Source organism: Mesoplodon bidens, assembly GCF_964165515.1.
Source record: "Mesoplodon bidens genome assembly, chromosome: 1".
NCBI lineage: Eukaryota > Metazoa > Chordata > Mammalia > Artiodactyla > Ziphiidae > Mesoplodon > Mesoplodon bidens.
The window spans coordinates 54,646,360-54,919,232 of record NC_138176.1 but is presented as its reverse complement, the minus strand read 5'-3'; the positions used below and the strand labels follow the sequence as shown (position 1 = coordinate 54,919,232).

The 272,873-nt window shown below is 39.4% G+C and overlaps 3 protein-coding genes across 3 annotated transcripts; all 3 read left to right on the top strand.

Moving 5' to 3' along the window:
- Positions 1-80,604: 80,604 nt before the first annotated feature.
- On the top strand, positions 80,605-112,190 carry PI4K2B (phosphatidylinositol 4-kinase type 2 beta). Its single transcript, XM_081247913.1, has 10 exons — positions 80,605-81,053; positions 89,657-89,793; positions 91,343-91,543; positions 92,162-92,293; positions 94,138-94,291; positions 96,055-96,116; positions 98,401-98,500; positions 102,224-102,357; positions 102,942-103,001; positions 109,874-112,190. The coding sequence occupies exons 1-10, from the start codon at positions 80,741-80,743 to the stop codon at positions 110,045-110,047; spliced, it is 1,467 nt and encodes a 488-aa protein (XP_081104039.1). The 5' UTR covers positions 80,605-80,740; the 3' UTR covers positions 110,048-112,190.
- A 17,632-nt stretch (positions 112,191-129,822) lies between these two features.
- Positions 129,823-190,870, top strand: ZCCHC4 (zinc finger CCHC-type containing 4). The gene is given in 14 exon segments (XM_081218551.1): positions 129,823-129,956; positions 130,736-130,854; positions 131,817-131,899; positions 153,007-153,282; positions 153,808-153,888; positions 169,658-169,730; positions 174,375-174,525; positions 176,090-176,190; positions 183,640-183,761; positions 184,007-184,082; positions 185,533-185,584; positions 186,099-186,243; positions 190,172-190,269; positions 190,272-190,870. Coding segments are annotated over 14 exon segments (1,575 nt in total). The 5' UTR covers positions 129,823-129,829; the 3' UTR covers positions 190,343-190,870.
- An 8,506-nt stretch (positions 190,871-199,376) lies between these two features.
- ANAPC4 (anaphase promoting complex subunit 4) lies at positions 199,377-241,466 on the top strand. Its single transcript, XM_081253749.1, has 28 exons — positions 199,377-199,714; positions 202,700-202,805; positions 204,503-204,635; positions 206,170-206,244; positions 206,357-206,383; positions 206,476-206,520; positions 207,170-207,254; positions 207,891-207,995; positions 209,292-209,375; positions 210,491-210,577; positions 210,998-211,062; positions 211,826-211,868; positions 211,977-212,053; positions 213,524-213,624; positions 213,709-213,760; positions 220,101-220,156; positions 222,479-222,525; positions 230,830-230,886; positions 231,219-231,275; positions 233,350-233,443; positions 236,751-236,848; positions 237,417-237,478; positions 237,560-237,598; positions 237,695-237,796; positions 238,600-238,674; positions 239,622-239,795; positions 240,375-240,498; positions 241,131-241,466. Exons 1-28 carry the CDS (start codon positions 199,586-199,588, stop codon positions 241,356-241,358), a joined length of 2,427 nt encoding a protein of 808 aa, XP_081109875.1. The 5' UTR covers positions 199,377-199,585; the 3' UTR covers positions 241,359-241,466.
- Positions 241,467-272,873: the final 31,407 nt, after the last annotated feature.

The window sequence follows — 272,873 nt, the reverse complement described above, 5'->3', positions numbered from 1 at the left end:
AATACTGAATTAATGAATTAGTTTCACTATTCAACAACCCAGCACTAGGTGCCTGAGATACAGAAATGAAAAGGCAGATTCCCTGCCTTTGATTTACTCCTAATCTTCCCTTTAGGTGAGCCTACAGTAATCCTTGAAAGCACTCTTATCTAGTGGTATGCTAGGGCCCACTCGCACTGGTTCATACTTGCTTGCAAGAGCTGATTGTTAAAAAAATGTTCAGTAATTTTGTGGGCTGGTTTTAAATACAGCTTCTCTTAATTGTAATTTTACAATTAAGCCAACTGTATTAAAAGCAGAAGTAGTAAATACTCAAAGTCATCACTTCCTAATTATTTTACTACATTTTACTATTATCTCTGCTCTTGAGATTATTTACATCTGTTGTACCTGAATAGTGGAAATAAGATATATTGACATCCTACTGCCCATCTCTTTCCAACTCCCTTTTTTAGTGGCATCATGTTGGTAGCTTGAAACTGGCTGTGGTAGGAGTATTTACACCATGGAAATCAGCAAACTCTACAAATCCGGCTCTTACCTTCCCCCCATACACCACTCCCCTAGGACTCAGTTGTTTAACATGTACCAACTCACCACTATTCCTACTGCATGTTCCCAGGGCATCCTGCCATTTATCAGCCACAGTGCTTGTCAAATTCCATTTCAATTGTTAATGTTTTGTCTTCCTCAACTAGACTGTGAGCTCCTGGTTGACAAGGACTATATTTGACATCTGTGTTCAAAGCACAGCACAGAACACTATGTAATAGATGTTCAACAGCTTCTCCTTGCCAACAGCCTCCAATCACAGCGCACCTGAACCCTTCCTCTTTTTCACCATAAAGCTTTTCCACTCCTCTGCCTGCCTCTGAGTCTGCCAAATGCAAGTGGTAGTAACTAACTCTCTTGCACTACCAAGTTCTGAATAAATAGTCTCTGTTTGTTATTTAGATGGTCTTCATTACTTTCCACAGTTTTCCTGAAGACTCCACTGAGACACGGACTGCACTGTCCATCACTATGGACCCCAGGCTTCAGCCAGATGAGGTTCTCACAGAGACCGTAGTGCCTTACTCCTTGTTGCTGTCAAGTCTGTGCCAACACGGTAAGTCAGTGCCGAATCTGAGCTCCACTATATTTGTGTTGAGTTCCTCAGCTATTTATTTTAAGTTTGGTACCCAGGTTTTGTTATTGCTTCCGATTTTGTTTGACATCCTTGGTGGAATCAGACCATTCCTTTTCATGCTTTTTGGTTCTCTTTTGTACTTCTGTTTTGTATTGAGCTGTTTGAAAGTGTGGTCATAAGAAGAAGAATCATGGGGTAGAACACAGGCATAGGCCCTGTAAGCCTGTTGTTTGAGCCAGCCTCACAGATTGATGAGTTTGCTGTTCTTACCAGACCGGCATACATTTGGACAAACTTCGTTGCGAGTCACCAGTAAAACTGGATGAGGTTCTCCTTTCCTCTTGATTTTTTGTCCTGAGAGCTTGCCTTTGATCAAGAGGGAGTTCACTCTAATTTTCCACCTGCCAAGGGGCACAGATTGTTGGGTCTGTGTTCAGAGGGGTCTTGAAACATGAAGAGAACAAACATCACTTTTAACCAACCATTGTCAGCTCTCCTGAGGTCATCAAAGCTTAAAACCTCTCCTCCTCTGGGAAAAATGGCTGCTTCTTATGTGTATTTTTATTACAATCCTAATGCTGGTGCCTAGTTCTCTAAATGGCGTAACGTCAGCAGTGGGTATTTGGACCTTCAGTGGCCACTCTGGGGAACATTTGACTTGAATACATATTTTATTAGATAGGCACCTTAGAAAAGAAAGGGAATTAAGATTTCTCAGGCCCAATGGGCAGCTGTGTTTGATTAGTATGCAGAAGCCTCCAAAGGAAATTCTGGTTCGAAAAGTATTTCACTAAAAGATTCTGTAGCCAAAGCCAATGAGCAATTTAACAAACTTTTTTTTTAAAGATTTTATCTTTTTAAAAAATTTATTTATGTATGTATTTATTTTTGGCTGCGTTGGGTATTTGCTGCTGCGCGTGGGGTCTTTGTTGCTGCGCGTGGGCTTTCTCTAGTTGCAGTGAGCAGGGGCCACTCTTCGTTGCGGTGTTCAGGCTTCTCATTGCGGTGGCTTCTCTTGTTGCAGAGCATGGGCTCTAGGCGTACGGGCTTCAGTAGTTGTGGTACATGGGCTCAGTAGTTGTGGCTCGTGACCTCTAGTGTGCAGGCTCAGTAATTGTGGCGCACGGGCTTAGTTGCTCTGCGGCATGTGGGATCCTCCTGGACCAGGGCTCGAACCCGTGTCCCCTGCATTGGCAGGCGATTCCTAACCACTGTGCCACCAGGGAAGTCCCAATTTAACAAACTTAAGCAACAATAAACTAGACTCCTTTCCTAGTAAATCCTCCTCATCCTGTTGCCTCCCTACATCCAGATGTCCCTCTTCTTCCTTGTCCCTGTGATCTCATCAACTCTTCCCTTCTCTTCCTCTTGTCCACACGCCCTCCCTACTCCCAGAAACTCTCCTAAGGGTACAAAATGCCAGTTGCCTCTAAAGATCCATCCCTCCTATGAGCCAGATATATGGGCAACTGCATAATTTAAACTTTGGACCCAAGATGAATTAAGAGCTATAATTAAGCATCTCTGCTGCCATATAAGACCAGCAACTATTCATAGGAGAATTTTAAATTAGTTTGGGTGCATATGATTCAGGGTTACCTAACCTATATCAACTTGTACACATGTTGGTCAGAACCTCAGAACCTCAGCTAAATCTTGGATGGCAAAGCTGATTGGATTGACCCAGAAAGGCATCTACAGAATCTCTCTTTCTACAATAAACCTGTCGGAAAAAAAAGGATCTAAAAAATATATATATATTTGAAAAGCAGGACAAAGTCTCCTAAAAGTACTGTAGTATCCCTAAACATTTCCAATAAAAATTTGTTGGACCATAATTGAACCATACAAACAGAAAAATGATGAAAATATAGGAGATTTCCATGATTTTCTAGTAGAAAATACCTTCTGACAAAATTCAGGAGTTAATGAAGGTGCCAGTTGTAAAAGTAGTCCTTACATCTCAGTTTGTCAATGGGGTTAAACCTGAAACTAGAAGCCTAATTCAAAAGTAGAAATTAGAATGGGAAATATCTCCTTTGCCTGAACAAAAACACCTGTCAGAACATTTTGAGCAGCTTTAGATAAAAGTAAGACAGAATCCAAAATAAACTATAATCATGCAGCTTCAACAGCTAGGTGGCCCACTTCCCACACAACTATTTTTGACAAGGTAGATATTGTAAACAAAAAGGACACTGGAAAAAAAGCATGTCCCATCCTATAAAAGAAAAACCAAGATGAAGAAAATCCCTCAATTCTGATCAATGGGGGTGCTCTGAAAAAGGAAAACACTTTCAATATCCTGACTTACCCTTAAACACTCAAGTTGAATAAATATAGATGGTCAACCTCATCAATTCCTGGTAGATAGGGATGCTACTCTTACTACATTAAACACCATCTTTGCTCAACCTCTTCCTCAGAGTAACCATACACACAAGTGACAATTCTTTCAAATAACCCACAGATATTTCCTATCTCCCAGCCCTTAGCTGTAACGCTTTAGCCCTTGAATAAAAAACATTCCTTCCTGCTCTGTGATACCACCCTGCAAATTTAATAGGGAGAGACTTACTTTGCAAATGGAATTGTAATATTAAATACACAACAGAACGACTATTAAAGTTCCAGAGGACTCTTCTATTCATAATCAAGTTGTGTCTGTTCTGGATATACCTTTGCCTTCTCTATTATATTTGATGCATACCCCAGATAAAGGTCTTGACATCATACATGACATTCTATGACCTTAAAAGTCTCCTGACATAGAAAACTAATTAGAGCAGTAAATAGATCCTACCAAATATCCCCAATATCCCTTGAAGCCAGAAACAAATGAAGGTTTCGAAGCTGTAGTTGAATGCCTTATATCCAAAGGTCTTCTCATATCCTTCACTAGCCCTTGTAACACTCAGTAAAGAAACCAAATGGATAAGGATATCAATTTCTTCAAGACCTCAGGACAATCAACAAAACTTTTATCCCTCACTTCCCAGTGATACCTAACACAAATATTATCTTGGCATCAACTCTTCCTGAAGCTACTTGCTTTACTGTAGTGGACCTTTGCTTTGTCTTTTTTGATGTGCCTCTAGATCACGTCTAGGACAGTCAATACCTTTTAGCCATCACCTGAAGAAGATAACAGTATTCCTAGACAGTCATGCCCCAGAGGTTCACTGAAGCCCCCTCCTATTTTTCTCAGTTCCTCAACCAAGTCTTAACAGATCTAAATTTCCCATGTTATTAAGTTCTGATACAATATGTAGATGATGCCTTACTTTATTCAAAGATTAAGAAAACTTGAAAAAGGATTCCATTTACTTGCTCTCAGTCTTAGAAGAAAAGGGACAAAGTTTCAACAGATAAACTGCAGTTTTTACAAAGCACAGTCCATTAGTTAGGTCATGGGATATCTAAGGAGGGGAAAACGCTCTCTCTTGATAGACAAATGACTAGTCAAACTTACCTTAGACCTCTCACAAAATAACAGTATGACAGGATTTCTAGGTTTAACTGGATATTGCAGACAAATTTTTATAAGATTACAATGCCTCTTTATGAGTTGACTAAGTTCTCAGTAAGAGACCTTTTCTGGGAACCCAGATATGGAACAGGCCTTCTGTAATATGAAGAAAGTTCTTCAGTAGATTCATTCACGGGCATTCCTAACTACAAAATTCCCTTTTGTCTATATGTGCGTAAGTGATCTGGACAAGCCCTTGGGATTTTAATTCAACTTCATGGGAGCCATCAAAAACCTATTGCCAGACCCTTGACCTGGTTGCAAAGATTTATTCCCCATGTCTTATAGTAATAGCTGCTGCTAAAAATAAATAAATAAATAATTGTTGAGGTTTCTGCTGAGCTAGTTCTAGGCTCCTTGCTTGACGTCACGGTTCCTCATACAGGACAGACATTACTACTGGCTAAGAACATGCAACACTTTTCAGCCAGCTGATTAACCTCCTATGACGTTGTTACTCTTGTAGTCTCGCATTGCTAACTATTCACCACTCCAACACTGAATTTGCCACTTTGCCAGAGGAATGTGAACCTCATAATTGTCTTACCTTTGCTAGGGAATGTTGTGTACGCATTCAAATGTATTAGAGAATGCCACTGAGAACCACAAACTAATATTATTTGTTGATGGCTCATACCTCAAAACTGAAACTGGAGGTCATCAAGCAGGATATACTATCACTAATTTAAGCTCTCCTTTGGAATGCAGTCCTCTGCCCAAGGTAAAAATCAGCCCAGATGCCAGAACTTATTGCACTTAATAGAGCTAGTCAATTAACCAAAGACCAGAGAGTAAGCATGTATAGAAAGATAGAATGTATGCTTTTGGAATAGTACATGACTTTGAAAACAATACTGGAAATCTCATTTAAAAAATGGATGAGTTAGGAAACTTTAGGTGCATTCCTACATCTTAGAGAGGTGGCTGTTACGAAAATGGAGGCTCATGCAAAAAGGGATAATATGGTCAAGAAAATGCTCTAGCAGATCATTGTGCCAAATAAGCAGCCTTAACCAATGTTATGATCCTATCTAAACCTCAAAGCATCAATCTCTGGAGATATTCAAAGAGGCCATTATAAATATCAGTGTTTAACCCCTGATTTTGAAAGGTAAAAATGGAAAAACTCTGGTTGTACCTTTCACTCAGATAGTCTCTGGAACTCCCAAGATGGCTGCTTGGTGTCATCAGATGACTTCAAATGGAAATTAGCTAAATTTCTCCATGAAACTACTTATCGTGATAGAGACAGATCAGTTGCTGTCTTAGACCAGGACTGATCAGGAAACTCTAAAAGGCTAGCTGAGGTTATTTTCAGGTCATGTGTCACCAATCAACAACGTAATCCTGAAAAAAACCATAAAGGTGGGACGTAGCCTGGAACCAAAGCCTCAATAGCCTTTTGAACACCTTCAATTTATTGTTATGTCTATTTTAAAATATTTTTTAGTGATTGTATGTCTACTTTCAGGATGAGCTGCAGCATTTCCTTGCCAAAAAGCTATAGGCTTCACAGCTACTAAAAATCTGCTTGATTTTTATTTCTAACCTGGAGCATACCAATTTGTACATCAGGTGACCAAGCACACACTTTATGGTAATCATTATAAAAGAATTCTGTAATGCATTACCCCTTACTCAAAAACTACATTGTGCTTACCACCCACAATGTTCTGGAAATGTTGAAAGAACCGATAACATCCTTAAATTTAAATTAACAAAACTTTCAGAAATGTTTGCCATCACTTGGCCAAAGGTAATCCCACTCCCACTAGCCTTTATGGCCATATGGTCCATCCCCTTGGGGACACATCACATATCACATCAGTTATTCCCCTATGAATTGGCAACTGGAAGGCCCAAGCATTTAGGGATTTCACCTTTAATAATAGTCTCTATCCTGCTGCACACAGACATGAGAAAATACTGCAGGGACTCATGTACTATACCGCGTCCTATCACCAAGATCATTTTGCCATTATTCCCACAACATCTTCCTAAACAGCCTCTTTGTGATCTTCGGCCAGGAGATTTCAGCTATTGGAAGACATATAAGAGACAAACTGTTCTTGAACCTCATTGGTAAAGACCTTATCAGGAACTGCTAACAACAAGTACAACAGTGTTACTCCAGAGAGTCAATCATGGGATTCAAGTTTCACAACTAAAGAATCAATTCAGAATCCCATGCAATTAGAAGATTACTCCAATAAGGCAGCTCAAAGTGAAGATTCTCAGGGATCTTCTAGAAGAAGCCAATCTTTGGAAGTTGACAGCTGACTCAAGACCTTCAGAAAAAGCAGATAACCTCAAATAGTAGACAGCTTCCTCCCAAGATATTGAACCAAGATCCCTGCCCTATTCCTGTTTTGTTTTTGTTTTTGTTTTTTTCAGTATACGGGCCTCTCACTGTTGTGGCCTCTCCCGCTGCAGAGCACAGGCTCCGGACGCACAGGCTCTGCGGCCATGGCTCACGGGCCCAGCCGCTCCACGGCATGTGGGATCCTCCCGGACCGGGGCACGAACCCGTGTCCCCTGCATCGGCAGGCGGACTCCCAACCACTGCGCCACCAGGGAAGCCCCCTGTTTTGTTTTTTTATCTGCTTGCTTATTCTCTACCTGGGAGAATTACTGATTCATTGCTCAGGCAGGGTCCCCAGTGGTGAGAATCATACAAAGAGACAAGACTATAAGAAACTTGTTGCTAACTAAAGCAGAATTTTTCAATGATACCATTTCTGCTCTAGATGGAATACAAATTAGTTGCAATTCATTGGCATGAGTAGTAATGGACAAATGCATTTTTCTAGGTTTCTTATTGGCCAGTCATGGTGGCATCTGTGCCATCGCTAAAATTCTTGCTGTACTTAGATCAATAAAAAATCCAAGATAGAAAAGGCTATACATTGTTTTAAGGAAAAAGCTAATTAGCTGGCTTAAGTTGATACTCATGGCCTGTAAGATTTGCTGTCTTGGCCTGAGTTGGATCTATTGAGTTCCTGGTTCTAAAGCATCTTAAAAGAACTTTTACTTGTTTTTGTCATAATGGTCATGATGCTGGTCTTTGCATTCTATGTAGAGTCTTAAATTCTCCTGTACACTCACTCTTTCATCAGATTATTACCATAATAATAAAACAACAAAAAGTTTAAGAAGATCTCACAATAAAATTGACTATGAAGGCAACTGAATAATCCCTAGGAGGTGAAGATCTGGATCTCTAGCCTTCCCTACATTGGCCAACCTCTCTCAAGTGAGAAAATGACCCAAAAGGGCAGGGTCTGAGGAGCTGACTATACAAAGGAACACTAGCCAGACCATATATGATGATAGAACTTGTACCCAAAACCTTGCAGCAACCAGTGCAGGAAGGCAAACCACTGTCTGCAGCAATCATCCTAGAATAGTCAGGACTTGGTCAAGCACCAAAAGCATCCCTTTAATTTGCCTCCACTTCCAAAGCAGGACTGATTCGAAAAAGCTATTCTTCACACCAGTCACATAAGATACCTCATTTCTAGTTAACCCATCTCTAGCTTCCTCATGCCAACAGCCTACAATTGGAGCATACCTGACGCCTTCTCTTTTTTTCCATTATAAAGCTTTCCCACTGCCCTGCCTGCCTCAATTGCCATTGAGAAGGGCACTTCAGCTCCATGATATTTTTCTCCAAAACTAATAACCCCATTATAACCATGGGAAAATATCAGACAAACCCTAATTGAGGGACATTCTAGGAAATTACTGACCAGTACTCCTCGAAACTGTCCTAATCATGGAAAAAAATAAAATCTGAGAAATTATCATAGACCGAAGGAAACTAGGGAAGTCATGGTGACTGAATGCAGTGTGGTTTCCTGGATTGAATCCTGGAACAGAAAGAGGACATTGGTGAGAAAACCAGAAAAATCCAAATAACAGTCTGAAGTGTGGTCAACAGTATGTGTCAATATTGGTTTCTTTGTTTTGACAAATGTGTTATGGTAATATTAGACATTAATATTAGGAGAAGCTAGGTGAAGGATATATGGGAAACTTTATCCATCTCCGTACATCTAAAATTGTTCCAGAATTTAAAAATTTATTTTTTTTAAAAATGGACACATTTGCAGGCAAAAACAGAGAATTTTCAACAACAGAACACCACTCAAGGAAATGCTAAAGAGTGTCCTCAAGGCAAAAAGAAAAAGTTCCAGATGAGATAGCAAAGATGCAAGAAGGAATAAGGAACAACGAAAATATATGGATGTAAATATATGGGTGAATCTAGGCTAATATTGTCTACATAAAAAACTACAGTAATGTGTTGAGGGATTTAACTATATATAGAAATAAAGTACATGGTAGGCATTTAAGTAGGGAGGAGGTAAATAGAGTAAATACAGTTAAAGTGTTCTGAGGGTTTTGTAGTCACAGAGTGGCCCATGAACTTACTAGAAAGCAGAATCTTGGTCCTCTCCCCAGACTTACTAAATCATAATTTTCATTTTAACAAGCTCCCCTGTGATTCACATGCACATTAAAGTTTGGGAAATACTGTTCCAAAGGTGCTTGTATTGTCTCAAAAAGAGAGTAAAACTACCAATTGATATTACATTTTTGCAAATCTAGAGTTTATTTTATAATCTCTAGGGTAACCAATAAAGGAATAGTTTTAAAAAGTGTGTAATTTCCAATCTAACACGGGGGAAAAGTGGGATAACAAAAAATAATCAGTTCAAAATAAGGCAGAAAAGAGTGAAAAAGAAACAGAACAGGTAGGACACATAGAAACCATATTAAATATAAGTGAAGCAAATTATCAGACAATTTTTTTAAAACAATTATATACTTTGTACTGAGAACACATCTAAAACAAAAGACTATACAAAGATTGAAAATTGAAAGTAAAACAATGGGAAGAAATATGCAAATACTAAAAAAAAGAAAGATGACATAGATTTTTAATATTAGATGAAGTAGACTTTAAGGTAAATGGCATTACTAAACATAAAGAGGAATACTTCATAATGATAAAAGACTCAATTCACCAGGAAAATATAATAATTCTAAATTTGTATACACCAAATAATGTAATTTCAAAATACATAAGTCAAAACTGATAAAAGGAAAAACAGATAAATCTATAGTCATTTTGAGATATTACAGAACACCTTTTAGGAACTAATAGGTCAAATTAACACAAAAAATTAGTAAAGATTAAGAAACACTATGTTTAGTAAACTTGACCTAATGGACGTTCATAGAGCCCTGTACCCAACAACTGCAGAGCCACACATTCTTTTCAAGGTCACGTGGAACATTTACCAGAATTGACTATATCCTGGGTCATAAAACAAGTCACAACAGATTTCAAAGCAGTAAAATCCTGCAGAGTACCTCATCTGACACAATGCAACTAAGCTAAGAATCAATAACAAAAACAAGGTTATTTGGAAATTAAGCAATATTGTAAGTACTTCATACACCAAAGAAAATGTTATAATAGAAATTAGTATTTTGAACTGAACGATAACAAAAATACCACATATCAAGGCTTATGGGAAGAAGCTAAAACCATGCTTGGGAGAAACATATGACTCTAAAAGCAAAAGAGGGGACTTCCCTGGTGATCCAGTGGTTAAGACTCTGTGCTCCCAATGCAGGGGGCCCAGGTTTGATCCCTGGTCAAGGAACTAGATTCCTCATGTGGCAATGAAGATCCCACATGCCACACTAAAGATCCCGTGTGCCGCAACTAAGACCCGGCACAGCCAAAATAAATAATTTTTTTAAAAGCAAAAGGGAGGGGGCATGGCAGGAAAAAACATATAGTAGAAAGGAAGAAAAAAAAGCTAACTTTCTTAGCTTTTATCTCAAGAATTAGTAAAATGATAGAAAATAAACTTGAAGAAAATAGAAGGAAAGAAATAATAACGGTAAGACTGGAAATAAAGGAAATAGAAAACAAAGAGAGGATTAGCAAAAGCAATAGTGGTTTCTATGAAAAAACTAAGGATGAGGTGGGAAGCAGGGTCCAGGTCCAAAGACCAGGGAAACTACAAGAATTAAGTGTGAGGGGTAGCAGGGGAAGGTAGGTACACAGCAAGTGGCCAGGGAGGGAGAGAAGGAGCCAGACTTTCAACGGGGATTTTGAGGTGAAGTGCTGTACATTCTAGAGGAAACCCCCATCCTCCATCTCCCTATGAAACACTTAGTAAAATAGTCTTTTCTTGTTAATCCATTATGGGATTGGATCTATTTTGGGGATGTCTTGAAGCACTAAATCCTGCTCTTAGCATGGGTGAAGAGTGAAATAAAGGCAGTTCAAAAGCACCTGGTCCCTAGCTCTAATAAGAGCTAACACTGAGCCCATGTGCCAGGTGCTGCTCTGAGGACTTCACCTGCAGTAGCTCATCCAATCTTCCCAGTGACCCTATGAGGCAGGTATTATTATCCTCACCCTATTTTATAACTGAAAAAGCTAAGACTCAAAGAAGCCAGGTGAGTTTGCACCAATAGTCAAGGGAAATAGCCAGGATTCTGACCGTGCTGTCTGGCTCTGGAGACTGTGCTCTTAACCAATGCCCCCCCACCCCCATCCCCACCCAGTGTCAGAGCCAAGAGGCACTGCATGATCCATGCTTTAGATAGGTAAATATGCAGCCTCAAAGAACTATCCAATGGGATGTGGATGGAGTAACAAAAATATTGCCAGAAGGGGAGAGAGGACAGGTTGCCAAAAGCATATGATTAAATCTTAAAGCCATTAAACCTTATGGGCAGAAAAGACCCCACCATATTGGTATCAGGAGTCCTTGATGCTGAGCCCTGATAGCATCTGAAGACCCAGAAGGCACCATAGACCCTTCCACTCCACCACCACTCACAGTTCATCTATCAACAATCTTTTCATGCTTCACCCCAGCCCTTTCTCTCCATCTTCCCTCTGCCACCTATGCCAGGCATCTCATTAACCTTAGACAACTGCAAATACAATCCAGACTCCTTACCTTGACCTGTAAGGCCCCACAAAGTCTAGTCCCCACTAACATCAAGTGATATTTTTCCGCTCTAGCCTGTGGGCTCCCACCCCACTGACCTCCTTGCAGACCCTGGAACACACCAAATTTTTCCTTTACAACCTCAGGACCTACCCACATGCTGTGCCTGCTGCCTTAAATGGTCTTCCCCTCCTCCATTTGTATGGCTAGCTCCTACTTTTCCTTCAGTGTAAATGTCACCTCTTCTGAGAAACCTTCCCGGATCACCATATCTAAGTAAGAACCTAGTTTGAAGTAAATTGTCTATATATTCACTTAAAATTCTTTAATGAGTTGATTGCTTGGGTAATGTCTGGAATGGAAGCTCCTGGAAGACAGGAACCATGACTATCTATTCACCTACTCTTCCAGCACTTAGCATGGTGTCTGACACATAGTAAGCATTCACAAACATTTTTGAATGAATAAATGATAAAAATGGGTCCCAAAGATTGCTTATCATTTGGTGGTTGCTGAATGAACCCAGATATGAAGAGAGGAGAGAGAGCAGGGACCAGAGATGAGCAGGTGACACCTCGTGTGATGAGGGTATTTCAAATTAAGGAAATACTTTCCAAAGGCAAATGCAAATAGGCAAATAATGACCACATCACTTTGTCATTCCACTCACATGTGTTCTAAAGATGTTTAGGTTGGGGGAGATGACAAGTCTCACGAAGCATGGCAGGATATGGCTGTTGTCAACCTCATTAATGAGACCTCTTAAGCAATTTGAAGCAAAATAACTTCCACACCAATGTCAAGCTTCAAAGAGCAGTTGGAAGGAGGAAGTGAGGGAGTAGTAGAATCAGTAACTAGGTTGCTCAGAAAAGTCTCCTGTGATTAGAAAAAGAAAAAAATGTCGTAATTACATTTTGCTAAGACTCAGAATTCAGAGATCCTGGTCTCACCTTCATCTCTATTTCAGATGGAGAAAGATGAAATAAAAGTAGATGTGGATGTAGCAGAAGGTAATTGAAGACCTTCTCTGGGATGAGTAAAGCAATTCTCTCTCCAGAGGGAGGAGGGATGGGTAGAGAAAGCTTCTTCCAAGCAATAAAACTGGGAGATGATTACAGTTCCTGCAAAAGCAGGAGCCAAGAGGAAAGCTGTGGGAGACTTGTCAGGAGTCTGTGAACTGGCCCAGAGCCTAGGGCTCGCTGACACTTGAAAGAGAGTAATGAGAGTTTCAGAGGCCCTTGACTTAAAGTGATGGCGGTTGGGGGAACAGTGATAAAGGGAAGTGAGTGGCTGGTGGTCAAGTAACGGCGAGGAAGTGGCCTCTGGAATCAGGCAGATGGAGTTCAGAGCCTGGTTCCTCCTTTTCCTCCAGCATAAATTTGGGCAAATTACCCAATCTCTCTAGACCCCAGCTCCCTCCTCTGTGAAAGGAATCTAATAATAGTGAGGGGAAGGCAATGACAGATGTAAAGGCCTCAGCCCAGCGCTGGCACCAAGGGAGCACTCAGCAAATGGGAGACCCTGATCTCTGCTGTTGCAGCTAGTAGTGGCCATGGTAGTGAGTCAGTCACTTGACCCTGGGTGTGGAGAGTGTGGACTGGCTCGTACAGCTTCTTTCTCATGGGCCTTACCGGAAGCTGGACAATTACGAAATACATTCTCCAGACTCCCAACTAGCACTCTAGAAACAAACTAAGTTTAGCCAATTAGCTGTCCTTGTGTGAGACTTAGAAGATGGAGGGCATTTCCTGCTTCTTTTGACTGTTTCTTGTCACTGGCAAGCAAGGCAGTAGACACATGAAATTTCTGGCCTTTCAGAATCCATTCTTTAGTCTCCTGGGTATCCAGAGGCAGTGTGACCTTGATACTAGGAACACAGTCTCAGCTCTGGGTTCTTGACATCAGTAGCCATAGCAATGGCCCCAGAGGTGGTATCTTCCTTGGCAGGTCAGTTCTGCAGTATTCTGGAACGCATTTCTAGAGGCCCAGTCTAGGGCCTACACCCCTAGAACTCCCGGTGATTTTGTAAACACCTTATTCTCTATATTAAGTCCCTTAACAGTTAAAATATCTAGAGGCATGTCTGCTTCCTGCACTCAATCCTGACTAGTACACTAGATGCTTGCATTTCTTTCTTTCAGAATCTCAATTGTTATCACATTTTTCATGAGTGAAAAAAAAATGTCTTTAAAGCATCATCCACTTTACCTGGTAATATTATTTTCCCTGAGTTATTCGCACCTACAGGAAGATTGACCAATTACCCCATCCCTATGTAACTAAGCCTGAGGCATTGTCATCCCCTGGTGACAGCTGCCCAGATTGCTACTGTGATGCTGGTGAGGGAATAATCAGAGTCAGAAAATCAGAGTAGAGCAGACTTCACATTCCCAAACCAAGAAAGGGGAGCCCAATCCATACTGATGTGCTCATGGAATATTGAAAATGGAGACGCTGACAGAGGAGAATTTCTCCAGTATTGCCCAAGAGAGATGGAGCACTGATGACTCAATATGAGTCTTTCCGTCAGCTTGACAGATTTAGCTTTTTCATTGACAATGACTCACCATCCCTCATTGGTGACTGTATTACTTAAAAATAGCCACTCCCTTTGCAATGGACTCAAATCATTTTCAGAAGAAGGCAGGAAATAAACACACTCTGCAACCCTTTCATCTTAACTAGGTTTCCCTATTGATAAAAGATCACGCTGCCCATCTGACGCCTGTGCTGGTGTGGTTGTAACTTCTTTATCACCCTCAACACTAATGAGTTAGCATTCTAGAGTTTTCTTCAGCTTTTTGTGAGTCTGTAATCATTTTATCAATGATTCAATTTTACAGAGCCTGAAAACTGTTCTACAGAGAAGTGAGAATAGTTTGTGAACCTATAGATCTGAGTCAAAATCTGAGCTCATCTCTATGAGAAGCGCATTAACCCTGAGACCTTCTTCTACCCCAAAGCCCAACTTGCATTCTCAAGTGGACAAACATACACTTTTTGTTCAATTCTTAATTATCTGCATGTGGCATATTCAACACCATTTATTTTCATTCCCTTAGGAGAATAATTGAAAAGGCCAGGCTCTTGAGTTCAAGAGATATGGGTTCAAATCCTGGTCTTTGGCTTCCTGGCTCTGTGATCTTGGACAAGTTACTTTACATCTCTGCGTTTCATTTTCCTAATTTGTAAAAGGAAGCAATAAGAATACCTACTTTTAATGCAGATGGCCAACAGGCACCTGAAAAGATGTTCAGCATCACTAATCATCAGGGAAATGCATATCAGAACCACCATGAGATATCACCTCACACCTATCAGAATGGCTATGGTCAAAAAGAACACAAATAACAAATGTTGGCAAGGATGTGGAGAAAAGGGAACCCTCTTACACTGTTGGTGGGAATGTAAATGGGTGCAGCCACTGTGGGAAAAAGTATGGAGGTTTCTCAAAAAAACTAAAAATAGAACTACCATATTACCCAGCAATTCCACTCCTGGATATATATCTGAAAAAAAACAAAAACACTAATTCGAAAAGATACATGCGCCCCAATGTACATAGCAGCATTATTTACAATTGCCAAGACATGGAAGCAACCTAAGTGTCCATCAACAGATGAATGGATAAGGAAAATGTGGTGTGTGTGTGTGTGTGTGTATATATGTATACACACACACACACACATACACACACACAATGGGATACTACTCAGCCATAAAAAAAGAATGAAATTTTGCCATTTGCAGCAACATGAATGGACTTGAAATTGAAATTATTTGCTGGATGTCACAGGAATGCAAAGATGAGCAAGCCACAATCAAAACCCTTTAGAAATATCTGATCTAGTAAGGGAGGATGCAACCTGCATATAGGTAACATAAGAGTCTGGATGAGATGTGCCATATAACTCAAGATCCCATCCAATTTAGACAACAAGCTTAAGTAGGACTTATCATTTGAAAGTGGAACAGGTCTCTGTCCAAAGATAGGTAGAAGGAGTGTTCCAGGAGGAGGGCAGTAAATGAGTAATAGTGCAGAGATAAAAATAAGCCTGATAGGCCTTTTGGTGGGTAAGGGTGTGGACCTTAAAGGCCAACTTGAACTTGAATAGTCAGTTTGCAAAAGCAGCCACAAATGCTTCCCCCTTCAGCATCCACAACTTAGGTAATTCTATCCCACACTGACACTGAACTTGATCATGCAGCTTGCTTTGACCAGTGGGATGGATGGTAGCAAATGTGATTCAGGTAAAGTCATGAAGAGAGCTTGCACATGTGGGCTGACCCATGCTGCACATGGAAACTTTCTGCTGCCACATGAACAAGCCTGCTTTAGTCATTTGGATGGTGATGAGAAACATGTGGTCCAGTTCTCTCCATTGCACAAGTCAACAGTCAGCACTGGTAGGGGAACAGCAACCTAGCTCCCTGCAGCTGGCCATAGATCCAAGAGTGAGCCCAGTCAACACCAGCAAGGGAATCACCCAGCTGGGCCCAAGCCAAAGAACTGTGAGCACAGTAATGGTTGTTGTTTTAAGCCACTGCATTTGGCGTGGTTTGTTAAACAGCAAAAGCCTGCTGATAATGGGAGCCATTCAAAGGTGGAGGCAGCTGAGCAAATATGACATGCTATCCAGATAGACATATAGTTAGGAAATTGTAGGCTCATTGTAAATATTAGATTAAGCAAAATAATTATTAATGTAAATTTGCTTCAAAATAAAGAAGTTGATGAGTGATTATCGAGTGTGGAAGATAGTAATTCATGATACTCCGCACTCTTGCTACTTAAGATGTTGTCTGTGGACCAGAGGCAGCAGCATTACCTGGAGCTTATTGGAAATACAGAATTTCCTGTGGAGCTAGGCTCCCCACCAAACCTGTTGAATCAGATATGAATTTCAACAACACCCCCAGGTGATTCTTTGTCACTATTAAAGTTTGAGAACCACTAGCCTATCCTAAATATGCAAACTGAATCCACATTGGGCACTCACCTAGTCTTTCCTATTCTGAAGGTATACTAAAGCATCTAAAGATATTTTTATTTCTTTAGATGCTTTAGTATACCTTCCTGGCTGCCTGCTTCCTACTGTAGCTTTAGTTAAAAACAAAACACACAGATACACACACACAAAACCCCACCTTTATCCTTTGAAGTTGTGTCATCAAAAAGCCATGTGTGTGGGGGCTTCCCTGGTGGCGCAGTGGCTGGGAGTCCGCCTGCCGATGTGGGGGATGTGGGTTCGTGCCCCGGTCTGGGAGGATCCCACATGCCACGGGGCGGCTGGGCCCGTGAGCCATGGCTGCTGAGCCTGTGCGTCCGGAGCCTGTGCTCCACAACGGGAGAGACCGCAGCAGTGAGAAGCCCGTGTACAGCATAAAGAAAAAAAAAAAAAAAAGAAAAAGCCGTGTGTGTGTGTGTGTGTGTGTGTGTGTGTGTGTTTTCTTGGGAACTTTGAGTAGGGCCCAACGAATAAAACTGCACTCCCTATCCAGGTTTTGAACCAATTAAGAAATAAGACAAAGGATGAGGCAGATAGGGACCAAATATCCTCTTTATCACTGATAAAGTCCAGGTTAGAGACACTGCCAAATGGGCTTCCCGTACAGCATCTAGAATTAACCAGACTTAACCATAATGCGCGCTGGCCCAGGGCAGGCTCCCCAAAGGGAAGGAAAGGAAGTCCTGGCTGAGGGAAGGGGGAGGAGTGAGTAAGGGGCTGGAGAGAGCCAGGAGAGTTAGCTCCACATAAAAGAAACACTGGGAATGGAGACAGGTATGTGTGTGGAGGTGGTGAGAGAGATGTGTTCTATAAAACGTGGTCATCATAAATGCCTAGAAGTTTCTTAAGAACTGAATTCTTTTTTTTTTTTTTTTGCGGTACACTGGCCTCTCACTGCTGTGGCCTCTCCCGTTGCAGAGCACAGGCTCTGGACGTACAGGCTCAGCGGCCATGGCTCACAGGCCCAGCCGCTCTGCGGCATGTAGGATCTTCCCGGACCAGGGCACGAACCCGTGTCCGCTGCATCGGCAGGCGGACTCTCAACCACTACGCCACCAGGGAAGCCCAAGAGCTGAATTCTTTAGAAATGATCTTTAATGATGATTGATTGATGGTGCCAAAACTGAGGCGAAAGAAAAGCAATGTAGATTTGGGGGGAACAGGACTTTATTTATGAAGATTGGTATTTGACCCAGGAGTGGAGAGAACCATCAATGACTTCTATGTTACCCCATGACCTTGAGTTGCCCTAAGACACTATTATTACTATTAATAATGATCATGATAACAATGGTTAAGCTTTTTGAGCTCTTACTGTGTGCCAAGTACTGGACTATAAGAACAATATTTTATTTAAGCCTCATAACAAGCCAGTGAGGTTGGTATTTTTATTACCAGTGTTCTCATTTTATGGATGAGGAAATCAATACTTAGAAAGGTTAGTAACTCACCCAAGGTCATACAACTAGTAAGTGGTAGAGTGAGGATTCAAACCCAGGTCACCAGTTTTATGGTCATCTAGATCTATTCTTTTCTTTTTATTATTAAAAAGAAATTAAATTTGTATTATTTCTATTCAAGTGTAATACATTTGTGGCATAGTCCCCCCAAATTAGAAAATACAGATTTTAAAAAAGAGAAGAAATTAAGAATCACCTATAATTTTCCAGAGAAGGATAACCACTATTAAAATTGTTGTATATACCCATCCTGTCTCTCTTCTGTGCACATATTTACTATTCTTGTTGATGTTTTACAAAAGAGGAAATATACTGTATAGGTTTCATTACCTGCTTTTCATACTTAACAATGCATTATAAACATTTTCCATGTAGCTCTAAGTCATGTTTTCTTCTACAATACTATTTTGAACATCGCATTTTATTCTGCTGTATGAATCCATCATAATGTATTACATTTAAGCAATCTCCTATTATACCTTATTTAGGTTGTTAAAATATTTTCACTGTTGTAAGCAACTCTGATGAACATTTTCGTGGCATCATCTTTGCATGCATACTTTTTTTAGTCACTAGTTTTGTTTATCCCAAAGCCATTTCTTCTCCCAGTTTTTCCTCCTAAGGAAACCTCCATTTTTAGAAGTTAGAAGAGAGATGTCCTTTGATCTAGACAACTTTCCTCAACCCCTGTTGCAGTTGAGTGTGGCCATGTGACTGAGTTCTTGCCAATGGGATGTAAGTGAAAGTGATCAGACTGTTGCCTAGTCAAATCTCGAAGAAGTAGCTGTGCTTCTCCCATTCTCTCTGTACCCATCCTCTAGAGAGGTGCAACGGCAACTATGCACAGCCCTAGAGAGTGGCTGTATTATTTAGGGCTCTCCAGAGAAACAGAACTAATAGGATATATAGAGAGAAAGAGATTTACTATCAGGAATTGGCTCACATGATTATGGGAGCTGAAAATCCTGAGATCTGCAGATGGCAAGCTGGAGATCCAGGGGAACCAGTAGTACAGTTCTAGTCCAAGTCCAAAGGCCTAAGAACCAGGAGAGCCAATGGTGTAAATTTCAGTCCACATCTGAGTCCAAAGACAGGAGAAAACTGATGTCCCAGCTCAAAGAGAGTCAGGCAGAGAGAAGGAATTCTTTCTTATTCAGCCTTTTATTTTGTTCAGTCCTTCAACAGATTGGATAAGGACTGACCACACTGGGGAGGGCAATCTGCTTTGCTCAGTCTCCTGATTCAAATATAATCTCATCCAGAAACACCCTCAGACACACCCAGATATAATGTTTAACCAAATCACTAGGCATCCCATGACCCAGTCCAGTTGACACATAAAATTAACCATCAAAGTGGCAAAGTCACAAGATGAAAAGAGTGTGGGTGACTTGATTGCCAATTGGAGGAGAAATACTTGCTATATAGAAGATCTTCCTTGAACTCTTCTTTGGATAAAAAATAAATTTTTATTATATTGGAGCCATGGTAGCTCCCTGTACTTTTTTTTTTCAGTTTCCTGCAAATCTATAATTATTTCAAAATCAAAAGTTTAAAAAACTTGGGCAGAAATGATGCCTATGGTTGTAGAAACAATATGGATGGAAAAGGAAGCTCTGAACTGGGGGGTGGGAGGTGAGGAGGTGGGGGAATGGCTGCTGCATCTGGGCCACTAGAGGAAGTGCAGTCTTCCCTGAGCAGGGCAGCGGGGAGGATACCTGTCTGGGAAGGAAGCCCAAGATATTGCATTTATTTTCATTTTCTTAACAAATACCTGAAAGAGTTCTTGCCTGTGTATCAGCCAAGCTGAGGGCTTTTTCTGTTCCCGTGAAAAGTTATAATTCTACTCTCACTGTTCAATCTCTTCTTCTTTCAAAGTATGTTAATGTTTTGGATTTGGTTTGTTTTTTATCTTTGTTCTAGATCTACCTAGCCATTTAGAAAGATATATACTTGATTGCAAGTGGGACATTTTTAAAATATAAGCCGTAAAATATTTAAGGGACAGGGAGTTTTCTGGGAAGCTTTGAATCATATGAACAGACCTACCTTTTGTGGAGATGTCCAGGTGTATTTCTGAGTACAGACTGTTGATGTCCCAGTGTGTAAAAGAATACATGAGGCTCAACCAAGACATAGTTGGTGACTGTAAAAGCCCTCAACTCAGAGGTGTTAACCATCAGTGCATAGGCATCACCAGAGGCATTTATTTGCTTAAAATGCAGTTTATCTGATTTCCCATTCCCAGAGTTTCTGAATCCTTCTGTCGAGGGATAAAGTCCAGGAATAGGCAATGTAACATGCACCCCAGGCAGTATGGCTGCTGCCTGTCTGAGGATCTCTCTTTGAAAAACACAGACTTAAAACCTCAACAAGGAGGAGGCTGGCCCACTAGCTTTTAAGTATTTTGCTGAGTTCCTGCTGAAATAGTGCAATTTGGCTGAACAGTGAGCTGTGGAAGAGATGAGTAGAGGCAATGCTTCAAAGACATGCTGTGCAAACTGAAAAGCAAGTTAAAGCACCATGACATTGCTTCCAATAGCCTGGGATTGACAGCAGCTGACAGTTGTGCTGCTACCAGTGTCACCTCTGAATACAAAGAACATTGGGTATTTTGACTTATTTCAGCAGGGATAAAATATTAGGGAGGAAAATATTCGCTTAACTAGTTTCCTCCTCTGAAGCGTCAGTGTAGAATAATAATGCCTTATATTCATGCATCAGCTTTCTAATCACCAACTTATTTGAAGCCATCGCAACATTCCAAGTTCTTTATAGCTTAGAAACATTTCCTTCTTGGGATGTTAGGAGGTGTCCAGTTGAAGTAAAAGTGAATACAAACAGAGGCAGAATGCTGGTTAGCAGATGCTTAAGACATCAAGGAAAATTCTTTCCCATGGGACACTGTGTTGCATTTGAATTTATAAAAATTATGAGACCTGTTTTTGCCAAACACTGTCTTGAACATTCACTGAAGCACACGCTTACACTCTTAGAGACTCTGAGGTCTGTCTGGTTCATTTTTAGAATTTGGGTTTGCAATATTATTGGCATCTCAAGGACCAAGACCATAGTTCATTGATTTTGTATATTCTGCATTTCGTACAGTATCCAATATACAAAAGATATCAGATAATGGTGAAAGAATGAAATATCTCTTTTAGAATGCACTAGCCAAGGGTACTTCCGAATAAAGCAGAAGAAGTGGAAGGAAGAGGTATCTCCTGGCCCCCTCCTTCCTTTTGCTTTGAAATTCACAGTACCTAACAATTTGTTCAGATCCAAAGAGTTAACCAAGCTAGATGAGATGGTGGTGGAACTTCGGTAAACCAGAGGGAGCAGTGGAGAGTAAGAACCAAGAAGTACCACCCCCACAAAAGCTGGAGATCTTCAACAAATAAGAGTAAGTTCCAAGGCAGGCTGCCCAAATAATAGTGTTTTAATAAATGAAGCAATAACTGAGTGAATCTCCACCTTTGCAAGTAAAGAAACTGAGGCTCAGAGAGGGAAAGGAACTTGCCCCAAAGGCACAGCCAATCAGTGGCAGATCTGCAATTTGAAGGTCTGCCTTTGCAGAAGCCCACACAGCTAACTGTTCACATCACCTCAGTCCCTCACTTCTGCTCTGAAGGGAGGACATGATTTTGTTTTATAACAATGGAGCGTAAATGATTTATTCATATTCTGGTGCTTGTTTACCAGATCATCTATACCTCCCATATGAGGCTTGTTTCCTCAAACACCCAAGTCATGACTTCAAGGACACACTGATTCCCTCAGAAATTATAGATTCAGCCTCTACATTCACAATGGCAGCTTCACTTTCAAAAACAAATCATCACTAACATATTTTACCTCACAGTAAACAGCTTCTAGAGAATACCCCCAGAGAGATGATATGACCAATGATAAAAACAAAAACCAAATGACTGGGTCTTATTGACCAAATTAAGCCACCTACCTAGTTTCATGAACTTTTTATTTTCTAGTTATACTGAAAAAGTATAACTAATGTAAAGGAGGAAAAAAATAACTTTTTCCTCTATCCTCTTAGGTTAAGTAGCTGGGGCCCTACAAATTAGACTGACAAAAGACAGATTAACAGGAGAAAAGGTTTATTATTACTTATGTATTTGGAGGCTTTCACAGAAAAGTGAAGACCCAAAGACAAGGATAGGCCTCAGATTTTATATATACCTTTTTAACAAAGAATGATAAATTGTGGAGACATGACAAGACAAAAGAAAAAGGAGTTTGGGCTAAGGGTGGTAAACTGTGGGAAAGTGACTAGGAAATGTATGGGGAAAAGTAATGAAAGATATGGTTTATTTCAGAAAGGTTGGTTTGCAGACCTATCCAGTGCTGACCTTCCATCTTCCTCATGACCATAAAATTCTCTTGAGAAAGGGGATTTATAGCAGACCTCACTTCTCAGAAGTGTCTGCTTTTATTCAGATAAGATAAGCTCTGAGAAGGCTTCTTTCTCCATCTGTTGATTCTCATTTGCCTCCAGCTCAAAATAATCCTTACGCCAAAATGGCATATATTGGGGTGGCATATTCTGATCTCCTTCGCTAACATTAACTGATGCCCCAGAGATGTAGTGAGGAATTGCTAGGAATTGTTTTGATAATCACCCTGACCTCCTTATCTCTGTAGTTCAGAAATAAGGTCTCAAAGTAAATAAACAGGCGTGTTTGCGTCTCAAAGAGGCATTCCCAAAGAGGAGAACACCTGAACTGTTGGGCAGGATAGACACCCAATCTTTCCACAGTTGCACCTCCAGAGATCCTGTTACTTATGTCCACCAATCTTAAAACTCAGTTTGGGTGAGATCATAAACGTTCTCCTTCCCTTACTAGATTCGAGCTGCTTTCTCCGATAAGAACTGCATGGGTAGAGTAGAACTTCATTTGCTATTCATTCTCCAAAGTTATGCTACCCTCTGTTGTGTAGATGATCAGGAACATCTAAGGTATTATAGATGAGTTCAGATTAAAATTACTCTCCAGCCCAGGGGTTGGCAAATTACAGCTTGTGGACCAAATCTGGTTCAGCAGTCTGTTTTTGTAAATAAAGCAGGGCAGCGGGGAGGATACCTGTCTGGGAAGGAAGCCCAAGATATTGCTCTTATTTTCATTTTCTTAACAAATACCTGAAAAAGTTCTTGCCTGTGTATCAGCCAAGCTGAGGGCTTTTTCTGTTCCCATGAAAAGTTATAATTCTACTCTCACTATTCAATCACTTCTTCTTTCAAAGTATGTTAATGTTTTGGATTTGGTTTGTTTTCTATCTTTGTTCTAGATCTACCTAGCATACGCCTCCAAAGCCTCCAAATAATGGGTTTGGGAACCCATTATTATTCTATTATTCTAGCCATGCCCATTATTTATATACTGTCTTATATGCTACAATGGTAGAGTTGAGTAACTCTGACCTGAGATGGTATAACCTGACAATCCTATGTGTTTTTGATTTGTAAGAGCTAGAGTTTTGGAGAGCAAAAACAGTTTTTAAGTCTCAAGAAGCTAAGAGTCTGGACAATTCAGAAAATAATTTATACATTAGAGCAAAAATGAGAAGGAATACATAAAGATGTAAGGTCAGTTTTTCAGTTGGAAAAGGGACAAAAGTAAAATTGGTGTATGGGACAAGGGAAAGAAAGCAAAGCAACTAGTATTTAGCTGCAGTTTCATCCTTGAAATGGATCTAGTACCCATTTCTGCCCTCAAGGCCAAGCCTCTGATGCTGACAGTTGTGGGGTAGTGATAGAAGCTACAGATAGGTTCATGTTAGTCTTCAAAATAGAAGGGTTCATACTTGATTTTCTCGTGGAGAAGCTCCTGGTATCTTCATGGCTTTGTAGTATTAAGTTCAAAATGAAAGCCAGGTGTATTTAGGCAAAAGGCCTAAGAAAAAACCCTAAATCTCCCACAGCACCAGAGAGCTATTACAGAGTATCTGAAAGTGTCCCATGCCCCTGAGAAAAGACTGGAATTGCTAAGAGCAGATGGTAGCCATGGAATGGCCTCATAGTCAAGATTAAGAGGATGTAGAGTAACCCACATAGATCTGGAAAAGCATGCAGGATGAAGACATTTCAGAAGCAGATGTAGGAACAAGTATACCAATGGCCAAAGACTACTAGGGATTTCACATTTCAGCAGAAGCCAGCATAGACATGGACCAGAAAGAAATGTTTCCCCCAACTCCTCAATGATATACAAGCACTAAGCTTAGATTACAAAGCCCAGCCTGGACAGAAGAGGCAACAGCTGAGCAATGTATTATCTTCTCTTCTCTCCCCAGTTTAAATCCTGAATTGATCAGGTTAGAAATCCTAATACACCTAAAGGAACTATAAAAAGAAGAACAAACAAAACCCAAAGTTAGTAGAAGGAAAGAAATTAATGAAGATCAGAGCAGAAATAAATAAAATAGAGATGTAAAAAAACAGTAGAAAAGATCGATGAAACTAAGAGCTAGTTCTTTGAAAAGATAAACAAATTTGATCATCCTTTAGCCAGACTCATCAAGAAAAAAGGAGAGAGGGCCCAAATAAATAAAAATCCTAAAGTGACTGGGTTTACTTAGAAGCAAAAGATTTAGTTTTCTGAGATTAGAAGACTCCAAGTTAATTTTAGTTCAATTATAGAAAAATAAAATTTCATTTTTGACACCTGAATTTATACTATGAAATATACACCTGCTATGCCACTTTTAGGTAATATACCCATACTATCAGATACTGACCTAAGTTAGGTACCTTATTTTTTATAAGATTTGAATGTGCCATGTAGAAGTAACAAGCAATTATGGGAGTTCCAAAATGGGAAAAACAACAAAGAAAGAACAGTAAAAGAAGTCATAAAAGAAAACTTCACTGAGTTAAAAGGACTTGAATTTTGGATTGAAAGGACCCACCAAGAAGAATCAAACAGACACACAAGCCTCTTAGATAGCCTCCTCCACCAAAGGACAGACAGCAGAAGCAAGAACTACAATCCTGCAGCCTGTGGAATGAAAACCACATTCACAGAAAGATAGACAAAATGAAAAGGCAGAGGACTATGTACCAGATGAAGGAACAAGATAAAACTCCAGAAAAACAATTAAATGAAGTGGAGATAGGCAACCTTCCAGAAAAAGAATTCAGAATATTGATAGTGAAGATGATCCAGGACCTTCTAAAAAGAATGGAGGCAAAGATCGAGAAGATGCAAGAAATGTTCAACAAAGACCTAGAATTAAAAAACAAACACCTAGAAGAATTAAAGAACAAACAAACAGAGATGAACAATACAATAACTGAAATGAAAAGTACACTAGAAGGAATCAATAGCAGAATAACTGAGGCAGAAGAATGGATAAGTGACTTGGAAGACAGAATGGTGGAATTCACTGCCACAGAAAAGAATAAAGAAAAAAGAATGAAAAGAAATGAAGACAGCCTAAGAGACCTCTGGGACAACATTGAACACACCAACATTCACATTATAGGGGTCCCAGAAGGAGAAGAGAGAGAGAAAGGACCCGAGAAAATATTTGAAGAGATTATAGTCGAAAATTTCCCTAACATGGGAAAAGAAATAGCCACCCAAGTCCAGGAAGCGCAGAGTCCCAGGCAGAATAAAACCAAGGAGAAACACGCCAAGACACATAGTAATCAAACTGACAAAACTTAAAGACAAAGAAAACTTATTAAAAGCAACAAGGAACAAATGACAAGTAACATACAAGGGAACTCCTATAAGGTTAACAGCTGATTTCTCAGCAGAAGCTCTACAAGCCAGAAGGGAGTGGCATGATATATTTCAAGTGATGAAAGGGAAGAATCTACAACCAAGATTACTCTAGCCGGCAAGGATCTCATTCAGATTTGAGGGAGAAATCAAAAGCTTTACAGAGAAGCAAAAGCTAAGAGAATTCAGCACCACCAAACCAGCTCTACAACAAATGCTAAAGGAACTTCTCTAAGTGGGAAACACAAGAAAAGGACCTAGGAAAACAAACCCAAAACAATTAAGAAAATGGTAATAGGAACATACATATTGATAATTACCTTAAATGTGAATGGATTAAATGTTCCAACCAAAAGACACAGGCTTGCTGAACAGATACAAAAAATAAGACTCATATATATGCTGTCTACAAGAGACCCACTTCAGACCTAGGGACACATACAGACTGAAAGTGAGGGGATGGAAAAAGATATTCCATGCAAATAGAAATCAGAAGAAAGCTGGAGTAGCAATACTCATATCAGATAAAATAGACTTTAAACTAAAAAATGTTACAAGAGATAAGGAAGGACACTACATAATGATCAAGGGATCAATCCAAGAAGAAGATATAACAATTATAAATATATATGCACCAACATAGGAGCACCTCAATATATAAGGCAACTGCTAACAGCTATAAAAGAGGAAATCGACAGTAACACAATAATAGTGGGGGACTTTAACACCTCACTTACACCAATGGACAGATCATCCAGACAGAAAATTAATAAAGAAACACAAGCTTTAAATGACACAATAGACCAGATAGATTTAACTGATATTTATAGGACATTCCATCTGGAAACAACAGATTATACTTTCTTCTCAAGTGCACATGGAACATTCTCCAGAATAGATCACATCTTGGGTCACAAATCAAGCCTCAGTAAATTTAAGAAAATTGAAATCATATCAAGCATCTTCTCTGGCCACAACACTATGAGATTAGAAATAAATTACAGGGGAAAAAAACGTAAAAAACACAAACACATGGAGGCTAAACAATACGGTACTAAATAACCAAGAGATCACTGAAGAAATCAAAGAGGAAATCAAAAATACCTAGAGACAGATGACAACGAAAACACGATGATCCAAAACCTATGGGATGCAGCAAAAGCAGTTCTAAGAGGGAAGTTTATAGCAATACAATCCTACCTCAAGAAACAAGAAAATCTCAAATAAACAATCTAACCTTACACCTAAAGAAACTAGGGAAAGAAGAACAAACAAAACCCAAAGTTAGTAGAAGGAAAGAAATCATAAAGATCAGACCAGAAATAAATGAAATAGAAACAAAGAAGACAATAGCAAAGATCCATAAAACTAAAAGCTGGAAAAAAAAAAAAAAGAAGAATCCGGCTTGATAAGTGAGAAAGAAGCACACACTTAGACATATTATATCCTGTTGAAGTATCTGAACTCTTCAGAGAAAGAAAATAACCTACAAACTTTCAGGCAGAAAGAACACATTATTCACAAAGAAAGAAATCAGGTTGGTGTTCATCTTTTCATCTGTAACATTGGTGACTAAAAGATGGTATTATAAAATTATAGAATGTTGTTATAACGGTATGGAACTCCAAGAATTCCATACTCAGAAATGATATCATTGATTAAAAAAAGGATAAAAGATGTGATCCAACATGAATAAAGTAAACCACCCATAAAATCAGCTGAGGAGGGGGCTGGCGGCAGGAAGAGAGCCTGAAGGGGTTAGTGCACCACGGCTAGCCGGGAGGGAGTCCGGGGAAAGGGTCTGGAGCTGCTGAAGAGGCAAGAGACTTTTTTCCCTTTTGTTTCCTGGTGCGCGAGGAGAGGGCATTAAGAGGGCTGCTTGGGGAAGCGCCGGAGACAGGCACGAGCCGCGGGTAAGGCACGGACCTCGGAGACGGGCGTGGGCCGCCGCCGCCGCCCGCCGCCACCCGCCGCCCGCCGCGGCCCGCCGCCGCCGCCGCTGCCGCCGCCGCCGCGGGGCCTGTGTGCGAGCGCGGGTCACTGTCCGCCCCGCCTTCCGGGGGGCCTGTGCACCCCGCCACTGCCGGGGTCCCCGAGACCCGGGGACGGCTTTCCCGGGAAAGCGCACGGAGCGCCACGGGCTGCTGCAACGTCACGCCGGCCTCTGCCGCCGCAGGCCCGCCCCACACTGCGCGCCCCTCCCTCCCCTCTGCCTGAGTGAGCCAGAGCCCCCGAATCAGCGGCTCCTTTAAACCCGTCCTGTCTGAGCGAAGAACGGACGCCCTCCGGCGACCTACGCGCAGAGGCGGGGCCAGGTCCAAGGCTGAGACCCGGGAGCTGTGAGAGCAGAGGCAGGGAAATCTCTCTGTGCAGCCTCGGAGGCAGCGGATTAAAGCTCCACGGTCCATTTGATGTGCCCTGCGTCTGTGGAGTGCATGAATGGACAGCGAATCATCCCAAATTGAGGAAGTGGACTTTGAGGACAAGATTTAAGACTTTCCCCCCTTTTCCTCTTTTTACAACGAATTATTCCAAATTAAGGAGGTGGACTTAGAGAGCAAGATTTCAGACTTCTCGCCCTTTTCCTCTTTTTACAACGAATTATCCCAAATTGAGGAGGTGGACTTGGAGAGCAAGATTTTTGATTTTTCCCCCTGCTCTCTTTTTGTGAATGTGTATGTGTAATCTTCTGTGTAAGATTCTCTCTGTATAGCTTTGCTTCCACCATATGTCCCAGGGTTCTATCGGTCCGGTTTTTTTTTTTTTTTTCAATAATTACTTTCTAATTTTAATAACGCTACTATATTTCATACTTTATTCTATTTTACTTTACCTGCTCTTTCTTTTTTTCCTACTCTCCCTTCCTCCCTCCCTCCCTCCGCTCCTCCTTTCCTTCTTTCTTTTTCTTTCCTCCCTCCCACCCTTCTTCTTTCCACTTTCTTTTTCTTTCCTTCCTCCCTCCCTCCTGTCTTTCTTCCTTTCCTTCCTCCCTCCATCCCTCCTTTCTTTCCTTCTTTCTTTCCATCCTTCCTCCCTCCCTCCCTCCTTTCTTTCTTCCTTCCTTCCTTCCTTCCTTTCTTCCCTTCTTCCTTTCTTTCCCTCTCTCTTTCTTTCTTCTACTAATTCTTTCTTTCTACTTTTTCTCCCTGTTATTCTGAGCCGGGTGGATGAAAGGCTCTTGGTGCTGCAGCCAGGAGCCAGTGCTGTGCCTCTGAAGTGGGAGAGCCAACTTCAGGACACGGGTCCACAAGAGACCTCCCAGCTCCACATAATATCAAGCAGCGAAAATCTCCCAGAGATCTCCATCCCAACACCAGCACCCAGCTTCAGTCAACGACCAGCAAGCTACAGTGCGGGTCACCCTATGCCAAGCAACTAGCAAGGCAGGAACACAACCCCACCCATTAGCAGAGAGGCTACCTAAAAACATAATAAGGCCATAGGCACCCCAAACACACCACCAGACGTGGACCTGTCCACCAGAAAGACAAGATCGAGCCTCAACCACCAGAGCACAGGAATTAGTCCCCCCCACCAGGAAGCCTACACAACCTACTGAAACAACCTTAGCCACTGGGGTCAGACACCAAAAACAACGGGAACTACGAATCTGCAGCCGGCAAAAAGGAGACCCCAAACACAGTAACATAAGCAAAATGAGAAGGCAGAAAAACACACAGCAGGTGAAGGAGCAAGATAAACACCTACCAGACCTAACAAATGAAGAGGTAACAGGCAGTCTACCTGAAAAAGAATTCAGAATAATGATAGTAAAGCTGATCCAAGATTCTATTTCCAAGATCCATAATCTTGGAAATAGAATAGACACCATGCAAGAAACAGTTAACAAGGACCTAGAAGAACTAAAGATGAATCAAGCATCGATTAAAAACACAATAAATGAAATGAAAAATACTCTAGATGGGATCAATAGCAGAATAGCTGAGGCAGAAGAACGGATAAGTGAGGTGGAAGATAAAATAGTGGAAATAACTGAGGCAGAGCAAAATAAAGAAAAAAGAATGAAAAGAACAGAGGACAGTCTCAGAGACCTCTGGGACAACATTAAACGCACCAACATTCGAATTATAGGGGTTCCAGAAGAAGAAGAGAAAAAGAAAGGGACTGAGAAAATATTTGAAGAGATTATAGTTGAAAACTTCCCTAATATGGGAAAGGAAATAGTTAATCAAGTCCAGGAGGCACAGAGAGTCCCATACAGAATAAATCCAAGGAGAAATACACCAAGACACATATTAATCAAACTGTCAAAAATTAAACACAAAGAAATCATATTAAAAGCAGCAAGGCAAAAACAACAAATAACACACAAGGGAATCCCCATCAGGTTAACAGCTGATCCCTCAGCAGAAACCCTACAAGCCAGAAGGGAGTGGCAGGACATAATTAAAGTGATGAAGGAGAGAAACCTGCAACCTAGATTACTCTACCCAGCAAGGATCTCATTCAGATTTGATGGAGAAATTAAAACCTTTACAGACAAGCAAAAGCTGAGAGAGTTCAGCACCACCAAACCAGCTTTACAACAAATGCTAAAGGAACTTCTCTAGGCAAGAAACACAACAGAAGGAATATACCTACAATAACGAACCCAAAGCAATTAAGGAAATGGGAATAGGAACATACATATCAATAATTACCTTAAATGTAAATGGACTAAATGCTCCCACCAAAAGACACAGAGTGGCTGAATGGATACAAAAACAAGACCCATATATATGCTGTCTACAAGAGACACACTTCAGACCTAGAGACACATACAGATTGAAAGTAAAGGGATGGAAAAAGATATTCCATGCAAATGGAAATCAAAAGAAAGCTGGAGTAGCAATTCTTATATCAGACAAAATAGACTTTAAAATAAAGACTATTAGAAGAGACAAGGAAGGACACTACATAACGATAAAGGGATCGATCCAAGAAGAAGATATAACAATTGTAAATATTTATGCACCCAACATAGGAGCACCTCAATACATAAGGCAAATACTAACAGCCATAAAAGGGGAAATCGACAGTAACACACTCATAGTAGGGGACTTTAACACCCCACTTTCACCAATGGACAGATCATCCAAAATGAAAATAAATAAGGAAACACAAGCTTTAAATGATACATTAAACGAGATGGACTTAGTTGATATTTATAGGACATTCCATCCAAAAACAACAGAATACACATTTTTCTCAAGTGCTCATGGAACATTCTCCAGGATAGATCATATCTTGGGTCACAAATCAAGCCTCGGTAATTTTAAGAAAATTGAAATTGTATCAAGTATCTTCTCCGACCACAATGCTATGAGACTAGACATCAATTACAGGAAAAGATGTGTAAAAAATACAAACACATGGAGGCTAAACAATACACTACTCAATAACGAAGTGATCACTGAAGAAATCAAAGAGGAAATTAAAAAATACCTAGAAACAAATGACAATGGAGACACGACGACCCAAAACCTATGGGACGCAGCAAAAGCAGTTCTAAGGGGGAAGTTTATAGCAATACAATCCCACCTTAAGAAACAGGAAGCATTTCGAGTAAACAACCTGACCCTGCACCTAAAGCAATTAGAGAAAGAAGAACAAAAATACCCCAAAGCTAGCAGAAGGAAAGAAATCATAAAGATCAGATCAGAAATAAATGAAAAAGAAATGAAGGAAACGATAGCAAAGATCAACCAAACTAAAAGCTGGTTCTTTGAGAAGATAAACAAAATTGACAAACCATTAGCCAGACTCATCAAGAAAAAAAGGGAGAAGACTCAAATCAATAGAATTAGAAATGAAAAAGGAGAAGTAACAACTGACACTGCAGAAATACAAAAGATTATGAGAGATTACTATAAGCAACTCTATTCCAATAAAATGGACAACCTGGAAGAAATGGACACATTCTTAGAAATGCACAACCTGCCAAGACTGACTCAGGAAGAAATAGAAAATATGAATAGACCAATCACAAGCACTGAAATTGAAACTGTGATTAAAAATCTTCCATCAAACAAAAGCCCAGGACCAGATGGCTTCACAGGTGAATTCTATCAAACATTTAGAGAAGAGCTAACACCTATCCTTCTCAAACTCTTCCAAAATATAGCAGAGGGAGGAACACTCCCAAACTCATTCTACGAGGCCGACATCACCTTGATACCAAAACCAGGCAAGGATGTCACAAAGAAAGAAAACTACAGGCCAATATCACTGATGAACATAGATGCAAAAATCCTCAACAAAATACTAGCAAACAGAATCCAAGAGCACATTAAAAGGATCATACACCATGATCAAGTGGGGTTTATCCCAGGAATGCAAGGATTCTTCAGTATACGCAAATCAATCAATGTAATACACCATATTAGCAAGTTGAAGGAGAAAAACCATATGATCATCTCAATAGATGCAGAGAAAGCTTTCGACAAAATTCAACACCCATTTATGATAAAAACCCTGCAGAAAGTAGGTATAGAGGGATCTTTCCTCAACATAATAAAGGCCATATATGACAAACCCACAGCCAACATTGTCCTCAATGGTGAAAAACTGAAACCATTTCCACTAAGATCAGGAACAAGACAAGGCTGCCCACTCTCACCACTCTTATTCAACATAGTTTTGGAAGTTTTAGCCACAGCAATCAGAGAAGAAAAGGAAATAAAAGGAATCCAAATTGGAAAAGAAGAAGTAAAGCTGTCACTGTTTGCAGATGACATGATACTATACATAGAGAATCCTAAAGATGCTACCGAAAAACTACTAGAGCTAATCAATGAATTTGGTAAAGTAGCAGGATATAAAATTAATGTACAGAAATCTCTGGCATTCCTGTACACTAATGATGAAAAATCTGAAAATGAAATCAAGAAAACACTCCCATTTACCATCGCAACAAAAAGAATAAAATATCTAGGAATAAACCTACCTAAGGAGACAAAAGACCTGTATGCAGAAAACTATAAGACACTGATGAAAGAAATTAAAGATGATACAAATAGATGGAGAGATATACCATGCTCCTGGATTGGAAGAATCAATATTGTGAAAATGACTCTACTACCCAAAGCAATCTACAGATTCAATGCAATCCCTATCAAACTACCAATGGCATTTTTCACAGGACTAGAACAAAAAATTTCAAAATTTGTTTGGAAAAACAAAAGGCCCCGAATAGCTAAAGCAATCTTGAGAATGAAAAACGGAGCTGGAGGAATCAGGCTCCCTGACTTCAGACTATACTACAAAGCTACAGTAATTAAGACAGTCTGGTACTGGCATAAAAGCAGAAAGATAGATCAGTGGATCAGGATAGAAAGCCCAGAGATAAACCCACGCACATATGGCCAACTTATCTTTGATAAAGGAGCCAGGAATGTACAGTGGAGAAAGGACAGCCTCTTCAATAAGTGGTGCTGGGAAAACTGGACAGGGACATGTAAAAGTTTGAGATTAGGTCATTCCCTAGCACCATACACAAAAATAAGCTCAAAATGGATTAAAGACTTAAATGTAAGGCCAGAAACTATCAAACTCTTAGAGGAAAACATAGGTAGAACACTCTATGACATAAATCACAGCAAGATCCTTTTGGACCCACCTCCTAGAGAAATGGAAATAAAAACAAAGATAAACAAATGGGACCTAATGAAACTTCAAAGCTTTTGCACAGCAAAGGAAACCATAAAGAAGACCAAAAGACAACCCTCAGAATGGGAGAAAATATTTGCAAATGAAGCAACTGACAAAGGATTAATCTCCAAAATTTATAAACAGCTCATGCAGCTCAATAGCAAAAAAACAAACAACCCAATCCAAAAATGGGCAGAAGACTTAAATAGGCATTTCTCCAAAGAAGATATACAGACTGCCAACAAACACATGAAAGAATGCTCAACATCATTAATCATTAGAGAAATGCAAATCAAAACTACTATGAGATATCATCTCACACCAGTCAGAATGGCCATCATCAAGAAATCTAGAAACAATAAATGCTGGAGAGGGTGTGGAGAAAAGGGAACACTCTTGCACTGCTGGTGGGAATGTGAATTGGTACAGCCACTATGGAGAACGGTATGGAGGTTCCTTAAAAAACTACAAATAGAACTACCATATGACCCAGCAATCCCACTACTGGGCATATACCCTGAGAAAACCATAATTCAAAAAGAGACATGTACCAAAATGTTCATTGCAGCTCTATTCACAATAGCCCGGAGCTGGAAACAACCTAAGTGTCCATCATCGGATGAATGGATAAAGAAGATGTGGCACATATATACAATGGAATATTACTCAGCCATAATAAGAAACGAAACTAAGCTATTTGTAATGAGGTGGATAGACCTAGAGTCTGTCATACAGAGTGAAGTTAGTCAGAAAGAGAAAGACAAATACCGTATGCTAACACATATATACGGAATTTAAAAAAAAAGGAATGTCATGAAGAACCTAGGGGTAGAACGGGAATAAAGACACAGACCTGCTTGAGAGTGGACTTGAGGATGTGGGGAGGGGGGAGGGTAAGCTGTGACAAAGCGAAGGAGAGGCATGGACATATATACACTACCAAACGTGGGGTAGATAGGTGGTGGGAAGCAGCCGCAGAGCGCGGGGAGATCAGCTCGGTGCTTTGTGACCGCCTGGAGGGGTGGGATGGGGAGGGTGGGAGGGAGGGAGATGCATGGGGGAAGGGATGTGGGAACAGATGTATATGTATGACTGATTCACTTTGTTATAAAGCAGAAACTAATTAAAAAAATAAATAAATAAACTTTAAAAAAAATGCCTTGAAATGCCAATACAAAGAAAAATGAGTCAGAACATGAAAAAATGTTTTAGACAAGTTGACGACATATATTCTTTGTTCGTTTCTCTTTTTGAGACAACTTCCATCTTATTCACACCCACATGTACAATACACTGAATAAAATACAACCCCATCACTCGATGGCGATAAAAAAAGGAAAGATAAGCCAGTTCCAGAAAATCTCTCTATTCCTAGTATCTTGTTGCATCTGGCAAAAAAGAGCATTTTGAAATATTCTCTAAAGTTTTGTATTTTATTTTATAATAATTTAGTTATTTATCTCAATGTAAATATTAAAAACGCATGAGAAATATGTTAAAAAAAAATCAGCTGAGGAAAGTACTCAAGGAAATACATTAAATGTAATAAGGATGATGTCAAAACAAATATCTTAAGAAAATATCAAGAATACAAGAAATAACAAGCATTGTACCTTATCTATAGTTAAAACTCTGATAAAGAGACAGAGAATTACAATCTAAGTGTTCCATAGGTTTGTTGAAACAGATGCGACATATTGCAGGGGAAAATTTATAATAGCCTGAAACTGAAATTCTAAACTCTCTCAGAAAAACCCAGCAGCTGAGGGTGAGGGAGCCTGAGGGGGAAGAGAGGGTTGTTGATTGATTGATTGATTGATTGATTGATTGATTTTTGGCTGCACCGGGTCTTTGCTGCTGAGCACAGACTTTCTCTAGTTGCGGCGAGCGGGGCCTACTTTTCATTGTGGCGCATGGGCTTCTCATTGCGGTGGCTTCTCTTGCTGTAGAGCACAGGCCCTAGGCATGCGGGCTTCAGTAGTTGTGGCACACGGGCTCAGTAGTTGTGGCTCGTGGGCTCTGGAGTGCAGGCTCAGTAGTTGTGGCACACGGGCTTAGTTGCTACGCAGCATGTGGAGTCTTCCCAGACCAGGGCTCGAACCTGTGTCCCCTGCCTTGGCAGGTGGATTCTTAACCACTGCATCACCAGGGCAGTCTGGAAAAAGAGGTTTAAAGAAGCTTTTTAAAAATTCTAGAAGCTTGTAGGAAGTGGGCAGGTAAAATAGCTTATTAGAGTGGCATAAACATTATTTAAATTTTCTGTGTTAATATAAAAATAAAGGTTGCTGGTTAAAGATGGAAAATGAAGCACATAATTTTACTCTGTTCTCTACCAAGTCCTCACTAAAAGCTACAATAAATGGCTTTTTAAAAAAATTGTAAACCCACGAGGACAAAGAGAATAAGACGAGAAGACTGAAACCTAATTTTGTGAGCTGAAATGTAGAAAGATGAGTGGTAGTTGATTGCGAGCCACTGCTATAAACTAATGGAATTGTAAGCATTTGAAGCGTACAGCAGTGAAATGACCCCCCCTTATATCTTTCATGTTTCCTAACAAAGACATTGTCACATAACAGCTTACTAATAATTTTTTTAATGAAAAATATAGTTAAAGAGGGAAAAGTAAATACTAGTGGAATTCAAAAGCCTAGAAGAACCTTCCAGAAAACCAGGGTCTGGAATGAGGAGGAAGTGCTGTGAAAGTAGAGAAACTTGACCAAGCCGGTAAAAGTAAAGAGAATAGAAGGAATGAGCAACTGAAATAATTAATAATTCTAAAATGGGGTGACAGGGTTGAAACCAAGTGAGATATCATAATGAAGAAAATGATGCAGGCCTGGCTTAAGACGGAGACACCAGTAGAACGCAACAGTCAAACACATCCTGTATGCCCTGTAGGGAATGGCAAGATTTCTTGGAAAACCCGTGAGTAACTGAAATTTCCTTTCCAATATACCTTCTAATCTTATGTTCATTGCTGATTTACAAAAATTGGTCATATAATTGATCAGAAAGACAACCTTAATAAACTCTTAAATATATTGTTTTTATAGATTAATTTCTCTAACTATAAGCTAATAAAATTATAAGTCAACAACAAAATTATGACTAAAAAAACCTTAAACAATTGGGGACTTTTAAACTCTTTTGAAAACAGAACAAAATTAAACACTTTGGTCAAAGAGAGAAATCAAAACTGAAAAATTACATGGAAATTAACAACAAGGAAAATATATCATATCCAAGCTTATAGGCATAGGTAGTGTTATACTCAAATGGAAATGTATAGCCTTAAAAGCTGTCATTATTTTAAAAATCTGAAAACAAATGAAATATGTGGTCAGTTTTAAGAAACTAGAACGAGAATAAAATAAAGAAAGTAGGAGAAGGTAATTAATAAGATAAAAGCTAAAATTAATAAAATAGAAAATAAAAGACAATAGAAAGTATTCTAAACTTATTTTTGAAAGAACATTAAATGTTAATAAATAAGTTAACTAAACAATTAATTATTAGCAAATCAAATCCAGTTGTATATTGAAAGGATTGTTATACCACTTCCATGTCAATTTTATTTCAGCATTGCTAGAATGGCTCAACATTATGAAATAATATATCAGTAAAATTTATTGCGTCAATTTAAAGAAGAAAACTATAACTATATCAATAAATGCCAGCAGAACTGACCACAGACACCAGACTGCATTCAGCACTCGTCTGGGTTTTTTTTGTTTGTTCGTTTATTTTTATATATTTTATTTTTGGCTGTGTTGGGTCTTCGTTTCTGTGTGAGGGCTTTCTCTAGTTGTGGCAAGCAGGGGCCACTCTTCATCGCGGTGCGCAGGCCTCTTCACTGTCGCGGCGGCCTCTCTTGTTGCGGAGCACGGGCTCCAGACGCGCAGGCTCAGTAGCTGTGGCGCACGGGCCTAGTTGCTCCGAGGCATGTGGGATCTTCCCAGACCAGGGCTCGAACCCATGTCCCCTGCATTAGCAGGCAGATTCTCAAGCACTGAGCCACCAGGGAAACCCACTCCTCTGGTTTTGAAGCTTATTCATCATACGTAATTCTGTTCTACAAGTGAGATGACAATTCTCCTAGTGACAATAAGAGCAGAATGCTTGTGACTGCAACCTCCCTCACTTTCCCTTTCCCACCAGGAATATTTCTTATGAAACAATAAGTGCATATCGTTTTAATTTAAACGCTATCTCCTCTAGTTCCTTCATCGTAAGTCATCTCAGACATGCAGTGAAGCATTCTCCTGCAAATACAAATCACCTTATGGGCCCTCTGACTTGTGCACAAGAGATTCTAGAAATCTATAAATGGGGAGAATGTGTATCGCAGTAAACGACACCACCATTCATCCACGTACTCAGGCCAAGAAACTAGTGAGCACCTTGACTCTCTTCACCCCTAGCCCCTCATTCGACACATCAGTGTCTTAGCTCCAGCTGCCATAGCAATATACCATAGAGTGGGTGGCTTAAACAGAAATTTATTTCTTGCAATCTGGAGCTGGAAATCCAAGATCAGGGTGCCAGCCTGGTTGGTTAGGGTGATAACCCTCTTCCTGGTTTGTGGAAGGCTCACTTCTTGCAGCTTCCTTACACGGTGGTGAGAGCAAGTTCCTCTTGTAAGGGTATCAATGCCATCATGGAGGCTGTACACCCATAACCTCATCTAATCTTAATTACTTCTCAAAGGCCCCAGCTCCTAATACCATCACACTGGGGGTGGGGGTGGACGTTAGGGCTTCAACATATGAACTTGGGGAGACATAAACGTTCAGTCCATAACAATCAGCAAGTCCTAAAGCTCTGCCTTCAAAATACATTCCCAGATCCAGCTACTTCTCACCACCCTCACACTGGTCCAAGTCACCATCAATGCTCTCCTAGATCACTGTAGTGCCTCTTCACTGGTCCCCTGCTTCCACTCTTTCCCCAACTGCAGTCAGAGTGATCTTTTTAAAACAAAAATCAGATTCTGTTGCTTTTCTGCTCAAACTCTTAAATGCTTCCCATTGCGCTCAGACACCTTTCTGGACCTCTGATCTCACCCCCTACCGCCTTGCTCACTCCACTCTGCCATCCTGGCCTTCCTGCTGTTTCTCAAAAACCCAATGCTCATTCCCACCTTGGGCCTTTACATTTCAGGTGACTCTGCTGGGAATGCTCTTCTCCCAAATCTTTGCACTGCTGACTTCCTTTGAGTCTCTGCTTTATGTCGCCACCTCAGAAAGGCCTTCCCTGAAGCATCCTATGGCAGCCCCTCCCACCCCCAAATTCTAAGCTTTCACCCTGCTTTGTTTCTCTTCAAGTGTATATCTCTGCCTAATATATTAAATTGTTGTTTGTTTTTGTCTGCCTCCCACTAGAAAGTTCTCCAGAATGTAGACACTTTTCTTATTCACTGCTCTATTCTTAATGTCTAGAAAGGACTTGGCTCATAATAGGTGCTCAATAAATAATTGTTGGATGAATAAGTGGAGATTTCTCCATTGTCATTTCCATAGATTGCCAATCCCTAGTTAGGTCTCCAATTCTGAGGCTTGAGTGGTATCTCAGGTTAGGTTCCCCAGGAAGCAGACTCTGAGATGGAGATGAGCATGCAGGTTGTTTATCAGCACCAGTGGGAGGAAGGGAAGAAAGCAGGACTGGGCAGTGGGAGAAGTCGAGCTGTGATGCAGTCTTAGTAGGAGCTTCAGCCAACCCTACAAGAAGTTCTGAAGACAGATGGACCCTTGGAAGCTTTCCCAAGGGGACAAGGCAGTCCTCTTAGCTGATACCATCTCAACAGCTGAGGATTTAGTCATCCACTTCTGAGTGGCACAGCAAAACATCTTCCACAGATGGGAGGACATGTGGTTTAATCATGGTAATGCCAAGGAAGTCTATGACTCTTTACCTAGAGACCTCATAATGTGGCATCTGATTCCCTGGCGATGTTACAGCCCTCCAGGGACTGGTTCATGGTCTGCCAAATCCAAAACCCTGATGATGTGAGCATATAGAAAACGGACCTGTCTCAGAGGTGCACTCACATTAACTCAGGTTCACAGATAGTAGTGCATACAACTGGATGACGATATATTTTATGACTGACATAAGTTCCACTAAAACTGCAGGTGTCAGCAAGACTTGTCCCTTCTTTCCAGAGCCACCTACATACAGCTTCCCAGGCTGCACAGTGCAGAACCCTAGGGGCTGCCATTCATGCGGACTGCAGTGAGACTGGTGCAACCTCCACTCCCACAGCTGTGCAGTGCACCAGCCCTGAATAACCAATAGGTTGGTTGTTAAACATGGAACCAGGTGAGGAGGGTCAGGTAGGGAGACTTTAGAAGTGGCCCTCCGATAACAAGGGAGGGAAGAATGCAGTGAGGAGACAGTCCTCCTCACTGCAAAGATAGTCTTGCCAGTAGAACCACAATATTACACGAAGTCTGTTGGCCAAGGTTCCATCCCAGGTGTAGCTTTTGAATGAGACCTCCCTTTAATCACGTTTATAACCAAGAGAAGAGGATGCACTCCACAGGTGAATTCATTGCCTCTCTGCATATAATCCAGTTTAAATAACTAAATACTGGCTAACTAAATAACTAAAATAAGCTAAAGCTTATTTTAGAATATTGTTCCAATAAGGTTTAAAAAATATTTTTGTATTTTTCAAAAGGCAACAACAAATAGGTCAATATATACTATATGCCTTATGGTCCTCGGTATGTAAAACTCTTCTGTGCTAATTTAGGTAATTAGGAGATACAAAAAGTTTGCATTTGGTTTATGAATGAAAACTCTAGTTGAGTAATCACACAGACCAGTTCAAGTCCCATCTCTGTCACTTAGCAGCTTTGTGATCTGGGGCAAGTTACTTGGTCCTCTAAGCCTCAGTTTCCTTATCTACAAAATTTCAATAATAACAATCAATAAGAATTAATTCAGAGTGTAGCTTTGAATATAAAATAAAATTACATGACACAATGCATATAGAACGACACAACATCTAGTACTTATGTTCAAAAATGTTAAATATTATTGAGTAGAATCAGGCACATTTTTTCTGTAAAGGGCCGGATAGTAAATACTTTTTGGCTTTGAGGGCCATTATGTCTCTGATCCAACTATTCAGCTCCATCAGTGTACTGCAAAAGTAGCCACAATAAATATAAATGAATGGGCATGGCTATGTTCCAATAAAATTTTGCCTACAAAAACAGGCAGTGGACTAGATTTGGCCTAAGACCATAGCTTGCCAACCCCTGGACTGGATAAACTGATTCATTTCATGGCACAATAGTAATGTCTATGCAATACTTTTTCTATCCCCTTTGTTGCAGACTCTTGAATTGATACTCAGTGATTCCAAGAGAATCTGCCTCTCCTTGCTTCTTCCTTAATGAACATGAAATACCATCAGCTCTAAGGGGAAAAAAAAAGACTTCTAACCCTACTCATTCAACTCAGGCCTTCAAAGCCCAAGAGAAAAATAAAGTTGCCGATTGTCCTTGCTGGGCTCAACATATCCAATGTATTTGAATGGCCATTTTACATTTTCAAAAGTGCTAACAGATACCACATAATTAAGTGTATTATCCGTGATATCACATGTTATTCTGCATTTTGGGTTGTTACCTCCGAGCTCTGCCAATTGTGGATCTTAGCAACCAGTGGGTGGTGGCATCTCCATTTAATATTAATACTCACCTAGTCGCAGCCCCTTACTTTAGGAAATAAGACTCCTCTCAGGCATTTCAAAATAGTTATTTGTAATTTGTAATTACAAAATAATCATTTAGCCTCTTAGAATTCCATCCAGATCGCATTTATAAATGTACTTCAATTAGTCTATTGTGGATTGAATTGTGCACCCCCCCCAAAAAACAAAGTTTTATCCACACCCTAATCTCTGCAACCTATGAATGTGACCTTGTTTGGAAAAAGAGTCTTTGCTGATGTAATTAAGTATCACAAGATGAGATCATCATGGATTATCTGGGGAATTACCTAAAACCATTGACAAGTATCCTTAGAAGAGACTGAAGAGGAGAAGACACAGGGAGAAGAGACGGCCATGTGAAGATGGAGGCCGAGATTAGAGTGATGCAGCCCTGTGCCAAGGAAAGCCTGGAGCCACCAGAAGATGGAAGAGGCAGGGAGAGATCCTCCCCTAGAGCCTTCAGAGGGAGCGCAGCTTGCCGACATGTTGCTTTTGGACTTCTGGCCTCCAGAATGGTGAGAGAATAAATTTCTGTTGTTTTAAGCCACCAAGTTAGTGGGGATTTGTTATGGTATCCCTAGGAAACTAACACACAGTCCAAAAAAATCAAATGGAGTCAAAAGCAAAGCAGATTGTTTAACAAAATCATGACATTTCAAACTCAGCTACTTAACTAAAATATTCAGCCTACTAAACTATAGATCTTCTATGCATATATCACTTTGAACATGGATGTTCTTATCATGTGTGAGATAGAATTATATTGGAAACCTGTATTTTGATTTCCCCAAGGAAAACAAACCTTGCCTCTTTTCTAAGATCATACCCCTCCCATACATCATTCAGGAACAATGAGGCATTCAATTGTCCACGACAACTTTTCCAAGTGCAATGTTAGAAACAAAGCAGGGACCACATAAAGGCACAATACAGCATCTCTGAATAAGCCATTCTTGTCTTATTTATTATCACCTCACATAGGACTCATTCAAATACATTCAGCAAGCACTTACTGTGTGCCTAGCAGATGCCGGACTTACTGCTAGGTGCTGAGCAATCAGAGATGAGTCAGATATAGTTCTTGTGGTTTAGTTGAGAAAATCAAAGTTGACTGAGACAGACAAATAAGGAGTCAGGTATGGTGTGTGTGACAAGTGAGAAAGCATAGTGGCGATGGGAGGCCAAATAGAGGTGCCCCTGACCCATGGGGACAGGAGGAGAAGGAGGAGATGGAAGCTGGGCTGAATTTTGAAAGCGTGGTTGACTGGATTCTGGGCTGGGACACATAGCATCAGGGAGCAGCGACTGAGAGCATGGAGGCCTGGGAAACTACCAGAGGGTCGGTAGATCTGGATTAGAGAATTATATTACAGAAAGGCTGAAGACGCAAACAGACCTGTGATGGTGAAGGGCCTTGGCAAGAGTTCAGATTTCATCCTTAAAAACATTAGAGTGGGCTTCCCTGGTGGCGCAGTGGTTGAGAGTCCGCCTGCTGATGCAGGGGACACGGATTCGTGCCCCGGTCCGGGAAGATCCCACATGCTGCGGAGCGGCTGGGCCTGTGAGCCATGGCCGCTGAGCCTGCACGTCCAGAGCCTGTGCTCCGCAACGGGAGAGGCCACAACAGTGAGAGGCCCACGTACCGCAAAAAAAAAAAAAATTAGAGTGCCATTAAAGCAGCAGTCCCCATCCTTTTTGGCACCAGGGACCGGTTTCATGGAAGACAGTTTTTCCACAGATTAGGGGTGGGGAGGATGGTTCAGGCAGTAATGCCGGCGATGGGGAGCGATGGGGAGTGGCAGAGGAAGCTTTGCTCGCCTGCCTGTCGCTCGCCTCCTGCTGTGCGGCTGGTTCCCAGCAGGCTGCGGACTGGTATCGGTCCACGGCCTGGGGGTTGGGGACACCTGCGTTAAAGAGTTTGGCATCAGTTACTGAATGATAGGATCAGATTGCTTTCTGGAAATGTTCACGTTCTGCCGTGAGGATGTTGGATCCGGATGGGGCAGGAGCGGTCAAGGAAACCATGTAGAGAGGCTGTTGCCGCTATCCATCCAGGCTTTCAGAAAACCTTGCAGTAGCAATAGGGGTGAAGAGGAGTGGAAGGTCTGGAGAGGGTATTAAAGGGCTAGTTTTTAGGGCTAGCTATAGGGTCGGGGTAGGGGGAAGGAAATGTAGTTTTTGAAAATTACTCTCTCTCTCAAGTTTTTGAACACCAGAAGGATTAAGCACTGTCTTTTTATTCATCTCTGTACCAGCCCGACCACCTGTACAAAATAAGTCTTCAATTTGTTAGTAGTTGAATCAAATTTCCCAGGTTTCTATTAGAAACTGAGGTTCCAGGTACTTTCCACAGTGCTCTCAGAATACCCTTCACTTTCAAGTATATAAAGCTATTATGAGAGATAATTTATGGCTCTCAGAAGGGCCTCCTGTTTTTGTTCATCTGCCCATTTAGCAGCCTCTTACTGGATTAATGGCCTGATGCATGAATCATGGCGACAACCCGCACAGAATTAAGCGCTAACAGGAGGTTCCAGGAGAGCCATCTCTGATGCCTCCTAGAGCCCCAAGCAAAGGCCAGCCGTGGTTGAAACCCCGATCCCACCCCACCCCCACCCCCAGGTCTCTCACTGGCATCTATAGCATACACAATTATACTCATTCTGTAGAAAGGCCCATGTTCATGTCTCCCTAGCTACAATCTCTAAAGAAATTCCTACAGCACTGCCTATGGAAGCCTTTTAAAATCATTTTATGAATAGCAGACTGGCTTCCTGAAGGCAGAGTGCCTCCAATGTGCTTCGACAGATAGGCTTTTACATCAAGAAGAGAAAGAAGCCAGAGAAAGTAAGACTGAAAAGCTACTCAGGAGTTGGCAGGGTAGCAACGGCATGGAGTCATTCAAGAGGGAGAGGTGACTTCGGGCTGGGTTGCAGGGATGACTTGAGCTGGGTCTCTAAAGACAGGATTTAGCCAAAGTTTTGGAGGGAGTGCTATTGACAGTTTGGGGCTGGATGACTCGTTCATGCTTCATGCATGGCATAATGCTTAGCATCCCTGACTCCTGCCCACTACGTACCAGGGATCCAAAATACTCCCCGACATATACTTTTCCAAATACCCCCTGGAGGGCTGAACTTTACTGGGTGCATGAACCACTGATGGATAGTGAAGGGGAATGTGAGAGGGTGATTCAAATGGAAGAGACCAAGGTGTGGAGAAGGACACATGAGACATTCTTAGACCACTGGTAGAGCATTGTGACTGTGGTGGAGGATTCGAGAGGAGAACAACTTTTAAAACAAGCTAAAAATGAGGTTTGTCATTAAATTCTATTCACAACATGTCCAAATGGCCCCCAAAGGCCATGTTAAACACTAATGTCGGATTCAGTTAAGAAGTCAAAGGCATGTAGTAGATGGAATATGAGCTTTGACTTCAGACCTAGTTTGAATCCCAGCCTCACCACTTACTAACTGTTTCCCTGGGCAAGTTACTCATGGTCTCTCGGCCTGCTTTAACAACTTCAAAATGAAGATCATACTTCCTCAAAGCATTGTTGGAATCTCATCGTGTTTGAGGAGGTCATTAAGAGGACATGACCCCAGTTGACCTTCAAGCTGGACCCAAGCAATCAGAGGCTCCTCACTCCCTGCTCCCCTGTCCTTGGAATGTACATTCTGCCCACTGTACCTGCACTAGGAGCCACTTAAAGGATACAGCTTTGACAGAGCTATGTATTATTGAGAACGTCTAGACAGTATACATGACTGAACCCCATTAAGGCTTCTACACAAACTCTTAAGATTCTGGTGGGTAGGTGGGGAGATCTATTCATGTTGCAGCCACCCAAGACAAACCTCGTATGTAAGGTCTCTTGCTTATTAAAACTGCCACCTACCAATCTGCAATGATCTGCCTCTTTCTTTGGTCTCTCTTTGTTCTCCACGTAAGGATACCAATTCTGAATTTTACCAGGGAACTCCCAAAGATGCAAACCAACACATCAATCTGACATTAAAAACATTTGAGGGCTTCCCTGGTGGCGCAGTGGTTGAGAATCTGCCTGCCAATGCAGGGAACACGGGTTCGAGCCCTGGTCTGGGAAGATCCCACATGCCATGGAGCAACTAGGCACGTGAGCCACAACTACTGAGCCTGCACATCTGGAGCCTGTGCTCCGCAACAAGAGAGGCCGCGATAGCGAGAGGCCCGCGCACCACGATGAAGAGTGGCCCTCACTCGCCACAACTAGAGAAAGCCCTCGCACAGAAACAAAGACCTAACACAGCCAAAAATAAATAAAGAAAGAAAGAAGCTTTCATTAAACAAACAAACAAACAAACAAACATTTGAGCCTTGAAATAACTACTTTGCAAATGAATATATGTTCTACCAGTGTATCTATTTTTTTTGTAAGTCCTCTAATAAATTTTGGTTGTATGTTGTTCACAGTTAGCTGGAAGTTTTTTCCTCTTTTTTGTTAAGCAAGGTAATATTTACACTAACTTCAAGTGTCCAATTTGGTGAACTTTTGTAATTTTGTACAATCATTGAACCACCACCACAATCAAGAAATAGAACGATTCTCTCACCCTAAAAAGTTTCCTCACCTCATACCCAGCATCTCCCTTCACCCTGGCTCAGGCAACCATTATATCATTATAGTTTAGCATATTATAGAATTTCATATAAATTGACTCATACAGTATGGAATCTTTGTGTTTGACTTCTTTCGTTTAGTGTAATATTTTTGAGATGTATCCATATTGTTGTCTATGTTAGTATTTCCTTCCTTTTTATTGCTGAGTAGTTTTCCATGGTATGGATACACCACACTTTGTTTATCCATTCAAAGGCGATGGACATTTGAGTTATTTTCAGTTTGGGGCTATTACAAATAATGCTGCTACAACCATTCATATACATGTTTTGTCTGGACATATATTTTCATTTCTCCTGGGTGAGTACCCAGAAGTAGAATTTCTGCTCGTATGGTATGGTAATGAATCTTTAACTTTTTAAGATAATGCCAGACTGTTTGCCAAAGTGAGTGTATTCCCACCAGCAATGTCTGAGAGTTCCAGGTGCACCAGAACCTTGCCAACACTTGGTAGCGTCAGTCTTTTTCACTTCCTCCATTCTAGTGTATAGTGGTATCTCACTGTGATTTTTAATTGATATTTCTCTGATGACCAATCAAGTTGGACACTTTTCATGTGCTTATGAAAATGTTTAATCAAAATAGCCATCAAATGAAATGCCAAAATGCAGTTATTGGAAGCAATAACTTCACAGGAGCTACTGAACAAATTAAACAATGAGCCCCTAAATGGTATACAATATTGATATTGAAATTCTGTAATTGCATTTTGGGATATCTCAACTTGCAGAATGAATCATTTGCTGAAGTACCTATTTTTAATTGGGTAAGTTTATGTTCTATACTGGAATGAAATGAAATTTAGGAGGCCTATAATTATGCAGAATCATAAGTAGAGACAACTTATTTGATGAGGTTTTTCTTATGAAATATTTGTTGAAGAAAGTCACTCTGAATGAAGGCAAAAAAAGTCAGCATCTGTGAAAATATTTGGGCTGAAATATTTACACATTTCAACATGCAAAAACTTAAAATTGTGAATATCCTTGTTTTAGTTTGCTAATGCTGCCATAATAAAATACCACAGACAGGGTGGCTTAACAGAAATTTATTTTCTCTCAGTTCTGGGAGCTGGAAGTCTAAGAGGAAGGTGTCGACAGGTTTATTTTCTTCTGAGGCTTCTCTCCTTGGCTTACAGATGGCTGACTTCTGGCTGTGTTCTCACGTCTTTTTGTGTGTGTGCTTGTACCTCCCTGGTGTCTTTCTGTGTCTAATTTCCTTTTCTTATAAGGACACCAATAAGATTGGATTAGGGGCCATTCTAATGACCTCAACTTAACTACTCTTTAAAGACCCTATGTCCAAATATAGTCTTGGGTATATTTGGTGCTAGGGGTCAAGGCTTCAACATAGGAATTTTAGGGGGATATAATTCAGCCCACCACACTCTTCCATTTAGCAGACCAGTTCTGACATCCCTTTTACTTCCACATAACCCAGGAAGAAACATGACCGCTGGCATCTAGTGAAGGGTATAAATGGGCCAGAGAGTAAACGCCCTCTGCCCTGCAATCTGCAGTCACCCTCGTGCTCTGTGCTTTCCACGTGTCAGCATGGACCTGCCAGGCTCCAAAGTCCACCTGTTTAGGCCAGTAATATCTACCTGACCATCTCACACTGGCACATTAAGAAAAAATAGTTCTGTTTCTTCTGTTTATAAAAGTAATATATGCTCATTGGGGAAAAAAAAAAAAGACCAAACACTGGTGAAGTATATAGAAGAAAATAAGATCACCTACAAAGATACACACCCAGAGATAGCCACTGTTAACTACATTTGTTGTATATCCATCAGAATGTTTTGTCTATGCAAGGACTTGTGTGCTTTTTAATATAAAAAGTAGAAGTCATAACATATATAATTTTTCAGCTTTGTTTTTCTACTTAATATATTCTGGACATATTTCCCTTTCTATAAATAGCTATCTTAAGACCTGTCAAAATTCAGCCTGGCCAGCTGTGCCGCCACCCAGGCCTAGGTTTTACTTAGACTCTTTGGAATGAGGTAGAAGTTTCAGGGCCAAGAGAGTCAAAGACCACTCAAGGTTAAGCAAAGTGCAGCCTTTAGTCCCATACTGTTCCAACCTTCTTCCTGAAGGTGGGATGCGCAGATTACCAAGTGATGCTGGGCCCAAGTCAGGAAGGCTCGGGGAGTGATTTGGGAGCTGATGACAAGCAGCCTCTGATGTCCTGCAGGCTTGAGGAGAACTGCCTTTCTAAGGTGGAAGCTGCCCTTACCTCTTTTATTAACCTTCCTCCAGGCTGAAATTGTGACCCTTAGCCACTCCCAATCACAATTCTATTCTCTCATTTGGGACACTGAGGGGCATCTTTCTTCCCCCAGTTCCCAAATAGACAACCTAGAAAGCAATTCAGCACAACCTCCAACAAACAGAAACTATGGAAAAGAAATTTACAAGTATCACACATTCTCCTCCTTTGCTTCAAATACACAGTCCATCTTCTGGGAATTGGGCCCAGAGGTGGATAAGAAATATAGATGTTTGTCCTAGTCTGTTCATTCAATCTCCAGAAGAAAGAAAAAAATTACAGTGTAAGAGAGTCATCAGCCCAGCCACATAATACCCTTTTAAACCAGTGCTAGGAATTCCACTGCCTAAAAGAAACCATATCAGAACTTATTTCCTATTGATAGATATCATAGGTTATTTCCAAACTTACTAAACAATACTTCAATGAACATCTTAGATATATATTTTGTACTCTTGCCTTAACATGTTTCCTTAGAATATATTCTGAGGGGTGGAATGTATGGGTTGAAGGAGATGTATTTTTCAAGTTGTGATAACTATTTCTAATTTGCTCTCGAGAAATGTTATTGCAGTTTATATCATTTCATTTACCTTGGTTATATACCTAGGAGTGAAATTGAGTCTCATTTTGTAAACCTATGTTTAACTTTTAGAGTAACTGTCAGATGGTTTTCCAGAGCAACTGCACATTTTTATATCCTATCAACAATGTATGCGGGTCCCAGTTTCACCATATCCTCATCAACACTTGTTATTATCTGTCTTTTACTATAGCTGTACTAGTAGGTGTGATGTGGTATCTCAGTGTGGTTTTGATATGCATTTCTTTGGTGACGAATGCTGTGAATATCTTCTCATATGTTTACTGGCCATTTGTCTATCTTCTTTTAAGAAATGTCTATTCAAATCCTGTGCCCATTTTTTAAATAGGTAAATTTTCCTTTTAATGTTGAGCTATAAATGTTCCTTACATATTCTGGATAGTACTAATTCCTTATCAGATAAATGAGTTGAAAAATTTTTCTCCCATTCTATGGGTTGTCTTTTCACTTTCTTAATAGCGTCCTTTGAAGCCCAAAAGTTGTAAATTTTGATGAAATCCAATTAATCTATTTTTTCACTGGTTGCTGAGCTTTAGGTTTCATGTAAGAAACCATTGCTTAATGCAAGGTCAAGAAGATTTACCCCTATGAGTCTTATAGTTTAAACTCTTACATTTAGGGCTTTGGTTCATTATTAGTTCTTTTTTGTATATGGTATGAGGCAGGGGTCCAACTTCATTCTTTTGCATGTGGATATCCAGTTGGCCCAGCACTATTAGAAAAGACTAATCTTGGGATTTCCCTGGCGGTCCAGTGGTTAGGACTCCACACTTTCACTGCAGGGGGCACAGGTTCGATCTCTGGTCGGGGAACTAAGCTCCCTCATGCTGGAAGGTGAGGCCAAAAAAAAAGAAAAAAAGAAGAATCTTTCCCCCACTGAATTGTTCTTGGCACCCTTGTCAAAAATTAATTGACCATAAATTGGTTTATTCTTAATTCTGTTCTATTGATCTGTATTCTATCCTTATGCCAGTACCACATAGTCTTGATTAAAATAGTTTTGTAATAATTTCTGAAATCAGAAAGGGTAAGTTCTCCAAATTAGTTGTTTTTTTTTTTTCATGAGTGTTTTGGATATTCTGGGTCCCTTGTATTTCCAAACATATTTTTCTAGTATTAATTCAAAACGTACTTTCTATGTTAAGGATAGTAACCCTTTATTTATTAAACATATTACTATTTTCCCTTGCAAATTGTTTATTTTTTCTATTTAGTAGTTTTAATGTTTAATTAGTTTATTAATCTATGACTCTTTCATTCACAGTTTGGGGATTTGGCTATAGCTAACTTTTTGGAACCTCAATCTTTATTCTGCCTAAACCTACGACAGTCATTTAATCCTCCCACCACTGATCACTATGAAACTCAGACTCTACTCTACCTGAGTCACAGTATTTGTTAGTCTCTTCTTATGTAAATTGCGTGAAAGATTGAAAATGGCCAAGAACTCTTTGACACTCCTCCCATCAAGCGATAGGGTTTGTGTCCCCTCCCCTTCAATTTAGGTGGGCTCTGTAACTGTTTTCATCAACAGAATATGGCAAAATCTCACTCTGTGCCTGGCTTAGGCATTAAGAGTCTGGAAGCATTCACCTCCTGTCCTTGGAACCTTCTCTGGGAGCCCTAAGCTGCCATGTAAGTCTGACTGCCCTGAGACCACCATGCTGGAGAAGCCCTGTGTGGGAGCATCCCACAGCCGAGGGTCCCAGCTAAGCCCAGCCTTTCAGTCATCCCTTCCAGGAAACTGTACAAGCTAGTGAAGCCTTTCAGAGCAGTTATCCACAAGCTAAACACCATCAAGTGACCCCAGTTGACACTCACGATGGAGAATTATCACCCAACTAAGCCTGCCTGAATTCATGACCCAAAAAATCACGAGATAGAATTAAATGGTTGTTATTTTAATTGTGGCAGTAATTTGTTACAAAGCTATAGATAACCAGAAATTAACCTGGGCTAATAGCCACCCATGTACTGGTAAGACAGGTGGAGTAAAAAGAAGCATATAATCCTTAAAAGAAAAAAAAAAAGTTTTCCTTTTAGAAAAGAGGAGAAAAAGTAATGGTTGAAAATCAAACGTAGAAACTTTTCAAGCTCTGTCCTCTTTGCAGATTCTGGATGAGAGATTAAGACTATATAGGAGGTGAGTGGTCTAAAAAGATGAGGCTTTGAGGAAGTCACATAAGGGTATGGCTTACTCCCTTATCGTGGTTGATCTCTCTGAATAGTCCTCCCCCTATATAGTCGAGCAAGAAGATTCTTCTTAGTTCCCACATTTCTATGATGGAAGAGATAATAGGAAGAATAGACCATGGCTAAATTCTAAAGTGCCCCTTGTGAGCTTTCAATGCAGAATCTATTTTAAAACTGCTCCAGCTGTTGGTGAGAATATGAAACGATGCAGCTGCTATGGAAAACAGTATCGTGGTTCCTCACAAAATTAAACATGGAATTACTATATGATCCAGCAATTCTACTCCTGGATACATACCCAAAAGAATCAAAAGCAGGGTCTTAAAGAGGTGTTCGTATACCCATGTTCATAGTGGTATTCTACACAATAGTCTAAAGGTGGAAGCAATCCAGGTGTCCATTGATAGATAAATGAATAAACAACATGTTAGGTGATTAGGTAGAAAATCCTTATGACACATGCTACAACATGGATGAGCCTTAGGACATTATGCTAAGTCACATTAAGCCAGTCACAAAAAAGACAAATACTATCTGATTCCACTTATATGAGGTATCTAGAGTAGTCAAATTCATAGAAACAGTAGAATGGTGGCTGAGAACCAGAGAAGCTCATTAGGAGACCACCTGAGGCCAGATTAAAGGAGTGCAGGCCCTGCACACACCCTGATCCTTATCAGCAACTCCACCCTTGAACGATTGCTATAAAACTCCTCACCAAATCCTCCCAGGTGGGGACACACAGTTTTCTAGGGCACAAGCTTGCTCTGTCCCCCTTTGCCTGGCAAAGCAGTAAAGCTATTCTTTTCTACTTCACCCAAAACTCTGCCTCTGAGATTCAATTTGGCACCAGTACACAGAGGCCAAACAGCCCCCAAGACTGTCCTCACTTCTGACATCAACTGCAAGTTCAGGGGTTCCCCAGACTACCCTCAGGTTCAATAATTCACCAAAGGACTCAGAACTCACTGAAAGCTATTGTGCTCAGAGTTAACTGTTTATTACAAGGAAAAGGTACAGATCAAACTCAGCTAAAGGAAGAGACACATAGGGCAGACTCTGGGAAGGTTCCAAACACAAAGCTATGCTGTCCTCAGGATGCATTCCTCTGCCGGCATCAGTATGTAACAATACACTGAATATTGCTGACCAAGGCAGCTCACCTGAGCTTCTGTGTCCAGACTTTTTATGGGGTTACAGAGGCATGATTGAGGGAATGGTTATCCACACGGTTGAACTCAGTCTCCTGAGTTGAGATAACACATGACTCAAAGACACCCCCCCCTGAACCCCATGGGTGGTCTTTCTGGTGTGGCTAGCCCCTACACTAAGCAAAGACACTCCTACCCGGTATGACATTGATTACCTCCTAGTAGCTGATGGCAAAGTCAGTTTTTTCTTTGGGCAAGGCCAAATTCCTTACTACATAGCATATGTCAAAACACACATTGGCTTTTAAAGCTTCTACTTGGAAGTAACACGTGGCATTTGCTCTCATATCTTTGGCTAAATCAAGTCCCAAGGCCAAGCTTGACTTCAAGGTGGGTGGTGAGGTACATTCTTCCCATAGCTGACTAGGTATAGGTGATGAGAAATCCTGTCTACCACGTGAGTGTTTTTAGGTGTATTAATTCAGTTAATTCTCTCGACAACCCCCATTACTACCTTCATTTTCCAGATAAAGAAACTGAGCCACAGAGAGGTTAAGTGACATACCCAAAGTGGCACAGGTAGTAAGGGAAGAGCTGGGATGCGAGGTTTCAAGCCCAGGAACTCTACCTCCATAACTCATGCTTTTTAAGACAACTAAAGGAGAAAAAATCCTATAGCTTCTTCAAGTTTCTTTTTTTCTACATTCAAATAATACTTGATGAATACTTCTGAAGTACTCCAGGCACTGGACTATGATGTGCTGGAAATTAATGGTGAATTAGACGTTAGGCACTTGCCCTAGTGAAGCTGAAGTTTTTCCTACTTTCTTCTTAGACAAAGGGATTTGTGGTGGAAAACAGGAGCTGGAATAACCAGGCCCCACTCCTCAAACACACAATCACCACTACTACAACTACATCACACTCATTCCCCCAAACTAAGATCAAATCTTACCCACCCACTTCTTGAGACTTTGGAGGAGCAAAGAAAGAGGTAAGGGCAAAATAAAAATGAAAATGGATGAAATGAAGTAAAAGCTATTAAAAACCCAACAGGATGACTCTTTGCCCTTCTCCTTACTTCAGTTTAGTTAACAACAGGTACAGCATAGGCACTGCCCAATTGATGGCAGTGATAAACTGTTGTCCCATCTGTAAGCATCAACCCTGTGCTTACCCCTCATCCTCCAGAGTGGACATTCTCTTGGAACTATTGAAGAAAGAATGTGTTTTTTTCTGTTGGGTTTTCTGAGAAGACAAAATGTTGGCAGCTATCTTGTCAGCACTAGAGATCAGCCTGTCTGAGAATGGAGCCACTATAGAGAAAAGCAGGCAAGACCCAAGACATGTGAATCAAGCCTTTGACAGCATTTGAGCTCCTGGATCCAGCCATGCCTGAGGTCAAATGGCCTAGACTTTTCAGTTATGTGAGCCAATTAATTCCCTCTTTATGGCAAAGAAGTTGAGTTTCTGCTATTGAAGTCAAAGAGTCTTAATACACCTATATATTTATCCTCTTTTTAAAGTTCCAATACCAAAGAAGCCATCATGTGCCCTTCACAGGAGGGGGAAAAGTTCATCTTTAAGAAATGAGAATAAACCTAAGGAAGGCTGGTGCGGAAAGCTTGGTCTGTCCGCACAAATGCCAAATTGAATCTTGGAGACAGAGTTTTAGGTGAAGTAGAAAAGAATAGCTTTATTGCTTTGCCAGGCAAAGGGGGACACAGCAGGCTCCTGCCCTCGAAAACTATGTGTCCCAATGCTTGAGGATTTGATGAAGAGTTTTATAGCAATAGTTCAAGGGTGGGATTACTGACAAGGTTAGGGTGTGTGCAAGGCCTGCACTCGCTTCATGTTGGCTTAATGTCATCTCAGGTGGTCGTCTCCTAATCTTGATCAGCTTCTCTGGTCTCTTTATCTTTTTTTTTTTAATTAATTAATTATTTATTTATTTTGGATGCTCCTGGTCTTAGTTGTGGCACGCGGGATCTTCATTACTGCATGCGAACTCCTAGTTGCAGCATTCATGTGGGATCTAGTTCCCCGCCCGGGGATCGAACCTGGGAGCTCTGCTGGGAGCTCTGCTGGGAGAGTCTTAGCCACTAGACTGCCAGGGAAATCCCTGGTCCCTTTAACCTCGCCTCAGGTGGGAGCTTGGCTGCTCCTCCCTTGATTAGCATCTGTTCGAATCTGCCCTTTGGAATTCAGGGAAGGTCATGAAGGCTGGAGTCTTGCTTACAAGAAACGGGGGGAAAAAAAGGCTTCTGTGCCCAGGAGCCTCACAGGGTCTTTCTTGGTTTCAAGTTAAATGAAGCTCATGGGGGATGATACCAATTTCCTAGGCACCAACTGCTGAGACTGTCCCCCTTCTACCAATACTTATAGCCCGCAATTTCTAGGAAAGCATGAATAGCAACAGAAGGAGGAATTGGCTACCAGGATGCATGGAGAGACACCAGCAAACTGCATATCGTATCTCCCTCCACTAAAAAGATTTAGCACTAGAAAGCTGCAGTGAAGTCTCATATCTCTAAAATTCATTGCAGCCATAAAAAGTACCACCATATTTTCACAAGCTATTAAAACAGCTAAAAATGAAGCCCATTTGGTAGCCAGTATCCTTCACATGATCATATTTTTTCATGTATGTGTGAAGCAACGAAATTTGGTTAACTGCAATACATCTCCTTGTAACTGATTCAGATTTCCACATTCTCTTTTTGTTTTGTTTTGTTTTTTTATGGTACGCGGGCCTCCCACTGTTGTGGCCCCTCCCGTTGCGGAGCACAGGCTCCGGACGCGCAGGCTCAGCGGCCATGGCTCACAGGCCCAGCCGCTCCGCGGCATGTGGGATCCTCCCAGACCGGGGCACGAACCCGTATCCCCTGCATCGGCAGGCGGACTCTCAACCACTGCACCACCAGGGAAGCCCCACATTCTCTTTTGCATCCTAAAATAATAAGCTACAATTTCTCTAGCCATATAATTTATAAATTACATAGACATATCACAACAGGAAAGACAGTTCTTTGTTTTTCCTCTTCACCTTTCTCAACTGGTTTTTCATTTTAACAATTCTTGATGAAATCTCCACAAACATTGAGTGGCATGGGCATAAGGATAGTATAAACGGAGGGCATTAACATTTATTCGGAACCTATTATGTGCCCATCTCATCATATTTTATTTCATTTAATACTAACCCTAACCTTTAAATCAGGTGTCATTGCCCCATTTTTCTGATGGGAAAGCCTCAAAGAGGGGAAGTCATTTACCCAAGTTTAAATAGCTGTAAAATATCTATGGCAGACACTGTTGATTTCTTGCGCATAACTATTTTCTTCCTCTTTGCTGGTTGAACATACTTCTCATTAAATAAGTTGAAAATGCTGAATACACTTTATCCCAGACTTCTTTGCTGCTAGGGCATGAGCTTTGATGCAACCTAGCCAATGGGGCCTGAGGGGAAGTCTGCTAGGGATTTTGGGGAAAGTTTTCTCCCTGATTAAAAAAATAAAATACACATGCACAAGAAGGACCCTCTTTCCCCCTACTTTTTGTTTTTGGATAAAGTCTTATAGTGATGTGATACCTGGAGCAGTCACAGCCTTCTTGAGACTATGAGGACACAAACCTGAAGATGAAGTTGAATACTCTAAAACACTCTAAAGATGGTTAAAAGGAAAAGTGGTCCTTAATGACATCTTTGAACTTCTCCTGTACCTCAAGACTTAGAACAGTGCCTGGTGCATATTAGGCACTTACCAAACATCTATTGAATGAATAAATGAATTATTTTAACTTTTCAAAATTTGTATTCATAAAAGATAAAAGAAATATCTACCAAAGCTTAATCTTCATCTACCTCTGACCCAGCAATTCCACTCCTGGATATATATATATATATATATATATATATATATGTGTTATGTGTCCACAATAGACATGTGAAACAGTGTTCATAGTAGCTCCAAACTGGAAGCAACTCAAATACAGACAAATAAATGTTGTAATATTCATGCTTTGGAATGCTATACAGCAACATAAAAGAGCAAACCATTAATACAATGGCGTGAATGAATCTCACGGACATACTATTGAGCAAAAGACAATATACACACAAGTACATACTGTTTGCTTGTATTAAATAAAGTTCAAGAACAGAAAAAACTAATCCATGGTGATAGAACTATCAGTGGTTACCTTTGGGAAGGGTGGATAGTTATTGAGGAGTACGGACATAAGAGAATCTCTTGAGGTGATGGAAATGTTCTACATCTTGATCTGAATTGTGGTTATATGGGTTTATACATATAAAAAATTAATCTGTACACTTAAAATGTGTATACCTTACTGGATATGTTATACCTCAATTTTTTTAAAGGGCAAAAGAAGTTTTTGTTTTTGTTTTTTTTTAAAAGGAGGTATAGGAAACATGTTTTACTCAGTCTTTATTTAGGGAAGGTATTAAGTGCCTTACAAAATAATCTTCATAATCACACTATCAAGTAGGCATTGCTATCTTGCAGATATGAGACTCAGAGAGATTAAGTTATTTTCCAAGGTCACACAGCTAATCAGTGTCAAAGCTGAGATTTGAATACAAATTTATCAGACTCCAAAGCCCATGATCCTTTCTCTGTGTTACTATAAAACAGGCAGCCACCTGCACAGCCTACTTACCAAGGTCATGGAAAGAATGATCACTGTGACCCAGGAATATTCTCCGGAGTGTGGATTTTTCTATAGAAATTGCCTAAGTAGAACAGAAAAGACTTTATGTACAAAGATAGTCATTGCATAATTTATAATAGTGAAAAACTGGAAACAACCTAATTATTCAACAGCATATAATTAAGCAAATTATAATGCATATATTCAATAAAATATTATGCAGCCATTAAAAATTATGCTCAAGAAAGCTTATGATATAATGTTCATTGTGGTAAACCAGAATAGAAATTGCATTTGCTTTAAGAATACAACCATGAAAAACAAAAAAATTTAAACAGACATGCCTATAGAGGAAGAAGCCTGAGAGTGTTTGCATGTAAAGAGCATTAACAATGTCTGTCTCTGAAGAATATGATTTGGCAAGGTGGTTGTAGGAGTTGGGGTGGGGGACGGTTAGGGAGAGGACAGGAACTTTCATTTTTTACTTTATAAACTCTGTTTTTGATTTTATTTTTTACAGTGAAGATGCATTTTATGACAATTTTAATTCATTAAAAACAACTGGAAGGAAATTTGTAAAATATTAACAATAGTTGTCTTTAGGTAATGGGGTTTGGGAGATTTTTTTAATGTTATCTTTCACCTTTCTAAACTTTTTAAAAATTCCTATGATGAGCATATGTTTCTTTATGCCTGAAAAAAAAAAAACTTATTTCAATGAGATGATGCATTTGAAAGCACTCTGTAATCTGTGAAGCAATTCAATTATAAAAGTGATTTCATTACTACTGTAAAACGTATTAAATGCTGGCAATGCCATTTGTAAAGTCAGAGGACAGATCCACTAGCCAACTACCCGAGCACTCAAGTTTTGCGCAGCTGCCGCCTTCCGGAAGGTGGGAGGGAGGCCGGGCAAACCACCACCGCCCACCCAGAACAATTATAATGCTTAAGAGTTGGGGCTTCCCTGTGGTGCAGTGGTTGAGAATCTGCCTGCTAATGCAGGGAACACGGGTTCGAGCCCTGGTCTGGGAAGATCCCACATGCCACGGAGCAACTAGGCCTGTGAGCCACAACTACTGAGCCTGCGCGTCTGGAGCCTGTGCTGCGCAACAAGAGAGGCCGCGATAGTGAGAGGCCCACGCACCGCGATGAAGAGTGGCCCCCCCTTGCCACAACTAGAGAAAGCCCTCACACAGAAACGAAGACCCAACACAACAAAAGTAAATAAATAAATTAATAAACTCCTACCCCCAACATCTTCTTTAAAAAAAAAAAAAAAAAAAAAAAGAGTTTATCTGGCAAAACCTCAGGTGTTAGATTAGAAGACCATTTCTTAGGGCTGTACTTCTCAGCCCAGGAGGCACATTAGAATGGCCTGAGAGACTTTTTTAGGGCCCCACCCCCAGAGCTAAGAAATCTATTGTTTAGGGTGAGGCCCGGGTGTGGGTATTTTTAATGTTTCCCAGTTAATGCTAATAAGCAGAACGGATAGTGATAGCTTCGGGAAATACTGTGGATAAGTTCTCCATGTTAAGTGCTGGGAAGAGTTCTAAAACCCCTGTGGGAACATTTAACTCTCTAACCAAAAAACTAGAAAAATATTGCTTTCTTCAAACCAACCTGAGGTTTTTGTCTTTGCTGTTTTTTTTAAAAGTAAGAATTTTAATTGCTACTTCTGTCTTTACAATTTACAAAGGTCATCATGGAGATAATCTTATTTGATAATCTCATTGAATTATGATAATGTATGTAAAGTGCTAATAGGTGTAACTGTCTAGACAATTCTGGGAGGTAAGTGAGGCAAAAACCATTATTTACATTTCGCCCAGGAGGGAATTGAGAGGAGAGAGTTCAGAAGTTTCCCAAGATCCAGCAGACTTGAACCCAAGTAACTTCCCCAACTACAACATGCTTGTTTCAAGAATTGGCTTGTATCTTTAAGTTGCCAATAACATTACACTAGAACAAGAGATTCAAAAAAAGGCTTGCCTTCCTCCTTTCCCACTGCATCCTCAGGACCTAGAGAGCAAAGTGAAAGTACAGTCGTCCCTTGGTATCCATGGGAGATTGGTTCCAGGACTCACACAGATACCAAAATCCAAGGATGCTCAAGTCCTTTCTATAAAGTGGTGCTGTATTTGCATTTAACCTAAGCACATCTGCCCGAATACTTTAAATCATTTCTAGATTACTTATAATACCTAATACAATGTTAGTGCTATGTAGATATTTGCCAGTGAGCAGCGAATTCAAGTGTTTGGGGGAACTTTCTGGATTTTTCCCCCAAATATTTTCACTCCACGGTTGGTTGAATCTGAGGATTCAGAGCCCACAGGTTTGAAGGTTTGCCTGTGTTATGTGAACATATTTTACATGAAACTGGGCCACCAATAGCACTGCTGAGAGCAGGGTCTGGACACATGAGTAAGTGTGTATTGAATGAAAAAATGAATGACTATATCCTATAAGATAACATTACCCCCATTTGTCTTAGTCCTTTCAGACTGCTATAACAAAATACCATAGACTGGGTGGCTTATAAACAACAAGCATTTATTTCTCACAGTTCTAGAGTCTGGGAAGTCTAAGATCAAGGCGCTGGTATATTCAGTGTCTGGTGAAGTCTCACTTCCTGGTTCGTAGATGGCGGTCTTCTTGATGTAACCTCACGTGGCAGACAAGATGAGGGGGGTCTCGGGTATCATTTATAAGGGCACTATTCCCATTTGTGAGGGCTGTACCCTCATGATCTAATCACCTCCCAAAGGCCCCACCTCCTAATACTGTCATATTGGTGGTTAAGATTTAACATATGTATTTGAGGGGAAGGCCACAAACATTCAGATATATAGACAGAACCATTTTACAGGGGAGGTATCTGAAACTCCAACAGGGAAGGTGAAACTCCAAGAGGGAAGTTGACACTCCCGAGGTAACAGAACTTATGCCAGACAGAACTGGAAAGAAAGAGAACTCAGGACAGCCAACTTTGTATTTTTACCCACCATACTAAACTACCAACTTTTGCTGTATTTAGAGACCAAGCCCCAAGGACAAGCCCTTAGAGATAATTTATGTGGCAACTCTTCTCTAGATATTATACAAAGATGCTATAATAGGAGGAACATTGAATAGGAGTTGGCAGCAGTGATTTGCTATTATAGTGTTTTATTGAAAACAATTCATTTTACTGAAGACTTACTTCCAGAATCCTTAGTCTGATTAATGACAACCTTCTGGAATGATTTTTTTTTAATAAAAAAGATTTTGCTTCCTTAAAAATTCACATAATATAGTATGTGACAGATCACCATAGTCATATATTTAGATCCACTATTACTAGACACAAATAAAAGAGACCTGGAGAGAAGACATCATACATGCTTTTAATCAGGAAAGAAAAAGACCTCTCTAATCAATGTCTTGCAAAATCATTAACCAAAGTCGTAAACTGAAGCTCAAATAATTGAAAAATGAAAATGATCCATCTACTCATGACAGGGAGATTGCAGTCTAATAAAAAAGTTGAATGCATATATGGATGAAAAGGATTGACACTGCCATTTGGTAACTGGCTAACAGTCATAAACAAATGGAAGAAATAACCAAGTTGAGAGCAGACGTCAGAATTTTCCCCATCATCTTTAAGAGGTCACAACACATTGATCTAGAATTTTGATGCTCAAATCATTAGTTATGTGGAATAGAACTGACAATGGTAAAAGGCATTACAATTCATCCATCCATCGTCATTCATCCATCCATCCTCTGTCTGTCCATTCATTCATCCAATCATCCATCCACTCATCTGTCCATCCACTAGGTTTAACAACATGAAATTGCCATTATTTGACCATTTTTGACTTACAAGAAATGAAACTTCATGTGGTTCAATATAAAATATTCAATTAATACTTATTGAACATACTGCCATGTTCAATGCACTATGCAAGGCTTGGGGAGTAAAGGCTGAAAAAGAAATACTCCCCATTTCTGAAAATCTCTACTGGGAGAAACATACACCAACTACTGTTTATAAGAGAGTTACAAAGCGCTATGGGTTTATATTGATTACTGTACATGCATAGAAAGAACATACAGCAAATTGTCAGTAGAGACGTGGTTGGTGGGAGTTTGTAAAATTCTTTTTCCTTTTGCTTATTTCTACTTTAAAACTTTTTATTCAATGAACATGCATTATTTTCATAATCAAAAGTTTTTTGAAAATGTACCATGAAGGCTGAAAAATTGATGGATATTAATAGATATGTATAAGATAAAGGATGTAAAACTTAAAATAGATGAAGCAACCTAGGTAAATAATAAGTGAGAAACTGAATATACAAAAAGACAATGGTCAGACCATATACAAAAATAGAGCTCTGACCCACAACCTGTAGCAACCAGCCTGGGAAACCAATCTATTATTTATAGTAACCAGACTGGAAAGCCAGTCTTCTATCTATAAGTCAGACTGCTATCTCTATCAACCAGCCCAGGAAGCTAAATAATAATCGCTGTAACAGTTGGCCCCAAATCAAGCCAGGACTTGATTAATAACTGAACTTTCCTAATGTTTGTCCCCACTTTGAACTTAGGACCAATCAGACACAGCCCAATATACACCCCTAACCAATCACATAGGATGCCCCACTTCTAGTTAGCCCACCTCCATGTTCTCCAAACTCTGGCCCAGTCAGGGCATACCCGAAGCCTTCGCTTTGTTTCACTCTAAAACTTTCCCACACCTCTGCCTGCCTTTCAGTCTCTGCCAAAAGTCAAGTAATGGTGGCTGACTCCCTTGCTATAGCAAACTCTAAACAAAGACAACTTGCCCATTCTCATTTGGTTGGTCTTCATTTATTTCCACAGAAGAGAAAGAGAAATGAACTCGGGAGTGAGCTTAGCACACAGAATGCAAATGACGAAGGCATATACATTTATGAGAAATGAACATTATAGCAACTGTCCATACCCCACTGATCACAGGGACTAGCTGGGTTCTGGTTAAGCTCCAGGAAGATGAAGTTGTTTTACTTCTTTGTATTTCCTTTTCCACACTCTCTTTCAGCATGCTTTACCCCCGACTCCTTAACCTGAAAAGGAGAATCTAGAGCTACCATATGCCTCTAATTTGGTTTGACCTTTGAAGGCTGGCTCTGAATCAGGAAGACCTTAGGAACCAGATTTTATCACTTAGAATATCAACTCCATGAGGGAAGGGAGCAAGCATGTCTGTTCAGCCCACCTCCATGTGCCCAGCTGAATGATTGAAATAAACATGTGGATGCATTCAGGGTATAAGCACTATGTGGTACATGCAGAAAGACAACTCAAATGAATAGCTTGTGTCAAAAACCTATTTTGCTTCCCTGAAGTTATTGAACCAAAGCACATTCAGAGAACACCTATGGTCCAACACACCAAATGTGGTCTAAATAGACTAGCCACACAGGAGCTGAAGATTGGGGTCATCACTGCATAGTGATTTGTCCTATGATGTTCAGTGCTTAGTTGGATACAGCTGCATTTCTAACTCTTTCTTTCGTGTTCACTGGATAGTAAACATGAATCACTATTAATAATAATTTTCCACCGCACGTCCAGAACAATCCATGCAGAGAAAATTGGAACTTCTTCTTTGCTGAGGTCCAGTCCCATCAATTTGGTGCTCATTTTATAGAAAGGCCATTGAGCAAAATTAATGTACCCAAACAAATAGAGTTTGTCCTTGTAACTGATTCCGAGTATGACAGGAAACAAAAGGGCTGCCTTAATGGCCTCCTCTGAGAAATTTATTTTCAGAACATTGAGTTATTTTCTTCTACTTGACCAGATTGGATTAAAATTTTTATTAAAAAAAAAGAAAAGAAAGGAAGAAAAATAAAACTTAGTTGTCTGTTTTCATAGAAATTACTTTGAGATCTAGCTTCTTTTAAATTCACTTGTTATTGTCCAAATCAAATAATGTTATAATCTTCGGGTTATTTTACTTCTTTCCATTTGACACTTTTTTCCCCATTTTCTTCACACTGCCCCCAGCATGTTTTACTCCCAGTCTCTTAACCTGAAAAAGAAAATCTAGAGCTACCATATGCCAGAAATGAGGGAGACTGAGCCTCTTTAAAATACTACTATACCTTGCCAGGAGATAACACTTTAGACTATTATCCAAAAACTCTGGCCATCCTTTTTCTGCAGTATTGGACAGATCAGTGAGGGTACCTGCCTCACTCCCAGTCCCTGGAGAAAAAAAAAAAAAGGCCTCCCCCACAGCCTCTGGAATGTTCTTTTCCATGTGATCTGCCTGTCTCCTGACCTCCTCCATCACAACCAGTTGGACCAGTTGGGAAGCTCTATCCAAACAGGAAGGGTAGGAAGAAAAGATCCCAACCAGAGTGCCTTGGTCAGAAATTAGATCTAGAAAGTATGAAGAGAGAATCAGCTGGGTTCAAGAAGAGATTCTGAAAACTTGCAAAGAGAAGGCATGAGTGAGCCCATGTTACTCACAAACAGCTGCCACAAGGTCAGGAAGGTGTGGACAGATGGGAAGTTGTTCGTGGGTAGTAGCAGGAGAAGAGCCAAAGAGATGGGGCAGAGCTGAATCAGCAGAATGGCAGGGAATTGGTGACTCCTTGCTGCTGAGGTGCAAGGAGAGAAGCTAGTTCCTTATCAGGTTTCCCTCCAGTTCAGCTGGACAGCAGCTTGTAAGCCCAAATAACATTTCGGATTATATTATAAGTATCATGGGAAGCCACGGAATATATAAGCAGAGGGGGAACACAATTGGAAATGCAAGTTAGGAACATCACTCTGGCTGCTCTACAGAAAAGAGATTTGGGTGGAATGCCTGGCTGATACCTTGGGTTGCTTGTCAAATACCTTTTCCTCCCTTACCTCTTGCAGACAGAATTAAAATTTGGTCTGGTGTACATCTATTCAGGGTGATTCAGGATAATGGGATCATATTCGCAACTCCAAGGGTAACTTCTGATTGGTTCAAGTCAATATGATGGTCCCATTCTCCTTGTCAGTGATTGGTTCCATAGTAGACATGTGAACCAGTTCTGACTAATGAGCTTTGAGGGGAGGCCTATCGTGGGAGACTTCTGGGAATGGCATCTTCATTTGTAGGAATGCACTAGGAGACAGTACCTTTCTGCTTCTGGATGTGGCTGTGTCTGGCTATGAAGCTGCTGACAACACCTGCAGTCATCATTCACCCATGAGAGTGGCAGCCTGAGAGTGAAGCCAACAAACTAAGCATGGATGAGCTAAAGGATGGAAAGAACCTGGTCTCTGGTGACAGTGATGAGGCCCTGAGTGAACCAGCTCCCAAACATGCCCTCTTCTTGGCCTTTCTCCTAAGTCAGATAATGAATTTCTTTTAAACCAACTTGAGTTGGGATTTCTGTTTTTGCTGCTTATGACTTCTTAACTATTTAGGGGGCTAGAGTACAAGTGAGAGTCCAATTAGGAGATTGTTGGAGTGGTCAAGACAGAGATGATGGTGAACAAGAATGGCAGTGGTGAAGAGAGAGAGAAGTTGATGATTCAAGAGATATTTCAGAAGTAGAATCAAGAGGGTGAGAGGTGGATGAATGGAAGGATGGTTAGACTAAATCATTAGGAAAGTTCCATGCCATATCCCATGTTGACAATGTCTGTCTTAGTCTATTTGGGATGCTATAACAGGAATACCATATGCTGGTGGCTTATAATCAATAGAAATTGATTGGAGGCTGGGAAGTCCAAGATTGTGGTGCCAGCAGATTTGGTGTCTGGTAAAAGCCTGCTTCCTGATTAATAGGTGCCCATCTTTTCACTGTGTCCTCACATGGTAGAAGAGGGCAAGAAAGCTCTCTAGCGTCTTTTTAAAGAGTATTAAATCCATTCATGAGGGTCCCACACCCACAACCTAATCACCTCCCAAAGGCCCCACTTCCAAACACCATCGTATTAGGGATTAGATTTTAAGATACGAATTTTGGGAGAAACACAATCTATGGCAATTACTTAATAGTTTAATATGCACTTTGAAAATTTCTCGTGGACCAGAAATGATTGCAGTTGTACTTCTGAGGTTCTTCTGCATCTCATTCATTGGGCAACAGTACCAGCTCTGTGATAGGTGTTAAAAATAGTATCAGCATATAAATTTGTTTGTTCATTTGTTTTTTAATCTGTGCCAGAGTCCAGAAGTATAATTCTGGGAGCAGAAACGACTTTGCAGCCACTCTCCAGTGTTTTCTCAGAACCAAGAGTGACAAATTCCAATTGCCAGAGCTTCCTTAAACAAATAAAGATTTCCTTTATTCTGAGGCCAGCTTGACGGGAAAGCCTAGCAGAGAAGCAGTCTCCAGAAGCGAGTGGCCAGAGGTCATTTTAGTGTAGCTGGGACGTCTTTGTGGGTGGCTTGGACAGTTCTGGATATGGTTACATGCATGTGCCTCCTGTCATCTGACTGCATCTGGATCCTTGCATGTGGGCCTGTCACACACCCAGTGAGGAAGGGACTGTGTGAGGAAGCTCAGAGCACATTCAAGACACCCCAAAGAGTTAATGGAACCACATTCAGCATATGGTGCTTCATAGGCAGATTTTCTGGCAGATTTCCATCAACAAAGAGCTTTCATTGTGAGGTTTAGAATCATGGTCTTTTCATCCATCAAAAAGCATTAAATCTGGTCATGTATAGGAAGAAATTTTCCTTATCTTTTTTTTGACTACTTCTTAGGTTTTCTCAGTGATTTCCTTTTTTTGATAGTCACAGATTCCAGGAAAGCTATGCTCATAGACACATTGAGGTTTTGGCTGGGGACCTTCCATCTAATAATGACAGACACAAGTTACTGCGATGGGGTTTTACAGTGAGTTGAATAGTGTCCCCTGTTTAAAAAAAAAAAGAAAATATCATGTCCATTCAAAACCTCAAAATGGGCTTCCCTGGTGGCGCAGTGGTTGAGAGTCCACCTGCCGATGCAGGGGACACGGGTTCATGCCCCGGTCCAGGAGGATCCCACATGCCGCGGAGCGGCTGGGCCCGTGAGCCATGGCCGCTGAGCCTGCGCGTCTGGAGCCTGTGCTCCGCAACGGGAGAGGCCACAACAGTGAGAGGCCCGCGTACCGCAAAAAAAACCCAAAAAAACAAAAACCTCAAAATGTGACTGTATTTGGAGATAGGGTCTTCGCAGATGTAATGAGTTAAGACGAGGTCATCCTAGATTAATGGAGGCCCTAAATCTAATGACTGGTGTCCTTATAAAAAGAGGAGAGGACAAGCAGAGATAAACAGAGAGGAGCAGGATATGTGATGTTGGAGCAGGGATTAGAATGATGTGTCCACAAGGCCAGGGATTTCTGGGAGGTACCAGAAGCTGGAAGAAACAAGGATGGATTTTCCCCAAGAGCCTTTGGAGGGAGCATGGCTCTGCTGACACCTTGATTTCAAACTTCTTGCATTCAGAACTGTGAGAGAATAAATTTCTGTTGTTTTCAGGCACCCAGTTTGTGACGGTTTGTTAGGGCAGTTCCAGGAAACTAATACAGGCTTCAAAGGCTGAGCCCCAGATCTCTTTGCAGGCCCACGCCTGCTGACCCCATTTCTTCCTCTCCACCAGGGGCTTAAGGATGACCTATTTTCCTTTTCTTTCAGCAACTGTCACCACCCGCTCGCCTCCCCTCACCCAAGCCCGGCAGCAGAGTGGTACCCAATTTTCCCAGGTCCTCCTTTTCCTGCTGACAAGCTCATAGTCCTCTCTTTGCTTTCATTACTTTTTTTTTTTCTAATTACTACAGACAGGCAATCACACAAGTAAGAATGTGGGGGAAATTGCAAGTTTTATAAAACTTGTTAAACCACTGCTTTTCTGGTCTATCTTGCTCCTGGATTTATCTAGCATCTGCAATTAAATTGGCACTTGGGTATTTTTCCTTTCTGTCTGTTAAAACAAAAAACAAACAAAAAATTGAATTGTATACTTCTCTACAGTTATAAAAATTTTTTAATATTTCCTAAAATTGATATAAACTACACAAATCGGAAGTACCAATGCATTTTCATCAAGTACCTATATTTTTAACCACCACCACAGCCTTGTATGCCATGAGCCCATCCCCATCTCCAGCCAGGATTTTGGAAAAGAAAATCTGGCAACTTTTTGCTTAACTCTCTGCTGAGATGGCTTCTGAGGAACTAGGCTTCTGTCCTTCATGTTCATTCTGGAGTGTGGGGCTGGCCAACACTTTCCCTCTTCTCTTGTTGAGATGTACCCTCTCCTTTGGGAGCTCTTCTCATTTGGCAGATGTGATCATCACTGAAGAGGTCGTCATGGCCCTTGACTGACATCTGGGAACTTCGGTTCCCACCATTCCTGATAAGAGTGGCTCACTATGACTAAAATGTTTGTGCAAACAATATGGTTTATGCTGAACACGTGCTTTGTTTCTAGGGATGTGGAATTTTGGTAAATGCTAGGCAGGGGGTGACTGCATGACTAGCCCCAATAAAAACCTCGGACACTGAGCCTCTAATGAGCTTCTCTGTTAGACATTTGACACGTGTTGTCCCAACTTGTAGTCTAGGGAGGTAAGAGTGTCATGTGGTGCCTCCAATGGGAGAGAGCTCTTGGAAGTAAGGGCCTGGTTTTTCCCAACTTCGTCTCAAGTGCTTTTTCCCTTTGCTGATTCTGCTTTGTATCCTTTTGCTATAATAAGTCATTGATGTAAATATGACTATATGCTGAGTCCTGTGAGTCCTCTTAGTGAATCATCAAACCTGGGGATGCTCTTGAGGACACCCCAACACAGGCTTTCTTTGTGATATTTGGGGAGCAAATATCAATACTATCAAAGAGAAGTGGAGGGTTGATGGCTTTCACTACAAAGTTTATTTATATAACTCCTTTAAATATAATTTTACTTATTCATTCATTTGTTCATGAATTTATATGCTTTGTCAAGCACATATTATGTTCTAGTCACTCTCCTAGGAACTGGAGGGAGTGAGAGAGAAGTACAGAGAGAACATCACATCCTTCCCTGCAAGGAGCTCACAGTTTCACAGCACCTTTGAATAGAGAAATAATTAAACTTCAGTGGGAGAGGTGCCACTGGAGGAAGTCAGAGCAAGGATTTGGGGAGAATACAGGACAGAGACATGGTGATCTCTGCCTAGGAAAGTGGGGACAGTGTTCCAAAGGAATTGGCATTAAACTGGGATTTAGAGGTCAGGTAGAGGTTGGCCAAGTGGAGAAGAGGGTAGGGATTTCCTGTCAGCAAGAATAAAGCCACAGAGGCATGAAATAACTGGTTCTAGGAATAGGGAGATGCTCAGGATGGCTGCAGCTGGGACGAGGTCAACCGTGGGGTTGATGTGAGCAGTTAGAGCCCAGTCTGGGAGGAATTACATGCAGTGATAATTTTTTCTTTTAATAAATTTATTTATTTATTTATTTTGGGCTACGTTGGGTCTTCGTTGCTGTGCACAGGCTTTTCTCTAGTTGCAGCAAGCGGGGGCTACTCTTCGTTGCAGTGTGCACGCGGGCTTCTCATTGCGGTGGCTTCTCTTGTTGCGGAGCGTGGGCTCTAGGTGCACAGGCTTCAGCAGTTGTGACACGCAGGCTCAGTAGTTGTGGCTCATGGGCTGAGTTGCTCTGTGGCATGTGGGATCTTCCCAGAGCAGGGCTTGAACCCGTGTCCCCTGCGTTGGCAGGTGGATTGTTAACCACTGCGCCACCAGGGAAGTCCCTGCAATGGTAAATTTTTAGGTTTGTTTTTGTTTTTGTTTTTTAGTGAGCAATGGGATAGCATTAGAAGTTAGTGACTGCCCATCAACAGATGAATGGATAAAGAAGATGTGGTATACATATACATATATATATATATATATATATATATATATATATACATCAATACAATGGAATATTACTCATCCATAAAAAAGAATGAAATAATGCCATTTGCAGCAACATGGTTGGACCTAGAATTTATCATCTTAAGTGAAGTAAGTCAGACAAAGACAAATATCACATGATATTACTTATATGTGGAATATAAAAAAATGATACAAATGAACTCATTTACAAAACAGAAATAGATTCACAGACATAAAAAACACACAAACTTATGGTTACCAAAGGGGGAAAGGAAGGGAGGGATAAATTAGTAGTTTGGAATTAACATATACACACTACTGTATATAAAATAGATAACCAACAGTACCTATTGTACAGCACAGGGCATTATATTCAGTACCTTGTAATAGCCTATAATGAAAGAGAATCTGAAAAAGAATATATAAATACATATATCTAACTGAATCACTTTGCTGTACACCTGAAATTAACACACTTTAAATGAACTATACGTCAATAAAAAAAAAACTATCTCCTAAAAAAAAAGAAGTTAGTGACAATGATCAGAACTGTGATTTAGAAAGAACCTTCCATTGGTTTCCTAAGTGAAGAGAGGCTGTATAATAGAATGGCTAAAAGGGTGGAGCCAGACCACTGGCGTTCCAACATTAACTCTGCCACTTATAGCTGGGTAATCTGGGACAAATCACTTCACCTGTATATACCTTAGTTTCCCCATGTGTAAGGAGGGGATAATAAGAACGCCTGCCACAGTGAGCTGTTGTGAGGGTATATAAGCTAATAAACTCAAAGCATGTGGAACAGCATCTGGTTCTCAATAAACTGTAGCTTTCATTATCACTGCATAAAAGCATCATTTGTTTCACAAGCACTTTATCTGCATGTAAGTTTTTGGGAACAGATTCTGCTTAAAGCAAGATCCAATATTAGTATAAGATAAATTTGGGAAATGACAGAAAACTGGGAATCAGGATTTTCTTTAATATATCTGTATTCAAATCACAACATATACATGTAAATATTGAAGTGGAGCAGAATACAAAGATTGGAGGGCTCTTCTGGAGGATCTTTGTGTTTCTTCAAGACAATAATAATTCCCCATGAAGTAAAAGTCCACCGCAGCTAGCTAAATAAAGCCAATATAGATTATCAACCAAGTGGCTATTATCAGATTTATAATATTATGGTATTTATAATATATTTATAATATATCAGAAAAGCTGGTGTTCTTTCTGTTTTCCATGGTTACACATGGCATATCAGTTGAATCATAACCTTAAAAATCAACCTCATCTAATTAAGACATTCACCTAAGTCAAGTAGTCTTTGTTTCTTTTTTCCCCCATTGCTATAAAAACCTTGTAATGCACTAAAATCATTTTAATGTAACTTTTTAGTAAAAAAAAAAAACACAAAAATTAAAACAGTGCCAAAAACAGAAGTAGAAGCTCCAGAATTTTCCTACAGAAGGGATTTAGAAGTAACCAGGTATTTGGAACATTCTTATCCCATAGCCTAATAGCTATCACTTTCACCCTCAATTCTGTCTTTGAGCGTTTGACTGTTGTATCAGTTTCTTGCCGTTGTTGGCATTCCTTGGATTCCATGGCTTGTGGCCACATCACTCCAATCTGTGCCTCATCTTCACATCTGCCTCTATGTGTGTCTTCTCCTCTTCTGTCTCAAACTTCCCTGTGCCTTTCTTTTATAAGGACACTTGTCATTGGATTTAGTGCCATCTGGGATGATATTATCCCCAAATCTTTAACTTAATTACATCTGCAAAACCTTTTTTTCCAAATAAGATAATATTCACAGGTTCCAGGGATTTGACAAGGACGTTATCTTTTGGGGGAAATCACCATTCAACCCACTACAACCACCTTGTATGAAAGAGCACCCACCCATTGTACTACCATCATTCTGTACTCCCCACCCTGCATTATTCTTTTTCATAACAGTTGTCATCATTTCACATTCTAATATTCTCTTGGCTACTTTTTATCGTTTCTCTCCCCCAGGAAAATGGAAGCCTCATGAGAGCAGAGGTGCGTTCACTTCTCTCTTCCCAGCACTACAATAGCACTTGGCACAATTTATTTGTTGAATGTATGGAGGAACTAGGAAACTTTCTTGAGTCCATGTTTCCTCAGTAAGGATCGTCTTCTACTTAGGGGTGAAAATAAAGATCATTTGGGGTACCTTGGAGGGACAAGGGTTGTTGACGGAGCCCAACCAGTACCACTAGCAAAAAGCAGCAGCTAGATTGCTGAAAAAAAATGATCAGAAATTTCAGGTGGGATTTTACTCCAGCCAAGTCTCTTCCCTGCCCCTGAATTCTCTTTCTTAACCCTTTTTCCTGATCTTGGCCCCTCTTATATGCTCTCATAGCAGCCTGTACTTCCTCCACATAGCTACAGCATACTGTATTGTAACTGCCCGTTTATTTGTTTATAATTTCCATCTCATCATACTCTCCCTTAAGGCAAAAGCCTTGAGGTATTTGCTGAGTTCTGTGAGTTGTTCTGACAAATTACAGAACCTGAGGAGGTCATGGGCCCCCCAAATTTATAGCCAGTTGGTCATAAAATGGGGTGTCCTGGGGACCCCTGAAGTGTAGCTGGCATCTGTAGTAAGGACAGTATCATGGAGAACTGACCCCTTAACTTGTGGGATCTGTGCTAACTCTGGGTGGTTAGTGGCAGAATTGAATTGTAGTATGCCAGGTGGTGCTGGAATGCCTATCCGGAATCTTTCAATGGCTCCTTGCTCCGGGGTGTTAAAAAACCTGAGGCTCACAACAAAGACTGGATTTGAAATACAGATGTTGATACAGCCTCCATTAACAAAAGCCCCAGCAAATAACAGCAGCGCTCTGTGTCTTTTCTTATTAAAGGAGCATTATTTTACAGGTGATGGTGACATTGGACATGGTGCATTTAGGCCTGTGTTAGGGTGTTCTAGGATGTAGTGTTAGGATGTAGAGTGATGTTGTAAGAGTGATGCCACGTTTCATTTAAAGATCTTCCATCTTCTAAACCCTGACTGTTACTGAAGAATGGACTCCTAAGGGAATATTCCATGGGAACAAAATTAAGAAATATCTGTGAGAAATACTGGAGGCAGCAGAGCCTTAGAATTCAAAACTGAGCTGACACAGGGATATATTTTACCATGTTTATGAAAATTGAAAAAAAGTCTGCTTTGGCTGATTGATTTGGTAATAAACATTGGCTTTACCGATCAACTTTTTTTTTTTTTTTTTTTTTTTTTGCGGTATGCGGGCCTCTCACTGTTGTGGCCTCTCCCGTCGCGGAGCACAGGCTCCGGATGCGCAGGCTCAGCGGCCATGGCTCACGGGCCCAGCCGCTCCGCGGCATATGGGATCCTCCCGGACCGGGGCACGAACCCGTATCCCCTGCATCGGCAGGCGGACTCTCAACCACTGCGCCACCAGGGAGGCCCCCGATCAACTTTTAAGTTAGATTTTTTACATACACTGAATGAGCCAAATCTGCAGTTCTAAAGTTTTGGCAAAAATATACTTAAAACTCATGATAAGATAAAAACATTTTAACAAATAATATTGTATTGCCAAAGGTCTATAGAAATGTTAATGTTCTTATTTTCTCAATTCTGAGTTAAAAAATAAAGTGCCTTGAAATGAAAGAGTTACAGTACAATTATTAATTACTGATAACTCTTTTAAAAGCCTTTTTGGTATACTTCCCAGAGACTGACAAAGTGAATAACTCAAACAAAGGAGGACCTAAATGAATTGCCTTATGATAGATCATAAAAAATAATTTTTGATGATAGAGTGCTATATGACTTTTAGCATTTGGAAGATCAAAGATCTGAGTGACATTGCTATTACAAAGTATTCACCATAAGCATCTATTTATTTGAACATATTTTCTCAGTGTTTATATCTATAAAAACTAAAACTACAAATAGAACTGATGATGAATCCTGTCTTATCTAGCAATAAGTAATATTCCTCTACTAACATGTGGACTATGGACAAAAAAATAGCACCATTCATCTCACTAAAAGATACATTTCCATAAGAATATGTTATAGGAGATTATATCAGACTAAGCCTTTTACAGATAAAAGTTATAAACTTTGGATAAAATATAAAAACAATTGTTTGAAGATGCTGGAAAGTAACCAAAAGCTAGCAGGCAGGATTTTAAGGGATGGCTACTCTTCAAAGAACTGAAATATAATGAGTGTGACTTATGCTCATACATGTTTTATCTGAGGGCACTACTCGGTCTGCACTGTGAAAAGCAGCAGGAACTCAGAAAGCCACAATCTTAATGGCTTAAGGAATTAGAGAATGGACCCTGGGGCTCCCAGAGCAGCTGGAAGTTGAGGATGAAACTCCTGAAAAGGAAGGAGTAATAGAGGGAGAGAGCTCCAAAATCTACACATACACTCTGCCCAAATCCTTGGTTGACTCCTGAACTCTGTGTGCATAGGATAAAAGTTAACTACCGAAAGTCCCCTACATACGAATCTTCAAGTTGCAGACTTTCAAAGATGTGACCGTGTATTCGTGTCCAATCATGTAAGTTAGTTCACGTGTCTGCTGTACATTGTCACGTGTGTGCATCCTCTACAAGTGGTTGTGCTTTTGTGTATTTTACTGTACAGTACTGTATAGAGTTCAGTAGTACAGTATCTTTATTTCAAGCCCAGGATGTCTGGAAGCAAGCGTAAAAGCAGTGGTGATGTAGCTGGTACTGCTAAGAAGTGCCAGGAATTGGAGGCCCAGAGAAAAGATGAAGAGAGACAAGAGGAAGAAGAAGTAACTGCAGAACCGAAGAGATTCACAATGCAGGACATGGCAAGGGGATTTTCCTGTGAGGAGGCACTGTTACTTTTGGAGGCACAGGACCTGATCATAGAACAGTACACGAAGGTTGCAGTAGCTGTTCAGAATGCAATCCAGTGTTATCGTGTCATCTACGATGAGAAAAAAATAGCTACCCAGACATCACTGGATCGTTTTTTCAAGAGGGTAGATAGAACTGAATCCAGCAAGGAGCCAGAACCTGTGCCGTCAACGTCAGGCATGAGTGAAATTGCAGCTTGCCCTCCGTCTCCTGTTGCTGACGATCCTTCAGCTCTACCATCTTCCACCTCCTCTCCCTCCTTCAGTCAGTAACTCTTCTTGCCTGTTCACTCGATGCCAGACCTGTATGCCAGCTGTTGTACTGTACTACTGTACTTTTCAAGGTACTGTACTGTAAGATTAAAAATGTTTTCTTTATTTTTTTGTTTGTTCTTCATGTATTATTTGTGTGAGAAGTATTATAAACCTATTACAGTACAGTACTATATAGCCGATTGTGTTCGTTGGGTACCTAGGCTAACTCCGTTGGACTTACAAACAAATTGGACTTACGAATGTGCTCTCAGAACAGAACTCATTCATATGTAGGGGACTTACTGTACCTGCAAGAATACATCAACATTTATCAGAGGAAGATAACAGAATCTAGAGGCTCTACAATGTATCACCTACAATATCCAGTACACAATAAAAAACTAACAAGAATATAAAGGAACAGGAAAGTTTTGGGGTTTTTTAACTTAATTTTTATTGGAGTATAGCTGCTTTACAATGTTGTGTTAGTTTCTGCTGTACAGTGAAGTGAATCAGCTATACACATACATATATCCCCTCAGTTTTGGATTTCCTTCCCATTTAGGTCACCACAGATCACTGAGTAGAGTTCCCTGTGCTATACAGTAGGTTCTCACTAGTTATCTCTCTTTTTTTTTTTTTTTTTTTTTTTTTTTTTTTGCACTACGCGGGCCTCTCACTGTTGTGGCCTCTCCCGTTGCAGAGCACAGGCTCCAGACGCGCAGGCTCAATGGCCATGGCTCACGGGGCCAGCCATTCCGCGCGGCATGTGGGACCCCCCCCCCCCGGACCGGGGCACAACCCGTGTCCCCTGCGTCGGCAGGCAGACTCTCAACCACAGCGCCACCAGGGAAGCCCTATTTTTAATTTTTTAAGGAACCTCCATACTGTTCTCCATAGTGATTGTATCAATTTACATTCCCACCAACAGTGCAAAAGGATTCCCTTTTCTCCACACCCTCTCCAGCATTTATTGTTTGCAGACTTTTTGATGATGGCCATTCTGACTGGTGTGAGGTGATACCTTATTGTAGTTTTGATTTGCATTTCTCTGATAATTAGTGATGCTGAGCATCTTTTCATGTGTTTGTTGGCCATCTGTATGTCTTCTTTGGAGAAATATCTATTTAGGTCTTCTGCCCATTTTTTGATTGGGTTGTTTGTTTTTTTGACATTGAGCTGCATAAGCTGTTTGTATACCTTGAAGATTAACCCCTTGTCAGTTGCTTCATTTGCAATGTTTTCTCCCATTCTGAGGGTTGTCTTTTGGTGTTGTTTATGGTTTCCTTTGCTGTGCAAAAGCTTTTAAGTTTAATTAGGTCCCATTTGTTTATTTTCATTACTCTAGGAGGTTGGTCAAAAAAGATCTTGCTGTGATTTATGTCAAAGAGTGTTCTGCCTATGTTTTCCTCTAAGAGTTTTATAGTGTCCAGCCTTACTTTAGGTTTTTAATCCATTTTGAGTTTATTTTTTTGTATGGTATTAGGGAGGTTCTAATTTCATTCTTTTACATGTAGCTGTCCAGTATTGAAGACAGTCTTTTCTTTTGTCTGTTCTTGTCTCCTTTGTCATGGATTAGGTGACCATAGGTACGTGGGTTTTTCTCTGGGCTTTCTATCCTGCTCCATTGTTCTATATTTCTATTTTTGTGCCAGTCCATACTGTCTTGATGATTGTTGCTTTGTAGTATAGTCTGAAGTCAGGGAGCCTGATTCCTCCAGCTCCAATTTTCTTTCTCAAGATTGCTTTGGCTATTTGTAGTCTTTTGTGTTTCCATACAAATTATATTCTAATTCTGTGAAAAATGCCATTGGTAATTTGATAGGGATTGTACTGGATCTGTAGATTGCTTTGGGTAGAATAGTCATTTTCACAATACTGATTCTTCCAATCCAAGAATATGGTATATCTTTCCATTTCCATTTGTGTCATCTTTGATTTCTTTCATCAGTATTTATAGTTTTCTGAGTACAGGCCTTTGGCATCCTTAGGTAGGTTTATTCCTAGGTAATTTATTTTTTTTGTTGCAATGCTAAGTGCGATTGTTTCCCTAATTTCTCTTTCTGATCTTTTGTTGCTAGTGTATAGGAATGCAAGAGATTTCTGTGCATTAATTCTGTATCCTGCAACTTTACCAAATTCATTGATTAGCTCTAGTAGTTTTCTCGTGGCCTCTTTAGTATTTTCTATGTATAGTATCATGTCACCTGCAAACAGTGACAGTTTTACTTCTTCTTTTCTGATTTGGATTTCAAAGAACAGGAAAGTTTGACTCATAGTTCAGAGAAAAGGTAGTCAGTAGAAACTGACTCCAAGATGACTCAGATGTAACAATTAGCAAAGACTGTTTTTTTAATTGAAGTACTGTTGATTTACAACGTTGTGTTATTCAGGTGTACAGTAAAGTGATATACATTCTTTTTCATATTCTTTTCCATTATAGATTATTATAAGATATTGAATATAACTCCCTGTGCTATACTGTAAGTCCTTGTTGTTTATCTATTTTATATATAGTAGTGTGTATATGTTAATCCCAAACTCCCAGTTTATCCCACCCCCTTTCCTTTCCTCTTTGGTAACCATAAGTTTGTTTTCTATTTCTGTGAGTCTATTTCTGTTTTGTAAATAAGTTCTTTGTATCATTTTTTTAAGATTCCACGTATAAGTGATATCATATTATATTTGTCTTTCTCTGACTTACTCCACTTAGGATGATAAATTCTAGGTCCATCCATGTTTCTGCAAATGGCATTATTTCATTCTTTTTTGTGGCTGAGTAATACTCCATTGTGTGTGTGTGTGTGTGTGTGTGTGTGTGTGTATATATATATATATATATATACACCACATCTTCTTTATTCATTCATCTGTTCATGGACATTTAGGTGGCTTCCATGTCTTGGCTATTGTAAATAGAGCTGCTATGAACATTGGGGTGCATGTATCTTTCCAATTATGGTTTTCTCTGGATATATGCTCAGGAGTTGGATCACTGAATCATATGGTAACTCTATTTTTACTTCTTTAAGAAACTTCCATACCATTCTCCATTGTGGCTGGAAAAGAGTTTTAAACAGTTATTATACATATATGCAAGGACATGAAAAAGTATATGGTCAAAATAATGAATTAACAGAAAAACTCAGCAGAGATATAGAAATTCTAAAAAGAGAGAGAGAGAGAGAGACAAATGGAAATTCTAGAACTGAAAAGTACAAAATTTGAAATAAAAATTTCACTGGGTAGTCCTAACAGCTATTTAGAAATGGCTGAAGGGTTGGTAAACTTAAAAACAGGTTAAAAGAAATTATCCAATCTGAAAAACAGAGATAAAAAAACTATTGAAAAAAATGGACAGAGCCCTACTAGCCTTCAAGACAATATTAAAGAGCCTAACATACATGTAATAGGAATCACAGAAAGAAAGGGAAGAGAGAATGGGGCAGAAAAAAATTTTTTTAAATAATGACAGATTTCCCCAAATTTGGTAGAATACATAACTTTAAAAATGAATAAACCCAGCAAAACCCAAGCAGGATATATGAAAAAAGAAATTCATACCACAAACATCATGGTCAAACTATTGAAAACCAGATAAAGAGAAAATCTTAAAGGCAGCTAGGGAAAAATGACATAGTAGAAATTGAGTGGGTGGGTAGAGGGACAGGATTCAGAAACAACGAAAGTTAGAGGACAATGGAATCATATTTTTAAGAGTTAAACTGGGAGCAGGGGTAGGGGGCAATGTCAATCCAGAATTCTATATGCAGAGAAAATATTCTTTGAAAATGATAGTGAAATAAAGATGACTTCAGAGAAACAAAAACTTAGAAGTTATGCATTACAAGAAATGCTTTTAAAAAATTATTCAGAGGGAAGGGAAGTGATATTAGATGAAAACTCAGATCTATGGGAAGAAATAAAGGGCACTGGAAATGGTAAATATGTAGGTAAATAGAAAAGAATATACATTTTAAATTTTTCTTTAAAAGACATAATTGTTTAAGGCAAAAATAGTTCACTGCATTTAAACATAGGTGGGCCTAATGTATATGAAAGCAATCATGTAAAGGATGGAGGATAAATAGAACTACACTTCTGCAAGTTTCTTACATTTTACATCAGTTACTACAATATGAGGTCTATGTGCATTGAGACACTTTAATGCATATGCTAGAGTAAGCACTAAAAATTAATGTAAAGAAGTTTAGTGGAAGGTCAATAAAGGAATGAAGATGAAATATAAACAAATATTGATTAACCCAAATGAAAGCAGAAAAGGAGAAACAAAAGAACAAAAAAGGGATGAAACAAATAGAATACAGATTGCAAATAATAATAGACTTAAAATCCAATGATATTAATCTTTTGTTAAATGTAAATAGACAAAAAAACTCCAATTAAAAGGCAGAAATTATCAGACTGGATTTTTTTTTTTAATCAAGAACCAACTATAGGACTTCCCTGGTGGCGCAGTGGTTAGGCCTCTGCCTGCCAATGCAGGGGACACAGGTTTGAGCCCTGGTCCGGGTAGATCCCACATGCTGCTGAGCACCTAAGCCCGTGTGCCACAACTACTGAGCCTGTGCTTTAGAGCCCACAAGCCACAACTACTGAGCCCACGTGCTGAGACTACTGAAGCCCACATGTCTAGAGCCCGTGCTCCAGGACAAAAGAAGCCACCACAATGAGAAGCCTGCACACCACAACAAAGAATAACCCCCGCTCGCCGCAACTAGAGAAAGCCTGCTCACAGCAAGGAAGACCCAACAGAACCAAAAAAAAAAGAACCAACTAGAAGCTATCTACAAGAGACACATATTTAATATAAAGATACAAATAGATTGAAAAGAAAAGGAAAAAGATTAACCAGGCAAACAGTAAACATAAGAAAGGTGGAGATGTTGTATTATTATCAGACAATATAAAATTCAAGCCAGGAGTACTAAGAGAGATAAGGAGGGGCAGTTCATGAAAGAAGGAAAGAGAAAGAAAGAAAGGAAGGAAGGGAGGGTTAAATCATCAGGAAGACTTGAAAGCCTAACAGAAGACATAAAAATCATATATATATATATATATATATATATATATATATATATATATATACACACCTAATAACACAACTTCAAAATGCATAAAGGCAAAACTCATCAAACTAAAAGAAGAAATAGACAAATCCACATTCACAGATTGTAATATTCTCCTTTTGATGAGTGATAGAACAACTAAATTTAAAAATCCATAAGGATATAGTTGAGCAGAATAACACTATCAATACCAAACTGAATTAATATTTATAGAAAAAAATTGACAGTTATATAACTACTCAACTGCAGAATACACATTCTTTTTTAAAGCACAAATGGGATGTTCACCAAGGTAGATAATATGGTGGGTTATGAAATGAGTCTCAATAAACTCCAAAAGGTTGAAATTTTAATGACTCTTCTCTGTCCACAACAGAATTAAATTAAAAATCAGTAATAATATCCAGGAATCATTTTGCAATATATACAAAATTGAATCATTATGTTGTATACCTGAAAGTACTATAATGTCATATGTCAACTATACTGTAATTAAAAAATAATATCTAGGGCTTCCCTGGTGGTGTAGTGATTAAGAATCCACCTCCCAGTGCAGGGGATACGGGTTCGAGCCCTGGTCCGGGAACATCCCACATGCTACGGAGCAACTAAGCCTGTGCGCCACAACTACTGAGCCCGCATGCCACAACTACTGAAGGCTGTGCACCTAAAGCCCGTGCTCCCCAACAGGACAAGCTACCACATTGAGAAGCCCATGCACTGTAACGAAGAGTAGCCCCTGCTCACTGCAACTAGAGAAAGCCCGTGCGCAGCAACGAAGACCCCTCACAGCCAAAAATAAATAAATTAAAAATAGTGTATATGTGTCAATTGCAATCTCCCTAAAATATATATCTATATAATAATTTTAAAATAGTATCTAGGAAAGCCCCTGAATATTTGGAAATTAAACAACACACTTCAAAAAAGTGAGTCAAAGAAGAAACAATAAGGGAAATTTAAAACTACTCTGTACTGAATGAAAATGAAAGCACAACATATCAAAACTTGTGAAATGCAGATAATGCAGTGCTTAGAGGGAAATGCATAGCTTTAAATGTTTATATGAAAAAAATAGAAAAGTCCAGAATCAGTAATGTAATCTTCTACTCTTATCAGCTAGAAGAAGAGGAAATCAAATCCCAGTTAAGTAGGAAGACGGAAATAATAAAGAACAAAAGTCAATAAACTAGAGAATAAATAATCAATGGAACCATAGATGGCTTTTTGAAAAAATTTAAAATTTTTATAAACTTCTGACCATATTAGTCAGGAGAAAAAAAAAAGAGGAAATACAAAATACCGAAATCAGGAATGTTTGAAAAAAATGACAAGGTCCTGGTTCTCGTGGATTTCTAGTGGGGGAAACGTGTTACATGGTCATACAAAGAAATATACAGGTATAGATTGTGGTAAACTCTATGAGAATTCTGCAGGGGAGGGAGAGGCCCATTGGGGTTGGAGAGGGGCACCTCTGCAGAGGTAAGTTAACTTCGACCCCTGCGCTCCACGAGGAGTAACGTCAGCCCCTCCCGGCGTCTTCCCGGCCCCTAGGAGGCAGGTGGCGGCCCCGCCCCGCGCGCCGCGCCCCCCCCATCTCAGCCGCCCCGGCCCTTCCGCGCAGGCGCGGGATGGACGTGAGGTGGGGCTAGGCCGGCGGCCGGGCGGGGCAACCGCCGGGCGGGCGGGGCGGGCGCCGAGCGGGACCGCACACTGGAGAGGTGCTTTCGGTCAGACCCACAGGCGCCGGTTCCCCGCGATGCCGAGGACAGATCCGGACGCCTCGCCTCTCTGAGTCGGTCTCAGCGCAGAAGGCACAGAGGGAGGCCATGGCGGAGGCCTCCGACCCCGGGCGGCAGGCGTCTGCGGGCGGCGGGAGCCTGGAGGAGGAGGACGAGGAGGACGAGGAGCGGGAGCCGCTGCTGCCGCGGATCGCCTGGGCCCAGCCGCAGAAGGGCGCTCCGGGGGGCGCCGTGAGGCTGGAGAAGGCTGTCGGGGAGGAGGGCGCGGCCTCCCCTAACCAGGCCAGTGACCGGGAACTGCTGCTCCTGCCCAGGGATACGTTTTTCTTCTCTTCCCTGAGTTTGGGGCGCCTGCGGAGCTCGCCCACCAACCTGGACCGGAACCGCCCCGTGGGTTCAGGTGCGATCCGGCTCTTCCCTTCCCCGGCGCCCTCCCAGTGCGCCTGTCGCCGCCGCCGCTCAGCCCCCCCATTCAAGCCCCTCCTTGGGTCCCTACCCCCGGCTTCTTTCGCTGTCTCCCGCTGGCCCTTGCCTAGTAGGAAAGGCTTTTCGCCGGGCATCAGGTCCGGCGCACAGGCCGAGGGGTCAGCCGCTGGTCACACCTTGGACACCTCGCCTTTCTCTCCTGCTCCCCCGTTTACTCGCACCTTTTCCAGGGGCTATAGGCTGCTTCACCTGAGGCCTGGGGTTGTCATTAAACACTGATCCTTGAGGCCTCCCCTAAGAGTGAGCCTAAACTTTTGGAATCAGACAGAAAAACTTAACACTGTAAAATGACGTTAAGTTGTTTGCTCAAGTTTGGACTTGAGTTTTGGGTTAAGAACCCTGAACTACCAGGAAAGTTGGTGAATTTTCAAGGTGGTTGACAGCCGAGAGATAGAGAGCAAGAATATCCGGTTGCCACTGGGACACGTTTCAAAAACTTTTTAAGTTAAATACTGTTACTGTAACATTAGCCAGAGGGCGCAGAAGCAGTTGAATTTCTGTACCTGCTCTCTCTCTCGCAAAGTTTCCTTTCTTGAGTCATTTCTATTTTTATACTTTAAAAAGAAAAAGAAAAAGAAAAAAATTTTTCACTATTAGGCAGACTGACAGCCTCAGGTGAAAGAGAGGATAATTGAAATGATGTTGAAAGGTATGCGACTGCAGGCATTGATATTTATTGATAAATCGAATTTTTTGCCATGATAAGGCTAATTTGATAGTAAAATAGAATAGGCTTGTAAGAGTCCTAGGTAGAGCTGAGGCAGGCTAGTTTGTAAAATGGCCATGATAACACCTACTTGCTGGTGGTAAGGATGGTTTAAATGACGAGATGTGTGCATTGTGCCTGGAGTTTCATTCCACATGTGAGCTTAAAGAAAAGGCACAGAAAATGTAGTTTTCATTAATGCTGCTTAAGTTTTTCTGGAGTGGTTAGATTTTACATGTCCTGCTATTAGTACACTAATGGGGCTTCTAACAATTTAAAGAATTCTGGATAGAGTAGGTTATTCTAGTTGTAGTTGAACTTATGGTCAAATATTCTAGAGTAAATAAATCAGAGCAGCCCAAGGGAAGCAGACTTTAATGAATAAAGCTTTAACAAACCTGTCTAATATACAGGTCGGCTAGCTACCATTATGTTAGCTTTTGGATGCATTGACAGTACAACATTTAACAGAACAAACAAATATGCATTTGCAATCAAGTCACAAATGGATCCACATTCACGCAGCTACATTGATAATATGGGTATATATTACCTAGAAACCGGTCTGTGAAGTAAATAAGATTTGTGCGGCTAACTTGCCTTTTTCTACCCAAAGTTACCTGTGTAGCTAGATTTTAAAAGAGCCTAAAACCTTGAAAATGCGTTGATTCTATGAAGGTGAGGTTTTGTAAACAAATGATATTAAGGCTAGAGAAAGTAAAAGTGGAGATAGAGTATAATATTTGAATACAAATGGATTATTAAAGAGAATTCCAACCTTTTGAATGGCAGTAACTTACTTATATCACAGTTTACAGTTTGCTAAGATCTTTTTTGTATATTTCATTAATTCTCACAATAGCACAGCAAGTTAGTTGTTATTTACCCCCATCCTGAGTGTGAAGACTGAAAATGAATGAAAACTGTAATAACTAGTAGTTGATAGAACTTCAGAGGTAAGCCAAAGTCAAGGTCCAGGAAGTGGAAAAGCCAGACTGAACCTAGTTTTTTCATGTCCTACAGTTTTTCCATTTTGCTGTAGATCCCCAAGTGTTATAAAATAATTGTTAACTTTTGTTTACTTATTATGGAGGTCTTATTTTTAATGGATTTAAAAACAATTTTGAACTGTAAAAACTATTTTTAAAATTTCAAACCATTCTCCTAGAAAGTTCATGATTAATTTAACTAGATGATTAAGTTTAGTTATTTTTTGAGTCCATTGACTTGCTTTGTCCTTTACCATCCAATTTCTATGAAGCCACTTCTCTAGTTCTAAGATATTCTTGCCTTTAGATTAATATTAACATCATTTATGATGCTTAACTATTTTATGTAACAGGAGCTTTATGTACTTTACCCAGTGGAAGAATGTCATATGTTTGTTATCTTTACTTGAACAAGACATGTGACAAAGTCTAGAACCAGCATAAACATAGTGTTGTTGGATCAATGTCAAAAGGATTAGTGGCATTCCTTGTTCCAGTTGTCATTTTAATCAGTGAGTTGAAGACTAGTAAAGATGATAATAGTTAATACCCACAAAACAGTTAGTATGTGCAGAGGGCATAGTTCTGTGTGCTTCACATATATTAATTTATAACGAACCCTATGATGTGAGCACTATTTTTTATTTATTTTCATTTTAAGGAAGCACAGAGGGGTGAAGTGAAGGTCCCAGTTAATATAAACCAGGGGCACTTATCAATTTTGTTGGAGAGGCTGGCAATTAGAGAATGGTGTTAGAATTCACAAAGAGCTTCCAAAGTAAAAGAAAGTGTGTATTTATAAGCCCTTTAATGATTCATGGTGGCTTATAAATGTACGAACAAAATAAAATCATTTAAAAGTAAGGAAGAAATATAAGAATGGGAAATAAGAGCAATGAAATAAGTAAGATGGGGGCCGGAATAAGAGTACACAAAATTAACATCACACACTCGATACAGGCAGCCCACAAATTTGTTATTTAAGATTACTGAGCAGCCAACTTGAGAGAAACACAATCACTCTGTCCATAAAGTTAAAACAGACTAGTTATTTGAACCAAAACAAAACTGGCAAAGGATAAACTGTCATGCATTCTCTTGGAGAAGAGATTATATGCTCAGTAATATCTTGGTAATAAAAGTGATGACTTTCATAGGAGTGTTTCTTACAACTTCCCTGAAGTTCATTTCAGTAGAAGTAATTCTAGTGGGTGGTGTTACCAGTATTGCTGGGTCTAGATTCAAGATGCTGATAGTCTGGCTTACTTTAGAGGAAGGTATTAGAAGAGTGGATATCCCATGGATCTTGACAATCCTCCAAAGCTGAACTTTTGAAAGGTAGTGAGCAGCAGTGTGTTGGAGATTATTCCTCAACCAATAATTAGAATACACTTATTCTTGTTTTCCATTTATTGCAGAGATCCATCATTCAGCAAATGTTTCAGTGTCTATGGGGTGCCAGTGGAAATTGAGGCCTTGGGGAAACAGTGGTGGCCAGATATCAAATGGATGTCCAGTCACAAGCCTTGTCCCCATGCAACCTTATAACCTAATGAAGGAAAGAGTCAGTTAAAACAAACAGTTCTAACAGAGGATATATGTGCTTGGATGGGGAAAGCCAAGGCTTCCATAGAGCCATACCCTGGATTTAGGGGCCAGGGAAGATTTAGCAGAGGAAGTAGCATCCAATTTGAGACTTGAGGATGAATAGCACTGGAACCCCTGAGAGTTCCAGTTTGGGTCAGATCACCAAACTTGTGAGCCAGCTACTTTTCTTTTTAGAAAATATTCTGGCCAATGGGTAAGATATATTCCCAACCCTTAGGTGAGGAAGAGTTCATTTTGATTTATTTATTTAAAATGAGAGCTTGATAAGTTACCATGCACACTTATATAAAACTAAATATAAGAGGTTATACAAGGGGTTCTCTTAATCCATTTTCAATTTCTGCTTATCAGAGGATCAGCTGTAACCCTTAAGTGTGGTTAAGGGTTTGTTAATAAATAATTCGCAAATTTATTGAGGGTTTACCATGTGCCAGGTACAGTTTTAAGCCCTTGGCATATATCACAGGACAAAACAAAGCTCTCTGCCCTCCTGGAACATAGATCATTTTGTTATAGCATTGCAAGGTGATCAGATGATGTCAAAGAACGGATAAGAATTAGTCATAGAAAGGAAACTTGGCATATACATCAGAACAGCATGGACAGAGGTTCAAAGGGTGGGCTGGATGCCTTGTGAAAAGTGTGGAGTTTGAATAGGACTGGAACTTGACTAGAAGGCCACTGCTTCTTGGAGGAGTGCCAAAGAGAGTATACAGAGATAGAACTCACATTCTCCTCAGAAAATTTGAATATTTTTTGATACAGGGACAAATAAAAATCTCATGGTTTATTTCTTAAAAGGGAGAAAGTAATTTTAACTGAACAAAATTTAAAGAAGATATAGCTAATTAAGCCCTCAGCTATTAAAAATCAAACCAAACAATGACAACAAACCTTCAAACCAAATCTCCATGGCACATTTATCTTGAAGTGGTGTAACTTTTAGGGTGTGTTCTCCAAGTTAAACTCATTGCTAAATACACATTTAGGTAAATAAAATGAAGAAAGTTGTAGAATGTAATTGTGAGTTTTGAATCAGAAAAATTACTAAAAAATAATTACTTTGATTTTTAGAATAGTTGATATATAATTTGGTTTTTTTTTTTTTTTTTTTCTGGCAGTAGTTAGGTAGGACCAGTTGTCTTTTAAGTGCCTTTCTGGATTGTGATGGTAAATCCAGACCATTTTCAAAGAATGCCAATTTTCATGTAGGGAGATAATCTCATTTATCCAAAAGAGTTGCTCATTAAAGGGACAAGTTAAAGAAAAAGAGATTGAGAACATCCAGGCTGATTTTTTAGGAATTGTTCTGCTCTGATTTTGGTTGAAGCTGAATTGTTAAGTATTCAGAGTATGATCCTGGGCTCCGTGAGAGTAACAAAGGCAGGTTCTATGATGAATTCATAAAGCCTAACCCATAAGGCAATTTGATAACATCTAATAGTAATGTCAGAGTCTGAACATAGTTTCCAAAAGAATTGCTCAAGTACAGGATGGGAGAGACCAAAAGGGGTCCAAGAGTTTAGCCATTTCAATATGAATTAGTATGACAGGACTCCTAAACAACGATTGTAATACTAGAGTGCTTCTTATTTTGGTATAGTATAGAGAGATATCTCTATTCTCTGTATTGGGTTGCTTGATTCTGGAGACCATATTTTAAAGTGGCACATTGAAAACTGAAGCATGAAACAGGAGGGCAACTCGGATGCTGAAAAGCCTGAAAATACTTCCATATGAAAGGAGGCAGAGAATAGAGGAGACTTAGGGGAGCATGAAATGACCTTCAGCTATTTGAAGGGCTATCCCTGGGAAGAGAGGAGTAAGTAGACTTTTGTTTTGCTCCAGATGGCAGGTCTAGGACATTGGGTGAAACTACAGAAACCTATTTCTGAAAAAGAAAGAAGTTTATATTTATTTTCAAACAAACACAAAAAGTATGGAAAAAGGAGTGATCCCTCTTTGAAAGTGTTTAAACATTGGTCCAGAGACCACCTGCTGGTGATGTATTATGGAAAGTACATCAGTACTGTGAGCAAAGTTGAAATAAATAGCTTTTCAAGTTCTTTCTTGTTAAGAGCCCTGATCTAGAAGAAATATCATTTGACTAATGATAATTATTATTGGCATATTCTGCCACACAAATGATACTTCATTTATTCATTTAAATGCTTATGAAGAACCCACTAAATGCCAATCCCTCTTCCAGGTGCTAGGGATGCACAGTGAACAAGAAAGACAAAGTTTCTCCCTTCAATCTTAAGAATTTTCATGGAATAGATCTGGAAATAGTATATCAATTGTATAGACATGACTAAAGTACTTGGATTATTTATTCTTTTAAGTAGGTTAAGTATGCCCAAGGGCCCTTTTTGTAGTATTTTTCTCAGCATAAACTTTTAAAAATTAGTAAATAATTGTTTTATTTATGTCTGAATTAAGGAAAATTTTAAATTAAGGAAAGTTTATAGTTTGAATTTTCATAAGATTGACGTGTAATAGCATTTAAATGCCTTTCAGAGTAAAATGTGAATAATTTTTGGCTTGTCTACCACTTTAAATGATTAATTACCACTTTAAATGATTAACTCTGCAAGTGTTTATTGAATGCCTTTTATGTTCCAGGAACTATAAAAGTTCTGGGTATGTAGCAGTGAGAGAATCCTTGTCTTCTTGAAGCTCACAAAATAAATAAGTTATATAATATGTTAGGTGATACGTGGTAACCAGAAAAATAAAGTGGAGGTTAGGGGAGATTGGGTAGGGTCTTGGGGGCCAATATAAGAACTTAGAGTTTTTCTTCGAGTGAGATGGAGAACCACTGGGCGGCCCTGTGAGTGAAAGTGCTTAGTCCTAACCACTGGACCACCAGGGAATTCCCTGACTTAGGTTTGAAAAGGATTACCATACCTTCACTGTTGAGTGTAGAGAGATCAGTTAGGAGACTCTTGTAACAATCTAGGCTAGAGTTGATAGTGACTTGAATCACATGGAAGGAATGGAGGTGGTAAGAGGTAGTTAGGTTCTGGATATTCATTTAAGGTAGAGCTACACAGCTTGCTGTTGGCTGTGGGGGGGGGGCGGTGAGGGTGTGAGATCATGGATGATTCCAAGGTTTTTTGCAAGAGCACCTAGAAGATTTGGAGTTGCCAGTAACTAACACAGGGAATACTGGGAGTGAAGCAGTTGAGAGGAAATGAAGAATTGAGTTTGAGGCAGTAAAGTTTGAACTGTCTACTAAATATCCAAATAGAGAAGCTGAGTATAATAGTCTGGGGTTCAGGGCAGAAGTCCAGGCTTGAGATATAAATCAGGGAGCCATCAGTGCTGATGAGGGAGAGAAGAGGGCCATGAACTGAACCTGGGCATTCCAAAGTTAAGCGGTCAGGGAGATGAAAATGAGCCCACAAAAGACTGAAAAAGAGGAGCTAATGAAATGGAAGGACAACTTGGAGAAGTAGCGTCTTGGAAGCCAAGTGAAGAAGGTGTTTTCAGGAGGAGGGAGTGACCGACAGGGTGAAACGATGGTGTTGGTCAAGGAAGATCAGTTCTGAAGTTGGATTTAGCAATGTGGATGTCACTATGGACCCTGACAAAAATTATATCAATGGAGTGGTCAGGTCAGAAGCGTGATTGAAAAGGGTTCAAAAGAGAGTGGGAGAAGAAAAATTGGAGATGGTAAATATAATTATAGAAGTCTTCTTCTATAAAAGGGAGCAAAGAAATGAGGGGGTGTCTAGGGGAACTTTGGGGGCTAAGAGAGATTTAAGATGAGAAAAATTACACCATGCTTTGTATGGTGGTGAAAATGATCCAATAGGGAGGGAAATATTGATACAGGAAAGAATTGCAGAAGAAATGTCCTGGAGTAGTCAGGAAGAGACAGGTCTAGGATACAAAGTGGAGGAGTTGATCTTAGAGCTTGGATCATCCATCTATAGTAATAGGCAGGAGGCAGAGGTTGTGGATGGATAGATATGGTGCTGAGGGCTGATGATAGTTTTTTCTGCTTGCTTCTCTTTTCTTCTTGAAATAGGAAGATCATCTGCTGAGAGGAAAGAGGTGTTGGGAATTTGAGGAGAAGGGAGGGTATGAGATAGTTGCCAGAAGAGTGGGAGAGTCTGTGTATTAGGGGAATCGTCCTAGTTTAGGCCGTTATAATGACATACCCTAGCTGGAGTGGCGTAAACAACAGACATTTATTTCTCACAGTTCTGGAGGCTGGGAAGTCCAAGATCAGGGTGCCAGCATGATCAGGTTCTTGCTAAGGGCTCTCTTCTTGGCTCACACATGGCAGCCTTCTCACTGTGTCCTCACATGGCCTGATCCCATCATGGGGTCCCCACCCTCATCTAAACCTAATTACCTACCAAAGACCCCACTCCCTGTATGATCACATTAGGGGTTAAGGCTTCGAGTGTTTTGAAGGACACAAGCATTGAGTCTTTAACAGGAATGTAGTATGCTCCCAGGGCAACATGAAGGGTCCACCTGAGGATTGTGGTGAAGAACTTAACGGGAAACACCAGGCATTGTGTTTATCTAGTCAAGTTCAGCTGTCTAGGCATAGGCATAGTCAGCAGACAGTTGGGTTTATCCAGGATTGGGATTTTTCCAGGTAACCATGATGAGGGGTGGGAGGAAGAGAGTGATTTTTTGATGATTAACCATAATTTATGCTGGCCAAGGAGGGAAGTAGGGACACAAAGTGGGTGAAGACCCTTGAACAGTATGTGGTAGATTGGTGCTTTGAACGTCCTAGTGGGATGGAAGAATTTTTGGACTCAAGGTACCAGAGGGAGTGAACTAGGAAAAATAGAAGATGCCTGAAGTGAAAAGTAGGGGGAGATTGCAGGTATTAGTGATGACAGATCTGAGGTATGACTGCAGTCGGAGGCTGAGGTGGGATGAAGAACAAAAACACTGGGAGGGAGGAGTTCAAGTTAACACAGGCATTAGTGTGATTATTTCAGTATAGGAGATCTTGTTTTTTACGTGTCATAGCTTGAAGTGGGGTTAGAGAAAAAAAAAAAAGCGTCAAACCAGCCCAAACAATACTTAATTACATTTTTCTGTACCTAAATGTTTTAGTGCTAATAATCTAATCCAGTAGTACAGGTCCATATTGTGAGCATTCTCAGAGCTGGTCTTTCTTCTTCTTAGCATTCTATTTAACATTGATTTTTCTTAATGCAATAATTGTTGGTTCTTCAGAGTTGAATACATTCTTGGATGATCCAGAATTTGCTGATGTTATATTGAAAGCAGAGCAAGCAATAGAATTTGGAGTTTATCCAGAAAGAATCTCTCAAGGTTCAAGTGGAAGTTACTTTGTGAAGGATCCTAAGAGGGTGAGAATTTCACAGACCTACTATACATAACAGACATTTTGGAAAACACTAATTTAAGTGTGAAGTCCTTGTGAGTTTCTGAAAATATTTTCCTAATAAATCTGATTATAACTTCTTTTCAGAAATAAAGGTCAGTTTACTATTAACTAAAGCACTCTACTACTTAAAAATTGAGCTATTCATTTTAAGCCATAGTTTCCTGTTTTATTATTTTAATATTTGGTTCCAAGTATTTATTGAATACTCACATTTAGCTGTAGATTTGTTGGGTTTATATTCACAAGTCCTTACCATACAGTAACCAAGCAGAGTTTTATTTTACCCTCAGAATATTTTTTCCAGCATTATACCAGAGAAGGAGCCTGGGCAGTCTGAAGTTTGAAGGTGTTGGAATGTGACAAAGTGAAATGAACCAAAGTATAATTCTAAGGCAGAAAAGAGAAGTTGATATGGGACTTTGTTCCACTTAGTCTAGAATTTTTCAAAAATCTGTATTATTTCTAAAAGCTTTCTGAATGATGCATAGCCAGCAGTTCTCTTTTTCAGGAGGAAAAAAGATTATAATTCCACTCAAATATTTTTTGCAAAGACTGAAGTTATATTTTAAAACATAGTCTTTTTTGAGATTTAAATATATATATGTAGGTAATGTCAATCTCTCTATCTTTATTCCAAGCTTGATTTCTTAATTTGTTCTTGTTGACTTTTTTATTAGTGACTCAGACTTTATTGCATTATAAAACAGTTATATACTTACAGTAAGATTTTTATTTCTTGTCTAAGGATAATTCAGCTTCTAAATTTAATATTAATGTATTTTATCAGACCAGTAATAACGATTATAGTCTTTTAGACATCCATGAGCAATTTTTTTTAAGGAGAGAATTTATTTAAAAATTGGTTCATAAAGAAATAACTGAAAAAAGATTTAGGGTAGGAGAATCTGGCAGCATAGATGTCACTATATCCTATCTTTCCTTTGTATCTTAGAGATGACTTTTTGTCATTGGATTTATTCATTTAACAGATGCTTGAATGTCTACTGTGTACCAGGTACACAGTACTTAGGATATAGCCCTAACAGAGAAAGTGCCTGCCCTTTTAGAATACACATCTACTGGGAAAGTAGACAATAAATAAACATAGAATTTGGGTATTTAATAGATATTGAATAATAACACTGTTTGACCTAGGTCAGTTTTCAAACATTTTAAAATCAGTGGAACTCCTTCTTAACTAGGAAGTCCAGTACATAAAATGGGTGAAATCAGTGGATGGGGTCTTAGAGCCCTGCCCTCCCCTCTTCTCTCACCTTCCCTAGAATTTCTCAGAGCACGGTTTGAAAACCATTAGCCCAAAGGATTATTGATTTTAGATTGTTGAATGAGAATGCGTATAAAACTGTTATTGGAATTAAACCTCTTAATAGTTAAGAGTGATGCCCAAATTTGTGGTGGGAAGAAATAGAAAATGATCAGAATGTGTTTTATGGATTATTATCTCTCTATATTAAAAGTCTAATAAAATTTCTACTTTTTTTCCCCTATAGAACATTATTGGTGTGTTTAAACCCAAATCGGAAGAGCCCTATGGTCACCTGAATCCAAAATGGACCAAATATGTTCATAAGGTCTGCTGCCCTTGCTGCTTTGGCAGAGGCTGCCTGCTTCCTAATCAGGGATACCTTTCCGAAGCTGGTGCCTCCCTTGTGGATGAAAAGCTTCATCTGGGCATTGTACCAAAAACAAGGGTAAAGCAGAAATTGTTTTTAATCATGTACTTCTAATTTACAGCCCACTTCTCTGTGAACACTTTAGTAATATTTGTAATGACAGAGCCTAAAGTTGAGCCCCTTTTTTTGTAATCCAGAGTCACAAATGACTAGTAAATTGATTCTAGTGTAGAGCCACAAAGTATCCAAGGGAATATCTCTTGCTCAGGTGAGCTGAGATGATGCTGATGAAAAGAGGAGAAAGAACTAGCATTTAGAAAGCAGAAAAAAATCTAGAAATTCTTTTGAAGGTAGAGATAACTAATATGCTCAGAAGACTGCTATCTTTTTCTTTCTGACCTTTATACATTTTTACTTGAAGTTCTACTGGAAATGTTCACTCCTAATTCTACATTTCAAGACTATTCTTTCTTCCACTGGCCAATTTTAGCTGCCTCTCTCAGAAAGAAATACATGTGTGCCATTTAACCAACTTTGCCAAATCCCTTAGCCTTTCTATTTTAGATTCTCAGGAGCATTTAGTATAGTGTTAAACTTTGCTAATTTACAGCATTAGAGTGAGTTCCATGGTGTATGTGAATAGAAATACTATAATGCAAATTCTAATAACCATTTTTCTAAACTGTACGTTTCTAGGTGGTTTGGCTTGTCAGTGAGACATTTAACTACAGTGCAATTGACCGTGCAAAATCTAGAGGCAAAAAGTATGCTTTAGAGAAAGTGCCAAAAGTAGGTAGAAAATTTCATCGGATAGGACTTCCTCCTAAGGTAAGTTACTGCGATGCGCTTTCTTTGGGGCGAAGTTCATCACATATTACCTGAGCTCTGTACGCTAGGCACTGTGCTGTGGACTGTGGATATATATTAGTAAAAACGGTTTTCTCATCTTCAAGAGCTTATAGTAACAAGCAGTCTCAACGCAATGTGATAAAGCTGTTGAGGATGGTTAAGTGCAGGGAGCTCAGAGAGGGTAGAGGAGGGATATTTAACCCACTTTGGAGGGCTAGGGAATTTCCAAGAGGAGGCTGCACCTAAGGCTTTATAAAGTAATGGCTGAAAGTGCAGGTGAGAATTAGACCTAGGTTTTATTCCAACCCTCTCCACCATCTATAGTAATAGGCAGGAGGCAGAGGTTGTGGATGGATAGATATAGCTCTGAGACCTTGGGCAGGTCCCTTACTCTCCAAGCCCCAGTTTCTGTAAAACGGGGATAATAAAAAACTACCTCTTAGGGTTGTGAGAATAAAGTGAAAAAATATATGTCAAGTACTTGGTACAGTACCTGGCACATAGTAAACGATAGTAGCCGAGTTTACTCACTACATACTAGATTTTTTTTTCTTATCAATTTTAAATAAACCTAAGGGATGATTAGCAACTAGCTAAGCAAGGGTAGGGAGGGCTAATGGGAAAAACATTCTAGAAAAAGCAGTAGGCTTTATTATTATTTTTTAAATTATATTTAACCTGCAATTTTGTTGTTTTGTTGTTGCTATGCATTTATCTATATAAAAGAATTTGAGTAGAAATGCATGGTTATCCTAACTTGTCTTTAATATTGTACTCCAAGTAAGCAGGAAGTTTTGAAAAAATTTACAAGGCCTGTTACTCCTTGCATATGCTGAAATAGGTGTGACTAAAGAAGGATATTATTTCCGTATTTATGACTACTAGGACTTCATTATGAGTGCTTTAGAGAAAACATTTAGGAAATCATTAAAATTTCATGCCAACAAGAACATAAAGTGTTAGGATAAGTGACAGATTTTTTTCTTTGGCTGCACCGCCCAGCATGTGGGATTTTAGTTCCTGGACCAGGGAGCCAACCTGGGCCCTCGGCAGTGAAAGCGTGGAGTCCTAAATAGGTTTTCTTTGTGGTGATTTGTAAATATTTATGAGGCCAGCTAGGTTACCCATTACCTATGTGTCCTGTGCTATTTAAATGTGTATTTCCGTCTTTAAAAAATTGTTTAATATTAACAAATAGTAATTTTAGCGATAGAAAACTTTATAAAATAGACATATCTTCAAGGAAAGGACTTTTTTAAAAAACCACTATAGAGGTTATGATTAATTGGTTACTTCTTTAAAATTTATGACAGGATCTTTAAGCTACATAGTCAAAGAATTCATTCTTTTATAAAAATAAAGTCATTTTCTGTATCTTATGTTGTAAAAAGAATCCTGAAGTATTTTTTCAGTAAGAAAAAGTTATACTATTATTAGATAAATAACCAGGATAGGTGTAAAATTTGGTCTTCAAAATTAACTTCATGTTAATGAGTATTTTTAGAAAACAGCATTCTTCTTGAGAATATCACCTTAAGGGCACATGTGTATTTTGTTTTTTAGTTATCCTAAAATAGCTGCTATGCTCCTTGAAAGTCTAGGATTGAGCATTTTTTATTTGCTATGTATTCTTTATGTGATTATTTTAAATTAGTGTATAAAAATAGTTTTCTTGATAAATGTGGCTTATCTAAATTAGTGTTAACTTCGATTTTTCTTATTGTGTTCATATAAAGTATTTTATGACAATACTGCTGAGAACTTTAAAAAGTAGTCTCTTTGTTCTTATATTTTCTTTTCTAACTATATTCTTAAAATTATAGATTGGTTCCTTTCAGTTATTTGTTGAAGGTTACAAGGAGGCTGAATATTGGCTTAGGAAATTTGAAGCTGAGCCTTTGCCTGAGAATATTAGAAAACAATTTCAGTCACAGTTTGAAAGATTAGTTATTTTGGATTACCTCATCAGAAATACAGGTACTGAAGTTCTCTCATTTGTTCACTCAAATCTTGTTAACTTTCAAATTGTATTCAACTCTTGTTTATCCAAATCAAAGATGTAAAATTTTGATGCAGTAGTCTTGAGGCCACTTTTTCTTTACGTTCCTTAGAAAACAGAGATGTAGTACCAACTCTCCCAGGCAGAATTAATCTCGTACTGGATATTCTGACTCAGAGCAGGCTCCTGCCCAGGTGATAGCGATCAGTTCCTATCCCTCGGGAGCAGGGAGTTTCTTGGCAACAGGACAAAGCCTTCTGGAAATTGGAAATGTTGTAACATCTTATGGAAAAACCCAAACAAACTTTTTGGCCAACATAATAGATAATCTGCGACAGTGGTTCCCAAATGAGGTTCCCTGGACTGTCAGGGTCAGTATTATGTGGGCATTTGTTACAAATGCATCTTCTGGGAGCCCAGCCCAGACCTGCTGAATGTGAGGCCAGCAGTTCGTGTTTTAATAAGTCCTCCAGGTAATTCTCATGCACCCTGAAGCTTGAGAACCACTGGTTCTAAATCTTTGCTCATTTATATTAGTTTCTGGAAAAGCATTATGTACCTTTTTAGATTTACCTTTATTAAATCATATGGTCTTAAGTTAATGTTAAAATTAGTGTAGAGTCCAATGGAATATTACTCAGCCATGAAAAAGAATGAGATATTGCCATTTGCAGCAGTATGGATGGACCCAGAGAATATTATACTTAGTGAAGTAAATCATAGAGAGAAAGACAAAAATAATATGATATCACTTATATGTGGAATCCAAAAAAATAATACAAATGAAGCTACATACGAAACAGAAACAGACTCACAGACATAGAAAACAAACTTATGGTTACCCAAGGGGAGAGGGAAGGAAGGAGGGATAAATTAGGAGTATGGGATTAACAGGTACAAACTACTACACATAAAACAGATAAGCAACAAGGATTTACTGTATAGCATAGGGAATTATATTCAATATCTTGTAATAACCTATAATGGACAATAATCTGAAAAAATATGTATATATAACTGAATCACTGCTGTACACCTCAATCTAACACAATATTGCAAATCGACTATAGTTCAATTTTTTTAAAAATTAGTGTAGAGGGCCTCCCTGGTGGCGCAGTGGTTGAGAGTCCGCCTACCGATGCAGGGGATACGGGTTCGTGCCCCGGTCTGGGAGGATCCCATATGCCGCGGAGCGGCTGGGCCCGTGAGCCATGGCCGCTGGGCCTGCGCATCCGGAGCCTGTGCTCCGCAACGGGAGAGGCCACAACAGTGAGAGGCCCGCATACTGCAAAAAGAAAAAAAAAAAAAAAAAATTAGTGTAGAATCTAGAATACTCCTATAGAGACATTAGGTAAGAGCCTATCCAGGAATTTGCCTGGAAATGGGGGTAGATGCTTTTTCTCCCAAGGTGAAGAGAAATTATCCTTTTTAATAACCTTGGTTTAAGAGTTCTTGACAGTAATTGTACCTACCACAGAGTGGTTTTAAGAATTCAGTGAACTAATACATGTTAAGCACTTACAACAATGTCTGGCACAGAGTAAATCTCAATGAATGTTAGCTAACATTTATGAATATTTTTAGTCTGTATGTGTTAAATTGGAGCCTTTAATATGTCCATATGCTACAGATAACAAATGAAGGTCTCAAAAAGTGATGACTAAATTTTTCCCCTTGGTATTAAACTATGATATCCATAAAAAAATGAAGTAACAGATTTTTTGTTTGTTTGTTTTGAAAGACAGGGGAAATGATAATTGGTTAATCAGATGTGAAAACCAGAAACAAGAAGATGAAATTACGGTAAGGAAATTTTAATATATATATATATATATATATATATACATATACACACACTATCAATTTCTGTAAAAAATTCCTTGATGTTAAGTTATTCTTCATCACATCCTCTCCACCTAGATCCTTGGTTTTATCTCCTTTTTCTGTTTTTGTCCTCTTTTTTCTTTCCTTCACCTGTTTACATTGTATTTTTTATTCTATTTTCAAAACCTCTGTCTGTGCAGGTTTATTTTTTATGTTGTATTAGTATAGAAGAATGATATCAGCTCAGTCCTTTTTTTTTTTTTTTATTGCCGTACGTGGGCCTCTCACTGTTGTGGCCTCTCCCATTGCGGAGCACAGGCTCTGGACGTGCAGGCTCAGCGGCCATGGCTTACGGGCCCAGCTGCTCCACGGAATGTGGGATCTTCCCGGACCGGGGCACGAACCCGTATCCCCTGCATTGGCAGGCGGACTCTCAACCACTGCGCCACCAGGGAAGCCCAGCTCAGTACGTTTTTTAGGGCTCTGGAAATTTGTTGTATAACCACCATATTTATTTTGCTTTTATGTAATAAAGAAAGGCTTCTAGTATTTTTTGCCAAAATGTTTATATTTTACTAATTCACTCCTTTCTGAGCCTTATGACTCAAGATTAGGTAATACAGAATTACCCAATAAAATGGAACCTATGTGCTTTACCTGTGAAGTATAGCCATTGACCTTAAAAATATATACTTCTAATGCTTATAAGAAGCTGGTTTTCATGTACATAATAGACCGTGAAGACCCTCAACACTATCAGAATGATAAATTTTAGATCCATTCCTATCAACTTTGAGTACCCAAGTTCAAATTTTAGATATTTACATGAGAGATATTTTCAGAATAATTTTACTAGTTTAAATCAGTTTATACATTTAAGAAAGTTTTAACTGATTAAAAATAAATTTCTCCAATGTTTACAGTCTGTGTATTCTCATCACTTAAAGCTGTTGCATCACTTTAAAAGTTTGTAGTTTTCCGTGCTTATCAAAGAAATTTAAAATTACATATTCATAGTACTCAGCAATAAAAAAAAGAATAAGCTTGATATATGCAATAATGTGAATGAATCTCAAAATCCTGCCAAGTGAAAGAAGCTACACAAAAGGGAAGATACTGTCTGATTCCTTTTATATAAAAACCTAGAAAGTTCAAACTAATCCCTAGGGACCGAAAGCAGGCCATGGTTGTCTGGGGTGGGGTAGAGGGAGGGAGGGGACTGCTAAGGGACACAAGGAAACTTCTGGGTGGTTTCACATGTGTCAGTGCTTGTCAAATTGTACACTTTAATATGTAAAGTTTATTGTGTGTAAATTATACCTCATAAAGTTGTAAATAGAAAAAAATAAATGGCAGTTATAGCAGAAATGGGTTTTAAAATACACATATAAAAATATTCATATTTATAACAGTTCCTAAATATATTTTATTGGTATATCTTAAGCAGTTGGATTTTACTGAAAACCTTATTCTTTTTCTCTTAAGTATTTTTTGCATTTTCATCAAGATATTTGATATAAACTAACAGGAACAAACCTGGCATATATCACTTGGACCTTCACTCTAATACTTTCAATTTAAAAATTATCTTTTTCACGTCTTGTTATTTTATCTAGGCCACTTAATAATGGCAACCGTCTATTTTTTGATAATAAGAAGTACTGTTTAACATGAAAAGTCTCTTGTCCCTGAGTTCTTCGTTTCCATTACAGAAGAATGGAGAAGTTAGGAATGACCTACATTCTGTAATCAAGAGTATCTTGAAGTTCCTTCTACTGGACCTTATTATATTTAGCTATGGTCATTGGGGAGTTTTATTTAGAAGCATTTTGTATTTGAACCAATTATTTCTATGAGACCATAGGAAAGACTTGATTTTAATAAGGTAACTTTAAGTTGTTATCTTAAAAAAATCAATATTTTGCAAATACCATACATTTAAGCAATGTATCTAACAATAAATTATCCCGAAGTACACTTTTTAAAGTCTTGATAATTCCAAGCCCTCTTCCCCAAAGAGGAAAAAATTGAAACTATTAATGCATGAATTTGTAATACCAAATTTAAAAAAAAATAGTGATTATGAAGTTTTTACTGATTCTTAAGACAGTCTCTTCCCTTAAAGGGTAAATTGGTACCCTCTGGCAACTTTATTTTTATAAGCTCTTCAGATAAAATATCTTTAAATCTCAATAATTGTTATAAATTATCTTTTGGAAATATGCATATAAATTTATCAATAGACTATTTTTCTCCCCTTTAGGAAACAAAATGGACTGATGATAAAGAAACGCTTATTAAAATAGCTGCAATTGATAATGGTCTAGCATTTCCTTTTAAACATCCTGATGAGTGGAGAGCATGTGAGTATTTAGAACTTTCCATAGATTCTATAGTTACCCCTTTTCCAGAATAAGAAGGGAATGAAATTTATGGATATCACAATAGCAGAGGAAAAACTGGGTGAAATACAGTCATTCATTAGGGCTCAGTTCTAGGCACTAGGATGCAAAGATGTGTACTACACTCTGTGGGTCTTGCCATGTATTGTTTGCTCATTTTTGGATGACTGTCTGATTTTGATTTTTTGGCTTGTATTAGCCTTGTAAAACAAGCTTGATAACTTTCCAGTTTTTAAATGTATGTAATATGGGAATTATCTATTTTAATATTTTGGTAGAATTTTATTTTCATATTTGGGTAGTATTCACTTCTAAAACAATTTAGGCCTACCTCCCCCTTTTCTAGTGAGTAGTGGCTTAACTGCCTTACCAGTCTCTTCTACAGTTAATGGTCAGGTTTTCTATGTCTTCTTGAGCCAGTTTTAGACATTATTTTGCTTTAAATTATCCATGTTATCTTGAGTTGTAATTTATGTGTGTAAGTGTTTTATAGAATTCTCTTATAATTTAAGAAATCCCCTCTGTGCATATTAAATATTTAGGGGTGAAATGAAATGGAATTTGCTTTCAAATACTTAGGGGGAGGAAAAACAGGGATAGATGAAACAAATTTTATAAGAAATTTGGGAATAATTGAATTAGGTTATTCAGAATATGGGAATTCATTGTACTAGTTTTTAAAATTTTTGTTTATGTTTGAAATATATGTGATAAATTAAAAAAATAATCTCTGTATCTATGACTATGCCTCTTTTAAATTCCTAGTGCTTATTGGATTTTTTTTCACTAGACTTGCCCAAGATTGTCTATTATAAAGCATTGGCCCATATATATAATATATATGATTATATATAAATATAATATACAAAACAAATATACATAATTATATAAATATATTTTATATATAATTTTTTTTCACTTTTATCAGATAATTGGGCTTCTATTGATCAGGTTTCCAGTTTGTTTATTTGCTTTTTCTTTTTCATAATTCATGTTTTCCATTATTATTTTCTTCTATTGTGTTTGTGCTATTTTATTTTCCTATATTTTTTTTTCTGGGTATCATTTGGCTAAAGCACAGATTGGCTAGGTGTTGCATTGTTGTCCTGCTTTTACATATTTATACTTTCCGATTTTATTTTTGACAGGAATAATTTAGAAGTATTTTGTTTGGTTTTAAATTTCTAGGGCAGTTGATTTAAAAGAACTGTCCATTGTTATTTTCAAGTTTTATTGCTTTGTGATCTGTAAATGTTAACTGTGTGAATTCTGCTCTTTGAAATTTTTTAGTAATTCTTTTGTAACTTGATATATGGCCAGTTAGAAGGACTGTATTTGAGAAGAATGCAGTTAGGCACAAAGTTCTGTGTTTGTCTACTAATGAAAGCTTGTTAGTCAAATCATATTCTTGATATATTTTTTGACTACTTGATTTGTTAATTTTTGAGAGACTAAGTTCACTGTGATTGTGATTTTGTCAATTTCTTCTTGCATTTCTTTGCATTTTTTGCTTTGTATTTCCCACACAGAGGCCTGGCGTTTTATCTTGCTGTTGGCTTGTTCTTTTTATTAGTGTAAAATATATCCCACTTTATCCCTCGCAGTGTTTTTGGCATTTCTTATTTCATCTATTGTAACATTGCTGTACCTCGTTTCTTTTTATTAGTATTTACCTGTATTATTCTATACTTTTATTTTCAACTTTCATTATTTTAATATGACATATGAACAGCTCTTAGCTGAATTTTTTCTTTTTTACCCAATCTGAGATCCTTTTAACAGGTACACTTAACTCTGTAGTTTGTCTCAATAAACTACTGATGTGTTTGAACTTTTCCTGCCATCTTTCTTTTTTTTCTATTTACGATGAATTTCAATTTTTTCTTTTTTTCCTTTCCTATCTTTGGTTGAACTGACTTGAGATGTCTTTGTTCTATTTTTTTTTTTCCTCTAATGGTTTGGAATCTATATGCAAATTGCATTTTAAAAGTGTCAAGTTTAAGATGCCTACAGTACACCTGCAAAATTTTACCAAACACACAGTTGGGGATTAAGGGTCTAGAACTTGAAAGATTAATTGGTATTGAGGATGTCATTTTTAAACTGTCACCTTGGTAAGTGGAAGCCGTGGTGGTGTTGCTATCACCTGGAAAAATCATGGTGAACAAATGCCACCACTAGGACAATGTGAGGTACATAGGTACTCAATAAATGTTTCCTGAATATTTAGTAGATGAAGGAGCGGAAGGACTACATATAGAATCTAGGAATGGTGACATTGAAAATGAGAGGAAAAGCCAGCAAACAAGAGAAATGGCTTAAAAGACAGAAGGTAAAGTTTGAGAGAGTGGTATCTCCAAAACCACGTAGAAGAGAATTTCACCGAGGGAGATGATAGAGATGGTGCTTGCTGCAAAGACACATGAAGTAGCATGAGGGCTGAAAATGGGCTTTTGGAGAAACCCTTATGAGATGACTGGTGATCTTAGGGGAGAGTTTGAATGGTGATAGTAGAAGTTGAGGGATAGGGATTGGAAGTAGAGGCAGGCATAGAATCAGGGCTTTTCTTTTATATAATTATAAATATTATAAATATAATATTTTCTTTTATATAATTATATAATTCTTTTGTATAATTGGTCAGGGAAACTGTACATAGCTTCAGAGATGTAGGCCACAGGAAAGGCTTTCTTTGGAATGGACTGTACTTCCCACAGTGTTCAAAGAGATAGATACAAGAGAATTCAGAAGGAATGACTCTAAAGGCAGAGTTTTTTCCTCAGGGCTTTCTACGTGGTAGGAGCTGGAGGTTCGCATTGGATGTACCCACTGGAGTTCTATGGGTGATCATATTCTCATAAGCCTTACATTTTCTTGCAAGGATCTGAATATGTACCCTATCTAGACAATCTCACTACGTTACAAATCTTTCTAGTCCTGGCACTGTGTATATTTAATGGTCTTCTCAGGAGAGAACTAGAGTTAGCCCAGAATCATGGATCTTTTATCCCTCAAAGCCAATTACCTGTTTATCTACTAATGATTTAAAATTTTGGAACATCATACACACACACACATATACAAATATGAGTGGTCAGTTCCTGATAATTTGTGGCTGAAAAAGCAGGGAGACCTCGGCCATGGTGTCTGCGGCTGTGAACAAATTATAGATACCCCTCAGTTTCCAAACACAGGAACCAGAGATTCAGATATATTTTTTGATATAGGGCTGTTTGAGATAGACTCATTATCAAAACTCTTACTGATTCCTATTTAAAACTCAGAAACCTAACCAGTTCAGGTAATACCTTACTGTGCTTTACCATCTGAATTAACCATCCAAACTTAGAAATCTGAATAATTTAGATGGCAAAAACTAATTGTTCTCTCTGATACCTCCTTTCTCCTTTTTTTTTTTTTAAACATCTTTATTGGAGTATAATTGCTTTACAGTGGTGTGTTATTTTCTGCTTTATAACAAAGTGTATCAGCTATACATATACATATATCCCTATATCTCCTCCCTCTTGTGTCTCCTTCCCTCCCACCCTCCCTATCCCACCCCTCTAGGTCTCCTGTCTTTTTTTTTAACCTAGGAACTGTAGGGGAAAAAGAGGGTAAATTTAGGTCTAAATAAACCATTTCCCCTCACTGATAAGAATACTTTTTCTTTTTTTTTATTAGATCCATTTCACTGGGCTTGGCTTCCTCAAGCAAAAGTTCCTTTTTCTGAAGAAATAAGAAATTTGGTTCTACCATATATTTCTGACATGAACTTTGTGCAAGATTTATGTGAAGATCTTTATGAACTTTTTAAGGTAAATAAGTTTTTAGTTTTAATTATTGCAGAAAATGAAATAAATCTTAAAAGAGATTTTCTTAATAGAGCTAAGTTGCAGTTTACTGCTTCTGATATCACTGCTTGCAGTAGAACCTGACATAACAGACAGGAATTAGCAGTTTTACTTTATAGGAGCATAAGTTTGTGAAGTTACACTGTGAGTATTCTTTGAAGTGAAATTACATTATAATTTGAGAAGTTGTTTTCTTCAAAAGTTGAATTTTTACAAAATTACTCTGAATTATAATAAATGTTTGGTGATCTGCTATGATTCAATTTTCTTTTTAAAAAAGCCTAAACCCATTGGCTGGAAAGTCATTTTAAATCCTTTCTGGAACAAGTTGGAGTATAACTACACTGTTTATTGTCATTCTGGAGGAATACGAAAATCAGTTCAAATAAAATCAATTAAAAATAATCTTTTCATGCTATTTTTTTCTATTAGGAATGCTTTCTAATGACCTTATGTGCTGAGTTGGAGAGTTCATTTGTTTTCAATTTTTTTTTCAAAGATCCTGATTTTTGGAATTATAGTAATGTTTTCTTTCCTTTTTGTGATAGACTGACAGAAGCTTTGACAAAGCCACTTTTGAAAGGCAGATGTCTGTGATGAGGGGTCAGGTAGGTCACCTTTTTAAGATCTTGTTCATTAAGGAAAAACTCTCTCTTTGAAACAGTAGTCAACTTTTTTTTTCCCATTGTGACCCAAAGATGCAGCTCTCAACACTGTCCTTTATTCTGAACCAAAGTAGCTCAGATGATTAGAAATGAAGTTGATTTCAATAGTCTTTTTTTCTCTTTTGTCTTCTGTATTAGATTTTTTTTACCTTGTTGTGTATTGTTTAGTTAGCCAGTTTCCTCCTACTGCTAATTCTTGTCCTCATTTTGATAACTGTTTTCCTGAGTGTTGGTATCATTTTCCTCCTCAAATCCACTTGCTTGAATGTTTCAATACCAAGTTCTGTTTCCTGTTGATTATTTTCCTCATAAAATATGTTTGGCCTTTGCTAGAGCAGTCAGTAAATAACCATGTCACCATGGTTGAGCACTAATTAGGACATAAAAGTACTAGTTGTAAGTCAATCCTCTCACTCCTTTTCACCTCCTATAATTAGCAATACAGGGTATCAATTACATCTGCTGGTGTGGACCTGCAGGCTGGGCTGACCTACAGGTGATGTCTGGCTCTTCTACTCTACTAATAGTATTTAGATTCCAAAAGGAAGACTCGAAATGAAAATAAACTATAGTGTAAACATTGTCTTTTAGTGACTTACTAATTAACTTTTTCTTCCTATAATATGCATTTCATTTAAGGTAGCTATTTGCTGCATACCTGTGACAAAGAAGACAAGTCTAGTTTTTGCACTACTTATTATATAACATTAACAAATAGATATAGTTAAATTAGGTAACTATGTATTCATCATATATTTATTGACAGAACCAGAGCCAGAAACTGTCCTAGTGATTGAGATAAAGCAGTTAGTAAAAACCAAGTTCCTACTCTGATGGATCTCTTGCTCTGATGAGGCTGGGGGCCAGGAAAAGGGACAGATTATTAGCATATACATCTCTCTGTGTTCTCTTGCGCTTATACAGTGCTTTGCTGGAGTCATAAGTTTTAAATAGTAAGTAAAATGGCTGGAGAAGCAGGCTAGAGCCAGATTTTGGAGGGCCTTAAGTGCCGGGTATAGACTCCACATGGAAGGGATTGGAACAGTTGTGATAACCCAAGTGCCCATCAACAGATGATTGGCTTAGAATACAGTGGAATATTACTCAGCCATAAAAAAGAATGAAATATTGCCATTTGCAGCAACATGGATAGACCTAAAGAATATTATATTTAATGAAATAAGTCAGCAAAAGACAAAACTGATTATCACTTATATGTGAAGTCTAAAAAATAATACAAATGAATTTATATACAAAACAGGAACAGATTCACAGACATAGAAAACAAATTTATGATTACCAAAGGGGAGAGGGAGAGGGAAGAGACAAATTAGGAGTATGGGATTAACAAACTACTGTACATAAAATAGATAATCAACAAGGATTTACTGTATAGCACAGGGAATTATACCCAATATCTTGTAATAATGTTTAATGGAGTATAATCTGCAAAAAAAAAAAAAAAAAGAATCACTAAGCTATACACCTGAAACTAATGCAATATACTTTAAATCAACTATACTTCAATTTTTAAAAAAGGGTTGTGATAATGACTAAGTTGTCTATTTACTAGTATGGAGAGATCTCCAGAATATGTTATAAAATGTAGTGCATAATGATATGTATAAGCTGCTAATATATTGTATATAATAAAAAAGGAATCAGAATTTTTTTTTAAAAGGGAGAGTTATGATGAGACTTACATTTCCCGAGAGGAGACCTTACCCTGGGGTTTCTCCTATGAACTCCCTGAGATTATGTGCTAAATTCTGTTTATATGTGTGTCTTGGGCATGGAGTGGGCAATAGAATTTATATCCCAGCAAAAGGTGTTCATAACCCAACAAAGAACCCCTGCAGATTGGACAGTGGGGTGCACATTGACTCAGCAGATGAGTCTGGAACCAGGGAGCCTTGTGGGGAGGTGTTTTCAGTAATTCAGGTATGAATAATGGGCTTAGATGATTGATGATTGTAATTATGTTGCTGAGTGTTACCACCCTAAACTATATTTGAACTAAATTTTCAGGCATAGGTAATTATGCCCTAATTTGGCATTTTTGCTTGAAACAAATCTATTTGACTTAACAATATGCTCCATCTTCTGGAATTCTCTTATCCCTAAAGATGTATCTTTATTTCAGAAATGTTTGTGTGTTTTTTTAAATAAAAGCTGTAAATAATCCTGTAAGCTTTAATTGTAGATTAAAGTTAGCACTTGAGAAATTTAAATTTTAATTTTAAAATGCTTGTCTGAACAGATATGGGGAATTCTAGTTTTGAGGTCTATTACAAAGATATACCAGTGGCTATCTGCTGTTTTAGGTTTATTTATTCATATCCTGGAGTAAAGTATTATACAAAGGAGTAAAGTATTATACAAATGGGTGTAATAGAATATAAAAGTGACAGGATCAGGATCTGGGAAAGAAAAAATAAAATAAAACCTTATATGTTTTAATTTGATTTTGTTTTGGTTTTTTATTTTAAGTTGGTTTTGACCTTTCTGATAGCCAAAAAGAGTAAGGTACTCTGACCATGTACATGATTGTGTAGCTCTCTGATTTTAACCCTTTTTTAAAAAAAGCTGGTCTGAAAAAAATCAGGTACTACTTTATATTCTAAAGTAAATCAGTGCTTTGAAACCAAGGCTTAACAAACAAAAACTAAAACCTGTGTTTCAAGCAACAGAATTCATTATTCAGCCAGTTCCTTAATTGAGTGAAAATACTTGTGTTATTGAAACCGAAAGTGGGATCCGGGCTGCTCGCCGCTCAAAAACCAATAAAGAGGCAAGGTTGGTGGAAAGGAAAGTTTGCTTTATTTTAAATGCCGGCAACTGAGGGGGGAGGGCAGATGCCTGTCCAATGGCCAACTCCCCTCCCCCCCTCCTACAACCAGTGGGCAAGAGCTTTTATAGATGGAGGGAGGGGGCTACATGCAGAAACAGCACAGTCAGCTCTGACAGTCATCTTGAAATTGGTCATGTGGTGGTCTGACCAGCATCATCTTGGTTGTTGTAAGTACAGTTAATCTTCAGTTCCAGGGTCGGTTTGTTCCCATTTCCTTGAGGCCAATTCTTGGAATTGTGGCAGCTTAGGTCATGGCTACAGTCTGGTCATCATGTAGTTAACTTCTTCCACTTGATGGAGGTTTCAGTATCTATAAGACAGCTCACAGGATATGGCCCAAAATATTATCTATAGCCCTTGAGGAGGAACTAAGGGTCTTTGACTATGCTTAGTGACTAACCTGTTATTATTTGGTCTCCTTTGGCTGTTTTCCTTTGTTTCCGCATTTTCTCATTTCTCTGATTAAACTTATTCTCCAGCTAAGGTTATTCCACAGACAAAAGGCAGGCAGAGGACATAGGGTCCTGCTCTGTTTCATTATTTCAATCATTTATAATTATCCCTTGAATCCCTGTCCCTTCTAATTTTGCCAATTAACATCATGATGTGTGCTTCGTACAACCTAGTCTTTTGTCCTAATTTATAGTAAGTTTTTAGTTTTGCACACATAATCAGTGACAATTCTCATTCTACATATAAAGATGTGGACTGGAATTAGGAACTAGTATGAAGGCATTTCTTTTAAAATTTGACTAGAAATGTTTATTCAGTTAAAAGTTTTGAATTTTACATTAAATAGCAGTAGGGTCATGATCAAGCTCAATAAGAACATTCATTTTATATTCTTCCTGTGCCTATTTGGAGCACTGGACCTCAGAAATACTTATTTATTTGAGATACATTTTATACACGATCTGAAAAAAGTGGCAGAAATGATTAATAAAACAGTTTTATTAATACAGAGTGAAATTCTATTCAGTGATATATAAACCAGAAGCTCATTTGCAGATTCAGTAAAAATTGATGTTAAAGAAAATGAAAGTGACGCTTTCGTACCTCCTGAGTACTTGACTCTTTACTAGATATTTTTATGTGCGTTATGATTTTTCCTCATAACAGCTCTACATAGTTGTCTGCATTTTGTAACTTGGCTCAAAGGGGTTAACATGTTGCATCTGTTTAATAAGGGAGTCTAAAGTCTGGCAAATCTGCAACATTTCGGCATTGCCTCTGCCTGGGGTCCTTATCATCTCTTCTCTGGATTTAATGATCTTCTAAGTGGTGTCCCTACCTCTTTTCCCATCCTTCTTCCACATTAGACCAGAACAGTCTTTCTCAAAGCAGATAGGATCATCTCTTTTGTGATTTAAAACCCCCCTGATTGGTCAGTCAGTACAGGCTTAAGCCCTGACTTTGAGCACCGTCTCCAGCACCTTTGCAGTCTGCCTCCAGCAACATAGCTGCCTTTCTCTCTTGTCACTTTCAGCTTCCCCTAAGGCTAGCCACTCGGAGCTGTTCTTCAGTCCCAGTTTACATCTCCCAGTGGTGCCCTTGGCGTGCTGTAGTCTCTCCTGGGGTGCCTCTTCCTCTCCTTCTGGAGAACAGTTTTTCCTTCAAGCTCCAGCTCTGTCTTCCTAGGCTCCTGCCGCTCAAGGAGTTCTGATTTCCCTAGCACTCCATGGGAGTATTGGGGTCACATTTCACTCAGAAATTGGATGTTAAGACAGCACATTGGGGGAGTTTCCTGGTGGCCTAGTGGTTAGGATTCCGAGCTTTCACTGCTGCAGCCCGGGTTCAATCCTTAGTCAGGAAACAGATCCCACAAGCCGTACAGTGCAGGCCCCCCCAAAAAACAAAAGGACAGCAAATTGGGCATAGTACAGTTGAAAAATAGCTTAAAACCAACCAGGAAGTAGAATATACATAGTTTTATGTAGATAGTACAGTAATTCTCATGCCCACTAAAATCTGAGGACCAGTGAACTAGTCCAAAGGAAAGCAAAGTCTATATGCAGAAGTCTGTGAGTTCACACCGTCTGCCCTTGACCTATCACACCCCTACCGTGGTATCAAATGTGGCATAGATGGAGCATTCGAAAGTGTTTTTCCTTGCCTGCAATGTTTAGTCTATTTCTAAAAATAATCTTCTCTGATGTAAAGATATAGTAATAGATGTGTTTATTCTTTGGGAAATGAAAAAATGAGTAGTATGTAAAGGAGGGGATCAGATTGTAAAGTCAGGGCATAGATCCACTGTTGCTGAAGTGTTTGTCACACTACATTCCAGTTATTTGTTCGTGTGGCTGTTTGTTTCTAGAATGTGTGCACTCTAAGGGCTCAGATGGGTTTTTCCCCCGTATTTAGTCTTCTCCCCAACACAGCGCGTGCTCAGTAAATATTTCTTTGGTAAATAAATGCCAGATCATCAAGTGTCTTCTCAACTCCCAAAGAAATACTAATATTTTGGATAGTTTTAAGACTGAATAATTTTTGCTATTATATATTTGAAATTTTTTAGTCTTGTAGAATGACTTTCATTTTCTCTGTACCATTCCGCTTCTAGATTCTCTACAACAATCATGTATTGTTTTTAGAGTCAGGAAAATATTAGATGTTACTTAAATTAGTGTGTTTACATTAACATGTTTAGAATAGGATTTTTAAAATCAAAAGAGGAAACTAACTGAATATTTCATTCCTTAGCCATGCTGGTACCCACATTTATTTTCATGGTAAGGACAATGCTTATAAACATAAATTTTGTAAATTCTTTTTGTCTTTTTATCCAAACATAACCAGTCTAGAAGATCTTAAGGGAAGAGCTTAAAAGGAATCCTAAACCATAAATACAATGAGTAGCTACTATTACTAGTAAAGGTTTATTTCTCTGATGTATTAAATACTTCAGATCTTCCAGGATCTAAACCATCTAGTTTATACTGTTCAAGTATTATGACATTTATTTATTAGTATGGCTTTATGTTGAAACCTTTATGCTTATCTCGCTATTAAACAGTCTTTACAACAACTAGTAAAATGCACACCATCTGTATATTAAATATTTTCAAATACCTGAAGGAGACATCCTTATTTCTAAAGTACATAACAAAGGGAATTTTTTACCTGATATGCAGGGAAAAAAAGAAAATGAATTATTAAATTTTTATTTGAACAGAGTAGAATAGGCTGTAAGCTATGCATTGTTTCATAACCTTATTTATATGCTCAAGTAGCAATTCCAAGAGTAGGTTTAAACATGGAATGTAATATAGTTTACTTTTCCTAGTTTTACTTTTCCTATTTAAGAATAGACTCTTAAATAAAACTTTACTTTAAATGCTACCTTCCCCAGTTCTCTAATTCACTTGCCTTGCGTCCCCATAGCACTTTTTCCTTTTAATACTTGGTATAATTGACTTGTTTGTGATGTTTATTGACTACTCCCCTGCTGAAATGTGAGCTCTGTGAAGGCAGAGATTTTGTTTGTTTTCTTACTGTTGCATCCCCAGCACTTAGAACAGAGCCTAGCACATAATAAGCATGCAGTAAATTTATTTGTTGAATGAGTGGGTAAGGCAAGTATTTAGTAAAAACCAGACTATTTAGACCAGTATTTGTTTAGGTCCAGTGTCAAATGGGGTATGTGTGTGGAACCATTCACTTCATTCAGTCTGACTCCATTGCTCCTGGATATAGATGCATTCTAGAATATTTCAAAGTTGCCAATTGGCAAAAATTATTTAATTTTAATCCTGTGCATTTGTCTGTGTATATGTATGTGTGTGTATACGCATACTTACATCCACATATATATATTGATAGCAGTTACTCCTCATCACAGTCTCTGTTGGACATAAATGGATGAAATAAAAATTGTAGTTACGAATAGATGGTTAAAATAATGTCACTGAACGGAAGGTTTTTATCTTTTTTGAACTGATGAAAACCTCTCTTCTTTCCACAGATCTTAAATCTTACTCAGGCATTGAGAGACAGGAGGAGTCCTGTCCAGCTGGTACAGATGCCTTGTGTGATTGTGGAGCGCAGTCAAGCTGGAGGTCAGGGTCGGATCGTCCACCTCAGCAATTCATTCACCCAGACTGTCCACTGCAGGAAGCCTTTTTTTTCCTCCTGGTAGCAGATGTGAGAGAAAGAAACTGTTTGGCATTATTGTGTTGTTACAACATTACCGCCCTGTAAACCTGCTGGTAAGAGCTCCAGTTGCCAAAACCTCAAATAATACAAGTTTCTAAAAGGTTTTCTTTGGAATGTAATTGAAGTTTACAGTTTTTTGTCCAAATATTAAATTTCTATTTCAGGGAAGAAGTGATATATCTCCTATGTCGTATTTTTGTAGAAAAATTGTATTTTATGTTGTTGATGTTAGTTTCAGAGGTCATTTCATAGTTTACACATTCTGGAATGACTATAATTACTCTAGAATTCCAAACAGAAAAATAAGGTGTTTGTTGACTTTGAATACAATAACTTTTTATATACTTTTTTAATATTGAGAAGAATGGTCCTGTTAACTCTTCTTACATTATAAAAGGCCTTTGAGGATGAAACTGCTCTTATGAGCTTTAATAGAGTAGTTAATAGAAAATAGTTAAGAATAAAACAATGTTGCCTTAATTTTAAAAGCTGCTATTTTAGAACTTGAATAAATGCTCCTAAAGTGACCATTATTAGGGACCAGAAAATTATATTTCAAATTACCAATGACCATTTTCTTTTTTGTACTTGAGAATATTTTTGGTCAATTATTTTGTTATAGTGAGGGGAAAAAAATCTAATGCTATCTCCCCCTTTAAAAAAAATGGAAACACTCAACTGAGACTTGAGGGGAATAATATGAAATTAAGATAGATCCCCAGTATTTTGAAATTCCAGAATAGCATTAAAAATTCCCTTCTGTTTCTTGCATGGGATCAATACTTAATCAGTTAGTCCCTCAGAGTACTGATCTCGTTCAATTTAGTACTTCAATTAGTATTAAACTTCACTGAAAGGTAAACCATAACTCAAACTGTATATTGGGTTGCATTTTCAGGTCCTAGGACATAACCTCTTAAAAATAATAGTAGTGTTGTAGGGTACTTGAAATTACTGATGTTATTATAATTACAGTCAACTTTAGAATACTAGTCCCAATTAAAGGGGAACATAACAGAGATAATCGTTAAGTCATTTTTATTTGATTTTGAATATCAGTATTTCTGACATCCTGGGAATTTGTAGTACTTTTAAGTTACCAAGTGATTGAAATTGAGATGAGCCCAATATGAAGATTTGATCCCAAAGAAGCAGGAGCTTCATTCTCTTCTTAGGCTCCAAACAAATAACATCACCACTCAGACTAAACTGGACAGTTTGTGGTCTTGGCCTTTTGTTGTTAAGCTTTCTGTCCTGTAATTTTTTTAATTAAGTTATTTTTATGTAAAAAGTATTTCCTGAAGGTTGAATTAAGATGGAAGTCAGATCTGCCGTTCTCCCTTCCTTCACATCTTTCTCTTGGTCTTTGTGGTTGTGATGAGTGAGGATACTGCTGTCCTAGTGGAAGTCCATTGGAAACCTGTGTTCTCCTACCTCCCCTGACCCTCCATGATCTTAATGTTGAGATAATGGAAAATTGACTGGAAATTCAAAACTCAAGCTAATGTCTTTAGATAAATACCAGTAATTAAAATGTGCCTTCTGAAGATGTGTTCTTAATGAAATAAGTTGTTATGATGTGGGTACTGCTTTCATAAAACAGGGTTTTCAATATCTTGAGAATTTCTATATTAATTTAAAAAATGGAAACTTAGTCAGTTGCTACTGTTTTGTACCCTAAAATTAAAATAGTGTGGAAATATTTTTAAATGGTCTGACCAGGCCAGAAAAGTAGAGTTGAAATATTTAAGATATGATTACAAGTCAGAGTACATTGGTTTTATTTTATAATTTTCATGAACTTCATTTTTATTTAAATATTGTGTTAATATTTTCAGTGAGTATATTTATAGTGTCAAACATGGTGGATGAAAGGTAATAAAAATCACTGTCTTAAGACTAGATTTCTCCTGAAGTATGTGTATTGAATATTTAGAATGTTTGTAAATACATTTATGTTTATAAATGATCACAAACCACCATTTTCTTACTGCATATATTAGTAGTATAGTTTAATACTTTATCATTCCAAAAGACATATTTAACTGGAATCTTTATAATTAGAGACATTTTCATTTTTATTTGAATATAAGCTGCCTTACTCTCCCCCAAATTTGTCAGCAGTTGAAGACTACAGAAACATGTTTTTTGCAGTCTTGAAAACGATTTGATTCACAAAATTTTTTTTAATTAAAGTTTTGTACTAATGGAATTAAAACCTTATTAAAAACAATGGTGACCAGTCCTTTGATCAGATTACATCTTAAATCCTTTTACAGATATATGAAGAGACAGGCAGCATCTTATGTTTTATAGTCTGCCTTCTTTCCCAAAGTTGCTTGGGCAGCTGTACAGATAGTGGCAGAGATCCTCAGTGTGGCTCTGTTTCCAAGCCTCTCTTATGGTGAGTTTGGAGCCATGTAACCAAGTTCTGGCCAGTAAGATGTGGGGATGAGGGATATATGTGGCTTCCAGACCTGGCAGTAAAACTCACTGCGGCACAACCAGTGGTCACCATTGACCACTCTCTTGTCTTCCCATTTGGATGTAAACAAAGAATTTGCAAAGTGGAAGCAGCCAGGGCATGTGAATCACTGCTTGGAAACCTACCAGGAGAGCGTGCTGACTGCATTGGACTGTGACATGAGCAAGAAATAGTGCATGTGTTTAGTCACTAAAATTTTGCATTTATTTGTTAAAACTTACCATAGTCTGTCCTATCCTGGGCGTTAACAGTGTAAATAGAAAAAAAAAATCATTTTAAAATAAAAAACCAATTATAGAAGGCTGAATGGCAGCAGCCGTGAGTATTTAATCTCAAATCCCCATAGAACAGCTAGGATAGCAAAAGAAAAATCACAGCGACACCATCTTCACTAAAATTAGATGATAGAATATCCCTATGGATCCCAGAAATGCGCAGTTTGGGCTAAATCCATCAATAGCAAAAGGATCACATGGGAACAACAGCTTTGGAGGAGTGAACAGAGGGAAAGTGAGGGGGGCCTGTGATGGTACAAAGAGCCCAGAATCTGCTGACATGTCATCAGCCCCAAAAGGAGGCGCCCACAGTCATCGTGGCAGTCTCAACTAGTGCATCCAAAACCACAATCAAAATTGGGAGAGGGCTGTCCAGCATTCAGCTGGCAGCTGTAAAGGGAGCCTGCAGGAAGGTATGAGGGTGCCAGGGCAACCTGGTCTTCAGGGTTCCCAGAAGTAGCTGGTGAGAGCACATAGACCTGCCCTGAGAGAAGCTACTGGATATAGAATGGACATTGACAAGGGAAGGACCCTGGGGATAAAGGAGACAAGGTTTCGATAGAGATAGAAGAGGGGACCAGATGAGACAATTCAGAAAGTACTAAGAAGGTTCATAAAAAACCATGTCATCTGGGAATTCCCTGGCGGTCCAGTCGTTAGGACTCAGCACCTGCACTGCTGGACCCAGGTTCCATCCCTGGTCCAGGAACTAAGATACTGCAAGCCAAGCGGCACAGTCGAATAAATAAGTAAGAAAAAAATAAATAAATAAAATAAATAAGTAAGAATAAAATATCAGCTATTACAAAAATAATAATAAAAATAAAAGTTATCTTTAAAAAAATGTTATCTAATACTTTGTAGTAACTACAGAAGAGAGAACCCTAGAACTACAAAACCAGGAAACTCCAGGCCTACCTCACCACCTACCCAGGAATCTTCTGAAAATATAGGAGGAAAGTATGGCAAAGTCCATATCACTTAAACGTGACCACATCATACAATATGCTTTTAGAAAACGGGATAACAGCATGTATAACATACCCACAGAAAATGAAGATATCCTAGAAACTTTTACAAAGCAGAAGAAAACAGTAATATTTGTTAAAATGCTGAAGAAATTCAAGAAATGATAGAAGCCGAGAAAGAACAATATAACCTCAAAATCAGAAAAACTCAAAAATTAGATGGACAAGCAACAGGAGGAAATAAAATGGGAGCTGACAGAGCTCAGAGGAAATATTGGAGTTAACAGTATGTTTCAGAAATAAAGTAGAAGGAACCCAAGAGCAAATAGACAACATATCCACAGGAACTCTACAGCAAACATCATACTTAGTGCTCGAAAATATAAAGCTTTCTATATTTGTTTTCTGTTGCTGCTGTAATAAATTATCACAAACGTTAGTGTTTTAAACAACACAAATTCATTATCTGACAGTTCTGCAGGTTAGAAGCCTGATACAGGTGTCACTGGACTAAAATCAGGGTGTCAGCAGGGCTGTGTTTCTTTCTGGAGGCTCTAGGGGGGAATCTGTTCCCTTGTCCTTTCTAGTATCGAGGAGCCTCACACACCCCTTGGCTTGTAGCCCTCTCCCTCCATCTCCAAAGCCAGCAACAGCGGGCTGAATACTTTTCTCATCACATCATTCTGACATTGACCCTTCTGCCTCCCTCTTGCACTTTTAAGGACACTTGTTATTACACTGGGCCCACCCGGCTAATCTAGAATAATCTCCCTATGTTAAGGCCTGCTTATATGTAACCTTAATTCCATCTTCAACTTTAATTCCCCTTTGCCATGTAATATATTCAAAAATTCTGGAGATTAGGACATGGACATCTTTGGGGGCCAGTATTCTGCCTTCTGCACTTTCTCTCTGAGATCAGTAATGTGACAAGGGTGCCTACTATCACAATTCATGTTCAGTATTGTACTAGAGAGTATAACCAGTGCAGTAAAGGCAGGGAAGAGGTGAAAGGAATGAGGTTCAGAAAGAAAGAAAGAAAATTGTCATTATTTATAGATGACATAATTATGCATGTAGAAAATTAAAAAGAATCTACCAATAGCTATTAGAATTGATAAGTGCATTTTGCAAGGTTTATATACCAGCAACATTAGTTAGAAAAAAAAATTTTTTAAGATACCATTTATAGCAGCAGCAAAACACATCAGATTTCTAGGGATAAGTCCAACCAAAGACGTGTATGCTCTCTATACCAACTATAAAAAGAGTACTGAGAAAAATGCAAGATTTAAATAAATGGAGGGCAATACCATGCTTATGTATAAATAGTATTAGGATGTTGATGCTCCCAAGTTTGTCTATAGTTTCAACACAATCAAATCCCATCAGGATTTTTTTAAAAAATTGACAAGCTAATTCTAAAATGTATATGGAAATGTTCTGGCCAACCTATGAGACAAGAGCAAAAGTTGGAGGACTTATATGCTACCTGGTCTCAGAACTTATAAAGCTACAGCAATCAAAACAGGGGTAATTGGGGTAAAGATAGACATAAGATCAAGGACACAGAAAAGAGAATCCAGAAATAAACCCTACATACATGGTAAACTGATTTTCAACAAAGGTGCCAAGGCATTTCAGTAGAAAGGGAAGTCTTTTCAACAAATGTTACTGTAATGCACACACACACAGTGAACTTTCACTTTCACCCCATACAGAGACCTAAGTATGAGAGCTAAAACTTATAGAAGAAAACAGGAGAAAATCTTAGTGACCTTGTTTTTACAGAGGTTTTTAGAGTACAAATGGCACAAACCATTAAAGAAAAAATTGATAAATTGGTCTTCATCAAAACTAAAAACTTTTGCTCTTCAAAAGACACTTCAGAAAATAAAATTTCTAGTCACAAACTGGGAGAAAATATTTGACAAATATATCTGATAAAGAATTCCAGAATATATAAAGAGATTGCACAACTCAAGAATAAGAAGTAAAATAACCCATTTAAGAAATGAACATAGGCGCAGGACAGGAATAAAGATGCAGACGTAGAGAATGGACTTGAAGATACGGGGAGGGGGAAGGGTAAGCTGGGACAAAGCGAGAGAGAGGCATGGACATATATACACTACCAAATGTAAAATAGATAGCTAGCGGGAAGCAGCCGCATAGCACAGGGAGGTCAGCTTGGTGCTTTGTGTCCACCTAGAGGGGTGGAATAGGGAGGGTGGGAGGGAGACACAAAAGGGAGGAGATATGGGGATGTACGTATATGTATAGCTGATTCACTTTGTTATACAGCAGCAACTAACACAACACTGTAAAGCAATTATACTCCAATAAAGATGTTTAAAAAAAATGAAATGAACAAAATATTTTACAGACACTTCACAAAATAAGATAAATGAATGGCCAATAAGCACATGAAAAGATGCTCAACATTACCACTAGGGAAATGCAAATAAAACCCACAATGAGTAAAGTTAAACTTACACCTATCGCACACCCAGCCATTCCTTTTCTTTTACCCACCCAAGAGAAATGAAAGCAAACGGCTACATAGAAATGTTCACAACAACCTGTTTTGTAATACCCTAATCTGGACACAACCCAAGTTCACCAACACGTGAATGGATAAGCAAAAACATACATCCATACAATGAAAAGGAAAAGTCTATGTGCTGATAAACCCAGCAACATGGATGAATCTCAAAATGATTATGCTAACTGAAACCAAACACAAAGAGAACATACCATATGGTTCCTTTTATATAAAATTTTCTAAAATAACAACTAATCCATTGTTAAAGAAAACAGTCCAGTGATTGCTTGGGGACTGAGGTGGATTATTGCGGGGGTGGGGGATGGTTTGCATGGGGGCCTGAGGAAATTTCAAGGGATGATGGAAATACTTTGTGTTTTGAGTGTGGTCCTGATTCCACAGGTGAGTACATTTATCAAAGATCATCAAATTGCACAGCTCATTGTATGTAAAGTATTCTTCATGAAACAATAAGCAATGAATTACCACTTCAAACCTATCAGATTCGGGCAAAAGTAAAAGCCTGACAGTTGGTAGAATCATTTTGGAGAGCAGTCTCTAGTAAAATTGAAGATGCAAGTACCTGGTAGTATGTGCATTCAAGGAAACATATACAAGATTGGTCAATGCTATAGTGTTTATAGTACTGAAAAATTGAGAACAACCTGAATATTAGCAGGAAATGGATAAATTGTGGTATACCCATACAATAGAAGACCACAGAGCACTAAAAATAAACTGTAGTCACATGTATTGAAATGTACACATAAACTTGAAAACGATGTTGAAGGAAAACAACACTAAGTTGCAAAAGTATTTACACATCTCATTTATGTAAATGCAAAACAGTACTATGGTACTTTTTTATAGTTGCTTTTTGACATATGCATACATGTAAGTATATTAAAAAGTGGACAGGAATGTCCTTCTCCAGCTTCAGAATAGTTGTCACCTCTGGGCTAGGAGGATATAGAAGCATATCTAAAGGCTACCAAGTACACTTTAAGTATAACATGTTATCTCTTTAAAAAATATCTGAAGCCAATATGACCAGATGGCCACACTTGTTAAAATCTGGGTGGTAGGTGAGTTTTTATATGTTATTCTCTGTTGTTTTCCGTATGCTTCAATTATTTCATTTTTAAAAATAAGCTTTTATATGGGAGCACATTTATGTGAATGCTTTGTTTGCCACCTTTCTTAATTTGCAATGGCTGTCATGAAAAAATATCACAGAGTGGCTTTAAACAATGGAAATATATTTTCTCACAGTTCTGAAGGCTGGGAGTCCAAGATTAAGACGCCAGCAGGGTTGTTTTCTGGTGAGGACTTTCTCCCGGCTTACAGATCGCTGCCTTGTTGTGTCCTCACATGACCTTTTCTTATTGCACTCACATCCTGAGGACACGGTTCTGTTGAATTAGGGCCCACCTCATTTAACTGTAATTACCTCTTTAAAGGCTGTATCTCCAAATATAGTCACATGGGGGCTACAGCTTCAGCATATGAATTTGGGGGAGGGGACACAATGCAGTCCATAGCACTACCCAAACTAAAAAACTATTAGGCACCTCCATATGCATTAGGCTCTCTGATTGAGGCCAGGCTCAGCCTCGACCTTGGCCACTGCTGCAGTCCCAGCCACCTCCTTAATCATATCCTCAGTGGAACGCTGAAATAATAAGAACACCCATCTGTAAATATGTTCTGAAGTGAAGTCTGAGACGCTTTCTTCTTAATAATGTGTAGGACTTTTCAACCTGGATTTGTAATAATTATTTTTACAACTGAGATAAATGTCATGCTTACTGCCTCGCTCCTGGTTCTGTTCTGCATAGCTGTGAACTAGAACAGCTCTGTTTCTCAATCATGGCAGATACATGAATTTGCTTTAGCCTTTTCTCATTTGCTAAAATCCCAACACCTGTGTGGACAACAGTTTGTATGACAGATAGAAGTCGCTCACTGAATTCAACAAACATTTATGGGTACTCACTGTATGCCAGATTCTCCAAAAGGCAGTAGGAAGACAGAAATCAGTAAAATACAGTTTCATCTCTTGGATTCACTCTTCAGATACTGCTCAAAGGCAGAAGGAAAACCGGAAAATGGTGATAGGTCTAAAATGAAGTATTTTCAAGGGAATAATGTCTTAATCTTTGATCGTGTGTGCACATCTCTACTTTTGCCTCTTAGACTGTAAATTCTTTGCCTACAGGGGAGGGAAATGAAATGCTTTGTAAACAAAATGCTTCACTGGCTTTGACCTGAGCTGTCAACATTTTTCTTATTTATTAATAGAAGCATATTTTCAATGTCTAGGTTTGTCTTGTGGAGAGCGTGGCTTTCATTCAACATCTCAATATATTTAATCCATTCTTTGGAGGTAAGGGAGTAGATAGTCTCCAAAGATGGCTGTCATCACTTCCTTCCCTCTTTGCAAGCATGTACTTTTCCACCCATGAGGAAGTGGAATCTACCTCTCCCCCATTTCTATCTGGGCTAGGCTTGCAACTTGCTTTAATCATCAGAATGTAACAGAAGTGCAACTATGCCAGTTTGGGCTTAGTCTTTAAGAAGCCTGGCAGCCTCCACTCACCCTGGGAAATCAGCTGCCATGAAAGAAGTCAAATGGGACTTCCCTGGCAGTCCAGTGGTTAACACTCCATGCTTCCACTGCAAGGGGCATGGGTTTGATCCCTGGCCAGGGAGCTAAGATCCCACACACCATGTGGCATGGCCAATAAAAAAAAAAAAAAAAAAGTCCAACTACCCAGAGTCCACCATGCTGTGAGGAAGCCCAAGCTAGTCATGTAGAAAGACTACAGTGAAAGAGAGGAGAATAAGACCATTCTACTTACCATAACATCATCTCTCCTAAATTAACAAAAAATTCCTATTATCTGTTATATAGACCGTATTCATATATCTTTAATTATTCACCAAATATATATTTTATAGCTAGGTTTCTTTGAATCGAGATCCAATCAAGTTTTATACATTGCATCTGTTGTTCTAGCTTTTAATCTAGAACAGTTCCTTCACTTTCCCCATGACATTAACTTCTGGGATATTCCCCATACTGGATCTGTCTCATTATTTCCTCTTAGTGTTCAATTTGATTCTCTATCCCCTGTATTTCCTATAAATTGGAAATGAGATCAAAAAGCTTGAATAGGTTCAGGTTAAACATTTTTGGCAAGAATATTTCACAAATGATTCTGTGTATTTCATATTGCATTTATATCAGGAGTTAGAAAAGAGAGATTTAATTTTTATCAATGAATTCATCATGTTAGGAGAGGAAATCCCAAAAAAGCCAGAGAGCTGTGGCAGCAGGAACTCTTTTTTTTTTTTTTTTTTTTCAGTACGCGGGCCTTTCACTGTTGTGGCCTCTCCCGTTGCGGAGCACAGGCTCCGGACGGGCAGGCTCAGCAGCCATGGCTCACGGGCCTAGCCGCTCCGCGGCATGTAGGGATCTTCCTGGACCGGGGCACGAACCCGCGTCCCCTGCATCCGCAGGAGGACTCTCAACCACTGCGCCACCAGGGAAGCCCAGCAGGAACTCTTTTAACAAATCAGAACATATTCTTGTCTATGGAGTGTGGTTAGATTTCCTCCTACCCCCATTTCTTTGAAAACTTAATTCTTGTCCCATCTTTTTTTATCAATGAGTTTTTCTTATTTAGCTCTCTTTTTTGCTGATGATAATGATGATGAGTTGGTTTCCATCAAGCAAGTCTACTTATCTGTCATAATATCAAAAAAAGATTGTCATGAATGGTAGTAATTAAGCATAAAATCTGAGGAGCAAAATACATAACTTGGAACAAAGTCGTGTATGACTTCTGAGAGCTTTTATTCATTGCCGTGAGCTATTTTGCTTTTACTCAGTGTTTCTCATCTGAAGATCCCTAAATGTTAAGTGGGCCCATGGATTGAACTGAGAAAGTATATAACGAAAATACATTTATCTAACAAATTGCATTATTAATCAGCATCATCTTATTCAGGAAATTTTAACCTGCTTCAGATTCCATGTAAAGAGTTCTCTGAGAAAACAAATCCTTAAGCTTTGAAGTTTTTATTCTAAAGCTAAATAATACAGTAGATTTAACTTTTGTCTTTTTGAAATACTGCAAACTTATGTTCTAATATTGCTTATCTTCAATAAATAGAAGATAATTCTACAATTCTCTTTTGGCTGAGTCTGGGATTGGAATAGACCTGTATTTAAGTCCTGGCTCTGCTCATTAGCTCCATGCCCCTGGGCAGATCTTACAATCTCCCAGACCAGCTTTCTCTCCACATGTAAAATACATGAGCTAATGCTAACTTCAAAGTTTTGTAACAAAGATGACATATAATGTCATTTCACGTATTTTGTGAAAAGTGTGGTACAAATTCTGTTATGGATTCAGTTTTTATTGGAGCAGCTGTCTGTGTGTTAGTGACACTTTTGGATTTTTGGTTTTAGATGATGAAATAAAGCATACATCTGTGTTTATGGGTTTGGATTATTGCATAAAGTTTTAGATTGGATATCATCTTTCCTGGAGCATGGTGACAGATTTGGAATCAAAGCCTATTTTAAAGTTTTCTGTTGTGTGACACCCGGGGTTGATCTGGGGTTGAGAGGAAAAGGCACCTGAGGTCACTGGGTAATAGTGAGAGATTTGTCCGAACCTGACTCCCTGAGAAACTAAGCGACATTTCAAAAAGGTATTTGTTCAGAATCCTGACATCTGGTTCCAGCCGGTGAAATGCTAATCTGGCAGCCGGTGGCTGGTACCTCTTCAGGTCGCCTTGTGGGTTTTTTAAGACCTGAAAATGGAAAGCATGTGATATCAAAAAGAAGCAGCTAATCTACTCTGTATGCAAAGAGATGTGTTTATTTTTCCTTTGACTCCAGGAATCCTGGCTGCTCCTTACCTCTGGTTACACAATTCCCACCTGACTGTTAAGACTTCTGAAACTATTGAAGCTTTCAGAAACAGTAGAAAAATCAGGTAGCCTTGCCTTTCCCAAGAGTCAGAAACCTGTAGAAACATTTAGGGCTGATCCCCCCGGCTGCCGGAACTGGTTTAACCAGGTTCAGCGATGCTTGTGCCCAAACGCCTGTCAGGGTGAATAAGCCTGCCTTTAATCTCAGTGTGGCTTTGGGAAGAATCCAGAAAACTATTGTACCCTTCAAGTGTTTGTTTTAAATTGCAGCACTTACAGGTAACTGTATTTCAACCAAGGCACCGGTTTAGACCAAGGTCGCCACTGCTCTGGCATAGTTTCTAAGCAATGTAACATTCACCAAGCTTACTCTCCGTGCTGTAGATGAGGAATTGGATATGCTTAATTCCCTGAATCTCTCGCTTAAATGCTGCTCAATTACTGGGACAACATCCCCCTTAATATGTTTTGAGGGCAAATATTACTATCTTTATTTTAAAGTTTCGTAAGTCTGTGGCTCAGAAAGGGCAAGTTGTCATTGCTGACGTGGAAATTTGATATAATCTATAGAGGAATGCAGTAGAAAAAGCCTTTGACTCTGAACGAAGAGACGGAAAGGTAGCAGAATATGCCACTTTGGTTTAAGGATGATTTGGAGCTGAAGGCAATTGAGAATCAGCAGATATAAGAAAAGCTCTTTGCCTTCCCCTTATTTGCCTAAATGCAGAACATAATTTGTAAAGATGCCCTCCTCCCCGCCACCGCCCCTCTCTATCAAGAAGAACAGAAATAAATCACGATAGACGATTCTAGACCCTTATTTACCATTAGTTTTCCCCATCCCCTCGCCTTCCCACAATTTGCCACCTGTAGGAGCTCAAAGTCCTTCTCATGTCATGTCTCTAAAAATATACTGGTCTTTTGTCAAGATGCTGTGTAAGCCTAGGTTCTAACCACCTCTTTGAGATACTCACCCCTAAGTGCTCCCATGTGTATGCTTGACACACATGTTTATAAACGTCTGCTTGTTTTTTCTCCTATTAATCTGTTTTTTTTTTGCTGTACACGGGCCCCTCACTGTTGTGGCCTCTCCCGTTGCGGAGCACAGGCTCCGGATGCGCAGGTTCAGCGGCCATGGCTCACGGACCCAGCCGCTCCGTGGCATGTGGGATCTTCCCTGACCGGGGCATGAACCCGTGTCCCCTGCATCAGCAGGCGGACTCTCAACCACTGCGCCACCAGGGAAGCCCCTTATTAATCTGTTTTTTTGTTAGTTTAATTTGTAGGGCCTCAACCAGAGAACCCAAGATGGGTAGAGGAAAGAGATTGTTTTTCCTTCCCTATAAGATCAACGAGATTCTAGTGGAGCTTCTATTCATACTTTGGGGGAGGTTATTTGAGTTTCCCCTGTATGTATGTGTATGTGTATATGTACATGTATATGTATATGTATATGTACGTGTATATGTATATGTATATGTATGTGTGTGGGTGTGGGTGTGTTTACTTATTTAGTTAACTGTGCTACCACTTATAAATTTCTTACTTTGCCATGTACTGTGTTTTTCATGCTGTGTAATCATCCTCTTTTTTCTCCTCCAGATTTGCTCCCCGCTTTCCCCTTCTGCTCTATGCTCTGGGAGGCTGACCTTTATGGACGCCATCAAAAGGCACCTCCACATCTCATCTCTGGCTGTTTTTTTTTTTTTTTTTCCTAGTAGGAGACACTGACAGACGAAAGATCTGAGGGCCAAAGGAGGAGACTGAGGCTGGATATTTATCCCCCCAGCTTTTTCCCTGTGGGCCTGTCATGGTTGGCGAGGCCCTCTGCTGAAGGCCATCGCTCTGTAGGGCTGTTCCTTCCATATAATTATTCTCTTTGGGTTTCAAGTAACTTCCTTGGCCCTGTAGACCTGGGGTGGAAATAACTTCCTGCTAGTAATAGCCCTAAGGGAATGCACTTTCCCTGGGTAGTTTAACTTAACTCTGCCCACAACCTGGTAAACAGCCCCCTTATGAAGCTTCCTTCAATTACCCCACGTGAATGTGCCATCTGTTTCCTGCCAGGATCCTGAATGTCACACATGTGCGTTCATTTCATTCTTTCCGCAACCCAGAAGCCACGTGTATTATTACACATAGTACACCTGAGAAAGGCTCAGAGATGTGAAACAACTTGCCTGAAGTGACATAATTAATCTGTGAAGGGTGGAGCAGGATTCAAAGTGGGGGTGTGTATGGCTCAGCTACCCCCCTCATCAGGCTGAGCTGTACTGGATTACCTCTATGGCCCCAACCTTTTCCCCTTGTCCTCTTCTCGTAAAAAATACTTTGCCGACCCTCTTGACCCTCTTAAAATGAAATTCATAGATAATGTAATCTAACTAAACACCTAATTTCAAATAAAATACACAAAATATTTTAAATTTATTTATTTATCTTTGGTGGTGTTGGGTCTTTGTTGCTGCACTCAGGCTTCCTCTAGTCACGGTGCGCGGGCTTCTCACTGTGGTGGCTTCTCTTGTTGTGGAGCACGGGCTCTAGGCGCACAGGCTTCAGGAATTGTGGCTCATGGGCTCTGGAGCTCAGGCTCAGCAGTTGTGGTGCACAGGCCCAGCTACTCCGTGGCATGTGGCAATCCTCCCGGACCAGGGCTCGAACCCATGTCCCCTGCATTGGCAGGCGGATTCTTAACCACTGCGCCACCAGGGAAGCCCACAAAATATTTTAAAATAAAAGGATGGTTACTTACAATAAAATATGTGTTTCACATGTAAATGCTCAGCATGACCACACTGTTACGTTATAATGAAGTTGTCAGGTGCACATACTTTCTTATAATGAATACACTTAGATTCAAGATAAGTAAGACAAAACTGAATTTTTCTTTATATATGACATTTTGAAATCAGAGCTAAATTAGGATAATTGTGTAAAATCACTGAGTTGGATTAGATTTTGCTCAAAAATATTCACTCTCGGCCCTCCACCTTCATGGGAAGAGTGTAATTTTACTTTTCCACCCCTTGATTTTGGGCTTGCCAGTGTGGCCTGCTTTGGCCAAGTGGGAGAGTCAGGCAAGACTGAAATAAGGCGTGAAATGTGCTGTGCAGTGGGACTTGCCCTCTTGTGCCTCTGCCATTATCATGAGAAGAACTGCTCCCAGGTGTCTGCTGCCCCTCCAGCCTGGGCCCATGATGAGACACAGAGAGCAGACCTGAGCCCAACCAAGTTGGGAGCAGGCTCAGCTGACCAAGTGTGAAGCAGGACCACTCCGCTGAGCCCGGGCAAACCAGCCACCCTCCAGCTAACACACAGATGTATGCGAGAGAAGGACTTGTTTTAAGCCACTATGTTTTAGAATTGCTTTTTATACAGAAATTGCTGACAGATAAGCAACGAAAGTAACAGCTTTAAAGGCAGATACAGATGCGGTGTACTGGGAATTCGGATTACATGAGCCATGTTGTTGTTGATCATGTGAGTTTTCCACAGTGGTGAAGAATTTTTTTTTTTCTGGACAAAGCAAAGTATAATTGCTCCCTGATATACACAGTTGTTGCATTCCTGGCATATTCAGATATATGAAAACTGTAAAAAACTACTTTGTGTTTGTGTAAAGTTGGAGTGTAGATTCATATAACTATAAACAGGTTAGTCACCTACATAAGTGTCTTTCCAGACTCTAGAAGAAGTTGTACAGGATTGAGAGTAGTTAACTCTTCATTGCACAGGACTGTCCTAACCATTACACATCTTTTAGCACAGCTCCTGCCCTCCACATTCCAGTAGCGTCCCCCAATCACTGTCACAACCAAAAACACCTCCTGGCATTTCTAAAATGTGCCTCTAGGAGATGGCACGGCCCTTGTTGGATTCACTAAATGAGATGACACAATGGTTCCTTCCAACTCAAACATCCTCAGATTTTTAAAGTCTGATTTTAGTTGTCATTTAATCAGTAATATGTATTAAATGTCTCTTATGTGCTAGCACTGTGGATATAAGGATAATATATGATCATTGCTCTCAAAGGGCTTACAGGGTAAAGGGTAGCACAAGCCAGCAATCAGGCAATTATAATGTAGAGTGATCATCAGTACTACTGATGTACATTCAGGATGTTATAGGAGGACATAAGAGGAGCATCTAACCTAATCTTGGGGCTCAGGGAAGGCTCTCCCAGAGGAGGTGATGTTTAAGCAATCATGAGAGCGGACTAGGTGCTAACCAAGCAAACAGGAGTAAGAGGTGAACAGATGAGGAGCAGGCAGCATGCTCTTTCCCTGAAGCAAGGACTAGGGTGACCTATCTGCTGCAGAGGTTGCTGAAGGAGCATGAGCATTGGAGTTGGAGGGATCTTGGTTCAAATCCTGCCGCATCTCTAACCCTGAGCCATTATAATAACTGCTCACTACGTTCCAGGCACTTTGGTAAGTGCACTACATGAATTATCTCTTTTTATCCTCCCAACAGTACCTCATCCCTCTGTATACAGAATGAGAAACTGAGGCACAGAAAGGTTAAGTAACTTGCCTAACCTAGCAAGTGGTGGAGTGGGAGTAGAACCAAGACCATCTGACTCCAGAGCCAACTTTCCTCACGATTGCCCTACACAGCCCAACCTCCAATCCTGTTTCCTCATCTGTAAAGGGTATATAATAGTATAGCTCCTGCGAGTTGATATATAAATGAAACATTTCTATATTTAAGCACCAGACATGGTGGTAGAATATTTTTTTAAATAGCTATTCAGATTGTAATCCTTCCAATTTTGAAGGAGGAGCATGATAATCTGGAGAGCATATAGTACATGATTTTAGTTACAAATAACATTTTTGAAACCTGAAGTGCCATTACAAAAAAAACCCCCTATTTTAAAATTAAGTTTGATTATATATCAGAGAAAACACAAAAAACAAGTAGCTTAAACAGACAAGAATTTATTGTCACATAAAAGGAGTTGAGTTTGATAGTCCGGTTCCTCCTATTTGGACCTCAGGGTCCAAAAATGACTGCTGGAGCTTCCATCACTGTATCTGCATTCCACCAGCAGGGAGGAGTAGGGGGAAAGAATAAGGAGATAAACCTCCCAGTTGAGTTGGTTCCCTTAAGAAGGACTCCGACTTAGTCTGGGCTTGGGACTGACAGATGGCAGGGTACAATAGCCCCCATCCCCCGCCAAAGCAGGAAACACCACGGTGACGGTGCCGTCATGCACCAGAGCTCCCTGTGCATCAGGCTGAGGCTGGACTCTGCCTCTCTTCTACCCCTGCCTTCTCCTGCTTCTCTCACTTCCTTACAGGTTTCTCCTTCAAAAAAATCACTTGCACAAGAATCTCCATCCTGGGCTCTGCTTCTAGGAACCCCACAGTATGTTGTTTTTCAGCCAAAATCTGCCTCCTCATAATTTCACCCACGTTCTACCGTGTTGAGTAATCCAGAATAAATGGAATTCTCTTCCATAGAGTAGCACCTTTATAGGTTGAAACATAGCTGTAAAAGAGGAATGTAATAATATGTACATATCATTTGGCTGTTGACAAAGAGCTCTTGTGTTCATTTTCTCATGTACTCGAACACTCCCTCTCCTTGACAGTAGATAGTACTATTTTTTTTTTTAATTCATTTTTGGCTGCATTGGGTCTTCGTTGCTGCGCGCCAGCTTTCTCTAGTTGTGGCGAATGGGGGCTACTCTTTATTGTGGTGCGTGGGCTTCTTATTGTGGCGCACGGGCTTTAGGCACGCCGGCTTCAGTAGTTGTGGCGCACGGGCTTGGTTACTCTGCGGCATGTGGGATCTTCCAGGACCAGGGCTCAAACCTGTGTCCCCTGCACTGGCAGGCAGATTCTTAACCACTGCGCCACCAGGGAAGCCCAATAGTGCTATTTTTACAGATGAGGAACCTGAAGCTTAGATAGTGAGTTCGCCAGGGTCACCTGGAAAGTAAACGGTGGGGCTCTGAGCAAGAAGGTCTCAAGACAAAGCCTCAGACAAGGTGCATTAGTTTCCTAGGGCTGCTGTGACACAGTGCCACAAGCCAGGTGACTTCAAACAACAGAAATGTCTTCTCCTACAGCTCTGGAGGCTGGATGTCCAAAATCAAGGGGTCAGCAGGGCCATGTTCCCTCCAAAGTCTCTAGGGGAGGAGGAGCCTTTCTTGCCTCTTCCTAGATTCTAGTGACCCCAGGTGTTCCTTGGCTTGTGCCAGCATAACCCCAATCTCTGTCCACCTCTGTCCTCACGTGACCTTCTTCTCTATGTCCTCTCCCCTTCTTATAAGGACATTCTCATTGGATTTAGGGCTCACCTTAATCCAGTATGACCTCATCTTGATCATTAACTAATTACATCTGCAAAGACCCTATTTCCAAATAAGGTCACATTCAAGGTTCTGACTGGACACGGATCTTTGGGGGACACTATTCAGCCCACTACCCATAGGATTTTAACTTTCAGAAGATTTATTTATCTCCAGGTTTCATTTGTATGTGTAGACAAGGAACAGTCACTTTCACGCACATAAATTCATGCTCTTTTTTGCACCTTGCTCCTGGCTCTCTCACTAGAGGGACATATGCAGGCAGGAAGAAATGTGGAGGGCCAGCCCCTTCAGTGCGCTGATGGTATGCCTGCCGAGGTCCATGTCTTCTGGTCTGCACTGGCTTCTGAAAGGCCTCCTCCATGAGGGCTGCTGTCTTTCATGTCCTGGGATGCATGCCAAGCCTGGCACATCAGAAATGACCAGTGAATCTCAGTAGCTTATTGAAAGGTGTCCTGACTTTCAGGGTGTTTGGTTCAGCAGGGTTGTTGCTGTTTTTCAAAGATGTGCGGAAGGCTACACAAAGCCCCTCTGTGTCCAAGTCCTTCCCCAACCAAGTTTTTACAGTTAAGGCTTTTCAGAGGTGGGGAGAAGTCTGCTCTCAGAATTTAAAGCAGAGATCAGAAGTCAAGGGGCATAATGAGTGTCTTAGTCAGTGCAGGCTGCTATGACAGGATTCTGTAGACTGGGTGTCTTAAATATCAGACATTTACTTCTCACAGTGCTGGAGACTGAGAAGTCCAAGATCAAGGTGCCAGAAGATTCAGTTCCTGGTGGGGATAATGTTCCTTGCTTGTGGATGGCCCCCTTCTTACTGTGTCCTCCCTCACATGGCAGAGAGAGAGGGGCGGGGGAGAGGGAGAGGGAGAGGGAGAGGGAGAGCATGCGCATTCTGGTGTCTCTTCTTATGAGGGCACTAATCACATTTTGGGGGCCTACCTTCATGCCTTCATTTAAACCTAATTATCTTCCAAAGATCCCACCTGTAATACCATCACATTGGGGGGCAGGGCTTCAACATATGAACTTTGGGGGGGACATAATTCAATCCATAGAAGTGACCCTTTCAGCAGGGGAGTCAGGATCCAGAACAAGAGAGCAGAGACTGACATGGTAAAGTCCTTTGTAGGATTCCTTTCTTGTCTCCCCTGACAGTTTTCCCCTTAAAGAGAAGTAGGTCTGTGTGCTGATTTTGGGGCAGCAAGGCAAAAGGCAGCTGAGGAGACTGGGTTCCACCACAAGGGCCAGAAGGGGCAGATTGGATGGAGGGGAGCATAGCAGGCAGACTGACAGGGATCGTAGCAGGGAGAATGGAGAGCAGGGTTAGCTGGTCTTGCCTGGAAAAGGGAATCCAGGCTTATTAATGAACAGATATATCCATCCAATATTGTGCTGTGACCACAGAGCATTAGTTGACATTCTTGGTTGTGATAGATAGAACCAACCTCATCTCAAACTGTCTTAAGCAGACAGAGGAGTTTGTGACTCATGTAACTGGAAACTTCAGGCATGGTTGGATCTAGGTGCTCACATGGTATCGTCACACATTCCTACCTCCTAGTTTTGCTTCCTCCTTATTGTCTTCTTGCTGAGGCAGGTGCTCCTTAAGTGGTGGGAAACAGTACCACCAGACACTTGGTTGTCCCAGTGAAGAGTGCTTTTGTGACAGACTGTGTCATTGGCTCCAATTCTTCACCCCTTTCTGACCTATGCCCTTTGCCATGTAACTCTGCAATGTTTGACCACATGACTTGCTTGAGCCAAAAGAATGAGGTAGAAGTGACAGTGGCAGCTCCGAGCCTAGGCCTTAAAAACCTTGTCTATTTCTCCTAGCTCTGTTGTGCTCCTGTCATTCCCATGAAAGAAATGTGCCCAGGCTGGCCTGCTGGTTACAGCAGGAGGATGAGAGACATGCAGCAGAGCTGAGTTAGTCTTGCCAAGGTGAACGTAGATCAGCCGGTCACTAGACACATGACTCAGCTCAGGTAAGATTAGAGAGCTGAACCCCTCAGATACATGAGAAATCACTGAGATGACAACATGGAACTCTTACGGCTTCTTTCTCAGACATTCCAGCAGAAGTTGGGTTTCGGGACGTGACCTCTGCCCCAGTGGCCGAAGCTCCTCCTAGGGGATAGGGGGCGCTCTGAGTCACGGCGGGTCATGGCGGCGCTCTTTCTCAGCCTCTTTGGTTCGGACTGAGGCTTTCGGGACGGCGGCGGGAAGATGGCGGCGCCCAGGGAGCGACTTGGAGCCGTAGAGGCAGAGGGGAGCTCGGGTCGCCAGGGGAACTCGGGAGTCGAGGTGGTGGTTTCCTCCGATCCCGCCCCGCCCGCCCCACTGTGCCCTCACGGTGGGTCCGCGTCTGGGCTCAGCCTGGCTGTCGGGAGCCAAGGGGCGTGGGTGAGCCTGAATGTGCCGTGGGCTTTTAGGGCTCCCGGATCCAGATGCCCCTCTCTCTCCCACCGAGTGTGATATCTAGAAAACGCTCCTTCCTCGGGAAATTGTGGTTTTCCACTTACTTAAGAAACCGTCATAGAAAGTCCCCACTGTTGTGGTTTTGGCTTTACGGCTGTTACATGTTTTTTGAAGGGACGAGGCAGAGGCTAGGCAAAAAGGATATGTGTTATTCAGTAATTCCCGTTGCCAAGTACTTGAAGATTTCATTTGTTGTTTTACTGTCTTTTCCATTAAACTTAAAAAAACGTTAGGGAGCACGATAGAATGAATTCTTGCTTAACTAGACCCATTTTTTCTTGCGGAGAGAGAGTGTGTCCAGCTCTAAAAGCTCAGATTTTCACTGAAAGGATAACTGAGCGGAGGTGGCAGAATGCTCAGTTGTTTGGACTCCGTCTTTGTTGTGTCAGGACCCAGGCCGTTCACCATGTGGACTGCAACTGTACTGACAATAGCATTTTCTTTCTGGAGAGACCAGTTTTCAAAATTTATTTCTTAAGTAGTCTTTGCCTGAATGTTGTGACTTTGGGGGGAAAAAATATTATTAAACAGAGTAGTGCATTTAATTGTGACAAATTGTGCATAAAACTGAAACAAATTTTATTTAAAGGCGATGAAAACTAGGAACTTGAGGTAGATGACTGTTTGACTTATTTTTTCCTATTCTGGAACTAGGACCCACTCTTCTGTTTGTAAAGGCGAACCAAGGGAAAGAAGAAACACGGAGGTTTTATGCCTGCTCAGCTTGTAGAGATAGAAAAGAATGTAATTTTTTTCAATGGGAAGATGAAAAGGTATATCAACTTTTTGGATATATATATATATATTTTTTTTAATTGTTGATGTCTGTGACATTTCATTGAGAATATATGAGATAAATCTCTTAAGAGATGAAGATACCATGTTTTTTGATTTGAGAGACTGGAGTTTATATTTTACTCTGAACTTAACTCTGATTACTGATGTCTTAAACTACTGTCTCAAAGTCTGAGTTCCCTTTAAGGCTTTCTGAGGTGTTAGTATTGGTTTTGCCAATACAGATTTCTCCCTAAAGAGTGCAGGTCATTATCATTCCAGGAAGTGCTTTAGAAAAACACTTTGGGAAGCATTTGCATTGACCATCTCCTATTCCGCTACTGCATGACTGATGAAGGCACTTAGAGATACAGTTATGAGCTTGGAATTCTCTTGGACTCAGCTCCAATTAAAGTTTCTGAAAGTTTTTTTTTTTTTTTTTTTTTTGCGGTACACGGACCTCTCACTGTTGTGGCCTCTCCCGTTGCGGAGCACAGGCTCAGGCTCAGCGGCCATGGCTCACGGGCCCAGCCTCTCCGTGGCATGTGGGATCCTCCCGGACCGGGGCACGAACCCGTGTCCCCTGCATCGGCAGGTGGACTCTCAACCACTGCGCCACCAGGGAAGCCCTGAAAGTTTTGACTAGAAAGCTTTCAGCTTTGTTAGGTTTGTTGGAAGTCTGTATGCCACTCTTCTGTAGACTCGTTAAGATCACTATCTGTGAATTAATCCCTCAGTGGTTTAATATGTTGGTTATTGTTTCAAACTGCTCTAGAATTTTCCCAGGTTAATGTGTTTTGTTTTCCTGTGGAATGAATGCTTGTTTACAGCTTAGAGTTGCTCGAATTTCTGGCCTAGTTGCTCGAATTTCTGGCCTTTTGATGGCAGAATGTGATACCAGTTTTTCTAGGATAGTAGCAAGTTTGATGGTTTATTAAGTTTATTTTGTACTCTGTTTCAGTTGTCAGGAGCCAGACTTGCTGCCCGAGAAGCTCATAACCGAAGATGTCAGCCTCCTTTATCCCGTTTGCAGTGTGTGGAAAGGTACTGATGCCGTGTCATTTTCATTTATTATCCTATTGTTATTTTTTCCTTCAGTGCCTTTAAGTTTACTTTCAGTAATTAATTTCTTTTTATTGTGGTAAAAAATATATATAAGATAACATTTGCCAGTTTAGTGACATTAATTACATTAACAGTGTTGTGCAACTATCACCACTATCTGTTTCCAAACTTTTTCATCACCCCAAACAAATTCTGTCACCGGTAAGCAATAACTCCCCATTCCACCTTCCTCCCATCCCTGGTAACCTCTAATCTACTTTTTGTCTCTGTGATTTGACCGTTCTGGGTACCTCAGATAAGTGGAATCATCAATATTTGTCCTTTTGTGTCTGGCTTATTTCACTTAGCGTTGTGTTTTCAAGGCTCATTCATGTTGTCGTATGTATCAGAACTTCATCCTTTTTATGGCTGAATGATATTCCTTTGTATCCATGTACCATATCTTTTTATTTTTATAAATTTATTTATTTAGTTTTTGGCTGCGTTGGGTCTTCGTTGCTGCATGCGGGCTTTCTCTAGTTGCAGCGCACAGGCTCTAGGCATGGGGGCTCAGTAGTTGTGGCTTGCGGGCTCTAGAGCGCAGGCTCAGTAGTTGTGGCACATGGGCTTAGTTGCTCTGTGGCATGTGGTATCTTCCCGGACCAGGGCTCAAACCTCTGTCCCCTGCACTGGCAGGCAGTTTCTTAACTACTGTGCCACCAGGGAAGTCCCTGTACCACATCTTGTTTATCCATTCATCCATCAGTGGACACTCAGGTGTTTCCACCTTTTGGCTATTGTGAATAATACTCAGTACATGTTGGTGTATAGATATCTGTTTGAGCCCCTGTTTTCATTTCTTTTGCATATATACCTAGGAGTGGAATTACTGGATAATATGATAATACTATGCTTCGTTTTCTGAGGAACTACCAACCTGTTTTCTTCAGTGGCTGCATCATTTAACATCCCCATCAGCAGTGTATGAGGGTTCCAATTTCTCTCTGTCCTTGCCAACACATATTATCTTCTGTTTTTTTTTTTTTTTTAATTTATTTATTTTTGGCTGTGTTGGGTCTTTGTTTCTGTGAGAGGGCTTTCTCTAGTTGTGGCAAGTGGGGGCCACTCCTCATCGCACTGCACGGGCCTCTCACTATCGCGGCCTCTCTTGTTTCAGAGCACAGGCTCCAGACACGCAGGCTCAGTAATTGTGGCTCACGGGGCCAGCTGCTCCGCGGCATGTGGGATCTTCCCAGACCAGGGCTCGAACCCGTGTCCCCTGCATTGGCAGGCAGATTCTCAACCACTGCGCCACCAGGGAAGCCCCTGTCTTCTGTTTTTTTGATTATAGCCATCCTAGCAGTTGTGAAGTGGTATGTCATTGTAGTTTTGATTTTCATTTCCCTCATTATTAATTATGTTGACCATCTTTTCATATGCTTTTTGGCCATTTGTATATCTTCTTGGAGAAATGTCTATTCAAGTCCCTTGTCCATTTTTAATAAGGTCATTTGTCTTTTTGTAGTTGAGCTGCAGGAGTTCTTTATATGTTCTAGATACTACACTCTTATCAGATGATTTGAAAATATTTTCTCTCATTCTGTAGATTGTCTTTTCACTTTCTCAATGATGTCCTTTGATACACAAGCGTTTTTAACCTTGATGAAGTCTGGCTTTCAATTTTTTTGTTGTTGTTGCTTGTGCTTTTGCATAGCTAAGAATCCATTGACAAATCCAATCTCATGAAGATTTACTGTAATCTTCCTTTTTGAAATACTAAACCAAACAAACAAACAAAAACTTTTAAAAGCTGTAAACATCTGTTTTTAAATATATTAAAAAATTTATTTATTTATTATTTATTATTATTATTATTATTTTGCGGTATGCGGGCCTCTTACTGTTGTGGCCTCTCCCGTTGCGGAGCACAGGCTCCGGACGCGCAGGATCAGCGGCCATGGCTCACAGGCCCAGCCACTCTGCGGCATGTGGGATCTTCCTGGACCGGGGCACGAACCCATGTCCCCTGCATTGGCAGGTGGACTCTCAAGCACTGCGCCACCAGGGAAGCCCAATTTTTTGTTTGTTTGTTTTTGCGGTACGAGGGCCTCTCACTGCTGCTTTTTTTTTTTTTTTTGGTCGTACGCCAATTTTTTATTTATTTATTTATTATTTATTTATTTATTTATTTATGGATAGACTAAGTAACTTGCACATTTTATTACTAAACTTTCTCAAATCAAATATATTTATGATATTTATGTGTTTGAAACCCATTTACATGATGTCATCTGACTGTTTTTTTTTTTTTTAAACACTATTTATTATTTCTTTTAACAAAGTTAATCAGTTATACATATACATATGTTCCCATATCCCCTCCCTTTTGCGTCTCCCTCCCACCCTCCCTATCCCACCCCTTCAGGCGGTCACAAAGCACCGAGCTGATCTCCCTGTGCTATGCGGCTGCTTCCCACTAGCTATCTACCTTACGTTTGGTAGTGTATATATGTCCATGCCACTCTTTCGCTTTGTCACAGCTTACCCTTCCCCCTCCCCATATCCTCAAGTCCATTCTCTAGTAGATCTGTGTCTTTATTCCTGTCTTACTCCTATGTTCTTCATGATATTTTTTCTTAAATTCCATATATATGTGTCAGCATACAGTATTTGTCTTTCTCTTTCTGACTTACTTCACTCTGTATGACAGACTCTAGGTCCATCCACCTCATTACAAATAGCTCAATTTCATTTCTTTTTATGGCGGAGTAATATTCCATTGTATATATGTGCCACATCTTCTTTATCCATTCATCCGATGATGGACACTTAGGTTGTTTCCATCTCCGGGCTGCTATGAACATTTTGGTACATGACTCTTTTTGAATTATGGTTTTCTCAGGGTATATGCCCAGTAGTGGGATTGCTGGGTCATATAGTAGTTCTATTTGTAGTTTTTTAAGGAACCTCCATACTGTTCTCCATAATGGCTGTACCAATTCACATTCCCACCAGCAGTGCAAGAGTGTTCCCTTTTTTCCACACCCTCTCCAGCATTTATTGTTTCTAGATTTTTTGATGATGGCCATTCTGACTGGTGTGAGATCATATCTCATTGTAGTTTTGATTTGCATTTCTCTAATGAGTAAAGATGTTGAGCATCCTTTCATGTGTTTGTTGGCAGTCTGTATATATTCTGTGGAGAAATGTCTATTTAGGTCTTCTGCCCATTTTTGGATTGGGTTGTTTGTTTTTTTGTTATTGAGCTGCATGAGCTGCTTATAAATTTTGGAGATTAATCCTTTGTCAGTTGCTTCATTTGCAAATATTTTCTCCCATTCTGAGGGTTGTCTTTTGGTCTTGTTTATGGTTTCCTTTGCTGTGCAAAAGCTTTTAAGTTTCATTAGGTCCCATGTGTTTATTTTTGTCTTTATTTCCATTTCTCTAGGAGGTGGGTCAAAAAGGATCTTGCTGTGATTTATGTCATAGAGTGTTGTGCCTATGTTTTCCTCTAAGAGTTTGATAGTTTCTGGCCTTTAGGTCTTTAATCCATTTTGAGCTTATTTTTGTGTATGGTGTTAGGGAGTGATCTAATCTCATACTTTTACATGTCCCTGTCCAGTTTTCCCAGCACCACTTATTGAAGAGACTGTCCTTTCTCCACTGTACATTCCTGCCTCCTTTATCAAAGATAAGGTGACCATATGTGCATGGGTTTATCTCTGGGCTTTCTATCCTGTTCCATTGATCTATCTTTCTGTTTTTGCGCCAGTACCATACTGTCTTGATTACTGTAGCTTTGTACTATAGTATGAAGTCAGGGAGCATGATTCCTCCAGCTCCGTTTTCCTTTCTCAATATTGCTTTGGCTATTCGGGGTGTTTTGTGTTTCCATACAAATTGTGAAATTTTTTGTTCTAGTTCTGTGAAAAATGCCAGTGGTAGTTTGATAGGGATTGCATTGAATCTGTAGATTGCTTTGGGTAGTAGAGTCATTTTCACAATGTTGATTCTTCCAATCCAAGAACATGGTACATCTCTCCATCTATTTGTATCATCTTTAATTTCTTTCATCAGTGTCTTATAATTTTCTGCATACAGGTCTTTTGTCTCCTTAGGTAGGTTTATTCCTAGATATTCTATTCTTTTTGTTGCAATGGTAAATGGGAGTGTTTCCTTGATCTCACTTTCAGATTTGTCATCATTAGTATATAGGAATGCCAAAGATTTCTGTGCATTAATTTTGTATCCTGCTACTTCACCAAATTCATTGATTAGCTCTAGTAGTTTTCTGGTAGCATCTTTAGGATTCTCTATGTATAGTATCATGTCATCTGTAAACACTGACAGCTTTACTTCTTCTTTTCCGATTTGGATTCCTTTTATTCCCTTTTCTTCTCTGATTGCTGTGGCTAAAACTTCCAAAACTATGTTGAATAAGAGTGGTGAGAGTGGGCAACCTTGTCTTGTTCCTAATCTTAGTGGAAATGGTTTCAGTTTTTCACTATTGAGGACGATGCTGGCTGTGGGTTTGTCATATATGGCCTTTATTATGTTGAGGAAAGTTCCCTCTATGCCTACTTTCTACAGGTTTTTTATTATAAATGGGTGTTGAATTTTGTCGAAAGCTTTCTCTGCATCTATTGAGATGATCATATGGTTTTTCTCCTTCAATTTTTTAATAAGGTGTATCACGTTGAGTGATTTGCTTCTATTGAAGAATCCTTGCAGTCCTGGAATAAACCCCACTTGATCATGGTGTATGATCCTTTTAATGTGCTGTTGGATTCTGTTTGCTAGTATTTTGTTGAGGATTTTTGCATCTATGTTCATCAGTGATACTGGCCTGTAGTTTTCTTTCTTTGTGACATCCTTGTCTGGTTTTGGTATCAAGGTGATGGTGGCCTCGTAGAATGAGTTTGGGAGTGTTCCTCCCTCTGCTATATTTTGGAAGAGTTTGAGAAGGATAGGTGTTAGCTCTTCTCTAAATGCTTGATAGAATTCGCCTGTGAAGCCATCTGGTCCTGGGCTTTTGTTTGTTGGAAAATTTTTTATCACAGTTTCAATTTCAGAGCTTGTGATTGGTCTGTTCATATTTTCTATTTCTTCCTGATCCATTCTTGGCAGGTTGTGCATTTCTAAGAATTTGTCCATTTCTTCCAGGTTATCCATTTTATTGGCACAGAGTTGCTTGTAGTAATCTCTCATGATCTTTTGTATTTCTGCAGTGTCAGTTGTTACTTCTCCTTTTTCATTTCTAATTCTATTGATTTGAGTCTTCTCCCTTTTTTTCTTGATGAGTCTGGCTAATGGTTTATCAATTTTGTTTATCTTCTCAAAGAACCAGCTTTTAGTTTTATTGATCTTTGCTATCATTTCCTTCATTTCTTTTTCATTTATTTCTGATCTGATTTTTATGATTTCTTTCCTTCTGCTAACTTTGGGATGTTTTTGTTCTTCTTTCTCTAATTGCTTTAGGTGCAAGGTTAGGTTGTTTATTTGAGATGTTTCCTGTTTCTTAAGGTGGGATTGTATTGCTATAAACTTCCCTCTTAGAACTGCTTTTGCTGCATCCCATAGGTTTTGGGTCCTCGTGTCTCCATTGTCATTTGTTTCTAGGTATTTTTTAATTTCCTTTTTGATTTCTTCAGAGATCACTTGGTTATTAAGTAGTGTATTGTTTAGCCTCCATGTGTTTGTATTTTTTACAGCTCTTTTCCTGTAATTGATATCTAGTCTCATAGCATTGTGGTCAGAAAAGATACTTGATACAATTTCAATTTCCTTAAATTTACCAAGGCTTGATTTGTGACCCAAGATATGATCTATCCTGAAGAATGTTCCATGAGCACTTGAGAAAAATGTGTATTCTGTTGTTTTTGGATGGAATGTCCTATAAATATCAATTAAGTCCATCTTGTTTAATGTATCATTTAAAGCTTGTGTTTCCTTATTGATTTTCATTTTGGATGATCTGTCCATTGGTGAAAGTGGGGTGTTAAAGTCCCCTGATGATTGTGTTACTGTCGATTTCTCCTTTTATGGCTGTTAGTATTTGCCTTATGTATTGAGGTGCTCCTATGTTGGGTGCATAAATATTTACAATAGTTATATCTTCTTCTTGGATCGATCCCTTGATCATTATGTAGTGTCCTTCTTTGTCTCTTCTAGTAGTCTTTATTTTAAAGTCTATTTTGTCTGATATGAGAATTGCTATTCCAGCTTTCTTTTGGTTTCCATTTGCATGGAATATCTTTTTCCATCCCCTTACTTTCAGTCTGTATGTGTCTCTAGGTGTGAAGTGGGTCTCTTGTAGACAGCATATATATGGGTCTTGTTTTTGTATCCATTCAGCCACTCTGTGTCTTTTGGTGGGAGCATTTAGTCCATTTACATTTAAGGTAATTATTGATATGTATGTTCCTATTCCCATTTTCTTAATTGTTTTGGGTTCGTTATTGTAGGTCTTTTCCTTCTGCTGTGTTTCTTGCCTAGAGAAGTTCCTTTAGCATTTGTTGTAAAGCTGGTTTGGTGGTGCTCAACTCTCTCAGATTTTGCTTGTCTGTAAACGTTTTAATTTCTCCATCAAATCTGAATGAGATCCTTGCTGGGTAGAGTAATCTTGGTTGCAGGTTTTTCTCCTTCATCACTTTAATTATGTCCTGCCACTCCCTTCTGGCTTGTAGAGTTTCTGCTGAGAGATCAGCTGTTATCCTGATGGGGATACCCTTGTGTGTTATTTGTTGTTTTTCCCTTGCTGCTTTTAATATGATTCTTTGTGTTTAGTTTTTGACAGTTTGATTAATATGTGTCTTGGCGTATTTCTCCTTGGATTTATTCTGTATGGGACTCTCTGTGCCTCCTGGACTTGATTAACTATTTCCTTTCCCATATTAGGGAAGTTTTCAACTATAATCTCTTCAAATATTTTCTCAGTCCCTTTCTTTTTCTCTTCTTCTTCTGGAACCCCTATAATTCGAATGTTGGTGCGTTTAATGTTGTCCCAGAGGTCTCTGAGACTGTCCTCTGTTCTTTTCATTCTGTTTTCTTTATTTTGCTCTGCCTCAGTTATTTCCACTATTTTATCTTCCACCTCACTTATCCGTTCTTCTGCCTCAGTTATTCTGCTATTGATCCCATCTAGAGTATTTTTCATTTCATTTATTGTGTTTTTAATCGATGCTTGATTCATCTTTAGTTCTTCTAGGTCCTTGTTAACTGTTTCTTGCATTTTGTCTATTTATTTTTATTTATTTTTTTTTAAGTTTTTTTTTGCTATGGACCATTTTTAAAGTCTTTATTGAATTTGTTACAATATTGCTTCTGTTTTATGTTTTGGTTTTTTGTCTGTGAGGCATGTGGGATCTTAGCACCCTGACCAGGGATTGAACCTGCACCCCCAGCATTGGAAGGCGAAGTCGTAACCACTGGACTGCCAGGGAAGTCCCTAAAAATCTGCATTTTTAAAATGTTTTATTCGGTGAACTGGAATTGAGTCATAGATTTAATTTTTTGGCAAACTTGTGAAAAGAATTCATCCCTCTCCTTTGTTATAGGTGTTGTGTTCTGTGTGCTGGGAGAGACTTCTTAAGAAGCCTCTGTCTGGGTTGCTGATGACAAATAGGTTTTCACTCTCATGATAACTCCTGCTGGATACCTGGGCTGCTGTGTTTAGAAGGATTCTGAGGTCATATCTAGGCTAAGTGTAAAGGAATACTGCGATCTGTTAAAATTGTCTTTTTGAGCTTCTTAGTAGCTTTTAAAGTCCTTTGATAGGGGAGGCTTTTCTTGAGATAACTTGATTGCCCCTTAACTGCAGTACTTAATCAGTGATTAAGTCTACTTAATTTATGGGAATTAAATCAACAACAAAAAATGTAGAAAAAGGAATTAATGTAAATTGAGCACCACTGAGCTAGGCACTATGCGAGGTGTTTTCCATGATATATTGTTTAAACCCTGCCAAGATGGTTTACTTTGATGAGAAAATTGAGAAGTTAAGTAACTTCATCAACTTCATACTGTTAGAATGAATGAGCAGTGACTCAAACTTATGTCTCCCAGATTCTAAAACAGTATTTTTAAGCATATAAGCAGATAGTAATTAATATATGATGTGTAGTGATTTAATTTAAGGAGATATAAGGATATAAAACAAAGAGTTATATAGAGATATATTATTATGAGGTTATTATAATGAGATAGAATATTGAAGATACAGAAAGAAATATATCACTAATGGTTTCTCCCTTTGAACCCATCACCTTGGTCATTTTGTAGTCTTCCTTCTGGCCTTTTTTCCTATGCAAAGGTTTGTTGTACAAGATTGTGGTCATCATGTGGACATAGTTTTGTACTCTGCCGTATCACTTTTAGCTGATAAGCATGTACTTCATATTATTACATAAGGATATTGGTGATGCAGTTACACTCTATAAGAAAATTTAGATGATCTTCTTTCCTTGCGTAATAAGATTTTAGTCTGGAGCTAAACCACTGTGCAAGTCTTTGTACGACCAGAGCATGGTTTTTGATACTGAAGAATTTTTGAAATTCACATTTCATGTTAATTAGAATTTTAAAACACTGGCTAGACTATGGAATATTAAAGAATTTTCAAAAGGTTATTTCTTGGGGGCCATAATTTCATCTGTTATTTAGTGCTGATTCTTGAGAGCATGTCTTAATAAAGTCATTTTCAACATCCGAAATCATCTGTGACCCCAAACCTCAGATTTTGTTGTCCAAGCCTCCATCCATTCCATCCATCCAGTCATTTATTCATTCTTTGTTGAGGGTTCAAAAAGAACTTAAAATGCCAGTAATGGAGTTGAGATATATTTAAACATAATACAGTACAAAAGAAGAATGTTTTGTGTTGACAGTATTCATAGAAAAGATTTAGTACTCTGGAAGGTCAGAAGCTTTACAGCTAACTTGTGCCTTAGCTGATCAATTCAGTTTAAGGATATAGTATTCGAACAGGTTTTGGAGGATGGGTAAAAGTTTTTGCTTTTGAAATGTAATATCACTGATTTCACTGGATCACTTTATAGTTGATGCTCTTATGCTTTCTTACATGCTTTCGACAAGAGTGAAAAGTTTGAAATCAGTCATTTCTCAAAATTAAAAATTTTGCCTTTTTAAAACCAAAGGCTTACTAAATTACCTCTTCTATGTTATTAATTACTTACTCTCTTAGTGTGTCTTCAGCTTGAGACTGGCAGATTATTCTTGTGTGTAAACGGATGTAAGGATGATGTACTGTTGCTTGAGATTATAATTGTTTTCTAATTTAACTTTATACAACTCATTTATGTTATCATTAAATAACTACTATATTTGAAAGTGTTAAAATGCATTAAAACATTATACCTATTCTATAAAGCAAACTTTTTATCTGCTACTGTGACATAACAATAGCTTTTCATTGACTGATTTAGTTTTGAAATTATTAGAAAGGAATAATGGTGGCTATTGAGATAAATTGACCTTTCTTACTTGATTTTTATTATGGAACTGGCAGTGCTGCACAGACTTCTAGGTTCTACAGAATAGGATTTGATATTCATTTTTCTAATTTCAACCATGCCTTATATTTCATATGTGTTCAGTTGACAGATTTACATTTTGTGCCTGAGACTTGACTTTCCTTATAGTTTTTAGCTGCCTGTTATGCCCTGAAATGTGTTATTCTATTATGTAGTATGTTGACATCTTTATCGTGACCGCTGAAGTCTTAGGGAAGATATATTTTAATGCTAAAATCAGCATTAATTTATGTGCATCCTGATAGTTTTGTTTAGTTGATATTTCATTCGGTTATGTTTTTTTTTCAGAGCTCATTTAAACTCAGATTTTCAAGGTCTTCTATTAGGGAAATGCCATAAACATAATTTGTCTACTCCCAGAAAGTCAAATGGAACATCAAATGGAGATCAATAAAAATGACATTTCAAAATGCTAGCCTGCAATTTGTGAGTCATGCTGAGCCATGCAGCAGAATGAATTTCTTCTCCCCCCTGGTTATGTGTAGTAAGTACAAATGAGGAAGGAGCACTGAGTAATCCTTAGTTCCTGAGAGTCTCAAGTTCTTCCTACCAAACTTAAGAAAAATCCCTTGTGTCTGAATGTTACATTTAAAGCCATACAGTTGAATGATAATGATATAATTTTGAATAGAAATATGCACAAGATCTCAGTTGATCTTTTGTCAAGAGAAGGTTAATAAACTAGCAATGAAAGCTTTCTGAAGGACAGTTTTGACCAGGCACAAAATACACTAGTGGAGGTTCATTTAGCATTGTTCTTTTTTTCCTTCATTTAAAAATAATTAAACTTAGTGCCTTAAGATAGTCCCATGTAGTGAGTGAATTGCCACACTAGCCCCTCGCTTTGAACTTTCATCTCTTCCTGGTGATTTTGCAGCTTCTGCTGCCTTCAGTTGGCTTCACTTGGTGTGTGATAGGCAGTCCTTTTGACCGTATTTAAGTAGCAGAAGCTGACACAGCATTATCTATTTGGGGAGCTTCCTTTCTCCTTTTTCCTATAAAGCCGTTGATTGTTTTCATCATTCATTCAATGACAACTATTTACTTCTCTAATATCAAAAGTGTGCTTCTGCTCCATTCCTCTGTTTTGGTCCCTGAGTCCATGTACAATAACTTTGTGTTTTGGGACTGAGTCATAGGATAATGGCAGTGACACTCCACCTACAGTCTGGCTGATGGCAGTTATAAATCATGTCTCAATATCCTAGATGCTAAAATGTGAAAATGTTTGCATCTTAGAAGTGATTGGATTTTGCTTTGTGATCCAATCTGACAGGCTTTCTTTTTTTTTTTAAATTAATTTATTTATTTGTTTTATTTTTGGCTGCGTTGGGTCTTTGTTGCTGCGCGTGGGCTTTTCTCTAATTGCGGCAAGCAGGAGCTACTGCTACTACCTCGTTGAGGTGAGTGGGCTTCTCATTGTGGTGGCTTCTCTCGTTGCGGAGCGTGGGCTCTAGGTTTGCGGGCTTCAGTAGTTATGGCATGCGGGCTCAGTAGTTGTGGCTCGCGGGCTCTAGAGCGCAGGCTCAGTAGTTGTGGCTCACGGGCTTAGTTGCTCCGTGGCATGTGGGGTCTTCCCAGACCAGGACTCAAACCTGTGTCCCCTGCATTGGCAGGTGGATTCCTAACCACTGTGCCACCAGGAAAGTCCCCAGGCTTTCTTTTAATGGGTGGGTTTAGCCCGTTTTCATAGCGGATATGACAGGTATGCTTGGTCTTAGTTTTGTTATATTATTTTTATTGCTTCTTTTTATGCTCTTTCACTCTATGGTCTGTGTTTGTTTTTCTTTTTTTTTTGGCGATACACGGGCCTCTCACTGTTGTGGCCTCTCCCGTTGTGGAGCACAGGCTCCGGACGTGCAGGCTCAGCGGCCATGGCTCACGGGCCCAGCTGCTCCGCAGCATGTGGGATCTTCGCAGACTGGGGCACAAACCCGTGTCCCCTGCATCGGCAGGTGGACTCTCAACCACTGCGCCACCAGGGAAGCCCTGTTTTTCTTTTTTTAATGCGTGTTTCTTCTGTATTTTTGTTCTAATGGTTGCCTTTGTAACTCTTTAAACCATATTTAATTCTTTTTTTTTTAGATTGCCTTCCTTGATCTAAAAATGAGAAATGATTACTTAATATGTTTCTTCTTCCTTATCTCTCTTTCCTTATCTATAATTACTATCTGATTTTTTTATTAATAATTTTTTAAATTAATTAATTAATTTTTATTTTTGGCTGCCTTGGGTCTTTGTTGCTGCGTGCGGGCTTTTCTCTAGTTGCGGCAAGCGGGGGCTACTCTTCCTTGCAGTTCACAGGCTTCTCATTGGGTGGCTTCTCTTGTTGCAGAGCACAGGCTCTAGATGCACAAGCTTCAGTAGTTGTGGCACTTGGGCTCAATTACTATCTGATTTTAGTTGGTTATTTCTTTTTAGGGTTAACCTTTATGCCTTTGAATATTGCTTATAGCTCTTTTACTTGGTTTTTCAGTTTTAAATTATATCTTTTGGCCGATGGCTCTAAAATATGAGAAAATCAATATACTTTTTGATTTCCCTTTCCCTTCCTCTTCCCATACCAGTTTTATTTGGTTTTATATTATTTACATTTTGTACTCTAACTGTAATACCCATATTTTTTCTGTTTTTAGTCTGTGGTCAAATAGATTTAGTGCTGACTGATAGCCCCTTTGCTGTAGTTTCTGCACTCATCTCCTATTTGTAGTTTCTGCACTCATCTCCTATTTGGCTGAAATCCATCCTCTAGCAGTTTTAATTTTTTTAAAAGGCTTTTATTAATCAAAAAAATTTAAATCAAAATATCTGTGGCTATTGTATGATTCCATTTATATAAAAATATATAAATCATAATAACTTCTTTCCTACACAGCTTTTTATTTTCCTCCTAGTTAATAACAGTTTTGAATTTATTTGTTGTTATAGTGACTATTTGCTTAATTATTTATGTGCTTCAGAAGTGATTCAACTGCAAACTCTCTGCCTGTTGTCTGAATCCTTTCAGAACATTCAAATGTAGCATAATCTATTGGTTTCATCTTCTTGGAGAAATTTGTCCTTGAGCTTTCAGAAATGTTCCCATTTGTAATGGTTGCCCTTTCTCCTTGGCATCCAGCTGTCCAGGAGGTTCTTCATGAAGGATCCAGGTAATATAACTATATAACCTGAGTTCTTCCAAGTCCAGAAATATTTAATTCCTTTATTCTTTTTTTTTTGAAAAGTAGAAATTTGATCTCTTTATTTTTTCTTTTACATATATATTTTTTAAATTGAAGTATTGTTTAATTCACAATGTTGTGTTAATTTCTGGTGTACAGCAAAGTGATTCGGTTCTCTCTCTCTCTCTCTCTCTCTCTCTCTCTCTCTATATATATATATATATATATATGTTCAGTTATATATTCTTTTTCAGATTCTTCTCCATTATAGTTTATTAGAACATGTTGAATGTAGTTTCCTGTGCTATACAGTAGGACTTTGTTACTTCTGTTTTATATACAGTAGTGTGTATCTGCTAGTCCCAAACTCCTAATTTATCTCTCCCCACCCACCTTTCCCTTGTAGTAACCATAAGTTTGTTTTTTATGTCTGTGTAACTCCTTTATTCTTGAATGGCACGGTACTTAAGTATAAAATTATTTGGGTGTATGTTTTACTTGGGAACTTTGCAGGATTGCTTCATGTCCTCCAGAGCAGTACTTCTTAAATGATCTGTGTTAAAGGGTCAGTCTTTTGCTTGTTTGCTTGTTATATGTTTTTATTTTTATTTCTAGTCCACTGAGATCAGATACTTCTGTAAATATAATAGAAATAAATAACTAGAAAATAAAATGAAAAAAAGAGAAGACATACAAAATACAAGCCCACATTTTTTATTATTAGATTGAACAGACCTAAAAGTACTCTGTCTAATTGGTATAAAAGTTTCAAAACACGTACTCTGGATGTCTGTCTTTGTCTCATCAGGAACTGGAAACATTTGGCAGCCAGCTCCAGTGCATGGCCCTCTTTGTGGAGCACTGTTCTAGAGTTAAGTAGGTACTGTAGATATCTGGGACCAGTTTGATTTTGACCACCCAACAGTTGACTTGATCTTTTTCCTGAATGCTTAAAAGGAAGTAAATATTTTGAGATCTTATATTTCTGAAAATACCTTTATGCTGATACTTGATTTATAACCTATACAGATGATAGAATTCTAGATTGGGAATATCTTTCCTTCAGGGTTTGGAAGGCAGTGCTCCATTTTCTTCTGTCTTCATTATAGCTGTTGAGAAGTTCAAGTTCAGCAAGTTCATTCTTGATCTCTTATGTGTGACTTGTGACTTGTTTAATCCCTCTGTCAGTTATTTAGAATCTTTATTCTAATCTTTATTCTATCACATGTCATGATGATCTATCTGATGTAAGTCTGTTTTATTTTATTTTACTTGGTGTTAGGTAAATCCTTTCAAACTGGAAACTCATGTTCTTGAGTTCTGAGAAATTTCCCAGATTATGTCCCTATTGCCAAAGAATGAAAAACCAAGTCTCACATGATCTTAGGGCCGAGTTCTTGCTTAGTGATCTTCTGGAGTTGTCTTTGTTTTCTTTGAGTTTAACTCTTCCCTTTCCTTTAAAGTACTTCTTAATACCTTTTATTTAGGAAAATTTCAAGCATACACAAGAGCAGAGAGAACAGTATACTAAGAACCTCCTGCACCCACACCCAGCTTCATCAGTCATCAGTACGAGGCTAATTTTGTTTCCCCTGTATCCTGTACCCCAACCTCCAATCTGAACATTATATAGTTCTACCTGGAAACACTTCTCTATGTATCTTAAGAGATAAGGCCTTAAAAAAAAACATGATCACAATACTATTAAAATACCTAAAACATAAACAGTTTTTTAACGTTACGTAGCATGCAGTTAGTGTTCAGTGTTTCTCTGGTTGCCTCTTAAATGCCAGTTTATAATTGGTCTGTTCAAATCAGGATCCAAAGAGGCTTTACACATGGCAATTGGTTGATATCTTTAATCTTTTATTCATTGAAGAAACAGTCATTTGTCTGATAGAAATTTCCATATTCTGAATTTGGTTGATTGCATCCTATAGTGTCAGCTAACATTTATTCTATCCCCTGTAGTTCTTGGAAAGTAGAGGCATCCCCAGAATCAAGTTCAGTTTTAGGAGCAACACTCTTCTGTAAGTTGTGTGGTCTGTTTCCTTTTATATCACATCAAAAGGCAGATAATGTCTGGCTATTCACTTAGTGTGTTATAAGATTGGTTGTGTGTTCAGGTCATATAAGTATAGGCCAGCCTATACCATCCATTATAAAGTGCTATGTCACTGTTTCTTCTAATGATTTCAGCAGTAATTGATGATCATTGCCTAGAGTTATAAGGGTTTACAAATTCCTGTCATCGCTCATGCATTTATTAGCTACGATTCTTTAAAGAAGAACTTTGGTTCATCAACTGTTGACTTAACCGTGTTACAGTTCATCTGGGAAGTCAAGATAAATGTTTAATTCTTCCCCTCTTATTGTTTGTTTTCAGCCTGTTTTCAGAATAATGATTCGGTACCCCAGCAACTTACAGAGTTGACTTATCAGGGTCATTGTTCTTTTATTTTTAATATCACTATGAAAACATGTATTTTAAAAATTTAGGTTTTTTTAGTTAATTGAAATTATTCTTTTTGGTATAGCACTTTTTGAATTTGATTTAATTTTTACAGTATGATGGAAGTTATAGGTAGGGTGCCCATATAATTTTAATCCAAACCAGAATACTTTCTGAGAGTAAAAGGGGGCACTAACTAGATGGAACTCCAGGACAGCAGTTGTAAACTGGGACTGTCCTGGGCAAACAGGGGTGTATGGGCACCCTGGAGGAATGTGGGTTGTTAGGGGAAAATTAGCATTTTTTCCTCACATTTTTCAGCTTTACTGATGTACAATAATTTATGTACAATAAGTTGCATGTATTTAAAATTACAGTTTGATAAGTTTTGACGTGAAACCATCTACTCATGAAACCATCACCACAATTAAGAATATGAACATATCCAGTACCCCCAAAAGTTTCCTCCTCTACCATTATCCTATATTCCTCCATCCCCAAAGGCCGCAGATAACCACTGATCTGCTTTCTGTCACTATAGATTAGTTTGCATTTTCTAGAATTTTACATAAAGGAATTATACAGTATATAGTATTTTTTGAGGGGATGTGTGTCTAGCTTCTTTTACTTAGCATAAATATTTTTGATGTTTTTCCATGTTTAAGTGTTTGTATCATTAGTTTATTCCTTTTTATTCCTGAATAATACTGTGTTGTATGGATATATTTTCACCTGTTTGTAGACATTCAGGTTGCCTCCAGTTATTGCCTATTACAAATAAAGCGGCTACAAACATTTGTGTATAAGGGTTTGTATGGACTCATGTTTTTATTTCTCTTAGGTAAATACCTAGGAGTGGAGTGGCTGGATCATATGATAAATGTGTTTAACCTTACCAAACTGTTTCCCAAAGTAGCGGCATCATTTTACATTCCCACTAGCAATTTATGGGGTTCCAGTTTGTCCCCATTCTACACAACACTTATTATTATTTTTTAAATTATAGTCATCATATTAAGTGTGATGTAGTATCACATTGTGGTTTTGATTTGCATTTCCTTTGATTGGTAATGATGTTGAACATCTTTCCATGTGCTTATTGGCTATTTGTATATCTTCTTTGGAGAAATGTCTATTCACTTCCTTTGCCATTTTTTAGTTGGTCTAATTCTTTTTATTGTTGAGTTGTAAGTATTCTTATGTATTATGGATGCTGTTCCTTTACCAGATACACGATTTGCAAACATTTTCTTGTTCTTGGGTTGTCTTTCCACTTTCTTGGTGGTGTCCCTTGAAAAACAAAAGTTTTTAATTTTGATTAAGTCCAATTTATTTTTTCTTTTGTGGCTTACGATAAGGGTGTCTTTTGAAGAAAAGTTTAAAATTTTGATTTCCAATTTATTGGGTTTTTTTTTATACTTTGTGCTTTTTAAGTCCTTCTTTGCCAAATCCAATCATTATTATTTTCTCCTGTGTTTTCTTCTAGAAGTTTTATAGTTTTAGCTCTTAGATTTAGGTCTATGATCCATTTTGGCTTAGTTTTTCTTTTTCTTTTTTCTTGTTTTTTTTTGGCTGTGCTGCATGGCATGTGGAATCTTAATTCCCTGACCAGGGATTGAACCCATGCCCCCTGCATTGGAAGTATGGAGTCTTAACCACTGGACTGGGAGGGAAGTCCTTGCTTAGTTTTTAAATATGATATGAAATAGGGTCAGGCTTTTGAACCTTTTAAAATCAGTTTTCCATTATCTGCAAAAAGTCCTGCTGAGATTTTAATTGAAATTATGTTGAATTTATAGATAAAATTGGAAAGAATTGACATTTAATAATACTGAGTTTTATAATCCATAGCCATGGTATATCTCTCCAGTTATTAAGTCATCTTTAATTTTTCTCTATATGACATTTTGTAATTTTCAGTGTACTGGGGTTATATGTCTCTTGTCAGATTTATTCCTAAATATTTTATATTTTTAATGCTATTTTAAACTGTTATATTTCACATTTCAGTTTCTGATTATTTATTGCTAGTCTGTAGCAATAGAATTGATTTTGTATATTATCTTTTATACTTGATAAGCTTACTTATTTAACGGCTTTTTTGAAGATTTTCTTAGGACTTTCTATATACATGATCATGTCTGTGAGTAAAGAAGTTTTAATGTTTCCTTTCTAATCTGTGCCTTTTATTTCTTGTCTTATCAAAGTGGCTAGAATCCCTGGTCAGTGCTGAGTAGAAATGTTAAGCGTAGACATCCTTGCTTTATTCCAGCCTCAGGAAGAATGCATTCAGTCTTTCATCAGTGGTGTTAGCTGTAAGTTTTTCTTAGGTGCCCTTTATTAGGTTATGGAAGTCCCCTTCTATTCCTAGTTTTCTGAGATTCTTTATCACAAATGGATGTTTGATTTTTGTCAAGGGCTTTTTTTCTGTATCTAATGAGATCATTTTCTTTTTTAAATTTTTAATATGATGCATTGCACTGATTGAATTCAAACATTAAAGCAACCTTGCGTATCTGGGGTCAACTACACTTGGTCATGATGTATTACCGTCTTTATATATGTGTTTTTGATTGACTAAAGTTTTGTTAATAATTTTGAGTTTGTGTTCATGAAGTATATTGGTGTTTAGTTTTCTTATAATTTTTTTCTGGTTTTGATATTGGAGTAATGTTTGCCTAATGAAATGAATTATACCCTCCTTTCTGTTTTTTGGAAGAATTTGTACAGAATTGGTATTGTTCCACTGTTTTCTAATTTCCAGTGAGAAATCTGGTATCATTCTTACCTTTGTTCTTCCGTGTCTTTTTTCCCTCTGGTTTCTTTTAAGATTTTTCTCTTTATCAACTGATCTTCTAATAATTTTATTATAATGTATCTTATAGTTTTCTTCATTTCTTGTGCATGGGGTTCACTGAGCTTCTTTTATCTTTGAATGTAATTTTAGAAAATTTTAACCATTATTTTTTAAAAAATTTTCTTCCCCCTCCCCCCTTTCGGGGGTCCATTTTCATGTATTTAGGCCCTTTGGTGTTTCATTTTGGATAGTTTCTAAGGCTGTGCCTTCGAGTACACCAATGTTTTTTTGTTTTCTGTAGTGTCTGAACTGCTGTTAGTCACATCAAGGGTATTTTTCATTTCAGACAATTAAAAAATCTTTATAGGTTTGATTTGGGTCTTTTTATATTTTCCATGGCTTTCCTTAGGCTCATGCTTTCCTCTACCTTCTGGAACATATGGAATATAGTTATAATAAAATGGCTTGAATGTTTTTGCCTACTGATTATATTATCTCTGTCATTTCTGAGTTGGTTTGAATTGATTGATTTTTTTTTTTTCTCTAATCATGGGTCATGTTTTCTTGTTTCTTTGCATACCTGGTTATATTTGATTCAGTGCTGGCAGTGTGATTTTTACCTTGTTGTATACTGGATACTTTTTATTCCTTTACCTATTTTTGAGCTTTGTTCTAAGATACAGTTAAGTTACTTGGCTAATGTTTGATACTCTTGAGCAGGAGTTGGCCAGTGACAGTTTGCAGGCCAAATCTGGCCATGCCTGTTCATTTCTTTTCGGGTTTATGGTTGCTTTTGTGCTGCAGCAATAGAATAGTCATGACAGAGAGAATGGATGGCCTGCCAAGCTCAAAATATTTACTGGCTGATCCTTTATAGTCCCTTGCTTTTGAAGGCTTAACTTTAAGCCTTTTGGAGGACCAGAGCAGCCTTGGGGTAGGGCTGATTTCTTCCCACTCCTGAGGCTGTATGGATTCAGAGGTTTCTCACTCTGGACCCTGGGTGATTGTTCTACCTGCTCATTTCCAGCAGCCCTCTCTCTCTTGGTAGGTAGTCTTTTCACGCACCTGCTAATCAGTGCTCAGCACAGGCTGGAGGGGAATCTCAGCAGGCCTTGGAGCACTAGCTCAGTGTCTGCTGTCTGCCTTCCGTGTACTCCATGCATACCATCCAGTGCTCTGCCTTGTGGATCCAGCTGCCTTGGCCTCCACGATTTCTCAGCTCTGCCTCATCAACTTGTTGTGCTATGTTTGGGGCCTCCATCCTGTGCAGCCACCTCTCCACAGGCAGGAAGCTGAGCAGCTGTACTGCTCACTCATCTCTTCCCTTCTCTCGGCGTTCACTGTTTGGGCTGCCAGTTGTCCAACATCTTTTTTTTTTTCCTACTTTTTTCTTTTGTCCAATATCTTAAAACTGTAGTTTCATATATTTTATCAACTTTTTGAGGGCCAGGATGGTAAATCTGGTCTCTCTTGCTTTTTCGTGGCTGAATGTGGAAGTCTTCAACAATGAACAGCTACTAATGAATGGTAATAGTAGTAAATTCAGTGTGTCTGTTGCCAAGGAGGGTGCTAGTTCCTTCCACTTGCATCTCATGTCTTAGGGGCCCTTTTCTCTACTGACACTCTTACTTTGAATTACTATTAAAGTTTCTTCTAGTATCATGCTCCTTTTTCTTTCCAGTCATAGATAAAGCTGTCAAAAGAACAGTTATCATAGAAATAGAAACATTTAAATTACCAGCATGATGAGCTTATTTCTTGCCATCGCCATTCAGAATATCTATTTCTCACTGCCTTGGGTGCTTTGAAGTGAAACTGTGCTTATATACAGAAAGTTTTAATACCCACTTTGACTCTATGTTAAGTTCACAGTTTTTACAGTGCAGTTCAGAGTTTAGTTCAGCTGAAATCATATGACTGTTCTCAAACTCTAAGAATCCTTTAGTGCACTATTTGACATGCTTAGATCTAGACATTTCTGACCCTCTATGAGCCATGATAATCTTACTTATTTTTCTTTTGTTTTCTTACTCTGCTTTCTTTTTTTTAATTTTTAAATTTTTTAAAATTTATTTATTTATTTTTGGCTGCTTTGGGTCTTCATTGTTGTGTGTGGGCTTTCTCTAGTTGTGGTGAGCGGGGGCTACTCTTCGTTGTGGCGCGCAGGCTTCTCACTGTGGTGGCTTCTCTTGTTGCGAAGCAGGGGCTCTAGGCACATGGGCTTCAGTAGTTGTGGCTCGCGAGTTCTAGAATACAGGCTCAGTAGTTGTGGCGCATGGGCTTTGTTGCTCTGCGGCATGTGGGATCTTCCTGGACCAGGGCTCGAACCCATGTCCCCTGCATTGGCAGGCGGATTCTTAACCACTGTGCCACCAGGGAAGTCCATCTTACTGTGAATTCTTAGCTGGATTGCATATACAAAATCAGCAGTTTTAAAAGCGTACTGTGATTGTCTTCTCTCTTTAATCATCAGTAATAAAATGAAAAGAGAGGGGAAAAAAACCCCAAAGTAGTGACTTTGAAATCAGATATAAAGATGACTTGAAAGGGATCAAATAGGCTATCTGGTGTCGTATTTCTTAAGGCTTTGATTATTGTTTTGCTGCTTTGGGGGTGAGCTTCTCAGAACTGCCTCCATCAGTACTGCTAAGAATAGAGGAGCTTTGTGGGAACATTTTTTCTTTTAGGAGGTAATTTTTCTTGCTATGTATGCCATAAGAAATTGAAGAATGATCTTAATTTCTCATTTGAAAATGACTGTCTTACTGAGCCAGACTGTTTAACACCTCCAAGTTAGAACACATGGATTTGTCAATAAATTTAAAGGTGATAGTAGTCTCCATTACTACTAAGTTGTTTGAATAATATATTATATTCACATTTTAAATGGATATTGATCTTCAGCCAGTGACTAAATTGGAGCATCTCAATTTTTAAGAAATCGCTGATTCTTTTCCACTTTGTAGGTATGCAGCCAGACATAAATCCTAGCCAACATTCCACAGATTGTTTTGTACCTTTGCTTCTTCGTGCAGTACTCTTTAGGAAGTAATAATACTTTTTGCATGTTAAACTTGGCGAAAATCAATTGTCTTTAAAGCAACAAACTTAAAATGTATTCCTTTGTGTTTTGTTGTGTCTTGAAGGTACTTGAAGTTTATTGAGTTGCCCTTGTCTCAGAGAAAGTTTTGTCAAAGATGTCAGCAGTTGCTGTTGCCAGATGATGAGGAAAAGCATCGCGAGCATCAGATAGTGGGTGATATTTCTATCACCCAGTTAAAAAGGCCCAGTCAACTCCTTTATCCATTGGAAAACAAGAAGACAAATGCCCAGTATTTGTTTGCTGATAGGAGCTGTCTGTTCTTGATAGACCTACTCTCTACCCTTGGGTTCAGAAGAGTACTGTGTGTTGGGACACCAAGGTATGTTATATGGTATTTTAAACATTCTCTCATCACCACTATTTAAACTGTAAGAAAATTTATTAAGTAGTTATTTATTGGATTGGCCAAAAAGTTCGTTCAGGTTTTTCCGTAAGATATGGAAAACCCAAATGAACTTTTTGTCCAACCCAGTACTATGTGCAGGTTACGACATGAAGCTTCAAGTATACAAAGGAAATATAAAGCATGGTCCCTCTCTGAGGAGTTTGTAATCTTTATTCCATTTGAGAGAAATCTTTATAGATTTCTGATACATGATAGGAGATTCTTTCTGATTTGATTCTTAAGTTATTTATTATTTTAGAGTTTTCTGTTTCAGGTGAGATCCAGCCACTGTGTTAAAAATATTGGTGAAATTTAAACCTTGCTTATACTTGCCAAATTTTCTTCAGTGTTTCACTGAAATATTAGAAATATCAGGAGAACATTGATGGGTTTTTTGTTTGCTTGTTATCTATGGCATTTGTAATTTCTAATTAAATTTGCTTTCACTAATTGCTTTAGGTTGCATGAGCTGATCAAGTTGAAAGCATCAGGTGACAAGAAGTCTAACATTAAAAGCCTTTTATTGGATATTGATTTTCGGTAGGTTTACAAAGTATAATATTTATTCTCCTTCATTGTGTTCTGTTTCTTTTTAATGTTTTCGTCTTATTAATCCTATTACAATCCTTTACTTAACATTTAGAAGTAGTGATTGGTTATAAGGTATCATTTTAGTCATATAGACTAAACATGTAATCTTCCATATTTTAAACAGGGAGATGGTAGATTTCTCCTTTTGCTAGTGTGCTTCCTAAATTTTCTCTGTGAATATGTCTAGTTGTCTTTGGCTTATAATTTAGAGATACATTTCAATTGAGTGAAATTTCTTCTAATATACTTATTTTTCAAGGGTAATTCCAAATTTCCTCCAGAATTTTGTTTCATCATGATGTTTTAAGTGTGATAAGACATGTATTTTAATATTTTTACTGGATGATGTGCATACTGTCTTTCACTGGACATGACCTGAAGTGGAGGGAGTGCTAACTAGGAAATAGAAAAGTCCTGAGGCAGAGGATAAACAAACAGATAAGCTTTGTGGGAGAGGGTCAGAATTAAATGGCACCTGATGTGTTGGAACAAACAGGTGAGACAGTGGACCACATCTTGAGTCCCCCCTCTGGTGGTAATTGAGAAGATACAGACGTTTGATTTACAACAGAGGATGGCAAATGTGTCCATCCTCAGACTCTCTGATTCTGTAAACTTGCAGTACTCTTCCTAGTTTCTGTAATTGTTTGATTTCCAGGAGTTCACGGTGAGTCTGTAAGACATCGTGTTCTTAGTATATTTTACTTGTTCTTGAGTGTATTGAAGGAATCGGGCTTTGAGTTTCTTTTTATTTAATCTGATAGAGTCTATTTGGCCAATATTCCAGCATTTGCTGGATTCTCTCTAGTATTATTACTCAGGTTCTCTATGAAATTACATATGCTTTTTCTCCCTAAAAACAGGCAGACAGATTTTTAAAGTGTAGAAAGTCACAATAAAAAGTACAGCTTTCGTTATTTATTTTTCTTTAGATTTCCAAGTCAACTTTAGTTTATCTAATATAAGCATGTATGTTTCTCAGAAATAACCCGCACCTTCTGTAACCCTCATCCCTTATTAACAGGACTAGCACACACTTTACAAATACCTGCTTGATGTGAGTAATCCTCGGGAAAATGGAATTCCATAAGTGATAATACGGACTCCTTCTTAAACTCAAATTCTTTTTTTAAATTGAGTTATAATTCACTAAAATTTACCATTTTAAAGTGTATATTTCAGCAGTTTTTGGTATATTCACTAGGTTTTACAGCCATCACCCATGATTCCAGAACATTTTTAATCACACTACAAAGAAACTCCTTACTTCCCCTAATAACCACTAATCTGCTTTCTGTCTCCATGGATTTGTCTATTCTGGATGTTTTATATAAATGGAATCATACAATGTGTGACCTTTATGTCTGGCCTCTTTCACTTTAGCATAATGTTTTGAAAATTCCTCCATGTCATAGCATATATCTGTACTTCCTTTTATGGTTGTATAATATCCCATTGTATGAATATCTCAATTTCTTTTTTAACTACCATGTTTCTTTCCTAAAGTATTATTGTTAAATTATTATAAATGTATTATTTTAAAGGTAGAAATTTAACTTTTGAGGTCTTATAATAACAATATTAACAATAACTAGTATTCAGTGAATACTTGTCACGTGTCAAACCCTATTCTAAATCCTTTGATCCTCACAATAGACCTATAGGGTAGATACTATTAACATTCTCCTTTTCCTCAGAATAGAAAACTGAGATACAAAGAAATTAAATAACTTGACCAAAGTCACAGTTTATAAATGTCCAGCTCAGGATTCAACCCCAGTCAGTCTGGCCCCCAAAATTAAATTATCCTCTGGAAATAACTTTGCTTTTGGAAGTGTATATAAGCCTTTCTTATATAGCCTATATTTCTCTCTTGTCATCCTTCTAACTTTCCCCTTTTCCACCTATCCCCCTGCTTTGTTCCACAACAGTTTTCAAATGCGTTAATAACTGGTTTCCAGGTTATTCATGTATTTAGAGTCAGGCATTCATATTAGTCAGGAATCTTTCTTTCATTAGAGTCCCAGAAATCCATTTATGTCACTGCGAATGTATTGGCTCACACTGCTGGAGTCTAGGGTATAACAGGCTTCAGTCCAGTTGAGATCCTGGGCCTCACATAATTTTTTAGAGCTCTGTCTTTCTCTACCTCTCATTCTGTGTTTCTCTCTGTACTGGCCTTATTCTGCAGACAGCTTCCTTCATTCTGCCAAGGACTTTGGTGGGCAGCAGCTTTAAACTTACATAGTCTCAGCTGAACTGCCCAGTAGAAAAAGAATCTTTCCTGAGAGCTCCAGCAGCAAAACTCCAGTGAGTACTCTGCCTACCTTGCCTGGGGTTACATAGCCATTCCAGAACCATTACCGTAGCCTGGCAGATAGGGTGCTATGGAGTGGGTTCTCCATAGGAAATAGGTGTTTGACTGAAACGAGGGGAGATATAAGTGCTAGAAAGACAAAAAAAAAAAAAAAATAGATGTCCACAACTGAATTATTCAAGACAATATATGTCAGTTGTCAGCAGCACATACATTTTCATCTCTCTTGGGTATTGTATTAATTTGCTAGGGCTGCCATAACAAAATACCACAGACTGGGTGTGTTAAACAATAGAAATTTATTTTCCCACAGTTTTGGAGGCTAGAAGTCGAAGATAAGGGTGTCAGTAGGTTTGGTTTCTTTTTTAAAAAATTTATTTTATTATTTATTTATTTATTTTTGGCTGTGTTGGGTCTTTGTTGCTGTGCGCGGGCTTTCTCTAGTTGTGGAGAGCAGGGGCTACTCTTTGTTGTGGTGTGTGGGCTTCTCATTGTGGTGGCTTCACTTGTTGCAGAGCATGGGCTCTAGGTGTGCAGGCTTCAGTAGTTGTGGCACACGGCCTCAGTAGTTGTGGCTCGCAAGCTCTAGAGCACAGGGTCAGTAGTTGTGGCACATGGGCTTAGTTGCTCCATGGCATGTGGGATCTTCCCAGACCAGGGCTCGAACCTGTGTCCCCTGCATTGGCAGGTGGATTCTTAACCACTGTGCCACCAGGGAAGTCCCAGGTTTGGTTTCTTCTGAGATCTCTCTCCTTGGCTTGTGGATAGCTGCCTTCTAACTGTGTCATCACATGGTGTTTCCTGTGTGTATGCACATCCCTGGTATCTCTTTATGTGTCCAGATTTCCTCCTCTTATAAAGACACCAGTCGTATGCATTGGGGCCCACCCTAATTACTTCCTTTTAACTTAGTCACCTCTTAGTACACCTGAAACTAACATAACATTGTACATCAATCATATTTCAATTAAAAAAATTTTTAAAGGATAAATGCTTAAAAATTAATTTAATTATCTCTTTAAGGGCCCTCTCTCCAAATATAGTTACCTTTTGAGAGACTGAGGGATCAGTGCTTCAGCATATGAATTAGTTGGGGGGACACACCCTAGGCCATAACAGGTTTATACCTAGGAGTAGAATTGCTTGGTCATGTGGTATTCTATGTTTAACTTCTTGAGGAACTCCCAGACTGTTTTCTAAGGTGACTGCACTGTTTTACTTTACCAACAGCAATGTATGAGAGTTCCAATTTCTCCACATCTTTGTTAACACTTGTTATTCTCTGTCTTTTTGAAGTAGTGTCTCATTGTGGTTTGTTTTGCATTTTATTGGTGGCTAATGTTGTTGAGCATCTTTTCATGTGCTTATGGCCAATTGTTTATCTTTTTGGAGAAATGTCTATTCAGTCCTTTGCCCATTTTTAAAATTGGTTATTTGTCTTATTGTTGAAAGAGTTCTCAATATATTCTGGATACTAGACCCCTATCAGATATATGATTCATAAATATTTTCTCCCATTCTTTGTGTTTTTTCACTTTTGATGGAGTCCAATCATTCTGTTTTCTTTGGTTGCTTGTGTTTTAGGTATCATACCAAGAAACTATTGCCTAATCCAAAGTCATGAATATTTACACTTGTTTTCTTCTAAGAGTTTTTAATTTTAGCTCTTACATTTAGGTCATTGATTTCTTCTGAGTAATTTTTATATATGGTGTGAGGTAGGGGTCTAACTTTATTCTTTGCATGTGGATATCCAGTTACCTTGGCACCATTTGTTAAAATGATTATTCTTTTCCCATTGAATGGTCTTGGAACCTTATTGAAAACCAAACGACCATAAATGTTTGGATTTATTTGTAGACTCTAAATTCTATTCCATTGATCTATGTCTGTCCTTATGCCGGTCCCACGCAATCTTGATTATTGTTGCTTTGTAGTGAGTTTTGAAATTGCAAAATGTGAGTCTTTCAGCTTAATTCTCTTTCAAGATTGTTTTGGCTATTGTGGGTTCCTTGCACTTCTGTATGAATTTTAGAATTACCTTCTCAGTTTCTACAAAAAAGCCAACTGGCCTTTCTATAGGGATTGCATTGAATTTATAGATCAATTTGAGGAGTATTTTCATCTTAATATTAAGTGTTCTGGTTCATGAGTATGAGGTGTCTTTCCATTTATTTAGATATTCTTTAAGTTCTTTAAACAATATTTTGTAGTTTTCAGTGTGCAGGATGTGTACTTCTTTTGTTAAGTTTGTTCCTAAACACTTGATTCTTTTTGTTGCTATTGTAAATAAATTGTTTTTTAAAATTTTATTATCTATTGTTCATTGCTACTGCCCTGTTTACTTTTTTTTTAAAAAATTGCAATAAAGTACATATAGTAAATATAAAATTTACCATGTTAACCATTTTTTAAGTGTATAGTTCAGTAGTGTTAAGTAAGTGAAGTACATTCATATCGTTGCACACATTCTCCAGAACTCTTTGCATCTTACCTGATGTACTTTTTTTTTTTTTTTTTTTTTGCGGTACGCAGGCCTCTCACTGCTGTGGCCTCTCCTGTTGCGGAGCACAGGCTCCAGACGTGCAGGCTCAGCGGCCATGGCTGATGGGCCCAGCCGCTCGGCGGCACGTGGGATCATCCCGGACCGGGACACGAACCCGCGTCCCCTGCATTGGCAGGTGGACTCCCAACCACTGCGCCACCAGGGAAGCCCACCTGATGTACTTTTAATTTGAAAGATTTATATGGCCCTTTAACTCTTTTGCCTTAAATGCCACGCCTTGTAGTTTTACCTTTCTTGAGCCTGTAGTTCAAATCCCCTGGTCAGAATAGCAAGTAGGGGATGTGGATAAAGTTGTTTTATAACCTATGGAATACACAGATGCTTTTTTCTTTTTGTCTGTAAACCTGTGTGTGTGTGTTGCAGACAAAAGCTGAAGGTATATTACTGTGGTATCCTAGCATGGCTTCCTTGATAGCTACTCTGTTTCTTAGTCAGTTCTGTAAAAGGTCAACATTGGGTGCTAAGATATAGCTGGTTTATTGACATATGTTTGTAGCCAGGATGAACTCAGCCTGTTGCCTGTATTTACACTATAATGGAGTGTGGGGTTGGTTCAGATTTCTCACAAGGACCACAGTTAAATCAGGGAAACATTCCTTTGTGGTATAAAGTGGTACTGAATAGTTCCTTCTGGCACTTTGACTTTGGCTTGTTGTTGCCCTAAGTAAGGTCTGTGCAAGGCTGCAGAGAACTGCCTCAACTCTAGGGCTGTATGTAGATGTGTGGTAAATGTCCTTTTCTGGGGGTCTAAGATATGAAGTTAACATTTGCTAAGATGGATTTCTATACGCTCTAATTTTAGCATGAAAGATATGAAACTCTGTTTGGCAAACTATCATCCAAATAAAGTTGTATCAAAAAATGTATTTCTTAGGCTCATTTCATGAACTAGTTTTATTCAGCTCTTGATTACATTTCCTTTGTGTAGAACATGTTTCATACTTGGTAACTGACTCTGATTTAAAGAGAATGAATGGCCAAATTAAATGAATGTCCTTTTGAGCAGTTTTCAAGTGCATGCATTTCTGATTGGTTTTGTTTGCCTTATTCAATGGAGAGAATAATTCTTTGTGGCCAGTTTTATTCTAAGAGGGTGATGTTGAGTGGTTTTTCATAATTTAAAATATGAATAATTATGCTTCCTTGTTTGTGTTTGATGGAAACTTAGAGCTGAAATCTTGGCTTTTTTCTCTCTCTGGCTCTGCCCACTGCTGCCCAGAACATTTTGGATGAGTGTGCTATGCTGAATTTTACATAAATAATTTTTTTTTTAATTTTAAAAAATGACTGTTGCATCATGAAGCAATGAAAATAAATGGAGGGGGGTAAAATATATTTAAAAAGAGATTGTATTTTCCCTTGCCCACACAAAGCAATGCAAGAGCGAAGAACACTCTCAAATGATGGTTGATCCACAGCTGTACTAGTATTAATATATATGTGTAAATTAAGTAACTGATATAGCTATATTATCAGCTATTTGGGATTTGGTTAAAGAGGAAGACATTTGTTTATTAATGGTAATTTACATTGTCCCACCGTGTTTTGGAATGTTCCTTGGGTTACAGTACATAGTTTAAATATTTTTCAGTTATTCAAACCTTCTGTTTATTTCTCCAGTGCAAATTTGTTTTATGAAATCATCAGATGTACTAACAGTATCTTAAGTGATATTAAGGGATATTGTACTGAGAATGGGGAACAGCTGTTCTTCCATCTCCACAGAATAACAAGAAACGGATCTAGATTATAGGAGGAGATATTTTGATTGGGCATAAACATAATTCCCTAACATTAGAGTCACTGAGACATACATCTTTATAGCTGGTATTTATTAAAATAATGGTACCTGACGTTTCAGTATATGCTTTGTAGCTGGCATTGTATTCAGCACTTTACATACATTATCTTTATTCTTACCAAGTCCTATGAGGTATTATAGAAACTGTTTTCCTATTTTGTAGATGAAGAAACGGGAGCTCAGATAGGTTAAATAACTTACTAAGATTACACAGCTAATAAATGAGAGACCCAGAGTTTGAAACCAGACCACCTGACTCTACAGCTGTACTCTTAGCCTCAGTGTAATAGGAAGAGGATAAACTAGGCTTGTCCGTTGTATTAAATACTCAGCATGGTTGGTGATCAGTTATAGACGGTCATAAATAACCACGAGTAGAAGTAGAAGCAAAGAAGCGCTGTATCGTGATTTGGTTAAAGGAGCTGTGTAAGTAAGGATGTGTCCCTGATTTTTTCTCAGTCTTTCCACTAGGTTATGAATTCTGTAGAAGGATGGTGTGGTTCATATGTGAATTGTTTATGACAAAACTGTGGAAGTTCAAAATCCTATTGAGGTAAAAGAGGTTTCTATATTATACAAAAAAACCTCCGAAATCAGCAAGAAAGACATTAAGGCCCATAGACATAAATGGGAAAAACAGAGCTAGGCAGTACAAATAAAATTAAGAAATAAAGAAAACTCAGTTTTGTAAGAAGTCAAATACATGCAAATTTAAGCCATAATGTGGTATGAATTTTGCCTAGTAAATTAGTGAAAATTTATAAAATGTTAATACCCAAAGCTGGTACTCTCATTCATTACTGACTGCATTTTAAAGTAGTATGTTAGAAGAAAAAAATGATTCAATCAGTAAATAAATATCCTCTTTCCTGGCACTAATTCAGTATATATGAAATACGTGTACTTCTTTTCTCTTACATATTGAGAAGCATATTTTATTAAGCTAATTCACAATAGACAAGAAAAACTGTATTAAATACCTTTTTTTGTTAACCACGGAAGAAAATAATTAACAGCTGTTGAGAAGAAATGTTGATTCAATATTTTCCTTAAAATTATTAACTATGAGAGATGTATTTTAATTGCCAGCCCATCTCAAGCTTAAGTTGCATAATAATCTATCAGGAACATGATTATTTATGGAGAATCTTCTGGTCCATAGGAACCAGAAGATGATATGTGTTTTTTTTGTTTGTTTGTTTTTTGTTTTTAAAGTTTATTTATTTATTTTTTTAATTAGTTTCTGCTTTATAACAAAGTGAATCAGTCATACATATACATCTGTTCCCACATCCCTTCCCTCATGCATCTCCCTCCCTCCCACCCTCCCCATCCCACCCCTCCAGGCGGTCACAAAGCACCGAGCTGATCTCCCTGTGCTCTGCGGCTGCTTCCCACTATCTATCTACCTTACGTTTGGTAGTGTATACACGTCCATGCCTCTCTTTCGCCTTGTCACAGCCCACCCTTCCCCCTCCCCATATCCTCAAGTCCATTCTCAAGTAGGTCTGCGTCTTCATTCCCGTTTTGCCCCTAGGTTCTTCATGACATTTTTTTTTTTTTTAATTCCGTATATATGTGTTAGCATACGGTATTTGTCTTTCTCTTTCTGACTAACTTCACTCTGTATGACAGACTCTAGGTCTATCCACCTCATTACAAATAGCTCAGTTTCGTTTCTTTTTATGGCTGAGTAATATTCCGTTGTATATATGTGCCACATCTTCTTTACCCATTCATCTGATGATGGACACTTAGGTTGTTTCCAGCTCCGGGCTATTGTGAATAGAGCTGCAATGAACATTTTGGTACATGTCTCTTTTTGAATTATGGTTTTCTCAGGGTATATGCCCAGTAGTGGGATTGCTGGGTCATATGGTAGTTCTATTTTTAGTTTTTTAAGGAACCTCCATATTGTTCTCCATAGTGGCTGTATCAATTTACATTCCCACCAACAGTGCAAGAGTGTTCCCTTTTCTCCACACCCTCTCCAGCATTTATTGTTTCTAGATTTCTTGATGATGGCCATTCTGACTGGTGTGAGATGATATCTCATTGTAGTTTTGATTTGCATTTCTCTAATGATTAATGATGTTGAGCATTCTTTCATGTGTTTGTTGGCAGTCTGTATATCTTCTTTGGAGAAATGCCTATTTAAGTCTTCTGCCCATTTTTGGATTGGGTTGTCTGTTTTTTTGCTATTGAGCTGCATGAGCTGTTTATAAATTTTGGAGATTAATCCTTTGTCAGTTGCTTCATTTGCAAATATTTTCTCCCATTCTGAGGGTTGTCTTTTGGTCTTCTTTATGGTTTCCTTTGCTGTGCAAAAGCTTTGAAGTTTCATTAGGTCCCATTTGTTTATCTTTGTTTTTATTTCCATTTCTCTAGGAGGTGGGTCCAAAAGGATCTTGCTGTGATTTATGTCATAGAGTGTTCTACCTATGTTTTCCTCTAAGAGTTTGATAGTTTCTGGCCTTACATTTAAGTCTTTAATCCATTTTGAGCTTATTTTTGTGTATGGTGCTAGGGAATGATCTAATCTCAAACTTTTACATGTCCCTGTCCAGTTTTCCCAGCACCACTTATTGAAGAGGCTGTCCTTTCTCCACTGTACATTCCTGGCTCCTTTATCAAAGATAAGTTGGCCATATGTGCGTGGGTTTATCTCTGGGCTTTCTATCCTGATCCACTGATCTATCTTTCTGTTTTTATGCCAGTACCAGACTGTCTTAATTACTGTAGCTTTGTAGTATAGTCTGAAGTCAGGGAGCCTGATTCCTCCAGCTCCGTTTTTCGTTCTCAAGATTGCTTTAGCTATTCGGGGCCTTTTGTTTTTCCAAACAAATTTTGAAATTTTTTGTTCTAGTTCTGTGAAAAATGCCAGTGGTAGTTTGATAGGGATTGCATTGAATCTGTAGATTGCTTTGGGTAGTAGAGTCATTTTCACAATATTGATTCTTCCAATCCAGGAGCATGGTATATCTCTCCATCTATTTGTATCATCTTTAATTTCTTTCATCAGTGTCTTATAGTTTTCTGCATACAGGTCTTTTGTCTCCTTAGGTAGGTTTATTCCTAGATATTTTATTCTTTTTGTTGCGATGGTAAATGGGAGTGTTTTCTTGATTTCATTTTCAGATTTTTCATCATTAGTGTACAGGAATGCCAGAGATTTCTGTACATTAATTTTATATCCTGCTACTTTACCAAATTCATTGATTAGCTCTAGTAGTTTTTCGGTAGCATCTTTAGGATTCTCTATGTATAGTATCATGTCATCTGCAAACAGTGACAGCTTTACTTCTTCTTTTCCAATTTGGATTCCTTTTATTTCCTTTTCTTCTCTGATTGCTGTGGCTAAAACTTCCAAAACTATGTTGAATAAGAGTGGTGAGAGTGGGCAGCCTTGTCTTGTTCCTAATCTTAGTGGAAATGGTTTCAGTTTTTCACTATTGAGGACAATGTTGGCTGTGGGTTTGTCATATATGGCCTTTATTATGTTGAGGAAAGATCCCTCTATACCTACTTTCTGCAGGGTTTTTATCATAAATGGGTGTTGAATTTTGTCGAAAGCTTTCTCTGCATCTATTGAGATGATCATATGGTTTTTCTCCTTCAACTTGTTAATATGGTGTATTACATTGATTGATTTGCGTATATTGAAGAATCCTTGCATTCCTGGGATAAACCCCACTTGATCATGGTGTATGATCCTTTTAATGTGCTCTTGGATTCTGTTTGCTAGTATTTTGTTGAGGATTTTTGCATCTATGTTCATCAGTGATATTGGCCTGTAGTTTTCTTTCTTTGTGACATCCTTGCCTGGTTTTGGTATCAAGGTGATGGTGGCCTCGTAGAATGAGTTTGGGAGTGTTCCTCCCTCTGCTATATTTTGGAAGAGTTTGAGAAGGATAGGTGTTAGCTCTTCTCTAAATGTTTGATAGAATTCACCTGTGAAGCCATCTGGTCCTGGGCTTTTGTTTGATGGAAGATTTTTAATCACAGTTTCAATTTCAGTGCTTGTGATTGGTCTATTCATATTTTCTATTTCTTCCTGAGTCAGTCTTGGCAGGTTGTGCATTTCTAAGAATGTGTCCATTTCTTCCAGGTTGTCCATTTTATTGGAATAGAGTTGCTTATAGTAATCTCTCATAATCTTTTGTATTTCTGCAGTGTCAGTTGTTACTTCTCCTTTTTCATTTCTAATTCTATTGATTTGAGTCTTCTCCCTTTTTTTCTTGATGAGTCTGGCTAATGGTTTGTCAATTTTGTTTATCTTCTCAAAGAACCAGCTTTTAGTTTGGTTGATCTTTGCTATCGTTTCCTTCATTTCTTTTTCATTTATTTCTGATCTGATCTTTATGATTTCTTTCCTTCTGCTAGCTTTGGGGTATTTTTGTTCTTCTTTCTCTAATTGCTTTAGGTGCAGGGTCAGGTTGTTTACTCGAAATGCTTCCTGTTTCTTAAGGTGGGATTGTATTGCTATAAACTTCCCCCTTAGAACTGCTTTTGCTGCGTCCCATAGGTTTTGGGTCGTCGTGTCTCCATTGTCATTTGTTTCTAGGTATTTTTTAATTTCCTCTTTGATTTCTTCAGTGATCACTTCGTTATTGAGTAGTGTATTGTTTAGCCTCCATGTGTTTGTATTTTTTACACATCTTTTCCTGTAATTGATGTCTAGTCTCGTAGCATTGTGGTCGGAGAAGATACTTGATACAATTTCAATTTTCTTAAAATTACCGAGGCTTGATTTGTGACCCAAGATATGATCTATCCTGGAGAATGTTCCATGAGCACTTGAGAAAAATGTGTATTCTGTTGTTTTTGGATGGAATGTCCTATAAATATCAACTAAGTCCATCTCGTTTAATGTATCATTTAAAGCTTGTGTTTCCTTATTTATTTTCATTTTGGATGATCTGTCCATTGGTGAAAGTGGGGTGTTAAAGTCCCCTACTATGATTGTGTTACTGTCGATTTCCCCTTTTATGGCTGTTAGTATTTGCCTTATGTATTGAGGTGCTCCTATGTTGGGTGCATAAATATTTACAATTGTTATATCTTCTTCTTGGATCGATCCCTTTATCGTTATGTAGTGTCCTTCCTTGTCTCTTCTAATAGTCTTTATTTTAAAGTCTATTTTGTCTGATATAAGAATTGCTACTCCAGCTTTCTTTTGATTTCCATTTGCATGGAATATCTTTTTCCATCCCTTTACTTTCAATCTGTATGTGTCTCTAGGTCTGAAGTGTGTCTCTTGTAGACAGCATATATATGGGTCTTGTTTTTGTATCCATTCAGCCACTCTGTGTCTTTTGGTGGGAGCATTTAGTCCATTTACATTTAAGGTAATTATTGATATGTATGTTCCTATTCCCATTTCCTTAATTGCTTTGGGTTCGTTATTGTAGGTATATTCCTTCTGTTGTGTTTCTTGCCTAGAGAAGTTCCTTTAGCATTTGTTGTAAAGCTGGTTTGGTGGTGCTGAACTCTCTCAGCTTTTGCTTGTCTGTAAAGGTTTTAATTTCTCCATCAAATCTGAATGAGATCCTTGCTGGGTAGAGTAATCTAGGTTGCAGGTTTCTCTCCTTCATCACTTTAATTATGTCCTGCCACTCCCTTCTGGCTTGTAGGGTTTCTGCTGAGAGATCAGCTGTTAACCTGATGGGGATTCCCTTGTGTGTTATTTGTTGTTTTTGCCTTGCTGCTTTTAATATGATTTCTTTGTGTTTAATTTTTGACAGTTTGATTAATATGTGTCTTGGTGTATTTCTCCTTGGATTTATTCTGTATGGGACTCTCTGTGCCTCCTGGACTTGATTAACTATTTCCTTTCCCATATTGGGGAAGTTTTCAACTATAATCTCTTCAAATATTTTCTCAGTCCCTTTCTTTTTCTCTTCTTCTTCTGGAACCCCTATAATTCGAATGTTGGTGCGTTTAATGTTGTCCCAGAGGTCTCTGAGACTCTCCTCTGTTCTTTTCATTCTTTTTTCTTTATTTTGCTCTGCATCAGTTATTTCCACTATTTTATCTTCCACCTCACTTATCCGTTCTTCTGCCTCAGTTATTCTGCTATTGATCCCATCTAGAGTATTTTTCATTTCATTTATTGTGTTTTTAATCGATGCTTGATTCATCTTTAGTTCTTCTAGGTCCTTGTTAACTGTTTCTTGCATGTTGTCTATTCTATTTCCAAGATTATGGATCATGGAAATAGAATCTTGGATCAGCTTTACTATCATTATTCTGAATTCTTTTTCAGGTAGACTGCCTATTACCTCTTCATTTGTTAGGTCTGGTAGGTGTTTATCTTGCTCCTTCACCTGCTGTGTGTTTTTCTGCCTTCTCATTTTGCTTATGTTACTGTGTTTGGGGTCTCCTTTTTGCCGGCTGCAGATTCGTAGTTCCCGTTGTTTTTGGTGTCTGACCCCAGTGGCTAAGGTTGTTTCAGTAGGTTGTGTAGGCTTCCTGGTGGGGGGGACTAATTCCTGTGCTCTGGTGGTTGAGGCTCGATCTTGTCTTTCTGGTGGACAGGTCCACGTCTGGTGGTGTGTTTTGGGGTGCCTATGGCCTTATTATGTTTTTAGGTAGCCTCTCTGCTAATGGGTGGGGTTGTGTTCCTGCCTTGCTAGTTGCTTGGCATAGGGTGACCCGCACTGTAGCTTGCTGGTCGTTGACTGAAGCTGGGTGCTGGTGTTGGGATGGAGATCTCTGGGAGATTTTCGCTGCTTGATATTATGTGGAGCTGGGAGGTCTCTTGTGGACCCGTGTCCTGAAGTTGGCTCTCCCACTTCAGAGGCACAGCACTGGCTCCTGGCTGCAGCACCAAGAGCCTTTCATCCACCCGGCTCAGAGTAACAGGGAGAAAAAGTAGAAAGAAAGAATTAGTAGAAGAAAGAAAGAGAGAGGGAAAGAAAGGAAGAAGGGAAGAAAGGAAGGAAGGAAGGAAGGAAGAAAGAAAGGAGGGAGGGAGGGAGGAAGGATGGAAAGAAAGAAGGAAAGAAAGGAGGGAGGGAGGGAGGAAGGAAAGGAAGAAAGACAGGAGGGAGGGAGGAAGGAAAGAAAAAGAAAGTGGAAAGAAGAAGGGTGGGAGGGAGGAAAGAAAAAGAAAGAAGGAAAGGAGGAGCGGAGGGAGGGAGGGAGGAAGGGAGAGTAGGAAAAAAAGAAAGAGCAGGTAAAGTAAAATAGAATAAAGTATGAAATATAGTAGCGTTATTAAAATTAGAAAGTAATTATTGAAAAAAAAAAAAAAAAACCGGACCGATAGAACCCTGGGACATATGGTGGAAGCAAAGCTATACAGAGAGAATCTTACACAGAAGATTACACATACACATTCACAAAAAGAGAGCAGGGGGAAAAATCAAAAATCTTGCTCTCCAAGTCCACCTCCTCAATTTGGGATAATTCGTTGTAAAAAGAGGAAAAGGGCGAGAAGTCTGAAATCTTGCTCTCTAAGTCCACCTCCTTAATTTGGAATAATTCGTTGTAAAAAGAGGAAAAGGGGGGAAAGTCTTAAATCTTCTCCTCAAAGTCCAGTTCCTCAATTTGGGATGATTCGCTGTCCATTCATGCACTCCACAGACGCAGGGCACATCAAATGGACCGTGGAGCTTTAATCCGCTGCCTCCGAGGCTGCACAGAGAGATTTCCCTGCCTCTGCTCTCACAGCTCCCGGGTCTCAGCCTTGGACCTGGCCCCGCCTCTGCGCGTAGGTCGCCGGAGGGCGTCCGTTCTTCGCTCAGACAGGACGGGTTTAAAGGAGCCGCTGATTCGGGGGCTCTGGCTCACTCAGGCAGAGGGGAGGGAGGGGCGCGCAGTGTGGGGCGGGCCTGCGGCGGCAGAGGCCGGCGTGACGTTGCAGCAGCCCGTGGCGCTCCGTGCGCTTTCCCGGGAAAGCCGTCCCGGGGTCTCGGGGACCCCGGCAGTGGCGGGGTGCACAGGCCCCCCGGAAGGCGGGGCGGACAGTGACCCGCGCTCGCACACAGGCCCCGCGGCGGCGGCGGCGGCGGGCCGCGGCGGCAGCGGCGGCGGCGGCGGCCCACGCCCGTCTCCGAGGTCCGTGCCTTACCCGCGGCTCGTGCCTGTCTCCGGCGCTTCCCCAAGCAGCCCTCTTAATGCCCTCTCCTCGCGCACCAGGAAACAAAAGGGAAAAAAGTCTCTTGCCTCTTCAGCAGCTCCAGACCCTTTCCCCGGACTCCCTCCGGGCTAGCCGTGGTGCACTAACCCCTTCAGGCTCTCTTCCTGCCGCCAGCCCCAGTCCTCTCCCTGCGCTCCGACTGAAAGCCGATACCCGAGCCTCAGCTCCCAGCCCCGCCCGCCACGGCGGCCGAGCAGACAAGCCTCTCGGGCTGGTGTGTGCCTGAGGGCACCGGTCCTCTGTGCCAGAATCTCTCCGCTTTGCCCTCCGCACCCCTGTTGCTGTGCTCTCCTCCGCTACTCCGAAGCTTTCCCCCTCCGCCACCTGCAGTCTCCGCCCGCGAAGGGGCTTGTAGTGTGTAGAAACCTTCCCCCCTTCACGGCTCCCTCCCACTGGTGCAGGTCCCGTCCCTATCCTATTGTCTCTGTTTATTCTTTTTTTCTTTTGCCCTACCCAGGTATGTGGGGAGCTTCTTGCCTTTTGGGGGGTCTGAGGTCTTCTGTCAGCGTTCAGTAGGTGTTCTGTAGGAGTTGTTCCACGTGTAGATGAATTTCTGATGTATCTGTGGGGAGGAAGGTGATCTCCGCGTCTTACTCTTCCGCCATCTTCCTCCGGGGTCCGATATGTGTTTTTTATATATGAGTGTTCTGTAGTTTCGCCACTGGCTTATTAAACTTGGGACCATAATTTAAGTTTCTTATTCATCCACTGTTGCTGGCTTCTTGAGATTTTGGGAAAGTATTCTTTATTTCAAAAAACTAAAGGATGATGAAATTGATTTTATTAAAGGTGTGATTTCATAGTTTTAAAATTTAGTTTACATTTATTTATTTATTTATGTATAACAATGACCAGACAAGTAACTGCAGTAATAAACAAATTATCTTACAGGTATTCACAGTTTTATATGGAAGATAGTTTTTGCCATTACAACATGTTTAACCATCACTTCTTTGATGGAAAGGTAAGAATTATGACAGTTATCTCTTTCTTTTATAGTATTTCCTTCATTATTTTTCTAGGGTCCCTCAAGAGCAAATGGTGGCTTTTTTACCATTTATTGATATTTATTTTTGTTCATTCACTGAGTGTGTATTGAGCACCTGGAGGTGATCATGTTATTCATCTTTCATGACTTTTCACTGCTTCTTGGGTGAAGAGCCACTTTCTCACCAAGACTCACGTAGCTTCTTGTGATCTGACCCCTGCCACTCTCCAGCCTGTCCTCTCCCTGTTCCTGCTTTGCTGTTCGTGTTCAGGACATATGACCTTCATCTCAAACTGGCCTTTCCACCACAGGGGCTTTTGCCCATGCTGTTCCCTCCACCTTCTACTCTCTCTTTGCCTTGTTCATATCACCTCATCCTTCAGAACCCTGTTCCAAGTCACTTTCTTTAGCCTCTCCTGACCCTTAGACAAGGTCAGGTTCTCCTTTGTAGATTTATGATCCTTTAATTAAATAATTCTGTGGTTAGTTGTTTGCTGTCTGCCTTCCTGATAAATTTCATGTCCCAGTTAAGGGGATTTATGGTTTTATTAAACTAATCCTTAAAAAATAGACAGTGTCGGGCTTCCCTGGTGGCGCAGTGGTTGAGAGTCCACCTGCTGATGCAGGGGACGCGGGTTCGTGCCCCGGTCCGGGAGGATCCCACATGCCATGGAGCGGCTGGGCCTGTGAGCCATGGCCACTGAGCCTGTGCGTCCGGAGCCTGTGCTCCACAGCGGGAAAGGCCACAACAGTGAGAGGCCTGTGTACCGCAAAAAAAAAAAAAAAAAAAAAGTAGACAGTGTCAAGAGTTAACTCCTATCTATGAACTCTGGGTGATAATGTGTCAGTTTAGGTTCATCACTTTTAACAAATGTCCCACTCTGGTGGGTGCTGTTGATAGTGGGAGCGGTTATCCATGTGTGGGGCAGGGGGTATGTGGGATATTGCTGTACCTTCCTCTCAATTTTGGTGTAAACCTAAGACTACTCTAAAAAAAAATAACCTTATAAAAAAGGGAGAGTGGTTTAAAAAATCTTCTTTCAATATGATGTTAATAACATCATTGTGAATAAACAACATAGCAGAGCTGATATTTCTACTCCTAATTTGAGCTCTTTGTCAGTCCCATTACAAAATAAAATCTATAACCAACCAAGTAATCACACCTGACAGGAGGTTGGTCAAAAATGTTTGAAATTATCAAGACTACTTGAAGCATATCCATACATATATGTGATGGGTATATATCAATTTTTAAAGAATTGTGAGTCATGTTTTAAGTATACATTGTGCTTTAAGATATTAGCTAATGATAGAATGAAAACCAAGCAAGACTAAAAAACTAAGCATTCAGGAAATGAAAATAGATTCTAAATTGTTGGTTGGGATTGAAAAAATGAGACTCATTGAAAAATGAGATTTAGTAAGTATAGCCAGTGATGTACTCCTTCCATCAGAATCCATTTAGCATGGGGATACATATTTTTCAGCTGCGAAAGCTATGAAAACCAAGTATTGAAGTAAATAACAGTTAGAATTAGACTTCACTGTTTCCCAAAGCGCTTGTGTGGTTGATAACCACTAGAATTTGAGAACTGATCAGATGAGCGTGAAGAACAAGGAATTGAAAGATCGCTTGACAGTAGATGAAGAGGGGCTTCTCATCTCGGACAGTGACAGTGGGGAAAAGAGAGGAAAGAAGTGGATTCTGAAGGCATTTCCCAGATGGAAACCAGAAGACTTGGTGTAATTACTCTGTGTACACCTGAAACTAATATAATGTTATAGTCAATTATACCTCAATTTAAAAAAAAAAAAAGAAGACTTGGTGATAAGTGTACCGGGGGTGAAGTCAAAGATGACATGGGGCTGTGACCTGGATTCATCTTCCATTCTTCAAAACAGAGAGTAGGGAAGTGTGGAAGTGACGTTTGGAAGTGTTGAGTTTGTGGGGCTGGCACGGCATCGACGTGCAAGTGTCCAGTGTGGTCTCTTGAAACTGTGGGGCTTTGAGCTCAGGGGGGTTGTCAGCACTGGTGACACAGCTGAGGAAGGAACTGAGTTCATATTACTGCTTGATGCTGCAGTAGTGGGTCAGGTATTTGTTTATTTGTTTTAATTCCAGACCGTGATTTTGCTTTTTAATTTGAACAATAAAGACGAGTAAAATTACATTTAAATATTGAAGAGTTGGCTAGCAATTTCATATATCTTAAGAAAGTAACATGTAAGTAGCCTTTTCTAGGAAATTCTATGTAACTTTTATTAAGAGTTTATAGAATTATCTTACAAGTTTCTAGAATAATGGTTGGAATAAGCTGCCAAGACTGAGCTCCATGTTCTGTTTCACAGAAGAAAACAGTCATCCAGCTCAGGCTCTCCTTTCTCTGTATTTTAGGAGCAGCCACTAAATAGCACTGCAACAGTAGAGAGTGACCTACAGAAAACTATTGTTTAATGATTTTACTGTCTCCCCTTTTTCTACCTACTTACAGAGTCAGGGTTTTCAGTAGAGATTACCATCTACTAATCAATCACCAAAGCATTTAAGTGTCTACTAGGTGTCTGTGAAGGCATATAAGCCTTTGAGGTACCAAGTGCCTTTGAGGATCTAAGCCTCTGCCACTGCACAGAAGCTCTTCACAGTTCATGGGATTAAAAAGTAGGAGTTTTCTGCACAGGATTTTTTTCATAGCAAGTAATATAGTCTTTTGGGTAATAAAAAATGTCATATGCCTTATTGGTAAGGTGGTTAAAATGTGTACAGAGGGTGGCTATTTAAAATGCCGAGCACTTTTTTATTGATGACTGAGATGAAGAACAGAGTTAAGTTATTGTCAACCTTGGTGGCATAAGCAAGTGTCTGTTTCCCATAGGTGGTCAACATTAGGACCCTCAGAAACCTAGGACGGGACATCCCACCATTGATTCTTACCTGGGAAGATATTCTTTAATTTCTTTTTAAATTTGGTTAAGAGTTCAGGCCTCGTTCACTTACTTATTTTCTTTTTTCTACTTTTAACTCTAAGGGGTTTTAATTAATTAATTAATTTTAAAATTTGTATTGGAGTATAGCTGGTTTACTCTAAGGAATTTGAAGGTTTTTCAGTCACATCATCTGTACTTTTAGTGCTTGTTCGTGTAGGCAGGTTAGGGAAGTGCCAGGCAGCACCTGAAAAATGGTTAACCTTCTTGACACCATCCTTTGCTGTAGGACTTTCAGGAGGAAGTTAATAAAGACTTTACTAGAGAAAAGGGATTAGGATGTTGTGATTTTTTTCCTTTCATCAGTTGAGTCTTCTAAGTTGATTTAATAGTAGAACAATATATATTTTATTATAAAGTACATATAGGTTTATTAAAGTTTAAATGCCATTAAGCTTTCAAATCTTCTGCCATTTTGTATACTGTAAGTGTTGATTTGCTTTTATAGATAAGTACTTGAAAGCAACTACAAAGTCAGTAGATTAGAGCTAATATTATAGGTCTGTCTCTTACTGACTTCTCCCAAAGCAAAAAAGTGATAAATATCCTAGACAGTTTTTTTTTTTTTTTTTTTTTTTTTGCGGTATGCGGGCCTCTCATTGCTCTGGCCTCTCCCGTTGCAGAGCACAGGCTCTGGACGCGCAGGCCCAGCGGCCATGGCTCATGGGCCCAGCCGCTCTGCGGCATGTGGGATCCTCCCGGACCGGGGCACAAACCTGCGTCCCCTGCATCGGCAGGTGGACCCTCAACCACTGCGCCACCAGGGAAGCCCTCCTAGACAGTTTTTAATGTTAACTTTGCAATCACTAAAAACACGTCAACTTGTTGGGAAAATGTGTTAGTAGCATGGTTTCATGGCCTGGATAAGCTTTATTTGTGAGCTTTCATTTATTTACTTTGCATGTTCAAATATGCCTGTCATTTACCTGGCATCAGAAACGTGTGCATGTTTAACTGGTAATTTGGCTCTCATTAACTTGAACTTATGGTGGTGGACAAACCAGACAGGAAAAAATATGTCTTATTCGTCTTTGTGTCTCCAGTGTTTAGCATAGTACTTGCTTCTGTTTGTTGAATTGAATTTAGCATTTTAGATAGTCCTCATGGGTAATGAGTTTCTCTCTTTTAGGTTACTAAATTTAGTTTTGTTTTTTTTTTTTTTTTTCTGCGGTATGCGGGCCTCTCACTGTTGTGGCCTCTCCCGTTGCGGAGCACAGGCTCCGGACGCGCAGGCCCAGAGGCCATGACTCACGGGCCCAGCCGCTCCGCGGCACATGGGATCCTCCCAGACCGGGGCACGAACCCGTATCCCCTGCATCGGCAGGCGGACTCTCAACCACTGCGCCACCAGGGAGGCCCTAGTTTTTTAATTTAACCATTTGAATGTGTAGTCCCTCTGATAGTGATGGTGTTTGAATTTTCAGTTTTAAAAACCCACTTATCAAGGAACCCAAAGATAAAATCTTACGGGGGCTGAATGAGAGAGGCTTCGGGATGTCACTGAGGGACTCTGGGGTGGCAGGATGGGTGAAGTTCAGTCCGAAGAGTGAGACTGAGCCTAATGCGTTCTCCTCCCAATAGGATGAAGTACCTCCCTTTAGTCCTAATTTAGAAATGAATTTCTGTTTGTTCCAGGCTGCCCTTGAAGTATGCAGAGCATTTTTACAGAAAGATAAAGGTGAAGGAGTCATTATGGTGACAGATCCTCCTTTTGGTGGCTTGGTTGAACCTCTGGCTGTTACATTCAAGAAGTTAATTGCTATGTGGAAAGAAGGTCAAAGCCAAGGTGTGTAATTTATTACTTACTGCAAAATAAACATGTATCTATGTATATACTTCCTGTCAAATATTAGCAGAGCTCAGTGAATCAGAGCACTGATAAAATATACATGTCTTGCATTCTCTTCTTTTTTAAAAAATAGACTTATTTGATAATAACTTTATTGTCATGATACACTTTGTATTATTCTACTCATGTGTTTTAAAAATGGCTCATAGGTAAAGTATTTGTTTTTGGTGAGCATAAGGGGACATTATGAAGAATAGCAGTGAACTGTTGGCATTTCTTCAGTGAATATTTCCTGAATGGCCACTATGTTCCAGGTACTGTTTAGGTGCTGGGAGTGGAAGGGTGAACAAGACAGACACTTATCTCTGCCCTCTTAGACCTTACATTTCCTCTTCCAAAAGTCTTGCCCAGAACTCTAGGAGGGCACCCAGCTCCTGGTCCACAGCTCTAATCTGTGCCAAGATTTGTGTGGGAAGGTTGGCTGTCCAGTAGCCTAACAGTGGTTATCAGTGTCACATGGATACCCAGCCCGAGAAGTGGGTTAATGACTGGGGGATGTTCAGCTTAAAATGGCTTAGGACTTCAAAGTATTTTATGTAATTATCTAATTAGACAGTGTAATCATTTTTCAGTTTCCAACCTGCAAGTTGATAAATGTAAGAGTGTCAGGAATTTGTGATCAAGCTTCTCCATTAATTGTGCTATATAAATAGTGTGCTTTGGGGACGGGATGCAAATGAAATTTAAAACATGACTCACAGTGCTAAGTATTCCACTTATTTTTGGTTCTGAAGTCTACTTATCAGAGTGGATAAAGTCATTGTTGTTGGGAAAGCAATAAAAAGCTTTGTGAGCTTGAACTGATTCTGCTGCTTATTAGCTGCATGAATTTGAACAAATTGCTTAAATTTTGCAAGCTTCAGTTTCCGCATCTGTGAAATGAGATTACTGTATTAACATCTAACTCCAGGGGTTATTTAAGGAGATAACATACAGAAAGTACCTAGCATTGTACTAGCCTGTATCAGGTGCTCTGTAATTAATAGCTATGTCCCCTGTCTCTCATAAAAATTAATCTGGATAAAATTGTTCATAAGAATCTTCCATGATTCAGAAAAGATAGATTCACCCTGAAAACTGGCATAGTGAGTTATGGCAGAGCTAAGATTCAGACCTAAGGCCTTCTGCCTTTTGGTCCAGGATTCCTTCTACCATATCACAACCACCTTTGTGCTTCAAAGTGATGTTCATTTTTTATCTCCCACTTTTTTTGTAATATCTTTGCCTTTACCTAGACTATAGTGATATGCATGTAAAGATAAATTTTACATACCATGTATATCTGTGTTTAGATATAAAAGAATGTTTCCATTGACTTTTGGGAAAGGTCAAGTTGTAAATGGTACTCTGGTAAATCATCTCTTCGTTTGTATGATTTAAATGTATTGAAGGATTACAATTTCTCCCAATACCATATGTTTTTCAGTAACAGCTTTCTACTTTATTTTTTTCTTTAACATCAGTTTCTTATTTTCTTTTCTCTTTTTTTGTGATCCATTAGATAACAGTCACAAAGAACTACCCATATTCTGGATTTTTCCCTATTTTTTTGAATCCCGAATTTGTCAGTTTTTCCCAAGCTTCTGCATGCTGGATTACCAGGTATAGTAAATATTCTGTTTTCTGACATGGTTGGGGAATGGATATTCTGCTTAAATAAATATTCTGATAAGACGATTCATCAATTTTAGTAAATGCAAACACTATAAGATGTATGAAACACTAAAACTATATTATTAAAAATATAGATTCTTAGGTACCAAAATAAACCTACTAAAGCAAAACCAGAGGGTAAAGCCCTAAGAAAAAATATTTTACCAAGTTTCCCAGGTGATTCTGAACTGTAGCCAGGTTTTAGACCAAGTGATCTGATCTTTCATCATCACCAGAAGATTGTGCAGCACCCCAAGATCATCATTATGAACATGGGTTTTCTCCATTCAGAGGTTGTAGAGAAGTAAATTGCTTTTTCTGGTGGGTGGAATGCCATGTACACTTCACTTTGCTGCTCAGAGGATGCCAGGAGCTCTAAGGAGGGGTGTGCCCAAGGTTGTGGCGTGTCAGAGAAGCAGAGATGCTGAGGTGTGGGTGTGCTGATTCAGGGCAGACTGACCGGACCTCCTCCTTTGCATCCTTGTCCTTCAGCTCTTTCTGTTTCAATGTCCACCCTCCTGGATTCATTTCCTTGGGTTCTGAGGTTAACCCTGTTGTTGCCATCACTGTGTGTGGTCACCAAGTGGGCACTGCTTCCACTTTTGTAATGAAATTTTTCTATTTGATTTTTCTGAGCAGTTGACTAGCCTCTGATTAAGGCTTTTCAGCTCTAGAACTGTAAACGTCTTCACTAGTTGTTCCAAGATAGCACTTGTTTCTTTTTTTTTATATATAGTTGATTTACAATATTGTGTTAGTTTCAGGTGTACAGCATAGTGATTCAATATTTTTGCAGGTTATATTCCATTATATGTTATTACAAGATAATGGGTATAATTCCCTATAGCACTTGGTTCTAATCTTTCTAGTCTTGAAGATATACACTATTATGAAAATTATTTAGAAATAATGAAACAGTGTTACCAGAAATGAGGGGACATATCCTACCTGTGATTCTACCTCACATAGCAAATATTATAATTTTGAGGTACAGTTGACTCTTGAACAACAGGAGGATTACGGGTGCAGCTGAAAATTGGTGTATAACTTATAATCAGCCCTCTGTATGTGAGGTTTCTCCATATCTGCAGTTTCACATCTGTGGATCCAACCAACTTTGGTTCAGTATTTACTATTGAAAAAAATCCACGTATAAGTGGACCCACGCAGTTCAAACCATGCTGTTCAAGGGTCAGCTGTATTCACATCCAGTCTTTTTAAAAAACACGTTTACATATTTGTAATCATAGAAGATTAATTTGAATTCTGCTTTCTTCATGGTGCCTTATATAAGTGTATATTTTAAAATGTAGCTACATAATCTTATGCTTTTAATAAGTAAATTATTCCATTAATAGGCTATGTTATCATTCTCTTCTTGGACTTAGAGGTTGCTCCCACCTTTCAGGTACTATAAATAACACTGCCATGAACATCTTTTATTCATATAATTTTTCCATATTTTCCATAACTCCCTTAAAATAAATTTCCAAAACTAAAATAGAATTATAAAAGTTATGTTATCAGATTTAATGGACTTTTTTATGGCTCTTGAACCATATTAACAGTGTCCTTTCCAAAAGTGTGTAGCACAAGTCATTTTAACCTTGACTTCTTGAGCTCTGCTTTAGGCAAATCCATACCATATATCTTCTCAAAGCTGGTTTACTTTCCTTTTTAGGGCATCCAGTTTTCTGTTTCTTATCTGAAGGATGCTTCAAATATGGACATTTGCAATGTAGAGATAGCTGACATATCCTAAAGACATTAACTAAGTAAACTATTCCTGGTTTCCAGGAGCACCTGCTGCCTTTGACAGTGAATAATCATCTAGTACAATGTTTGGCATGTAGTAGGTGCCCTGTACATGTTGAATGAATATTTGAATGAAAAAGAGCACAAACTCTGGAGTTGAAAAGGAACTGGGTTATAATGCTGGTTCTGCCACCTACTAGCTAGGCCTACACATTTTATCTAACTCTCTGAAACTCATCTTACCTGTTAAATGAGCATAGTAATAATATATCTGCTTCATGAGGTTTTAAGAATTATTTGAGATAATACATTAAAAGATTTAGCCTCATCCCTGACACACAGCAAATATAGAAAAAAGGTTATTGCTATTAGCATTGTCGTAACCATCACTATAATCATCATTCAGATGGCCCCAGAGTGGGGGTAAAACTTTTCTTCAATTTTTATGTCACAAAACACATGATTTTAACTGCAAAACACATCTTTCCTCAGAAAACTGTTTCATCCACATTTAGAGATGAGTTTTCACTCTGGGCAAGAGTTTCAATTGGTGAGGAGGCAGAAGAAGGCAGATCCAGAATAAAGCAGATGAGAGTGATTATTAATGTGTAGTAACCAGTTATTGTTTGTTTAGACAGCCTGTATTACTAGGAAAGAACTTTTGGAAGTACTGTAGTTTTAATTTTAAGAACTAGTTCCAAGGTCCAAGCTTACTGAAAGTAATCATATGATTCAGTGCATTGGTGGAAAAGGTTCTAATTAGGCCATGTGTATCAGGGTGAAAAGCAGTCTTTCCAATAAAGAGAAAGCCAACCTTTGAGAAGAAGAATTAGAATAAAACCTATAAAACAAAAAAAATCTTCATTTTTCATGATTCCTACTAAAGATAAGAACACTACTGCCCATTACATGCTCAGTGAGAGATACTGATTTTGCCAGATCTCCTAGGGTATATGTAAACTTTGTTTGTTGTACCTCCCCTTTGATGATTTTTCTACTTTTTTTTTCTTTTTTTTGCGGTACGCGGGCCTCTCACTGTTGTGGCCTCTCCCGTTGCGGAGCACAGGCTCCGGACGCGCAGGCTCAGTGACCATGGCTCATGTATTTTTTTTTTTTTGAAACTCTCTCTGGACTTATTATTATCCTTTCCGAGCCTTCTGCATTCTTTTTTTTTTTCTTTTGTTACTTTAACTTCATTTTGTGGTAATTTTTTTCCTTTTATAATAGCCACCTTCATCAAATGAAAAATTTGAAAGTTTCCTCTCCTCCTTCACAGGTCTTTTCCCATAGACCTTGATTAGGCCTTCTTTCTGACTTTGCCTGAGATGACTATAAGCCCCGAAACCACAATGCAGTAAAAAAAAAAAAAAAAAAAAAAAAAAAATCACTAAGTCTCTTTTTTTGGAAATACTTTTTAGGTAAGAGGAAGGCGGAAATGCCTCAAATCTTCATAAACTATAAATCATGTAGACTCTTCACTGATAAAGCACTTGATGAGTACAGAATAAAATAGCTATCAAAGACCTAGAAAACCAAGAGCTTTATTAAGGGCAGATTATAAAGGAAGGATTTGGTAATGAAAAGAAATTCTGATTTAGAGTCAGAAGAAGTTTGAGTCCTAGCACTGCCTTTTAGAAGATTAAATATAATCTTGAGGGAAGTCACTTTATCTTTCCAGGTCTCTGTTTCCTTACCTATAAAATAAAATGACTGAACCAGAAAAAGGATGCCAGATAAGTTTTACTTTTAGACTTAAGCCTGATAAATTGGTAGTGACTTTCTGGAGAATTTGTTGAGAACACCAGGCTCAGTGGCGGAGAGTAGCGTGACTGATTAGTGACATCTGCCACAGGGTCAGGGTCAGGGAGTGATGGCATTCAGGTCCTGTATTTACCATATCTGAACTAGATCTTCTCACTTCCCTTCCACCTTGAACATGCTATGATCTCTTGTTTCTGCTTAATCTGGGACATTTGTCTGGATTGTTAAAAGCAGAGATCTTTGCTTATTTTCTAAAGCTGTCTTTTAAAAAATCATCCTGTTTAGAAAACCGTTTGTTTTTTGAATCTGGTTTCATGTTCAGAAATGAAGAGGTTTTGACAGGAATTTCTGAGAAATGATTGTAAATTATAAGGTGACACGTGAAATTCTCAAAATTCAATATACAATAAACATAAAACATTTAATGGATTTGAAGTGATGAGGAATAACACACACACATATATGTATATATCTGTACATATGATATTTAAAATAAGAGGTTACATGGAATATGGTGTGTCTAAAAAACCTTATTGCTATGGTAGAAGTTGATTGATGGAGCTGAAGAGTTCACTTGGAATCTTTTGAATATATTGAAATTAAACAGAACACACTTTAGGGGTTTATGAAAATACAAACATGTACTCTGTTTTATTTAAGCTTTGTTTCCTAGCATGATACCTGGAGCATAGTAGGTGCAGAATAATAAATGTTTGTTGACTTGAATGTCTTGTTTTCCGTATAACTAGTTTCAGTCTCATGTTGCAGAAGAAATTTGTGTATAGATAAAATTAAAAGTTAGGAATTGCAGAGATTTTGTGCTTTCCCTCATTTCTATACAGTACTTCATCACATTAATCAGTTCCATGGGAGAAATTTTCTATTCGAAAATGCCTCTCATCATCATTGTGAGTGAAATGTCAGGGATAATGATGGGAAAATGGTGTATCAGCTCTACCACTAGTGATACGCAATTTGCAAAATTGTGTTTGCTTTACAGCACTTCCATAGGAGGTTTATTTGTGTGGATGAAGCTATGAAATATGGATGTATGTTAGAGGTACATTAATTTACCCTAGCAGCATGCATTTTACATACCATATGTTTATAGTTAATTAGCACAACAAACCCACATTTAAAAATAATAATAATCTCAATTAGGTTATGCAAAATCAAGTAATCAACCAGCTCCCTGACGCACACATTCTCTGACTCCTTAGGTAACCATAAAGAAATTCTTTTTTTTCCCCTCTCTTCCATCTGCTATCTATTATATTGCATGGACTATTCCATTTACTAAAAATCTTTCTAAGATACTCTTTTCCAGCATTTGAAAATCTTCGTAAGATTCTCTTGGGAAGAATTTTTTTTCTCATGACACTCATAAATGTTCAAAATATCTTTGTTGGGCTTCCCTGGTGGCGCAGTGGTTGAGAGTCCGCCTGCCGATGCAGGGGACACGGGTTCGTGCCCCGGTCTGGGAGGATCCCACATGCCGCGGAGCAGCTGGGCCCGTGAACCATGGCCGCTGAGCCTGTGTGTCCGGAGCCTGTGCTCCGCAAGGGGAGAGGCCACGACAGTGAGAGGCCTGCGTACCGCAAAAAAAAAAAAAAAAAATCTTTGTTGAATTTAATATGGTACCATATATTTACTGAATACATAGAGAAGGTGCATTAGGGAAAAATTATGAATTTAAATTATTTTAAAAGAAAACTACTTAAGGTACTATTTTACAGTGATTTTGAAGTAAAATCTACTTTTGTATCTTAGCCTCTAATAGGTAACGTATATTCATAGAATTTTAAAGTTGTAAAGATGCATAGCCTTAACGTAGGCTGACTTCCCAATGTAATAATCCTTTCCACTAAATTCATGACAAGCAGTCATCTAGTCTCACTTGAATGCTTTCCCTGAGCAAAGTCCTACAGCCTTACAAGGCAACTCAATTTATTTAATAGCTCTAATCGTTAGAAAATTTTCTCATATGGAGATAAAATATGCTCCCTATTAACTTCTAACCATTGGTCCTACTTCTGTTTTCCGAAGCAATAAAGGATAAGCCTAATTTCTATTCCACATGATACCCCTTCAGTTATAACATAGCTGTCAGGTCCTCCCTGTCTTCTCTTTTCTGAATAAACACCCCCAATCTGTTAAACTATAAGCCCTATTTATTCCCATTACTTTCAATAGAAATGAACTGGCTTTATTAATGTCTCTCTTAAAATGTAGCAGCTGAATGGAGGGCTTCAAATGTGATCTAACTTCGTCTCCTTTCCTTTTTACGATATTACAGTTCTATGTAAGCCGGCTGTGAGCCCACACCAGCTCTTACACCTCTGTGATAGGCTGTGGACTCCCCACATTGGACTGTGTGTGCTTACATGCCGAACGCCCTAGGGCTTTTTTTTTTTTTTCTTCCCCACTGTCTCTCATTTAGCTGAGTCTCCTTATCCTGTACTTATTTTTTTCCCACTGCTGAAGCTTGTAAATCAGTCTTCCTAAATTTGTTCACCTGTAAGTCTAGAAGGCATTGGCATAGCCACGGAGAGAGCTTAGCAGTCTCCCTCCCATTAAAGGCCTCTCTTTCCACTGTCACCGATTCCTTACATTTTTGTAATTCTCTCATTAAATAGCTACTTTGCAAGTCAGTTCTGTTGTAAATTCTTAAGTGTAACCTTATTTAGAATCTAAAGAATTTATTACAACTTACTTGAAAGTTGTGATCTACCTGTATTAACCTTATAAAAATCTCATGGTATTCTTGTGGGTCATGTAAAGCAGTGGTTCTCAAACTTTAGTGTGCCAGGAGGGCTTGTTAAAAATAACAGATTGCAGGGTCCCACCTCCAGAGTTTCTGTGTTATTAGGTCTTAGGTGGGGCAAGAATTTGCATTTCTAACAAGATCCCAGGTGATGCTGATGTTGCTGATCCAGACACCACACTTTGAGAATTACTGATCTGAAGATGGATGGACTTAGTGGCCAGGTGGATTCATGGCAGGTTTAAAACCAAATTGAGAATGTGTATGGATGATAGGGTGGAGGAGGAGAGGGGAGCAAGAAGCTAATAGAAATCATGCTTGTTGGCCTCAGTTTACTTTCCAGATAATCTACAGAAATGGAAAGTTGAGTTAGGGATCTTGAGGAGAGAAGTAAATGTTTGAAATAGTCATTGTGGGGAAAACAACTATAGTTATAGATTTCCCCCTGCACTCCATCCTTCTATCTATCTCTACCATATGCCGGGTCCTGAATTCAGTGTTTTACATACATTGTCTCATTTAACTTTCATAACAACTCTAAGGTAAGTATCAGTAACCTCCTTTTCCAGATGAAAATGATGCAGACTTGCCTGAGGTCACATAAAAAGTGAGTGGCAGAGCCACTGCCTGGCCCCCACACCTGGCTCTGTCAGAGAGTGATGGTGGAGGGCCACACTGAGGATGCACTGAGCCTTGGGGAATGGAAAACGGACATGCAGTGAATTTCACAGGCAAAAAATGAAAAGCCCTATACAAGCTGGCACAGATCATCAAAGGTGGAATGTTTTAATGCCCAAAGCTAAAGTCTTAATTACATAAAAGCCTTTCCTGCAAAGTCTGTTGCATTGGATAAAATATTAGAGTTGTTTTTAGAATCCTAGGTAACATGAATGTGTCATAACAAATTTTACCTTTTTTATAATGAAATTTTACTCTCATAGAGGCCCCTCTGAGGCTGTTGATTAATAGGTAAACTCTTGCTTTTGAGAACTTCTTATTAAATACTCTGATTTAATTTGTATCTTGGCGTCAGTTTGTTCATTTATTGGTTAAAGAATCTTAACGAATGTTTACTCATTTGAGAAATTTTTCCTTTTTAATTTTTTTAAACTTTCTAGGTAGATTATGATAATCATGCACTTTATAAACATGGAAAGACAGGACGGAAACAGTCTCCTGTGCGTATTTTCACCAATATCCCACCCAACAAAATAATCCTTCCTGTTGAAGAAGGGTACAGGTAAGAGAGACCTTGAAGTACACAAGTCACTGAAAATAAAGTTCCATATATCTAACACCAAATGCCTTTCATATTGACTCATGTAGTTCTTTTATTACTTTTAAATTTGGCCTATAATGTTATATTGAATTTAATTTGAATTACACCGAACTTTTGTAACAAATGCCTTGTGAACTTTTTCCTACCTTGTGAATCTCAATAAGTATATGTAGCTGATTTCTTCGAGTCTTTTCTTTTCTCCTTAGATTTTGCCCTCTGTGTCAACGATATGTTTCTCTAGAGAATCAGCACTGTGAACACTGTAATTCTTGCACATCCAAGGTACAGTTTTCTTTAGAATGTGTTTTTACTCAAACATATTAGTTTTATTTTAGGTCACTAGTTTCATTACATTTGTTTAATGTTATTTTGTTAATATACTTTGTATTAATGTATTATCATTTATTAATTATATTTTAATATAATATTTTTTCTCTAATTATAAAGTACGGCAGGCTTTTAAAAATACTTAGTTGCCTTCATCATCATTAACAACTATTTGAGTTATTTTTATATGGTACTGTATGACTGCTAAAATTATTAGTGTTTCAAATAAGGCACTAAATAAGGGCTAAATTTTGTTGAGGGCAAAATTAAGGTGTTTCAAATAAGGAATTGAACTATTAGATACCATCACTGTTCTGATGAAGCAGTAATTAATAACATGTGCTGTGTATTTACTCCTCACAGCACTAGTAGACAGGGCTTTTTACATATGAGGAAGGACTACAGGGGACATACCTCCTAGTTATTTTTTTAGGAAGGTGGGATCACCTTTAGGTTACTCAGTTACTTTAACTAAATCCAGTCAGAAAGAACGTGAAGTTTAGTTGGCTGATACGCACATATTATTCTCCAGAGGAAAGGCTATATTTTTATAACTATTGGAAAGTACATTTTTTATAACTTTATAATTATATTACTGGTTATACAGGTTTTTAACTATGGTAACACATCTGATTATATATTTCCAATTAGTTTAGAAATTATCTGTATTCTTCATTAAAAAAAATTATGCTCAGATCATACAAAGTACAAAATGAGGAAAACAAAATTTTATTATTTAGAGATGCACACGTAAGTGGAAAAAATAAACAAAAGCAAGGAAGTGACCATCACAAAAACCAAGATAGGCGTTTCTCAGTGGGGAAGGAGGAATGCTGGGTTGGGAAGGGGCATGTAGGGAAGTGTCTAGAGTACTGATGATATTGTCTCTTGACTTGTTGGGTTCATCAGTGTTCACTTTATAATACTCATTAAACTGGACATATGCATCTCATGTACTTTTTTAGTTATGTTTTATTTCACAGTTTTTAAATTACCCAAATAGTAACCTCTATCCTTCTAAATTACATTAAGTTCTCAAATATGAATGTTATTAAGGATTATACCAGCTAGACACATAAAAACTATGAATCATTAATTCTCTTGAAATTTTCATTGAGTCCTTCTTTTTGCAGATTGGGTTGCTCGATCTGGAGTGGACTTTCAAGATCATTTAGATAAATCCTCCAGTTTTAGAGTTAAGGAGATTGGGGCCCATCAAGGAGGCATTTGAGTTGAGTAGAGAAATGCATAAATTAAAATCAAAGTACTTAATAGTAAAGCCCAGGAAAGTGAGAAATAAGGAATGAATAATTTACACAGATTTTAATAAGACATTTTAATTTTTAATTGTGGAAATTTGATTTTTAGTGACAAGTTAAACTTAATTTTAAAATTGTTTTTGTAGGATGGCAGGAAATGGAATCATTGCTTTCTCTGCAAAAAGTGTGTAAAACCTTGTAAGTATTCAGACTTAGTGTTTGAGATCTTCTGAAAATATTTGACTTTTTCTTCATCTAAATAGGGTTTTTATTTAACTGTATTTACAAAAGAAAAAATTAATATAGAGACTTGCATTAATTTACTTGCTTTTTAATTTTTACACTTGCCAAAATGTACGTTCTCTCCTTCAAAGAGAGACATGACTTTACCCTGTTTCAGTGTTGGATTTGCTTTGGCTTGTTTTAACAGGGTTTTGTATCACTCAGCCAGCCCCCATTTTGTCAGTGGCTCTAAGCTCATGACTCAGGGCAGAAGGGCTGAATTTGTTGCCATGTATCAGAAAGAAGTTAGCTGGTTTACATGGGATTCCAACCTCTTAACCTTGGCTTCTTTAGCCAAATTATAATTAGCTATGCAAAGCAATCACAATATTTGAAGTAAACACTATTCACGCTTCCTTATCATAAAGGTTAATCAAATGAAAAATTATATTAAATGAACCTCTTCTAATACCTAATTTTTATTTTACAGCCTGGATCCACTGTAACATTTGCAATCACTGTGCTCTTCCAGATCATTCTTGCAACGGCCCTAAAGATGGCTGCTTTATTTGTGGTGAATTAGATCATAAACGGAGTACTTGTCCTAACATCTTTACATCTAAGAAAGTTAACAAGTTAATTGAATTCTTTTATTTACTAGAAAAAATTTTCCTTGTATATTTGTACAGAGCAATCCACAGAAGTACACAATAATCAGAGGATCCAGAAATGCTAAACGCTAAATTAATTGTTGCTTTCACTGTTAGGTATTGTTTGCATAGATAGGGAGAGGGAGGATATGAAGGTGAGTCAAAGAGCTTAAAATTTTATAGGTAAGGCATGAAAATAATCAAAATATAAGGTAGAAAGTGACTCACTTCCTATATATTTGTGTAATATAGCCGTGTAATTCAGAGCAAAGTTATACCAATGTCAATAGTATATTTAGAAAAACTATTGGTATTTCAACTGGGCTAACTTGAATGTTACACTTTTTTCCTTTTAAACTGAAGGGATTATAGCTATTGAGTCCTCTTGTTTTACTGATGTGAAAACCAGATAGCCAAGTTTAACATTACATGACCGTTGAGATCAGGATAAAAATTTTGAGCTATCATATGACTTGTGATGAAAAAACCATCTATTATTATTAGAAGTATCTGATGGTTTAGTAGCTACTTGTGATTGCATTAGAATTCTTTTCCATTTGTTTTTTTTTTTTGGTCAGTAGAAATCATTTTTTTCCATTAAAGCCCAGCCATTTGAATTCTGCCTAGTATTTAAACTACCTTTTCCATTACTTTTTATCAAATTTACTTTAAATAATTATTTCCACTAAGTAATCTAGGGTAGAAGTGGAATTTAAAAAATTAATTAAAGAGGTGTATTGAAGAGTCTTATAAAATATTTTTTTATAAAGCTTTAAGAATAGAATACAACCTAATAAAGGACTGATCTGGGGTTGTTGCACTATTACAATGTAATTCTGCTTGCAAACAACATGCCCAGCCTTTGATTCTGTGATCTTATGACACGTGGAAACTGAATTTGCATTTTGGTAATACAATGTAGGCTCTTTGTTGGTTCTTAAATAGCCCTGACTATTTGATAGTAATATGTTGTTTTCATTGAGGGAAATCATGTAGTATCTCTTAGTACTAGATTTTATCAATTTTAATTCAAGACCAAATTCTTTAGGATGTGGTATACCTGATAGTTCTTAAATAGTATTACTTTCTTCTCTTAGAGAAGACTCCTAAACTGTGAACAGTGATCTTCAGATACTGCTTTCAAAAAAAATTTACAATGAAATTGACAATGCAAAGTTTTTTCTTTACAATAGTAAAAAATAATTTTAATAGCTTTTTTAGTATATATGACATAAAAGATCTTTTCATCTTATATGTTTTATAGTTGTCACGTTAATTTGGTTTTCCTTGGTATTAATTTTCCTTTGGTTGTGATCTGGAATGATGCTGGCTCCCTCTTGTGGTTAGAGCTCATTTTATCAGTTACATAAATACCTATAATTTAGAGGACAAATACTAGGTCAATTTAATTTTAAGGCAAAATAAAACAATCAGTTTATTATACTCAGTTTATCACTGTTGAGAGACTTTATCTCTGGAAAGTTTTGTTTATTCATATTACAAATGAACATTTTCTTTCTGTTTTTGTTTACTGTATCTTCTAGTGAAATCTGGTTCATGTTTAGTTCTTCTGAGTGGACAAACCAAAGAAAATTTGTTTAAATTTTGTATACAGATATGCATAGCTTCATTGACTTTGCCATCAAGAGATTATACTTCATTAAATTTGCTAAATCATCACTTATCAGTACATTATCCTACTTCTAAAAAATGGCTGGAGGGAAAGGAGATTTATGTGACATGCACAAAACAGTATAAAGATGACTGTTTTATTTGTTTTATTTTGAACTTATAGGATACCCCAGTCCATGGTGAAAAATCTAAACATGGAAAAATATAAAATTGCCAAGCAAAATTCTGAGTAGTAGTCATGCGGAGCTACTAATAATAGCTAATATTTATTTATTAATTACTATATGCTTAGCATTTTACATACCTGAATAATTTATAGTAGAGTACGTAGTATCAATATCAAGGTAATTAAGAACAGAGTTTCCTGAATCAAACTAGTTCTGCCACTTGCTCATGGATGCTTTCATAGCCTCTGTTTCTTCCCCTAAAAAAAATTGGGGGGAAGGAAAGAGAAGGGTGACATCTGCCTTGTCTCAGTCTCCCAGCTCCTTGAAGTCAAAGACTGTGTCCATTCATTTTTGTATTCCCAACACTTAACATATATACTGAATGAACAAAAGGAGAGGCTGAGTTTGGTCCACTAGGAGATTATATACTATTTATGAAGCTCCTTTCCCAGGTTTTGGTCCTGGGAAGATCAAGAAGGAGCGTTTCCCTGGGACTTGTGGTGGTTTAGGAGAAGTGAATCTAACAGTTGATATTGCTGGGAAGCCATGGAAATGCCCAGGTTTGCCATTACTGGCAGCCCCAGCCCATCCCTTCATTCATGATATGATAAATGGCATGATTCTGCTAGCTTGGAGAAAGTGAATGGATAGACCAGCAATCTTCCTCAGCTACAGATTGCCTGTAATGTAGTTCAGAGAGCACCTGAAACAAAGGATCTGGGTGTTTTTTGTTTTTTGTTTTTCCTGGTGTGATTTAATGTTTTTTAGAGAGTGAGTTTCAACTTATTTTTTAAAAAAATATCTTTATTGGAGTATAATTGCTTTACAACGTTATGTTAGTTTCTGTTGTACAACAAAGTGAATCAGCTATACATATACATATATCCCCATATCCCCTCCCTCTTGAGCCTCCCTCCCACCCTCCCTATCCCACCCCTCTAGGTCATCACAAAGCACCGAGCTGATCTCCCTGTGCTATGCAGCAGCTTCCCACTAGCTATCTATTTTACATTTGGTAGTATATGTATGTCAGTGCTATTCTCTCACTTCATCCCAGCTTCCCCTTCCCACCCTGTGTCCTCAAGTCCATTTTCTACGTCTGTGTCTTTATTCCTGCCCTGCCACTAGCTTCATCAGTACCGTTTTTTTTTTAGATTCCATATATATGTGTTAGCATACAGTATTTGTTTTCCTCTTTCTGACTTACTTCACTCTGACAGACTTTAGGTCCATCCCTCTCATTACAAATAACTCAATTTCGTTCCTTTTTATGGCTGAGTAATATTCCATTGTATACATGTGTCACATCTTCTTTATCCATTCATCTGTCGATGGACATTTAGGTTGCTTCCATGTCCTGGCTATTGTAAATAGTGTTGCAGTGAACATTGTGGTACATGTATCTTTTTGAATTATGGTTTCTCAGGGTATATGCCCAGTAGTGGGATTGCTGGGCTGTATGGTAGTTCTATTTTTAGTTTTTTAAGGATCCTCCATACTGTTCTCCATAGTGGCTTCAACTTGTTCATTTTGAAGCTAGTCTTCAAGAAGAGACCACAAAATGTGGGCATCCTGTATGGCACTTGTCAGGACTTTTAGATCTACTGAGGAAAGGAAAATTAGCTGCAGGACTATAAGATGGGCCTCTTTAAGCCTTTTCAGTTTTTTCCATTGTGCTATTTCATTTTTCTACCACTGCTAACTGCCAGTGTATTGGTCTTTTTTCTGAAAAATGTAATTCAGGGATTTGGAGATTGAAGTGCTGAGTTGAGCAGTACAGATGTACCAAAAAAAAAAAAAGAAAGAAAAACCAACCAAAAAACCTCCCAACTCATTGGCCTGCCTATTTACTTCTGTGGTGTGTTTGTCCTGAATAGATTGTTCTAAATCTGTAGTCACCATCTTTCAAAGAAATTTCTTTTCTCAAACATTTTGCTTGGTCAGGACTCTATCTCCTTGTTATTATGGTTAGGATTCTGAGGATTTATGCTTATAATACAGTAAATTCCTTCCCTTCTGTTTTCTTATTTGGTTAGCTGGTTAATTAAACTTCAACATAATTACATAATTCACTGTGCTCATTCTACAAAATAATTTAGCACCTTGTTTTTCAGAGCTGTCAGAAAGCAGAAGCAAAGAAAGAGCAATAAGATGAAAATGGAGACCACTAAAGGACAGTCCATGAATCATACAACTGTTACAAGGAAGAAGAAAAGAAGAGAAAGAGCTCATCAATATCTTTGCTCTTAAATGTCCAGTGGCTTGCGAATAAGAAAGATTTATAGTCCAACCTTTGATGCCATTTTCTGCAAGTGCCTCACTGGACTTAAATTCTGTCGCTTTCAAAGGTATGCACCTCTCTAAGCTTGAAAGTAGGCAGGTGGTATTTCCTGGTTTATAGACCTCCTCACCCCCAGCAGCCCCTCTGGAGACCTGGGGAGTTGTTCCATCCTTAGCTGGTTTGCTAGCTCTCAGTGCCTTTTTTCTTTCTTTAAATCTCTTCCAGTCATATTATTTTAGCCTCTTTTATCTGAAGAAAGGGCATAACGTATCCTTTTGCAGAAAGAAAGAAGAAAATGAGAATGAAAACCTGAGGTTTTGTTTACATTGAACATAAGAGTATGTTAAGTTTGATATTTTAAATATTAAAGTATTGTACAATGGCTTAAACCCCACTTGTAAAGAGAAATACAATGTATGATTTTTTTTTAGACAGAATCTGAAGATGATGGAAAGAATTTTGACAAAGCCAGTCTAAAGATATAAAGATTATGATTATGGTTAATTATTATTAAATATTTATTTTTCAAATACTTTTTGCAGTTGTCCTTTGATGGTATAGAATCACCTAAATGTTTGTTGAATAAGTGAGGTATTTAGAATTATGACTTGCTCTGTCATCTTAGTGTCTTTTAACCTAGGCAGTACGTTTCTCTCTCTCTCTTTTTTTTTTGCGGTACGCGGGCCTCTCACTATTGTGGCCTCTCCCGTTGCGGAGCACAGGCTCCGGACGCGCAGGCTCAACGGCCATGGCTTGCAGGCCCAGCCGCTCCGCGGCATGTGAGATCCTCCCAGACAGGGGCACGAACCCTTGTCCCCTGCATCGGCAGGTGGACTCTCAACCACTGCGCCACCAGGGAAGCCCTGTTTCTCTCTTTGTAAAAGTAGTAGCAGAAGGCAGGATATTTTGGTGATCATTTTAGTGATCCTCATTCCTATTCTAACACTTCCTGGTTGTATGTCCTTAGCCAGGTCATTCATTCTCTAGAAGCTACTGTTTCTTCGTTATTATAATGGGGACAATAATAGTTAGACCTCAGGTTTGTTTGTGGTGAAATTAAATGAGGCACATGCCCCTGGCTCTCAGTTCTCCTGCTACCCGCGAGAAACGTTAACAAGTGAAGATGGCTACGGAGCACTAATAGTAATCACCGGGTGGTCAGGTATTGTAGCATGGAAGGGAGTAGTTTGAACAAACAGTTCATTGTCTCCTTGAGACTTAGTAGTTTAGAATGGCTTGCATTTGCACAATGACTCTTCTCTCTTTCCCAAATGACTGCTTTAGAGCAGGTTTGGAGGCATCTCTGCTTGGGCTTAGCTAGAGCCCTGAGAGTAAAGGTGGAAGAACTGCACTCCATCTGGTATTTAAATTCTACCTGGTATTTAAGTTAGGATGGTTTGTTGCCTGATGTGGAATACACACATGTGGCCCTGATTAGTGTGGTCCTGGTAGATCAGGCTATATCAAAAGATGAGCTAAGCTCCTGGACGTAGCAAGCATCAGAAAACTCTTCTCTTAGGCTTCCCTGGTGGCGCAGTGGTTGAGAGTCTGCCTGCCGATGCAGGGGACACGGGTTCGTGCCCCAGTCCGGGAAGATCCCACATGCCACGGAGCGGCTGGGCCTGTGAGCCATGGCCGCTGAGCCTGTGCGCCCGGAGCCTGTGCTCCGCAACGGGAGAGGCCACAATGGTGAGAGGCCCGCATACCGCAAAAAAAAAAAAAAAAAGAAAAAAGAAAACTCTTCTCTTGCCCCCTCTTTAACATGGGTTCCTGTGGTGATAGGAGGGGCAGATTTTGAGGTGATTGGATGAGATATGAACCTTGTACAATCATTGTGAGAGTTCCCCTCTCTGATTCAGGCATAGATGTGGACATTGCCTGACTTTCATGGTGTCCACGATACTGTGGATAAAATCTGTTGAAATCTCCCCAGAAACTCAGACAGCTGAGGGACCATGACTGCTGAAGAACTGGGTCCTGATGGCCAATGGTTTTTATCATCACCATATTTTCTTAGTTTTAAGATACCGTCAATTGTAAAATGCATTTTCGATGTAATCATAGCTCTTCAGGGAGAAAACACCTTTATCTCATTAATTGTATATATTAAATTTTAGATGTATCTTTTTTCAGAAATATTGAAATGTGAAAAAAATGTCCATCTTAGTATTGAGCAAATAGGGTATTATAATCAGGAATTCTGTACTTAAAAACTTCGTTACCTCCTTAGAGAGTTAAAAATAGGAACTTTGATGGTTCTGGTTTTTTTTGTTCAATTAATACTAATTTTAAGGACTTAATCTCTTTCTTTTCTCAGAGGATAAACTAATAGAATGTAAAAATGTCTCTGGGAGGTAAAGTGTGATGGGAGATGAAGTCATTTGTTCTAATTAGAAATCTGCCTATCTGAACATTAAGATACTTACTCAAAATAGCAATAGAAGAAAATTCCTGAAATTTGACAGATAAAACTTTCTAAGCTTTTTAAAAGGACATTTTCCTTAAATAACTACAGCTAAATTGCATTCTACTTCTTGTTTATATTATAAAATGTAATGAAATACAAAGTTACTTTGTAGGCCCTGGATGATCAGATTTCAGTTTTTTCCCCTACATTTAGTCTGATATTTAGACTAATTTATTTCTCCAGTATGCCCCAATCTTTTCATCCTATTCCCTTCTTTCTGTTTGGAACATTTCCCTCCATACAGCCGTCTGTTAAAGTCTTATGGAGCCTTTAGGCCCTGGCCCAAGTCCCACTCTCTCCTGGGAAGCCTCACATGAGTCCCTGATAGCAGCCAGTACCTTCCTCTCCAAACCGCTTGCTATTCTGCACCACATTTGAGGCACTTTTCATGTATTATTCTGTGATTATATTGACAGATTCTGTTTCCCCAAAAGGTTTCAGTTTCTTCAGGTCAGTACCCACTTCTTATACTCTCATGTCTTTCTTATGTATTGTAGGTGCTCAGTAAAAAGTTGATGAAAACATGGAGTTTTCTAGAGGTTTTCAGGTGGTAGGTGTATTCATTTGCTAGGGCTGCCATAACAAAAAATCACAGACTGGGTGGCTTAAACAACAATAATTAACTTTCCCACAGTTCTGGAGCCTGGAAGTCCAAGATCAAGGTGTCTGCTGATTCAGTTCCTGGTGAGATCTCTCTGCCTGGCTTGCAGATGGCACCTTCTCACTGTGTCCTCACATGGACTTTCTTCTATGTGTGTGTATTCCTGGTGTCTCTCTGTGTCCAAATTTCCTCTTTGTATAAGGATACTAGTCAGATTGGATTAGGGCCCACCCTAATGGCCTCATTTTACTTGTCATCTCCTTTTTAAAGGCCCTGTCTCTAAATACAGTCGCTCTCTGAGCTACTGGGGGTTAGGACTTCAACATGCAGATTTGGGGAGATACCATTCATTCCCTAACAGTAACCATGCCTAAGATATGGAGAGGACTTGCTTTTTTCTCTTTCTTAGAAGGACTGAAAAAAGGAAAACAGGCCTAAACAATATTGGGAGGAATTCAGAGCCGACAGAAGGACTATCCCAGCACTGAGGGTTTAAACGTTGGGATGTGCTACGTGAGCAAGATCGGCAGCCTTATCTGGAAGTCTTTAAACTTAGAATAATTCAGCTTTCAAGGTTATTTTAAGAAAAACACTTAAGTTGATTTCTGCCCTTTTCAAAGCAATTTATAAAATACTAGGCATCTGGGAGAAGCTTGACTGTAGGCAGACATCAGAGAAATATTGTGGGTTTGGTTCCAGACCACCACAATAAATTGAGTATCTCAGTGAAGGGAGTCACATGAATTTTTTGGTTTCCCAGTGCATCTAAAAGTTACATTTATACCACACTGTAGTCTGTTAAGTGTGCAGTAGCATTGTCTAAAAAAAAAAAATCCACATACCTGAATTTAAAAATACTTTATTACTAAAAAATGCTAAAACATCATCTCATAACACAGGGATGCCACAAACCTTCAATTTGTAAAACAAACCACAATATCTACGAAGCACAATAAAACAAGATATTTAATTTTTAAATATAAAATCACAGCCTATAAAAGGTCCTTGTCTGATATCACCTCCTTTGTGATGTCCTTGTTGGTGTCTCCAGTGGAACAGTATGTCTCTTACCAGTGAAATAAAAATAGGTGTGTGTTTGTGTGTCTTTTCATTTCTACTTCTTTTCAGGTACTTAAATCATGCCCTGCATTAGAACAACTCTTTGTGCTTGTTTCCCCTGTGTAGATTAGAAACTCGTTGATGGCAGGGGCCTGTGGACATCATCATGAACGTTCACTGGCTCCCAGAGCTGTGTCTTGCACATGGTGATATCAGAGACAACCAGTTGCAGTATGCATGGCCTCATTCCTCGTCCCACAAGCCTGGGAAGCAGGCGCCCAGGCTAACAGCATTCTCCACCCTCCAAGTAGAAGCTGCTCCTAAATAAGGACCGGGTGAATGGAGATGGCCACTTATGCCTCCAAACCCAACTGTGCTGTCTGACAGTAAGACGCTAATACTCTTAGAGCTGCCCAAGGAAGAAAAGCTTAAAAAAATGCAAAGGAAAATCCAATTTGACTTACTTGATGCGGTTTTAATTGGAACATTAGGACATGGGTTAAATTACTTGAGCATCAGCTGGAAGGTCACTGCAAAAAAGTGAAGATAAGAACTCTACTATTTGATTTCAAGCGACTTAGTATAAATGTTAACTCAGCAAGACGGAGGGGGGAAAAAAGCACCAAAAGTAAGCAGGCAGATCTCAGAGATCTGAGGGGTGAGTTTTATCCCATTAGCTGGACAGTCACAAGATTCTCACACTACTGTGTTGCTTCGTACTCCTGCAGACTAGCAGTGTGACATCCGATGATCTCTAAGAAACGAAGCCTGATTAGATGGGCCAGTTTCTTCATCTGAAAATGTGGAGGTGAGGAATGAGAGAAAACTAGAGATAGACAGCCTAAACATTCCACATGCTTAAAGAGGACAAAAGGAAATAAAAGTTGCTGCCTGCTAACTTTACAATTAATACATGAGCCAGGTGAGTCAAATAAAATGAAAAGTAACTCTAATTCTACCACCCAGACATAACCACTGTCACACTTATGTGTGTGTTCTTCCAAAGATTGTTTCTTGTGTAAAAGCTATATAGACACTCTAAAATTTCCCCCACAAAAATGGAATTATTAAAATGTACTGTCTGTAATCCTCTCCTTCTTATAAACGTGTGAACATCAATTTATACCTGTAACAACAATATTATTCTTCAGTATGCATGTACTGTATTTAATCAGTCTCTTACGGTTGGACATCTAAGTTGTTTGCATTTTTCACTAGTGTAAACAACTCTATGGTGAACGTACTTATACTCAAATTTTTTCTTATTTCCTTAAGCTAAGTTCCTATACATACAAATACTGGTTCTGTAGCTCTTAGAACTTTTTTTCCAGATGGGAGTCACACGAGTTGGTCTCTGAACAGCATCTGAAGTGGTCGTGGGAGACAAGCAAAGCACCACGAACTGACAGTCTAGACCCACATCTCCCAGACGCACTTCAAACGTAAAACCACCCTTTAAGTAGTAATGATTGATTGTCATATTGAACACTATGGATGGGCCGCTTTGCCACCATCATTCCCACCCGTTCCATTGTGTGCCTGCTGTGGGATTTGGGGGAGGGTTGACTGACATCCGCTCCAGCTCTTGGGGAGGACTTTTTATAGGGCATAATTCCATCCCCTTTACCTGTGATTTCAGCGAGGCTCAGGATAGGGGCTGGTCTAATTACAACGCGGCTCAGTACTTTAGTCTTGTGACTGGTGAAGAGACGCTCATTCTTCCTTCTGAATGAGGAAGCCTGTAGCTCCAGGTGCTGTCGGCAGTCTTCCAGCAAACACATGGGGAGCCAGCCTTATGGTCGTGCACACCTTCAGCTGGGTCCCTGGTGACTCCAAGTTGCTGGATCTAGCCTGCCCTGAAGTTGGCCCCATGACTGGACTTGTAATTTACATGAGCCGACACATTCTAGTTATTACTTGTGCCACTGCAACCATGGCAGGGCAGAGAGATTCTATCACTAACATTTATTTCTTTTTCCAACAAATCCAGTTAATTTGCTTATTTTGTATGTTTCACTTATTTTTTGACTTCAAAATAGGCCTCTCAATATAACAGCCTTTCCACCTGTCCTAGGTCAGTCACATCCCACACAACTCCACCTTCCATCCCTGTACACTGTAAGTCCCACATCTCTGCTCAGGCCCTGACCTTTCCCCTTCACACCTGCCTTTTCAGCTGTCTTTTGGCCATCACAGGTGGATTTTCACACCACACCTCCACCTGAACACAGTCCTCACTGAACTCCTTTGCTCTGGTCTACTTTCCCTCCCTTCCCCTCGTACTTCCCTCATATCCCACCCCACCCAACAACAACCAGTTCTCTACTCCCTGAGTCTGTGCACCCAAATATCCCAACCTGTCTTGACTACTCCCTTGCTTTCACTCCCCCGATCTAATCAATAATCTGTTCATGTTATCCTACTTCAGAAATGTCTCTGGAATCACCTCCTGCAACCCCCCTCTCCCCTCCCCCGCCTCTGCCCAACTAGTCTTCCTTCCTTTCTAACCCATCATCAGCCTTGGCACAAGAATTAAGGTCTTGCATGACCGATGAACCAGTGTGATGCCATCAACAACACGCCCCTCCTCCAACAACCTCTGTTCTCAACTTCCTGCCTTTCAGAATCTAACCCCACACCGTTATAACACGTGGAAAGGTGCCATCGGTGTGAGCTAGCCCAAGGGGTGTAGTGATCAAAGAAACAGCCTAGCTACCAAAAAGTTATTTCAAAAGAGCTAGCCACTGCATTCTCTTTTCAAGCACTAGGAAGAGGATAGATTAATATACATCATGGGAATTCTTAAAGTCTATTTTCTCTTCATTTCCCTCACCCCTTTCCCACTTCCCACTCTGCACATTTGTATCTCCCATCTTTGCCTTCTTAAAAAGCACCAATGCCTGATCCCTGGGACTTTCCCCCTTTTCCTTTTGATCCTGTGCCACATAAGCACAAGTAAACCAATTTGACAAAGCAGTGTTTTCCTTAGAGAATGGGGAAGGCAAAGAAACGGCGTGGGTAAAGCCAAAGTCTCCTTTATGGGGCAGTGAGAAAAAAAAGGCTAGAAATACCATGTGTTAATAGCTCTTGTCCTATGGCTACTTTGGATCATTTCCAGTAACAATCCCTGCCACCCACTCCCACTGGCACGCATGAGGTGCTATATAGCCACATCTGGAACTTCACACCTATGCTGCTTCCTATGTTGTTATACATGCCTTCTGGGTAATTCATACTCTTCTGTGAAGGTTTCATAATATGCAGGTAGTTACTCTCCTCTGTCTTGTAGCACTGAGTGTATAGTTCTATTAACAGTCCTTTCCATGTGTTGTATGGGGGTTCATATTCAGGATAAGTTTCAGGAAAATGGCATTCAGTTTTCATAAGATTGTTAAGCGGATAAAAATATTGGATGGACCCCCACCATGTAGGTTATCTATTGCCACCTGTTGGAGGATGGAGACGGTATCTTGAGATCAGACTATGAGGGAGGCAGCTATTATATAATCCTTGGATATGCTTATCCGGTAACTTACAGGATAGGATCAAGCAGACAATGGTCTGGAAGCATTCACAGCTGCACTTGGCATCGCCGAAGGACCACTGGGACAATTTTATAGTTCACCTAGAGAAACAGGAAGTGCATTCGTTAAGTCATGATTTATGAATGGATAACTAGTCTTGTGGGAGCCAGGAATACGTCAGGGAAGGTCTTCATTACAGCTTGGGGACTAACAGAGCATAGAGGCCACCTGGTCCTAATGATTATTAAACAATTTATTTATTAACTACAGTGCCCTTGACAGAGAAGTGATTTACTGCACAGTACAGTCCTGGGTAGGGCAGTGGAAGGACGGGAGGAACTGTACGTGCCCAAGGTGGCATCAGTTGTGCTAACAATCACACACCACCCCAGAACATTAAATAATACCCCAAAACGCATTTCATTTATAACAAAGGAAAGTCCATTCTCACCTTAGGATATTGCCTGTGGGTGAATTTGGAGGACATTCTAAATTGTTTGCAGAAAAAGCAAGGGAAAAAGCCCATCTCAGGAAGCAGGGTAAACATCAGGAGTTACAAATCGCCTGGCACAAAAGAGTGCCTCGAATATTTGTTGCTGAATGAATTAGTCTACCTCTGTCACCTTCATCCCAGGGGCTAGATCCAGACAGAGGGCAGGAAGACAGGGCTTGTTGCAAATTGAAGATCCTGCCTCCTTTCTACTTTGAACAAGTAAAAGAAGTGAAAGGTAGATAGATGGCTTTCTACCACAGACTTTAAGATCAAGAATCACAGGATGATACTGTCACGTTCTCTTAACCAGGTTCATAACTTGTGGAAACTTTTAAACAAGTTAACACATTTAAATGTGTAACAAGAAGCATCAGATGAGTTCTGATTCACATAACCCGCCAGGCTGACCTGGGAACCTTACAGGGCAGAGCCTCTGTCCCGTGCATTTGTGTAGCTCAGGCTCCTTCACATAGTAGATGCTCCAATAGCTACGGGACAAATCCTGGCTGAGCCCACGGTCCTCATTTATTATGGTGGGGGCTACTACTACTAATAAGTTGTAGGCATGGGATAAAGAATCAAGATATTTGCCTATGTTAGAGGTTTTAGAGTAGGACTCTCCAACCTTGGCTGCAAAGTGGCAGCACCTAGAGCGTTTTAATAAATATTGGTCCCATTCCGTATTAATTCTCTTTTAATCGTCTGTGGTGCTGCCTGGGCAGGGTTTTTAAAAAAAAAAAAAAAAAGCCGTCCCTAGTGAGCACCCAAGTCTGAGACCCACTGGTTTAGAAACTATCGAAGAGGTTTCAGCTGTTCGAGACCGCGCTTCCGTGCTCTCGCGAGGAAATCCGGCTACCGGAAGTGCCTGGAGCGCGCGCGCGCGCGCGCGCGGCGGCGGCAACCGACTCGTTGGGGGAGAACTGGAGGCAGAGGCCGCCCGGGTTGCGTTGGCTGCCGTGGGGCATCTGGCAAGTACCGCCACCATCCGGGCTCTGTGCGAAGGGCCGGGGGCGGAGGAGGCGCCGGCGCCGGACCCGGGCAGGACGGCCCCGGGGGGGCCCCTGCCGGCCTCCGATTAGGGGTGTCGCTGCAGGGCCGCCCCCATGTTGCGTTTCCCGACCTGTTTCCCGTCCTTCCGGGTGGTGGGAGAGAAGCAGCTACCGCAGGAGATCATCTTCCTGGTCTGGTCACCCAAGCGGGATCTCATTGCTCTGGCCAATACGGCGGGCGAGGTGAGTGAGTCGGCGTGCAGCCCCGGGGACACCGAGCCCGGGTCACCTGTGTACCCCGCCCCTTCCTCCAGCTCTGCTGAAAACTTTAAGTGAATCTAAGGGGCCACATATGGGAAAGGTCATTTATACGCCCACCGCCCGCATTTTATGGCCAGAACAACAGTTTTCATGCAGCTTAACGCAGTCATACAGTCCTGCATCCCCAAGACTTTCAGTTATTTGTTAAATGGGCTTTTTAAAGGCTCATGTGTCACTCATGAGCTAGACATAGTAGTAGGTACACAGACTCTGCAGTTAGTTTACTTGCAGTTTAGGCAGAAGAAAGATGAATTATTGTCAGACTTCAGCTGCGAATGTGCGTGTCTATAGCTGCCACAGAGGATGTTTAAGAATCTTTATTCTGTTGTCCAAGTTATACAGAATGGGTTGGATAGCCATCACTGGATTCCTGATGGAATGTGCATGAGTGTTGTCAGTTAACATTTCTAGTTCACATTGTATTACGCTTCATCAAGTGTAACCGGGTTGTAACTTTCTGCTGAGAGTTTTTAGTTACTTGGCAGCCATTTTGTAAGGAAACCTTCACCTTGGCTTCTTTACTCCTTTGGCTTTTGGCAGGTTTCCTGATAGTTATCTGGCCAGGTGAGAGTTGTGTGGTGTGCAGCCAACCTTGGAAACTAGGTGGTAGAGAACTTAGCAGTCAGGGAAACTTAGCAGCCTGCAAAACTGTGTTGACTGTCATGACCTCATTGTCAGGGTATTGATATCTGCTTTCTCAAGGCCCTCTATGAAATCTTCTAGTTTCCCTCCACTGCCAGGGTGTTTTTTTTTTTTTTTTTTTTTTTTTTTTCTTTTTGTGGTATGCGGGCCTCTCACTGTTGTGGCCTCTCCCGTTGCGGAGCACAGGCTCCGGACGCGCAGGCCCAGCGGCCACGGCTCACGGGCCCAGCCGCTCCGCGGCATATGGGATCCTCCCAGACCGGGGCACGAACCCGTATCCCCTGCATCGGCAGGCGGACTCTCAACCACTGCGCCACCAGGGAGGCCCTGCCAGGGTGTTTTGGAACGCTTTCTTGGCCCTGAGAGAAGTGCAGTTAGTACAGCCACAACAGGAGAGAAGGGAGAGAATAGGAGCATCACTGTGATCAGATGGATAGATGTAATCAATTGTGGGCATTTGTTGCTTCCATTTTCTCAGTGAAGAAGAAGGGGCGCTGTTTAGGAGTGAGGATGGAGAAGAAAATATTGGAATTTTGAGGAGAAAAGAGAGATATGAAAAAGCTGACAAGTGGACTGGTGAAACTTGGTAGGATTGTTCATCAGTATTAAGAGCCACATGAGGTTAGTGATTTGTAGTGAAACTAGTGAGCGTGGTCATATGTCTCTTCTGTTCAGCTGTATGTGTGCAGGCATGGTCGGGTTTAACCAGAGTTGTTGTGACTAACTGTGACAAAGCAAGAGAGATGCAAGGGGGTTGAAGTTATATGTAAGAGGAGTGATTGTAATGATGAACTTTGGATTGTAACCTGATTAGGGAAGTGAGGTCACGTGTTGGGTGAGGGACAATGAGTTGGTCGGTGGTAGAGTCAATGGCTTGTATGTCTTGGTGAGGTTGAAGAATTGAAGTTGGGTATTTGGGATGAGCAGGAGAGATACAGGTGGTGATGGAAAGTGAGAGGTTTGCAACTGAAGATTATGGCGGCATTTGTAGTTGTTGGTAATGACAAGGTCACAGGCATGACCCTGGGAGTGACTGAGGTGAGGTAGAGGATGTGATCATTGAAGAAGAGGTAGTTGAGCACCAAAAAGCCAGGACATTGTATCTCTTGAAATCACCAAGAATGATGATGAGTAGTGTTGGAAAGCATGAGTGAGCCAGACAGGAGTCCAAATCTCCCAGGAATGGGGCGGGGGGGCAGGGGGATGGCCTAGGAGTCTATAGGTGACTGCAGTTAAGAGGGATAGCAGGCCGTATGGTCTGATTGCATATGATTCAAAGTTAGAGGATTTTAGAGAAGAGAAGAAAAACCAGTGAGAAATGGCATCAAGGAGGAAATCTTTATCTCCTAGCCCAGCAGTAGTATAGGGAACATGGTGTGCAAAACGGCCACCACCTGAGAATCCTGTAGGGAAGCAGTGTCCTCAGGTGAGAAGTACATTTCAGGGAAGACAGTGAAGATACAGGGGATCTTGATACCTGACCATGAATTCCAGAGGGCACAGAGGAAGGGTTTCAGAAGTAAGGAAAGTCAGAGATGGGCTCAGAAAAGAGCACCGGGTCTCGGGGATGAGCGATTCCTTGGGAGTCCTGGCTTCCCTGTAACCAAGAGTGAAGGAAGGATGCTATGAGATAAGGCAGGGAGTGGTAAAGCTGTGAGTGCAGGGAACTAAGAAGGTGTGTGTGGGGGGGGAATCTTCAGGAGCACATGCAGTTCGAGGCCTTTTCTTCATTTCTACTGGTTGTATAGAGGATAGAGTAGGGACAGTTTTACTTCTGAAGCACAAGGAACTCCAGGGCATCATCTTTATCCTCCAAGGTGGGAATATACCCGGTGGAAATGGAAATTTGGAATGACTAAGTGACTTGGCTGAGATCCTTGGCCAGTAAGTAACACAGCTGAAATTATCTGATTCCAAGTTTAGTGTTACTTGATCTTACACAGCTGCCTTTCCAGTTCTGTTTGTGTCCTTTATTGCTTTTTTCGTTATCTTCTTGGACAGCCTTATTCCTTTCTAAAAGATAAGTCTCTTATTGACATGAAAGTTAGGAAGTGTATAGGGTACAGGGTTAAATTAGACCTTGTTTCAGCCATTTCTTTGAAAATACCTTAAGTTCATTCAGACACTTTTGTCTTCGCATTTCTTCTGATAGCTGAATGTTATACTTGATATGATTTTTAAAAAATTTTATAGTGGGGATCTAGGTATATTTTATTTTTGGAAACGGATTTTTTATTATTTGCCATTATATCTGTTTTGTCTCAGGTTTTACTTCATCGACTTGCAAGTTTTCATCGAGTTTGGAGTTTTCCACCAAATGAAAATACAGGAAAGGAAGTGACCTGTCTGGCTTGGAGACCAGATGGCAAACGTAATGACAGTATTGTAAAAAATACATTTTTGTTGTTCAGAAGGAGTATTCTGTAAAGAGAACTTATTTCCAGGAAGAATTGATTGTTCTTATTATATGCTAGAATTCTAAATTTGGGAACTTTGTTTTTTCAAATGCTTTAGAGTGTTTTCATAGAACTCAGATTAATTCTACCATCTTGTTTCTTGGCAAAGATATCTCTAAAATGAAATCTGACTTCTTGGCAAAGATAAGGCTGAAAAGAAATTTGATGGGAATATACAGAGTACTTTGGTTTTGTTCTTTCGCTATCGTGTTGTCCTGCACTGTTTACCCTAAGCTTCATTTGTTACTCACTAGTCAGTTCAGTGCCATCATGGCCCTTTTCTCCCCAGAATGTGTTTTAGCATTAAATGTGTGGCTCATAAATATTCTCTCTGCACATTCGCTTGCCTCACCTGAAGGACTGTCAGTTCTGACCCCGCTTCCTACAACTTCTGTGTGATCTTACTCCTTTTGGTGCCCTGTATGTTGTAGCTTGCTGCATTGTAGCTCTGAGGACTGAACTCTCCTCTTCCATGTGTTGTTACAAGGACAGTCATTGTTCGAGCTGTTGTACGTGTCCAGTCAGCACAGGAAAATGCTACAAATCATACAGCTTAAAGTTCACCTGTATCATTGGTGCTTAAAAAAAGAAAAAGAATTGTTTTTGTAAAGTGATATGTACTCCTCATTGCTTGCTTTTTTTCTAGATAAATCTAAGTATGTAAAAGTGCCCTGAAAGCCTATCACTTTACAGATAACAACTATTTTTGTCTGTACTCATTTTGCTCCGTTCTTGTTTCATCTTTTACATAAAAACAAAGTATGTGTAAAATTAAAGAACTTTTGTAAGTAATAATTTGAGATCTTGCACTATTCATCCAAAAATGCCACGATCTCAAAAATTCTGAAAGTCAGTGTGTGTGAAAATGTATTTAAGTAGATGATATTTTTATCATTAAAAAATGTCTTGTGATTTTCGACAGTAAAATCGGGGTTTTTTTGGTAATGATTATTTCAAGATTGCTTTAAATCGTTTTGAAGAAGAGGAGACTTGGATTGCCTCACATCTAGCAAAGCTTCATATATTGGTATACAGTGAAAATCACATCTCTCTATTTAGAAATTCTTCAATTTGATATGTTAGGAAGATGTTAATGATTTATGTAGAGAAACTATACTAGATAATCCAGCCACAGTGAAAGGAAGAAGACCCATCGGTATTTGATGGCCCTGTTCATTAAGGGTTAGAAATAAAAAAGAGGAAAAAAAACCTTCCAAGAACCAGGCAGATGGAATCACTTTTCAACTTTTAGGTGGGGACCAATATGTCTTGGTGATAACGATATTTTTGTTTATTTGTTGATGCCTGTTCTGTATTTTCTGCTTGACATCAGGGTTCCAGTCTAGAGGCTCTGATATGTAAGATGTTAAGAACAGTACACGAGAAAGTAGTAGATTGCTCATGAAAGTTTGAGCATTTGAAAATAAGTGTAGGTAACAGCATAACTATATGCAAGGGTATCTTTTAGTTTTTTAATTATTTAAAGCAAGGATTTGCGGGTTAAATCATTTCTATGACTATGGTGTATTTAAAATAGTAAAATTGGGGAAGCAATGAAATACCCATTTTTCTCAAATATTACACTAACTTATTCTAATTATTTCTTCTTTAGTTTTGGCCTTTGCTCTTGCTGACACCAAGAAAATCGTTTTGTGTGATGTAGAAAAACCTGAAAGCTTGCACTCTTTTTCTGTGGAGGCTCCAGTTTCTTGTATGCATTGGATGGAAGTGACCGTCGAGAGCAGGTTGAGTAATAAAAAAAGAAAAACCCCAGTAGTCACAGTAGGATGTTTTTGAAATTCTCATTTTTTAAAAGTGGAAACTTAGGAGTATCTGGGTGTTGAGTATGTGTACATTGCATTTAACTTTTTGTTTTAAGCTTATCAAGACGCAGTTTTTTTAATGCTCTGTTGGGTTTTTTTTCTCTTGAAAAAATCTTTTTTCTTATTGGAGCAGTAATGCCTCAATGGCCAAGATTTTTCTTTTCAGTTATTTTTAACGGTTTATATCGATGACTTATACATTCAAGGAATATTAATTAAAATTATTGATAAGCAAATTGAGGTTCTGTTTTCCTTTTCATCATATATTTCACCTGGAGCTTTGTGTTTTTGTGTCCCAGTAAATATTCTTAGGGTACAAAAAGTGCTGAATTGAGCATTCTGTTTTGATGCTGAATGGGTTCTTTCTGTGTTCATGGTCCCTATAGTTTCCTTATTTTGTGAAAATAATTTTGCCTTTGTCTGTGAAGTCAAGTACTACGTCAGGTTTGCAGTAAAGATGGCTTAAAGGATCAGTGGACTTAGTGAATACTGAAAATAAAAGTTTCTTTTTTGAGGAAATATGATAATTTTCTTTTCATTCTAATTAAGTTTTAAGTTAATATCAAATGTATTTGTAAATCCTGATTATTAATTGACAAATTTCCCAAGGAAGGGACTGTAAAGCATTAGATAACAAGGTCTAGCCTGGGGTTTGAAATTCACTGGAGATAAAACAGTGATTAATCCATCATCAAATAATCGAAGGTTGTAAATGGTCATGTGAATTCATAGAAGATTAGAGGAACAGAATATACCATGTAATTTCTATCCCAGTCCAGTTACCTGCTAAGTGTATTCCTAACACACTTTTCATTAAGAGTTCAGAAATATTATGTGGAGATTCTAGGGTCTCTCAGGACACTACTTTTTCACCTTCTTACTCATTTATTTCCAGCCATATTCGGAGGTAGGATTGAAAAAAAGGCGGGGGGGATAAATAAGACTGTTTCAAAATACGTGGTGTCATCTTATGTACCTGCTGGGTTTTTACATCTTCATATGTATGTAAGCTATAGAAGCCATCATTACATTATATAATAATTGCAGTGTTCTTTACAGTTACTCTTGGAACTCGTATGTTCAGTGTTGGTTCCTAGAGGAGAGTTAAGTCAGTCAGTCTGTATCTGGTGCTGATACTGAATACATTTGAATACATTTCATATGCTGAGAAAATTGTTGATAAATATTTGTTCCTCTAAATGTAAAGTGGGTAGGCTGATTTTTTTCCCCAGAATTAAAGTTATAAGTAAATGAAGAAATTCCAACTTTTCTATTTCTTGTTTGTGGTTGTTATAGTGACTATTTTACAGTGGTAAACTGTGTGTGGCAGCTATTTACTTGGTAATGTGTGATGTATAAAAGAGGGCATTTAAAAAAACTAGTATTTTTTAATGGAAAGAAAAGTAGAATCTTTGTTTTTATAATACTTGTTTTTGTTTTGTTTTCACCTTTTTAGTGTTCTGACGTCCTTTTATAATTCTGAGGATGAATCAAATCTTCTCTTACCTAAACTTCCTACACTGCCAAAAAAGTAAGTATCAGAGTTTAATTTCATTGGAATTAATCTTGGATATTCCTTTCCTTTTAACACTCTGACAATTTTCTCATGTGTTTTAAAAAATGCATTTCTGGTTTTTTTCTAGTTATAGCAACACCTCAAAAATATTTAGGTAAGATATGCCTGTTTTCCTTGCAAGTAAGATAATCTTTTATTATTTGAAAGACATAGTTAAAGATAACCCAATTTATTTTTATATTTTAGTGAAGAAAATTCTGATGAAATTATTAAGCTTTTGGGAGATGTCAGGTAAATCTTGCAGATATCTTAAATATTTAACAAGTCTTATTTTCTTAAATTTGATATTTGATATTTGAGGCAGTTTTTATACTAAAGTTCCAAGGACAGTTTCCTTATTTGTCATGTTATTTCATTGCTGACAAATACCTCTGAACGATAAACAGACAATATCTGTTATTTACTTGTTCTTATTCTATGATACTTGGTTGTGTCAAGTTTAATATTATGATGTACTTTTATTTTAAAAAGTAAAGGAGGGTGGAAGTGCTAGAGTTTCTAAAATTTAAATTTAAATGTTCAAGTTCTTTAAGCTCACTTAATGCATTTAGCATCAGAGCCATGATAAAACTGTTGGTGCTTTATATTAACTGGAAAATAGATGATTTTGTTATTGAGAGTATACAAATATAATCATCATTAAAATAATATATGCTTATTTTACTGTAAACTGATGTTTTTTAGGCTGGATGAAATTTATGTTGTTCCTTTGAAAGAAAGGAATAAGCCCAATGTGATTGAGGCTTGGTGAATTTGTTGCGGGATTCAGTTCCCCACAAGGAAGCTTGAACATGCAGATTATGTGAGGGCAGGAGCATGTCTTGGTTTAAGAACTCGCTCCTGTCTGTTGTCCTCAGCTTGTTGCGTTATTTTTAATTAGGCTTAATATTCTTGTCCTTGGAGGAAGCTCTGCATTTATTGAGCTTTATGCTTATGGAATGTTCAAAATTGCTCGAGTCACTGGGGTAAGTTTTGCTTTAAAATCTTCCTTTTTGTTTCTCTTAGAATATAGCAGCTGACTGATTTATGGAAAAAGAATAAAACATTACTTTTTTTCTTAATTTCAGTTATTGGAATTATTTGTTCTTAAATGTTAAAAGGATAATTTTCCTACTAAGAATAGTGATATGATGTCTATGAAGATCAGGGGCTCTTAGTGGAATTAGTCAAAAATTTTTTTCTTAACAAAAAGATTGGTATGATACACTGGATTATGATTTAATGTTTTTCTAGTCTTGTGGTGTTTAAGAGCTACACTTTGTGATTGGAATTTGATAAACATCATCAGAAGCAATCTTATGCTCAGTCTCGGTCTTCTCCATATCTTTTTCTTCTTATTCTTACAGTTCCCTAAAAGGGTAGAAAATGTTATAGGCTCTGTGGGAATGTTAGTTCTCCAACACTTAGTTTGGGCCCCTTGTTGGGGGTGTGTGTTTGTGTCCTTGCAACTAAGAGGACACATGCCTTCATGTGCCACGTGTGTGGCAGGAGCCAGGCATGTGTTTCTGCTTTTTAGAGCTCTGAATATTTGCCTCCTATATTGTAAGCAGATGCAGTCTAGCAATAACACTAAATATAATGGAGATTTGACTGTTTTACAGATTGTTGGTACTTGTCTTGCATTATGTCTATCAAGTGATTTGAAATCATTGTCAGTGGTCACAGAAGTTTCCACCAGTGGTGCCCCAGAAGTTTCGTACTTTCAGGTGAGTACTGGAACCTAATAGCAGCAGAGGGTAAATATATATTTTTAAAGGTTTTATAGTTTTTTATTATCCATTTCACTGGATTCTCATGGTCATTAAAACAAAACAAAGCAAAAAAATCGACTTGGAGCTTCTAAGACATATATAGAGTCTTACTGGTGAATACCTTACTATTCCAATGGCACAGCATAATTAATATGGTCTATTAATGACCATATTAACTCATTGCTATACCAGTTCCATCTTTGTACCAAGTGTTTTCTTAGGATTCTGACCCTAATAATAATAAAAGCTAATATTTATTAATTGTTTAATATGTGCCCAGTACTGAGTGATTCAGTATAATTCATTTGAATCCTCACAATAACCTAATAGGTGGGTACTATTATCCCCATTTTATAGTTGAGTAAATGGGCACACAAACTGTAATTTGCTTGGTGAGCATTGGAAAGTGATGCTGCACAGTCTGGCTTCAGAGTTGGTGCTCTTAACTAACACATCGCCTCTTGTGTAAGATGACTGCTTAATGTTGGGAAAACCCTTTTTTCATTGTGTGCTCTTTGTATCATAGATTGTGGAAACTGGGCTCCTGTAGAGTATTTAGATTGTAGCCTTGTCTTCAAGAAAAGCTTCCCTAAAATTTCATCTCAGATAACCCAGCCACTTAGCCTAAGTATTGCAGGAACTCTCAAACAAAAGTAGGGGGAAAAGATGCAAGGTGTGATGCATGTGATGCCTTCCAACATTCGTTGTATTCAGAACATCAGAGAACTCTTAACTTCCTGGCGTTTGCTGGAACAGTTGTTCATATTTGCTCTTCATCTTAAGGTTCTGTGAAAATGTGATTTCTAGGATTGCATTTGGTGCTGTAATAAAATGACTCACTATTTATGTGAGATTTGTAATAGGTATTTTTCAAACAACTTTATTGAGATAATTCATGTACCATTGTAATAGATATTTCACTGTATTTATCAATAACTATAATTCCTTTAAAATTTTTACAGATATTTGTGATCATTTTTTAAATTCCTCATAAGAGTGTTATAAAATAGATTATTACATTTATTCTAACTATGTAGAAGGGGTTGCTGACCTCGAGAGGGTGTTCTGTGCATAGTTAGACACTGCAGATTAGAAAATCCTAAGATTATATTCTGTTACTCTCCAAACCGTTATGCTCAAAAGGACCAGAATTCTGGCATAGTCTTTCTGATACGTAGTTAGACTTTGACTCTTCTTTAAAAGAAGTAAATATGTCTGCTTGTGACTTACTTTATTATTTTGATTTGACAGCTTGAAACCAATCTATTGTACTCTTTCTTACCTGAAGTAACTCGAATGGCCAGAAAGTTTACTCATATTTCAGCTCTTTTACAGGTATTTATTTATAGCTTGTTTTATGTGACTGTTTACTATAAATTTCTAATGTTCTGTAAATAAAAAACTTGAAAATCTTACTTCTTAAAGCCAGCTTTATGTGGCAGAGGTGTCTAGTCTGATAGACAAGTTTATAATGTCCATTAAAGCAAGAAAGAGAAATTTAATTGAAAATCTACTCTCACCCATCTCTATTTCTCCAAAGGAAAAGAAAAAAAGTAGTTTAAACCTTTTTAAACATTCTCATAAATAAAACAATATTTTGGAATTTTAAAAGTTTTTTTACAAATAAAGTAGTATGGAAAACATCATATCAGTTAGCTTTTGTACATGATAAATGCACCCCAAATTAGCTTGTGATTGGTGTTTTAGTTGACGATTTGGGCTGGGCTCAGCTAGAAGGTTCTGTTGTTCTGGGCCAGGTTCAGCTATTCGGGGCTGGACTTGGTCATACATTGGTGGTCAGCTGGCTGGTCCAAGTGTCCCATAGCTGTGATGGCTTTGTCTGGACTGCACATTCCTCATCTCCCAGCCAGCTGGACCAGGCTTGTTCATGAAGTGGTGGCTACGGCAGGGTGTCAAGAGTGCAAGTGGAAGCATGCAAAACCTTCTGGGGCCTTAGACTTCTGCTTTGGTCACACTAAGACCCAAGGCCAGCCCGGATTGAAGGACTGGAGAAATTGAGTCTACATCTGCATAGAGGAGCTACAAAGAACTGTGGCCTTCTTTTATCAATCTGTCACAGTCACTAATGTACTTCATGTCAAAGATTTCTGGAGATTAGTGTCTTTTTAAAAGGATACTGTTTGAAAATTGAATAGTTGACCAGTCAGCATTTTGACAGTTACTGTATATAAAATGCATCTTATATGTAAAAAGCTGGAAAATATCTGTTTTACCAGATAAAAATTGAATTTGAGAAAGTTTGATAGTTAAGTGATTATCAAGTGTTAGCTATGGTCTTTTCTTTCTCAGGCTTAACTGAGTTAAAAGTGATTTATAGTAAATTTTGGAGTTCTTTGAGACAGTTGACAGTAAGAAACATGTATTATTTAGGTAGCATGTTGACTTAAATATTTTTTGCTACTTTAATATCTTTTTCTTCTTGTTAATAGTATATAAATTTGTCACTGACATGTATGTGTGAAGCATGGGAAGAAATATTGATGCAGATGGATTCTCGTCTCACCAAGTTTGTGCAGGTAATATACCTGGAGTTTCCCATGGAAGGTGTTAAAGAATGCACGTTATCCTTATTTACTTCATGAAGGACATGAGAAAAATCAGTCTGTTTTGTAAAAGGCTCAGATCATGACTTCTTTCAAACGGTTTGGTCTAACCTCATACTATTATCTCAGAGAGTGATACACACAGCTCTTCCCCTTGGTACAACTTAGGTGGGGACAGGATTGTGAAGTGGAGCTGGTAGGGCTTGGGGATTAAGGACAGGAGCTGGAAGAGCTGACTGGTTGTTTTCCTGCAACTGCTATTCAGATCATCAATTTAAATATGAATTTGAGAGAAGGTTAAAGGTAAGAAAGGGAGTCATGTTCCTGTAATTTTGAATCAATATGCTTATAATTTAAAAAATACCTATTATGATTTTATTGATCTTTCTCTAGGAAAAGAATACAACCACATCAGTGCAAGATGAATTCATGGACTTGCTGTTGTGGGGGAAAGCAAGGTAATGAGCTCATATTAGGTACTCTTGCTTTTCCTTCTCTTTTAAAGTAATTTATTTCAAAAGCAATTCACATTCATTGTAAAAAAAAAAAAAAAAAGAAGAAGAAGATTCTGGTGCACAAAGACCAAAAAAGTAGTATATATTTTTCTAGGCTTTTTCATTCACGTATTTATTTTTTACGTAAACGTGATCATTCTGAGTGTATGTGTAATATATGTAAATATATTATATATGTACTTTTTAAATGTATAAAAATTTTAAAATTCTATGTAGCCAAATCAATCTTTTCCTTTATTGTATTTGCCTTAACATTATTCTTAAAAAGATCTTTTCCATATTAAGTGTTCAAAGCTCTGTATTTTCCTCCAGAGATTTTTTTGTGGTTTATGTTTTTATTCCATTTACATGTTCCAGATGTGATTTATTTGGTCATATGCTGTGGAAGACTAACTTCTTTCTTTTCAAGTGTTTAGGTAATTGCCCAGTATAATTCATTGAGTATTACACCTTCTTCTTACTGATGTGAAATACCATTTTAGCATATAGTACATCCTTATATCTACTTCAGTCTGTTCCTAGACTTTATTGTTTCCCGTTTTGTCCATTTCTTTGTGAGTACAACAAAATCTTAATTTTTGTTGGGCTATTTCTTTTTATTTATTTTGTTTAAAAATCTTGTTTGTTCTTTGAAATTTAAATGTTTTAAGTGATGCATTCAGATTTTGAATAGAGAAGACTAAAAATACTTTCTTTTTCATTCTAGTGCTGAACTTCAGACCCTCTTAATGAACCAGTTAACAGTAAAGGTGCAGTTATCTTTGTATTTTAATGACTATGAACACATTCTTAATTTTTTTGAGAATGGCATATAGTATCTTACTTGTATGCTGAATACTTTTTTTTCTCTTAATTAGGGCTTAAAAAAGCTTGGCCAATCTATAGAGTCATCATATTCCAGTATACAAAAATTGGTTATAAGTCACTTACAGAGGTATGAAGGTGATGTAGAATCTTTTGGTATTGCATCTACACGTACTTGGCATTGATCTTCTTTCTGCAACCTTCTTTTCATCATCTGGCATTCTCTGTTTGAGCCTCTTCTGGCTAAAATTGTTGCATTAGCATTTGAGGGGACTCTTGGAGTGCCCAAGATTTAAAGAGTCAATAATGGTAATTCTGCTTTATGAAATAACTTTCCAACATCTTTTCACCACCCGAGGCCCTGTCTGGGCTTTTATCTCACCCAGACAGCCATGAGGTATGTCTTGAATAGGGCATATACCCTTTTTTGAGTGGTGAAATTAAGTAAGTTTGTATATCATTTTATATGTTATGTAAAAGCATGTCTATATTTTTGCATTTAACTCTGTGGCAAGGTGTTGGTTATGATTATCCTCATTTAGAAGAAACTGAAGTTCAGAATGGTTATATATGGCTGACCCAAAGTTCTTAAGTGTCAGAGCCAAGACTGTCCCAGGTCTTCAAGTCTCATGCTATTTCTAGCTACAGCTACCTCACTGAAGCAGTTTGCAGGTAGATGTTCAGTGTTTGACTTAAATTTTGATAAATTTCTTTATGCTGAGACCCTGGGCCTTACTATATCACCTCCTGTTTTGATCACTTTAGGACCCTCTGGCCTGGTCTCTTCCAGTCCACATTATGCCCCTCAAATATATTCTCCACAGTGGATCTGATCATGTTACTCTTATTTAAAAACTTCCAGTGCCTTCCCATTTCTTAGGACTAAAACCTTTGGATGGCTGCCTATCTGCTTCACCTACACTGGTGGCCTTCTCAAACTTGACAGTTTTTCTCCTACCCAGGGCTTTTGTACAGCCCTTTTGCTTTCTGGAACACTCCCACCCTGTTCTTCACTTGCATTCTCTAGCTCTCAGCTCAAATCTCACTTGTTCAGAGAAGCCTTCTCTAATCCCCAGACTAGATCAGGTTCTTCTGTTAGATCTGCACCTGGTGTGTTTCCTTTAAGGCATTTATGGTAGTTGGAATGATACACTGTCTGATTGTATGGTTATGACTGTCTCCCCCATTATACTGGCAGTGTTATGAGGACCCTTTCATTTTGTTCACCGTTAAGTCCCCAGTATTTAGCAGAGTGCCGGACCTAAAGTTGGAGCTTAATAAATATTTGTTGAATGTTAAATACATAGCTGTTGGGTGAACAATATGACCATATGACTATCTTAAAAGTGCCAGGACTAACTGTGGAGCATAATTTGATCTTACAAAGTTTAATCTTGTGGTCATATATTCATCTCACTAGTCATGACAACCCAATGATTCTTCTACAACTTTTCAAAATAATTTTGAGAAATAATTATTTCTCATAGAAAGAAAAAGTTACTTTCAGTTTTTATTTCTGAAAACTTAACTTAGAAATATTCAAGCAAGATAGTAGCTGCCTGCCACCTTGATGATGGTGTTTCTGCTCTGTTTTTGATAGTGGCTCAGAGTCTTTATTATACCATTTGAGTGAACTGAAAGGAATGGCTTCATGGAAGCAAAAATATGAACCTCTTGGACTAGATGCTTCAGGAATTGAAGGTGGTAATTTAATTCCTCAATAGACTGCATTAAATCCACTTTACTTATTTGACAAATGATATTTATTTATTTACTTCCTTTTAGATGCTATTACTGCAGTGGGTTCTTTCATACTCAAGGCAAATGAACTTCTTCAGTAAGTATTGGAGATACTTGAATCTTGGAATCATTGACTTGAGAATGTTTTACTTTTTACTTATAAATAAGAACCTAGCAAATTGTTGTGATTTTCTAAAAATGAGTTTTTAAGTTTTTATCAAAATTATACTTTACATGATTAAAACAATCCAATAGCACAGCAGTTTCATACATTAAAGTGGTATTTTCCTGTCCCGCCCATCCTCACCCCAGGTCCTCTTTCCAGGGGGAATCCTTTTAACTATTTCTGGTTTTAGGTCTGTAGGTTACTTCCATATTTCTAAATTGGATGACTGTACTGCCTTTCTTTTACTTACCAGTTTTGAGAAATTATTCTTCTCTGTGTGTCTGTCTTTCCTAGACTCTGCTTGCTTTCTCCTCGCACAGTCTGCCTTGCTCACATCCTCAGGCTCTCCACCGTCTCAGGGGCAGTGTCACACCCCTGGAACTCCCTCTCTCCCTGCTGCTTCCTCCATTAGCCTCCCCCTGCCTGCACCAGCCTGCGTGCGGGCTCCCTCTCGTGCAGCCACCGCCCTGGCGTTTTCTTCATTGCTTTCATGGGTTAGATCCTTACTTCCAGGATCTCCTCTGTTTCTTGGTTCATTTAATCACTTTGTGGAAAATATCTTCCAGTAACTTAGAAAACGGATGTGTGAGGGTAAGCTTTGTGTGTCCTTTTTGTGTCTTTTCTCCTTCTGCGACACTTAATTGATGGTTTTGCCTGGGTATAGATTATGAAGGGGGATTCATTTTCTCATAGAACTTTCAAAGCTTTGCTCCATTGTATTTTGGCCTTTCTGTTGCCAATGGAAGGTCTGGTGCTTCTGATTCTCATTCCTTTGTGTGCTATTTTTTTTCTCCTCTCAAAAAGCTTTATTCATCCTTGATATGTTGAAATTTCACAATAGAGTTTTAAATATGGGTCTTCGCATTTGTTGTACTCATAATAAGAAAATGCCATTTTAACCTGAATTCTATATTGTATTATTATTTTGACAATTTCCTCTTCTCCCTCTCCTTTTTTTTAAACTAGATTTTTGTTCTAGAAATCTAGTTAGTCAGATATTAGACTTCATGGATTGATCCTCTGTCATTTATTTTTACTCTCATTTTTTTTAATATCTTTTGTCTTCTCTATTTCCTGTGAAATTTTCTTGACTTAATTATCCAATGCTATCATTCATCATAGACAATTATTGAGCATTTAACTATGTTTTAAACACTATTCTAGATGCTGAGGGTATAGCAGTAAACAAAACTGATAAAAAAGATCTTGCCTTCATAGATATTATATTCTTACATGATGAGACAGACAATAAAGAAATGAATAATTAAAACATACAGCAAGTCAGATAGTGATAAGTAGTGGTGGGAAAAGCTAATGAGGGAAGGAGGACCTAGGGCATGCTGGGGCTAGGGGTGCAATTTTTTGGTCAGGGAAGGCCTCACTGAGAAGGTGATGTTGGAGAGAGGAGGGAGTGAGCCCTGTTACTTTGGGGGCAAAGGAGACAGCAAGTATGAAGGCCTTGAGTTTGGAGCATGCCTGGCGTATATGAGGGGACTCAAGGAGCCACTACAGTTAAAGTGACTTGAATAACAACGTGAGTTGTAGGGAATGAATTGAAAGAGGTCACAGAGGATGGGACAGGTTGTGTAGAGCCTGTAGGCAGTTGTAAGGACTGTGGCTTTTACTCTGCGTATAATAAGCTCTTAGGGAGTTATTAGCAGTGCAGCGACAGGATATGACTTAGGTTTAAAGAGATCCCTCTTGTTATTTACTTGGTATTGAGAATAGATTATATGAGGGCAAGGACAGAAGCCACGAGACAAATGGTGGTCAGAATCAGAAATGGTCAGAACCTGGATATATTTTGAAAGTAGAAATAACAAGATTGCTGAATGGTTGTATGGATGGTAAAAATAAAGGAGTCACGGACAATTGTGAGTTTATTAGGTCCTGAGCACCTGGTAGAGTATGACTAACATTTACTGAAATGGGGAAGACTTGGGGGAGAATATAGGAAATATATATGTATTTTATGTTCCTCAATTTGGGTTTATCTGATTTTTTCATGGTTTGATTCAAGTTATACATCCCTGGCCAGAATATTACATAATCAGTGGAATGTCCTTCTCAAGGTGTCAGATCCAGAGGCAGACAGTGTCCGGCTACCTCTTCTTATTGATGTTAATTTTGATCACATGGTCAATGTATTAGGCATACTGTTAGATACCCTGGTGGAGCTGTCCAGCGTGTTGTTGATTGTATGAGATTATGTTCAAGTGAGGGATCCAGGCTGGAAATGTAAATTTGGGAGCCATCAGCACATTGGTATTATTTTAAGCCACGAACCTGGATGAGATAGTTAGTGTGCTTAGAGGAGAGATCTGAAGACTGGGTGATGGGCTTTCCAGTGTTAGAAATGGGGTTGATGTGGCGCTAGCGAAAGAAACTGGAGAGGCAGAAAGACCAAGGGGTGGGTATCCTGCAGGCTGAGTGAAGGACGCATTGCAAGAAGTAATGAGGGATTGGTTGTCTAATGCTGCTGAGTCAAGTAAGGTGAGGACCAGAAGTGGACTAGATCAGAATATTATCAGAATAGATGATGGGTGACCTTGATGAGAGCCACTTCCGTGGAGTCATGGGAGCAGGTATGATGCAGAATGAGAGCAGATACAAAGAAAACAACAAATGTAGTCTCTTGAGTTTTGCTGTAAAGGGAATGGCCAGCATTTAAAAATAGTCATTGGGTTTTTCTTTCTTTTTACAGTGGGAGAAATTAGAGCATATTTATTTATGGTGGGAATGTTCTTCTGAAGGGGAACAGTTGAGATGGCAAAGAGAGGGAAGATTGCTAGAACAAGAGGATTCAAGAGGGGATGGGATTTAGTGTGTCAGGGAAGGGGCTGGAAGAATAGTTCCTCCATAGTTATAGGAGAGAAGGCCAAGACAGGGGTCACACATGCTGGTATATGAGCAGATGAGGGCTTGGGGATGTTCACTTCTAATTGTTTTTGTTATCTTAGTGGAAATATGAAATGTTCTGTCATCAGCTGAAGGTAAGGATGGGGAAGTGGTATTGAGCTTTGAGAATAAAGGAAGAGGTGTGAGCCATTTGTCTAGTACAGTAGGAGCGTGAATGGGCTGATGAAGCAGGAGGATTGTCAGTAGTGCTAAGGGCTGCTTGGTTAGCGTTCCCAGGAGCGTTAAAATGAGACCAGCCAACGTGGCTGTGTGGTTTTCTCCAGCCGGGGTCAGCTGCTCCACTGGGAGCACAGAATAGGTGAGCAGTTTGATTTACTAGGCTTGGTGAGTAAAAGGAAGCAAAGGGGAGTCAAGAAATTGAAGCAAGGGCATGATTAAAATGATAAACCTCAAATCTGTACTGATTTAGGAGGGAAGTGAGGACACAGAGTGGGTGCGAGACAGTGAAAGGTGGTAGAACCAGTAGGTGGTAGTCTTGGTGGGATGAATGTTGTGCTACTGGAGAAAAGTCACTGGAAAGATAGTTGCTGGTTGTTGGTGAGCAGGATGCTTTAAATTGAGATTTAAAATGTTCACGTTGGTGGACTTCCCTGGTGGCGCAGTGGTTAAGAATCCACCTGCCAATGCAGTGGACATGGGTTCAAGCCCTGGTCCGGGAAGATCCCACATGCCACGGAGCAACTAGGCTCGTGCGCCACAACTGCTGAGCCTGCGCTCTAGAGAGCCCACGAGCTGCAACTACTGAGACTGCGTGCCACAGCTACTGAAGCCCGTGTGCCTAGAGCCTGTGCTCCACAGCAAGAGAAGCCACCAAAGTGAGAAGCCCATGCACCCCAACAAAGGGTAGCCCCCGCTTGCTGCAACTAGAGAAAGCCCATGTACAGCAACGAAGACCCAACGCAGCCAAAAATAATAAATAAATAAATTTTAAAAAAGGTTCACGTTGGAATGAAGGTCTAGGGTGTGAACTTTAGAATAAATAGCCCAGGTGGGGTGGAGGACGAGATCTTTGACCTGAACCATGCTATTGAATGTCTTATTATGGCAGTCCTGTCTTTTAATTTCTAAGTGTTTTCTTATTTGTTTAATCATTTTTCAAAGCTGTGCTCTTCCTTTGTGGATGTGACATCTTCCCACAGCTCTCTGAGGACGTTAATTAGAGTTTAAAAAAATCTCTGCCGCTCCCTGAATTATCTCCTCTTTGTGTGTCACTTTGCTGTTTATTTTGGTCTCTTGTTGCCAGCTTTCTTCAAAAACCTGATGCCTGATTGTTTACTCATATTTATTCGTGAGGCAGTTTAAAGTTGCCTGGAATTGCTGGGTGCAGGGTGGCCCAAAGCCAGCATGAGTGCCAGAGCATGCGGACCTGTGCTGTGGGCAGCCAGTGCCTACCCGGAGCCACCTTGGCTCTTCCCAGTTTATTCAGCTTCTTTGAAGAACTCTGTTTTTGTCTGGAAGGTAGTAAATGCCTAGGCATTCATATTTTGGGGGAAAGAGTGTATTGGCCACTCTGTGTTTCAGTTTGTCCTCCTTTGTTCAGCCCCAGATGTCATCCTAATGTCTTCTGTTGAACTTGATGTTTCTAAGGACTGAGTATCCTTGGCGTTCTGCCAGGCGGATGACTCGTTGCTGCTCTCTTTCCACAGTGCCTGGCACATGGCCGCCTCTGGTGACCTTCACCAGTCACTAGTCTTCTGTTGGCTTTTGACATTTCTGAAACTTAAAAAGAAATTTTTTCTAGTGTCCTCTTTTTGTGTGTGAGTTTATAACACATCCACCTCTCCCCACCAATCCATCATCATTTTAATGGGCTTTTATTTTTTTTAATGAATTTATTTATTTTTGGCTGCGTTGGGTCTTCGTTGCTGTGCACGGGCTTTCTCTAGTTGCGGCGAGCGGGGGCTACTCTTCATTGCAGTGCGCGGGCTTCTCATTGCGGTGGCTTCTCTTGTTGCAGAACACGGGCTCTAGGCGCACGGGCTTCAGTAGTTGTGGCTTGCGGGCTCTAGAGCACAGGCTCAGTAGTTGTGGCACACGGGCTTAGTTGCTCTGCAGCATGTGGGACCTTCCCGGACCAGGGTTCAAACCCACGTCCCCTCCATTGGCAGGTGGATTCTTAACCGCTGTGCCGCCAGGGAAGCCCCTAATGGGCTTCTAGAAGGTAGAGCTTATTACAGATGTGTGTGCTCAAAGAACAAAGCAGGAGGAGAAATGATATTCCTTTTCCTGAATGTTGAATAATTTTTTGCAGAGAGTAAACATAAAATATTAAGCTTTCTGTGATCACCTTTCAGTGAAAGGTAGTTTTTGATTTAACTTCTTCCTCCCTTGAGATAAGTAGAATATAGCATTATTTTAGGTTATAATGGAGAAACTGAGGCAGTGAGAACTTTGACGTTAGCCTGTAATAGATCAGTGGTTGCCTGGGGTTGGGGTGAGAGTATTGACTGGGAAAGACAGAAAGGAACGTCTTTTCTGTTTTTCATTTTTGCTGCAAGAGAATTTTGATCATAGTGCTTGGTAACGCAAGAGATGTTACAGTCTTTTATGTCAGGTGTTTTACTGTGTACAGAAAGGTTAATGATGCTGACCTACTTCTCCAGTAGTATTATGACATTTAATGCTTGGAAGGGACTTTGAGATTTAGGGGTGAAAAGTGCATGTATTATTTGCTTAGAGTAATTATCTTACAGATGTGAGCTTAAAGAGGTTTTTTAAAAAATGATATCCATCTTTATATTCAGAGACAGTTGCATCAAAGTGAAGATGACTTCCACTTATAACCCTTAATCTTGGGGGTACATTTGCATAAAGCCCAAGGAAATTCAAATTTTGAGATTCATTACTGTAAGGATAAAAAATCAGCTTCCAAAAGTAATGTCTATTGATATCAGAGGTAGTGGTAGTGACATATTACAAGTTTATAATAATGATTTTCTGTTGTGTTTGATGTTTGTTTCTTCTTCCTGATCAGTGAGTATTTTTTTTTTAACTGAGAATGGTGCCGGAAACTTTTTTTCTGATTTCTTTTATTTCCAAAGTTAGAAAAGGATTTCATACTTTACTGAGTGCCCAGAAAGGAAAGACTGTTACACAGTTTGTGGCAAGGCTGTTATAATCAGTTAGAATCTGAGTTATTTGCTTTTTTTTTTTTTAAAGAGAATCAGGATTTGCTTTTTTGAAACTTTATTTTTGGGTATGTGTTTTATTTGTTAAATCTGTTGTAAAGGCTTACATGTCATCCAGATAGGATATAGTAGAACAAAAAGGATTATTACATTCTACAATAATTGAACAATGATACATGAACCCCATATAATAATTTCATTTCTGATTTATTTTTATCTTCTAGAGTTATAGATAGCAGTATGAAAAACTTCAAAGCATTTTTTCGGTGGCTGTATGTGGGTAAGTGAGCTGAATGAAACATTCTTGTATTTTTAACACTTTTTAAAAAAATTGTGGGAGTATCAATTTAGCATATTTCAATTATTGTAGTAAATTTTAAATACCTGTTGAAGTAGAGAGAATAGTATAAGTGACCTGCCTTCTACCCGTCACTTAGTTTCAGCAGTTTTCAACACATGGCCAGTCTTATTTCTTCTATACACCCACCCATCTCCACCCCCGCAGATACACCTTCTAGCATTGATTGTCTCTGGCACTCACTGAGAATTGACCCTTATTTACCTTGTAATGTCTCCTTAGGTTAAAATAACATTCTTTAAATCTCTGCTTTGTATTAGGTATTGTTAGGTGTTAGATTTGGGGGAAAAGGGGGAGAAAAAATAAGACAAAACCTCTGCCCTTGAATAGCTTAGCTCCTGTTTTATATTTTGGTCTTCTGTTTCTAGATCTGTGCCATTCATTATGGTAGCCACTAGTCACGTATGGCTGTTTCAATTAGTTGAAATTATGTAGAATTATAAACGCAGTCCCTTAGTCATGCTAGCCACATTTTAAGTGCTCAAGAGCCACATGTGGTTAGTGGCTACCATGTTGGACAGCACAGAACTAGAACATTTCCGTTATCTCTTCTATTGGACAGTGATGCCCTAGCTAAATAGAATGCAGACCACTTGTGGCCTTTCTTTATGTCTCCACAGTATCTTTGCATTTGTAGGTAATTAACAAATAGTTACTGACTTGATATTAAATGTTTTAATGCTCACTCTACAGGATATGCATATTTTATTTAGGTCCATTTGTACTGCTGTTTTTGTGACCTGTATTAATATCTTTGAAATAATTTAGCATACATTTCCCTCCAACATATGCAAAATTTAGTTGTAAATGGAATTTACGACTCTTATATTTGTTAAAATTCTAAAGAGTAAAATAGAAAGTAAATTACCTGTAATGTGCTAATATCCTTGAAACAAATGCCCAGATCTTTAATTCTCATATTTTTAAAACAGACTTTTCATATTTGTTAGCCTAGTATAATTGCTTTCAATAAAAAAATGAAAGCGATCTGTAGATGTTGACATTTAAAATTCTTATATTTTTCTCAAAACCATACCAACACTAGCCAGAATGGGGAGCCAGAGTGTTTATCAGGCTAGCCTGTTTAATATCAGAGTTAATTAGAATAAATTACAATGTTCAAATTAAACGAAGTCTTAGAAGTGACTTTCTTTTACAGAAGTAGTAGCTTGGTTTTACTGATAATTATTGGAGTAATTAGGCAGTTTATATTTTTACTGCCTGTCCTAACTGTAGTAAGAAGCTGCATTAGAAGATAAATGAATTACTGCTCAGTCCTTATCATTAGAGCAAAGCACACTGGATTGGAGAACTGGAGACCTAACTGTAACTGGGTGCTGCCACTAGTTAGCGCTCTAACCTTGGTTTGCTCTTGGGTAAAATGATTCTCCATGAAGGCAGGGACTTCTTTTATACTGCTGTATCCCTAGTACCTATATTACACTCAATAATTAATTTTTGGATGGATAAATGAATCAGTGGAACCTAGATTATGGCTGGTTTATCAGATAGTTTAGAAGTTTGAATTAATTAAAAACAGTTTCTTAAAATAATCCATATTTGCAGAATAATGTCCAACATGCTTTTTCCCAGCCAAACATAAGAAGCATATTCAAACACTGTGCAAAAGCACATGCAGCATACTTCTTGACTTAGGTGGATGTAATGTATAGAAAACACGGTACTGATACAGACACCCCTATGAAAGGACAAAAAGAACAAACCACAGTATTAAAGAAAGTATATAAATATATATATACACACATGTAAGTGTGTGTTTACACATATAAGTCTTAGTGCAAATATTTTCATGTAGCAAAAAAGCCCAAGGGAAAGAAGCACATCTTTTTGGTAGTCTAAGACTTCTGGAGGAAAGAACTGCTTGCACATTTTAAGAGAAGAAACATCACGGAGTTAGGAGGAATCCCTACACATGTAGTCTTAGCTCAAGGCAGCAGCTAGGTTTGTTTGTCCGGAGTGGCAGTAGGTTGAATTGAAGGAGAAAATGAAAAATAATAGTTTAGGATGGCTATACCAACCATTTTGAACCTGAAAATATAAATCAAATTTAAATTCTTCACCTTTTAGTTCTTCGAAGAAAAATAAGTTTTCCTTGATGACAAGAAGATATTTAAAATGGAAAATGTAGTCCAGTGAAATACATTTAGTTTTTGAAATGCATCTATAATTAAAATTATGTTTGTAGTTTCCTTTTAAAGATAGTTTTAAAATTTATATTTCCAGCAATGTTGAGAATGACAGAAGACCACGTACTTCCTGAGCTGAATAAGGTAGTATATAGTAGTAGTTTTTTTCCACATCTTTATTGGAGTATAAATGCCTCATAATTGTTGTGTTAGTTTCTGCTGTACAACAAAGTGAATCAGCTATATGTATACATATATCCCCATATCCCCTCCCTCTTGAGCCTCCCTCCCACCCTCCCTATCCCATTCTTCTAGGTCATCACAAAGCACCAAGCTGATCTCCCTGTGCTATTCAGCAGCTTCCCGCTAGCCGTCCATTTTACATTTGGTAGTGTATATGCGCCAACGCTACTCTCTCACTGCATCCCAGCTTCCCCTTTTCCCCATGCCCTCAAGTCTGTTCTCTGTGTCTGTGTCTTTATTCCTGTCCTGCCAGTGGGTTCATCAGTACCGCTTTTTAAAATTCCATATGGGGCTTCCCTGGTGGCGCAGTGGTTGAGAGTCTGCCTGCCAATGCAGGGGACACGGGTTCGTGCCCCGGTCCGGGAAGATCCCACATGCCGCGGAGCGGCTGGGCCTGTGAGCCATGGCCGCTGAGCCTGTGCCTCCGGAGCATGTGCTCTGCAACGGGAGAGGCCACAACAGTGAGAGGCCCGCGTACCGCAAAAAAAATAAAAATAAAAAAATAAATAAAATTCCATATGTATGCGTTAGCATACGGTATTTGTTTTTCTCTTTCTGACTTACTTCACTCTGTATGACAGATTCTAGGTCCATCCACCTCACTACAAATAGTTCAATTTTATTTCTTTTTATGACTGAATAATATTCCATTGTATATACATGCTACATCTTCTTTATCCATTCATCTGTCGATGGACACTTAAGTTGCTTCCGTGTCCTGGCTATTGTAAATAGTGCTGCAATGAACATTTTGGTACATGACTCTTGTTGAATTATGGTTTTCTCAGAGTATATGCCCACTAGTGGGATTGCTGGGTCATACGATAGTTCTGTTTTTAGTTTTTTAAGGAACCTCCATACTGTTCTCCATAGTGGCTGTATCAATTTATATTCCCACCAACAGTGTAGGAGGGTTCCCTTTTTCTCTACACCCTCTCTGGCATTTATTGTTTGTAGAGTTTTTGATGATGGCCATTCTGACTGGTGTGAGGTGATACCTCATTGTAGTTTTGATTTGCATTTCTCTATTGATTGGTGATGTTGAACATTCTTTCATGTGTTTGTTGGCAATCTGTGTATCTTCTTTGGAGAAGTGTCTATTTAGGTCTTCTGCCCATTTTTGGATTGGGTTGTTTGGTTTTTTGATATTGAGCTGCATGAGCTGCTTGTATATTTTGGAGATCAATCCTTTGTCAGTTGCTTGATTTGCAAATATTTTCTCCCATTATGAGGGTTGTCTTTTCATCTTGTTTATGGTTTCCCTTGCTGTGCAAAAGCTTTTAAGTTCATTAGGTCCCATTTGTTTATTTTTGTTTTTATTTCCCTTACTCTAGGAGGTGGGTCAAAAAGGATCTTGCTGTGATTTATGTCATAGAGTGTTCTGCCTATGTTTTCCTCTAAGAGTTTGATAGTTTCTGGCCTTACATTTAGGTCTTTAATCCATTTTGAGTTTATTTTTGTGTATGATGTTAGGGTGTGTTATAATTTCATTCTTTTACATGTAGCTGTCCATTTTTCCCAGCACCACTTATTGAAGAGGCTGTCTTTTCTCCATTGTATATTCTTGCCTCCTTTTTCAAAGATAAGGTGACCATATGTACGTGGGTTTATCTCTGGGCTTTCTGTCTTGTTCCGTTGGTCTGTATTTCTGTTTTTGTGCCAGTACCATACTGTCTTGATTACTGTAGCTTTGTAGTATAGTCTGAAGTCTGGGAGCCTGATTCCTCCAGCTCCATTTTTCTTTCTCAAGATTGCTTTGGCTGTTTGGGGTCTTTTTTGTTTCCATACAAATTGTAAAATTTCTTGTTCTAGTTCTGTGAAAAATGCCATTGGTAATTTGATAGGGATTGCACTGAACCTGTAGATTGCTTTGGGTAGTATAGTCATTTTCCCACTATTGATTCTTCCAATCCAGGAGCATGGTATATCTCTCCATCTGTTTATGTTATCTTTGATTTCTTTCAACAGTGTTTTATAGTTTTCTGAGTACAGGTCTTTTGCCTTCTTAGGTAGGTTTATTCCTAGGTGTTTTATTCTTTTTGTTGCGATGGTTAATGGGATTGTTTCCTTCATTCCTCTTTCTGATTTTTCATTGTTAGTATATAGGAATGCCAGAGATTTCTGTGCATTAATTTTGTATCCTGCAACCTTACCAAATTCACTGATTAGTTCTAGTAGTTTTCTGGTGGCATCTTTAGGGTTTTCTATGTATAGTATCATGTCATCGGCAAATAATGACAGTTTTACTTCTTCTTTTCCAATTTATATTCCTCTTATTTCATTTTCTTCTCTGATTTCTGTGGCTAGGACTTCCAAAACAATGTTGAATAAGAGTGGCAAGAGTGGACATCCTTGTCTTGTTCCTGATCCTAGTGGAAATGCTTTCAGTTTTTCACCATTGAGCATGATGCTTGCTGTGGGTTGTCATATATGGCCTTTATTATGTTGAGGTAGGTTCCCTCTATGCCCATTTTCTGTAGAGTTTTTATCATAAATGGGTGTTGAATTTTGTCAAAAGCTTTTTCTGCATCTATTGAGATGATCATATGGTTCTTATTCCTTAACTTGTTAATGTAGTGTATCACATTGATTGATTTGTGTATATTGAAGAATCCTTGCGTCCCTGGGATAAATCCCACTTGATCATGGTGTGTGATCCTTTTAATGTGTTGTTGGATTCTGTTTGCTAGTATTTTGTTCAGGATTTTTGCGTCTATGTTCATCAGTGATATTGGTCTGTAATTTTGTTTTTTTATGATATCCTTGTCTGGTTTTGGTATCAGGGTGATGGTGGCCTCATAGAACGAGTTTGGGAGTGTTCCTCCCTCTGCAATTTTTTGGAAGAGTTTGAGAAGGATAGGTGTTAACTCTCCTCTAAATGTTTGATAGAATTCACCTGTGAAGCCATCTGGTCCTGGACTTTTGTTTGTTGGAAGATTTTCAATTACAGTTTCAATTTCATTACCTGTGATTGGTCTGTTTATATTTTCTAATTCTTCCTGGTTCAATCTTGGAAAGTTGTACTTTTCCAAGAATTTGTCCATTTCTTTCAGGTTGTCTGTTTTATTGGCATATAGTTGCTTGTAGTAGTCTCTTAGGATCTTTTGTGTTTCTGCCGTGTCAGTTTTAATCTCTCCTCTTTCATTTCTAATTTTATTGATTTGCATCTTCTCCCTTTTTTTCTTGATGAGTCTGACTAAAGGTTTATCAATTTTGTTTATCTTCTCAAAGAGTGTTCTTTTAGTTTTATTGATCTTTGCTATTGTTTTCTTTGTTTCTATTTCATTTATATCTGCTCTGATTTATGATTTCTTTCCTTGTACTAATTTTGGGTTTTCTTTTTCTAGTTGCTTTAGGTGTAAGGTTAGATTGTTTATTTGAGATTTTTCTTGTTTCTTGAGGTGAGCTTGAATAGCTATGAACTTTCCTCTTAGAACTGCTTTTGCTGCGTCCCCTAGTTTCTGGCTCATTGTGTTTTCATTGTCATTTGTTTCTAGGTATTTTTTGATTTCTTCTTTGGTTTCTTCAGTGATCTCTTGGTTATTTAGCAGCACACTGTTTAGCCTCCAAGTATTTGTGTTTTTTTACTGTAGTTGATTTCTAATCTCATAGTGTCATGGTTGGAAAAGATGCTTGATACGATTTCAGTTTTCTTAAATTTTCCAAGGTTTGATTTGTGACCCAAAATGTGATCTATTCTGGAGAACGTTCTGTGTGCACTTGCGAAGAAAGTGTATTCTTCTGCTTTCTGGTGGAATGTCCTAAAAATATCAATTAAGTCTATCTGGTCTGTTGTTTCATGTAAAGCTTGTGTTTCCTTATTTATTTTCTGTCTGGATGATCTGTCTGTTGGTGTAAGTGGGGTGTTAAAGTCCCCCACTATTATTGTGTTACTGTCGATTTCTGCTTTTATGGCTGTTGTCATTTACCTTATGTGTTGAGGTACTCCTGTACTGGGTGCAGAAATATTTATAATTTTTATGTTTTCTTCTTGGATTGATCCCCTGATCATTATGTAGTGTCATTCCTTATCTCTTGTAACAGTCTTTATTTTAAAGTCTATTTTATCTTATATGAGTATTGCTGCTTCACCTTTCTTGTGATTTCCATTTGCATGGAATACCATTTTCCATCCCCTCACTTTCAGTCCGTATGTGTCCCTAGGTCTGAAGTGGGTCTCTTGTAGACAGCATATATAAGAGTGTTGTTTTTGTGTCCATTCAGTCAGTCTGTGTCTTTTGGTTGGAGCATTTAATCCATTTAGATTCAAGGTGATTATTGATATGTACATTCCTATTACCATTTTCTTAATTAATTTGAGGATTTTTTGTGGGTTTTTTTTTTCTCTTGTGTTTCCCACTTAGAGAAGTTCCTTTAGCATTTGTTGTAAAGCTGGTTTGGTGGTGCTGAATTCTCTTAGCTTTTGCTTGTCTGTAAAGCTTTTGATTTCTCCATTGAATCTGAATGAGATCCTTGCTGGGTAGAGTAATCTTGTTTGTAGGTTTTTCCCTTTTCATCACTTTAAATATGCCCTGCCGCTCCCTTTGGGCTTGCAGAGTTTCTGCTGAAAAATCAGCTGTTAACCTTGTGGGGATTTCCTTGTATGTTATTTGTTGCTTTTCCCTTGCTGCTTTTAATATTTTTTCTTTGTATTTAATTTTTGATAGTTTGATTAACATGTCTCGGTGTGTTTCTCTTTGGGTTTATCCTGTATGGGACTCTCTGCACTTCCTGGACTTGATTGACTATTTCCTTTCCCACATTAGGGAAATTTTCGACTATGATCTTTTCAGATATTTTCTCAGACCCTTTTTTTCTCTTCTTCTTCTGGGACCCCTATGATTCAAATGTTGGTGCGTTTAATGTTGTCCCAGAGGTCTCTGAGACTGTCCTCAATTATTTTCATTCTTTTTTCTTTATTCTGCTCCCTGGCAGTTATTTCCACCATTTTATCTTCCAGTTCACATATCCATTTTTCTGCCTCAGTTATTCTGCTATTGATTCCTTCTTGAGTACTTTTAATTTCATTTGTTGTGTTGTTCATCACTGTCGGTTTGCTGTTTAGTGCTTCTGGATCCTTGTTGAATGTTTGTTTTATTTTTTCCATTCTGTTTCTGAGATTTTGGATTATCTTTACTCTCATTGCTCTGAATTCTTTTTCAGGTAGGTTGCCTATTTAATCTTCATTTATTTGGTCTTGTAGGTGTGGACCTTGCTCGTTTGTAACATATTTTTTTGTCGTTTCATTTTTTTTTTTTTTTTTTTGATGCGTGGAGCTGTATTTGTGTCTTACTGGATGTTTGGCCTGAGGACTCCATCACTAGAGTTTGCAGGCAGTTGGATAGAGCCAGCTCTTGGTGCTGAGATGAGGATCTCTGGGAGACCTCACTCCGATTAATATTCCCTGGGGTCTGAGGTTCTCTTAGTCTAGCGGTTTGGACTCGGAGCTCCCACCGCAGGAGCTCGGGCCCAACCTCTGACCTGGGAACCAAGATCCCACAAGCCGTGTGGCGTGACAGAAAAAACAAGAATAAAACAAGGAGCAATATAATAATAACAAGGAATAAAAAGGAAAATAAAATTAGAAAGATAAAAAACATATTAGGAAAAATAAAAGTATAATTGAAACGACTGCAGCAAGGTAAAATAAAACCACAACAGAAAAAAAGGGAGGGGGAGGGAACAATCCAAAAGGAGAACAATAACAAAGTATAAAGAATAAAATAAATTTAGAAAAGTAAAAGATTTATTAGAAAAAAATAAAATATCAGTGAATCAAAAAGGTAAAACAGAACCCCAGTCTAAAAGAGGAAAAAAGAAGAAAAAAAAAAAGCCTTGGCTATGGGGGCAGAGTTTAGGTGGGGGTGGAACTTAGTCAGGGGTGGGGTTTAAGGTGGGGCAGAGCCTAGGTAGGCTTGGGGGTGGTGTTTGAGGATGGGGCGGGGCCTCTGCTTAGGACCTGCGCCCAGAAGGGGAGAGGCAGCATCTCCAAAGGAGGGCCTTCTGGCTGTGGAGTTCCGGAGTGTGGAGGCAGGGCCCTGGGTGGGGGAGTGGGTGGGGTTTAGGCCCAGCACAGTTGGAGGGGTTCTCAGAGGGGGTCTCCGAGTGTGGAGGCGGGGCCCTGGGTGGGGGTGTAGGGGCGGGGCTTGTGTCTGCAGGGCAGGAGGGAGGCTCTGAGGGCAGAGGATTAGGCCCGGGAGCCCAACAGGCTCCCCGGTGCCTAAGTGGACAGGGAAAGCACTGGCCACATTCCCTTCTGTTCCTCCACACCCCCCCACCAACAGTCTCCCACATCCCCGCTGGACCCCTAACCATGGGAGGGTCCCTCTGGCTGTAGGAACTCCTCCCTCCCCCAGCCGCCCCTCAGCGGTGCCGGTCCCATAGGTCTGGCCTTTATTTTTGCTCCCCCTTGCCTCCCTCCTGCTCCCTCAGGACCTGCTGCTGGAGGGGGCTTCGGTGGGCAGAGGATCAGGCCCGGGCTCTCAGCAGGTTCCCGGGGGCCCAGGTGGGCAGGGGAAACCTGGCCACAGTCCCTTTTGATCCTCTGCCCTCTCAAAGGCCCCACAATTTCCCCCTTCGGGCGTGGGATCCCTTCCCCTCCCCCAGCTGCCCCTCAGGGGCTCCAGTCCTGTCCTGCCTCCACTTCTCCTCCCCCCTTACTCCCCCCATGCCCCACATTCTCCCTGGTCGCTGGGGCTTCCTCTTATCCCCTTAGGTGTCCTTGGTCCCCCACTGTGCCTGGTAGGTGCCCTAGTTGTGCGGAGACAGAAATTCTCCATCCTCCTAGTATGCCATCTTGACTCCGCCCCTCTCCTAATATGTTAATATTGCCCTGGTTGAGCTCAGCTTTGCTGGTCATCTTGGTAGTCTTATGCAGTTATTAACAAGATGTTAGGCTGTAGACACAAGACAGATCCTAGTAAGCCTTTTTTTAATTGGTGTGTTTGATATTTTTTTAATCTCACAGAACACCTTTATTATGGCTGTCTAAGTTTATTGTTTTCATGTTTGTATAAGATTTTGTAATCTATATAACATAGGGTGGTTGGATTCCTTACTTTAACTTCCTAAAATGTTAAATGCATTTTTATTTTCCTTGGAAAGCTAGTACTTAGGTATTAGTACCTATGTTGAGGTCTGGCAAACACAAGTTTCTTTCTGACTCTAAGGATTGTGACAAGTAACAATGGAACGTTCTTCTAGAAAAATCTTACAGAATAAGGCAAAATTCCCACTGGGTTCCTGCAGCTCGCTCATCCTCACCCCTGCCCAAACTGTCTGCTTCAGAGAGATTAGGTAATTTTGAGTCTGAAAAAATGGAGAGCATTAAGATTAGCCTTGGGCTTCCCTGGTGGCGCAGTGGTTGAGAGTCCGCCTGCCGATGCAAGGGACACGGGTTCGTGCCCCGGTCTGGAAAGGTCCCACATGCCGCGGAGCAGCTGGGCCCATGAGCCATGGCCACTGAGCCTGCGCGTCTGGAGCCTGTGCTCCGCAATGGGAGAGGCCACAACAGTGAGAGGCCTGCGTACCACAAAAAAAAAAAAAAAAAATTAGCCTTGGTGGCCCAGATGAGTAAAGGATCACAGCTTTTATACGAAGTAGATCTTTTGTGCTGTGGATGACTGGCCTTGCAAACCAGAGACGTTCACCTTAGCTGTTTCTCTGATATCACTCTTAGCTTTATTTGGGGAAATATAATATGTTACTTGTTGGGAGAGCCCTCAATGTGTAATTTTTTGAGAACTGAAGAACCGGGATAGGGAGAAGGCAGGGTCATTGAAAGAAGCAGAGGGCCAACACTGAAGCACTTTTGGGTTGCAGCCCTTAACTCACATTGAGGTTATTTATCTGGACTGACCGTCCCCTACTCCCAAAGGCAGGACTCTACACACATAGTCTTAGCATAAAGCATAAAATAATAAACAGCCTTAGGCCATAAAGAGTTCTGTAGCTATTGGCGTTGCTGATTGGAAAATGGGCTTAAAATATTTAATTACATGCTTCTCAGAGCCCTAGGATTTCATATTTTCAGAGTTGCATAATCTCCTGAATTTCTGTTGACATTTTCTTTGAAGGAACTTTGCTTATTTGTCCCATAACTTTTAGTAGATAGTAGAAAAGTCACATTTATTATTACATAGAATTTTATTGGCAAGCTTTCTCTTATCTTAATTTGTTTTCTTTTTGTTCCTTTTGGTTTCATAGATGACTCAAAAAGACATCACATTTGTTGCTGAATTTCTTACTGAACATTTCAATGAGGTAGGAAATTGGTATTTCTATAATGCTTTTTAAAAAATAATCACAATAAATCGGGATAATGGTAAGAAGTAATCAAATTTAATCCAGTTTAGTTGAAGTTCTAAGCAATTATGTATGCTTTTAAAACTATTGAGCTAATTAATGGCAGTACTTATTTATTAAATGTGAAGCATATAAATTGAACTTTTGTTTGTATGTGTGTGTTGCTACATATAAAAGAGTAACTGCCACCAACAGCTTTCTTAAACAATAGAGTTTTTGGTTTAAATATGTAAGATTTTTTTTTCCTCAGTGAGTTGACTTAAGAATTAAACTATATTTATTCTTTCTAGGCTCCAGATCTTTATAATCGAAAAGGAAAATATTTTAACGTTGAAAAAGTTGGTCAGGTATGGGCTCTGGATTGAATCTAGTTACTAATTTTTTTATTTTTAAAACTTTAGCAGTGTTAGTCTTTATTATACAAAACTTTTTGAAAGTAATATAATGCCAAATTATATAGTAACCCTGCCCTTTGAGTAAAATCACCAAAGAGTAGCTTTAGACTTTTTAGTCTCAGAACCCTTTTACATTCTTAAAATTATTGAAGACTCCGGAGAGCTTTTATGTGCACTGTATCTATCAATAGTAGATATTATTAGGTATTAGAAATTAAACAGAATAAAGAATTATTTATCTCTTAATTCATTTAAAAAGAACAAACCCACTTACCATTACATGTTAATATAAATATTTTTAACGAAAAGTAACTATACTTCACAAAACAAAATTAAGTGAAGAATGGCATTGTTTTATATGTTTGCAAATCTCCTTGATGTCTGGCTTAAGACAAGGCAACTATATTCTCATATCTGCTTCTGCATTCGATCTATTGTGATGTGTTGTTTTGGTTAAGAAAGCCTGGTTTCACACAGGTTGTAGTTGGAAAGGGTAAAGTATTTTAATAGCTTTTTAGATAACTGAATATTCTTTGATACTACACCAGATCCTGACAAGTGGTAGTATCTTAGGTTAGTTTCAGTATGGAATCTAAATTGCATCAGTGGACTTTTCATATTCTGATTCATTAAAATTCATTCATCTACCTTGCACTTTGGATGGATCTTTTACGCTGTGCATGTGATTTTGCCATATCATGTATTGGTCATTTGGAAAATAGTGATTCGCTGAATTACAACGATCTTCCATATGCTGACACCTTTCTTCATACAGTATCCAAAAGTCACATTTTATTAATGTCATTACCAATCTCATCAGACAATATTTAACTGCTGTGAGGTTGTCAAGCACATAGTGGCAGATACAGGTTTTTCAAAATTTTTAATTTTTGCTTGAATGTTTAAATTTTATCATTGGTAATAAATACTGTCAGCTTTTTTTCTTTTTTTTTTTTGCGGTACGCGGGCCTCTCACTCTTGTGGCCTCTCCCGTTGCGGAGCACAGGCTCCAGACGCGCAGGCTCAGCGGCCGTGGCTCACAGGTCTAGCCGCTCCGCGGCATGTGGGATCTTCCTGGACATGGGCACGAACCCGTGTCCCCTGCATCGGCAGGCAGACTCTCAACCATTGCGCCACCAGGGAAGCCCCTGTCAGTTGTTTTGCTTAAAGTGACAGGATCACTTTTTTTATTTTCAAGAACATATCTGCCAAATACCCAAGAATGAGTAAGCATAGTTTGTCTGCCAGTTATTCTTTTGAGTGAAAATGGAATTCCATTAATAACAAAGAAGTGCCTGGCCTGACTCACAACTACATTTTCATAAATGCTTTCCCTCATGATAACTGTCATACTTTGGTAGGCAGCAAAAGTGCTTTATTTATACTTCCCAATTCTGTCACTCAGAATATTAAAAAGATTTTGTTGAGATTTAATGAAATTAATCATTTTAATAGCCTCATTAGAGATTAGTGAAACTGTATGTGGCAAGAAGGAATATAGTGACTGCTAGTATGGTTTGGGGCCACTACTTTGATTCTTGGTGACAGTGCCAGCAGTTTTCTCCACCTGTGCTTTTGACTATCAGGGCAGATGTCATTACAGTAAAAAAGGCAAATAACATCTTGATACTATTATAAAAATAGTAATGACCTCATGGATCTCTGAAAGCATCTTGAAGACTCTCAGAGTTGCATGGATCACACTTTGAGAACTACTGCCATAGATTAGACTGACAGTTGATACTTTTCAAATTAATTTATAAACTTACATGTGTAAGTTTAAAATGTACTTCCTGAAAATAGAACATGAAACTTAAACTCAATTTATAGTCTCTAAATCCACAGCATTCTAATGTTGGCAGTTCAGTTGCTTGGCATTTAGCAAATTTTGGTCATCTCACAGAATAATGCACTTTCAGAGGACTTGGCAGTAAAACAAAATAAGTAGAATAGTGTTAAATATAAACAATTTCGGAGCCTAATGCTTTGGTTTACAAAACTTAAATTTCTAATTCTGTACTTCTAGTACTTAAAAGACGAAGATGATGATCTTGTGTCACCCCCTAACACAGAAGGGAACCAGTGGTATGACTTTCTTCAAAACAGCAGCCACCTTAAAGGTATATCATGAACCAACATGGATTTTGGCCATGTTTATATTTACTTGAGACCAGTACATCAGCAAGTGTACTTGCTGAATGAATACTTACCTAAGTTCTTTAGATTTATGTTTTGTGTCCATTTTATTTGATTATAGAAACAGTAAAATAATAACAGTATACGACATTACCATGTTCAGAAACACTCTGATATTAACTGTGATATAGTAAGATTGCCTAAGTATTGTCTGTTATAAAAAATATGTATAAAAAATAGGATATTGGGAAGAAAACTGTAGAGCCTATCAGTCAGAGAAGTCTATTTTGCCAGTTCCAATTTATTAGCTTTTAAGAGCATATAATGCTTTTAACTCCTATAATGATGCATCATTGTATTCTTCTGAGGTTGTATTTTTTTTTAATTGTTATGCCTTTCATTCTCTAGGATGTTGATTTGTTAAAACTTTATTTAGCCAACATTACTGAGAATACAACACAAAATAGCAACCATTAAATGTGTCAAAACGTCTCCATTTTAGATGAAAAGATTTTTAAAGCATCTGTTTCTTTGCTTTCTCAAAGAATAACCTGACCACAGTTTAGCTATTTCTTAGATCCTTGGGGTAATAGCCACATACATATATTACCTCCTTTAATCTTCACAAGAACCTATGAGGTAGCTACTTGTTATCTTCATTTTACTAGTGAGGAAACTGAAGGTTAGAGAAGGCCCCAAGATGATACAAGGTGGTAAGCGATAGAGCTAGGATTCTGCTGAGTTTTTAACTGGACTTAGTAGTGACCTCTGCTCTGTGTGGTTGCTGTGTATCTGAATGAGTGAGTGAGTGGGGGGAGGCCGAGAAATCTCAGGCCCAGAACTTTGCATACTGCTGTTTTGATTTAACCCTACAAGCCCAAATTCTTTTTCAGAGCAGGACGTATTTTACATTGTTTGAGAGTCTTAAGATCAATTGAGAGAGATGTATTGACGTAAGTTAGCTATTGAATAGAGGGAAAATAAAAGTACAGCTGAGTCAGCTCATTTACCGTATTTAATCAGGATGTCCAAAGAGTAAGGAAGGATGCCTGGGGAGGGCTGATGGCAGTGTACCAGCAGGGTGGCACCTGGACCCTGTCACTGTTGGGCTAATATCCATCCTGGGGACTTTGGGCTTAAAACAGGTTCTACCCTTTTTTTCTCCCCACATCTTCTATGGCTGAATAGAGAGGTGTAATCTTAGTTACAGGTCTCATGTTTAACTTCAGATTAACTCCATCTCTTAAGTGCTTACGAGTTTGCTAGTGTGTGACTTTGGACAAGCTCATTAATCTCCCAGTTTCTTAGTCTAGTATGAAGTAATACCGACTGTCATTATGGAGCTATTAAGAAACCTTTTTAATGAAACTTCTTCCTAGCACTTTGCAAAAATCAAGTGCTAAATGCTTAGCGCACGTCGCTTCCCAGGGGATGTGAGAGAGTCGGTGTTGTTACGTGGGTAGAGGTTGGTGTGCTGGAAGCCAGGCTGCCTGGGCTGAAGTCCTGCTCTGCCACTCCCTGGTGTGGGGCTGAGGGCACGTTGCCTGACCTCTTTGTGCCCCAGTTTTCTCTTCTGTAAAGTGAGGGTGATCAGAGCGCCTCCCTCAAAAAGCTGTTGGGAAGATGAAACAAATTAATCTAGATGCAGCACTTAGGATAGTGCCTGGCACATAGCATATAAGCAGGCAGTATGCATCTGAGCTGTTTTTACTCAAAACACTTCCGACACCAAAATAAGAGGCTTTTTTTCCCTCCTGAGACCAATTCTGACAAAACCTGGGTGTCCTACAGTTCGATTCTGACACTAACTCTGCAGAGTTACCACCAGACTCCACAGGGTTAGGACTTAGTCCCACAAGACTGCCCCCACTTCAGAGTTCAGTCACAAGTACTGGGTCCCCAGGTTACCCACATTTCTGTTCCACTTGGCTACAGAGTTGGGGCTTCCCATGCTTCCGTTTTAATAATTTGCTAAAATGGCTCACAAAACTCAGAAACACTTAACTTATATCTACCAGTTTATTATAAAGCATACAACTCTGGAATAGCCAAATGGAAGAGATGCATGGGGCAAGGTATGGGGAGGGGCATGGGGCGTCCATCCCCTCTCCAGACGCACTGCCCTCCCAGCACCTTAAGCATCGACCCAGAGGCCCTCTGCTCTGTCGTTTAGGGGCTTTATGGAGTTTTCATTATGTAGGGGTTAGGGGTCATTGGTGATGGGACTCAACGCTAGCTTCTCTCTCCTACCCGCAGGTCGAGGGAAGGGGCTAAAAGTTCCAAGCTTCTAATCAAGGCTTGGTCTTTATGGAGACCAGCCCCCATCCTGAAGCTATCTAAAGGCCTCATTAAAACAGAGTATGCTCCTGTCATCCTTATCACTCAGGAAATTCCAAGAGTTTTAAGGAGCTCTGGGCCAGGAACTGGGGACAAAGACGGAATATCTCTCTATGATACCACAGCACCTGTAACCTGTTGGGAGCTTAAAATGTTAACACAATTAAAGCTCGTTTTATCCAGCATAGCTGGGAAATGAGGTGCTGTGAGGGAGGCCTACAGAGCACAGTGGAAGAGGGTAGGCTTGGGAGTTGGATCTGGGTTTGATTCAGAGTCTAGCTTCCTAGTCATTCTTACACTGGGCAATTGCCTACACCTCCTAAGCCTCATTTTTTTTCTTTTTTTAATCAGTAAAATAAAGAGTATGATGCTTAATATATACAGCTATTGTAAACAATAGAAATAACAGGTATAAAAAGAGCCTAGCATACTTGGTGTCACTAAATGAAAAATTATATATTACTTTCTACTGATAAAGTAGTCTTTTCAAAAGTAAAGAGCTTATTTTCATAGCACCAGTTTCTTGTCTCCTGTTTTTGTTTTCACTATCACACTCTTCCAAAACAAGTGCTGTTGTTATACCATTGTGGCAAAGAAGAGAGAAAAATGAACTTATTTCATTATATGTCTTATGGTTCCCAAATCATCCCTTTCTTCTTATAGCCAGCGGAAGCATACTGTTGGATTTTGGTGGGAAAAATAAAATAAGAATAATAAGCTGCAAGGACTCAGCTTGTAGTAAGTGTGGTGGTTTTCCGTGGACTGGCAGCAGGGGATGATGCAAGGCAGAAGGCCACGGTCATTTTTAGTGAGGTCGTGCCAAGGTATAATGAAGTGGCCAGGGAGAATTCCACCATCAGATAAGCTGTGTGGGCTGGCTCTAGCAGTAGATTAGTTTCTCCTAGTTAGCTGGTTTGTTATAGCTTTTAATTTTTTGTTTTTGTTTCAAACCAGAAAGTCCTTTGCTGTTTCCTTATTATCCTCGAAAATCATTGCATTTTGTGAAAAGGCGGATGGAGAATGTTATTGATCAGTGCTTGCAAAAGCCAGCAGTAAGTTTGAAAGAAATGCATATTTTTGTGTAGGAGCAAGAACATCTGTAATATGTGGCTCACTTATGTAAATGATCGTAGTTATTAAGATGAACCGTATCAAAATGCTGATATTCAGCTATTTTTGACTAACAAAAATGGCAGTTTCATATGGTTCACTCTAATATTTCCTCTTATTGTTGCTTTCTTACATAAATTAAAAAATAAATACATGGTTATTGAACGTGTTGACGTCCTTTAGTATTTTATTTGTGCCCAGAACAAACTTATTATAAATGGTCTTAGTTACAGAGCTGATGTGTCTGTTAACTACTGAATGATATATGATTGATGCTATGGGACTAGAAGAGGTGGTTTCTAACCTGCCATCACTTATCTCCAGGGTCCTTTTCAGCTTAGAACTTTCTCTCTACCTTACTTCCATGACTGTCATTAAAGTTTCTTGCATGAAGGTTGGTGATAGAGATGATTTTGCACTAGACTTAAACAGTGACGACCAGTCACTTTCTATGGAGTATTTATTTTTGTGTATGTACGTGCTTTAATTATATTTTTAAATCTTATTTAGGATGTAATTGGAAAATCGATGAATCAAGCAATATGTATTCCATTATATAGAGATGCTAGAAGGTAATTCTATTAACCTTTTTGGGTGATATAATTCAGCAGCCAATTAAAATTTTTCTTACTTTTTTTTTTCTTTTGTTTTAGTGAGGACTCCACACGTAGATTATTCAAATTCCCTTTTCTGTAAGTGTCTCTCCCCTATCTCATGTGAATAATACAGTTTTGTTCTATGCATTGGTAGCTAAATAATCATGTTTTGACATTAATTTTTTTCCTTAGGTGGAATAATAAAACCTCAAATCTGCATTATCTTCTTTTTACTATTTTAGAAGATTCACTTTATAAAATGTGCATCTTAAGGAGACATACTGATATTTCCCAGTAAGTATTAATCTGAAGTTTGAACCAAGGAGATAAGATTTTATTATTTTTAATCATAAAACATACCACTTCCCTTCCCTACATTTCAGGTTTTAGTTAAGCTGCCTTATGACTTTAGGCTTGCTAACTTAACTGTTCTGGTCTTCGTTTTCACATTTTTAAGGTGGTAATGCCAAATTAGGAAGCTATGTGATCCCTTCTAATTCTAGATTATTTAATTTTGTATTGGTATATAGCTGTTATGTGTAGGATATTTTTAGGGTTAGGAAAAATACAATAGAATAGGATTATATCTCATCAACTTGTGGAAGTTCAAAATTATATTTTGGCTTCCTTATAGAAAGGATTTTTACCTCAGGTTAACTATGCCTTTCATTAAACAAGAAGCCTTGCATATAGAGACTTCTTTTGAGAATGCAAATAAAAGTTCTGAAAAATAAATCATATTCAGGATGTCACTAGGATCTCAAATGATTTTAAATCTAAACCTGAGGGAAATTTTTTGAAACCAAGATGTAGCCCGAGAAATAATTTGGTTGTCCCAAACATCCTTATTTTATAAGGAATCTTGCTACTTTGGTGACTAAAAGATTTTAAACTAAGTTGTAATTTTGATGTTAGTTTTATCTGTCGGGTTTATATCAGTTATCAGTATTCTAGAGTGAGCGTAATAGTATTTTGGTCTGGGGTTTGGTGATTAGGTAAATGTACTAACAATCATGTTCTTTCAAGCATATATAGATTATTGCCTATCCAACTTGTTCTACAAAGTCTCTTCCCCCACCCCCTTTTCTTTCTTGAAGATCTGTAAGTAATGGACTAATTGCTATTAAATTTGGGAGCTTCACATATGCCACAACTGAAAAAGTGAGAAGAAGGTAAATCTTGAATCTTGTTTGAGTGAGATGTATATATAATAAATACAATTATAAGAATATGGTTAGACTCAGTTACAGTGATGATATTCTTAGAAGGCCTTCGTCATTTGCAACTTAGGGGGCTGGGTTGGTTATGTATTTTATACTTAGAGGATGATTTGACTTACAGTGAAAGGAACCTTACTGGCCTGCAGGAATTTTTATAGTGCGCTTTCCTACAATTAATACTTCTGAGCTCTTTGTCCACTAAGAAAGTAATGTGGGTCCAGGGGGCAGATGGCTGAAGTTCTTCTTATGACCAGCAGAGGTGTGAGGTGGTATCCTTCTCACTGGGGTGGGATTTTCTTAGGGCACAAAGGGTAACAATACTTGATGTCATCCTGAGGCTTTTGCAAGAGAAAGAACTGACACTAATCCTAAACCAACCTTTTTCTTGCTCTTTTCCTTACATAAACGAAGTTCTTTATGATAATGTCTTTGAAGTTGTGTCTTTTCATATGTAAATCTTATTTTTACTTTTCATTCTAGTAAACTCTGTTTATTGTATATATGTAGATACACACACACACGTACGTACGTACGTACGTACGTACGTATATACATGCTGTCATTCATGGAATCTCCACAGGCTTAAGGCCTGACCATTGATGTCAAGAGGCCTGACCATTGATGTCAAGAGTTTTCTGGAGCTGTGAACCAAGTTCACAGGTTTTTCTTTTTTCATGATTATCTGTTTTCAGGGCCTAGCTATATTTGTGAAGAATCAGTACAACATTTAACTGTGACTTTAGTGTAAACTAATGATATATTTTAAATGTTACTGTATAGAATGTCACTTGATATTTTCATTGTCAGTTTTCTGCTTGGTACCAGTATAATGTTATATATACGGTATTTTCTCAGTCATGATAACATCTTTGCTATAACAAAACTTATTTTAATTCTAGCACCTACAGTTGTTTAGATGCACAGTTCTATGATGATGAAACTGTCACAGTAGTTCTTAAAGACACTGTAGGACGTGAAGGAAGAGATAGACTCTTGGTCCAGTTGCCGTTGTCTTTAGTGTATAACAGTGAAGATTCTGCAGAATATCAATTCACTGGGTCTTACTCTACAAGGTAACTTACATTAGTAAGATTGTCTTTCAGATAGAACAGTTAAATGTTTTTTTAATGTATATTGTACATTCTGGTTCTTTAGGTATGATAGATAAATAAAGTCAGCTGAGCAGAAATGCTTCTATTTTTTTATTGAAAAAATACTGGCTTCAACAGCTCTTCTGTCAAGAATTATTTGCTGGAACAAGGTGGGGAATTATTTGGTGTGGAGAATGGAACTTCTGTTTTCAAGGATAGCATGAACCCCAGTTTGTAGTAGAATTATTTTAGATTTGCCTTTAGTATTTTCCTTTCAGAATTAGGACCTCAGTAGCCACATAGAGGTTCAAGGTCAGTTGAAAGAGATGGGCTTTAGATTGAGATTTAAATAAGCAGATCTCTAATTTTTAAAATGAGTCCATGTGCTTACCTTGAAAGTGAATCAAAAACCTTACTAAGGTTTCTGCCTTAAAAAGGTATTCTGCCTATTTGGAAATGCAGTTTTTTCATAGAATATAGTATCAAACCCTGATACCACCCCTAGTAAACCAGGGAAAACAGCCCCATTTCACTCCCGGGTTGGTTTTCTCCCCTCTCTAGGCTAGATGAGCAGCGTGGTGCTATTCCCACCCGTACCATGCACTTTGAGAAGCACTGGAGATTACTGGAAAGTATGAAGGCACAGTATGTTGCTGGGAATGGTTTTCGCAAAGTGTCCTGTGTGGTAAGTATTAAATTGTTGCAAAGAGTAACAGAAGCAACAGGATCTGTAAGTCCTCTCAGTGCAAACCTTTAGTGATGTCAAGCTTTTATTGATTATGAGCATGTAGTGGCCTTAGCTATTTAGTTCTCTTGTTCTGAGAAAGCTTACTAAGTAATTAATAACAATTTTAGATTTTAGTAATCTTGAAATTGTATGTGAAGATCCTTATATACAAAATGAAAGCTGAGTTTAGTGATTTTGTCGTAAATTGATGGGAAAATAACTTTCCTATAAAACCACTTTTTTCAGATTACTGATTTCTAATTTTTTATGTATAATGTTAAGCCATTTTTTAAAATATTTATTTATTGTTTTTAATTTTTCTTTATTTTTTATTTTTATTTTTTTGCTTTATAACAGATTTAATCAGTTATACATATACATATGTTCCCATATCCCCTCCCTTTTGCGTCTCCCTCCCGCCCTCCCTATCCCACCCCTCCAGGCGGTCACAAAGCACCGAGCTGATCTCCCTGTGCTATGCGGCTGCTTCCCACTAGCTATCTACCTTACGTTTGGTAGTGTATATATGTCCATGCCACTCTTTCGTAGTTAAGCCATTTTAAAAGTTCTTTTTTTGGCCTTTTCTTTAGTTAAGCTCGAATCTCCGTCATGTGAGAGTATTTGAAATGGACATAGATGATGAATGGGAGCTTGATGAGTCTTCGGATGAAGAGGAGGAAGCCAGTAATAAGCCTGTAAAAATAAAGGAAGAAGTATTGTCTGAGTCGGAAGCAGAGAACCAGCAAGCTGGCACTGCTGCTTTAGCTCCAGAGATGGTCATTAAAGTAGAAAAACTTGACCCTGAGCTAGACTCATGATCTAGCTTGCCATTATTTTGAATGTTCTCTTGTCAGAAAGGACACAGATGATGATCAAAGATGTGTTGGACCACTTAATTTTCTTTGTGAAATAAACAGTAAATTTTATTTATTTTTTATTCTGCGTCATCTTTTAGTGGTATACCCACTGTGATAGATTTTCTTTTCACCAAGATTTCTTTTTAATACTGTGTGCAGAACTAGTGTTAAAGAAAATATAAATTGAATGTGAAGAAAAAGTTTAATCTTTTCTGTCAAAAGGTAGGTATCAGGAGTCATTCCTGTATCAGGGAGAAATTAACGTTTAGTCATTCATCACTGGAAGTTTTGATGCATTTAGTATTTTTAAAACACAGACAACATTTATTCCTGTTTTTCCATCTTCCTCTTCTAGTTCATTTTAGATCTCTAGAATGCTTTCAAAATTATGTTTTTATACTGATTTACTGTAATCCTAAATAAGCCAAGAGATGGGTACTATCTTTATGATCTAAATAGCAAAAACATTGCTTGACACCTGCATGATTATCTTTTCTCACTGTTACTTTATTTGAGCTCTGAATCCTTTGAATCACCAGTGTTTAAAAGTGTATTTTTCCTCTGTTTAGAATTGGTCAAGGACATATGTGGCTGTCTGTGTGGTTGGTTCCTTGGGAACATGAGAAATAGGGATCAACTAAACATAATTTAGCATTAGTGCAAATGAGCGCTTGTTGATTTCCTAATGCTCATTTCTAAAGTAGAATGGTACTGTCATGTGACTTTCAAAGTTCCCATTTCATATATGAATTCTCTTTTTGCGGGGGGGGCTGTGTTGGGTCTTCATTGTTGCTCGTGGGCTTTCTCTAGTTGCGGCGGGCGGGAGCTACTCTTCGTTGCGGAGTGCGGGCTTCTCACTGTGGTGGCTTCTCTTGTTGCAGAGCATGGGCTCTAGGTGTGCGGGCTTAGTAGTTGTGGCGCACAGCCTTAGTTGCTCCGTGGCACGTGGGATCTTCCCGGACCAGGGCTCGAACCCGTGTCCCCTGCATTGGCAGGAGGATTTCTAACCACTGCGCTACCAGGGAAGTCCTATGTGAATTCTAATATCAGTTCACTGGTAAGTAAAAGAATCACTTTTGAAAGCTTTAAATATCTTTAGGCAACAACATATACTATAACCAGGTAAGTGGGTAACTGCAAGATTGCTGTGTCATTTGTCTGTTTCTTTAATAGGGATCTGTTGTACTTTGATTTTAGGTATGTCACACTTAAGATTCTCAAGGTACCTCAGTTGGACTGATCTTTGTTGGTTTTGAAGGGAAAACTGAAGAGAATCCACTATTGTGTGCATGAGCTTGGAGATTAGAACTCTCTTCAGGAGACCAACCATGCTAGCCCTCAGCCTTGCACTTAACAGTCCTTAAATACGATTAATATACAGTTTACATAAATGTTTATTAATGGTTGGTCAGTGTGATGGCGTAGTGCAGAATGCCTTGAATTAACTTCTGTCAGCAAGAAAGGTGAACTGTCAGATGACATTACAGAGAAAGTATAGGTTGTAGGTATGTGGAGCAAATTAGGGTGAATGCATTGCACAGATATACCACATAACATTTAAATAACTTTGATGGATTTTAGGGACAAATAGTTACAGATTGTTCTTAGAATGAATTACAGTCTCAAAATAAGCAGCCAGTTCTTTGTTAGACTAATCTGTCTCATGTGACTTCATTAAATTTATAAAGATTTTTTGATATGTGAATATTTGCTTTCTATGGTTCCAGCATAGGGATAGATTGAAACTGGGACTCCTAGACTTTGCCCTTATCTTGAGCCAGGGATCAGAAATAGTTCTATTGATGCACTAGCTGTCCCTTAACATTGAGTTAAATTAATAATGTGAATCACTCCTTCATGCACCCAGTGTTCATAGCAGGAGTGTGTACAGTAGCCAAGACATGGAAGCAACCTAAGCGTCCAACAGATGAATGAATAAAGAATATGTATGATACACACACTCACATGCACACACGCACACACACACAGTGGAATATTACTCAGCCATAAAAAAGAATGAAATATTGCCCTTTACAGCAACATGGGTGGACCTAGAGAATATCATAGTAAGTGAGGTAAGACAGAGAAAGACAAACATTATATGATATCGCTTATATGTGGAATCTAAATAATACAAATGAATTTATAAAGCAGACTCACAGACACAGAAAACAAACTTATGGTTACCAAAGGGAAAGTGGGGGAGGGATAAATTAGGAATATGAGATTAACAGATAACATACTATTATATATAAAATGTGAAACAAAGACTTACTGTATAGCACAGGGAACTATATTCAATATCTTGTAATATTCAATATCTTGTAATAAAAGAATATGGAAAAATATATATATATAACTGAATCACTTTGCTTACACCAGTAACAAAATATTGTTAATCAACTGTACTTCAATTTAAAAACATGGGAGTCATTCCTTATGATAGGAGTATAGTTTCTTCATTAATGCTTTTAAGGTATACGGTAAATCACCTGTTTCGGAAGTGGGTTTGTATTATATCAAGGTGAAAACGTTTAAACTGATACCTGCCTGCCTCTTTTTTATGTTTCAGCAAGTATAGCACAGTTTTCTATGTGTCACTGTATTGTTAGATGGTGCTGTCATTTCCACCTCATAAGAAATTTTGCTTTTAATATGTAGAAGCAATCTGATCATTATAGATTATCACTTTATTTCTAGTATATTTAGCAGCACGTGCTGAATTTGAGTTTTGAATTTAGTGAATGACAAGTAAGGTGTGGGGACGTGAGCACCTTGGGCCGTGGGACTCCACCAGTTACTGGCTATGTGCGGAACTCTGGGCCCTGACCTTTGTACAGCGGGGATAAGTGAGAACCTGTGCAAGGTTTGAGGACTAATGAGGGCTCAGCAGAGCATTGTGGTTGGCATGTAGGAGACACCTGATAGATTAGCACTTCTTAGTACAGTATTCTGTGCTGCTCTTTTCTGTGTTAAATTGTGTTCGTTTTTTAAAAATTTAAGTAGCCTTTTTTTTTTTTCTCCGTCAGACTTATTGGACTGTGCCAATAGTCTTTTTAAGTCTCTGGGTTTCTTTTTTTTTTTTTCGTTTTATTGTTGACTTTTTTCCAAAATAAAAATTTTACCCTCCAAAAGATGCTAAAACATGTTTTATTCAGAGCATTTGAATATAAATGTGAAGAAAACTATTAGGGTATAGCCTGAGTTTATGATGCTGTAACTAGAGGGGTCTGTATATATCTGAATTAATCTAAATTTCCATTCTTGAGGAGGCCCAGCAAGCAGACGTATGCTAAAAACTTGTAGAGGATGCTATACCTGAAATTATGGTTTGCATGATTTCACCAGGGGCAAATCAGTTTCTTTGGTACCTCTTGAAGTTGTAACAATTATCTATAGACTGTTTGCATTTATTAGAATCTATGTTTGACGGCACATATCATCTTTAGTTCTACTGAGCCGGAGGGAGATGGTACCTAAGATTACACAAAGTTAAGGTCACAAAAACCTTATAACGTGAGAGTAAGATATTAATATTTCGATAATATTAGAGCAGAAAATAGTATTTGAACTCTTAGGAGGAATATTCAGATCAGAAGTTCTCAGTTGAAGGGTTAGTGCTTAGAAGTGAATTGTTAATATGGTAGATAATCAATGTTTTTCACTTTCTGAGTGAACTAGAACAGGATTTCCCATGATACACAGGCCACCACACACAAATCACCTGGGCCAATGATTAAAAATGCAAATTTAGAGCTTCCCTGGTGACGCCGTGGTTGAGAGTCCGCCTGCCGATGCAGGGGACACAGGTTCGTGCCCTGGTCCTGGAAGATCCCACATGCCGCGGAGCGGCTAGGCCTGTGAGCCGTGGCCGCTGAGCCTGCGCATCCGGAGCCTGTGCTCCGCAATGGGAGAGGCCACAACAGTGAGAGGCCCGTGTACTGCAAAAAAAAAAAGCAAATTTATGGGTGCTTCCACGGGCCTGCTCAGTCAGAATGTGAAGGTGGGGCCCAGATCTGCATTTTTAACCAACTCACCTGATCTTATGCCCACCAAGGGTAAGAACCAGTATTCTCCACAGAAGCTGTTTTTTAGTAATTAGATGTTTAGTATTTTGTTGTTGTTATAAGGTTAAAAGCTGCTCCCTTAGATGCATTGAAAATTGATGTATTTTTTTTCTTTAAAAATAACCCTCACTGGTGATGAATTTCACATGCAAGGTGCTCATACTTCCATTAAGTCTATTTAGATGGCGGTGGACCTAATTGTACCCCAACTCTCTATGTACTACGGCATGTATAAATGCATCCCTTAAGGCCACATTTCAGCCCAAGGAAGGTATGGTTCAACCAAGTAATAGATGTTCAATTGGGTCTCTGTGGGCCATGAGTTGGTAATAGTCCATTTCAGTTCATAAATGTCACCTTTCCTCAGGTGTGTGCAGTCAGACTGAAGTCACAGTGCCTCTGAACACAAAGTGTGCTGTGTGGTTACCGCTGTACCAATGATAGAACTGTCTCATGCCATGACTTAATGACACTGTGTTTACCAGCTTGATAGATGTTTTAAACGTTTAGGCAAGGAGATAAATCTGTAGTTCATGCCTCCTGCCTCTGAATTCCGATGTTGTCATATTCCCCCAACCAGACTGGAATCCTGATTCCGGTTGCAGAGGGAACATTATTATTTAAAATTTCCCCACTGTTCAGATGATAAAACTGGGTGTTTAGGAGCCCAGCTAGATGTGATTGTCAACATTTTAAGTGATGCTGCCCAACTTTCTAACATTGATAACAGGTTCCCCATTTTCCTTTCTACCACTTATTTTGTCCTGCCCAATTCTTGCAGGAAGGCATGTGAAGGATTTAAAAAAAAACAAAGATTTGGTTTGCTCTCTTGGGGCGCAAAGTCAAGATGTCCACCCAGTGGCAGAATGTGGATAGCCAAGGGGCCAAGGCTATTGTTCTGGGTGCCATTTTCTCCCTGCTGCAGGAGGAGCCATCAAGGGAGTCTTGGAAAGAGTGACCCACGTGGCAGGAGGAGACCCAGGTAACTGTCTGACGGAAGCCCAGTCAGGAGAGCAGTCAGCCATGTGATATGCTGCCAAGAAGTGGAGAAAGGGCGTGGTGGAGGATTGGCTGTTACCTCTGAAAAGCTGAAAGTTGGTGGTGGTTGCTTTTCAAATAACCCTCAGTCTCCTTAACATCTTCTCCAGGGCCCTTCAGGCTCTTCCCCTGCACTCTCCCGTCATCTCGGGGCTCTTTCCCCAGCTCAGATGGGCTTTCTTTCTGTTTTTCTTGAATGAACCAAATTCTTTCCTACTCCAGAGCTTTGGGATATGCCCTTTGCTAGGGATGTTGTTTCCTAATCCATCACAGAGTTAATTCACACTTATTCTTAATTTCTCAGCTCAATGTCTCTTCCTCAGAGAAGCCTCCTGTGCTTTTAGGAGTCTCTCTTACCCCTTCCCTTCATATCAGTTGTCACAATTTTGTAGTTATATATTAATTTGGTGCTTAGTATTTTATTGTCTAAATTAAATTATAAGCCCTGTAGCATCAGAGTATATGTCCATTTTGCTTACCTCTCTATACTCAGTATCTGGCATAGTGCCTGGCACATAGTAGGTGCTCAAAATATACTCGATTCAATTATCAAAATATACAGCAAAGTGGACACTGGTTTGAAATATGATAAATTATCCTGAAATCTTAACAACATTGCAATGTATTGAATTTGTTCACAAATGGGCTGTGTTACAAAATTTGCAAACTGATTGTTTGACACTCAGATTAGATTTCTCTATAGAAAAACTGTCATTGTTGGTCTCAGTCTGCACCTACTGAAAATAACAATTATAGATCTGCAAGCTCACGTCTGTCCAAATATCAGCCTTGATTTCCAAATCAGGATTCACAGTTTTCAGCCTTCACATAATTTTTAAGGCCTTCGTTCTTGTGAATTTAGGATAGAGATGATGTATTTAGAAAGATGATTTTTAGTATTAAAAAAAAAAAGTGGTGACCCTGACAGGAAGTGTTTCAGAGGAGTGCTGGCAGCAGCAGCCCTATTTGAGTGGGTGTGAAATAGATGTGAAGTGAGCAAGTGGCGACCACAGAAGTAGGCAAGTCTTGAATTTTGCTGCAAGAGGGGAGAGGAAGGGTGGCCAGAGGGAGACATGGCATCAGGGCCCTTTAAAAAATATGGATGCTGTGAAGGCATATTTATACAACCATAGGAGTAATCCACGAAAGGGGGAGAGATTGACCATTCTAGAGAAAGGGGGGAATATATGAGAGTGAAACCCTCGAGAAGGCAAAGAGCTGAGACCAGCAGAAGGTCAGCAGAAGGATCTTTCTTGGGTTGGAGCACGGTGTTCCTTCCACGCACGCTCACAGGAGTGTGTGGGGACAGTTGCTGGTGGGTGCTGGAACTGTGGGTAGTACAACAATTTCCCCCAAGAGGTAAGGTCTCAGCAGAGAGAGATGAGGAGAGGAGATGTGTGAAATTGTTGACCTCCAATGGGAAAGTGAATTTTGCTGAGGAAGTGTTAGCATTGAGAGTCTGCTGGAGATTTGTGGCATAAATTCCAAGAGTCCAATTAATGGAATCATTTTCTCCCACTGCTCAGGTGTCGGGTGGATTAGGTGGAACATTGGGTTTAATCTGGGTTGGGGTTTTGTCAAACCACTGCGACAAGGCAGAGAGGGATGAGGGGCTTAGCGAAGGTAGTACCACTGTGACAGGGCCAGTGGGTTAGAAGGTGGAGGATCATGGGGTTTTTGAACCAGAAGGATGGGGAGACAGGCGGCGGCCAGAGGGGCCGTTTGCAGTGAGTGGTACAGAGGTGGTGGAGTTGGTGAGGACAAGGGGAACTGTGGCTGTGGTGGCTGCTGTTGGGAAGGAGAAAGTCACTGGGGATCAGTAGGTCAAGAATTGAGTGCCTGGGGTTTTTGGATGGCTCATGCATCCATCTGGCTGTTCAAGCTGAGAAAGGAGATTACAGCAACCAGGTGGAGAAAGTTACCATGCGTTGGGTGCTGAGGTCACCAGGGTAGGAGGAGGATGAGGTGCCAGCTGTGAGCGGAACGGGAGGGAAAGGAGAAGCTGCCTGTGCTTCCAAGGCTCCTGGGCCTTGAGAGGCCCAGAGGAGGGTCCGTGACTTACATACGGTCGCTTAGGAAGTCGTGAGGCAGGGAGTCAAGCCCAGGCGGGCTGAGGCAGGGCCGGGCTCCCAAGACCCACGCCGACTGCCCAAGAGGGGCTCGAAGCAGAACCCAGGCTTGTAGAGGACCTGGTGCAGGATAAGAATACAAAGCCAGCCTGTGAGCACTGCAGTGTTTTCCAGTCCTGTATCAGCCATAGATTGGTACTTCCTCCATCTGGGAGAGAAGATTGAAGGCCGGGATGGAGGTGGAGGTCAGTTCTGATTTTTAAAGCTGGACTCAGCAGCTCTCCCTGCTGGCTCTGGGAAGTGGTTGTTCATGGTGGTTCTGCCTGATCCTGTCTTGAGTGAAGGGCTGTTCTCGGAGACAGTTGTGGGTGGACAGGAGGTGGCCTGGTGTGATGGCCCAGGACAGTGGGCCTGAGTGAGCCTGTTCAGAGGCCCAGGGCGGGGCCCAGGAGGGGTGGGAGCTGAAGCATCTGTCTCTCTCCCAGTGTGGGGTGCAGTTCAGGGCCTCCCCGGTGTTGGGTGCCCTCCTGGGTCATCCGAAGAATTCCTCAGAGGGGAGCTGCCTGGTCCATGGGCTCTGGCTGTTTGGGTAACCAGGCAGTTTCCAGGCCCCTACGAGATGGCACTGAGCTTCAGGGGGCTGCTTAGCAGACTCAGGAGGGCCTAGACCCAGCTGGCCCTGGGAACCTCGGCATCTGCCAAATTGTACACAAAAATCCCAAGTGCTCGGGGCCGCGGACACTCTGGGGCCAGGCCAGGCCAGACCTGAGGCTGGTTGTGATCAGAGGGTCTCTACCTGCACGTGCCGCCACCCATCCCCCTCCTCCTGGTTTGCGTTTGGCTTTTCAGTGTTCTATGCAGAAGTCTGTCGTGGAAGAGGAGCAGTGCGGGAGAGACTGCACGGTGCTTCATATGCATCATCTCACATGGTTCCCTGAACAGCTCTACAGCAAAGGCATTGCTCTCCTTAGTTTACAGAAAAGAAAAAAGTTCAGAGAGGTTCCGTGTGTCCCAGTCGACTACACAACAAGTCGGGGGCAGGGCCAGGATGCGAAACAGATGATCTGACCCCAGCCAGTAATAATCGCTACGACAACTGAGTACTTAATAAGAGCCGGGCACCATTCCAAGCACATCCCATGAATAATTCATTTAAGCCTCACTCCAATCCTTCAAGGTAAGTGCTATTATTAGCATCATCCTCATTTCACAGATGAAGAAACTGAGGCACAGGCTGTTTTCTTACTTTGTTCATGGGAATTACACGGGCATCAGGGGTGGGATGGGGATGTCTGGTGCAGCACCCTTGCTTTTTTTTTTTTTTTTTTAAACCTCTTTATTGGAGTATAATTGCTTTACAGTGTTGTGTTAGTTTCTACTGTATAACAAAGTGAATCAGCTATACATATACATATATCCCCATATCTCCTCCCTCTTGCGTCTCCCTCCCACCCTCCCTATCCCACCCCTCTAGGTGGTCACAGAGCACCGAGCTGATCTCCCTGTGCTATGCGGCTGCTTCCCACTAGCTAGCTATTTTACATTTGGTAGTGTGTATATGTCCATGCCTCTCTCTCACTTCATCCCAGCTTACCCTTCCCCCTCCCTGTGTCCTCAAGTCCATTCTCTACGTCTGTGTCTTTATTCCTGTCCTGCCCCTAGGTTCATCAGAACCATTTTTTTTTTAGATTCCATATATATGTGTTAGCATATGGTATTTGTTTTTCTCTTTCTGACTTACTTCACTCTGTATGACAGACTCTAGGTCCATCCACCTCACTACAAATAACTCAATTTCGTTTCTTTTTAAGGCTGAGTAATATTCCATTGTATATATGTGCCACATCTTCTTTATCCATTCATCTGTCGATGGACACTTAGGTTGCTTCCGTGTCCTGGCTATTGTAAATAGAGCTGCAGTGAACATTATGATATATGACTCTTTTTGAATTACGGTTTTCTCAGGGTATATGCCCAGTAGTGGGATTGCTGGGTCATACGATATTTCTGTTTTTAGTTTTTTAAGGAACCTCCATACTGTTCTCCATAGTGGCTGTATCAATTTACATTCCCACCAACAGTGCAAGAGGGTTCCCTTTTCTCCACACCCTCTCCAGCATTTATTGTTTGTAGATATTTTGATGATGGCCATTCTGACTGGTGTGAGGTGATACCTCATTGTAGTTTTGATTTGCATTTCTCTAATGATTAGTGATGTTGAGCATTCTTTCATGTGTTTGTTGGCAATCTGTATATCTTCTGTGGAGAAATGTCTATTTAGGTCTTCTGCCCATTTTTGGATTGGGTTGTTTGTTTTTTTTGATACTGAGCTGCATGAGCTGCTTGTATGTTTTGCAGACTAATCTTTTGTCAGTTGCTTCGGTTGCAAATATTTTCTCCCATTCTGAGGGTTGTCTTTTCATCTTGTTTATGGTTTCCTTTGCTGTACAAAAGCTTTTAAGTTTCATTAGGTCCCATTTGTTTATTTTTGTTTTTATTTCCATTTCTCTAGGAGGTGGGTCAAAAAGGACCTTGCTGTGATGTATGTCCTGGAGTGTTCCACCTATATTTTCCTCTAAGAGTTTGATAGTGTCTGGCCTTACATTTAGGTCTTTAATCCATTTTGAGTTTATTTTTGTGTATGGTGTTAAGGATTGTTCTAATTTCATTCTTTTACATGTAGCTGTCCAGTTTTCCCAGCACCACTTATTGAAGAGGCTGTCTTTTCTCCATTGTTTATTCTTGCCTCCTTTATCAAAGATAAGGTGACCATATTGCATCCTTGCTCTTAACCCCTACAGGTGCTGCCTTTCCGGGGTCTGTGTTGATCCGCAGCCCCGCCCTCCCTCCCTCGCCCCTGCTGCCTTGCCCCTGGCCGCGCTCCCCGGGCACAGTCTCCCTGCAGCGGCACGGCCACCGTGATGTCTGTGTGGAATGACTGGTAGCGATGCCAAGACTTCATTCTTCCCAGAGCTCCTTCGTTCATCATCACCAGCAGCTCTGTGAGGAAACAGGCTGTGAGGAGGGAGCAGAGCGGGAATATGTGTGAGAACCCCAAATCCTGCCCCCCGAGATCAGTGTGGTTTCCCCCAAGACAGCAATGCCCACGCCGGTTACTGTGCCCTCTTCCTTTGCCTCCTGAGCAGGTTCTCATGTGTGTGTGTGTGTGTGTGTGTGTGTGTGTGTGTGTGTTTTTTTCAGGACTCACAGAGACAGAGCAGTCCTCTCACCAGAAAGGTGACAGCAGGGAAGCTGCCCACAGTATTTGTGCCATGAATATTCTCCGTCCCATCTCCCAATGCATCGAGGTTATTTTGCATTTTGCTGGTCTACAGACTTCCCATGGGTAAAGGCTCCCACGGCAGATGGGAAGCAGGTGAAAGGCAGATGATCTTCTGAATAAATACATGGGCCAGGCAGGGGGTGTATTTGCAGTTTGCAGCCGGGAAACTATTCAAAACACGGAATGTTCAGTGGTGAACACTGTGAGAAGGACTGTGTGACTCCATGAAATACAGACTAGAAGCACACTTGGCCTGTTAGTTGTGGACTAGGGACGATGATAATGCAGTGTCGAGAAAATAAGCTCCGTCTTGTGTTTTTCCACAAAATAGCTCACAGCATCACATGCCAATTATCCTATTTACTCATCTAAAATGTAAAAGGGACTTGATGGGGTGACACTCTCGGGGTGGAGCAGGAAATGTAATAATGTAGATCCTTTTGAGAAACGGAAGTTGAAGGAACAGATTTGCAAATTGTCTCAGCAATTCAATGAAAATGTGAGCCTTAGACCTCTCACATTTCTAACCCAGTACTCTTCACTCCCCTTAGTTCCAAAATTAGTATAATAGCCTGTTTATGTTTAATTAAATGCAAGACTAATTTACAACTCACCTTGCTCTGGGCTGGTCATTAGGCGTGTGACACCTGGTCCGGTTCATCTCCGGAAGTCGGAGGGATGGATGATGCTTTGCTGCCAAAGGTGGTTAAGAAAATGACAGTACACAAAATCCCTGGAAGAGGAAATGAAGACATATTTTATGGGTTGAAGCAGAACAGAGAGGAGCGGTGTGGCTCTGGGAGGAGAAGGGAGTGAATTGTTATCCCTCTGTCAGTGCCAGAGTCCAGTTCAAATGCTTTTCCAAAGCTTCCGTTCACTCCTCACTCCTCCAAGCCTCAGCACCTCAACTCCAGGCCCCACCATCCCAGCCACAGACTGGCTCTTATCTCTGCCTCAAGCTCTCACCATAACCATTGTGGTTACTGAGCACTAAGCACAGGCAAGGACCTAGACTAATAAATGCACTACAGGTATGAACTTGTCCAGCTGCCCCCACCCCATCACCCGTGAGAAAGGAAGCATTGTTAATCCCTTTGTACGGAGGAGGAAGGAGAGGCCCAGAGAGGTTAGGTAATTTGTCCAAGGTCACACAGCTAGTGAGGGGCCGGGCCCGAGTTCTCCATCATACACTGTACATCCCTGGCCTCTACCACCTTCTCCCTTTACTTGTGAATAACATACCTTCCCCTTCTGGCATGTGAGCTCCTCAAGGGCAGGCAGCCCTGCTGCCTGGTGGTAAATCCTCACTAAAGACCTGTGCCCTATAGGAAGCCCCACCCTTAAAATTTGTGGAGTCTGGGCCCCTGAGTCCTGTTTAGGAAGCCACAGCGCCCCCTGGTGCCTGAGAAGCCTAACTTTAGCCCCAAGCCGGCCAGTGCTGAAGGTTCCCAGCCTTAGGTCCAGGGCAGCAGAGCTGAGCCACCCAAGGTAGGAGAGGGCTGCTCCCCGCAGCTGGGTTTCTGAGGCTGCTCTGTGGGAATGCCTCAATCCAGGACGCTCGGGTACCACATGGACTTTCTGGCTGACCAGGCAGTACTCTGCCAGGCCCAGTGGCCTAGGAAGGACATCCCAGAGAGGAAGATGTGTGGGAGGGTCCCCATCAGGAGACGTGGGATTCCAGAGGTCGTCTTGGCTTGCGGGTTGGAGGATGGCTGAAAACCCCTGCAGAGGGCAGCAGTGTGCTTGTTTGTGCTGTTCATGCCAGGGTCGGCTTCCTGACACGTGGGTATGACACAGGCCTCTAGCTCTGAAGGGCCCAGGCTTGGTTTAATGCTCTGTGGAAATAAAGACCAACCAAATGACAGCAAGCAAGGCTGCTTATTTGAGCTTCCCTGAGCAAAGGAGACACTCTTCCATTTTGGCAGAGACTCGAAGGCAGGCAGAAGGGCTGGGGACGCTTTATAGTGGAGAAAAGGGATGGCCCCCTGCGTGCCCTGACTGGAGGCTGTGGGCCCCTGGGAAGCTGGAGGAGGTTAAGTAGAAGTGGAGCATCCTATGTGGTTGCTTGGGGGTGGCTCTTTGGCTTTCTCTGGTGGGTCCTGAGTTGGAAGCAGGGACAGAAGTTAGGGAAGCTGTCAGTTATTGATCGAGTCCTGGCCATTGGGGCTGATTGTTACAAGGATGATTGGCATCCTGGATTCCCACTGTCGAGATGGCAGTCTCCCTTCCTGCAAGAACGACTTATATAAAGCAGGTGGCTTCCTGGACTAGTTCTTGCAGATGAGGAGATGGTTTCCTGGGCAGGTTGCTGTGGGCTGTGGGTTGGATTTCTATTTTTATACATGGTCTGGCCATCAACCGTTTGTATAATCCGTCTCTCATTCCACTGTCACCATCTTGAAATTCTTGACAAGGGGACCCACACTGGGTCCTGTACATGATGTGGTCATTCCTGTGTTCTTTGGACTCAGGACCAAGGAAGCTTTCATGATCTAGCTGCAGTTTTCAAACTTTTACTCAGAATTTGAGATTGTGCTGTCCCCAAGTACTGAAAGCCTCCTGGTGGAACCCAGGTTCAAACGCCCAGGGGAATGTCATTGGGGCCTGTTGACGAGTCTGTTTCCTTCTGAAGCCTGCAGATCCTCTGCTGTGTTTTTTCTATCTTGGTATGGTCGGGGCCTTCTGGACAGTGTGGATAGTCAGTGGGCTTGGGCTGAAACAAACATCTAACTTGGGTCAAAGTTCACTAATTTAGATCCTGTTCATTTTAAATAGAGAAGTTTTGGTCTATTTTTGAAAAAAAGATTTGCTAAGCAAATGCACTGTGCAAAAAATTTTCAGGGAGGAGGGCAATATTTTATCTGTCGAGAGCAAAATTTTCAAGGGCCATTATAATCAGCACTGTGTTATACAAAAACCATGAATTCCTTTGTAAGCGTAAACTCGAATTTCAATGCGTTCTTTGCTGTTCATGTGTTGGAGGAGGTCATTGAGAGGACGTGACCGCCGATTGACCCTTGAGCTGGACCCGGGCAATCGGAGGCTCTTCACCACCCCCATCCCTAGAACCTACGTTCCGCCCACTGTTCCCCCACTAGGAGCTGTTTCAAGGTTGCAGCCTTGAAATAATGTGTTGTTGAGACCATTTGAACCCATTTAAGGCCTCTACATAGACTTTTAAGACTGATGGGCCAGTGTGGAGATCTGGGGCCACCCCAGACAAGCCTCATTTGTAAGTTCCTTTGCTTATTAAACCTGCCACCTACCAGTCTGGAGCATCTGCCTCTTTCTTGGTCTCTCCTTGCCCCCCTACCTTGTTGGGGCCAGTTTCTGATTTCACCCTGGGGAAGCTTCCGAGCTTATGATCCAGTATCATGAAAGTAGCTCCAGAACCCACTGCCTATTGCTCTGGTTACATTTTTCTTTCTGGTAAAAGAAAATTTCCCCATATACATGTCGCCTCAGACATCAGCTCTGGCTTTGAATGCCCTCAAACTCTCAAAGGATGAAGACTTTTCTCCGCTGAGGGCTTTTAAAAGAAGACGCCATGAGAGCTGGTGGCAGCTGCCAAGGAGGCCTTTCCTAACCTTTTGGGAAAACAGTACTATGGGCTGAAGCACAAGGGTGGCCTCCCAGGTGGCCATTTGCAAGGGGACAGGTTTGTTTCACACAGATTCTGAAGGGCTGTTTGGGGAGCAGTCCCATCGCTCTGCAGTCACACGTCTAAAGCAGAGTGGTGAGGACTGGCCGTGCACACGACAAACGGCATTGACTCATAAGCAGCAGGCGTGGCCACTGCGGCCTCCTTCTCTCCCTGGCTCCTCCTGGCTCCGCCTCCTGACACTCTCGGTTTGAAGACTATTGTGTCTAGCTGGTACCTGCGTGGTGACTCATGGGGCAATGAAATCATGATACATTTGCCAATGCCTGATGCTCACCTTGGTTCTGAGTGGCCAGAGGCACACAGTAAGTGCTCATTAAATGCCTTACCTGGCCACGTGCCACACTGCCCTGGTTTCTTGGTGACCTTGATCCACCTACCCAGCCTTCAATATTTGGCAGCCTTCACAAAAGTCTCTGGGAGGCCTGAGAAACACCTGAATTTTGGACCAGAAAACAAGATTGAGATGCACTGTTTTTTTTGTTTGTTTGTTTTGTTGGGGGTAGGAGCGTTTTTAAAATTAATTAATTAATTAATTTTTGCTGTGTTGGGTCTTCGTTTCTGTGCGAGGGCTTTCTCTAGCTGTGGCAAGCGGGGGCCACTCTTCATCGTGGTGCGCGGGCCTCTCACTATCGCAGCCTCTCTTGTTGCGGACACCGGCTCCAGATGCGCAGGCTCAGTAGTTGTGGCTCACGGGCCTAGTTGCTCCGTGGCCTGTGGGATCCTCCCAGACCAGGGCTCGAACCCGTGTCCCCTGCATTAGCAAGCAGATTCTCAACCACTGCACCACTAGTGAAGCCCGCACTGTTTTTTTGATTGAACCAAACCCAAGATCTTTGTCCCAGGGTTTTTTCAAATTCGAGTACCAGGCTTCTTATAATTAAAGGGGGGAAGCAAGGAGCATAGAAAACACAAAACAAGACGAGCCTTTTGACCTGCTCCAGCCGGCCCTGCAGCTGTCACAGCTGGAGTCCTGTACCCCCTCACCACCATCCCCAGCATTCTTTTCACCTGTTTCCTCTTTCTCAGTCAACACCCCCATAGGGGGGAGCACATTTTCCAGAAGCTTCCTGAGAATGGATACACAGGAGTAATCTTTCTAAGATGTTTTATCTTTGAAAATGTCTTTGTTCTGTTCTGACATCCATTGATAGTTTGGTGGGGTGCAAATTTCAAGGTTAGAAATGATTTCCCCTCAGAATTTTGAAGGCATTCCTCCCTTATCCCTTAGCTCTCCTTGTTGCCTATGACCCGCCTGTCATGTGCAATGACCTGGTTTGGGGTTTTGTTTCTGTTTTCTCCTCTGGGTGCATTTAGGACCCTCCTTTTCCCTCCAGTATGCTGAGATTTTACAATGATGTGTCTTCACATGGGACGATTTTCATTCATTTACTGGGCTGTTAATGGACTTCCATCTGGAAAGTCATGCCCATCATTTACAAATCATAATAAAATATACATTACTCTCTGCTCGGAATGCTTTCATTGTTGTTGTTGTTAAACTCTACATACCTTTAGCTGCCATTCAGGCATGATTTGACAAAACCAGAATAAATGAATAAATAACGAATCAATACCTGTTTACTATCCAGTTCAGTAGAGGAGGTGTTCATGTCATTGATGAATGAGTGTATGTCCTGTATAAATGTTAGTTGATATTCTCATTTATGTTAAGGAGTAAGACAAAAGTCAGGCAATGGAGATGTCGGACCTCACAGATACAATAGGCATTAATAACCTCAAAAGATGGATAGTAGTGATGTGTTGTAAAATGTAATAAAATGTTGTAAAGTAATTAGGAAGTAATTGTTTTTAATAGATCTTTTTTTTTTTTACGAAACCTTCTTTCTTTATTTTTGGCTGTGTTGGGTCTTCGTTTCTGTGAGAGGGCTTTCTTTAGTTGCAGCGAGCGGGGTCCACTCTTCATCGTGGTGCATGGGCCTCTCACTATCTCAGCCTCTCTTGTTGCAGAGCACAGGCTCCAGACGCGCAGGCCCAGTAGTTGTGGCTCACGGGCCTAGTTGCTCCGCGGCCTGTGGGATCTTCCCAGACCAGGGCTCGAACCCGTGTCGCCTGCATTGGCAGGCGGATTCTCAACCACTGCACCACCAGGGAAGCCCCTTTAATAGATCTTTATTGGAGTATAATTGCTTCACAATACTGTGTTAGTTTCTGTTGCACAAAAAAGCGAATCAGCCATATGCATACACATGTCCCTGTATCCCCTCCCATCCTCCCTATCCCACCCCTCTAGGTCATCGCAAAGCACAGAGCCGATCTACCTGTGCTATGCTGCTGCTTCCCACCAGCCAACTATTTTACATTCGGTAGTTTATATATGGCGATGCTACCCTCAGTTTGCCCCAGCTTCGCCCTCCCACCCCATGTCCTCAAGTCCATTCTCTATGTCTACATCTTTATTCCTGCCCTGCAACTAGGTTCATCAGTACCAATTTTTTTTTTTTAGATTCCATATATATGCGTTAGCATACGGTATTTGTTTTTCTCTTTCTGACTTACTTCACTGTGTATGACAGACTCTAGGTCCATCCACCTCACTACAAATAACTCAGTTTTGTTTCCTTTTATGGCTGAGTAATATCCCATTGTATATATGTGCTACATCTTCTTTATCCATTTATCTATCAATGGACATTTAGGTTGGTTCCATGTCCTGGCTATTGTCAATAGTGCTGCAGTGAACACTGTGGTGCATGTCTCTTTTTGAATTATGGTTTTCTCAGGGTATATGCCCAGTAGTGGGATTGCTGGGTCATATGGTAGTTCTATTTGTAGTTTTTTAAGGAACCTCCATGCTGTTTTCCATAGTGGTTGTATCAATTTTTATGTTCCCACCAATGGTGTAGGAGGGTGACCTTTTCACCACAACCTTTCCAACATTTATTGTTTCTAGCTTTTTTGATAATGGCCAATCTGACTGGCGTGAGGTGATACCTCATTGTAGTTTTGATTTGCATTTCTTTAATAACTAATGATGTTGAGCATCTTTTCATGTGCCTCTTGGCCATCTGTATGTCTTCCTTGGGGAAATGTCTATTTAGGTCTTCCGCCCATTTTTTAAGTGGATTGTTTGTTTTTTTGATACTGAGCTCCATGAGCTGTTTGTATATTTTGGAGATTAATCCTTTGTTTTTTCATTTGCAAATATCTTCTCCCATTCTGAAGGTTGTCTTTTTATCTTATTTATGGTTTTCTTTGCTGTGCAAAATCTTTTACGTTTCATTAGGTCCCGTTTGTTTATTTTTGTTTTTATTTCTGTCACCCTAGGAGGTGGGTCAAAAAAGATCTTGCTGTGGTTTATGTCAAAGAGTGTTTTTCCTATGTTTTCCTCTAAAAGTTTTATAGTGTCTGGTCTTACATTTAAGTCCTTAATCCATTTAGAGTTTATTTTTCTGTATGGTGTTAGGTAGTGTTCTAATTTCATTCTTCTACATGTAGCTGTCCAGTTTTCCCAGCACCACTTATTGAAGAGACTGTCTTTTCTCCATTGTATGTTCTTGCCTCCTTTGTCGTAAACTAGGTGCCCATATGTGTGTGGGTTTATCTCTGGGCATTCTATCCTGTACCATTGATCTATATTTCTGGTTTTGTTCCAGTACCATACTGTCTTGATTACTGTAGCTTTGTGGTATAGTTTGAAGTTGGGGAGCCTGATTCCTCCAACTCTGTTTTTCTTTCGCACGATTGCTTTGGCTATTCGGGGTCTTTTGTGTTTCCATACGAACTGTAAGATTTTTTGTTCTAGTTCTGTGAAGAATGCCATTGGTAGTTTGATAAGGATTGCATTTAATCTGTAAATTGCTTAGGTAGTATAGTCATTTTCACAATATTGATTCTTCCAATCCACGAACATGGTATATTTCTCCATGTGTTTATGTCATCCTTGATTTCCTTTTTTTAAAAAAAAATATTATTTATTTATTATTTATTCTTGGCTACATTGGGTCTTTGTTGCTGCACACGAGCTTTCTGTAGTTGCAGCAAGCAGGGGCTACTCTTTGTTGCAGTGTGCAGGCTTCTCATTCTGGTGGCTTCTCTTGTTGTGGAGCACAGGCTATAGGTGCTCAGGCTTCAGTAGTTGTGGCACATGGGCCCAGTAGTTGTGGCACTCGGGCTCTAGAGCGCAGGCCCAGTAGTTGTGGTGCATGGGCTTAGTTTCTCCGTGGCCTGTACTATCTTCCCAGATCGGGGCTCGAACCTGTGTCCCCTGCATAAGCAGGCAGATTCTTAACCACTGTGCCACCAGGGAAGTCCCTCATCTTTAATTTCTTTCATCAGTGTTTTATAGTTTTTTCAGTACAAGTCCTTTGCCTCCTTAGGCAGGTTTATTCCTAGGTATTTTATTATTTTTGTTGCAATGGTAAATGGGATTGTTTCCTTCATTTCTCTTTCTGATTTTTCGTTGTTGGTGTATAGGAATGCCAGAGATTTCTGTGCATTAATTTTGTATCCTGCAACCTTATCAAATTCATTGATTAGTTCTAAGTTTTCTGGTGCCATCTTTAGGATTTTCTATGTATAGTATCATGTCACCTGCAAATAGTGACAGTTTTACTTCTTCTTTTCCAATTTGTATTCCTTTTATTTCTTTTTCTTCTCTGATTGCCATGGCTAGGATTTCCAAAACTATGTTGAATAAGAGTGGCAAGAGTAGATATTCTTGTCTTGTTCCTGATCCTAGTGGAAATGCTTTCAGTTTTTCACCATTAAATATGATGCTTGCTGTGTTTGTCATATATGGCCTTTATTGTGTTGAGGTAAGTTCCCTCTATGCCTATTTTCTGGAGAGATTTTATCATAAATGGGTGTTGAACTTTGTCAAAAGCTTTTTCTGCATCGATTGAGATGATCATATGGACTTTATTCCTTAATTTGTTAATGTGGTGTATCACATTGATTGATTTGTGTATATTGAAGAATCCTTGCATCCCTGGGCTAAATCCCACTTGATCATGGTGTATGATCCTTTTAATGTGCTGTTGGATTCTGTTTGTTAGTATTTTGTTCAGGATTTTTGCATCTATGTTCATCAGTGATATTGGTCTATAACTTTCTTTTTTTGTGATATCTTTGTCTGGTTTTGGTATCAGGGTGATGGTGGCTTCATAGAATGAATTTGTGAGTATTTCTCCCTCTGCAATTTTTTTCCAAGAGTCTGAGAAGGATTGGTGTTAGCTCTTCTCTAAATGTCTGATAGAATTCACCTGTGAAGCCATCTGGTCCTGGACTTCTGTTTGTTGGAAGATTTTAATTATGGTTTCAGTTTCACTACTTGTGATTGGTCTGTTTATATTTTCTAATTCTTCCTGGTTCAGTCTTGGAAAATTGTACCTTTCCAAGAATTTGTCCATTTCTTCGTGGTTGTACATTTTATTGGCATATAGTTGTTTGTAGTAATCTCTTATAATCCTTTGTATTCATGCAGTGTCTGTTGTGATTTCTTAGTTTTCATTTCTAATTTTATTGATTTGTGTCCTCTTCCTTTTTTTCTTGATGAGTCTGGCCAAGGGTTTATCAATTTTGTTTATCTTCTCAGGGACCAACTTTTAGTTTTATTGATCTTTGCTATTGTTTTCTTCATTTCTATTTATTTCTGCTCTGATCTTTATGATTTCTTTCCTTCTACTGACTTTGGGTTTTCTTTGTTCTTCTTTCTCTAGTTCTTTTAGTTCTTTTAAGTGTAGGGTTAGATTGCTTATTTGAGATTTTTCTTGTTTCTTGAGGTGAGATTGAATTGCTATAAACTTCCCTCTTAGAACTGCTTTTGCTGCGTCCCATAGGTTTTGGGTCGTCGTGTTTTCGTTGTCATTTGTTTCTCTGTATTTTTTAAATTTCTTTGATTTCTTCAGTGATCTCTTGGTTATTTAGTAGTGCACTGTTTAGCCTCCATGTATTTGTGGTTTTTACAGTTTTTTTTCCTGTAATTGATTTCAAATCTCATAGCATTGTGGTCAGAAAAGATGCTTGATATGATTTCAATTTTCTTAAATTTTCTGAAGCTTGATTTGTGACCCAAGATGTGATCTATCCTGGAGAATGTTCCATGTGCACTTAAGAAGAAAGTGTATTCTGCCACTTCTGGGTAGAATGTTCTATAAATATCAATTAGATCTATCTGGTCTATTGTGTCATTTAAACCTTGTGTTTCCTTATTTGTTTTCTGTTTCGATGATCTGTCCATTGGTGTAAGTGGGGTGTTAAAGTCCCCAACTACTATTGTGTTACTGTCGATTTCTCCTTTCATGGTTGTTAACATTTGCCTTATGTATTGAGGTGCTCCTATGTTGGGTGCATAAACATTTATAATTGTTATATCTTCTTGGATTGATCCTTTGATCATTACGTAGTGTCCCTCCTTATCACTTGTAACACTATTTTAAAGTCCATTTTATCTGATACAAGTATTGCTACTCCAGCTTTCTTTTGATTTCCATTTGCATGGAATATCTTTTTCCATCCTTTCCCTTTCAGTCTGTATGTGTCCCTAGACCTGAAATGGGTATCTTGTAGACAGCATATATATGGGTCTTGTTTTTGTATACATTCAGCCAGTCTGTGTCTTTTGGTTGGGGCATTTAATCCATTTACATTCAAGGTTATTATCGATATGTTTGTTCCTATTACCATTTTCTTAATTGTTTTGGTTTTTTGTGTGTGTGGGTCTTTTTCTTCTCTTGTGTTTCCTGCTTAGAGAAGTTTCTTTAGCATTTGTTGTAGAGCTGGTTTGGTGGTGCTGAATTCTCTTAGCTTTTGTTTGTCTGAAAAGCTTTTGACTTCTTCATCCAATCTGAATGAGATCCTTGCTGGGTAGAGTAATCTTGGTTGTAGGTTTTCTCTTTCATCACTTTAAGTATATCCTACCACTCCCTCTGGTCTGCAGAGTTTCCACTGAAAAATCAGCTGATAACCTTATGGGGATTCCTTTGTATGTTATTTTTTGTTTTTCCCTTGTTGCTTTTAATATTTTTTCTTTGAATTTAATTTTTGTTAGTTTGATGAATATGTGTCTTGGTGTGTTTTTCCTAGGGTTTATCCTGTATGGGACTCTCTGTGCTTCCTGGACTTGGGTGACTATTTCCTTTCCCATGTTAGGAAGTTTTCCACTATAATCTCTTCAAATATTTTCTCAGACCCTGTCTTTTTCTCTTCTTCTTCTGAGACCCCTATAATTCGAATGTTGGTGTGTTTAGTGTTGTCCCAGAGGTCTCTGAGATTGCCTTCAATTCTTTTCATTCTTTTTCCTTTATTCTGCTCCTCGGCAGTTATTTCCAACATTTTGTCCCTCACCCGGAAACCCAGCAGGCTTTCTGGGCTCAAGTGGATGGGGCAAATGCCCTCTTCTCCTCTCCTGCTCCTCTAGTCTGGGGTCTGGGAGGGCCCCTCCGGCCTGCCTCTCCTGATCTCCCCAGCCTCCCTCCTATGCCCACAAAGACACATGCAGCCTGGAGGGGGCTTGGAGGGCAGGGGATCGGCCTGGGAGCTCAGCAGGCTCCCCGGCCTGAGTGGGCCAGGCATTTGCCCTCCAGTCCTCTCCCGCTCTTCCCAGAGAGTCCCTGTCGCCTGCCTCTCCTGATCTCCCCAGCCTCAGGGGCGCTGATCTTGTCTGTCCTCCACTTCTCCTCCCCCCTCGGTCCCCCTACATCCTATCAGTTCACTCTGGAGTTCCTCCCGTCTCCTTGGGGGTCAGAGTCCCCCACCAGCAGCCAGCAGGCACCCTAATTGTGGGGAGCCACTAACTCTGCATCTTCCTATACCACCATCTTGACTCCTCCCCAAGTAATAAGTTTTGAGTATTCATTACATTTGCTTTTAACACAATTTACTTAATTTTAAGTTTATGTAATTTTTAATAGTGGCTTTGCTTAGCAATTAGCTTAAAAAATTCCCAAGCATTTAAAAAGTGGCTCTCCCAAGCCAGAATGAGACAGCTCCAGCTCACCACTGGAACATAATGTCCTCCGGTTTGGGGACTTTAAAAAAAATTATTATTTCTTAATTTTTTTCTTCTCTTCATTTTCTCAGTTCTCTTTTCTGGGAATTCATGTGGACTGATTTTGTTTTTTTTTTAATCTTTTCTCTCTTATTACTTTTTAAAATCTCATTGCCTTTTGCTTTATTTTTTTATTATTTTTTTTTAACATCTTTATTGGAGTATAATTGCTTTACAATGATATGTTAGTTTCTGCTTTATAACAAAGTGAATCAGCTATACATATACATATGTTCCCATATCTCTTCCCTCTTGCATCTCCCTCCCTCCCACCCTCCCTATTCCATCCCTCTAGGTGGTCACAAAGCACCAAGTTGATCTCTCTGTGCTATGCGGCTGCTTCCCACTAGCTATCTATTTTACGTTTGGTAGTGTATATATGTTCACGCCAATCTCTCACTTTGTCACAGCTTACCCTTCCCCCTCCCCGTATCCTCAAGTCCATTCTCTAGTAGGTCTGTGTCTTTATTCCCATCTTACCCCTAGGTTTTTCATGACCTTTTTTTTTTCTTAGATTCCATATATATGTGTTAGCATACGGTATTTGTTTTTCTCTTTCTGACTTACTTCATTCTGTATGACAGACTCTAGGTCCATCCACCTCACTACAAATAACTCAATTTCGTTTCTTTTTATGGCTGAGTAATATTCCATTGTATATATGTGCCACATCTTCTTTATCCATTCATCCGATGATGGACACTTAGGTTGCATCCATGTCCTGGCTATTGTAAATAGAGCTGCAATGAACATTTTCGTACATGACTGTTTTTGAATTATGGTTTTCTCAGGGTATATGCCCAGTAGTGAAATTGCTGGGTCGTATGGTAGTTCTATTTGTAGTTTTTTAAGGAACCTCCATACTGTTCTCCATAGTGGCTGTATCAATTTACATTCCCACCAGCAGTGCAAGAGTGTTCCCTTTTCTCCACACGCTCTCCAGCATTTATTGTTTGTAGATTTTTTGATAATGGCCATTCTGACAAGTGTGAGGTGATATCTCATTGTAGTTTTGATTTGCATTTCTCTAATGATTAATTATGTTGAGCATTCTTTCCTGTGTTTGTTGGCAATCTGTATATCTTCTTTGGAGAAATGTTTATTTAGATCTTCTGCCCGTTTTTGGATTGGGTTGTTTGTTTTTTTTGTTATTCAGCTGCATGAGCTACTTGTAAATTTTGGAGATTAATCTTTTGTCAGTTGCTTCATTTGCAAATATTTTCTCCCATTCTGAGGGTTGTCTTTTGCTCTTGTTTATGGTTTCCTTTGCTGTGCAAAAGCTTTAAGTTTCATTAGGTCCCATTTGTTTATTTTTGCTTTTATTTCCATTAGTCTAGGAGGTGGGTCAAAAAGGATCTTGCTGTGATTTATGTCATAGAGTGTTCTGCCTATGTTTTCCTCTAAGAGTTTGATAGTTTCTGGCCTTACATTTAGGTCTTTAATCCATTTTGAGTTTATTTTTGTGTATGATGTTAGGGTGTGTTGTAATTTCACTCTTTTACATGTAGCTGTCCATTTTTCCCAGCACCACTTATTGAAGAGGCTGTCTTTTCTCCATTGTATATTCTTGCCTCCTTTTTCAAAGATAAGGTGACCATATGTACGTGGGTTTATCTCTGGGCTTTCTGTCTTGTTCCGTTGGTCTGTATTTCTGTTTTTGTGCCAGTACCATACTGTCTTGATTACTGTAGCTTTGTAGTGTAGTCTGAAGTCAGGGAGCCTGATTCCTCCAGCTCCATTTTTTGTTCTCAAGATTGCTTTGGCTATTCAATGTCTTTTGTGTTTCCATACAAATTGTGAAATTTTTTGTTCTAGTTCTGTGAAAAATGCCAGTGGTAGTTTGATAGGGAATGCATTGAATCTGTAGATTGCTTTAGGTAGTATAGTCATTTTCACAATGTTGATTCTTCCAGTCCAAGATCATGGTATATCTCTCCATCTATTTGTATCATCTTTAATTTCTTTCATCAGTGTCTTATAATTTTCTGCATACGGGTCTTTTGTCTCCTTAGGTAAGTTTATTCCTAGATATTTTATTCTTTTTGTTGCAGTGGTAAATGGGAGTGTTTTCTTAATTTCACTTTCAGATTTTTCATCATTAGTATATAGGAATGCCAGAGGTTTCTGTGCATTAATTTTGTATCCTGCTACTTTACCAAATTCATTGATTAGCTCTAGTAGTTTTCTGGTAGCATCTTTGGGATTCTCTATGTATAGTATCATGTCATCTTCAGACAGTGACAGCTTTACTTCTTCTTTTCCGATTTGGATTCCTTTTAGCCACAGCAGTCAGAGAAGAAAAAGAAATAAAAGGAAGACTTTTACTTTATTTTCTAAAAGATTTCTTCAACTTTGACTTCCAATCTTCTAATTAATTTTGATTTTTTTCTAGCATATTTTAATTTCCAAGAGCTCTTTCCTCTTCCTCGATTATTATTATTTTCTTCCTTCACCTCCTCCTTCTTATAGATCTGCAATATCTTGTGTAATGTATCTGAAAATATACATGAACATTGTGTGTGTGTATTTAGTGCATTTAGTTTTTATTTCCATGAACTATCTTTAGCTTGATATTGGATACATGGAATTGGAGGTGCCCTTGATATATCCAAGCGTTGTTGGCTATCTGGGGGTATTCAGAAGAATGGTCTAAATAGGAATATAAATTGATACCTTGGCCTGGGTGTGATGAGGTCATCTAAGGAGAGAGCAGCGAGTGAGAAGATGATGGGATTTTGGTAGAACCTGGCCACTGGCCTTCTGGATGTGGAACTCTGGAGAAGGGCCAAATCTGGAAAGGAAACCAAGAAGGAACAGCTGGGAGGTAGGAGTGAGCCTGAGGGTGGGTGTCAGGAAGCCAAGCGTAGGGCTTTTGAGGAGGAGCAGAGGTCAACCATGGACCATCCTGAGAGGCTCATGAAGATGGGCAGTGACCTCTCCTCAGCTGAGTATCCCATGGAGTCCGTGTGGTTCATCATTCAGGCCAAAGTTTCTGCCTTGGATCTTTATTTCTATTTTCTTCCATGACTGTTGAGCTCATGCTCCCGAGATGCAGTATTTCCACAGCAACACGTGCCTTGTTTTCTTGCACCTCCTGCTCTTCCTCTTCACTCATTCATTTAATTGTCTTTTCTTTTTCTTGTATCTGTATGAGAAGATTGATGAGCCTATTGTGGTAATCATTTTCCAGTATGTGTAAATCAAACCACCATGCTCTACACCTTAAACTCATACAATGGTGAATGTCAATTATTTCTCAATAAAACTGGAAAAAAATAGAGAAATAATTATAAAAATTAAAACACAAAAACAACCAAACATGCTCTCATCACTGTGGACACTGATGATACATATTCATCAACCCTAATCCTCACCCTTATGGTCTTATATTCCAGTGGTGGGGCAGGGGTAGACAATAATCAAGCAAAGAAATAAGTGAGCAAGATAATTTCAGAGAATGGCACCATTAATAAAGAAATGTGAAGCAGAGAATTCCCTGGCAGTCCAGTGATCAGGACTCGGTGCTTTCACTGTGTGGCCCTGGGTTCGATCCCTGGTCAGGGAACTAAGATCCCACAAGCTGCGCAGTGCAGCCAAAAAAAAAAGAAAGAAAGAAAGAAAGAAAGAAAAAGAAATGTGAAGCCAGTTAAAGAGTTAGAGAGGGAAGAAGGAAGAGGGAAGAAGTTGCAGTTTTAGGTTAGGCAGAACATTCCAGAAGCTATCTGAAGGAGGTGAGAGAGGAGGCCAGAGAATATCTGGGATAGATTTATTCTGACAGAAGGGACAGGATCTGCCAGGGCCCTGAGGTGTGTGCAGGGGACGGGGGGGAGGGCAGCCCACAGTGGGGGAGGCTGCATCACAGGGACTTGGGGGACATGGTGAGGCCTGTGGGTTTCATCCTAGATGAGATGGGACATTGCTGGAGGATTTTAAGCAGAGGAAGAACATGATCTGATTTCTCTTCTGGGGCAAGTGAGAGAGACACTGCCTGCTCGCTCGAGATGATGAGGCTGAGGAGTCCTGTGGAGTTTTGAACCAGAAACTGGCCTGCATCTGGTTTGCCTGTTAGGATAACTCCCCATGGAGGGAAGAGTGGGGGACCTGGTAATTAGCACTAAGTGATGCGGGTACCGTGAAGGCCAGTGTGTCTGTGGATGATGCAGAGAAGTAAGAGACAGGCAGTAAGGTATAAAATAGCTAATATTTGTTGAGTGTCAATTATATGCTGGGCGCTGTGCTGTGTCACTTGGATTATTCTGTGTAATCTTTGCATTGCCCTCGAAGGAAGGTAGGTTTTATCATCATTCCCACCTAACAGAGGAGGAAACTGAGGCTGGTTAAAGTTATAAAAGAAGCACGACACACACAACTTTGTGAATGTAATTAGTGCCACTGAATTGTGTGCTTGAATATGGCTAAATGGCAAAATTTATGTTACATATATGTTATTGCAATTTAAAACAAAATTTTAAAAGAAAAAACACAACAAAAACCCCACACTATTTTGTCTGTGAGACAGCAGAATTCAAACTCGGGAAGAATGAACCCAGTTCTGCACCCAGTTCTGAACTGGTCCACACCATGGTTTGTGTAAGAGGTAGACTTGACACTTCACGCACGGTTGGAGGGTTGGTCATCTAACGAGTATTCATGTCAATTTATTAATTTGGGGCATTTTATTAAAATGCACTGTGGTCCAGATTCCCAGATCAGAACACTTACGGCTCGTCTCTTCTGTTTTCCTTTTACTGATCCACTGTATCCAGTCTGAACTGTACTTGTGAAATACTTCCTGGGTTTCATGCCCTGCTCCCCAACCACAGTGGGCCTTTCCCATCCCAGAACCTCCAGCAGCCTCCTCCTGGGGCTTCCAGGCTCCCTCCCAGGCTCCCTCCAAGCCATACTTACAGTCCTAAAATCCTGGGGTCATAGTGGACCTCTTTAGTCGGAAGCTGAGAGCTCAGCTTGGTTCCCCAAGTATGATGATCCCCAGGCTCTGGAGACGCCAGAGTGACTCTTCTAACCAACACGCTGCTGAGCTTTTCTCAAGACTCTCCAACAACTCCTTTTCTCATCCAGAATAAAAGAAAACACCCTAAGGGGTCGGCCGCTGAGTGAGTCTGGGCCCCCTCCTCCCGACACTTACTCCCCCTCCTCCCATTTACTCACTCACCTCCAGCCTCACCAGCCTCCTTGCTGTACTTGGAACTCACAGGCCTACTCCCCGCTCCAGGCCTTTGCCCTGGCTGTGCCCTCTGCCTGGAACACTCTCTCTCAGACTATTGGGGTGGTTTCCTCCTTCTCCTTTGACTCTTTGCTCAATTTGACACCCTATTTAAAACTTTGATTCCTTGCCCGGGAACCCTGATCTCCCTATTCTGTGATATTACCCCCGAAAACACCCATCACCTTTGCCTACCACGATATTTTGGATCCAAGTCTGACTCCCTGCTTCTGTGAGGACGAGGACTTTTGCTGTTTTGTTTGCTGATGTATCCCAACCCCCTGGCATATAGTAGGTGCTCAATAAACACTGTAGACTAATTGAATGAATGAATGAATGGATATTTTCCCAATTTCCCAAGGAAAGCCTGGGATTGTATCATTTCCTTCTTACTTCTGTTGCTATTCATTTCTCAGTGAATCTTAAAGCTAATGAGGACAGAAGTAGAGGCTGTACGTGAACTGTGAGTTTCAACCTGACTTTGGGTGGGGATGACGGCCAAGGCCTCTTCTCCAGGCTGAGGGGCAGAAGGAAGAAATGGCCTCTCCGAGCCTGGCTTCTCTGCCCAGCGCCCTCAGCCTTACTCCAGTTCTGACCCTTCCAAGGCAGGGTAGCGGGGAGGACCCCAGGGAGGGGGACCAAAATTGGTTTGCATTTCTTGGTAGGGGTAGGGGCAGGAGGACCAAGACTTAGGCAACAATTTTTTTTTTTAATTTGAAGAAAGATGCTTTTCTGTCTCTCCCATCTTTAACTTCTCTGCCTCTGGCTAGGTTTTCAAACCCAACCCCATCTAGCAAGGGCACAATAAGAACTGAAAAGAAAACTTTCATTTTGGTGCCTTATTGGTAAAGCTGGACTTTCCTGTCTCCCATTTTCAGCTGGATCTGGACTTCTGCATCACCTTTCTCCTGCACATTGCCAGCTGCTCTTGAGCTGCTGTTGGGTCCTTTGTCAAGGAGGAAGTTTGCATTCAGAGCGCTTGGCCACTTTGGTGACAGCTCCCGCAGTCTGAGCCATGCCAAGATGGGAACGTGGGTGACCCCCTTTCCAACTGGCTTCTTCACCTCCTGTCTTCACAGAGCTGTCATTTTCAGAACATATAACATTTCTCCCCCAGTCCTTTTAGTGGAAATCCTAAAGGCTCTGAAAACCGAAAGTTGTTTTTTACTTTGATAACTAACTTGGCATCATAATGTGACCTGGGACTTCCCTGGTGGCGCAGTGGTTAAGAATCCGCCTGTCAATGCAGGGGACACGGCTTCGAGCCCCGAAGAAGCTGCGGAGCAACTAAGCTGGTGCGTCACAACAACTGAGCCTGAGCTCTAGAGCCCGCGAGTCACAACTACCAAAGCCCACATTCCCCAGAGCCCACACTCCGCAACTACTGAGCCCGCATGCTGCTACTACTGAAGCCCTCTCAGCTAGAGCCCATGCTCCGCAACAAGAGAAGCCACCGCAATGAGAAGCCTGCGCACCACAACGAAGAGTAGCCCCCGTTTGCCACAACTAGAGAAAGCCCGTGTGCAGCAACGAAGACCCAACGCAGCCAAAACAAAATTAAAAAAAAAAAAAGTGACCTGAATTTGGTGGCAAAAACCTCACCTGAATGGAGGCTATTAATAGCTCTTTATTTAGTCCACTGAGCGTGAAGATTAGTATGTTTTGATGCAGAAATATGTCTAATTGTGTGCTGTCCCGGATCCCCTGGGGGTGTCATGGACCGTGCCATACTGCACTGAGTGAACATTCTTAAATCGGAGTCTTCTGGATTTCAACCCACAGCTGACCCAGGGTTGGGGTACGGGCTGGGGATCTGTGTGTGTCCTATGACAGAGAGGCAGGGGGGAGTAACGCCTCTCAGGGTCAGTTGGCCGGGCTTCAGCTAGCATGTAGTGGCTGTGCGGTCTTGGCAAGCCTTATAACCTGGACCCACTGTCTCTCTCTCTTTTTTTTTTTTTTTTTTGCGGTACGCGGGCCTCTCACTGTTGTGGCCTCTCCCGTTGCGGAGCACAGTCTCCGGACGCTCAGGCTCAGCGGCCATGGCTCACGGGCCCAGCCGCTCCGCGGCATGTGGGATCTTCCCAGACCGGGGCACGAACCTGTGTCCTCTGCATCGGCAGGCGGACTCTTAACCACTGCGCCACCAGGGAAGCCCCCTCTGTCTCTTTATCTGTAAAATGGCAGCCATGACAGTGGTCTCACAGCGCTGGGAAAAGGTCTGCCCTGGCTTGAGTCACCACCTGCATCTCCCATCACGTCCTTGCTGGCCCCTCTTCTTGGACCCATTCTTCCCCAGATGTCTCCATCTGGCTCCCACCCCGTCTTCAGATGTCCACTGTGCTCTGAAGTCACCTCCCCACGGAGGCCTCCTGACCCTGTTGATGAGGCATTGTTCTCACTACTCCCACCCTCCGCCTCTTTCTCCGTTTTGCTTTTCCGCCCAGCACGTGTCTCCGCCTGCAATGATACTGTGTGACTGTTAGTTTACTTGTAAATCACCTGTCTCCCCCACTGGAAGGTAAGCTCCTCCAGACATGGCTCCTTGGCCTGACTCACAGCCGCCTGCCCGGCAGGCACAGCAGCCCAGCTGGTGCCCAGTGAGGAGCGGAGAGTGGGCTGCAGCCCTGCAATATGCCCTCAGGGAGCACGGGGACGATGCGTGCAAGACCAGAATGGACTGGCCATCGCCCCGCACTCTCAGCTTCTGCCCTTTCCTCCCTGGAGAGGCTGAGTTCCGCTTCTATATTTAGAAGGGGCTGGAGGAGGTATGGGGGCTTCTGAGGCAGTGAACGGAAAGGCGATTTTGGTTTTTTGTCAGGACTCAAGACCAAGTCTGATGAGATATTTCCCTGAAGGCCTTCTTAGTGCAGATTTCGGGAAATAACTCAGAGGGCATCGCACTCTGCCCCCACTGTGAAATTCTTGAAACTCTGGAGTTGGTTTTTGCTTTTGGCAAAGGCAGGCGGCAACCCCCAGAAACCTCCTGAGGGTAAAGATAAGCTGAGGGCTTGGAGGGGAAACCAGGCCCTCTGAGTGCCACAATTACTGGAAAAGCCTTTCCCTCTAGACCTGTGTCCTCAGGTTTCCTGGTACCTGGGACTGGGCAGAGTTCCCTGGGGAAGGAGGCAGTGTTTTCCTGAGTCCTTTCGCACAGCCTGAAACTTCTCCAGTGATGAAGCAGAAACAAGTCAAGTGTTCTTGGGGGCAGCCTGCATATCAGATGATTCTGAAAACAAACTGAAGCAAATGCTGGATTTAACAAGAGTGCACTCACCCAAATTCCGGGGCTGTGGAGTGAGGACTGAGAGCTCTCTTACAGAGCTGAGAGGGCAGGGTTTTAGAGGAGGGTCGAAGTGTTTAGGGACACGTGAGTGAAATTAGTTAATCAAAGGAGTGATTAGAAATATTGAGCCCAAGGGTCCCAGAATGAAATTCATTAAATATTAGAGCCCTTATAAATGTATGCACGATGCCAGCAAGCAGAATAGCCTGGCAGCCATGCACCTGCTACCCGGGTTTATAAAATTTTACCATTTTGCCAGATTTCCCAAAAAAATCCCAAATGTTACAGGCATAATTGGAGTTCCCTATGTTCCCTTCCCTTTCCTTCCTCTCTCTGAATTTGGTTATTACTCCCAGGCTTGTTTTTATATTATTAATACAAATATTGTCTCCATAAATAATTCTGTTATTGTATACGTTGTTAAAGTTTACATATCATTTATAACATAAAATTTTTATTATGTAATAATATATACTGTGTATGTACATACATTATAAACTGTTATGCTACTATGTACAGCTTTCTGTAACTTACCTTTTTTTGTTGTTCAATATTATGCTTTGAAGATTTGCCCATGTTGATCCACAGAGCTGTAGTTCAGTCGTTGCAAGTCTGTCAAACATTCCATCATGTTAATACATCACAAGTTATTTAGCCATTCTTCTGTTGATGGCCGTTCAGGCTGTTGCAAGTTTCTGCTATTACAAACAATACTTCAGTGAACATTTTCATACTGTGTCCTTGTGTTCTTGCTAGAGATTCTTCAAAGTATTTATCTATGAGTGGAATTGCTAACTCAAGAGGTCTGCAAATATCCAGCCTCATTTACTTTTGCCGGAT

Coding starts and splice junctions, on each gene's coding strand:
- PI4K2B (XM_081247913.1), top strand. CDS start 80,741: ATGGCGGAGGCCTCCGACCCCGGGCGGCAGGCGTCTGCGGGCGGCGGG. Junction 92,294..94,137: donor GGATAGGACTTCCTCCTAAG/GTAAGTTACTGC, acceptor TTAAAATTATAG/ATTGGTTCCTTTCAGTTATT. Junction 94,292..96,054: donor TTACCTCATCAGAAATACAG/GTACTGAAGTTC, acceptor TTGTTTTGAAAG/ACAGGGGAAATGATAATTGG.
- ANAPC4 (XM_081253749.1), top strand. CDS start 199,586: ATGTTGCGTTTCCCGACCTGTTTCCCGTCCTTCCGGGTGGTGGGAGAG. Junction 206,245..206,356: donor CTTCCTACACTGCCAAAAAA/GTAAGTATCAGA, acceptor GTTTTTTTCTAG/TTATAGCAACACCTCAAAAA. Junction 233,444..236,750: donor AAACAGCAGCCACCTTAAAG/GTATATCATGAA, acceptor GTTTCAAACCAG/AAAGTCCTTTGCTGTTTCCT.